Source organism: Pleurodeles waltl, chromosome 9 (genome assembly GCF_031143425.1).
Source record: "Pleurodeles waltl isolate 20211129_DDA chromosome 9, aPleWal1.hap1.20221129, whole genome shotgun sequence".
Classification (NCBI taxonomy): domain Eukaryota; kingdom Metazoa; phylum Chordata; class Amphibia; order Caudata; family Salamandridae; genus Pleurodeles; species Pleurodeles waltl.
The window spans coordinates 414,705,544-414,993,901 of NC_090448.1; the positions used below are offsets into that span (position 1 = coordinate 414,705,544).

A 288,358-nucleotide genomic window follows, 5' to 3' on the forward strand; every position below is an offset into this window, starting at 1 on the left:
CCGTTGGAATCCCTACATAGGAAAAGGCCCCTGTGCCACCATAGCGGTGCGCTGATCAGTCCAAATCATTGTTGAACACCTGATTTATGTGCCCCCACTATTAGCACCATTCTGTCATGGGAGAGCATGACATCCGCCACCACCAGGCAGAGGAACTGTTCTTGACTGCCATTAGGGGTTTATCGGGAACCCAGTGTAAAGGTGTGGTCTCCCATACTCACTTTGTAGGCCAGCAGCCTCCCTTTGATCTCCGCCAGTTTAGAACCCACTTTCCTTCTAAAAGAATAGGAGACTAATATGGCTACTCCAGCTGTCTTAGTGGCAGTGGATGAGAAGAACTGGTGTTGGAAAGCACAGGCTCTAAGTCTCTGCCAGTCGCCAGAGACCAGGTGCGTCTCCTGTAGGAGACACAGATCTGCTCCGGTCTGTTCCAGGAATGATATAATTTATCAGCCCTTAGTCGGATTATTCATCCCCTTCATGTTAAATGTGATAACCTTTAGATTATGGTATGGTGAGGGGAGAAGCTAAAATCACCCTATCTGCCACCAGGATGAGAGCCCCTCATATCGCCTTGTCGAAAGCCGGCCTCAGGGTAAACCCTATGTGTGTATGACCCTAGAGTATAGTGCTCCCTCATGTAATGCAAGTACTCCACCCACAAAACCACAACTAACAGGAACAAGAAAATCCTGCCATGGTTATCTTAGGCGATCTAGGAATCCCAGCAGTGCTCAGGCTGCCTCTTGCATGTCAGAACAGTGTCTCCAGCACTGCTCTTCATTCCATAGCCATAGTATCTGGGTCCGGGCGCAGTCCTTGGATGAGGTCGAACACCCCTGCCACTTAAGCCATTTCCGAGCTTTCCGTTATTGGGGGCTGGCCAGGTGACTGGTTTCAAAGGTCTTCAGTATTCAGCGCCCGACATTCCTCCGTCAGGGATCAGAGCTGGTGGCGCTTCCCCTCTCAGCAAAAAACTATGTGAGTTGGATGAGTCAAGAATACCAGGCACCTCCATTCAATGCCTCTTTCACATCCTCAGTCGAGTCTGGGGTCAGCACTTGTTGTTACAGTGGGGGGGGAGGGGGCGGGGCACAGGAAGCTGTAATGGTCAAGCTGTGGATTTAATGTGGCTCCGTGGGAGCGCAGGCCTACGCTCTCTCTCTCTCTCTCTTGCTGCTGGGGTCAGTGATAAATGAATTTGCATTTTATACTTGCCTTATCGCCATTTTTAACTTCTAGTGTGCTCCATTGTCAATGATTCTTTACCCAGCAGAGAGTCCCCCCATTAGCATAGCTTAGCTGGTGGATGTCGAACCTCCCCTTGAAAAAGCCTGTTATGGACCCTCTTATCCTGGCTACATTCATACATATATTATTTCTGTCTTCTGCTTTAAATAATCTTGAGGGACATATCACTCATCAATTAATAATCTTCTTGGAAACCAACAGGATTCTCAACAGTGCTAAGGGTGGCTTCTAACACCATCATCAAACGGAACGGGTCATAATGGGCATCACTAACACCCTTGATCTATTTGGGATGGTGGGTGCCAGTTAAAGCACCTCAAGCCTTTTCTCTGCCTCACAGTCTTTGCCACCGAAGGTGAGCAACAACACTATTCTTAGCGAACCCCGTGAGTGTTTTCACGGGTGGTCTTGGAAGAATGTCACGGCTCACATCCAGGCACTGACATTCGGGCAGCAGCTTCACTGATTACAGCTAACTCCATTAGTTCAGTTGTTGGTGTACTTTTGAATTTGGGCACTCCTGGGCAGTGTGTTCTGCTCTGCCCTTGAACGTGTTATTTTTTGGTTTTGATGTCAGGTGGCCTAATTGTTCTGCATCATTATCTTGGCCAGAGTCAGGTTCTTAACTCACTCCTGAACTTTGATGGTCTTGTGAATTTGAATTAATCTCATGCTGCACTTGTGATACCCCAGTATCTTTGAAGCATTGCTAACCAAAATCTGCAGTTGATGCTACATATTCTCCATGAACACAACTCAGGACACAGGAACTCTAAAGATTACTGATGCTTCCCTTGCTGTTGAGGGATAGTGCAGGGTGTATTGTACCAGGACTGCAAGGGAGTAAAGGGATGGATAAAGTGGTTGTATGTCAAAATAACGAGTTCAGTTATATTGGCCTACACATATATTTACACCACAAAATCGACTTCACTTAACATCGAGGTAAACAAATACAGGGAACTATAGATGTAATATTTCGAACTCCGTGTCTACTTGTTAACATGTTGGCCATTGATATAGTGGAGTGAAAATAGCCGTATTTTGGTAGAAGACCTATAAAGTTATTGTCCCAATGAAATTGAAAATGTGTGTGGAGCATTTTGGCCTATTGAGTAGTTAGAAAGCCACAGTTGAACAACTGGAAACTCGGCGTTTGCCTCAGGTCATGGATCCAGGCAGAGTGGTTGGAATCCGCTCTTCCCCTGTAGCTGCCCAACAGCAGGAACGTGCTCTGCATGGATTACTTGTGAGTCCACCCTTGATGTGTGGATTCTTTCTTTTTGAACAGTACTTTACACTCCTAATTCTCCTCATAACAATTGACAATACCTGTCCTAATCCTACTGAGGTAAATATATAAGGTGAGGAGACATTCATAAATTTTATCTCCTTAACTCCAACTTTTTCGTTTACAGTTTCCATTTTCCTTAGAACACTTTCTGGATTTCCCGAAAAAATTACACTACCTTAATGACTAAACATCCTGGGACCTAGGACCTCGAAAAATCCCTAAATACTTTAAAGATTGGCATACCCAGGTTGAAACACTGACCTCTAATTCAATAGCTTACCCTTCTACCACATTTCACACAACTTCACATCTGGTTTGGGAAATCTTGTTATATCAGTCCTTCAAGGCCTCAAAAACACCTATCTTGTTTGTAAGGGGGTGCTTTGTTGCCATTACGAACCATGGGTAATATTTTAACAATATTAACAAAATAGACACAAGATATTCATTTTAGAGAATGAGATGCCTTTGGGCCGCATACCTCCACTGGCACATGTTGCCGAAGTTAAATGTTTGGTCATTCAGGTCTTCTAGTTACAGGTTAACTAATGACAACGCAAAAAGATGCAATGCATTTGCCTATTTGATGTCAGGTGAATGCAAATCTCAAGGTCGGTTCTTGACAACAAGTCTCACTCTCATTACTATATTAGCCACTGAATTCTAGCAAATCACAAGACATATAGAACAAGCACCTAAAAGAAGCTGGCAATGATGGCCTTTATTCAATAATAAAACAAACAGCCATGTTATTATTAGTAATCAACATATTTGATGTTGCTCTTCATCCCACACGTCTGCTGTTTCTAAGCACTATAAACACCAGGGACCTGATAGACAAAAAGTAGTAAATCTGCACTTGTAGTAACTCTCTCATGAATGATGCAGATTTCCAGCTTTTCATAATTGAAAGACTTAGCCTGTGGTAACACCTCAAAACTGTACCAGTCGCAGGGTTCCGGGCGTAGTGAAAGCATGTGACATTTTTTCACTTTGCTATTTTCTCAGTGTGATGATGTACATGTAGTATTCAATATTGGTGAAAACAGCTGCACATTAGGACATTTTTCACATTTAATTTACTCCTCGACGCGGTTTGGCGATTTTCTACTCCTCACCCCTTCTGGGTTCCCTAACCACCAAGCAAAGGCGACATATTATACACCTTTTGCTAAAGCAAATTTCCCACTGTTTTCAGGGTTGAAAACATCGACAGGAAATACACACAAACTCACAAGTTCATTGGGGTTCAGAAACTCTTAAGGCAAACCCTGCCATGATCACCCAATTATCCGGCACATGCGTGGGGCTTACTACTGCTTAGAGGCACACAGTTAAGGCGCATAAGTATAATTTTGTAAAAGGCTTTACACTTGCGAGGTATCTTTTGTTGATATTTGACAGGCGTACGTTTAGCAATTCTTGCCAATAAAGGTATGTTTAACGCCAAAAATGACCGTGAATTTGTCTCTAAGTGTTCTAATAACACAATTTAATGGTACTCGGCTTACCACCTTCAGAAGGCGGTAGAGCTGTGTCGGTCTCGGTGGGATTTAAACTCCTCACCTCACAATTACTGCATATGGCAGAAGTCACTGTCAAACTTACTGAGGCATCCTGCAGATTACTCCAGATTCCAATATCAACTCGTGGCCTTAAATGCACTCTACATTCCCAGACCCCTTTCCTACAGCTGGTCACCGACACTGTTTTACCATGTACCTCCTTTCTCGAACAGGCTCTCTCATTTGCAGTGATTGACATCCATCCATTCAGACCTGTTTTCTCAGCTGCGGCAGAAGGAGGTTGAGGACTAGGCCTAATATGGATGTTCACTAATTCATGGATATAGACAACGAATGACATTAAAGTGTTGACATCTCTATTGGTCTGACAGAAGACAGGGTAAAGTAAATTATGGAAATGCATAAGGCTCTATTCCCTTTTCCGTCGCGGGTCGGAGATCTTGGTCATTTGTTATAGAATATTTTTCTGAATACTTGCGATCATAAGTGGATTTGACTCGTGTGTTCTAAATGTTCCCTGGCTGAATTACCATGGGAGGCCACAGTCCATGAATGTCTGTTAATCAATAATCATTAAGCTTGGGATGGTTAAAGACAAAAACATTCTTCGCTGTATTAATTGGTAATAACAATATTAGGATCAGATTTAGAGCCGGGTGCCAATGGATAATCCTCTGATTTGTGGAAAGTTTGAAATCACCAGCAGAACTTCCTCAACTATATGGATATTATAGTGGACCGGTGGAGTTTCCTCAAGAATTGGCACTTCTTCAACAAATTTGAGGACATTATGTTATTATCCAACTCTAATTCTGGCACTTAGGCTAATCTAATAGCGGCTCCATGTTTGATTTAACAATAATTATTTGAGACAGTTAGACGCAGTATTTTGGAGTGTGAGGTTCTGTGAGAACTGCACTGTGGGGATATTTTTAGGACTCCAAGAGAAGTCATGGGATACTGGGTTGAGATTGTAACAATCAGAGTATTTTAGTAATGGTGTCCTGGAGATTAACCTTACTATTGAGCCCACATCTAAGCACCAAGTAAACCGCTTTCGCATTTGACCATCAGGATAACAAATCGAGAAGTCAAGGCTTACTCGAGGACGTAGTTTTGGGTTGGAGTCTCAAAATGCAACAGACCATCCAATATCAATCAGTAAATAATATGCAGCCAGTGCCTTTACTTAAGAAAGTAAAGGTACTTCTTCCAAAAACACAGCAGTGCATATGATTTTCAGAGGGCAATCAAAGTGGTCCACTGGTATTTCAAGCACTAATCACAGTGATTTTGGGGGACAGCCTTGGTTGTACTCTTGGACAGGTATTAAGCAGTAACCTGATGCAAATTGAACCTTGGCCATAGTGTGGGAGTTTTGTAAGAATGTTCATGAGTAGCTCCTGAACCCTGGTTAGCCATTTGCCAAACAATTGATTCTGATCAATCACTACGAAATGGCGGGTCCCCTCTGTCTTGAAGACACAATTGCACAGTTGCTTTTATGTCCTTTTCGTGTCCATGAAACGCGGATCCACCCACAAGTGCCCACTGTTAGATATTCATTTGACACTACACCAGCCCAGCCTACATTGCCACGGTCTGTGTTAAGTGTGAGTGTGTCTGATCACTGAAGTGAGCATTGGCAGTGCCAATACAGATACCAGAGTAGCTATGTTCAGTCTGCGATGCTCCCAATCCAGTGTATCTTGCTGTGTTGGTATTTCCTAAAGACCAGATACAAGCCCACCACTCAAACAAAGCTAGAATCCCAACTCAGGTTCCAGTGGTGATGATAACCTCCTCTGGCACTCAGGTGCTTTGGTTGAGACTCCACAATGTGGTCACTCTGCTTTTGTGCCTTCTACTTGTTCTATGCACTAGGGATCTACAGTGTGAAGCACACAAAACACGCAGTTGGTTTTCAGGAGTAACATAAAGTCACATTCCGCCAACCATCAAGAAGACTACGCTCTGCCTCCCTATCTCTTGCCCACATTCCACTCATCCACTCAAGCAGAAGTGGAGAACATGCCTAATCCCACATAGAAGCAAAAACCTGGAACAGCCTCCCCACACATCTCCGGACCATCACCTCTCATCCGGAGTTCCGTAGAGCCCTCAAGATCTGGCTATGGAATGAGTTGCTGAGACTTGTGAGCCCCTGGATACCCTTGAGGGTGATTAGTCACGCTTTACAAATCCTATTTGATTGATTGATTCACATGACCTCCACCTTCAACACAGCTATGGGCACACCCAGGTTGTCCAGACTACACCCTCTGGCTTGAGCAATGCTGGCCTTCCCCATAAAGCAGCAATACTTTCAGTTTGTAACCGCCTCAGCTCCTTTGCTGCCACCCTCTTCTAAGCAGCGTCTTACTGCTCTAGCACCTCTAATACCCCTCCAAAGCAGTCAGTCAGCTCCTTTCTTTCCACAAGAGACAGGTGAAAAGGCCTCTTCTACCTCTATAACCTGTCGCTGTCACAACTATACGTTCTCAGAAGCTGTCACGACTCACGTGCTGCTTGCGCCTGGAATTTGCAGATCTGGTGGCGTGGATCTTCAATGTTCGACTTTGGCCCAAAAAGGGGCGACTCTTTCTGGTAGCCACGGTGCTGTAGGCAATGGAGACGCCAAGAACAGACCGTGCCCTTCAGAAAATAGCGCCAGAGGGAAAAAAACCCTTAGAAAAAGGGGAAAAACCTCCAACAGGAAGATTCCTGGAAAAAACAAGAACAAACAAACAAGAATCCAAAAGGAGCAAAACTCAGGAAACACAGAATGCTGAAATCCAGAACCAAAAAAGGGAGGAAATCAGGAGCGAAGACACTAACTGAGCAGAAAGTGTTGCAGCGCAAGGAAATGAAGAAAACACAGCCCTTATATACCAAAGGACAGGAAGTGACCCACAGGAAGTAAAAGGACACCATATTAGACAGGGAGAGGTACATAGAACAAAACAGAATAGAAACCATAGAGAATAGGGAACAATGAATGCTGGGAAGAGAAAGGTAACCTGGGAAGGGAAGAAGACATAAAAAAGGTACAACAAAAAAGACCCCAGAAAGAAGAAAAGAAAGAGGATAAGAAGGAAGAAAGAAGAACAGGTAAGGGGGGTCAGGAGACCCCAGCAAGGCGGTGGAAAACGACAGAGCGAGGCCCCATGCAATGCCTGGGGCCTCGAAAAGTGCATGAAAGGCTGGGGGCGCGCCGCTTTTTAGAAACGCGCTGTGCGGCCCCAGCCGAACGCCCGGCTTGTGCCGAACATTCGGCTCGCGCCGCACCACGCGGCGCGACAGTAGGTCCCCCTCCCGAAGGTCCAGGTTTGAGAGGAAATAAACGGTGAAAGCGTTGAATCAGGCGAGGAGCGTGAACAGAAGATGCATCTTCCCAAGAGCATTCACTGAGAGGATAACCCTTCCAATGAATCAGATACTGAAGGCGTTTGTGAAAAAGACGAGAGTCACAAATTTCCTGTACTTCATATTCAGGAACATCATCCACGAGTACAGGAGGTGGACAAGGAAACTGACATGAATAAGGGTCAGGCACATAAGGTTTAAGCTGAGAAACATGAAAGACCGGATGAATCTTCCATGTATGAGGTAAGTGAAGACGGACAGTGACAGGATTGACCAACTGAAGAATACAGAAAGGCCCATAGTAACGAGGTGTGAACTTATTTTGAGAAAGACGTGAGGGTAAGAATTTGGAGGAGAGCCAGACTTTATCTTGCGGATGATAGTCTGGATTGGTAGCACGTCTCTTGTCTGCAGCCTTCTTCATATATCTCTTGGTATGTAACAAATTAGATCGAATTAGTCTATGGATTTGGAGAAGGCGTTTGGAGAAACAGGTAATAGCGGGTAGAGGAGAGTTGGATTGTGGAGAAGTAGGAAAAGACGTAGGATGAAAACCATATGAACAGAAAAAGGGAGTGACCTTGGAGGCACTATGGACTGAGTTATTGTAGGAAAATTCTGCTATAGAGAGGTAAGTGTTCCAGTTACTTTGGGTAGAATTGCAAAAGCATCGAAGATATTGCTCTAGTCCTTGGTTCAGACGCTCGGTCTGGCCGTTGGTCTGAGGATGGAATCCTGAAGACAGGGCTCTATTAATATTTAGTGTTTTACAAAAATGCCTCCAAAATCGGGAAATGTACTGAGGTCCTCTATCAGATATTATGGTATGTGGAAGTCCATGGAGACGGAAGATATGATCAATGAATATTTGACTTAGTTCCTGAGAAGTAGGTAGCCTTTTTAGGGCAGTGAAATGAGCCATCTTCGTGAAAGAATCCACCGTGACCATGATGACCCGGTTTCCCGCTGATGGTGGGAGTGAACACATAAAATCAGTAGAGATGGTATGCCATGGGGCCGGTGGAACAGGCAAAGGCTGTAGTAATCCTGCCGGTCTGGTATGGGGTATCTTGATTTGGGCACATATGGGACAGGCCTGGACGTATCTTTCCACATCCAGCTTCCAGGTAGGCCACCAGAAAAATCGTGAAAGAAGTTCTTGTGTGGCCTTGATGCCTCTATGACCAGCTACAGGTGAATCATGGCACATTTGTAATGCCTTTTCTTGCACCTTGTTAGTGGGGAGGAATATCAGGTTTTGATAATAAAAATATCCTTGTTTCTTATGTATTAATGGTCTTAGCTCTTCAATGTCGTGGTCCGATAGATTGGCGTATTCCAGTTGTACTTCTTTCAGGAAAGACTGAGCCACTCCAATGATCTTACGGGTTTCCAGAAGATACTGAGATAAGGAAGGAGTACACTCTGGATATCGGCGAGACAGAGCATCAGCCAGAATGTTTTGAGATCCAGGAATATATGTGATAAAAAAATCGTACTGACTGAAGAAAAAGGCCCAGCGGGCCTGACGACTATTCTGGCATACAAAATTTCGTAAACATTGTAGGTTACGGTGGTCTGTCCTCACCTCAAATGGTTCCTTGGAACCCATCAGAAACTGTCTCCACTCAAGGCAGGCTGTTTTCAGAGCCAATAATTCCCTTTCCAGTACAGAATAGTGTTGTTCAGCTGTGGAAAGGATATGAGACAAGTAGAAAACAGGATGTTCAAGACCATCATCCTCTTGTCATTGGAGTAAGACAGCCCCGATGGCTCTCTCAGAAGCATCAGTTACGACTATAAATTGTTTGGTGGTATCTGGATGTCTCAAGATGGGGGCTTGGGTGAAGACTCTCTTTAATTCTTGAAAGGCTGCTTCAGCCGCCTCAGTCCAGATAAACCCTTTCTTTAAATTTTCCTTTTTTAAGGTGTGAGTTATGTGGCTAGTCAGTCTGGCAAAGTCTAGAATGAATTGTCGATAGAAGTTTGCTAACCCTAGGAAACATTGTGTTTCTTTTATGGAAGAAGGCCACTCTAGGATAGCTTGTACCTTTTCTTGATCCATAGCTATGCCGGTGGGACTTAAATGATAGCCCAGATATTTGACTTCCGTCATGTCGAACTCACATTTTTCTGGTTTGCAAAATAGTTGATGAGCACGAAGTCTTTGAAGAACTTGTTTCACATGGGAAGAATGGAGTTCAGGATTTCTAGAATAAATAAGAATATCATCTAGGTAGATCACGACTGTCTGATTCAGAAGGTCTGAAAACACTGAGTCCATAAATCTCTGGAAGATTGCGGGGGCGTTAGTGAGACCAAACGGCATAACCCTATATTCAAAATGGCCAAATGGAGTCCTGAAAGCTGTCTTCCATTCGTCGCCTTCTTTTATGCGTAAAAGGTGGTAAGCTCCTCGTAAATCTAATTTAGTAAAACGTTGAGCCCCTCTGATAGCTTCTAGTATGTCCCTGATGAGAGGCAAAGGATAACGATCTTTAATTGTTATTTTATTCAGACCTCGAAAATCCAGGCAAGGACGAAGATCCTTTGTCTTCTTGGGCACAAAAAAGAGAGGAGCCCCAGCCGGAGACGACGATGGAACAATAAGACCACTCTGTATATTTTCGTCCAGATACTCTTTTAGAACTTCTCTTTCGGGTTCCGTGAGAGAGTACATCCTCCCAAAAGGAACAATTGTGCCGGGTTCCAATGGAATAGCACAATCATATTCTCGATGTGGAGGTAGCACAGGTTTCGACGGTTTTTGGAAAACATCCTGAAACTCCAAATAGTGGTCTGGGAACCCTTGGGCCGTATTAATGGACATACCAGTGGCACCTACAGTATCTAAGGATCTTTTCGGAGACCAATACTTGTCGGAAGTAAAACAGTTCTCATGACAAAATTGCGAAGACAAAGAAACTGTCCGGGTTACCCAATTTATGTCTGATGAACCACGGAATTCCAAGAATGATGGTATGGTTGGGGGACGTGATAAGATCGAAGGAAATGTGTTCTTGATGGTTTCCCACCTGTAGACTTAACATCAGGGTAGTGGTGTCTACAGGACCCGAGGATATCAAGGATCCATCCACGGTGTGTACCTGTTCGGGTACTTCTTTTGCTTGTGTAGGAACTTGGTGAGCAGCAGCCCACGTCTTGTCCATGTATATACCACTAGCACCACAATCCAGTAATGCCATAGTCTTTTCTTGACGACCGTCAGGAAGTTGTAACAGGACAGGAAAAATGAACAAGGCGGTTGTATTGTCATTAAAGGAGCTGATGGAAGGTATAGCTGTAGATCCCGTCCCCTCCCTTCTTACAGAGGACGGGAGGTGGCGTTTCCCGAAGGCCTGGGAGGACGTACAGGACAGGTACGAAGCATGTGACCAGCAGAACCACAGTACAGGCACAACCCTCTCTTGCGTCTGTCTTCTCGTTCACTAGCAGAGAGCGGACCTCGGGTAGTATCCACCTGCATGGGTTCCCCTTCGATGTCTCTAGCAGGAGTGCGAGGTTCCTCGGAACGCTGCAGGCAAGCTCGTGAGCTACTTGGCTGGGAAAACCCTCTACTCCTTTTCTTTTCCGATCTCCGTTCCTGAAGACGATATTCGATGGACAGTGCTTGATCCATCAGGCCACGAAGCTCTTCTGCTCTGGTAGAATGTACTAGTTCATCCTTTATTTCTTCTTTGAGTCCTCTACGAAATAAAGTTACCAGAGTACGTTCCACCCAAGTGGTCTCTGCCGCCAGCTGACGAAAACGGGTTATATATTGCAGGACGTCTTGCGAGCCTTGTTGGATGTCACATAGGGCTTCTTCAGCAGAGGCCTCCAATCCAGGACGGCTAAACATCTGTTTGAAGCGACTCACAAAGGTGGAATAGTCCGACAATACAGGGTCGTTGGAGGACACCATCGGGGTTGCCCAGGCCAAGGCTGGACCGGATAAGGCACTGATAAGATAACCCACCTTGGTCCTGTCGTGGGAGAATTGGGTAGGTCGGAAGGCGAAGTACACTGTTAATGCATCCAGGAACTCGCGAAGCTTGGTTGGTTCACCAGAGAAACAAGGGGTGGAAGCGGAGATAGTTGGAACATCACTGGTGCGGAGAGCCAAAGCCTGTCGTAACGCAGCATTTTCATTGCGTAGTTGTTGCAATTCCTGAGCTTGTTGCTGAATCATGGTCGAAAGAGATTGTTCCGGATCTGCAGCAGCCGCCACTGAGTCATCCATGGTGTTTGAGGACGTCGGAATGGTTGGGCGCTGCAATCTGTCACTACTCACGTGCTGCTTGCGCCTGGAATTTGCAGATCTGGTGGCGTGGATCTTCAATGTTCGACTTTGGCCCAAAAAGGGGCGACTCTTTCTGGTAGCCACGGTGCTGTAGGCAATGGAGACGCCAAGAACAGACCGTGCCCTTCAGAAAATAGCGCCAGAGGGAAAAAAACCCTTAGAAAAAGGGGAAAAACCTCCAACAGGAAGATTCCTGGAAAAAACAAGAACAAACAAACAAGAATCCAAAAGGAGCAAAAGTCAGGAAACACAGAATGCTGAAATCCAGAACCAAAAAGGGGAGGAAATCAGGAGCGAAGACACTAACTGAGCAGAAAGTGTTGCAGCGCAAGGAAATGAAGAAAACACAGCCCTTATATACCAAAGGACAGGAAGTGACCCACAGGAAGTAAAAGGACACCATATTAGACAGGGAGAGGTACATAGAACAAAACAGAATAGAAACCATAGAGAATAGGGAACAATGAATGCTGGGAAGAGAAAGGTAACCTGGGAAGGGAAGAAGACATAAAAAAGGTACAACAAAAAAGACCCCAGAAAGAAGAAAAGAAAGAGGATAAGAAGGAAGAAAGAAGAACAGGTAAGGGGGGTCAGGAGACCCCAGCAAGGCGGTGGAAAACGACAGAGCGAGGCCCCATGCAATGCCTGGGGCCTCGAAAAGTGCATGATAGGCTGGGGGCGCGCCGCGTTTTAGAAACGCGCTGTGCGGCCCCAGCCGAACGCCCGGCTTGTGCCGAACATTCGGCTCGCGCCGCACCACGCGGCGCGACAGAAGCTTGGTGATTTAGCAGTTGTCACGCACAGCAAAAGTAGGACACACATGGTGTGGCCCTCCATACCCCAAACTTTCTCAAAAAAGCTACAGGAAGCCCCCAGCACACATGCAGAGTTGTCATGTGTGCTGAGGTGCAAATTCAAAAACCTACTGAACTTGCTATAGGGAACATGAGGCGGGGAGCATGTTCCCCAAAGCATGAAGAAGACTTTTTCTGTTTCATGCGCACAAAGAGGTGCTCCTCACTGAATTTCGTATGTTCTTCATTTCATTCTAAAGCATAAGCACTAGCACTAGATATGTTTGATCCCACAGACCATTTATGTATAGACATTATGATATATAAAATTGTTTTTCTTGCCAAATGTTGTCATAGTGGGGCATGTAGAGCCAACATTTTTCCGTACGTGGCACATCTATTTATATCTCAGTTTTTCTTTTAATAATTCATTCAACTTAAAAGTTTGTGTATCTCACAGAGAATCTCAATTCCAGGCTATGCTGCAAAGGCATTGCTTCAAAACATTTAAAGCTTATTAAAGAGCATTAAGATATAATGCACTTGTTATATATAGTTAGGTGAGCTTAAGTCAGTACAATATATAACTTAATTTGTGTGCTTAAAATGATTGAATGTGATTACCTACTACAAAGTTCGTGATATAATGTGTGTGTTATTCAGCACTGAAATGTGCGCTTTTCAGTTAAATGTGTTTAATTTGCAAAATGATAGACTTTGCTCAATCACTATCATGTATTAGAAGTAACAAAGCATAAAACAGCAACACATGACATGCAGATGTGGGCCCGAGTCTGGCCTGTGCAGTATTCTTGGAAGCAAAATAGGAAATTCACTGCAATGCGTAATATGTAATGTAACTCGGATAATGTGAAAACAGCATAATAGGGTGGGCACTGGTTTGGAAATATAAAAACTGCCCTGCAAGCTTTCTACGGTGTAGTTTAGAAACCGGCACGTCAATATTTGTGTATCAAGGGCACTCTGTGCTTAATCGCTGCAGTGTGCAAACTGGACTTGTGATTTTGAAACTAGAATTACATTTTGCGAGGGGGTGGGGGAGTAGGAGTTGCAGGTAGGACAATTACACTTAACTAATGAGGACTTCTTCATTGGGTGAATCAGTTTCCTTCCGAACTCCGACCATCCTGCTCCCATAGACTTCCTTCCAAAGGAAGACCGTGAAGTTCTGTCCATGCTCCTCTCCCACAGATCTCTGATTATGGGAAACTGACCATCTACGTCAGGGGTATTTATCATTTAGCCCTCTCTCCTTTAGGTAACCCCCATTCTGCAGATCAGTTAGTGACTCTGTTATTCATTTGTGTAGTGGTGCTGCCGGGTAACATGCACCAGTTCATGCCCCTGGGGGTTGTCATGAGCTCTGAGGTGGTCCCGCATTTGCCTGCCTATCCCCGGCCCTGGCACTTGAACCAATCAACTTGCATAGTTGGCGGCATGTTTCTGTGGAGGCAAAAAACTGGTTTCAAAAGGCCTTTGCAAGTCACAGATAGGCTATAAGCCATCTGACCAAAATGCACATTCGATTGAATTATCATCTGTTTGCACTGATACATGCTCCAATTAATTTATCGATATATTCCACCAATCCCCACCTGTTCAAAAGAAGGTACCGTCACGCATCAGATGGCTTCTAATTAAGTCGGCCATGTTAAAGCAGGCCCACACTCCATGAATCCAGGGTGTCTTGTTCTCTTGTCCTGGTCCAATTATGTGTAGTTGTCTTTTTTTAACAAACGGTCATTTATGAAACCTTTCTGTGGCTTTTGTAGAGGGAACTGCTGTGTAACAGTTGTTTAATAAAATGGAGTATTTCACTATTTAGCTTTCAACGGTAGGCAGTGCCACAACTCATATGACCAGTGCTTAATTTGTAAATAAAAACGTGCCGGTGCCCAAAGCCCTCCTCTCAAATCAGCGGCTGCTGCAATTAAATGTGGGAACACGGAACACTGAGGCGGTGCAATCCTGAAGCCATCTCGGGCCTCTTCAGTCCGTTCAAAGCCACTCCCTGTCCGTTCAGCTCACTCCTGCAGCTTTCTGCTTGTGACGCTTTTTTCGTTTTTCCCTTCCCCCGTCTTTCCCATATGTGTCTTTTGCTCGCACCAAATGCTTGAGGCAGAAGAATAAGTGCCGGCCCTCAAAAATAAGTGCCGTGCACCGCACCGGAAACAGCAAGTACAAATTAAGCACTGCATATGAAACAATGAATCAAATTTCTGCCATTGTATTTTGTTTCGAAGTTTATGTCTTAGAGTTAAATTGCATCATCGGTCTTATTCATAGATGTACCCATCCGTATGTTTGTCATGCTGGCCATTAAGTGCATTGTGGCTCAGAGACACAATCATGTGAGCTTATTGGGAGCATAGTGATTAGACACTCAGGCATTGGACACGCAGGTAAATGTCGAAATACCTTTAATAGAATGCAGTTGCACAGCATCTTAGTCAGCCAGTGTGAACCAGAGGAGTGGCAGCCAAGTGACTATCAAAAAATGCAGGTTCCTGTATCCAAAGCGACACAGCAAAGTACCATTCCATAGTACACAAGAGGTAGTGGACCCTGGCGACAGGCACAAGGAGACTGGACAGAAGAGAGATATGCACCACGTACAGAGCCTGATTACGAGATGTTCATTAAATTCTGTCCCGTACGTAAATCCCTTTTTCGAACGGGTTGGAATTACAAGTTGTTAGATATTTAACGCATCCAACAGGTAGCTCAACATTCTTTAAATTTTGTGAGGTCAAACCTGCTGAAATTTAACAGAGGAAAACATACTTTATTTACCATACCATGTGGATTTTGGTGCGTTTAACACCAAAATCTGCGTATTATTCCTCAGAAACTGGTGATAGGTGTTATTTATCGCACTCAATAAATAATGTACCCGGTGGTAGCGTAATTTATCATGTGTGGTAACTACAATCTATACTCGTATTCAGGGCCATAGACTGTCAGCCCAGTTCTCTAGGCCTATGTCATGCTTGGGCAGTTAGGCAGTCCTTGAGACAAATATTGCTGCCTTCATTGGAAGTTCAGGAAGCAAGTACAACTGCAAGCTCATTGAACTGCCAAGAGCATCCTCTTGAGGCGTTGACTTTCAAGAGGCAGTGGACTCGAACAGTCACGGTTTGCTCTTGGAGTGTTGTGTGGGGTAATAGGTCTAGCTCAGGCAGCACATGTCACTTGTATACTGCAAATCTAATTTCCAGCTAAGAGTGCACAATAGAAGGACTCTCGATACATGCCTATGATGTTCAAACAAAGCTTACTTTATTAGAATCATGAATTCAATACCTTTAATGAGTGCTGTGGCACAGTGATTACTCTGACATCATATCGAGTTACTCAATGACTTTTCTAAGCTTCCTGGGGTTATTTTTCCGAGAAAGATAGTCATAGAAAAATATTTTACTATAGTCAAGCTCATCTGTGGGTGTGATTGTTCTCACCATTACAATTCAAGACCTGCACCAAGCTCTGTTGTTGCAGCCCATGAGTCTTTCTCAGGCCATAGATTGGACGGTATTGCTTGATAATAGTGGGTTTGGCATTTGTCACACAGTTCAATGGCGCGAGCTGCATAATGAATTGGCAGTTACAGTTCAGGAAAAGGCAACCAGCAGTGGGGAAGGTACATGACCTTCAACACATGTCCCCAGTTGTGTCCAGTCTCATCCCACGGATTTTGGGGGCCCAGGACAAGACACATTTTATAATTGTTTAGAACATCTTTTAATTGCATTACTCATGCCCTCCTATTTCAACATTGTATTATTGAAAACAATAATTATATATATTTTAAAAATTCAGAAAGAGGGTCACGCAAAAACAGTTGAATTATGGCCCTTCATACCGCCGTGGTGATAGTGAACAGAAGACCGCCAGTGGCAGAAGACTGGACACCGCCAAATTATGATGCCAAAAAGTCAAACCTCCAAAAATCCTTCAACCTCCACCCACCGGCAGGGCCTACGATGGCAGAAAGGCAGAACACCCCACCCCACCACCGCCATGCAGACAAATTCTGCACCCACCAAATAATGAACCACAAATCAGCGTGGCGGACAGTGGATGGCGAACGATCATTGGCAGTACAGACCGCCGCGGCCAGCAATGGGATACACCAACAACAAATGCACACATTGGCAACTTTGAAACCTACACACCTGACACACATCCATAACACTATAAAACACACACATACACATTCCACAATCCTTTGCGTTGCCAATAGCACAACTGAGATTGACCACACAACAGGCATACACTGAACACAACATAACACAAGTCACACGCACAAATACACCACCAAAACATATACAAACACCTTTATAAGCCACACACACATAACCACACAACAGCACCCTCACCTATACACCCACAACACACCACCCACAAAACACACCATGGCACCCCCTTAGCATCCCCGTTTCACAGATAGGGAGCTAAGGACCATGGTGGACGAAATACTCAGGGTCGAGCCACAACTATTCGGGGCACAGATACAGCAGACACCCATGGCCAGGAAGATGGAGCTACGGCAGACGATTGTCAACAAGATCAATACAGTGGGAAACCATCCACACACAAGGGAGGACATCCGGAAGAGATGGACCGACCTGCGCGGGAAGGTTCGGTTAATGGCATCCAGGCACAACATCGCCGTACAAAAAACTGGTGGAGGTCCCCAAGACTGGGAGGAGAAGGTCCTGGCTATCCTGCACCCAGAGGGCCTCACTGGACTCACTGGAGGATTGGAGTCAGGTAAGTCAACTACAATACCTTAACAGTCACCACACCTATAATGCATGCATCACCCCACCCCTCTCACTACCACCAGGACCCCATCCCCAGCCAGTCCACAACACCCACATCCAACTACCCTGCATGCCCACAATCAGACCTCCATCCTGCCCCCTGTGCACAGTCACCTACCCCTGCATGGATTCCCAGTGGCACTACAGCACCCACAATGCATCTCCACGCCCCACATAAAATGCAAAGATATGTACATGAAGGGACCTTGCATGCCACGACCGGGAAATATAAGCACAAAATATGGCAGAGCTGTGCATCAATTGCCGAAAAAGATGCTGACACCCACATGTCCATTCCCTCCCACAGGCACCACCACCCATGCCACCCGGACGGAAATGCCAAGGAGTGCCAGCGCCCCCACACGGGGACAGAGGCCCCACTCAGTAGAGTGGAGAGGGATGTATGGAAATTGAGGAATACCCTGGCCCATCACGCAGTCCTGGACTGTCACCCTCTGGCAGTCCCACCCAGGATACCACTGACAGCCCTACCACTCAGCCACCATCATCAGCTGTTTCCAAACGACCCCCACACCAGTGTCTCCCGGCCACAGACTGGCGGCCCACATTCACAGAGGCCACAGTCTCCACCCACCAACAGGCAGGATGATGAAGGGCCCAGTGCAAGTGGGACTGCCAGACTTGTGCAGGGGACACTGGCACAGGGTGTGAGGGTCAGTGGGAGGACATCAGTGACCCGGGGGGTAGCCAAAGGATGGATGCAGCTGCCCAGGAGGTGATATCTGAGGTCCTGGGAGCATACGACCATACCCAAGACAGGATGGGCCAGATCCTGACGCTTTGGAGCAGATAGCACACCACCAGGAGGCCATGGAGCAATAGAAACAGCTCAATGCCACCATGGCCACCATTTCAGGGGTGCTGCAGCACCAGTACCACAGCCAGTCTGAGACCTCCAACCACGTGCAAGCCCCTACCACTAGCCAGGACAGTGCCCTGCCATCTACATCTGCAGCAGCTACTGGACAGGTGGCACTGCCAGAGGACACCCAGAAAACAAAGCACTCCTATCCCTGCAGCCCATCTCCAGTCACGCAAGCGTGCCCTCAGACCCTGACATGCCACTGAAACACCAGCCAAGACCACTGCTAGGAAGTGACTGCTCTGAATCGTCTCCCTTGTGTACCACTGTGCTCCCTTGTTGACTTGCCACTGCCATCACACCATCTACCAATGGCCACATGGAACACAACCCAGTGCTACCAACAGCTGAGCAAATGTACCTGAGTATGGATTTGCACCATGTGCCCACTCCCTATCATTGTTCCACGAAATATGTATATTTTGTCATTTAATAAAAACACCTTTGCACTCATACATATTTCCCTTGTCAATATGAGGTATAAATTGTGAGTGTGTATGCATTAGCCAGTCACTTTCATAATCATACCTTTATTGCAGGAGGGGATCCAATACACTGTAGTGTCTGAAGTATGTCACACTGTACCTACTATTGGGCTCCCTGGCAAATGGCAATTCAGTCATCAGTTAACAGTGTCAATGACTATAGACGCCACATTACCAATTACATGAGTCAGACTGAAACTATGCAGTAAAGACATCAGTGAACAGTACTGCATAGTCACTAGAAGTATAGGAGATCAGCTGGTTCCTGGAGTTGAGATCCTCCCCGTCTCCTTCCTCACCATCACTCTCATCCCCTCTCTGAGGTTGCAGGGCTGGTTGGACAGCACCCTCCTCTTTCAGAAGGGGGATAGCTTTCCTCACAGCCAAGTTGTGCAACATAGAGCAGGCCACCACTATCTTACACACCTTGTCAGGGACATAGCACAGGGATCCCCGAGAGAGTTGGAGGCAACAAAATCTAGCCTTCAGGAGACCTATAGTGCGCTTAATCACCCTCCTAGTATGTCCATGGGCCTCATTATAATTCCTCTCTGCATCTGTTTTGGGATTCCTCACAGGTGCCAGGAATCATTGCAAGTTGAGGTAGCCAGAATCACCTGCAAAGGTGAGTGAAACAGGACCTTAAGAAAATGACTTCACATGCATATTGGCTTGCTGTCAGCTATGTACAGATCCAGTGTCATATACACTCACCTATGAGCCATCCTCTGTCCCCTTGTAGTTGTCCTATCAAGTGTGGTACACTGCTGTTTCTCAGAACAAAGGAATCATGAACTGAGCCTGGGAACCTGCCATTGACACGTGAAATGTACTGGTCAACAGTACACACCAATTGTATATTCATGGAGTGATAATTAGTTTGATTCCTTTACACCTGTTCATTCACTGTTGGGGGTATGAGAGCTATTTGGGTTCCATCAATGGCACCAATCATGTGGGATGTTGGCAAAGGTATAAAATCCAGATTTGATGGCAGGAAGTTCAGCCCTTTGGGGAAACTGGACATATGTTTGCAGGTGTTGGAGGAATGAATACAGGAAATTTGACAGGATGAGGCTGAACATTGGCTGTGAAACCCCTGAACCGATGCTCACTGTCACCTTAAATGAGCCTGTAGCCAAAAAATGGAGTACAGATAGCACTTGCACAGTTGTAGGGATGGAATGCTGATTCCGATTAGCCGGTTTCAGTACAGGATTCATTAAAGCACAGAGGTCACAATGATATGACGTTCCTCCATAGTTTCCAAATTAACCAGAGGTCTGTAAACAAATGGGGCCCTCCCTCGCCACATGGGTCTGTACCTATGGTGGAGGAAAGAACACATATTGAGTGTAAGCATACACCTGCATCACATGACGTCACTGTATCAATGTAAGTGCGACACGTAGGTAACACACACAGACACAAAGTATGAAGTACACCGTCAGGCATATGTGTGCTGAGTCAACTCTGTTATAAGGGTATCCCAGTGTGGACACAATTCCAAAGATGGGTGCATGTGAGGATCCTAAACTCATGTCAGCAAGTGACTAAGGTCGAAGAATTTGAGGTCCTGAATGAGGCCCCTGGCCAGGCTATGGTGACGTGGTGGTAGAAAAATGGCAGCCTCCTGCCGTCCTGGTATATGGGAGTGGAAGTGACTTCATTCCGCTGGCGTTATTCGCCATGGCGGAAGGCGATGTTCACCGGCGTGCACCCCATCATTGGATGACATGCTCATCAATGGGGAACCTGGGCCAATCATGATCGTTGCCGGCGGTGACAGAGCACACCGCCACTGTGCCTACGCCATGTCGTCAGACCCTTGACACTTGACTCCGGATTCCCGTGCAGGGTAGTACTCCACTGTGTGTGCTGCTGTGTCCTGACTCTGGTCCCTAAGATGGCACGGGTCACTGGGGAACGGGCCCTGGCCTTCACCACAGAGGAGCTGGAGAAGCTGGTGGACGGGATCCTACCCCTGTATGTGAAGTTGTATGGGCGACCAGAGGATCAGGTGAGTTGACGTCTGTCATCTTTAGATGTGTATGATTGTGGTGGATGCCTGTATGCATGTGGGTTCGATTTGTGACTGCCCAGCCGTAGACTTTCTGGCATGTACTGTATGTGAGTTGATAACATGACTTTCACCAATGGTTGTTCCATAGGGAACGACATGTCATCTGTATTCGGTGCACACATACTGATGTTTGTTTTTTTGCTCTGTGTGTCCCATGCTGGTCAACGCCCATCAAAAGAAAGGCCTGTGGCAAGCCATCGCCAAGGAGGTGTGGACTGTCGGGGTCTACAACCAGCAGAGCACCCACGAAGTGGTGGGAGGACCTGAGGCGCTGGGCCAGGAAGACTAGAGAGGCCTAGCTGGGGAAGGCCTCCCAACGAGCAAGGGGTGCCTGTCGCACCCGACCCCCCTAATGGCCCACATTCTGGTGGTGGCCTATCTGGATTTTGATGGGCGCTTGAAGGCAACACAGTAGCCACAAGGGGGTGAGTACCAACACTGATGTTATACTGCTTTGAGGGATGTATGTTGGTGCTGTGGTATGTATGCTTTTTAGTGCCAGGCACTTGGACAGGTGTGTTCCTCCAGTCTTGCCCCCCAAAGTCCCTGGGATGGTGTGAATGCAGGTTTGGGCGGTCCCAATAGACCCATGGAGGGTCCCCTTTCTGTCATCTGGTATGCTTTGTGGCCTCATTGACTAGTAAGTGCATTGGCTGGGAATGGTCTCCCATGGGTGTACTCCACACAGTTTATCTGGTCCGTGTTTCCTGTGGGTTATGTTGTGTATTCTGGGGTGATGGCCACTAGTCAGGGGCACAGTCATGACGTATGTTGTAGGTGCTGCATGCAGGCGTGTGACCTGGATGGGAGTGTGTGTGAGCCAGAGGTGTACATTTATTCAGGTTTTTACAAAGTTCTCCCATGTTTGCCTCTCCACCCCTGTGCACCTGTGTTCTTTGTGTACATCAGCATCATCTGGCGAGGGAGCAGTGGCACCGGCGAGTGGGGATGCAGCAGCCCACGGTTCCAAGGAGGAAGAGTCAGCGGACGCCAAGAGGACCAGTGGGTTGGAGGGCGAGGGGAGTACCACGGGGAGGCAACTACCACTGGAGGTAGTGACTCAAATAACTCCTCTGATGGGAGCTCCCTGGTGGGGGGGGGGACCCTACTGGGCACATCCATTCTATGCCATCTCCCGCCATCACCGCCCTCCCAGTTGCTCCCCACCCAGTTGCCCGTGCCCGCTCACCCAGTAGGGTGGGCATCTCCTTTGCCCCAGGCACCTCATCCCCTGCCCCAGTCAGCCCTGCTGCCCTCACGGAGGAGGCTATTGACCTCCGGAGAACCATCTCTGTAGGGCAGACAACCATCGTGAATGTCATCCAGGGGATAGCATCCCAGATGCAGCAATGCAATGCATACCTGGAGGGCATTCACGGTGCCATGTCTGGCCTACAGAAATCTTTTCAGGCTTTGGCCTCCTCTATGACGGAAGCCAGTGTCCCTGGTCTTTCTGTCCCCCCTCCTACTCCCTCTACCCCTTCCAGCACCCCACTTCCTTCACCCATCCCAAGCACACAAACAGACAGCCACGCACAAACGTCAACACACAAGAAGCATACAGACAAACACAAGCACCACACTTCCCACCACAGGCATGCACACACCCAACATACAAAAGCACACACAACAACATCCACTTCCCCCAGTGTGTCATCCTCCCCCGCCACCCTGTCTGTCACCTCACCATGCACACCCACACACACTGCACCCTCAGCTATTGCTGTTGCCCCCATTCATGCAGTCACCACAACATCTGACATCCAGACATGCACCCCAGGCACCACACCTACATTGACGGACACTTGCAGCACACTCACCAGACCTGCAGACACCCAGACAACATCCATGTACACTGGCAGCCTGTCTTCTCCCACTGTGTCCACCCCCCTCCAAAAACACTCAAACATTTGCACACATCCACACCACACACATCCATTACACATCAGCATACTTTACAGGCACCTGCATCCACGTCCAGCACATCTACACCTGGTACAAGCACTCCCTCAACCTCCATTCCCAGACCTGCCTCAAAATCCCCCCCAACTGTCCCTAAGAACCTTTTCCTCTCCCGTATTGACCTGTTCGAACCCACAGGCCCACCCCATCTCGTCCCTAAACATGCCCATCTCCTTGCCCAGTCCACTCCTTCCACGTCCAAGTCCACCACAGTCCACCCTTCCCATTCCCATGCCCCTTTCTCAGGGAGGAAGAAGCCCTGTGTTGCCCCAGGTCTCTCTGCCACCCCCTGTCCAAGCCCACTCCCCCTCCTCCCAGGGGTAAGCCCAAACTCCCTCCACCTCCCAAACCTAAGTCCAAGTCCCCCACCTTCCAGATATAAGTCCCCACCCCCGCCACTCCCTGCCCCTGTTCCCTGAGGTGCCTGGCTGCCCCATTGATGCCCCTTTCAAGTGGAGTACCCTTTGCACATGTGGGAGTCAAGTTCAGCCTATATTGGCCCTTCAAGGATTTTAAAATAGACTGGCTAATGGCCTTATTTGGGCAATAGTGTTTTTTGGTTAAAATAAACTTTGAGTGCCCAGTAGTGCTGTTTGCACAATATAGTGATGCTGTTCAGCGTTTCACTGTGGGGGTGCGGTGTGCACGTGTGTACTTTGGTGCAGGTCTTTGTTGCCTTGTGTCTGGTAAGTACATCTTGTTATGGTTTGTATGGCTTGGGGTGGTGGGAGGGGTTGGGAGTGCGTTGCGGTGTGGGTGGTGTGGGTGTGTAACTGTGCCCTTTCTTCCCATGTGTACTAGGTTGCGGTACTTACCGTTGTGGTCTTTGTCGGTGGTCATGGTCGTGGAGGTATATGGCAAGGAGCAGCACTAGCATTATTTCCAACTCTCTCTCCATGTCTGCGTCGACATGTTGTGTGTGCCTCTGGTGAGTGTTGCCTTTTATATTGTTTGTTTCTGCCACGCTTTGCCTAGTGGTGGTTCCCGCCCTGGAACTGCTGGCGATCTTGTGTTTCATTATTTGGTGGGCGGGTAGGTCCTTTCCGCCGGCCTGTGGGTGGCCTCCTCTGTCCTTGTCTGGACTACAAAGATGGCTGTGTGTGGATGGACTGCTACTTGTCATGTGCTTCATTATTTGGCGGACCGGACCGCCAGCATGTTGGTGGCAATTTGCCGCCGGTGGGCGGTGTTTACCGCCTTGTTCATAATGACCACCTATGTCTCGAATTGTCCACCAAAAATCCTTATGACAGCAGGGGGTAGAGAGAGAGAAAGCCATTGGAAGGTAGAATAGACTGAGGTCACATAGAAAGCTCACGTTCCTGGCGGCCCCTTGGAAGATGGGGGCCCTGGGGAACTTCCCACTTTGCTGGTTCCTTAAATGACTCTTCTTGTACCGGAGTGGAGGCATGTCAAATGGGCCTCACTGGAACTCCTGATGCCAGAGGTTGGTGTGCTGTACAGGAAGATGTTTCTCCACTGGGAAATAAATGTCCTTCCTGCGGAGAAACAAAATGGCATGTGCAAATGTACAATTACTGAGCATTTGCACACGCGAATGTACACAGTGTTCATTTATGCATGTGTAAATGCCTCTGCATGCAGGTACTCCTGTAAAACTGTGCATGATGTAGCTCCTTAGAATACTCCTGCAATTTTTATGAGAATTCCCCAAAAATCGTAAACGTAGGTGTAGATGTTTAGATGGTGCATAGGTTTTTGCAGGATAGAAGATGTAAGTGATTTTAAAGTAGATTTGGCATGATTTGCTGGATCGAATGTTACTTTTCATAGACGTCCCTGCTATTTAAGACATTTAGCCTAGATATTAGAACAATACAATAGAAAAATCATACACCTTTAAAAAAAACACACATATATATATATATATATATATATATATATATATATATATGCACACACACACACATATGTCAGCCAAATGACCCAAAATAACAAAATTGCACTGACAAAGTGCAGATTTCCGCATGAAACAAACCTCACAACCTGTTTAAAATTCTACCATGAATTGTTTTAGGCGTAATACTAAATTTCCCCAGATAACCCTAAAAGCCCTAAAATCTGTTAATTACTATCATCCTGTTCTTCTTGGAGGCACAATGGCTAATCTGTGAGGAAGAATACTAGCATCACTGCCAGAGCATGCACGCCAAGCGTTATTGTATCAATTGAGCTGATACAGAGCACTGCCGAAGCACAGATGCCATGGGTCCTAGCCTAAGCGCAGAAAAGGGATCCCATGTCTCTATTTAGGTGGTGAAATGCAGACACAACTGAGGTGCAGAGTACCCTCACATCCCCAACCCCAGGGTGCCACTTCACTTGTTGCACTATTGATAGCTATGCCATGATGTTGAGGGCTAGATTGGTCTTTAAGTGCCCTCTTAATGAGTTATAGGCAGGGCCACTGGAATTATATGAATGTGCGGCTGTGGAGTTTTTCGCATAATTCCAGATTGGCCTCATTTGCCACATAATCCTTCCTCTGATGCATAAACTGCCGCGTTTAACAAAAAAAAAAATTCTAGCTCAAACGTTAATAAAAACACAGCAGAAAGTGTAGCCGTACAGTAGAAGGCCCTGTGCAAAGCTTGACTGGTCACCTTTCTGTTGCTTATTGCTATATTTAGGGGTTAAACTGGTACTAATGAGATACAAGCAAAGCCCAGGCAGTGTTAACATGTGTAGAAATGACAAAAGAATGAAGTAACATTGTCCAAAATGTACCGCGTTGTGCCGCATAATTTACCTTTTTGTGCCGTAAAATGTTTTTAACCATGTCACATAATATGACCCTCCCTTGCCGCATAATTCCACTGGCCCCAGTTATAGGACCAAGCCACAGGCAAAGGCCTATAATTAACAGAGCACCTTTGCTTACTGGTGCAGACATAGGCGGAAGGCCAGACCAATGTGAATTGGAGCGTTGGCTCAGAGGTCTGTTCCAGCGCCTAGGGGCCCTTCGTCACTTCATTGTCTTCAGTGGAGATCTAAACATGCCACTGTCCTAACACAACATGCAAGCCTTTAGTGCCAGAGACCTTTTTAAGTGAGGTCCGGGCGCGTAGCTAATAGCCAACTGCACCACAATTAGTGTTTGTTTTTACTATCAAACCAGGTGAATGGAGGTGCCCAATTCACAGCTGCCAAGTTTCCAAACTTTATTCCTGACTACTTGGACCATTCCCGTTTTTTTTCTTGGAATTTTGGGACTTGTAGTCCTGTAGGATAAAGTAGGATAACTAGGTGACATAATACTACAAATACCAGAATTCTAATAAAAATCGAGAATGGGCTCACTAGTCAGACATGGACCTGGGAAACTTGATGGCTCTGCCAATTTACTTGTTCGCATTAAAGCCAGCTGGCTCACTGTATCTCTCCACCGAGAGGATGGAGATGAATCAACTTTCAAGAATTGTGTTGAGCAGGCAGGGCCTACATTATTGTCCTTACATAGGCCCTTTCCAACGTGGACCCAGTGAGTGGCCTGCCGCCAGTGCACAAGGTACTGTGCTGAAGCCCATACCCCCCCTCCACCAAGCTCACATCCCTCGCACCGCGTGGGCTGCGGGGCCTTTGTTACGCCACTGGCTGTAGTAGTTACGAGCCTGATCTTACATAGAGCACATCAATGCTGCTTATTGTTTCCTGCTGACCTTATGTTAAGTGAAGGAACCCCTTCCTCTTTCTGGCCCTTTTGCAGTCAAGTCCCTGGTTTCTTCCTTGTGTGCAGAAGGTCTGAAGCCCTCCCACTCTCTTGAGTTGTTGGATTCTTTTCAGACTCTGGCGACTCAGAAAGGAAATGAAGTCAGACACCCACTCTTCCAGAGCACGCGGCAACCACTACTATACCTGCCACTCACCTCTGTCTGAGTGCCGGTAACACAGATGAACGGCTAACTTTGAACCGACAGCTTAATTTGTGCCGGTTCAGTGGCATATTGAAACTTGAGGGGACCTCCCAGTAAAGTACACGAAAAGGCAGGCGGAGCACTCAGGCCAGGATACTGTGCGGGGGAGGGGGCTCCTGCGGGGACCCACTCGTACCGCGAAGGCGACAGGAGTCTTTGTTAAGCCACCGTGCCGGTGGTTGCGGATGGCGGGCACCGGCACTCAGTTATGGGGAGGTGGAACCGAGTTTGACAGACTGACGGAGAAAGGCGGAAAAGGAAGAAAGAAGAAGGTGATGGGGAAACAGTGACGAAGAGAGAAAGCGGAGGTGAAACAGTAACCGCAAGAGTGAGATAAAAAGACAGCAATTGTAGGGTGAAGAAAGAAGGAAGCAGCACGAGGCCGAAAGTAGAGCAAGCAGCCTTGGTATTTGACCCGTCAGGGATTATTTAGGGTCCAACGGCGGTAAACTCCACAGCACTTATTTACTATTTTGTAACAAATCCCCAACCCTCATCTAGTGTACGCATGTCAGATGTGTGTCAAAGGTCGAGCAGGGGACGCGGGTTCATAGCCTCAGGAACCTCAGTGTGCATTTTAACATCTAGCAATACAGTGCGTCTGATATACAAACGCAATTAGCACTCTCAAACCCTGCAATTCGCAAATTCACAGAGGTTGCAACAACATTTTTTTCGCCGTTTACTAAAACTAGTCTAGATATAAGCACAAACTAGCTTTGTATCAAAGGTCCGGGAAGGGGCACAGGGTCATTCAACCCTCAAAGTGGCGGCTATTGACAAATGGAATGCCAAATGCTTTTGCATACATGTTACATGTGGCACCTCAGTGTGCATGCTAGCACCCCTGCACTATGCGTCTGATATACAAAACCAGTTTGCAATCACAAACCCTACAATTCGCAAAGATCACAGGAAAAGCAACCACAAAATATTTTTACCATGCACTAAACCACCCTTTCGATTTGGCGAAGCCTTTCTGAATTGCAAAAGGGGTTTTGCGATTCACAATGAGATGCGTCAATGGTTTGTGTCCGTAATTTCATTGGCAAACCTTTGAATCGTTACCGATAACTCTGAGCACATGGAAAGTGATTCACAAAAGGGATGTCGTCCCATTGGACAGCTTCCCTTATGGGAACTGCGTTGGGCAGCCTTCAGAGAGAGGAGGGTAGGCACCAGTCATGGCTCGCGGTGGTTACAGGGGGCGGGGCAGCACATGGGGGAGGGAGATTCATAAAATAAGATAAATACATTTTTTTTAAAACAAACAAAAAAAAAGTACATCTGCTCCTGCGCTGCCGTCTCCTCAGGATGCAGACACAGGTTCCCAGCCTAGCATGCGGCCAATCCTGATGCTGCTCATGGCAGTGTCAGGATTGGCTGGGAGCGCCCAGCCAGGGTGCTCCCAGGCAGACTGGGAGCCTGTGCAGGCTCTGTCCAGCCTGGCAACACAGTGCCGGGCAGGATAGAGCACACTGAGCATGTGTGCATGGCTGGCCCGAGACGGCTGGCCAAACACTCAGGCGCTCTGAGGGGAGTGCACGGTGCACTCCCCTCAGTACTCGTCATCCCCAGTGCCGTGCCCCTTTAACAATGAAAGGATTTTAACAATGAAAGGATAATAAACTTAGTTTATTATCCTTTCATTGTTAAAGGATTTGCAGCACTTGCTGCTGGCGGGGGAGGGGTGGCGCTACTCCGCCATAGTGGAAGAGCCGCCACTGGTAGGCACTGCATTCATTTTTTTTAAGGAAAAACATGGGCTGCTTGATAACATGTTTCCCATTTTGGAATAAGAAAGCATGGTTAGTAGTTTATGATTCCTGCTGTTCCTTGCAGGCCACCAACCAAGGAGTCATTTAGGGGTCACCACTGTGACCCTGGCTTGCCCCTTGTGGCCCAGGCAATATCTTTGCAGCCCCAGCCTCCGAGGTGGCAGAAACAGTGCCAGGAACACAAGGGAAGCTGGTCCTTATGGACATTGGTTGGGGCTCCACTTTCCTTGTTTTCTGTCAACTTTTTATTTCACTAAAAGTGAATTGTATCATATTATTCACTATTAATGTAATAAAGAATTGATTACAATTAGCTGGGAATGGCCCTCCCTTGTAGCTGAGGTAAGTAAAAAAAATGCTTTTAAATGTATGTTGTGTGTTAATGCTTGCTGGTAAGAGTATGTTTATGTGAGAGTATGTGTGTGTGTAAGCATACATGTGTGAGTGACCCTGTATTTGTAGCCAATCACCTGTTACAGTAGTGGCTGGTGGCAGGACAGGGTGGGGGGCAGCACATGGAGCGGGGGGTGCGGAGGGGCAATAAAAAACATAAATAAACCTACCTGCCACCTCCGTGTCCAGGCACTCCAGCAGCCTTTTGCCTTCTTCGACCCTCCCCAACCAATCCAGATGCTTCTCTCATGTTACACAGCATGAGAGAAGTGCCAGGATTGACCTGAGCAGGCAGGAATGCCACTCAGGGGGGGGTTTAAGACACTGCGCTTGGTCTCCCCCTGCCTGTGCAACACAGCCAGGTGGAGAGTTCTAAGTGGGCATGTCAGTTTGGCCGGCCTCAAATGGCCGGCCAAATTGACATGCGCACATAGAAGTGCACCACCACTCCTCCTCCACTTGTTGATGTGGAGGAGGCTGGCCCCACCCGCCGTTAAAGAAAGCGGAAAAATAAAAGGAGAATAAAATCATTTTATTCTCCATTTATTTTTCTGCTTTCACCAGCAGGGAGACGCTCCTCCGCTATAGCAGTGGGGCGGCCCCAGCAATCACAAGGAGTCTATTATTCAGGAGGCAAAACATTTTGCAGACTACAAGTGGACATAGTGCGACATCGCAATGCAAAAATAAAGGCAGATCACAAAAAATAGGTGACAATTTACACCCAGTATTTGCAATCTGCTTTTTCGTACATCAGGGCTAAATTTTAAAATTCAGTGGGATGAGGAGGGCCTTCACTCTCCTAACAAGTGGTAGTGATTTTCCCACTGTTGACTTTGGATTATCGTATAAGCTTTCTACTTCCCCATCATGGCATAAGGCTTTATCTGGAGTTTGGTGGAGCTGGGAGTTTCACACAAAAGAGGTGGATGCACCGTCCACTATATTTAGCGTGCCGTTGACATTATTTTAATCTTAATTCCTTTTTGGCGGATGTCCTGCTGCTGACGAATTCGACATTAATAGCATTGCGAAAGCCCTTGTTACTATGATCCCTACTGCCAAAAAAGGAAAATAGTTTGGGGAGTGTCAGGATATAGGTATTTCTGAGATAAAGGACCGACAGCTTTATGAAGGTTTTTTAAAGTTTTTGTTGTTATTTCTGTATGAGGTATTGCATCACTTCATAATTCCTCTTTATTCGTTTACAGCCACCGTCTCCAATTGGGGAATCACCATGCCGAGTACTTCGGGAGGGAAGAACAAGAATGGAGCAGGTAAGCCTTTTTATTTGTGTAAGTAATAGATACATCCTTCACTAAACACCCGGTGGCTTTGTGCATGCGATATCCATGCCTTAACAAAACAGCAGTGCTTAATTTGTGGTTGTTGTTTCCGGTGCGGAGGACCGGCACTTATTTTTTAGGGCTGGCACTTATTTTTCTGCCTCAAGCATTTACTGCGAGCAAAAGACACATGGGAAAGATGGAAGAAGAGAAAAACGGAACACGTCACAATGGGAGAAAGCTGCAAGAGTGAGCTGAAGGGGCAGGGAGTTAACTGGATTAAAGAGCCCCGAGATGGCTTCAGGATTAAGCTGCCTCAGTATTCCGTGTTTGCTCATTCAATTGCAGGAGAGCATGTTTAAGAAGAGAGCTCTGGGCACCTGCATGTTTTTATTTACAAATTAAGCACTGCAAAACAGGTGGCACCAGAGGTATCATGAGGCTGAGGGGAAAGGGCTATTCCTCCCGACAAACCCCCGTCTCATCACAGCGGGTAAAAGACAACCATATTATGTTCAAATTATTGTGTACCATCTGGCCTAAAATACATCACTTTCTATCATTTTTCCTTTTCTCTGTAAAAATCTGATATGAGGATGGCAGATATAATGTGTTTCAAACTTCTCTTTTTGAAAGGTATCTGGCTTCATACCCATGATGTACAACAATATACCCAACGAAGTAAGGCAGGACCCCCTTTCACACTGAAAAAGAAAACACAACATTTTGGAAAGCCAACAAAGTTTAACATGAGTATAATGCGAAATATTGAGCAAGCAATCAAAAATCAGTTTGAGTATGTAATGCTAAAATCCACACAATTGTCAGTCAGTCTTATACATTTTCTCTCAAGGCAAATGAATAGAAGCGTGTACCCGGGGCATTAGTTGTACGTGGATAGCTACTAAAAAAAAACACAGGTGCCAAGATCTTCTCATTGAAAGCAACGTGAGAAGATCTTGAGTGAGAGAGATGCACGTAACCGCTTCGTTGGGCCAATTTCAGTGAGGATATTCTTCACTAGCACAGTCAGTGCTTAATTTGTGCTTGTTGTTGCCGGTGCCGGGCACCGGCACTTATTTTTGAGGGCCGAGGCTTATTGTTCTGCCTCAAGCATTTGCTGCGAGCAAAAGACACATCTGGGAAAGCCGGTGGAAGAGAAAAACGAAAAGGGTCATAATGGGAGAAAGCAGAAAGCTACAGCAGTGAGCTGAAGGGGGAAGGAGTGGCTTTATAGGTATTGAAGAGGCCCGAGATGGTTTCAGGATTACGCCGCCTCAGTATTTCGTGTTAGCACATTTAATTGCAGCAGCCACCTATTTAAGAGGTGGGCTTTGGGCATCGGGCATTAATTTGGCATTAATTTACAAATTAAGCACTGGACAGGGAGTGTCTATTAGTTAATTAAAAAGCTTAGAGTGGATTTAAGACTGCGAAGCCTTGATATTCGGTGCGCCGTTTAATTGCACCAGCTCCTGAGCAAAGTTTTGGGCACCAGCACTCTTTCTTTTACAAATTAAGCACTGAGCACAGTCCAGTAAAATATGCACTGTACAACATGCAGGTACACAGCAATAGTACATTTAAAGTGCTTGTAAATATGCAGCAATACTAAGGCTTTTGTGACCTTGTGGCAAGTATAAAAACAACATTGCAATTTATTAATGAAAGTGACCAGAACATGTTAAGTACACATAAAGGACTATCGCACAAATTCAATATCTCACTCACTGAGCTGCTGCAAAGGGCTGAAAGGTCTCTTATATCACAACCAACCAACCCTTCCTCCTGACTCTCATTGTCAATGCCCCTAAAGATTCAGGAAAGTTGAAGGTTAGCTGCTCCCCCTTCCCCAGATATTTCCTCCCTAACATCTGGTCGTTTTAAACTGATTTAATGATGTCACTACTACATCCCTCCTTATTTGACCATGTGAAACATGCAGTGCACAACATTTATGCTCACACCAACTAGAACACATGCATTTTGTACTTAAGTTTAGTCACGTTTTCAAACATTATAGCCTGGCACAATACATGCTGATATTGTTACCAGTCAAATATCTACACAATGCACATCGTTGAGTTAACAACACTAGCAACAACAGTGCATGCAATGGTCTCCCTGCCACCCCGTGCCCTCCCCTGTTCCTCCACAGAGTTCACTTTCTCCCCCCTTGCCTCAGCGCTGTCCACATAGCTCTCCTCAGTGCTTAATTTGTAAATAAAAATGTGCTGGTGCCCAAAGCCCTCCTCTGAAACATGCGGCTGCTGCAATTAAATGTGTGAACACGGAATACTGAGGCGGCGTAATCCAGAAGCCATCTCGGGCCTCGTCAATCCATATAAAGCCACTCCCTGCCCCTTCAGCTCACTCTTGCAGATTTCTATTTTCTCCCATTGTGACACTTTTTCGTTTTTCCCTTACTCCGTCTTTCCCATATGTGTCTTTTACTCGCAGAAAACACTTGGGGCAGAAGAACAAGCCCCAGCCCTCAAAAATGCTGGTGCTCAGCACCGGAAAAAACAAGCACAAATTAAGCACTGACTCTCCTGTAGACTCTCGTCAATCTATGCAGGTGTACTTTATCTCCCCTGAAAACCCCCAGGCTATGGTCAACATCTCTGTGAAGCGACTGCCTTTCTCTGTCCCACATTGTGTTGACCACAGATCCTATCACGGAGGGTCGGTGTACTATTTTGGTGTCAATCTCTCTAGGTATGTATCCCAGTGGTTGAGATGCAGCATCAAACTATCCCTCGCTGGTATATTCGCATGGACCGTTATCTCTGCTCTGGACTTCTTGACTAGATCTGCATGCCACTGTTCCAGAGCTGATGCTGCATTAGATTTCCATGACTGGCTATTTGGCACTTTACCAGTACCAAAGCCAAACTCTGAAAGCGGACACTTTGTTTTGTCTTTTTAGTTATCAGCCATGTGTCCAACCTGCACTGCAGTGGATCCATAGGGAAGATACCAGCGGTCACTTCTGTTACACGTTGGACTACCCAAGTCCAAAATTGATTCAGGGGGAAAAGGGGTTCAGATTTGCAGTTAAAACCTGCACAGCCAGGCTACTAGGGGCAAGCTTGCAGTCATGTTTATAGTGGCACTGTAGTGAATGCCAAAATGGTTGCTGCAGGCCACTTGTGACATTTAGATTGAATGCCCTTGGTACTGTATACTAGGGACTTATAGCTAGGTTACCAATGCCAATCAGGGGTATGCTAATTTTATCATGTTTAAAGCGGAGCACAGCAGTTTTCCTATGATTAGCAGGAGTAAAATGCACAAAGTTCTACAGCCAACAAAAACAGTCAAGACAAAAATCTGGGTAAATGCACGCAGAAGATGGTCTTTTCCAACATCTATGTAAAGTGCTCAACCATCCTATGTAATAGTGTATGTATTACATAAAAAAATGAAATAAATTAAGTGTATCCCCCTCTATCCTTATTTGCTTAACTTAAAAAAAATAAACCTGTGATTGGAAGAGCTTCAAGACGCACTGTGTAGCCGGCCCTCAAATGCCTTAATTTGTCAATCACTTCCCCATGGTTAGCCACAAACTGCCTGCAAGCAAGAGTAGTTGCTGTGGGGACAACAGCTGGCAGGGTCACCCACAGCCTTTATAGCATAGTGTTTTACAGGAGAGTGTCATAAATAAGGCCTATCACTATGACTTGCCTAGAAATGCCCAGATCCCTGTTCGTTGGTTATGTGACAACTCTTAAATATGTAGAATATGCAGAGGATGTAACTGTGTAATAACTATGGTTCTATATTGATATTGAGGGGCTGAAGGGGCAAAAACGCTGAGACGGCAATATAGGAACACATTTCAAAGTTATAATTTGTGTAATTTTTACATGACATACTTATTTTGGTGCAATTACCATGACAAAATTATTTTTAGAAATGGACATATTTATTGAAAAAAGTAAGTGAAATACTAAATTAAACAGAGTGCAGTGGTGTAGGAAGCTGGCTCTGTATAAACTATATCAAAATGAAATATAGTGTGCACAGAGTCCAGGGGTTTCCCAAGAGGCTTGACAGAGGCAATAATAGATAATACTAATGCTCTATTTGTGGTAGTGCGGTCCAGCAGTTAGGCTTATCAGAGGGTAGTGTTAAGCATTTGTTGTACACACACAAGCAATAAGTGAAAACACACACTCAATGACTTAACTCCAGGCCAATAGGTTTTATATAGAAAAATATTATTTTGTTAATTTATTATTAGAACCACAAGGTTTAGATTGCAGGCAAGTACATTCGGCGAAAGGTACTTTGCATAGGTATAGTTAGAACTTTGAATCAAAACAGTAATGTACACAGTTTTTCATAAAATGTCAATAAGCTATTTTAAACGTGGGCACTGCAATTTTCAACAGTTCCTGGGGGGAGGTAAGTACAGTTTAGTTATCACGGTAAGTAAGGCACTTACAAGTTCAGTCTCCGGGGCAGAGGTAGCCCACCTTTGGGGGTTCACGTCAACCCCAAACACCCAGCACCAGCAACACAGGGCCGGTCAGGTGCAGAGGTCAAACAGGAGCCAAAATAACAAGGGCGCCTGTGGAGACAGGGGGTGCTCCGATCCCGGTCTGCTTGCAGGTAAGTACCCGGGTTGTCGGAGGGTAGACCAGGGGGGTTTGGTAGAGCACAGGAGGGGCCCCAAGTAGGCACACAACACACACCCTCAGCGGCACAGGGGCGGCCGGGTGCAGTGGGCAAACAGGGCGTCGGGTTTTCAATAGGATTCAATGGATGGACCCGCGGGTCACTCAGACACTGCAGGCAGGGCACAGGGGGCTTCTCGGGCCAGCCACCAACTGGGCACTGATGAGAGCTGCCTGCTGGTCATTGCTGCATCAGTGGTCGGTTTCTCATGGGCACAGGGGGGCTGCAGGTGCAGTGTTTCTCCAGATGTTGGATAACTTTGTCCCGGGCAGTCACGGTCCGGGCGTCCTCGGGATTCCCTTGTCAGGCGCCATCGTGGGAGTGCAGAGGGGTCAGCCCAGGGTGGACACGTTATCGGGGTCGCATGGGGATCCTCTCTGGGTCATTGCAGAGGTCAAACAGGAGCCAAAATAACAAGGGCACCTGTGGAGACAGGGGGTGCTCCGATCCCGGTCTGCTTGCAGGTAAGTACCCGGGTTGTCGGAGGGTAGACCAGGGGGGTTTGGTAGAGCACAGGAGGGGCCCCAAGTAGGCACACAACACACACCCTCAGCGGCACAGGGGCGGCCGGGTGCAGTGGGCAAACAGGGCGTCGGGTTTTCAATAGGATTCAATGGATGGACCCGCGGGTCACTCAGACACTGCAGGCAGGGCACAGGGGGCTTCTCGGGCCAGCCACCAACTGGGCACTGATGAGAGCTGCCTGCTGGTCATTGCTGCATCAGTGGTCGGTTTCTCATGGGCACAGGGGGGCTGCAGGTGCAGTGTTTCTCCAGATGTTGGATAACTTTGTCCCGGGCAGTCACGGTCCGGGCGTCCTCGGGATTCCCTTGTCAGGCGCCATCGTGGGAGTGCAGAGGGGTCAGCCCAGGGTGGACACGTTATCGGGGTCGCATGGGGATCCTCTCTGGGTCATTGCAGAGGTCAAACAGGAGCCAAAATAACAAGGGCACCTGTGGAGACAGGGGGTGCTCCGGTCCCGGTCTGCTTGCAGGTAAGTACCCGGGTTGTCGGAGGGTAGACCAGGGGGATTTGGTAGAGCACAGGAGGGGCCCCAAGTAGGCACACAACACACACCCTCAGCGGCACAGGGGCGGCCGGGTGCAGTGGGCAAACAGGGCGTCGGGTTTTCAATAGGATTCAATGGATGGACCCGCGGGTCACTCAGACACTGCAGGCAGGGCACAGGGGGCTTCTCGGGCCAGCCACCAACTGGGCACTGATGAGAGCCGCCTGCTGGTCATTGCTGCATCAGTGGTCGGTTTCTCATGGGCACAGGGGAGCTGCAGGTGCAGTGTTTCTCCAGATGTTGGATATCTTTGTCCCGGGCAGTCACGGTTGGGGGGTCCTCGGGATTCCCTCTGCAGGCGTCATCGTGGGAGTGCAGAGGGGTCAGCCCAGGGTGGACACGTCATCGGGGTCGCATGGGGATCCTCTCTGGGTCATTGGTTTCTCTGGACACGGGTCAGGGGCGTCGGGTGCAGAGTGGTGGGCACTCAAGCTTCTGGAGTGAGGTGAGAGTCCCTTTAAAGATGGTTTCTTCTTTTTCAGTTGGACAGGTCCACTGTCCACTGGAGTTCTTGATCCTTCTTAGGTGCAGGACAGTTCTCTGAGTCGGCGAAGTCGCTGGGCCTGCAGGATGGTTGCTGGTGCAGTTTCTCTGAAGCAGGAGACAGGCCAGGAGGACTGGGGCCAAATCAGTTGTTGTCTTCCTTCTTCCCTGTGGGATTTTTCAGCTAAGCAGTCCTTCTTCTTTGTAGGTCGTCAGGAATCTGAAGAGCTGGGTCAGGGTCGCCCCTAAATACTAAATTTAGGGGTGTGTTAGGGTTAGAGGGCAGTAGCCAATGCCTACTGTCCCTGAGGGTGGCTACACCCTCCTTGTGCCCACTCCCTCTGGGGAGGGGAGCACATCCCTATCCCTATTGGTCCTAATCCTCCAAAGCAAGATGGAGGATTTCTCAATGAGGGGTCACTTCAGCTATGGTCACCTTAGGGGTGGACCTGGCTGAGGGGGTGACTCCTTGTTTTTCTCATTATCCCTCTGGACTTGCCACCAAAAGTGGGGCTTTGTCTGGGGGCTGGGCATCTCCACTAGCTGGAGTGCCCTGGGGCATTGTAACACGAAGCCAGAGCCTTTGATGCTCACCGCTAGGTGTTACAGTTCCTGCAGGGGGGAGGTGTGAAGCATCTCCACCCACTGCAGGCTTTTTTTCTGGCCTCAGAGAGCGCAAAGGCTCTCACCCCAGGGGTCAGAAACTCGTCTCTCAGTGGCAGGCTGGCATGGACCAGTCAGTCCTGCACTGAAGGATTGGGTAAAATACAGGGGGCATCTCTAAGATGCCCTCTGTGTGCATTTTTTAATAAATCCAACACTGGCATCAGTGTGGGTTTATTATCCTGAGAAGTTTGATACCAAACTTCCCAGTATTCAGTGTAGCCATTATGGAACTGTGGAGTTCGTTTTGACAAACTCCCAGACCATATACTTAATATGGCCACTGTAGGAAGTTGGCTCTGTATATACTATTTCAAAGTAAGAAATAGTGTGCACAGAGTCCAAGGGTTCCCCTTAGAGGTAAGATAGTGGCAAAATTAGATAATTCTAATGCTCCATTTTGTGGCAGTGTGGTCGAGCAGTAGGCTTATCAGAGGGTAGTGTTAAGCATTTGTTGTACACACACAGGCAATAAATGAGGAACACACACTCAAAGACTTACTCCAGGCCAATAGGTTTTTATATATAAAAATATATTTTCTTAGTTTATTTTAAGAACCACAGGTTCAAGATTTACAGTAAACACTTTAAATGTAAGGTACTTCACTTAGATACTTTAGAAACTTTGAATAAAAGCAATATCATATACAGTCTTTGTAAAAATGGCAGTAAGCTATTTTCAAAGTGGACAGTGCAAAAATCAACAGTTCCTGGGAGTTCCTGGGGGAGGTAAGTAAAGGTTAGATTAGGAGGTAAGTAAAACACTTACAAGTCTCAGTTCTGGGGCATAGACAGCCCATCATTGGAGGTTCAAGGCAACCCCAAAGTTACCACACCAGCAGCTCAGGGACGGTCAGGTGCAGAGCTCAAAGAGGTGCCCAAAACACATAGGCGCCTATGGAGAACAGGGGTGCTCCGGTTCCAGTCTGCCAGCAGGTAAGTACCTGCGTCCTCGGGGGGAAGACAAGGGAGGTTTTGTAGAGCACTGGGGGGGACACAAGTAGGCACACAAAACACAGTCTCAGCGGCACAGGGGCGGCCGGGTGCAGTGTGCAAAGCAGGCGTCGGGTTTTGTATTGGTTTCAATGGAGGGGCCCGGGGGTCACTCTAGCGGTGCAGGCAGGCACAGGGGGGCTTCTCAGAACAGCCACCACCTGGGCAAGGTAGAAGGTTGACTGGGGGTCACTCCTGCGCTGAAGTTCGGTTCCTTCAGGTCCTGGGGGCTGCGGGTGCAGTGCTGGTTCCAGGTGTCGGGTCCCTTGTTACAGGCAGTCGCGGTCAAGGGGGAGCCTCTGGATTCTCTCTGCAGGCGTCGCTGTGGGGGCTCAGGGGGGTCGTTACTCACGGGCTCGCAGTCGCCTGGGAGTCCTCCCTGAGGTGTTGGTTCTCTGAATCTCGAGCCGGGGGCGTCGGGTGCAGAGTGAGAAGTCTCACGCTTCTGGCGGGAAACGTGCAGTCTGGGAAAGTTGCTTCTTTGTTGCAAAGAAGTAGCTGGTTTTGAACAGGGCCGCTGTTCATGGGAATTTCTTGGTCCTTTAGTCCAGGGCAGTCCTCTGATGCTTCAGAGGTCACTGGTCCCTGTCGGATGCGTCGCTGGTTGCAGGTTTTCGAAGTTGGAGACAGGCCGGTAGTGCTGGGGCCAAAGCAGTTGTTGTCTTCCTCCTTCTCTGCAGGCTTGTAGATCAGCAGTCCTTCTTCTTTCTTCAGGTTGCAGGAATCTGATTTCCTGGGATCTGGGGAGCCCCTAAATACTGAATTTAGGGGTGTGTTTAGTCTGGGAGGGTAGTAGCCAATGGCTACTGTCCTTGAGGGTGGCCACGCCCTCTTTGTGCCTCCTCCCTGTGAGGTGGGGGCACATCCCTAATCCTATTGGGGGAATCCTCCAAACTCAAGATGGAGGGTTTCTAAAGGTAGGGGTCACCTCAGCTCAGGACACCTTAGGGGCTGTCCTGACTGGTGGGTGACTCCTCCTTGTTTTTCTCATTATCTCCTCCAGCCTTGCCGCCAAAAGTGGGGACAGTGGCCAGAGGGGTGGGCATCTCCACTAGCTGGGATGCCCTGGGGTGCTGTAACAAAAGGGGTGAGCCTTTGAGGCTCACTGCCAGGTGTTACAGTTCCTGCAGGGGGAGGTGAGAAGCACCTCCACCCAGTATAGGCTTTGTTCCTGGCCACAGAGTGACAAAGGCACTCTCCTCATGTGGCCAGCAACATGTCTGGTGTGTGGCAGGCTGGCAGAAACTGGTCAGCCTACACTAGAAGCCGGATTGGTATTCAGGGGGCATCAATAAGATGCCCTCTGGGTGTACATTACAATAAACTGCACACTGGCATCAGTGTGCATTTATTGTGCTGAGAAGTTTGATATCAAACTTCCCAGTTTTTAGTGTAGCCATTATGGAACTGAGGAGTTCGTGTTTCACAAACTCCCAGGCCATATACTCTTATGGCTACCCTGCACTTACAATGTCTAAGGTTTTTCTTAGACACTGTAGGGGCATAGTGCTCATGCACATATGCCCTCACCTGTGGTATAGTGCACCCTGCCTTAGGGCTGTAAGGCCTGCTAGAGGGGTGACTTGCCTATGCCACAGGCAGTGTGAAGTTGGCATGGCACTCTGAGGGTAGTGCCATGTCTTCTTAGTCTTTTTCTCTCCACCAGCACACACAAGCTGTGAAGCTGTGTGCATGTGCTGAGTAAGGGGTCCCCATGGTGGCATAAGACATGCTGCAGCCCTTAGACCTTCCCTGGCATCTGTGCCCTTGGTACGAGGAGTACCAGTTACAAGGGACTTACCTGAGTGCCAGGGTTGTGCCAATTGTGGAGACAAAGGTACAGTTTAGGGAAAGAACACTGGTGCTGGGGCCTGGTTAGCAGGGTCCCAGCACACTTTCAGTCAAAACTTAGCATCAGCAAAGGCAAAAAGTTAGGGGGTAACCATGCCAAGAAGGCATTTCCTTACAGCCACACTGTATTTACAATGTCTAAGAATGGACTTAGACACTGTAGGGGCATATTGCTCATGCAGCTATGCCCTCACCTGTGGTATAGTGCACCCTGCCTTAGGGCTTTTAGGCCTGCTATAGGGGTGACTTACCTATGCCACAGGCAGTGTTTTATGGGCATGGCACCCTGAGGGGGTGCCATGTCGACTTTGCCCTTTTCTCTCCACCAACACACACAATCTGCAATGGCAGTTTGCATGTATTAGGTGAGGGGTCCCTTAGGGTGGCACAACACATGCTGCAGCTCTTAGGGACCTTCCCTGGTCACAGGGCCCTTGGTACCAATGGTACCTTTTACAATGGACTTATCTGTGTGCCAGGCGTGTGGCAATTGTGGAAACAATGGTAATTTTTTAGTGAAACAACACTGGTGCTGGGGCCTGGTTAGCAGGGTCCCAGCACACTCTCAGTCAAGTCAGCATCAATATCAGGCAAAATGTGTGTGGGTGGGGGGGGGGGAGGTAACTGCAACAAGGAGCCATTTTCCAACAAGTGGTTATGCCCTGAGACTTTTGAAGCTACTTCTGCAGTGTTGTGTTCAGCTAAAAATGGGCCAGAATTTAATTAGAACATGCAGGTTTTGTTTATTTTCACAAATAGAGAGCTAATTAAACAACAAGCAGAGGCTAAGCTCTAAGACCTTTGAGCTTCTCCTGAAATGCTCGGTTGGCAGTGTGTCCTGAATGACTTTTGAATGTTGCAGTTTGGCTTTAGCTTTTCTGAAAAGGCTAAAAATTAAACAAAGGGCAGCACTGAAGCTCTGGAGAGGCTGTCATTATGGTGTAATTTCCGCAGAAAAACATGGAAACTATTCACTGGTCCCTGTGAAATAGAGGTTTTAATGCCAATTCATTTTGTCCAATCAAAGCTCCCAAACATATTATAAAATAAGGAACGTATAAAAAAAACTGCACTGGAACAATTTAAGACCAAAAGCAAGTACCTCACCAGCCCTTTCACATGAGTTGGATTCATGGAGGCTTTTTGTAGAGAGTGGTGAAAAGTGAGAATATTTCTGACTAAAAAGGGAGGTCACTTAGACCACTGCATGAAGGGACAAAACAGGCACCATCAGTAGTTGCGAACATTTTTGCAGTGGCACCTATTGACACCTGAGCACTTACTGCATTTGCTTTCAGTTTGTGCTCCCCACTTGTCACCGGCTATTCACCTGGTGAAAACTGCTTTTACAAAACAGGGCTAATGTGGGCATCATAAAAAATAGTGTTTGCATATGTTATTCCCATTCATTTGTCCCAATTTGTAACCGGGTGCTAAACACCTGATCAGTGCTTAATTTGTAAATAAAAAGGTGCCGGTGCCTAAAGCTCTCCTCTCAAACACGTGGCTGCTGCAATTGAATGTGTGAGCACAGAATACTGAGGTAGCGTAATCCTGAACCCATCTCTGGCCTCTTTAATCCATTTACAGCCACTCCCTGCCCCTTCAGCTCACTCTTGCACCTTTTTGCCTTCTCCCATTGTTATACTTTTTCGTTTTTATTTTCCTCCATCTTTCCCATTTTTAGGGTTGAGCCTGCGTTGCATGCGCTCTTGCATGCGTATCGCAGCGAGACGCTTTAGTGTTTAGAAAAGGGCTCGGAGCCCTGTCGACGTCACGCCAGTGTTTTTCATTGGTTCGTGGGCTTGCCTGATAAAATCTGCTTGCTTTCATTAGTCGAAGGCATGCATACGTCATGCCTTTTCCGGTGGCTAGCTCTCCTCGAGCGCATCGACCAAGTACAGAAAACATGCGGGGCTCGCTGTTTTCTGTCCGGCTCGTGGACTACTTTTTCTCTAATTTACTAGCGCGATTTCGCTTGGCAGAAGTCGAGCGCTTTACATAGTTAATTGCACGTTTTCGGGTTACGTACATAAATGCACTTTTGCCGATAGGTGAAAAGTCGGGTTAGGAGTTTACAACGCTATCAGCTCTAACATGACCAAACGCGAGACCCGTTGCATTGCAAATGCTTGTTGTCTTTTGCTCACAGTAAATGCTTGAGGCAGAACAATAAGTGCCAGCCCTCAAAAATAAGTGCCGGTGCCCAGCACCAGAAACCATCAACACAAATTAAGCAGTGCACCTGATGCAAATATAACTTATAATAGCATTTATTTTGTACACATTCTTACGGATCTGGCCTGAATTAAACATTGGGTGTACATTCTTAAGCTGTGCCCCCACGGCACTCTCTCAAATCGGTGCATGTGGCCCGCCGACTGATACAGTGTAGCTGATTACACAAAAAAATGCATGCCTCAGTCCAGGTGCGAATGCTGACAGTTTGCACCTGTGCTGAGGAGAGTGCATTACTGGAAGACAGGGCTGTGACTCAAACTGCAGCGCTCCGTCTTTCACTGGAGGTGGGCCAGCCTTAGTTTCAAGATAGGAAGGTGATCCACCCACAATCGTCGGACTGTGCTTTACTGCTCTTGTCTGCAGGTGGGGTGTGTGGCAGGGTCACTGGGACACCTTAACAGCACATGCTCACGGGTTGCACACGGTCTGTGTGCCACCTGCATACGGCACACAGCCAGTGTGCCTCCTGACAGCTTCTTTGCCATTGCATGTGCGCCACCTGTACATGGCACACAGCCAGTGTGCCTCCTGACAGCTTCTTTGCCATTGTATCACTGTCTGTACTACAAGGTGGCTGCAAACACTCATTTGCATGGAGCTACACCCTCATGCAAATGAGGGAATGTTCCCTTGTGATCCGTCTCGCACATCATGTGCTGACACAATCCATATTACAGAAGGGGCTGCTCAAGCATCTGCTATCTCTTGTGTTTAATTTGTTAAATAATAAACGCTGGTGCCCAGAGTTTTGTTAAAAAGCCGCATCCCGTGACATTAAAGGTTGGGATGCCAAATACTAAGGCGGTGTAGTCTTGATTTCACTTAATCCTTCTACCACTCAGATACTCCTTGCCTCTTTACCGCACTCTTGCAAGTTCTTTCTGATCTCTGCTTTATATCTTCATCACTGTTTTTCATCTCTCTCTTCCTCTTTCTCCCTTTTTGTGCTTTTGTTCTCTCTTGCTCTGGATTAAAGTATCTTGAAGATACATAGGTGCTGGTTCCCAAAGATGAGTGCTGGTGCTCATCGCCAGCTACCACCAGCTCAAATGAAGCACTAACTGCCCCTTCTGTAATATAAATGTTTCTTGGGAACAAGCAACAGGCATACACGCCTCATAAGCCCCCGAGGCACTATTTATAAAAATGACCTCTGTTGTTCATGACCCCTTAAATGCAAAATTGAAAGTACTGCAGCTCTGGCGCTCATGCTGCATTCTCTCTGCATGGAATGACAAGAAGATAACTTGTCTCACGTTCAACATGTCAAGTTTCTTATTTGTTTGTTTTTAAGCAAATGGCAATTTGCATTTTGGTACCTGTATTCTTCATAATTAAAACAAAAACTTAAGCTACAATGTCTGAATTGAAAGTGATGTAAGTAATCACTATCCTTGTGATTATTGAACTGAACGCATTTTAAAGCTCTGCTATGTAGTCCAGAGCGCTCAAGTTTCTCAGGTCCAGTGAGGAGCTTATCCAGGCCAGGTTTGTTCTTTGCATTATAGGACTTGTAGTTCAGATTTTATCACGGCATAAAGAGGGCTACAATTCCCAGAAGGCAAAGACAGAAACTTGGGCCGGCTAAGATACTCTCCTAGGGCCTGGTAAGCATGACATGCCTGGAAGTCTCTTAGTGTCTATCTTGTGTGTAAGGCGCTTGCTCTCTGTCTCCCTCGTATGGGGAAGAGCTGTCGCCATTTCGGGTTCATGTAATCTAGCGAGGGCCTGGATTTGCTTCATGTTTACATCACATGGAGGAACCCAAGGCTGTGTAGTTGCTTCCTGTAGAGTCGTAGTTGGACTCTGCTACTTAATGCGCGCGCTGGAAAGAACAGACGAGGCCTGTACACGGTTTATGGATGACCGCGAGCAGGGCATAGGCATGCCGCACACTTTCATACCTGCCCGCCTGCTGCGCATCCGTATTTATTCCTATTCCACATCACAGCCTGGACTCACTTAATGTCCCGGTCAAAAGGGGGAGAAACGGGACTGAGGGGACGACCACCCATCTGTTGTCGGGTCTGGTTAGTAGCGCCTGCGCTCTAGTTCACCTCATTGGGCACGACACTACATCCCTCCCCAAAAATCAAAATGCAACAAAAACACAAAGGAGACGGACTCAGTTCAACTACTTCAAAAAGTTGTAACAAAGATCACTTTGCCAAGCATGTGGACTACTCCAAATTTAAACTACTAAGTCTTTGAGTTTGACAGATGGTACCGGGCTGCGTCTTAGGTGGTACCTTGTGCGGACAGTCCGGTCTGGGATCCCGACATCCGGGGGCTGAGAAGGTTCGGTCTCAGCTGTCTGGCGATGGGACGCCAAGACAGGCACTTGGGACATAGCTTCCTCAGGAGTGACAGAGATGTTTTTGTTTGTGATGGCATCTGATGGCTCGCATGAGGGCAACGTACTCGTGGGGGTTGGCTCTGGTGTCTGGGTTGTGGGATGGAAACGCTTGCAAGCAGAGACGTTGTGGGTGAGTACTTTGGTCCCTCGGCGGGCGACTACCAGAGTCCCCTGATGCCACACAATGGTCCAGGGGTGAGGGTCAAATGGTAGCCTGAACTTGCTGCCAGGATTTCAGTCCTTCACTAGTACTTTGTCACTGACTCAAAGGTTTGAGGTCTTGGTACTGCGGTGGCGACTAGCTTGATCATTCGTGGCTTTTTGCCTCGCATAGGTCTGGTCTTCATCAATGGAGCCAAGTGCCCAGCTTGGGTGATGAGGGATAGAGTCTTGCACCACTCGCCCCATGGAAAGGAGGGCTGGGGAACATCTAGCCGTGGCATGGGGAGTCAGGCTATAGTTCCATAGAAACAAATAGATGGCCAGTTCAGGAGGTTGATGGACGCATTAGCAATCCTGACAACTTTGCTAAGGGTCCTCATGAACCTCTCCACTTTGCCGTACACTTGGGGCCAGCAGGGTGTTATTTTCTTGTGGAGAATTACCAAAGACGCCAGGTAGGATGCAATCTCTCACCCCTGAAGTGGTAACCCATTGTCAGTCCGTAACTCCTTTATGAGGCCATGAGTAACTATGATCTTTTCTATTTTAGGGATCACTTCAGTGGCTGTCAAGGACTGAAGGATCTCTACCTCTGGGTACCTTGAGTAGTCACCAATTAGTACTAATGTGTGTTGACCATCTGGCAGACTTCCGAAGTCGAGACTCGCTGTTTTCCATGGCCGGTGAGGTCCTGGTTCTGTGGCGATGGGAGCTGGAGGACTGGGGCCCCCTGCTGCCTGGCCCCATTCAAATGACCGGATCAGAGTTTTCACCTTTTCATCCATTAGGGGGAACCACATCTTGACCCTTAGTCGGTTCTTTGTTTTCACCATTCCCTGATGACCTGCATGGGCTAACTGAACGTCTGCTAGACTGGAGGGGATAATGAGACGATGTCCCCGGTGGAGGCATCCTTCAGGATCCACGGTGAGCTTTTCTCGAACATGGTGTAAGCTTTCCATAATGCGTCTGGACAGCATCGTGAGTTGGGGCCACTCTCGTTTAAGGATGTGCCACTGGGCGCTTCGGACGGCAGCGAGTGCTTTTTGTAAACACTCATCCTGTAGGGTGGCTTGGAGGAGCTCCGCATTAGAAATGGGTCGAGGGCGAGATTGTTCTGCAGCATATCTCATGTGTTGTCTGTTTCCTGCGCTTCTTGCTCTTCTTCTTCAGTTACTGATCGCGGGTGGCGGAAGAGATAATCTGCGGAATTATTAGAGCCGGGGCGATATTCTACTTGGCAGTTGTATTCTTGGAGTTGGAGCATCCACTTCTCGATTCGAGGGGGTGGGTTAGACGCTGTTCCCTTAAAGAGGGAGAGTAGGGGTTTGTGATATATCATGACCGTGAAGGGGTGTCTGTACACATAGACGTGGAAGTGCCTGCAGCCCTAATATATCGCAATGGCCTCTTTTTCTATCTGCGAGTACCTCTGTTCGGTTGGAGTGAGAGACCGACTGGTGTAAGCAACCGGGGACCAGCCTTCTTGATCTTTCCTTTGCAGCAACACTGCTCCTAGCCCCTTCTGGCCGGTGTCTACGGCTATGGTGGTGTCTTTGGAAGGTTCAAAGTATCTGAGGATGATGTCTGCAGATAGCGCATCTTTCATAGCTTGGAAGGTGGCATCTTGTGCGCCCCCCCACTGCCATGTTGTCAATGATTTGGTCAGGACTCATAGTGGCATAGTGTTAGAAGGGTGAGGTCTTTGGTGAAAAGGCCACAATAGTTGACCATTCCTAGGAAGCTGCGCATTTCTGTTACTGCCATCAGAGGAGGGGCATCCTTGATGTCTTGGACTTTGTCTGGATCAGGAACAACACCTTCCGATGAGAAGACGTAGCCGAAGAACTGCAACTTCCTCTTGAGAAACTCACACTTACGGCTATGAAGGGTCAGACCTGACCCCTGGATCCTTTGGAGAACCTTCCTTAGGCAGCCTGGTGTTCAGAGAGGGTGTGTGCGTGCACAAGAATGTTGTCACTGATGTTTGGGACGCCAGGGAGGTCAGCAAGGAGTTTGTGTATTGTGTTTTGGAACACCTTGGCAGTGCTGGAGATTCCAAAATTCAGCCGGTGATATCAGCGGAGCCCCACGTGTGTTGAAAAAGTTGTTATGTACCAGGACTCCTCGGCAAGAACCAACTGGTGGTATCCCAACCTCAAATCCAGCTTCGAGAACCAGCAGGCTCCGCTGATTTTGCTGATCAGGTCATCGATGGTGGGGGTGAGGTGTTGTTCTCTTCGGATGACTGTGTTGGGCAGCCGTATATCCACACAGATTCTCACCTGTCCTGGCTGCTTGGGTTTCCTGGTGACTACAATTGGGGACACCCATGGTGTGGGACCAGTTACCCTTTCGATGATGCCTGCTGCTTCGAGGTTGTACAGTTCTCTTTCAACCTGTGGCCTTAAGGGAAATGCAATGTGCCGGTGGCACAGGGCTACTGGCTGGCTGGTCTTGTCGATGTGCAGTTTTATTTCTTTACTTTTCAGGCAGCCAATACCTTCAAAGATGCCTGTGAACTCTTTCAGCATCTCTGTGATGGACTCTTCATAGACTCCAAATGTGAAAGACACTATGCCAAGTGCTTCGGCGGCCCCACATCCTAGCAGCATGCCATGGCCGTGCTTTGCCACATATACGTATCATCTGATTGAACAGGGTCCATAAGTAAGAGTTGTTTTGAATTTTCCTCTCATGATTAGTGGGGAAGACTGGCCATATGCAAACACCCGAATGGTTGTTGGAGTCAGGCGTGGAGGTGGTCTCATTTCTTCATACGTGTCGGACGACATGATATTGATTGAGGCACCAGTGTCTACTACTGCCGGGGTCTATTGTCCTCTGATTTGTGTGTTGCATCTGGGTAGTGGTCGTAAAGTACAGGATGTCGAGCCAATCGTGAAGATGGAGTGAATGGCATGTTCTTCATCATCATCATCGTTCATGACACTGGTCTGGCCACGTGTGTTGAATAGGCATTGGCTACGGAGTTCATGGCCTTTCCTTTGGTTGTTCTGCACACCTTCATTTTTTCATTTTGTCTACATTCATGGTTCATTTTTCCACATCCTGTACGTTTTTCCCTTGGCAGGGCACTTTGATGGGCGGTGAGAGGATCCCCTGCAATAGCCACATATTTTTGGCGGGCGTAGCGATGTCTGGACTTTGGCTGCCCGGGTGTCACTGTGACTGCGTTCACTGGTTCTTCCTTGACATGTCCGTGTAGAGCTGCTTCCATGTGTGACGCCCTTTTTTTAGACAGCTCTTTTCTCCTTCCCATGGTAATTATTTCAGCTAGAGATCTTCCAGATTCTTCCAGGATTCTTTCTCGTAGTTTTGTGGACACACACCCTTGTATTATCTGTCCTCTGAATTCCTCATTTTTGTTTGCAAATGGGCACGTGCTGGCTAATTCTTTCAGACACATGTGGAAAGAGTCTATTGATTCTTCTGCCAGCTGCCGTGCTTGACAAAATATGAAACGTTCATAGTCTGTGTTGGTCATTGGCTCGAAGTAGGCATTGAGGATAGCAAATAGCATGAGGGGGGTCTTTGGGGCGGCTTCATCAATAGTCTTAGAAATTCGGTATAGGTCCTTCCTTCCAAGGTGGAGGAACATCACTCTTTTCTGGGTGTTCTTCACTTTTGTTGCTTCAAAGAAAAGGAGGACTTGTTCCCCCCAGTCCTTACACTGGGAGGCTTGAGCAGATGGTGCACTCTCAATGACAAATGGTTCAACTGCTGGGATAGTGGCCATGTTGCGGGAATCTGGTTCGTGTGCTATCGCCCTTCACTATAGTGATAGACTGTGAGCTGGTGGTCTCTGACACTATGCCAGCCGGTGCCCAACGTCTAGTCAGGGGTATTTTTCCTTAGCCTTACCATTGTTCTCCAGCATGGCACATTGTGGGGCAGCAGACTGACATGCAAACGAAGTGGATGCTCCTGCTTCCCTTATTTGTGGCACAATTTGTCTCTAGGCCTGTGGGAGCGATGGTGCCTATGCACACATGGCAGGTAGTGACTGTACCTGTGTGCTTCCTAGAGGCTAGCAGCTCTGTGAGGCAGGAAAACAGAGTGGAGCGAGGCAAACATCTCCTGGGGATCACCGCGGGGTCAGGCAGTCACTCTGGCGTTCCTGGACCAGCAAGAGAGCAAGCCACACCCCACAGTGCCGCTCCGGCAGGGATCGGGCAAAAACAGCTGCGTGGCTCGGATCGCAGGAGGCTACTGGAATGCCTCCGGCATGATACGAGCTGCAGGCGGGACCGGGGATCGTCTCTCGTCGCCAGTGTAGAGTCGTTACTGGACTGTGCTACTTAATGCACGCACCACGATGAAAACAACAGACGAGGCCTGTATACTGTTTATGGATAAACGAGCAGGGTATAGGCATGCCGCACACTTTCATACCTGCCTCGCCTACTCGTGCATCCATATTTATTCAGATTCCACGTAACAGCCTGGACTCACTTAATGTCCTGGTCAAAAGGGGAAGAAACGGAACTGAGGGGACGACCACCCCTCTGTTGTCGGGTCTGGGTGGTAGCGCCTGTGCTCCAGTTCACGTCACTGGGCGGGACACTACAGTTTCCCTTGCAGGGAAGATAGCCCTGGGTTTGGTTGGGTCCATCAACTGTGGCGAGGGGAGGGTGGATTTCCTGTCTGTCTCACAGTAAAGGCACACTGGGAAGAGTTACAGGGGACTCCATAAGACAGGGGCACAAAGTTTCCAGTATTAGGCATTGCTTTTAAAAAACATTGTTTTCTGATGTGTTACCCAAACTGATTCGATTGAATTGAAGTTGGAGAATGATCCATAGAGGTATGGATTTGTTAAAGCCCACGACTGGAAAAAATAGTAATCGGATAACCCTACCTGTGGTTGTCTCTCAGGGTGTTTACTGTCTAGGGCAGTGGTCTTCAAACTTTTTAATGCCGCGCCCCCCCAGTTGAAAAATGAAAATCATTGGGCCCCCCCTCAGAATTTTTCACAATTATTTTAGAAAGATGGCAATGTTTAAATATGTCTAAACCTATTTAAACATTGCAGTTAAGTACTGTTACCGTTTTAAAACTGCAATAACAAACTTCTGCTTAAAACAAAGGCATGTTATCTGTATAATATTTCTTTTGGCCAGAGTTTGCCCCCCCCCCAATCACTTGATGACCCCTAGTGGGGCACGCCCCCAGTTTGAAGACCTCTGGTCTAGGGTCACCCAAGCTCTCGCGGTAACTCGCAGGAATGACCTGGAGCTCTGTTGCTCTCTATTTTATGGGGGTTGTATAACTCTGTTGATGATGTCTGCCCTGCGGGGAGGTTAGCCGATATCTGTAGTCTCGGAGAGGCAGAGTTTTATTGTCTCTTCTACGGGGGCTATGTTCGAGTATGTTTACAGGGCAATGTCTCGTAGGAACGGTTGCTGCCTGTCTAACAGACGGGGTCTCTGGGTTGAGGTTACCAGATGGCGCAGTGGTCGAGCCCTAGGCGTTTCTGCTGTAACTCCTTGTCTTCGACTAACTTAACCCAAGAAGTTCAGGTGAAACTACAGCTCCCAGAATACACCATTTGTTAACGGAAAAAAACAAACTTGGGCCTGGAAATGTGTCCCTGGTGACGTGGAGCCATTTGATAATCTTACTCTGCGCTCTGTCGGTGTTTGTTTCAAGGGGAGGGCTCCTGGGCTCTGTCGGTGTTTGTTTCAAGGGGAGGGCTCTGTCGGTGTCTGTCTCACATGTGTGTCCCGGTCTTTGTTGGCGAGTAGCGCACTGCCCGCCTCTTTACAGTTTACGTCTGAGACCGTGACTGAAAGTTTTAGGGCAGGCCCCTTCCCTACGCGTGGAACTTCCTCCCCTACGCCATGATTGCCTCAGCGGGGTGGAGCTCTCCCTACACACGGGACGGAGGGCCCTCCACTCTCACGCACACGGGAGTGTGACCCCTGCTCCTGGAGGAGTGCTGATTCTCTCCTCCTCAGGAAGAGGGAGGCGGAGGAAGAGAGGTCTGTCGAGAGGAGGCGGACTGACAGGCGTGGAGGGGGAAGAAAGAGAACCAGGAAGAGAGCGGGGATCGGGGATAGGTAGAGCCAGGGAAGGTAACCGAAAGTACAGCCCGGGCGAGCGACGGCCGCTGGGGGTGGACGCAGAAGAACCGGAGACGGATACTGCCAGATGACTTTTTTTTTTTGTAGCAGCGGGTTGATGCTTTCCATCAAAACTTCCTTCGAGCAGCAGCCTCGTCACATAGAACAAATACACTCCCTCCTAAAACATCCGAGCTCTCGCCACGCAGCCCCTTCGGGAGCCCCCTGCTGACTTCTCCTTCACGCACATTGACAGTGTCTTTTTCGTTTCGGGACAGTCTCTCGCCCGTTTGCTGGCAGTCAGTGCCCCATTTGCTGATACTCTATCCATCCTGCACTTCATTGCTGACAACCTGTTGCCTGCGCTCTTACTGTATTTTCCCACAGCGTACGCCCCTGCAGGCACTCGGTCTCCTGGCGGAACATTATAGCTGCTGGTCTCATTTCAGGCTGCCCTCCGCGCGCTCGCAGTCTCTTCTCTGGCTGCACCCGCCTTTCCACAGTCTCTTTGCCTGCTGACACACACACAGTAGCCACTCTGTACCCCCTGAGTAGCCAGTTTCTTGCACTGATTCCACCTCGAGTTTGCAGCCCTGTCGCAGGGTACCGCAGGCCCTAAACTGCAGACGGGGCATTCTGAGGGTCCCACTGATTAACACTGAACCTGTCTTTTCAACACTTTTTGCAGGTACTCCATTAACAGAAAGCCCAGGCCCACTGCACCCCTGCACCTTTGAAGGAGCCTTTTGCTAGTGGTACCTTGCTAGGGCCTGTGCCCTACCTATTTCAGTCAAGCCCCCTGACCTTTGCCCACCCTCTGCCATGAAGTCTTGGGTGGTAATGACTATCCTGGTGGTTATCTACGTGGTTTACCTGCTGCTGGGGGCCCTGGTGGTCTCCAACATCGAGGGGCCCTACGAAACCCAGAAGCGTCAGGAGCTGCGGGAGTTCAAGGCCGATTTCCTTCGACAGAGCTCCTGCGTGAACGAGAGCAAACTGGAGGCCTTCCTGGAGAAGGTGCTGAACGCAAATAAGTATGGTGTGTCAGTCCTTCGCAATGCCACCACCGACAGCAACTGGGACTTTGCCTCCGCCTTCTTCTTCTCCAGCACCCTGGTCACCACAGTGGGTAAGACTCTGAGGCACACCTGCATGATCACCGCTTACCTGTGTAGTACTGTGCAACTGAGTATATCACCAACGGCATTAATCCATCTCCTCTACTCTAGGCTGTCCATCACTGGTGCTTCCATTTTCAGGAGTAGCCTAGGGAAGTGTTGATAGTGCTATATATATGTACATTCTCTTGTTTATGTGTATTATTGTCTTTCATTGTCACTCCCAGATTTCTGTTTCAAGTAGTGAAAGACCCAAAGGTATGTATTTCAAGGTTCATGAACATTGTTTATGGTTGAGTCAAGGTGGGACTGTCAATTTGACGTTGTTAGCTGCTATCTCAGTAAAAACTGTAAACTTCGCACTTGTATAGCGCACTACTCATCCGTTGGGGTCTCAAGGTGCTGTACGCATACCGCTGTGGAACCCCTCCTGGCTTTTCCCTGTGGGGCGCCCACTCCTGGACAGCCCCAGGGTGAAGCCAGGCATCCAAGCGCTGTGAGGGCCGTTGTGGAGATTAAGCAAGCTATTGCCCGGAGTTACAGAGTGGGACCCATTAATTAGATTAGGCCGAGGCGAGAATTGTCTGGTCCAAGGGAATTGAGCCCAAGACCCGCCGAGGTGGGAATTGAACCCTGGTCCTGCGCCAGATCTCTGTATCAGGGTGTGCCGCTCTAATCATTGTGCCACACTTCTCCACGCTTATATAGGTCCCTAAACATTTTAACAATTCATAGATACTGTATGCCCACAGCTTCTAAACAAATCAACCAATTTCCTCCGGTAATTCTTTTACTAACTATTCCAGATTTCTGGCCTTCATTTTATTCATTCCACAAGCCTCGTGCACCTTTTAATTTGTTATGATCTACCCGTTTCTGGTTGTATGTATGTCAGTATGCGCTAATTCTATAGCGCAAGCCTAGCCAAAAGCCTGCGGAGCGTTGCATAGTGTCAGACAAGCATAAATTCAGCAAGCGAAAGGAGATGTATCTGTTTTGTTAGTTAAAGCTAGCCCTGGGCTGAGGTTTCAATTCCACCAACAGTATCTGAGGAATTTTAGTAATTCTGCATTACTCTTGTAACACAGAATTACTTATTGATTAAAATTCTACTGTTGTGCCAGCGGAATTAAATTATGCAGTGGTTCTAAAGTCTAGAAGCCAATGCATACCGCTCGGCATCCTTGCATACTCTGCAGTGATTAACTTTTAATTACTGCAGAGTATGCAAGAGGCGTATGCTTGTTTGTTGTTCTTAGCAGAAAACAGGAATTCTGTCTGGTTGGGTTGAGCTTCAGGAAGGCGCTGGACATCTAAAACTGTATGATGTGCATGTAATGTGTTTTTTTTTTTTTTTTTTTTTTTAAACCGTTTTTTACAGACACTGACAGAGCAAGTGAGCAAAGCAATACAGCATGATGTTGCATTATAACAGTATGTCGATGAGGTCGGCTAAATATCAGAGAAATCTCGTACATTAAGTGATAAATGCAATAGAATTAGTATAGAAGCTTGACAGTAGGTTCCAGCATACAAGTATAAAACCAGGGGCAGCTCATCCGCTAGGGCAAAGGAGAGTTGCCTCTGCCAGCCGCAGCAGCTGCAAACTCTTTAACACAATACTATAATAAACTAGGTTTATTATAGTTTTGTATTAAAAGGGACGGGGCTACGCTCTGTGACGAGCAGTGAGGGGAGTGCACTGTGCACTCCCCTCGGAGCACATGTGTGTTTGGCCGGCCGTCTCGGGCTGGCCAAACACACATGCGAAGTGTGCTCTCTCCAGCCCAGCACTGTGTTGTGGGGCTGGAGAGAGCAGGCACAGGCTCCCAGTCTGCCTGGGAGCGCTGTGGCTGGGCTCGGAGCAGTGTCAGGATTGGCCACAGGGCAGGCTGGAAGCCTGTGCCTGCACTCAACTAGAGAAGCGGAGCAGCGCTGCATTAAGGTAAGTTTTTTTTTTTTTTTTTTTTTTTTTTTTAAATAATATTTTATTTTATTTCTCCTGCCGCCCCACCCCTTTTCCCTCCAACAAGCCGCCACTGTGTAAGACAGTACCTTATAAAATGGGTTTGCATCATCACAAAAGCAGAGATTCAGTAACTCTCCATCGAGGGGAACCAATACATGACATCGCCACATATGTAGCCAATCTACTTGATCCAGATTTAGCTGTAGCAAGTATGAGTGAAACGGACCCCAAAAGTCACGTGGATGGAAGTGTTTCTACATATAACCCTGACCATTCTTCACATAATGTCATATCTTTCAGCCAGTCACAAAACTTCGGAGCAAGGCCACCACCTCATCTCGTCGCCACCCTACATTTTCTCAACAGTAAGGCGAGAGCAATACGTTTCCGGTACTCTTTTGGGATCTCCTTGACATACCCTAGTAGCACTACCATGGGGGTGAGTTGGGAAGCAGGATCAGTCATTGCAAGTTATGCTGAAATAATTTTAGACCAAAATGTTATCGCAGGGCATGTCCGTGCTAGATGTAGAAATGTCACCACGTTGGATGCATTTGGTGTCAACATCAGAATAGTATCAGGCAAGGTCCATTGGGGTGTACACACTATACAAATGTGTAATGAATCAATCTGTATCTGCCATCGGGGGACACCTCCTTAGTTTGTTGATGATAGTAACTCCATTGCACATTTCTTATGTCTTGTTCCAGCTCAGCCTCCCACGCCTGGCCTGTCCTAAGGAGATCCAGGACCCAGTAGTCCATTGCCGCATTGCACAACCATGTTATGAGCTTGGAGGACTGTACGTTAGTTAGAATGGTCAGAATTGACCATTCCAGGGGTTCCTCCGGAAATGTATTACATTTTTTTTAAAAAGACGTTTAGCTTCATGTGAAAGTTTAGCATAAGTGAGCACATCTCCCATAGTGGCTGGGGGTTCACCCATGTAGACCGATAATTCTTGAATTTGTTAGCATTAAATAAATCTCCCAGTGTAAGGACATATATTTTTCAGTATTACCTGTAAGACCCCAGGAGCATTTTCCATCTGTAACCCATGATAATGCCCAATTGGAACTTTTTTAGAGTATGTTAAATAAATGTGACAAAGAGTGGCTAGTCTGTTCCATGCCTAAAGGGTGCAGCACACTGTGAATTTCCTTTGGTAGGCCTGGGTAGCTGAACAAACGGGACCGCCTGGAGAGGGGTGGAACCCATCAAGCCTTCCTCAGTGGTCACATGAGGGGCATGTCTACTGTTATGGAACCAGTGATGTATGTATTGTATTTGCACCACTAAATAGTAGGCCTCGAAATTGGGGACTGCAAACCTGCCTGTTTGGTATAGGAGTTGTGAGGTATGCAAACTAACATGGGGCTGTCTTCCCACCCATGCCAATCGGATCATGAGGGATTGCAGCTGTGCAAAGAAGGCTTTGGTTAAAGGCACTGGAATATTCTGGAATAAGTAGAGTAGCTTTGGAAAGATGACCATTTTCATTAGGGTCACACTTCCTGCAAGTAATGGAGGGAGGGTTATCCATTGTCAATGCATGATTGTAGTGTCTTCATATATGTCCCAGAGTTTGCCCCTATAATAGTGGGTATATCAGTGTGATAAAGGATCCCCAAGTATCTAACCAGGTCGGTCTGCCATTGTAACTGATATGAGGTATCAAGTTTAGTGGCGGCAGCTGTTAGGGGGAATATTATTGATTTGGTCCAGTTTATCTGAAGACCACACCTGCAACCATAAGTGATTATCTCCTGTATTATAGGATTTAAGTTAGCATCCGGATTTCTAATCACCAGCATCGCACCATCAGCATTCATGGAGAGTGATGTGTAGCCAAACCCCATGCTTTACCCCCTGTTTAGGATTACATTTGCCTAATGCGCAAGCCATACATTCTACAGTGAGAGCGAAAAGGAGGGGTGATAAGGGACATCCTTGTTGCTTCCCCACACCAATCGCAAAAGGTTCTGACAGGCTGCCATTCAGACGCAATCATGCTGATGGGGCCGTGTATAGCAGCTGCACCCATTTTACAAATGACCCACTCACTCTAGTGAGCACAATAAGTAGAAAGGACCACTCAACAGTGTCAAATGCCTTAGCAGCATCTAAGATATCTATTACCCGCAACTCTGGGTTTAGCTGGTGTGAAAGGGCAAAAAGAGATTACAGATTATCTGCCATAGAGCGGAGCGGTATGAAACCCGACTGATCCAGAAGACTCAAGGCAGGCATCCGAGGCAGCAAATGGTTTGGCAAGTATTTTACTGTCTATGTTTATCAACTATAGAGGATGGTATGAGTCCTATTTATGCAGGGTGTTTCCTGGGTTGAGGAGTGTGATTATGATAGACTATCTCATTGTCAAGGGAAGTGTGCCCTCCTGAAACACCTCAATGTGGACATCTATTAAAATAGGTGCCAGCTCATCCACATATGCCTTATAAAACTCCACTGGGAGTCCGTAGCTTTCCTGTGTTTTCTCGTTCATGCATCACGCAATGACCTGTTCAATCTCTACAAGTGATAGGGGATGGCATAAAGCCTCCCGGTGTGATGGATCTATCCACGCCAGGGCGACCCATTGCAAATAGGTTCCCATCTCCTCTGGAGTAGCTTGTGTGCGGGAAGTGTACAACTGTTGGTAGAAAGCTACAAATTACTGTATTATTTCCTCAATGGTGTGCTGAGACTGCACATCAAGAGTGTCAACTGTATGGATACAATTTGTGGACCAGCTAGGCTTCAGCAAAATGGCAAGGGTGTGCCCCGACCTGTCCCCTTCCCCTTGTTTCTGAGCCTGTATTTGTTTGCTGAGGCACTTCACTTCCCTATCCGCCTTCCTTCAGAATTCCGTTAGAAGTTTTTTCATTGTATATAATAGGTTTTGATCACTAGTTCCCTCACAGCAGAGTTCTAGGCTACAAAGTTCTGCTTCTAGTCTCGCTAATCTCCCTCTAATGGATCGGAGGATGCCATGTCCCTTGGCAGTGCACCCCTCTCTAACCCCTTGGGATAACAGCTTTTACTGCCTCCCAGAAAGTCGCCAACTTTGGTGACAGAGCCTTTGTTTAAAGCGATATAGGACAGAATCATAGAATGGATTTCTTCTCTAAATACTGCTTTGAGCAGCATGTTAGGTTGAAGTCTCCAGAGCGGCATTTGCCGCCAGGCTGTGGCAAGGTGAGTGTGAGAACCAACAGGGAGTGATCGGAGAGAGTTCTGGGCAAATGCCTCACCCCTCGTATCCAGCCCACCCCATCCTGTGTACCCACTCAGAAGTCTAGACGTGAGGAAGTGTTATGCACTGAGGAGTGGAACGTGTATTCTCGGGTCATGCCGTGTAGCTCGCCCCAAATGTCCAGCATATCGAACTGCGCCATAGTGTCAAAAAATGCAGCATGAGCCCTGGTTAGGCGTCGCTTGTGATGGTCTGAGCAGTCTAGGTCTGTATTCAATACTAAATTGTGAAATCTCCCACCCCCTTATTGTACCAGTGTTCACTGTTAGGCATTGTTTTTGGATCATACTAAAGTCTGGACAATCAATGTTAAGGACCATACGTGTTAAGTAGTGTGACCTGTGTGTGCCCAATAAGGCCCTGAAATATTAAGTATCATCTATCCAGATCAGTTACTGTCCGGAGATGATGGAATGGGTCTTTCTTTCGAATGATCATGGCCACCCCCCCTGGAATTTGACGAATAAGAGGCAAACTATTGGTAGGGCCCCCAGGTACTGGGTAAAGTTGTCCTTCTTCCCGGCATGGAGTGTGTTTTTTGCAGATAAATGACATCTACATTGTGGCGGTCAAGATAAACAAGGATCTGACTGCACTTGCGAGGTTTATTCAAACTCCGGACATTCCCGGTGATAAACGTTAATTTTAATCCCTTTTGATTAGGTGTATCTCCCATCAAGATGCATAAGTGCCTCTAAGGTACGAACATGTGCCTGAGATCTCAGCCATTTGTCATAGAGGGTCGCTCACTTAAAAACAGGACAGACTTTCCCACACTTGGGCCCAATCTCCCAGTGAGCCTCTCAAACATTTGGAATAGGCTATTTGACAGAGAAAACACAAGATGACATAAACATCAGATAACTCTGCAGATGCCATGGCCGTACGCTTGGGGCGTCCAGAGCACTGATAAGGTAAAACTAACCAGCAGACCAATCATGACAGCAGGAGCTATAAGAGAGGAATCACAGTGGTTAACATCCTATAACAAAGAGAACTAGCCAGTGCAGCAGAACATGTTAAATAAGCTCCTTAGTTTGAGACATGTCTGTGGTCCTTGGTAGTAAGGCTGTGTATAGAGTACTGTGTAGTCGATCAACCAAAGTACCCTGCAACCTCTGGGAGGTTAATCTGAAATCTAGTAACTGATTATTTCACCTTGTCTAGAGTTGATGTATCGTCCACTTGTTCGCAAAGAGAGGACTTGCCCCGTTGCGGGAAGTGTTTTTTTTAGGAAGGAGAAGGCTGCTGCAGTATCTGTGAAGGTCTTTTGTTTGCCTTGCTATGAGATGCGCAGCCTCACTGGATAAAGCATGACATATGTAATTCCCCATTCCTGCAATTTCTTTCTGACTGAGTGAAACTTTCGCCGAGCATCTTGCACAGATTGCGTGAAATCTGGGGGGGAAAAAAAGTGAAGTGCGTTCGTTCGTGCTGAACTTCCTGTACCTCCCGGGCCAAGCAGAGCAGTTGTTCTCTATCCCTGTAGTTAATGAACTTCACAATAATGGGCCTGAGAGGAGCACCTGCAATCTGCCTGGGATCTAAGGATCTTTGCGCCCTTTCAATGACAAAGGATTGGGAGAATTTCTCAGTGCCAAACAGGGTGAGGAGCAAGTTTTCAACATAGTCTTCAGTGCGCCCCATTGACATTGTTTCTGGAATGCCCAGAATGCGTACATTATTTTTCCTAGATCTGGCTTCTAAATCTTCATTTTTAAGTTGGACTTTGTGGAGTCCTAATTTTATCTTTTCCAAAAGTTTTGCTTGCTGCAGGTGTATGTCTTCAACATCTAAAATCTACTGTTCAGCTTCAGTTAGGTGCATTTGATGCGGGTCTATTTGGTCTTCCATAGCGTCCATGCACCAGGCCAGAGAGTCTAATTTGCCATCGTTAGCGGCAAGGCTGGTGTGCATATCCAGGAGAATGGAATTTAGGTCTTCCGCAGGGGGGAAGTGCTTTCACCCCACCCCCCCCCCCCCCTATCCCTTCAGGGAACTGAATAGTTAGCAACGCTATTTGATGGGGTTGTCATTTAGAATCAAAGGTGAGGCGTTGTTGCTTTGCATCAGTCTTGCCCATCTTGTTGTGCAAAACGTTGGGGATGTGCAGGAGATCAGGGTCAGTGGGGAACAGCAGCATTGCCGAATGAGACACAGCAGTGATCATGAGATAACCCCCCGCTCAGGGACCAGTTGCCCCATGAGCTATTCCATAGTGGTGCCATGCTATGTACTTGTACTGGTGCAGCAGTATAAGCAGATGTTAAGCAGGCCCAGGTACATACAGTCAGTGTTTTCTCCGCACTTACTGGACACTATATGCAGCGGTGTCTCCACTTCCAGCCACTTGTCCTCCACTTTTTCAGGACAAGAACTTCTGCTGTGGCTCGGAGGGAAGTTACGTGATAGTAGGCCGCTGCTAGGCCCTTGCTGTGCAAGGGTGCCAGTGTGCTCCTCAAGCCGTCACTGGTCCGAAGAGCAACAGCTTGGGGTTCCCCGGGGCTATCTGGAGCTGCGAAGCAGCATCGGCAAAGCCTGCTACTACTCTAGTCCAGCACAGTGGTGAGCACCGTCTCAGGATTCCGGGCCTTAGAACGACCCAACAGTTCAGGCCAGACACAGGCAGTCTTGGTCCGGGGCTCGCACGTCCGGCACTGCATAGGGATTTTAGCCCTTGCCCCCGCAGATCTCGGTGCTGGTGCACCTTGTAGGCCTCCTGGCTGATCACCAATTTAGGCCAGGATTGGGCAGCATGCAGGATCTGTGCTCCGACCAGCGGAGCTCAAGTAAAACACCTCCATCTTAGAGCAGTCTTAGGCCATGCCCCTGTGCATGAAATGTTTTAGGTGTTGGATGTCTGAAGCAGGGAGACTTTCAAGTACAGTAGTGCATGACTAGCCTACCTGCTTAGAGGAGCAGGGCTACTGTATCTCATATCCTCGTTGTACACTTCAAATCTTCAACAAACACAATTCAACTTTAAACCCTAACTATATCAATAACTTTGCTTCTTCTAACAGATTACTCCCCCCCTTCAAGCTCAGTTATAAGTTATGCCATTTATACAAAACTTTTCACTCCCTTTCTCTATTGACTCGACTAAGCCAACACTGTCCTTAACTGATACCTCAAACTAAATTCAAGGGTAGAGGGCAAGTGGGTATTTGCGCGGAAGAATGAATGAGCTCTGCCTTACCCTGTATGCGTTCCGCAGAAGGCGTTAGAAGCAGTTTGCAGCCCTTCGCTCAAACTCTGCAGACTCGAGGGGTTTGAGGTAGGCTTCCTCTACTCTGCCTCGTTCTCGTTGTAAGTGAGCAGGGGTAAGGGACATGACTGTATATGAGGCTGTTCTACGTGCCAGTTGGGGTTAGCGATGGGAAGCAGCTCTGATCCTAGGCTTACCCTGTGGTCTGCGTGATAGTGCTTGCTAAGCCTCATCTCGGGGGGCATTAAGACCATGGCAGCAACAGACATTTATGAAAAAAAGTGTTGAAGAGCTGTATGGTTTAGTGCTACCTCGCATCCTCACGGGAGTAAACTAGTTATCTCTTAAATCCATGCTTACCATCTGTTTGCAACACTTTGGTTCTGCTGTAGTGGATTCTTGACCTAAATTAACTCATAAGACTTGCAGGCCCTGAAATACCTGTATAACACAGTCCTTGTCTAATCTTATTACAGCCTAGTTGTGACATCACTTCTCACCTGTAATTGGAGGACAGCATCTCTACTCCACCATAGTAATACAATTGAGGCATGACCCCAGCCCCCATAGACAGCTGTTTCCTGTACAGAATGTCAGCTGCCACTGAAACAAACATAAGAACTGGGTCATCTCTTTTTCATTTGAATCTTTGTTCCCTTAAAATGCAAAGTCATTAGCTGATAAGGAGACATTTCTGTCTGTATTGTTTATTTACATTGATAGGTTTCAGTACAGAAAAGCAAGAATATATCCATGTTATGACATATTCAAACCAACTAAACAAGCTTTGTTAGCAATGTATATTTAGAGCTCCCGATTTAGATTTTTTTGGCACTTCAGTTTGTATTTGTGAATATGTGTTGATCGGTGAAAAATTGTTGAATTTGATCAATTTAGACATTTAACTGAAACTATATTATATATATGTTATTATATTATTATATTTTCGCTGTTTTGTATCGTCAGGGTTTTGATTTTTTTTTTAAGCAATCCTAAACAAACTACACTCGCTTGAAAATATTACAATAGTAGCCCATCTGGATTTCTGCAACTATTTCAGTTTCATTGGTAGATGATATAATTGTAACCCCTTTATTTTATCCTTAAATGCACACAGTCACAAGTCACAGCATTGGAAGACATTCAAAAGGAGACCTAATTTAAATACAGAAAGGGAAGCAGATTGTTTTCTGGCCTGTGTTTAAAACATATAAACTGAAAAATCTGTGCCTTAACAATATATAACTATTTAAATTATGTGCATGCTACAAACTAGAAGTTGCTTGTGTGGGTATTTACGTTCAGGTTATAAATTCCTCATTTATTTTAAAGACCTGACCTGGATGATCCCTCTATTTAGCGCTAAGAAACCATTGGGCGTACATATACTCTGCAAGTGCATTATAGCGTAACATATAACATGACTTCTCATTACGAGGCGCAAGAGGACAAGGTTTTAAAATAAGATTTAGAGAAGTGTAATCATTGTGCCGCATATTATAATCAATAACACATCCTCAAAGGTATGTAAAATGGACACAGAAAGTCACCTTAGAGTCCAGTGACTGTAATGGAAGCCTTCTTCTTTTCTATAAGGTCATACATCTGCTCTGTGACTTTCGAGTTCTTATATTCTATAGTTTGGGATACTTTATCATGTAAATAATCCGGAGCTGTGACCTTACCACTCCCAAGTAAGATCAGTCAAGTTGTGACATCAGTTACAGGAAGAGAAGCCCACTGGACATGGTTGTAGTCTTCAAGTCTCTCCTTCACTCTGAGTTGGGAAATACTGGTGCATTAAATTACAGACATTTGCACTTCCCAAAAAACAGTAATAGGGCCTTTCTAAACAAAGCCACTGTTTTCTAACTTCCAAGCACCGGCTGACTGCTTCAAACGGTTATTCTGTAACCTAATGTGCTCTTAAGTACGTTTTACGGCTTTCACAAGTCTACTTTGAGTTGTGTAGAAAAGCACAAGCTATATATAATGTAGAATACTTTTGTGAACTACTTTACCTTAATAATGCCTGTATGGAGATATGTTGTTGTCTGTGTTAGGTTTTACATCTATATTTCTCCTAGAATAATTTCTGTACTTAAATATATTATAGGTGTTGTGTCTGGGTTATTTCATTTACCTTGACAGTGCAGCTCTCTTCATAAACTATTGCATACAGTAAAAGAGTATGTTTTGGACCAACCTCTTGGGTTTATTTGGATTGGGCACTTTGTCAGTGGCTTGCCCCATTGTCAATCACATCTTCATTGTTATGCTACTGGCTGTTTGAATATTTTTTTCACTCTACCTCCTGACAAAAACTTCCTTGGAATGCATGAGGTACAATGTTACTTCTGTGAAGTATGCCCAGTTCTCACCCTTTTTGTTACATTCAGTTATTTGTCAAGTGCATGCGTCTGTACAAAAAGCAGACATTTTTGTTCCCTGTATTAACCGCAGAACGTGTTGGTTCACTTTACAGCAAAGCAAATGAATTGCTTCAGCACTTAATCGTCATATAATGGTTGCGTCAGAGGACTCCCTCCTTTTGGCGTCCCTGGCAACCAGATGCAGCACCGTGGGGCTTCTGCCTGCCACCGGGCTTCTACTGCACGTTCACTGTGGCTTGCGAGGCCAATAGGTCAGGCTTGCAATTGAAAATGGAAGCCCTACCTTTTGGCTTTGCCAATGCGTGTTTATTAATTTGTTTCGGGTACTCTTTGGAGCCGTTGCTTTCCAGACAGACTTGCAGTACCCACGTGGAGAGCCCGAGGCCCATTTCCCAGATACTTTTCGTATATATGCCTTTTGTTTGTCATTTGAGGTGTGAGGACCATCTGCTTGCTTCAGAGGCACAGAGACTGTACCTTCGCTCATATGTGGACATATGTGTCCTTTCCATTGAAAAACCCACACCTGGGCGACATGTATATTATGTGTACTCGTGGGCCAGCATACGAGGAGATCACAAATCTGGTCCTCACAACTTTTTTACGTTCTGAATGTTCAGTGTTGTAACAAAACTGGAGGGGGGGCCGCCCCTGCAAAACACATGGAGGGGACCCCCTTCCGGACTCACTCAGGCCAGGTGCTGAACTGATGGGGTCCCCTGGAGCTCGCCACCACCCTCCCCCGCATCGCGGGGGCTACGGGTCCCTTTGTTACGCCACTGTGGATGTTGTGCTTTGTTGTGGCCCTCGCTCTTTTAAGCAGGGCGAAGGGAAGATTGTGTAAAACAGCCATGCCGACTTTTTCGGGGCCCCGGCGCCAGATGCGTTAGCTGTGAAAATCTCTTGTCCAGACAATCAATCATCCCTCCGTTGGGCCACACAGACAGTGCGTTTATACACGTACTCGTTTCATGGTAATTCTACTTAAGGGACCATGAAATAGGCCGATCACCGTGACATTAGGACATGCCACCAAAATGCCATGCAATTACCCTGTTCTGCCTGTTTGCTTTGCGCCGCCTCTGCGGGCTGTCCAGGAAGTGACTCGCGTTTATGTGTTCATTGTATAGTGGCGGCATTCAGCACGCTCCATGGGCTATTGCCGTCGGCCATTTCGATTTTCCTTAAATATTGTGTCTCTTTTCCACTGCCCCTTGGGCCCTTAGCAGGCACCCATTTCTCTTATAATGTACTTTAACATTAAACGCCACACTGTCGGAAAATCTGAAACACCCCCCCACGCACAAGTCATACAGACCAACCTACGCCCCTGACAGTTTCCTGCATTTTGTGTACACTACCGCTTGCGGTGGACTATAAATTGTACATCGTACAAGTGGTGTTAGGAAAAAATGATGACTTCACAGATCTTACCACAAACTTTGAGGCGGTGTGGCGTTACAACCAAAGCGGACGACGTTGCCACTAGGAAATCGGGTTGGAGCTCAACAACCTGTTATTCTGGGCACATCACTTAATATCCCAGTGCCTAAAACAACAAAAACGTAATCTGACCTTGTTCAATATAATGCGTGCTCATGTAAATCGCCCCAGTGCCCTTAGGCAGAGTTCGTGGTACGTATAAAACTGCAAAGTGTAAAATAAATTTGTAACAATCACAGCTAATGTTCAGTGTTTTTGCTGAGCAAATCGGCTAGAAAGAAGTTCGTAAAATACCTATGAGAGCCATCATGTCTGTTTTTTTTTTGGTTGGGGGGGCACCTTTGATAATGTTTGGGGGACTTTGTATGTGCTGCTCCCAGGGTTTCCTATAACAAGCATTTGCAATATAGTAGGTCTCGCATTTTCTTGAGTTAGAGCTATTGGCATTGTAAATTCAGAACTGGATTTTTCTTGTCACATAAATTGGTCAGCCCTCTCATATAATTTTGTCTTTTCCTGCCATGTTTTGGTTATCACTGGCGGCTACTGACATCCGAAATCACAAGCCCTTGAGGAGAGATGAGATGACTCCACTACCTCCGTTGGGTAAACATCTGATCAGAAAATGGAAAATAAGTCTGTAAAAGTATTTTCTTTTTATTTTAATAGAATTAACTTTCTTGATGGCATTCTTGCCTGCCATTTCAAGGAGCAGAGCAGCCCCTGAAGATTTATGACACCAATAAAGGAGATAAGCAATGTCATATGTGTGATATGATGAGTGTTGGCAGGGAGGGTCCCTTGAGAGAGAGAATCAGATGTGATGGGAGGCTAATCTAGTTTCACATCATTGCTTCTAGGTTTAGCTACATTTTACCAGAAAAGGCATATTGTGACTTTCCTGAAACGACCAGTGTTTCTTTTGTAAAAGAAGCTTATTTTAGGATCCAGAGGTAAACCAGGAGAGCACTGGAATAATGACAAAACAAATGTCAGCAACATGGGAAGAGATGGGAGGAATGGAACGTTGCAATAAAACGCAGACAGCTATCAGCCTAAAACACCCACAGTGAAAGGGGAGCACCAAAGAAATAACAAAAATAGCCCTTCGTGGCAACAGATAAAGAAACCAGAGTGGAATAATACAGTAGATGGTCACTGCTCTGAAGCAGAAAAAGGAGCGAGGAAAAAGGCAGAACTGACCACTAGCGAACAATAATTTTTAAAGGACACTGCAACCAACGAATTAAATTGCTTTAAGCCATAGGAAGTAGACTAGAAGTATACACGAGGCCGAACGCTTAAGCTCGACCTAAAAAGCACCTCTTAAATAAAGAACATAGATTAGCAGGTTTAAGTTGTACGGTCAGGGAAGAGTGTTGTAGGTCTGCCTGCTCACACCGTGTTGCTGTGTGCCACAGGGTTACATGCCTCATCACACACCTGCATGGTCAGAAGGCACAATCACATGGTGAGCTGGAACCCTCGGCACCCCTCAGGTGTGAACCTCAAGCACAGCTGAGGTCCAGTTAAAACCTCACCACGACATGGGAGGTGGTATCAGACGAGGTTGTCCTTATTGCTATGGGTAAGGGTAAGCTGTTGCAGTTTTGGAAGAGTAGGGGTTTGAAAGCACCACTCGCCATTGTCCCTTTCTAGTTGTACACTCAGAACAAAATTGTGAGGCACTCTATGCAAGTGTATACATGTTACAACAACTCCTCAGGAATCTTATACGAGCGGATTAACAATCAAAGTCAGAACAGTTTGAATATGTGATCCAGTCCGCATCATTTATTGAGAAAAGTCTTCAAGAACTTGAGTCCAAACAGTCCAAACACCCGATATTCCAAGCCAACACGTGTTTCGTCATGGGAAAATAACCCAAACGACTTCTTCAGGGCTGGAAATGATAAATAAATAGCAAGAGTTAGAAAACTAAATTGCTCAAATAACCGACTGGGTGTGTAAACCCAAAATCCCAAAGAAGGCCAATATAGAGACAGATGAAGGAATAAAGAAAAAGGTAAGAGAAGACAGAAAAAGTAAAACATCAAAAGATCAACCTGAACGCCTAACAAAATGTCTATCCATGGTTGACAGTTATACTCAGTAACTTACACAGACTAAATTCACCAAAGAAGATTTTATTCTATATATTAAGTAATCAGTGTTATGGGGTCACTAGATACATGAAAAATATCCTGTTCAAACCTTATATCCCGTGAAGATTACACCAATCTAACAGTGTATCACACTGAGAATTAAGGCGAGTCCATGAATGAAAAGAGAAAAAAAAGAAAAAAATTAGCCATAACCTGCCAAGCAACTCGTAAACAAACCGTGCTTCCCATGATAAGGTTATCCGAAATTAGTTGAAATACCTTATATGTAATGAAAGTAAAATAAAACTGCACACAAATGTCTTCCGTTCCCGTGACGTCCACTGCTCCAGATCAACACAGACAATGTCTATAAAAGGGTAAGTGTGTGAACGAAAAAAAAACGATGTAGTCTAAGTTCAAACATTCCACCAATTAAAAAAAATATAATGCAATAACATTAAGGCAATAGGATATAAATGAAACCTGTAATACCTGATTCACGGTATAAATAATGTGTCAAAAACACGCCTTTCAGTCTCCTCAAGTTGTTAAGTCAATGACACGAGAGCTACAATAGAACGTACACAGTACGTGCAAGTAAATAACTACATGTTTACATAAATGAATACCAATAGTAAGTAAATGTGTATCCAAAGACCAACGGATACTAATCAAAACGCAGCTTACCCCAAATCTATGAAGAAACCGGCATAAATTAATGCCCGAAAACCGCGTCGCGAGTACGCCGACCTCGATCATTGTGTCCGGAACTCATTAAGAGTGCTGTGAGAGCCACCACCATCGAGAACGGACAACACTGTTGAAATAAAAATAGGACTACCAAACGTGTGGTTCCTACTAGACTACCGTTATAAGAGTCATAGAAATCGAAAACGGACACAACTGTAGACATGGAAGTAGGACTCTGAATCGTGTAGTTTCTACTAAAACACGACCGAGATTATAGTTATTATTCAAAAAACCAAAGCCAATGTGTCTATGGAACAAATATATAAGAACCACCCTCTTAGGATTTATTGAATGACCAAAGTTGAAACGCCATCACCCAAAAGGTAGGACTACCAGTCGTGTAGTTCCTATTATAAACTAGCATAATGAGAGTCATGGAAATCAAAAACGGGCTCAACTAAAGTCCTGTCAGTAGGACTACAAGTTGTGTAGTTTCTAATAAAACACAACAGAGATTGTTGTTATTATTCGACCAACAAAAGCCAACGTATCTGCAACCCCAATATATATAGAAAACCACCTTATAAAGATTTATTGATGACCCAAATTAAAACTCCATCTCCAAAAACTGTGTAAGATTTCAGCAAAATGCATATAAATAATAACTTAGCACTGCAGAGCTCATAGTGTCCTAAACACAATCCCAAATAAACTATACATAAGCCATTATGACAACAATACTGAAGGAAAAATAAGCAGAGAAAGGAAATGAATTGGTAACTTGGGCGCCAAATCAAAATATATATGATAAATATGAAAAATAAATAAGTAACAAAGAGGCAAAAGGAATGACGGTGATGTCCAATGACATGACACCTAAGACCGGTTGTACGACGGAACACCGACTTCCGAAACAACGAGTGCCTTAACAACGAGGTCAGAACACCGACCTCGTTGTTACTACTAATGCCTTTACCACGAATGCCTTAACAACGATATTTCGTTGTAAAGGCATTCCTGATAACAGCATTAGTAATAGGCACCATTGATCCTGCATCCCTCACCCCAACCCCGCAACCCCACCCCAAAACCAAAAACGCCCCACCCCCACCCCAAAACCCCCTGACCCCAACCCCTCCCCAAAACCAAAAACGCCCCAAACCCAACCTAAAACCCCCTGATTCCCCACCCCTTCCCCAAAACCAAAAACGCCCCACCCCCCAACCCCGCCCCAAAACCTAAAACCCCCACTTACCTTAGTCGTCCCCTCGTCATCTGCGTCGTCCTCCTGAGCTGACTCCCTTGTTAGTACCTTAACCACGCATGTTCGTTGTTCAGGACATGCGTAGTTAAGGCACAAAATAACGAAGTAGTGGTTAAAAAAAGCGTTGTTCCGCTTTCGTTAACCAAGACTTCGTTATAAAAAATTCGGCATAAAGGATGTTTCCCCCTAAGACCATGTAAGAGTCCAAATTTGTTGTCTATTTGAGAATTTTGGTTGTCCATTCAAGTATCACAAGAGCACGGACCCCACCCGTATAACTATAAAACAAATACTTATCATGACAAAGATTTTACATTTGTAAATGTTACCTGTTCAGCACATACAAATATAATTGCAAAATAAATGAGTTCTTACTAAATTATACATCAAAAAGACTGTTCACGCCCCCAAAAAGTATTCCAACTCTCTATCAGAGTTGAGGCCCTTCTCCACAGCCCTTAATCTCATTATCCATAGTGCCTCTTTTCTGCGTAAGGACAGTTCTCGATTGCCACCCCTCGGGTCTCTGGGGACATGTTCAAATCCCAAAAATTCAAAACTCCTGTCAGCAGCTTGTGAGTTACAAGATAGTATATGTGCCACAATAGGATATCTAACGTCACAATTTTTAATTTGTTGTACACTCATACTGTGAAAAATATTGTTAGGTTGGTAGACCTGGTGTTATAAAAAGGTGTCAGAAGCTTCATTCAATGCGCTTAAAAGGAAGTAAGTAATCTGGGGCCAGATGTAGGAAACTGTTTGCAACTCGCAAAGGGCAAAAATTGCCGTTTGCGAGTCGCAAACCGGAGTTTCCTATGCAGAAATGCATTTTGCGAGTCGGAACCAACTCGCAAAATGCATTTCAGAGTCGCAAATTGGAAGGGGTGTTCCCTTCCTCTTTGCGAGTCGCAGTGGGATGCAATTCCATTTGTGACCGCGTATGCGGTTGCAAATGGAGTCGCAGTTACCATCCACTTGAAGTGGATGGTAACCCACTCGCAAATTGGAAGGGGTCCCCATGGGTCCCCTTCCCCTTTGTGAATGGACCCAAAAATATTTTTTCAGGGCAGGTAGTGGTCCAATGGACCACTACCTGCCCTGAAAAAATACCGAAACAAAAGGTTTTGGATTTTTTTTTTTAAGTGCAGCTCGTTTTCCTTTAAGGAAAACGGGCTACACTTGGAAAAAAAAAAACTGCTTTATTTAAAAGCAGTCATGAACATGGTCTGCTGACTACAGCAGACCTCCATGTTAGTGAGTGCCCATAGTCGCTATGGGGCCGCAATTTGCGACCCACCTCATTAATATTAATGAGGTGGGTCATTGCGACCCCATAGCGACTCGCAGACGGTGTCTGAGACACCGTTCTGCATAGCAAATTGCGAGTTGCAATTTGCGAGTCGCTCGGACTCGCAAATTGCAACTCGCAATTTGCTTTGTACCTACTTCTGGCCCCAGATTCTGAGTGAAAGGGACCTGGGGTCAGATATGGCTTAAAGAACAAATTATTCTGTAACTTTTCATTGGCCTTTCACCCAGAGGTGACTGCATAGAGAATATAATGAACACACTTTAAGTGAAAAAACCAAATGCAAGTTAAACTAATCTTTGGCAATATATTGTCCCAGTGCTTAATTTGTAAATACAAATGTGCTGGTGCTCCTTTGAAACACGAGGCTGATGTAATTAAATGTGCGAACACGGAATACTGGGGCAGCGTAATCCTGAAGCCGTTTTGGGCCTCCTTAATCCGTTTACAACCACTCCCTTCCCCTTCAGCTCACCCTTGCAACTTTCTGCTCTCTCCCTTTGTGACACTTTCCGTTTTTCTACCCCTTCCACCCCCCTTTACAATATGTCCATTTTGCTCACAGTAAATAAACGCTTGAGACAAAAAAATAAGTGCTGGCCCTCAAAAATGAGTGCCGGTGCCCTGCACTTGAAACCACTGACTCAAATTAAGCCCTGCATTGTCCTGGTATGAAAGTTCAGCTGCCTGATGTGATCCCTTCAAAGACCCACTGGTTAGACACAGAGGCATCTGATTTGAATCCTAGTTGCTGCACTTGGGAATAGTGACATGTATTTATAGTGCTGTGAAGCCCCACCCTGTTAAAGCACTGTGAATATGTAAGTCTTTCGTTTAAAAATGTATTTACACTGTATACACCACCGGACTGTAGCTTGTGCAAATCATATTTTAGAGGTTTCCATTAAAAGCACACATCCCAGAGCTGGTAACGCCCTTACAGTACTTCTCTTACAGGAAAACGTTGTCTCCATGATCCGTTAAATGATTATCAATTAAGGCCGATAGATCACTCCAAGCAGTCTTTAGATGTGCTGATTAAGCATTGTCTCACATTTAATTTTCTTTCAGGTTGGAGGCATCTTTAGAAGGAAGGCTTATTTCTTTGTTAGCTCCTTCCCTCTGACCCCGGGGCAGCTTTTTAACTAAATGTATGGTAGCTGTTTCGGTAAGATTTAGAAAGCTTAGGAATACTGTTCTTGTTGGATCCCCCCCAACTTCAATCTCTTGTTTTAAGATGAAGTTTGTTTATTAAGTGGTGAATTTAAAAGGTGTGAACTTATTACACAGTAAAAAGGACCAGTACTTTTTTAGCATCATTATGGAAGAGTTTGTGCATGCACGTCTTTACTTTGTGATAAAATAATAGCTGTAAATCCGACAACGTTTTCTTGCCAGAAAGTGAAACAAAGAATGGTCACGCGATTAGTGTTTAACATTGTGTCTTCATGTGTGTGTGGTTTGTATAATGTGAACCTAGAAAAAAAGCAGCAGAGCCCTGGACAGGGTCTAAGGTAAGATATAGCTACCAAATACTTTGAGATAGTTGGGTACTGGGAACAGAAGTGGATTGTTACTGCTTTGTGATGTAATGTTATTTAAAGAGGTGTGTCTTCAGCTCTTTTCTAAATTGTAGCGGATTTGGGGCCGCCTTGATGGACACAAGTTTATTTTTTCCTTCCCTGCGTGTGTAGTTGAAGAAGGCTGGTGCCTTTTTATTTTTCTTCATGACTGGCACATTCATACGAACAACATTTGCTTCCTAAATAAAGTCACAAAAGAGCAATTAAAATATCATTGACATCCAACTAAATAAATCAAAAAGCACATGCTGACACACAGAAGGATTACTTGATACCACCCCAGACTGAATAGGAGCACAAATAGGATAAACAAACCATTTACGAAATGAGATTTCCTTGATAGATATCATATTGAAGCTGGGGAAAACCATGAAAATGCATTGAAAGGCAGCACCTGAAAAGGGATGACCCAGAGTACTGCATTGTATTGTACTGTTTGAAGAATTGATGACATTCATTTTTCCAACAGTGAACATTGCCTCTAGTTCAATCTTAAAAGAAGGGGTAGAGCATAGGATCCTGGATTATAAAGAAAATGTTGGAGATTGAAAAAAGAGACCAAAGGAGGGGATACAAGATGGGTCACATGTTTGCTGTGTTTAAGAAGTGTTGTAGGATCGATTTATGATAAGGAATGTGAGGTTGACACAGAAGACCTAAGAGCAAAGAAAATGAGAGAACCGGAGATGAGGAGAGAGAGAGTAAGAGATGGGCTTGAATTATAAACTGAGTGCACTGAAGAAAGGGACCTTTCTGCTTGTCATTCATATATATATTATACCAGTGGTTGCAGGTGGCGGAGACCAAGACTTATTTTACATTTTCAGACTTTTTACCCAGCACAAGGGAGAGGAGGGCAGAAAGGGGAGAAAGAAGGGGGAGCAAGATAGAGAAACGGTAACATAGGAAGAAAACAGCAACGGACAAGAACCCTAGAAGAGTGAAACAAAGAAGCAGAAGTGGAGAAAGATAAAAATGCACAAGGTGCAGTCGAGACTAGATAGCCTTGTAATTTGTAAATAATTGCATTTGGCAGTGCTGGTGGTGGTCTCTTTGGGCCCTTGCACATATATTTTTATTTTACAGATTAAGTAGTTCATACCACCATAGATGTCACTGGTGAATACAGGGATTCACCAAGCTGTTCTACAGGATGCATCTTGGTTTTCCTCCATTCACAGATACTTCCACTTTTTTCATATTTCCAGAAATTGGTGCATGTAGTTGGTTAGGGACAATGAAGATTTCAAAAGTGTATGTGCACCAGGGGAAGGCTTGATGCAACTGCCACACATCCTTAATATTCTGATGGATTTCTTCCTTTAACAATTCAGTTTCAAGGCATTTGCACTACTAAAGTAAGCAGCCCAGGCAACATTGTGACATGCAGTTGCAGTGTTCACTCTGCTGTAGAGAGTAAATCCTGCAATGCCTCTCCTAAACACAGACCCTTCTTTTTAGGTCTCGCCCAAGACTGTACGTGTGTTGTTGCTTGCAAGATCTTTTGTTAATTTCAACTTTAAAAGAGTGTTGAACCCTCACATTGCCAACCATTAGTTGGGTTCTCCATCACACTAATTTCCCTGCTTCTCATTGATCAGCACTTCCTGGTTTAACATTGTCTTTGTGTATTTGTCTTTTTTAGATGGACCAAGTACAGATTAATGCCTTTATTAGTGTCCTGTTTCTGCTTGCACTCATATTAAGGCACTTTGACGCTGTAGCCACTGACTTATTTAAAGTTGCTTTCTGGGCAGCTAAGCTGCCCTCTGTCGACTCTCCGGGGTCCAGCAGACTCTGGGGCAACTTTTGAATGTCATGTCCTAGTCCTTGGTTCTACACAACAGCGAGGAGTGGCGATTGGAGGATTTGGGCTACTAACTCAACGCAGCAGGCTTATTCAGCTGTTGTGACCTGGCTCTGGGAACAGGAGGTCAGGGCTCGGAAGTAGACTTCTTCATGAGCAGGGCACAGCCCATTCTCCTTTGCTAGCCATCGGGCACAGCAGGTGCAGTCTTTTTCACTGCAGCCCCTCTTTACTGGCCCCTCAGGGCATTCCTTCTTTTTGGCCCTCTTCTTTAGTCCAATGAGGTCTCAGATCTAGGTGCCAGGGGTGCCCTTTATGCCCAGAAATTGCCCTCAGGGTAGGTCGCAGTCTGTAGCTAATGGATTACTAGGTTCTCTCCCACCTGATGACTACTCCCTGTGTAGTGTGGCATCTGGCTTTCCCAGAATTCCATTTTCTGCCCATTTTAATATGGCAGAACCCCGCACTCGGCGTGCAGAACTCCCTAGCCCAACCTAAAGGTTGGCTACCAAGGGGGCTACACGCCTCTGAAAAACTGGTTTGACAACTGGCTTCTCCTTTCCTTCGTTGGTGCCAGCCTGTCTGCCTAAACAATAGAGCAGCCCCTACCCAGGTGTTTCCCAGATGCCCTTCAAAGGCAGCTTCTCCTTTTGAAGCTTGCTATTTGGGCTAACACCCATGTCGCTTTCTGCAAGAGAGCACCTCTCCCCCATGAAGGCTTCAATTGTGTTCTTTCCTAGGTATGGTTTACATCCCTTGCCAGGAGGGCAGACGGCTGTTTGTGAGGATTGTTCTTGTGTGCAACCGTAAACAAGCTATGGATACCTTGAGCAACTAAAGTAACATTCAATTTGATATAAGCATTAAATCTGATTTAATACACTGATTCTTTTGATACCTTTAAAGGACCAACTTTAGTAGTCGAAGTTAGCAGGACTAAGGGGTCAGCCTGCATCTCTACAATGGGGCTTCTAGCCTTTTCCACAGCAAAAATGACAATTTCAGGTTTTTACTTTTGTAACATATTAAAGAACATGTGTCACTAATATATATCACCTTGTCTTCAGGCTCCACAGGACTACCCTAGAGGTAACCTATATATATTGAAAAGGGATGACTGGACTTTGCCTTTACCTTAAATGGCAAAGTCGACTTAGCAGTCTGATTTAAATTGCCCTCCCAGTCTGCAGTGGCAGACAGGGAGACATGTTTTACCTTATCCTACTCAGTGATGCATCAAGTTCTGCAGTTCCTGAGGAGATACTCTATTACAGGCCCTAGTACCAGTACCATGCATTAGGGGCTTACAAGTTAAGCTATGCCAATTGGGTATAAGCCAATCAACCATGTGCCTTTCTAAGGGTGAGAGCACATGCACTGAGTCCTCAATGCAGGACTCAAGACAGGCATTTCAGAGCCCTTACACCAGTGCCTTGCAGCCAATGGAGCAAATGTGGTTGTAAAATCTGAAAAAGGCCTGTTTCCTAACAGTTGATATTTTGCATTAGAATTTCCGTTGCTAGGTTCGTAAGCAGCCCTGCTGGTCCATCCCAGGCAACCTTGGTGAAAGGTTTGTTTAGCACATTTCATGCTCAACTAGCACTCTACAGGTCACTTAATCAAGAGCAAGCAAAGAACTTGTGATATTATTTCATTAGAACTGTTTGCCAAAGAAAACTGATGCATGATCCGCCATTATCCTAGCCAGTGTTTCTGCTCGAATGATGAATGTAAAATCTGGATTTCCTAAATTTTTACTTTAACATGCGTTCAGATGCACACTTGTTTTGAGCTCTTTTTGTTCGTAATTGTCAGTGAGTTGAATTTGCTGGAATGACCCAGTTTATGCTAAACTTTGGGTGAATGCAAATAACTTTGGTAGTGAAACTCACTGCAGTACAATCCACGGAAATTGCTGGCGGTTGCGCACAGCGCCTACATCCACAGTGAACCCCCACCTTAACTCCCTTGCATTACTGCGCCAGGCTCTTCCCACAGGACTTCATACCCCAGTCTCCTTGCTTTAATGCCACTCCACATTTTCACCAGGTGCTCCTTACAATATTCTGCTACTACGCCAACGCAACATGACCAGAGTCGGTCTTTGGTTCTCTCACAAATCGCCCATCTCTCAGCATATAGTTCCACCGATAACACTTAACATCCATGTAACATGTTGTTCCCCGGCAAGGCATCAATGCGTTATATAAATGCAGAATCCACTATCTATTACAGTTGGTCTCTGGATGCTGTTTTGCTTCCAGATGAGCTGGATACCACTTTTTTGGAGATGTTTTATTATTTCCATACCTCCTGCAGGGTCCTTCAACCATTTAGTCGTTTGTGAGTTCTTTGTGTTATTACTTTAGTCTAGTCTAAAAGTGCTGTTCACTTTTTTCCGTATCTGTATTAATAACAAAAAAATAAAAAAAACAGCCAGAATCCTATTATTGTTATTATGCCTATCAGTGGTTCCACAGATGTTTGGTTGCTGGAACAATACTCACGTTCATAGGTCAAAGCAACCAAAATGGTGGTCCTTTCCAATATCGACAGTACCGGGGGGGGAGGGGTGGGGGTGTAGATATTAGTGCAGCAGGTGTCGTGACACAGGGGCCTACACCTCACAGTTATGAGTGGCGGCCTCCACCTATTTATGGCTCCCATGCGCCTATTGAAAAGGTGGTGTTGGGATGTAGGCCTTTTCGTTGCTTGTTTTACAGGAAGAAAACATCTACAGTCTCTCCATTGCTTTAAATGGTCCGGTACTGAGCACTTTTTTTTTTTAATTCTTCGCCTCCTGAGTGCTGACACTTTTGGACTCCCAAGGAGCGTACCGGTAGTCATGACTCCTAGGCTTAGTGGTACTAGTGCCGCTGTGGTTGAGGCTGTCAGAGCAGTGGCGTAGCGTGGGGGGTGCAGGGGGGGGGGGGGCGGCCGCACCGGGCGCAACATCTGGGGGGGGGCGCGCTCGCACCCGCGAGTGCTAAAATCCACGGGTTAGGGGGCGCAAATTACTTGCCTTGCCCCGGGTGCTGACAACCCACGCTACGCCACTGTGTCAGAGTGGAGTCCGTCTGAACCCCACTCCGAGAGCCTAAGTGTTGCTGTAGCCTTGTGCTGAGTCACCCCCTTATGAATTATTCAGTAGTGGCTCGTTTTCATTGTTTGTCCAGTTGCTGAAAATCTCAGTATCACGCTGTGATTGACAGAGCAGGGTCCAATCAGACCGTGCACTGTGAATCACAGGTGTGAAGTCATGCGCACTCTGAAAGTCCAGGCAGTTGGCTCCGAGTCAGAATGAAGAATTTCCCTGAAAATAAGAATTTGAAAACTGTTGCTGTGAGCCTTTTGTGTGTTAGAGAGTGACTAGACAATCGTGAAGTAAATTTTAAAGTAAATATGTGGAATGCTTTGTGTTTTCCTGTCTGCTTGTTCTTGCGCCTGCGTGCACGCGCTCGCGTGGGGAAGAGAATGCATGAGAGGTGTCCCGAATACAAACAAATAAGAACAGAAGCCACAGATATCACAGAACACAGAAACTAAAGCATAGCATATTGTTTGGCCTTCATTTTTAGTATGGAGTTAATTAGTTTGGGTTAATACATTTAAAATGGGTTTTGGTGTGTGATGAAATGCTACGTGTCATTATTTTTGTGAAGCCCTTGGCTGACTGACCATTAACTCAGTATTGCTATTGCTGGGTGGGCGTGGCTGCACTGAAGGTTCAGAGGCTCCTTCTCTCCTCGGTTGGACCCTCTTCCCAACAGGTCTTCGCACCCCTCTTTAGCATATCTAAAGTCAAACCATTCTCCATGTGGCTGTGTAAAGAAGGGTGGGCCCTGAAAGGCATTCTTTCACACGTTATTCCCAGTGTGTAGCTATACCCTCTTGCAATAGTTTAATCCACCCCTGCTTTTGAATTCAAGAATCAGAAATGTACCTTCAGTCAGGTTTAATAAACTAACTCAGTCTAATGCCAGTTATGTTGTAAGTTCATAACAATGATACAATCAGTGCATCTGGCTAACTTAAACATTTTTCAGTCTTGAGGATACAGATGCGTCTACATCTGGTGCAAAAATAACCTATTTCATCACACTATGTTTGGGATAGACTGACGACCTGAAATATTCCACGTTCATATAGAGATTGTCGATAGACAGTCACTGGATTGGAAATGTGCACAACCCGTAATTATAATAACTCTTCATTTGGAATTAACCGTGAAAAAACAAAGGCTCTCTTCAAATAGACCCGAGTTGTGCACATAATCACATCGGCACTTCTCAGCATTTAATGAGATGTGCAGACAATTTCCTGTGCATAATGTTGGTGTATTAAAAGCATGCATCTCAAAACACTGTGCTGGCCCAGTCCATCTAAATACAGAGGCCAGTGTCACACAGCATTGTGCCAGTATCACAAGGCGCGGGCCTGGTATTACAAAGCACAGCCCCATTATGAAATAGTGGTCGTCCAATATACTTAAATGGCCCAACTTCACATACCATCTCACCAGTGCCCAATATCCCAAAGTCCTGCGGTCACATATGCTGTCCTACAACATTGTGCAGACCTAATATCACACACTATGACTAATGTGCATAGTTCTTCATCTGTCAAATTGATTCTGAGGATCTTTTGGCATGGTCTGGTGTGGTCCATTCACGTACACACAGTAAACTGCATGACTATGCACACTGCGTAGAAGAGATAATGAGCCCTTCAAATGAGGATCACTTGGAAACTGTGGTGCTGGGGGTGGTGTCCAGAACTGTACAGATATTGATTGGTATTGCCTAGTGAAAATTAAAAATTTGGGAAAGCAGTGGTGAGAGTGTGTTGAAGCTGCTCTGAGGGAACTGCCTCTTCAATCCCCTTCCATGGCATTAACGGTAGGTGGAAGGACCTAGACAGCTCACAATGTAGAGCCCATTGTGTACATGGCAATATATTGGGACTACTTTGGAATCGTTTTAGAGACAACATACATTTCGAAAATGTTTTTTTCTGGTTAGCTTTCTTCAGAATGAAGGGAAAGTTCTGAGAAAGTTAAAATATATTTTTAGCCAATAATCTCCCACCTGTGAGGTTTGCCATTAGGAACGGAGTGCCACTGTTCGTGAACCTCACACATATCTGGAACAAGATAGAATACCTATGGTCGAATATCACCTAGTATTGGGTTAAACACAGCAATGGCTCAAGATCAGGCCAGGATGTCTTAAAGTCTCACAGAGTTGAGGCAAGAACACACATTACTGGCCAAAGACCATACACTGTGAGTCAAGGTCACAGAGTACTGAACCAGTATAAGACACTGCTTGGCCAAAATCAACTAGTTGATGGCTCATGATGAGGCAATGCTGGATGAACATCAGAGTTTAGCCAAGATCACATACTGGTAATCAAAAGAACAATCAATATCTTGCACGTCTGAGTCAAGGTCTCAAAGCATTGAATCAAGACAACCTAGTGCTGGCTCAGTCTTGCATGTTGCTTACTTGGCACAGGGCAAGGTGTTACATCTCTGGCTTAACAATGCACAATGCTGGCATTGAATCAAACACTGCTGGTACATCTTCAAACAGCAAGCGCCAAAGATCAAGCTGTACGTGGCCAAGGTCATGGCAGTCCTAATATCACACTGTGCACATCATTCTGCTCAGTACTAACTCTCGTAAATTTGTACTGAAAATCCTGTTGCATAGAAAGCATGGTCCTAACATAACATCTCCCTTTAAATCAAGGGGATGTTTGCACATTTGAGAGGGTCATAGTAGAAGACAGGTTAATAATTGTCTATACATGTCTTGCCCGTATGTGCAGGAGAAATTTGCACATACAGGAAAGGTGAGACTATTTATAGGAGTAGTGCAAGGGCAAAATGAATACTTGACAAATGGCAGTATTGTCTTTAGATACTCATGTTCCGCCTCCTCCCACCCCTAGTTCAATTTGATGAGTACCTGCACTTATTTTTTCCCATTTAAACCATTGATGTCTATTTGAATTAACAAGTACTCCAATTGGCTGACAGAATGCAACTTTAGGATGCACCTTGGCTCTTAAAGCAGCAATCACTTCACAGTGAGAAAAGTTCAGTGGTTATTGTTACATGCTATTGGGGGACCCAAGTATGGTCTGTTTATTAAACTACACATTGATATCAATTTACTATCCTAACGCTGATTTCAATCAACAGCCACAGCACTCTAAAAGATATCTGATCGGTAGTAGTTGTATTTACTCTCTATATAAAACCTGTTATAATTCGCAATAATCCTCAAATGACCAATATTTTGGAGAATTTAAAACAAAGCATTTTCCTTCCTCGCTCGCCCTTGGGAAACAGGTGTTTACAATTTTAATCACACCAAGATGGTGGTACTCGAGATTTTAGCTATCACAATTTGAAAAATCATAGAAAAATGTATCTTCTAAATAGGGGTAACTAATCACTTTTTTGATACATGAAGTCTCAGTATTAGACTGCAGGTTGTTATGTGGGTCTCCAAATGAAATTGTCGTAGTTTTGGTCTAATTAATCTTGAGGTAGTCCTTCTTATTATACAACTATTATTGAGTGATCTTTGTAAAGCAACTGATGTAAAGTTCAAAATAACTTTACCCTCTGCACTATAAAGGTGGTTAGTACCCTAACTTACTGGGCGAGAGTTTACTTAATTTACATGTGTAACCGTGTTTGCCACACACAAACACGTAATGTTGAAGCTAGAATGTAGCTGGCTTACGGCCATTCTATAGTCCGATTTCTCTCAGTAGCCCATAGCTAATCAGTTTTGCACACACCAATGTGGTGTCATGGAATTTAATTAGCACACAGAGAAGAAATTGTTCTATTCCCCAGGGAGACATTTTAACCCACAATATACTGCAGTCTACACTGTCAAAGGTAAAACAAAGAAGTCGAAAGCAGTTTGGCCTTCTAAATAAAATTCTTGAGGATGGTTATGTTAGGCCCATTGGATTATCAATAGTGAAGCATTGCTTTAGGATCCCTGTTTTGTATGGTGTGATCATTGATGGTCATCAGCTCAGCATTCTAAGTTTTTCCAGTATAATCTTTTTAAATGCCTTCCTTCGTCATCTGTCCGGCAGAGCAAATAAGTGATAACTTGATAGATATATATATATATATATTTTTTAATAAATCATTTGTAGTTGTAAAAGAGAACCTTGTCAAGCCAAAGGGATTACTCCATTTGTAGTGGATTATTATATAAATGGGAATAACTTTTGCCCATTTACAGATATGTCTCTGAGCCACCCATTGGATGCAGATGTGTAGGACTCCTTACTAGGTGTTACTACCAGGTCCGCCACACCTGCAGATACCGGACTAAACAACCAGGGCCCTTTTGTTACAACTTGATCCTCTTGGTACAATTTTGATACCCCCATCACCTGCGCTACATAGCTGTTTATTATACATTCGGGAGCGTAGCTTGGTCAGTAAGGTTGGGGGGGCTGAGGGTGGGGTGTGAGCTTCAGATTTTCCTACAATCAGGTCTGGCATACAATGTTCAAATATATTATACAACAAGCAGGGTGCATGAGAAGGGCCTCTAATGGACAGTAGAAAGGGAGAGGAATGCTGTTTGATAGAAGTACTGTGAGAGAAAACACAATATCCTGTAAAATAGCCAATATTTTTTCCTTGTCTGAGTGTATGTAAAATACCTGCTTAAATCCGACTGATATCTCACAATACCCGACTGAAAGCACCTGTACCCAACTATTCATAAGAAAATAGATTTATTGGGTGGGGGGGGCGTAACACCAGAGACTCCCAGAGCTACACCCACTATATGCTTTTCATTGACCATATGATATAGCATAACACAAAGCTTTACCGTAAGATCCTGTACGATAGCCATTAATTGTCTGCAATCTTCTCATCTCTTTGATTTCACTGACTTGTTTAGGTGACCCCAGAGCTCCTCCTGCTTAGTTTGAACAATGTGGGAAGAATCCTTTAACATGCTGTTTTTGGCTCCTTTACCTGAGAATCTCGAGACTTCTGATTAATTCTAAGAAAACACCCTTCAGTTGGATTTATAATTTTTTTAGGTGCAATAACTTGTGGCTAAATGAGTCAAGACTCTTTGGAAAAAAACATGTTTATTTGGTTGAGAGTGAACTATAAACAGTAATATCGCCTTCAACAGATGATGTGATGAGACCTTCCAATGGAGCCCTTGAATTGCTTTATTAGTAATTGCTGGTTTATGAATATGGATTTTAAGCCACAGGGTTATTAATTATGTTTGCACATAGTTATAGATTAACCCTAAAGTGAGGCACCCATCTTGAGTTTGGTTCTGTTTAGCAGTTTTTCTGGATCGCTATCACCCTTTTGACCACTGTGTTGTCTCACTTTGGTGTCTGTTCTATTATCTCTACCACTTCCATTGCCATGTCTTTCTATTCTACTTGTACTACTTGCTGGGTTCACTTACCTGTGTTATATGCACCCAGTCACTTATTTTTTACTTGTTACCTTTTTTTTTATGACCAGTCCATAATAAAATGAAACATTATTGTATATATATCTTTTTGCAGCCTTGAAAAAGTAACTTGTGTGACGAAACACGTGTTGGCTGTGCGTGATGGACATGTCTTTCCATTTACCAAACTGCTGTTCAAAATAAAAGATGTTTCCTATGAGAAATGTGAAATATTGATGCGCTTCACTTGTCGATGGATTCTTCATACTTTGGATTTCACTGTTTTTGTATCACTGTTTTGTACGCTGTGTGCTGTGGTCTTATCTGTCCATTATTTTAAAAGGTATCAACAGAAAAGGAAAAAGCTGGATCTTTCAGTACAGATTATTATAGATAATTCCTCCTGATGATGAACACCTGAAATATTTACTAAGGAATAACCTAAAACTGCTATGCTAGATGATTTATGGGAGACTGTGCTGCCTGATCACCTGCATTGCTACTGTTTGCACCTTAAAACTCTATCTTTTAGGATGGGCTTGTTTACTGATACACCTCTTTCTTTGATACTGAAACGGGTCGGGGATTTCAAAATGGGCATCATGTTCTTGAAGATTTACAGTGCAAGTTTTTTTCTATAAGTATCCATCAAAATTGCCTGTTATATTCAAGTTGTTAGCATGAAAATCTATAAGACATTCACTTTCATCTAAAATAGATCCTAAAATCTTAGGCAAATTAAAGCACTGTTTCTATGCCTAAACTAAAAAATATCTTGGTACCTTGGTCTGGGGCCTACAGCTTAGAGGATGGGGCAGTTTGTATCAGCTTAGAGGATGGGGCAGTTTGTATCCTTCATTTGGAGATATGGATGGGATTCCACGACCAAACAAAGTACAACCTTTCTTTAAGACTTCAAACTGTCCATCAATTCGGATGGAGTGCATCTTCTCCCAGCATTTATTTAAAAAAAAAAAACTGCTGTCAACTGGGCATGCTATGTGGATTTATCCTCTAATCGCTTATAAACGTCCATTTTGTGTTGACACAGTGTGTGCCCTAAGGGACACCGTTCACCCTGCAGACACCCTTCCCTTTGTACAGTCCACACTAAACATGTTACCTACAGCCAAAAACTCGCCACACTCCTGGATGGGGGCAGAAGGAGAGATCAGAAGGGACCACAGTATAGGGACTGACGCGGATTTTCCAGTTGTAGCTCAAAAGAGAAAAAACTATGTACTGGATGGAGTGCTTAATGTATTCCAGGATTCTGGTAAGGACCCTGGGCTGTGTTTCAGTTGAGAGTAGCCAGTGCTTAATTTGTAAATAAGAACGTGCCGGTGCCAAAAGACCTCCTCTTAAACATGCGGCTGCTGCATTTAAATGTGCCAACACGGAATACAGAAGCAGCGTAATCCTGAAGCCATCTCGGGCCTCTTCAATCCATTTAATGTCACTCCCTGCTCCTTCAGCTCACTCTAACAGCTTTCTGCTTTCTCCCTCTGTGAGGCTTTTTGATTTTTCTCTTCCTCAGTCTTTCCCATATGTGTATTTTGCTTGCAGCAAATGCTTGAGGCAGAAGACTAAGCGCCGGCCCTCAAAAATAAGTGCTGGTGCTCCGCACCGGAAACAACAAGCACAAATTAAGCACTGTAGCACAAAAGACACAGCCTGTGGCGAATCGGGAACAGTGTGGTGTTTTTCTGTGAGTGGTATCTCGAGTAGCAAGCACAAACATCCAGACACGGCATCAGCAGGATTGAACTGATGGGCTCGATATTGGCCTAAAGAAAGGTCTTTCGCTGTTGCATAACCATTGTTAAATGTTCCACGGAGTTCTGTGTTTTTAAACTTTTGGGCTTCGTGGCACTTTAGCTCCACTGAGGAAAATCTGCTAGCGGTTTTATAAGAAATGAACTATTAGGCAGGGGCACAGGAATTACTGTATGTGAGCTGTGGTGTGATCCGTGTAAATATTGATTTACCACACTTGCCCCATAATCTGCCATGTAATGTCCCTAGCTCAGACGGGCCAGGCATACACAAAAAATTAACAACACCCTGTGCTGGCTAATAGTAGACCCTTTGCAAAGTTAACCAGCCACCTGTTAGTTGCTGATTTCCGTGTGCAGGTTTTAAACTGGTACTAATGAGGTGAAGCATTGCCCAGAAAGTGTTAATATGTGTTAAAATTTGGCAGTAGGGGAATAATACTGCCACAGAATGTGCTATGTTATGTACACTTTAGTTAACTTTTTCTTGCCTCATAGTTTAGTCAGTTCTACCACTTACTTTGATCCTCGGTTGATACATAATTCCAGAGGCCTGACTTCACAGTAGGACATGCATAATGCTTAACTTACCCTTGCTTTTACCATGGAATACTCCTATTTTTTTGCATTCATGACCAGCTTTTCATTGAGTGTAGTGGTGGCTATTGGTAACCTATATGCAAATGGCAGCTTCGTCATGTTGAATTGGTTGCCGCAGTATTACTTAAAAGAACAGACACAGCTGTTGTTTTCAATGTAGTCCTTCTGTTTTGAGGTCATTTGCACCATGAGTGATCAGAGTGCAGAGGTAGGTGAAGTTTGTCTACAAAGTGTTGGTTAGTTAGTTGGTCATTCTCCAGACTTACCGGTATGCAGTTTTGATCTCTTTGCCTCCATGATATACTTTTCCCGTCTCCTTTTCCACACTTGTAGTCTACGGTCAGTTATACCCCCCTTTAAGTCATGGTCCCCAGATGCTGTGCCTTTCCCTTTCCAGGGCTTGTGCCCTGTTCTTCTTTCCATTGTGACGGATGCCTACAGTGGTCTTGTGCTGAAGCCCCTGATCCGTAGGCCTGCTTCCCACCCTCCTGCTCTCTGCCAGGCAAGAAAGAAGAATGGGCAGACCCAGGGCCCCCTGCATCTACTCCATCACTTCCGTGATAAGCATGGAGCCGGTGGGCTCCATGTCCCATCATGGCCGCCTCGCAACTGAAGATCTGCTCCATGAGGCAGTTACTGAGCCAATAATTGTCTCACTGCAAAAGCCACCAGTACTGTCTCATTACGTTAAAAAAACTCTGTAGAGATGCACTGCGTATAATGCAGTGTTTCCCAACCTTTTGACTCCTGTGGAATCCCACGTTATCATTAATGGAACCCGGAGACACCCACTGAATCATTATTGGAATCTGGGGGTCACCCCCCACCTTCCCCCCCACCCCCCCCCCCCCCCCCCCCCCCACTGTCATTCCTGATAGCTGGGGACCTAATCTATTAATATTATTTAATTTTTCAAGCAGTCGTGGACCCTCTGAGGAGGCTTTGTGGACCCTTGGGGGTCTCCGGACTACAGGGTGGGAACCACCGATATAATGCATTAAAAGCATGGCAGTGGGGAGGACGTGACATGCGCATGCCTGGTTAGCTAGGCATCTGGCTCTGTTGTGAAGCGCGGGTACAGACACATTGAACAAATACTCTACATTGTAGCCCTACTGTGAGGTAGTGGAGTGTTTGATATTATTCTTTTTCTTTTTTTTGTATTTTTTTTCTTCTTCTCATGTACATTATACTAGTCCCAACTCTGTAAGAGTGCCCTATTCACAACCATGGTTGTTTGGGGATATAGATTATATTATTCCTAATTTTCATGCTTCTAAAGAAAAGGACAGTGGCACCTATCAAATTTTCCTCGCTAACTGCTATTGGATTGAACTCATTTGAGTTGGCTAGTGCTTAGTTTGTCAAATAAGTGCCAGGGCTCGTGTCAGGAGGCCACCGTAGTTTGCACCCCCATTGCCACTGCCAATGCAGCCAACGCCAGTACCATCACAAGCATTAGCAATCACACTCATACAAGTGTGAGAAGTCCAATTATTCCAGGTCCCTGAAGCTGTTAGAATGGCAATTATTTGTCATATTTAATGTATACTGAACTAATAAACGACTCTTGTTGTGCTCATCCCCAAACTACTCACAGTGCTACCATGTGGCAGACAATTTTAAGTGCTGCTGTTGAGCAACGGAAACCACCGCCTCAAATTAAGCACTGGAGTTGGTGATGTATCCCCATTCGAACTGTAGTGTTCTTTATTACAAAGCAGTGCACTGTTATATCATAGGCCTTATATCCCTCACTCACATCCTCATGTTACACTGTACTTATTAGGCGATTTCGCTATGTAAATAGCATTGTTGGATTAATATCTCCCCCTTACCCCCCTTTTTTTTGTACTATGGCATGATAGATACGGGGGAAAAGGGTGGGGTAAAGAGATCAAAAGGGGGAGGGTAGTGGGTGTAGTAACTGTGTAATTCATTATTTCGTTTAGTGAATCGGACCTGGAAGTGATCTTCTCCTAGGTTGTCAGTGTACCTCATGCCCTTTCTGCTGATATTTGTACAGTTTCAACCGTGTTGTTTTTTGACAATAATGAGAATAAAATATAAATGTTAAAAAGCAAGCAGGGTAGTGCTGTGCTCTAACCATTCCATTACAGGCACTTCCAGCCCGCAGACAAGTGCAAGCTCTGTCCCATTGGCAGTACACTGGTCCTCAGGAGCAGTGCTCGTGCAGCTCAGCCCTCCAAAACAATGTGAACCTTGTGCCACTAAAGTGCACTGCACCACTGAAGTGTTGATGCTGTTTGTACCCAGTATAGGAGCCCTGCTGAGAAATGCTGTATTACAGGCCTGCTAGGGAGTAATAGAACTGGCCCTTGCTAGAACAGCATCCCTGAGCTGGAGTGCAGGCATGGTGCTTTTATCAAGATCATTAGGTCGGGTGTTCATTTCACTAAAATGATATCTATAATACACTTATTGGGGCTTTCTGCCAGCTTTGTGAATCATTGATCTGTTATAGTGTAATTCACGGTTTTAATTCCGCTCACTACAATATGCAGCTGGGGATGTGGGCCAGCCCACTTCAGCCACTGACCAACTTCACTGTGAGTGACTGGATTCTGTGCCTTCCACGTCCACACAAAAAGTAGTCTCTTACTACTCTAGGAAAGTGCCCCTTTTGAGACTTCTCTCCCTCCCCTATCCTTTTTTTTTTTTTTTTTTTTTTTTACACAGATGGACAAAGTCCCGGCAGCAAAAGCATCGATTCCAATTTTGCCGAAATCATAACAATACTAAACCAACATTGACAAAGCTAAAAGGCTGGCACCAGACCTCTTGGCTCGGCCAGTGCTTGTTGTTACAGCAGCCCTGATGGACACTGCCGGCGGAGTGCCACTGAAAATGCAGCATGCAAATATTGCGCACCTACTGGTACAGTATATATACGAACCTTAGAATAAATTGCATCTTGAGAGCCTGTTGGAGCGAAAGCAGAGTGGTTTTGCAGTGTGTGAGTGTTTGACGGCCAGCATTCACGGAGTACCTATCCTTCCAGAAAAACACCCAGGCATCGGGGTAGCTGCTCCCCATGTTTTCAAAACATATAATAGGTTAAAAACAAGCAAAGCCTGCTCACAGGGGCTGGAAACCTAATATGTGTAGGGGATTGGAGCGGACTCAAGTGTTCACCATGTGATAACGTCTCTTGTGACCCACAGTGGCACCCTGTGAGTAGGCCGTTTAGTACAGTCCATTTCCAACAGTGGAGCGGACTCCTCAGGCCACCCCATCAAAGCTACATGATGCAGCTCTCCATTAACTACAAATATAGTGCAATGGTGTAATGCTGCCTCGGTTGTGCAGCTGTCCAGCGCAGTTGCGACAGATCGCTATATGCTGCCCATTCCCCACTGGTGGTGTTTTGAAGTGGTTCTGTTTCATTATTCACTTCAGACTTTATCTTTCCTACCGACGTCATTCTGTCAAGGTACTTGTGCTCATCATGTGATACTGTTTAGCCGGAGTAACGTCTGAGCTCCTTGGCCTTATGTAACTGCAGCACAGCGCCAGCAGTGTTTCTCATTGAAGCTGGTTGCTATGGTAATGTTGAGTCCCGTTTCCAAGTTATTTAAAGCTGCCCATAACTTGCATGGGTGTATCTGTGCGAAGAACCTGGTTGTCTCTTTGTAATATTATGACTAACGCTTATGTTCGCTTCCTTTGATAGTGAAGTTCGTTGACTTTCCAATGTAAAACTTATCATTTCTGAGTGCAGTCTTTTTTTTCCTGGTTTTAATGCACCTGAGTGCACCGGCCAATAGCCACATCCTATGAGTGGACGGTCCAGCAAGGTGTTGCTGAACATATGATGAGCAGTCTGTAATACTGCATGTAATAGGCATGGTGACTGTAGTAGAAACATAACCCTGCAAGTGTTTGGAGGAAGAATTGATATTGCATTTATATAGTGCCTGGTGAAGCACTATTGGTGGTAGGTAGCCTGCTACTCCCTGTATTGTGGACCACGCGTGAGCTTAGCGCAGCCAATGTGAATTTTGATTCTCTTTACCAGCTGGATACAAAAAGTCACTTCAAGGACCTCCAAGGGTGATTTAATTCCTTTTACTAAAGTTGTACGTTGTGGAAAAGTTGGTGGTAGACACCAGGCGCTCACCAGTGGCGTGTATTCCTAAAGCGAGGTTCTCTAACCTGGCCCCAGAAACATTTATTATGGCTGCCAGGATCACACCTAGACTCATATCATGCTATAAAAATGCCTACCTATGATGGTAATTCAATCCCCATCCTGCCAATATAATTGCTGTCAATATTGTACCTATTATTCTTCATTGCTGTTCAGTTCATGTCAATTAGGTATCCTCAATGAAACGTTTGTGCTTCAGTGCAACCACCTTTACCTTTCGTATCCTGGTCTCATATGGGGGACAACAGACTGTAGCACTATTTTTCAGAAAAGCAGATACTCTTGATGTGCTGATTCCCTAAAGGAATTCAGGTGACTATCCCCTCCATCCATCCTACTTCACCTGTCCTTAAACCCTCCTATCCTTCAGTGTGCACATGATTATTTTTTTTTGGCCACTTTGTCACTGCCTATATCTTTATAGATAGTAGCGCAAAAGTGGTCCTGAAGGGGGGAAGTATATACCTAGACTTCCGCAGCAATGATTAGACTACACCTCCAATTGATAGAGTAGGGTAAAAAACAAATATATTATTTCAGAAAAAGTCTTTTTAATCAGACATCACTTTCGTATCAAAATGTTATTAGTTCATAAACATAGGCACACTAGATTGGACGGGATCCCAAAATAATAATATAAATAGCAATATTTTCATTTTTTTTGCTGCAGGTAGAGGAAGAAGGTAAATGGAAGTGCTTTAGTTATATTCAGGGCCACTGGAATTATGTGGCAGAGAGGACCAAATTATGCGGCAGAGTTGACCAGTTTGTGTGGCAAGAAAAGCCCAGTTTTACAACGCCAATAGCTATAACTCGAGCAAATGTGAAATCTACTGCATTGCAAATGCTTGTTTTTTTTCTATATGCTGACACCAGGCATTTGTACATAGTTTGATTCTGTATAAACACTTGCGCCCCCTTTCCTTTTCACTGATTCACTTGCACAGCACTGCGTCACCATTAGGAGCACCTTAGTTTATGTACTAATATTTTGATACAGAAGTGATATCTGATTAAAAAGTTTTTTTTTCCGAAATAATACATTTGTTTTATATTCTACCCTACCAATTGGAGGTGTAGTCGAAATCATTGCCGTGGAATTCTAGGTGTATACTTCCCCTTTTTCAGGACCATTTGTGTGCTACTATTACCTTAGGGTCACTGGGTGGCCCCTTATAGTTCCTTATATCTTTCTAGAGGCAGAACCAGCCACTGTGCTTAGAACAAGCATTAACAAAGCTGATAACCGTATTGATTGATGTGTTTGTGTTCTGTTGGATAAATGCAAGAGTTCAAAGAGGAGTGAGGGAGCACATGGATGAAGAGTTGAGTGCATAGGCCGGTGGATCAATGAGTGCTTGTGTTTGTAATTCTTAATCAAACCTGCACCCTCTGATATTTCCTTAACATTTACTGTAAGCACATACAGATCATCTTTTTACCTCTAATTCTGTGGATGTAACCTATAACTACTATTTGGGTAAGCAGTTCCATAGATTTCTACCTACATTTTCCTCACCTGGGATCAATGTTCTTATAAATATTTGTTATCTATCATTTGTATAGTGTGGAATTGCCACCAGGGTAGCCCCAATCAGTGCTTTATAGTGTGGAAAGGGATTCCAAGCAGACGTGTGCTTGTATTATGTTTTATGTCGGAAGAGTTTAGTGGGATACGTCAGGTCCTGACAGGTGGTCCAGCTGTGTTGCGGCCAACTTGCTGCTTCCAGTTTTTATTATAATATTGAAAGAGGTATATGAGAAGAAAAAGTGTGATTAATATTACACGTGTTGAGGAAGAGTGTGGAAAAAAATGTGTAACATTTTCAAACTTGTTCCAAACAGTAAAGAAGCGCTGACAGACTCTATAGGTCTGACATTGGCTGCCAGCCATTTGGCTTTGCCAATGTTTGTTTCATTTTGACGGGGTTTCTATAGAGCTGTATTTTTGAGGATCTGCCAGGCCCTCTGCAATATAAAAAAAACAATTATTGGGTAAAAGAAAAAGTAATTTTTTGGCCTCACAAAGCACACATTGCCATAGTAGTCTCCAGGGTTGTAACAATAGCCCCTGCGGTGCAGGGGGACCCCCGCGCTACAGGGGGCCCCCTCCAGAACTATGCACGGATAGAGGGCCCCTTGCCTTAGAGCTCCTGACTGGGTCTGGAGTGTGGGGGGCCCCCTCCATGCATTTTGCATGGTGATCGCCTCAGAGTTTGTTACGCCGCTGGTAGTCCCTAGTTCTGAAGGAACTTTGTGTAGATGTGCTGTCTGTGAAAGAACTGAATGTCATCTCTCAAGGTGACGTTAGACAATGGCTGAAGTAAGTTGAACCATTCCCCATACTGAATGCTCTACTACTGGGATTTAGAAAGTTTTTAATGATGCAACCATGGATAAAGATAGCTACCTGAAAGCCCCTATAAATATAGTGTTAGGAATGGGTTCTCTAGTTGTCAATGGTTTGCACCCTGTCCAGGTAGGGACCTTTACTCTAGTCAGGGCAAGTGAGCCACACAGCTAAAATAACCCATACATATACACACAAATACTTAACACATTGCCTCTGATATAAGCCTGACTGCTCGTGCAAAGCTATCACGGGAGTAAGCAGGGGTTATTTTAGCTGTGTGACTCACTTGCCCTGACTAGAGTAAGGGTCCCTACCTGGACAGGGTGCAAACCATTGACAACTAGAGAACCCATTCCTAAATATAAATATATATATATATATATATATATATATATATATATATATATATATATACATACTAACACTACAAAATAATTCCACCCCAGTTTAGAAAAATAGCCAATATTTAGCTGAATAAAACAAAACATCAAAATTCCATGCATAAACAAGTAAAGCTATTACTTATTAAAAGTTGAAATGAGTCTTAATCCATAGGTATCAATGATTGTATCTTTTTAGCACAAAGTATCTGGGATGCATCCTAAACAAGGACGATGCGGGCCACAGGGGAGGTGAGGTGCCAAAAAAAACAAAGCGATGTATTGGTTCCTTACTGCATAGAGAGGTGATGCAGTGATTCTTTCCTCACAGGAAAGGTGATGCGGCTGTTCCCTACTGGCAGGGGAAGTGATGCATTGATTCTTTCCTCGCAGGAAAGGTGATGCATTGATTTCTGGACAAGGAGCTTTGGTTCCTGACTGGTGCAAGGTTGGTGAAAAATTGACTCGCCAGGGACGATGTGTAGAAAATCTAGAAACGATGTGTTGATGGAGCCGTGGTTAAACGGGTGCTGCATCGATTCTGCAGCCTCAAAACAAGCGCTGCATTGATTTTTCAGCTGCAACGCGTCAGTGCGTGGACTTTCTCCTTCATGTCGCCAACTTATACTTCCAAGGTCCCAGGGATTGGAGATGGCACCACTTGGCAAGTCAGGACTCTCAGCAGAAGAGCCCAGGCACTGGTAGATGAAGTCTTTGATGTCCCTGAGACTTCTTAACAGGAGGAAAGCTCAATTCAAGACCTTGGAGAACCATGGAAAGCAGGATATAGAAAGCAAAGTCTAATCCTTTCACTTCCAGGACAGAAGCAGCAAGCAGCAGACCAGCGCAACAAAGCAACATGCAGAGTGGCAGTCCCTCCTGCAGCATCCAGCTCTTCTTCCCAGCAGAATGTCCTCAGTCCAGAAGTGTTTAGCTGTGTGGTGTCAGAGGCCCAATACTTATTCCCATTTCTGCATTTTAAGTGGGCAGACTTCAAAGAGAAGTCATTGTAGTGCACAATACCCTGCCTTTCCTGCCCTGGCCCCAGACCCACTTCAAGAGGTTGGAGACTGCTTTGTGTGAGGACAGGCACAGCCCTATTCAGGTGGAAGTGTCAGATCCTCCCACCACCCTAGCTCAGGAAGACCCAACACCCTGGTGATGGGCCATCAGCAGCATATGCAGGGCACACCTTGGATCCCTTTGTGTGACTGTCTAGCGTGAATGCACAAACAACCCTATTTTCATCCTGACCCAGATGTGTATTCAGTAGGCAGGCAGAGGCACAGAATGGTTAAGCAAGAAAATGTGCACTTCTAAAAGAAGCATTTCAAACCTACAATTCAAAAAGCAACTTCACCAAAACATGTCTTTTTAAATTGTGAGTTCAGAGACCCCAAATGCCACACTTGATCTGTTCCCAATGGGATATTACACTTAAAAGATATTTTAATGCAATCCCCTTGTTACCCTATGGGAGAGATGGGCCTTGCAATAGTGAAAAACGTATTCAGACGTATTTCACTATCAGATCATGTAAAGTGCACCAGTACATGTCCTACCTTCTAGATACACTGCACCCTGCCCCTGGCGCTGCCTTGGGCCTACTTTAGGGGTGGCTTGCATGTAGTAAAAGGGAAGGTTTGGCCTGGCAAATGGGTTCTCTTGCCAGGCCGAAATGGCAGTATAAAAGTGCACTCACAGACACTGCAGTGGCAGGTCTGAGCCATGTTTACAGGGCTACTCATGTGGGTGACACAATCGGTGCTGCAGGTCGACTAGTAGCATTTTATTTATAGGCCCTGGTGCACTTTACTGTGGACTTAGTTGTAAACCAAATATGTCGGGCATGGATAAACCATTCACCAAGATAGCTTTAGAGCCTGTCGTAGCGCCTTTAACAAGGCAGCAGGACTTTAATTTCCGATATAGTACAGCTACGAAGGGCTATGAGGATATTAAAACATTCCGCAAGTAGAGGGCAGAACGTTCTAATAAATAAAACAAAGTCCTCAAGGAGCTGAGGGGATTGAAATCCCCTTGGGCTCTGTGAGGTCAATTAACATTGGAATGTTGACTCTCTGGGCTTTTAGCAGCCAGTAACAGCCCAGAGCGTTCCATTGTCGCCAATAGAGCGCCCAACATTCCAATGTTCTAATGCAATTTAGGCAGTGAGTACCCTCACTTCAGCACTGGTCAGCAGTGGTAACGTGCCCAGAGTCCTAAAGACAAGAACAGGTCAGGAAAAATAGGAGGAAGAATGCAAAAGGTTTGGGGATAACTGTGCTAAAAGGGCCTGTGTGTGTGTGTGTGTATATGTGTATATGTATATATATATATATATATATATATATATATATATATATATATATATATATATATATATATAATAATATTTGATGAAAACAAACAAAAATGAACACCACTTCTCTTCTCCAAATAATCAAGTTGAATTAACCTCTTGTCAGTTCTTCTCATTAAGTGTCTTGCAGGGGCGGCTCCTATACTGTGGCGGAGGCGCGTCAAACCCTCCACCCCCCCCCCCCCCCCCCCAGCAGCAGCAGCTGCAAAACTTTTACAAGAAAATGATAATAAACTATGTTTATTATCATTTCCTTGTAAAAGGGGTGGGGCCCTGGTGATGACAAGGAGAGTAGAGGAGTGCACAGCACTCCCCTTTGTGCTCATGTATGTTTGGCCGGCTGTCTCGGGCCGGCCAAACACACATGCACACTAGACTCTCTCCAACCTGGCACTGTGTTGCCGGGTTGCAGACAGCAGGCAGAGGCTCCCACTGTGCCTCAGAGCGCCAAGCCAGGGCGCTCCTGCCAATCCTAACGCTGCTTTCATGCTGCGAGCAGCATGATAGCAGCGTTAGGATTGGACGCAGGGCAAGCTGTGCCTGCCGTGGAGGATCGAGAATCGGAGCGGCGCGATGAGAAGGGTAAGTTTAATTTTTTTTCTTACACTATATACATATATATATATATATATATATATTTTTTTTTTTTGGGTCGTTTCCTACAAACGCACCCCCCCCCCCACTTCCCTCCCTCGACCCCCCACTTGTCTTACCTATAGTGCTACAATTCTACTTTTGATTTTGTGTTGTTTGGGTCCGTGACAGGCAGGCCGGTTGTCACTTCTAAGTGCCCACGCACTTCTCAGCATTGTGTCTTCGGATCTCCTTATCTGAAGGTTGTGTTAACCCCGCACGAGCTCTGTAAACCCACATTGGGCAATCTTTTAGCATCAGCAACCCTGAGGTTATAGCAAGCAGGAACTTCACCCAACACCATTTCGCAGTAGCATAAGCGGCGTGGACTGCTGACGATGACTTTTTCCCCTAGGTTTCTCGTTAAACATACTAGGGGGAAATGCTAAAAATGCGATAAGGCGATTTTCAAGTGTTACTAGACTGTCTCGTTTTCGTGAGGCCGTGAAACATTTCTCACTGTTGCGAAACGCCAGTAATTGGACTAGATACGTATAGCCCGAAGCAGAGCGGTGGGGGACACTGCGAGGCCCAATATTTTGACGGAAGAGCATTTGAGTTCCGGAGGCTGGTGGACGTGGTAACATCTCACTGGGTAGAAGGCCACAGATGTGTTGCTCCCAGTGTTCAGCGACAGCGGCCCTTCTTACCCTGAGGACCTTGCACTCTTCTACACGGACTTTGACGGTGTAGGGGTATTTTCAAGGTTGTTCTAGTTTGTTTAAAGCGGCCTGCAAGTGGACATGATCTGAAAAGTTAAAAGAAAGTGGTGGACGTACAATACGTAAAATGATACGAATTGTTTATTTGCCCCCCCCCCCCACACATATGTGGGCAAAGAAGGACCAAAACAAACATTCCTGCACACCTTCACGCCCTTCCATCGATCCGGTTATCTATTTTACGGATCAGGAACTTTATGAATGACCATGACCATTTTTCGTTTGTTTTATTTATTTATTTATTTATTTGTTTATTCATTTATTTATCTGTTTATTTATTGTGGGTTTTATATACCGGCGACTGGCCCAAAATGCATTAGAGCGCATCAGGGGAGAGCAAGTGTTATATAATGGATCAGACATCATAAAACCAACTATAAACACCACGAAAGTAAAAGCAGCAAACAATTTGTTTCAGCATGGACAGGCTAGGCCAAGGGGAACTTGGAGACCAGTCATAATATAAGATAATCATACAGCTCCAAGAACACAGGAAGGCCTCATGGTAGCTAGCCAACGAGTTGTGAGAGGAAAGTCCTTCCTTAAACCAAAGTTCATCTCGGGAGACATTCGAGTTCCATTTTAAATGTACTTAGTTGCGTGAAGAGCTCACGGGATGGAGTTGTACAGTTTTGTAGCACAACCCGAGAAAGCCTGCTTCAGATAGCTATAGCATCCTTATCGGAAGGACAGGGATGGGTTAGAGACATTCAGCATTTCTTAATTCTCGATGAACACCAGAGATGTTCAGCTTCCCAGCCAGGTGAGGAGGGAGTTGTTATGGAGGGCGTTATTTGTGTTGTGTGCGGTCCCAAATAGGGCCTATCATTGTGGATCAATCACAACATATGAAATCGGAAGCTTTTCAGTTTGCACGTAAAAGAAAAGTAAAACATGGACCACCCAAAGCCTTGCGGTTTTACAACCCAGGCCATTCACAGCATTTCAGAGCCGAAGATTCTCATCGTCCACAAAAATATGGAACGGGCGCCCATCTATTCAGACGGCCCAGGGCTGGGAAACAGGGAGAGATGGGTTGATAGACCAGGGGGTTGGAGAGAGAGAGATTAAAAAATAGAAAAAGATATGGAGAGGTAAAGTCGGAGACAGACGGAAGAGACTGAGAAGAGTGGAGATATTGAGAGACCAGGGTGAAAACCCGCACTGGAAGAGAGCCACTGAAAGACTGGGACATTTACAGATGGAGAGAGTGAGATTCAGCGAGAGGCCGAGGAAGAAGCGAAGCAAGCAAAGAAGAGACAGGGAGAGATAAAGAAATTAGGGAAATAGGAAGACCAGGTGCAGGGAGGTAGAGTAAAAGGAAGATCATTGAGACAAGAAGTCAGAGGCAGGGGGCGGCAGAGAAAGGGGGTAGGGTGGAGGCAGAATTGTATAGAGAAAGAAAGAGCCATAAGGGAGAGAGAGACACACTGGACGAGAGATTTAGAGAGACAAAGACAAGGATAGAAAAAGTGGACAACAGCCAGGCAAAAACCGGGAGAGAAAGAAATGGAACAATAGGGACTGATGGAACTCTGCCTCTTTCCTTTTGTCTGTTCCTCTGTATCTGCCCACCTGTCTAAGTCAATCCATCCTTCTTTGTCTATTACTGCTGTCTCTCCTTCTGCCTTCGGCCTGTCCTTCGCTCGGTTTATCTTTATATCTCTCTCTCTGTATCTCCATCACCATCTCTCTATCTGAGTATGTCTGTCTCTCTAGTCACCTCCATCTGCCTATATCTCTTTCTGCCTTCCTCTGTTTCTCTCTTCTGCCCTCTCTCTGTCGCTCTTGATTCTCTTGCGTTAGTGGTCTCTGTCTCCCTCCATCTGCCACCCCAACTGTGTCTCTATAATTCTAAGAACATTTTCAGCACAATCTGACGCTAGATTTGCAGAAAGTAGTCGGGGACAGAATTATAAGCACAATTTAGGATCTGTTGCTGTGGGCCATCATCCCCCTGTGGAAGGACTGCGCCGGTGACATGGAGCCCTTCTTTTTGGAAATAGGAGCGCCAGCCTTTAAGTTTAGTTGGGTGTGCCATGCCTTACATGGGCAACTCGTACTGGCTTTTTCGTTAGTGTGCCAACAATTGGTTAATGGAAGGGCCTCTAAGAGCTCCCATTTATCTTCATGTCCTCTAGGCACCATGTTTCCACTGCTGGCCATTGATTTGACAACCTAATTTCTTCTGGGAGGTGTAGTTCAGGTTCACGGCCATTGACTCAATCAGTCTGACATAGCTGATAATGATTTGCGACTGAAAAGCCCAGGTTTGGATACCTGTGACCTGACGACTTGGAGCTATATATCAAACCTAGGCTTATGCAAGTTTTAGATGGTACTTTATCTGATTCCTAATAAAACCCATAGCAATTAATTTTGAAAGGACAGGTTCTTTTCAGAAGGGCATGTTGGCCCACTCTACATTATGGGTGGGCGGAATGTTTCTGGCTAAATTCCACCAATCTCCAGGTGGCAGAATCTTTTTCCTGTGAGGCTCCAGAAGTGTGAGTGAGATTTGGCGTCCCCTTGTGTCATTTTCTAACATGGGCAGTCAAAGAGCTGCTTCTTGAGTAGATTTGCTGCCACTAGAGTAGATTTTCTACCTGAGCGGCAGAAAAATCAACTCAAATGGCCGCCCGGTCTTGCACAACCACATAATGCCGTTTGCACTGAGTTTTCAGAGGTACTAGTGCTACTACCGCTAAATTGCAGTGTGAGCAAAGCAATATGCTTTTATTCCACCCTTTGACGGAACTCTGCGGAATCTAGTAGTTTTGTGTAACTTAGAGAAGTGAAACTCTGCATGTTCCCCCTCCCCTACTCTACATAATCTAAATACCCAGGGTGATCTCTGCCTTCATAAGCGAGTGAACAGACTCCGGCATCTGTGTTATTTGTTTTTTTAGATAAAACTTGGTTGCTGTCAGCCTCTCTGTGGTGTCCATTTTATATTCTTGGGAGGTTCTGTACTATAACATGCTTCCTCAGTATTCTGGTGGTGTATTTGTTTTTGAGAGGGCTGTGGGAGGGGGTGTAGACCTATCATTTAGAAAGCCCCTACACACGTCTAGAGGTTTACATATCAATAAGATTAAAAGTGAACTTTTAAGTGCCAGTAGCTCACCCGTCTGTGTTACTCCTCCAAAGAAGTTGAGAGTAGTATGACTAGATTTTGAAAACCAAAAAATGGGACATTCTTCAAACCTAAAAGTAGCACTACAATTTTTGCATTGACGGGGGGGGGTGCACAATAACTTGGTTGATGGCAGTGAGCAACGTAGAAACACAACACTGAAACTATGCAACTTTTGGAAACTTTATTGTGTGCTAAGAATATGGGTTTCTGTTAAAGGCTGCCAACTTATTCTGCACTGGAAATGCATGAAAACGTGACAACCTCTGTGCTCAGCAGTCTCTCTCTGAAAACTGGAACATGACACTGAATTTACTGAAATTTCCCGGGATAGATGGCGAAAAACCAGTACTGTCCTGGCAAATCTGTGATGCCATGTCACCCGTGTTAGAAAGGGGCATGAAAGCCTCATTTCAGAAGCTTCCACCTACGGCGTTGTTATTGTCGGTGAACCCAAAGAGCAGAAGCTCTCAAGGGATTGCGAGTCAGACCTGTCAAGGCCAATCAAGCAGAACGTTGAGCCAATGAAATTCATGTTGGTTAAAATGACTCCTGGGTTCTGCAGCCCATTTTGAAATTTAAGGTAACAATTTTCTGCGTATAATTAATACTTTTCTTAGTACCTTGGACCCTCTGATTCCTGTATTGCTATTCCTACCCTTCATGTGCTATTCTGATGAATTCTTTCTCCATTGATGTCAGCTGGGGAGTTGTGATGCTTCTCAGGTGAACTAACCCACTTTCCTCCTTTTCTGAACCTGGGCAGCAATTTTAATTCTTTTGTTTTACTCACTCTGCTTTCATCTTCAATTTCAGTTAACAGCGTCTTCTAATATAGTGTCTGGCTCGCGATAGATGTTAGTCCTGATGATGATCTCGATATGTATCGAGGATGGAAATGCTGTTGACTGATTGTGCATCAGACCCACTTTTGAGTATATGATTTGTTATGAAGGGCTGTGTTCTCACTATTTTGACACACAAGATGATCACGTTTCACATGTGTATGTCCTGCATATGTCGAGCACCAATCAAATTGTTCAGCACTGGCACTTACTACATTGTTTTTGTGAATTTAATTGCTTAGTTGATTAAAATTGTCATTTGTGCATACTTTCTGCATATTCCTTCAACTAGGGACCTCTGTCCCTTTCTCTACCAATAGCCCCAGGTCCCTAGCAATAACTGGGTTTTCCTTTTGTTGAAAAAAAAAACCAAGCATTTTCAATGCAACGGGTCTCGCATTTGTTCGAGTTAGAGCTATTAGTGTTGTACAACAAAAAAAAAGATCGCGCTGCGTGGAAAATAAACAGATAAAGTAGTCCGCAACCAGGCTGAAAACATCGAGCCTCGTATGTTTTTGGTACTTTACCGGTGCATGGTAGGTGGGCTAAACACCGGAAAAGGCATGATGTATGCATGCCTTTCACAAATGAAAGCGAGCGGATTTTAAAAGGCAAGCCCACGAATGAATGTAAGTGACCGACGTGGCATGGGCGTGGTTTCAAGCCCAAAGAGAGATTACAGAATGGACGGAGCACTTTGTGCTCGCCCATAAAAAAAACTATCCCAAGCATGAAGGCAGGGAAAGGACTCAGAAGTTAAATGGGACTTGAACTATTTTTATGTTTCACCTGAGAAAGCTCATGCGCTGTCAGCGAAAAATCTCTTGTAAACTAAAAAACACTTTAAACCAGCTTAGAGCCTGTCCCTTACTTTTCAGCGTCACTCCCATTTCCATGCTTCTCATTGCTCAGCCTGCGTGCTTCGGTCTGTGGTCCGTGTCCTTCCACTGAGCGCAGGCTTGCAATGGTAGTATTTTCGTTTTTACACCAGACCTCCATAAGAGTACAACTGTGTGCAGACCTGTTCTACCCCTCCTGGTCACTCTCACCCTGTCCTTGTTTCTTGCCCCTGTCCCTCCCACCCCTTCCACTTCATTGTGGCTTGCCCTGTCCGTCCTGCGCCTTCTTTCTTGCGCCCCCTGCAAAGGAGATTTTATTGTCTTTCATATTTGATTTTCCTATTAAATTGTTGTTTTCAGTAGCACTGTATAGGGTGTAAGAGTGCGAAGGAAAATTGTTTATTTTTTGGGCCCTGATTGGTCTGTAGACCTATCGTTTTTGAGAAACACAAAAAGCAGTTGCCTCCTACATCCCTTGAACATGCATCCAATTCAGTGCTTCTACAGAGCCACGCCACGCCCTCGCCATCTGATTGGGTTGTTCCCCATGTGCTTTCTCCAGCCCTACTAATCTGGCCTCGTCCCCCATCCTCTTCCACTCCTGGCCTCCTCATACATCTGCCCAGACTCTAACCCTGCGCTCTGAGCAGCAGCAAAAGGGGACACTCTGATACAATGGGCCACCGTTTCAGAACTTATTGTTCAGCCTGGTCGCTGTTTGACTTTGGATTGATGCGCAGGGCATCACAAAACAAGCAGAAAGTACAAATATTTTCTTAGAATAGAATTTGCTGGTCCCTGGCGTGTGATCTGATGGCTAAATTATCTTGAAAGCGGGTGACCCTTATTATGAAGCTTCCCATCTATTAATGCCCCATAAGCGTTCCCCGATGACAGCTGGTGCCACAGCGCACGAGGTGGAAGGCCAAGTGACAATTTCATCCTTCAGAGGTCCATAACCTAGTATTAATACATAGGATACTAATAACACTTTAACCACAGTGCTTAGGAACGGCAAAGGTGGAGGGATTGGGCACCACGTATCATATAGGCACATCACCCTGAAACCAGGAGAAATAAAGTCACACTATAAATAACAATAAATAAAACAATAGTAAAATATAACAATGGGAACGGGCGAGCACCTTCCTAATCTCCCCCCACCCCCACGGAACCCTCACCTCCCCACTAAATACATTTTATGAACCTGGACAAACCATTTTTCCCCCAGCACCTAGTTCCTTTATCTGACAAATTTGGTAGCGCTTAGATACTGCTAATGCCGAGCTTGGGTGCTACATAATAATTCCACACTTATATTTACTAAATGGATTTTGGCGACAGTTCACCATTTACGAAATACAAGCCAGCTTTGCTTTATAGGTCAAAATACTTTACCAGATACCGGAAAGCCGTAATTGGGGTCACTAGGTTTATGCGATTCTGTAACTGCTGCGTTTACTGGTTAATTAAGAAGTTACTGCACCTCAAACCACATTCTGCTTAATGTGCAAGTTTCGGCAAAAAACATAGTTTCGAGCTCAATTGATTCAAAAGTTACTAACCAGCATTGGCAAAGCCAATAGATTTCGCCTGTGCTAGATCTGTTGCCGTTGTCAATGTTTTTTTGACAAGTTGGACATCTGCGTGGACTGCTTTTTAACAAGTAAAGAAAAAACAAGCGCTATGGTGCGGCCAGCGCTGGCCTCGTCTTTGCTCTTTTTTCCTTCTCTTTAAGCCCTGTTACAAAAAGTGTCGACGCTGCTGTGCGGCATGTCTAAAAAACATTGACAAAACGAACAATCTCGCATCGGGGAAACCTATTGGCTTTGCCAATGTTTGTTTTTACTTTCTGCGTATGAGTAGAGCTGAAACATGGGATGTCAGTGAGGAAGTAGGGGGTGAAGGGCTGCTTAATGTACGTGCGCTGTTCGTGGCATTTCAGAGATTGTAGCACTGACCACTCGAGGGTTGTTCCTTAAGTGACTTTTCCTGTAAGAGTCCTGTAAGAAAGGAAGTACAGGTTTTGCCTCTGCCACTGACCTGAGCTATTTTGCAGTAAACAGCGAAACTAGATATTCCAGAACAGTAATAATGTGTCCTCAGCAGGGTCTGACCTTTCCACGTGCCCCTGAATCGCAATGCATCTTGTTTAAATATTGTTAAATTACCCTTAAACCTTGTTTGTAATAACTATGCTCGTAGCAGTTTTGAAAAAAAGTCCGTCAGATCTGGTGATGCACCATTTTCCATTTTTAATGATTAGTGTAATTTGGGGTCCCAGTTTTTCTAGGGTATTTTTTTTTTTTTTTTTTTTTTAACAGTATTGAAAAGTTGGCCAGAATATAAGATAGTAAAGCAAATAATATGAGAACCTGATGGTGAGAGTATAATTGTGGCTATTGTTAATGATAGTGCTTCAGATATTTTCGATGAAAAAAAGTACTCGGGCATGGTCTTAATGTTAGATGTGACATTCATTTATTTTTGTCCTTTTTATGTAGCGTAGGCTTGGCGCTGAGGCCTCAGAGTGCTTTTCAATAAAGCTGAGACAAATTGTGAACAAGTGGACAGTACGCAAACAAATTAACATACATAACATACCAAAGAAACACTGGGAGGTATGATACAAAGGGGACACTGTAACATGTGATCTTCACTACAGTTTGTGCGGGGGACGGGGAGAGAGATTCCTTCCGAAAGTGTGCGAGGGGGTGAATTGGATTGACCCAGGTGGTGTTCAGTGAGAACAGCTTTGAGTGCTATTTAGGAGTCGTCGAGCGAGTTGAGGCCGAGACTTGGAGGGAGGGAGTTTCAGATTCTAGTGGTGTGCCTGTAAAAGGATTGGTTCATGCGGTGCTCTTGTTTGAGGGTTGGCGGTTTGAGGAGGGGCTATTGAGCATTTCTCTGTATCTCTGTTGGCACCTGAGATTTCCATTATCTCTGTAAGGGTGTATAAGGGTGAAGAGGAGTGAAGTGCTTTATGAGTGGTGCAGGCAGTTTTAGACTGAGCTCTACTCTTGAAGGGAGCACAGAATAGGGGGTGATGTGATCAAATTTCTGGTGTCCTGACACGAAGCAGGCTGCAGCATGTACTCTGAGCGGTCCTAGGTGGACTTTGTGAATGCCTGATGGGAGTGAGATCCCATAGTGAAGCCTGGATTCGGCGAACGCCTGGACAACTGATCATAATTTAGTCAATCCTGCCACATAATGTGGTCCCCTGTAGCCACATAATTCTGTGGCCCTAACTCTAAGGAAACAAGAATGTGGCACGCCTGTGTAATCTATACCTTACTTTGGGTAGAAGTCCCTGAAAAGGCAATTATTTAAGTAGTAAGGCTGTGAGGTTAATTTTACAGATCTATTTATTTATTCTTTGTAGTCACAACTATGAATATCTGCAACAGTGAAAATTGGATGCGTTTTGAACCATGTTTTAACATACAAGCCACCAGAGGGGTACTCTGTAGTCCTGGACCCTTGCGCCTCTGCAACTTATGTACGATTTTTAGGTTGAGCACTGAAACTTGCAGGCGCTGCTCTTCTCAACATATTGCAATCTATTCTGTGGGCTTTTAACACGGCCATCACTTTCATTCATTCCTGGGCCTTTTTTATTTATTTTTTTGCAGTTTTATATAGTGCGAACCCAATACAAAAGTATTACAGCTCTTTAGATGAGCACCGGTTACATTACACAAGAACACATTTATTTTCGGTAGCCAGGGAAGATTATGTGATTTACCCAGAATCACAGGATGTTGAGCTGGCACCGAGACTCAAACCATGTCCCCCCAGCTCCAAAGTAGTCCGCTCTGGCCCTTACACCACATCCTCTCCCCTAGGGTTCTTTGTCTGGTACGTGTTAGGGCAGTCTAGGAATAACTTGTGTTTAAAAAAAAAAAAAAAATATATATATATATATTTTTTTTTTTTATGTAGTGCTTGGTGAAACAAGTTCTGCCATTTCATAGCACTGCAAAGCAGGTGCCGTTCTTAACAAAATCATAATAATTCATTTGCAGTTAAGCTGCCTCTTCTGTTATTCTCTTTGTTTACGGTCAATGTTTTTAAAAGTTAGGCTGGTATTGCCAATATAGAGGAATAATTACTTTAAAAGTTTAACACAGAAATATATGGCTGCCCCCTTTTCTTTGCTCCGAACTCTTTTGACTCCCTCATGTTCCAGGCAAAATGCCAGGAAGGTGCCTCTTTGTGTCTTGTTTGGTACTATAAAAGTTTAGGTAAACACACTAGAAAGGGTTTCATCTCTAGGCATCTCTAGGCTATCACAGCCAGGCTGTAAGAATGAGGCAAAAACACTCCCAAGACGGCGGCCTTCTTGTGTCCTCTCTCCTGCAGCGACAGGCCTGGGAGGGTTGCTGTGGCACCTGGCATACACCCACTACACTCTAAACCAAAACACATAGGTAAAAGGCATTGTCATATACAACACCAATAGCTCCAACTTTCACAAATGCGGGACCAATGTACTTATTATCCTTGTTGCTGTTTAAAACGAGAGGTTTTCAGCAGTGAAGAGACACAGCTCTGTCAGCTGGTGAGTTTCAAACCACCACTGACCAAAACCGATGACTCTTATGTAGGTATAAAGTTTCAGTCTTTGGAAAGTCACTGATGGCTGATACTTGAGTGTTATATGCCTGCCCCAACATTCAAATCATACTAATGTCTGGAAACTGCCACATTTCATCCTGTGAGTGTCGGTATGTGGCAGACTGGGGACACTGCTTCGGTGAAAGCTTTTTGGCTGCTCTTCTGCCGTTTCATGATCATGATTGCCCTTCACTACAGGATTTTGTGCTTCCTTGAGTAGCATTTCTAAAGTGAAAAACATATCTTTAAATATGCATTTATCAGCACAGCTTCATCGCTGCGGCAGCACGTCAAAAGGCTCGAGTGAAGCACTTTTTTGAATGCAGAGGAATCCTTTGTGATGCAGGCTTTTTCTGTGTCTCTGTACAGAGAAAGTGTTTGCACCTGCCTAGGAGCGCAGTTTAGAGGGAGCTATGCTTGAAGCATACCTTCTCCTCGGATATGTTATCAGGCGTGACTGGGAGGGAAAAGTTAATGTCTTTGGCTTTTTTGGTAAACTCTACAAAGGTTTTATGAAGTGCCTCTGTGGCACTGAGTAGGGAATAGAAGGAAGGGTTGTTGGCTTGTTTGATTACCTCAAATATTATTTTCGCTCTGTTCTTAGTTGTGTCCAGGAGGGATCTAATATGTGTTGCCTTGGCTTTAAAAATGTGATCTTTGTAGATTTTTTTCAGCTTAACTTAGTTTTGTTAGGCTGAACGACGAGGGCCCTTGTCTCCAAACGTTCTCCATTTCCGTTCTTCATAAAGTACTTTAGAGTGCAAAGGGTGGGAAAGTTTGGGTCTGCTATATTTGTACTTGATGGGTGCGAATTCCCCCTTCAAAGATTCTGTGCAGGAGTTGAATCTGTCTAAGCCTCGTTGATGTCGAGTTGAGAAACTATAGCCGTGAGGTTTGAGAGGGCTAGTTTAGCCATGGCTTCAGTATACATTTTACTGATGTCTCCAAGCTCATTTCTTTCTTTCTTTCTTCATCTGTCCAAGGGTATTTGTGTTGGTGATCGACTTGCTGATCAATCAAGAATGGAGCCCTTACAGTGTGCAAGTTTCTGGGAGTGTTGGTGGAGGTCGTTGTCATCAAGAAAAGCTGCATTGTTTTTCAAAGAATGACTACCTTTGGAACCCCGCTGAAGATTGAAGTCACTGAGAAAGATAATGTTGTCTGAGGTGATTAATTAGGCATGAGGAATTCAATGTATTAATCAATGAAGGTGTTGAATCCAACCGATCGGTAGTACATCACGTTCATCCTGACGTTAGAAGCGATTCCCAGGGATAAGCACTCAAAGGATTGAAAGCGGGTATAGGCAAGAAGCCTGCAGTTAAGTAAGTTTTTATAGATGAGCGCTGGGCCCCCACCATGTTTACTTTCCCAGTTTTGTCTCAAAATTGAGTAGAGGTGAGGCAGTAAACAAGGCAGTACATTGTTTGCAGTATCGTTCAGCCAGGTCTGAGTTCCAAGATGTCTGTTATGGAGCGTGATCATGTCTGAGAGCTTAAGGCCATTTTTGACTGCAGAACAACAATTATGTAGCATGGAAATGGGGGAAGAGTTGGTGAGTTTTTACACAGTTTGTCTAAGATTAAGAGTGAGAATGTGTCCGGTTGGGGATGGCTGAAGGCCTCAAGACCAACTCCCGCACTGAGGGAGAGCCCAGCTCAGGAATGGCCATGCCTCTGATCTCCTTGTTGCACTCTCTTCTTTGTCTGCAGCCTGTAGATGCTGCACATCATGACTTGCTGAGCTGGGTTCACCACCTGAATCTCCTCCATTAACAATAAACTCAGAACAATTGGAGGTGGGTTTCAGCTTTCTCGCTTAGAGATTCCCACCCCCTTAGACTACTATTAGCCACACAGGTTGTGTTCTCAAAGTACTCAGTTTGAGATTTCACCAGAGTAGTGTCTGTACCACCCCTTCATGGAACTCACTGTGTGCTTTCTCTGCTTCATCTGAAGACTCCACCTTCACCGCTAGTACTGGGTCCCTACTCGTAAGGTCGTGAGTGACTCACCTCTGTCTTTATCAGGCCTCTTCCCTTATTCAGAAGCATAGCATCAGTGGAGGCCATTCTCTCTGCTATGCCTTCCTTAGTGCATTGTAGCTCCTGAAGCACTGCAAGGCACAGTGTTCCCCAGAGAATGGACCGCTCTCTGGATCAGTAAATGCATCTTTTCCAGCCATACCTGCTGTCACTATTCGTAGGGTTATCCTTGGCATGGTGAAGTATTCTCTGTCCCTCTTTTTCTTGAATTTAAGTCTTTGTTTAGCATCTCGCTGCTTAGCAGAAGTGTGAACCAGCAACTCTCGGTATGCCTGAACCTGGGGAGCATGTGGGTTAAGGTCACTTTTCCTGCTCCACTGCGGCTATTACAAAACAGTTGCTCATGCTATTGGTGCTCCTTCAGCTTCTTTAATCCATCTCTCCCCCTTGTCACAGCCCCATTTAGCAGCTTCAGCAGCACAGACTTGTCAGGTTCCTTACTTGCTGTCTGGATCTTCTCCACTGCCCCTTCTCAGGTTTAGAGGTCCCGCTGTGGGCTGCACAAGTGCCCTCCCGCCATTAACCTGAAGCTGCTTGCCTATAAGACGAGAGGCCAGCAACACTATTTTGATTTTCTTAGCAGCCAAGCAGGGGCCATGGTCACAGTTTTGAGCAGCCAAGGAGACGCTACTTCCCAACTCTGCAATGCAGGTGTGGTGCCAGGACTTCCCACCAGCTGAGCTGGTGTTCATCAACTGTGGGTCTGCTACCTTCCAAGGTGCCAGGAATTGGAGCCACGTTAGGGTTCTGATGGAGCACACCCACTCCGCTGCCCAGCAGACCCCACCACCCCTCCCTTCTGAAAGATTTTATTAAGGGGGAATGAATAGGTGCCCTCAAGGTATGCTACAGTACCCTCACCGGCATCAGCTTTTCCTTGGTGCATGCTCATAACCTTCCCCTGGTAGGATTTATGGCCTCTTTGGGTTATTTTGTGAAACTTGGGGTCTTCGAGGCATTTGGCTGTTGGATCTCTGCACATCCTGGACAGGTCAGGACAACATCAAGCATGGTTTAGGAACATTTCTTTGACAACTCTGGACCAACTTGATGGGTGGCAGGTAATGCTCAGCGGTAGGTAGAGTGTTTGCTGTGCTGGGTGTGGTCAAAGTTGGTGAACAGCAATAGGCTTGCTACGCAATCATCACAATTCTGTATGTTCGCTCACATGTAATCATGTAGTAGATTTTTTTTCTCTCTCTACTAAGATAGTTGCTTGGAGAGATGCTGCTACATTAAAGTGGTGTCTTTGGGATTTCTTTGAATGAGTGCTTCTTGTAGGTGGTCCCTCATACAGGCGATTTGTTGCCAGCATTGGTGCCAGTGTAGAAAAGAGAGGCACTATTCAGTACTGAGCATCTGTGAGCATCCGAAGGTCCATGCAAGTCGGACTCCTTCTTATCTCCTTTACTCTGTCCAATACAACGTACAGTCAGTGCTACCTACTGTTAACCTCTTTACAGATCGTTTGAGGTGGGTTACCCTCAAGAGGGTATGTTGAGAGCGACATTCGAGATCCCCCAACCTTCCATCACAAATCTAGAACACGACTGATGGGAGCACATTCCATATCACCAGACACTTCAAACTCGAGATAGTGTAAAACAGTTTAAAAAAAAAAAAAAGTGTGCTTCATGGATGTATGTGTAGTGATTGTGTTGTTCAAATGCTCGAATGCTTAGGGGCTCAATCCCCTTCCGTGTGCCCAGGTGGTAATTGTTCATCTGTTCACTAATGATAACACTAGGCGCTATATTTATTCAGGTGCACAATTACATCACCTTAGTGACTTCCAGTCACCCTTATCAGGATAACTCGGTCATATTGTTTGTTTCTTCCTGTTCTGAGGTTCGCAAAAGAGGAATGCGCTCAGTTTACTCGCAATTTTTGCCAGGTTTTACCTTGAGAAAATTGCGTGTGCAGACAATTCATTGGTTTGCTACTGTGTGCACCAGTCAAAATCGCGATTCTGGCACAAATTGCTGTTTGCACCTCAATCGGGGTTGGCGAGGGTCGTGTAAATTGAGGACTTGAGCCGAAGTTTTGAAGCACTCTTGGCAACTCTGTAATGAAGCAGAAGTATGCCACAGATCTCAGGCGGGTGAAGGTCACAAAAGTCCCGGATCACTACTGGGTAGGTCTCCCGCCGTGTTTCATGTGGTAACCAGTTGTGCTTGTTTTATTGAGCAATGCGTGTTTCAGAATGCAGTGCTTTATGCTAGAGAATGTAATGAATGCATTTTTAGCTAAAAATGCAATTTGAGTACTCCAGAAGACGAGCTTTAGCTTACTAACATTTCTGGCTGGGAAAACCAAAACTTGGTGACCCCAAACATGGTAAAATACCTCCTGCATGCAGCTGCTGCATCGGGCAGCCATTTTCCTTTGCATGGCATCAGCTGTTTATTCCACTTTGTAGGAGCTTTGCAGAATACAGTGAGTAAAATAATAATCTCTAGAAAGCAGGCCAGCCCAAAACAACCTCTACCAAACGGATAGCTGTTTCGCTACTACTCATTCTCTTCCATAATTCCCTATACCACCCAGCTCTGAAACGAACAGCCTCTGCCGCTTCGATCCATGGTCTGTGGCTGTATTTAAGAGGACTGAATGCCCAAAGTCAGTCTGTCCTCCACATCATCATTATCTACGTGCTGGGCCCATTCCAGATCCCTTTAAAAATCCCGTGACTCATTCCTGCCCAAAACACATTTGACTCCACATTTTTTGTATCTGCTCCATCGCTCTGATACCCTTCATACCCTCCATCCAGTTTTCTGAAAAGGTACAGAACCAACTATACTTCTCCTGTCTTGGAGAATAGCTCCTACAGCTGGCAACAAGGAAGATCCAGTCCTCCTAGACTTCTCTTCTGCCTCTTTAGGCACTATCAACCCAACATCTCCACCTAAAGGATCACTAGTAGAGTAGTAGTTTGTGAAACTAAACTTGGTGAACTTTATTTTGTCCTACAAAAATTTAAACCTCATTGCCCCTAGTCAATGTTTCCATAAATCCTAACTCTCGCCTGTTCTCTTAAAGTGCGCCACTAGTTTCTTGTCACACTCTTCTACAACTTCAGGCTTACTTTGCACATGGATGCAAGTGACGCATCACATTCACATTAGGGAGAGGATGTGGCTTAATGGCCAGAACTGCAGACTTTGGAGTTGGGGAGTCAGGTTCGAGTCTGGCGTCGGCTCAACATCTTGTGATTCTGGGCAAATCACTTAATCTCCCCAAGCCTACCAAAAATGAATGTGTCCTTGTGTAATGTAACTGGTGCTCATGCAAAGCGCTCCAATACCTTTGCGTCGAGTTCGCACTATATAAAACTGCAAAAAATATATATAATAACTTGATCTTGATCTCTACAGCTAAACCTGCTTTGTCATCTGGTCATTTTAAGGACCATGGTCAAATTAGTTTTTCTGATGTTGCCTGTGCACTTTCAGATTATGAGCTGGGTGTCTTTTGCATCTTCAACAATACTTAGGAAAAAAATCTCTGAATGAATGAACAAAATCAGCTTTGTTCTAATGCAGAAATCAGATCCAAACTCCTTCTTTACCCTTTGTTTCATTCTCCTAACTAGCCGCTTGGACTCCTGCTCACCATTTCCAAAGCAAACAGCATATGTATGATCTTAAGTCCTATGTGCGCCAGCTAAACCATGAAAAACAATTACACCAGCGTCACGCTTCTTGAGCGTTCTTTTTGAAATCATGAATATATGATTAAACATCCACCCCTGCTGTCACCTTTCCCTTTCTTCTCGCACAGTTTTTGCAACAGATCATTCCGCAGTTTTGTAAAGGTAGTTGTGAATGTATAATCTCTACTAGACCAGGTTTCTAATAGGAATACTTCATCAGAGACTGCTAGCTGGAGGTATGAGAAAATATCCACTGCCATGGAACCCACTCTCCCAATGAGCCCCTTTGTGTTTAAACTGTTTCAAAGCATTTGTTTACATGAGACAACAAAAAGGTGCAATGGTGCTTAATTTTTTTCAACAGTCCTGGAACAACTGATCAACTACACAATAGAGGGTATAAATTGGATGAGGAAGTCTCGGCCACACTTTTGTGGCATGTTTCATCATAGGCACCCGCATCCCTCCCTGGATCCCGATAGCATCCAGTATTATTTATCAAGAACTGTCTCTCACTGAGGTTGATTCCACCCTGATAGAATCATCTTATCAGTATGTGATGATGATCCTTATTATAGTCTGATATTACGGTATTGGAAGAGGTGCAGGCTTTGGACTTTTAACTTGCCTTTGTGGTGATATAGCAATGGAAACATTTGTTGATCAGGTGTGTAATTGCAAATTACAGGTTTAGCTTATTAACCAGACCACTTTCTCTAGTTGGTAATTAAGTTTAATGTAAAGAGCTAATAACCTTATATTTAACCCAGAGTGGGGTGATTTCTTACTGGTTTCAGGTGATCATGTGTACATTTCTGCTCGGCCCGTTGTCAAATATGTGCATCCTGTTGGTCAGCTTCTGAGTGATCGCAAGTACACAGTGTTTTAGTGGTGTGTGTGATCACTAGGACATTGTAAACTCAACTAGGTGGTTGGCGTGAGGTAGTGAAGCAAATATGGGTGTACACTGATGCTCTTGAAAATGGCATTGTCTGGCATGCGATAGAGTGATCAATGTCAAATAAAACTGTCAATGTAACTTTAAGTAATACATTAGTTGATAGTTTAATGAAAACCTTAATAAAGTACACAATACGTAAATCATTTTAAAATACAGCATGTACAACCAACACAAACATAATAAAAATATTATATCGTAGTCACAGCTTGTAATTTCATGTTTGCCATATACATAATTTTTCATCTTTGGGATGTACAGCCGAATTTCACAAGTGTCCTGTTTTCTATCACTGGGCCTGGGAAGTCCCAAGTTTCAAGGCTTAAGAGGCAGCAATTTGGGCTCTCCTAGAACCTGAACCTCTAGCTTTGTTCTGTTTGAGTTGAGGCAGCAGCCTCTCATACAGTGTGAGCTACAGGTTGCCCGACTTATATGTCAATGGCCTACAATTTGCCTGTGCTTTGGTCCTATTGTAATACCCATGCAAGAGGCTGTATGCATATTATGAATATCATACAAGCTAGATAGGAACCCACTTACACCCTGTATTACATTATATATGTTTATTATTATTCAGACTAATTTATACTTGTATTAAGTTGCAGAAAAACAGAATGGGTCTTTCTCGGTCTGTGAAAGGCGGTGCAATTGGAACTTTCTCTTGATTACAGCTGGTATAGGTCTAACGTGTCCAGTGTGGCAGCCAATTTGGATATCCATTTTCATGGAAAAGAACACTGACATGTAGACTGCGTAGGACATCTGCTTTTTCTGCACAGTCACTTATATTTTTTTGCTTTTTACTAGACACTATTTTTTTGCTAGCTTTGGAACTCTGTGCACCTTACCCGTACTTACCAGTAGCTAAGTACCTGTGCTCCCCCAATAAACATGGTTGAATTGGCATATTCCTCATGGGTATGTTTAACTTATGTCCATGTCCCTGGTATCTGGCACAGATGTAACCAGGACCTTTAATTTAAGTGCCACCGGTGGACTGCAGTACCTATTGTGCCATTCGCGACAGTGGTCATGCAAACATGGTTTCAGGCCTACCAGTGTAACCTGACTGTAACAGTGAAACAACTGGAATTGCAACCCGTTAAAATAAGGCTAAGCCACTCCTATATAGGCCTTGCTGCCCACAAGGCAGGATCCATGGTATTTAAAAGTGGTATATATAGAAATTTAATGTTAATGTGTCCTTACGGTGACTAGCACTTAAGCTGTTTTTACTGTAGCAAGGATGGTAGTTTTTATAGGTAAACACTGGGTTACATTACAACATTAAATAATGCTAGTTCTGGTTAGGAAACAGCTAGTAAATACGCAAGCATTTTAAAATGCAACTCCATGGTGAAGTCAGATTCTCAATAAATATTAAGAAAAAGCAACTTTTAGAAAGTTATCTTTTCACTTCCTAAAGTTTCTTGAGGCTAACTTAGCATTTGCTCCACCACTTCTGACAGCCAGTAATTAACATTTGAATCAGTGTGAAGACAATGTGAAGTGCCTCCCAGGAGCAAAAAATAGGCTCACCTGAATGGGCTGAGATGACCCCTTGGAACCTGTCCCAATATGCAAGGGAGGCTGTGACTATCCTTTCATTCATTAAAGTGTCAATTCCTGCTTGAATGTCTACTGTGTTTACATGTAACTTTCAGGGCACACTTGAATGGAAGGGAAACAGGATGCAAAAACAATTCTTGTTCATCCACTGTTTGGTTGCTGGAAAACCCTGCTTTATTATAGTAGACTTCTTTCTCTGAGTTTATTGGGAGTGAACCATGGCTACTTCGAAATGGATTTTAGTGTTAGATGTGGGAAGACACGAGGATTGCCATAAAACACTTCCCACAGACATCCCCATCCCTCAGATCCCAATTTTAATGCAACTGGGAATTTTCAAGATGGGGAAAGTCTTCAAAGTGGGTAGTGGTTGGCCTGGAGTCTTTTACCACTTTGGTTACGGCATGCCAAGGAGTCATTCCAATTCACTAGCTAGTGCCAAGCATAAATATGGCACCTCCAGGCACCCACTTCAGAACACTCCTGGACCTGAGGAAGATCAGACGTTTACTGATCCTGCTGTCTGTGACCTGAGAAGAGCCCTAAGGGCAAGGCCTGCTATTTCTTGTGCACAGGTCAAACAAGTTGACTCCATGAGTATTAATGCTGTCCTCCTGCTCAAGCTACAAGAGACCTTTCCTGCCATTTCTCAGCTGACCAGTGGCAAATGGACCTGGACCCTGCTGTTTGGCCCCTACCTGACCCTGTGTAAAACTCTTAGGATCCTGCCCTGAGATCCTGGGGGCTTTAGAAGTGTACTTGTGGTGGATTGGGACTTGAAGGACTTAAGTCAGAAGGTAAAATCTTTAATCAGTGTGAACCTGGTTGGTATATCTGACCTGCGCTCCTTCGAGGTCAGCATCAAATTGTTCCTAGGTCCTGGTCTACTGCAACCATTGACTATCATTGGTACTTTATGCTCGTTGGTGCTATTCCTACTTAAAACTTAAAGAAATCACGTCTTCATTTTCCCTTATTGGGCTTCTGTCATTACAGTGTCATTTCGTTTAGTACATGGTACTCTTTTGTTTTGATTTATATATTTTTGTTTACTTTACTACTGTTTTGGTACTTCGCAAATACTCTTCACATTTTCCCGTTTAAAGCCTATCTGCCCTGTGCCTTAGCTACCAGAGGGTTGCACTCAGTTTAATTTAGTGACTTCGAGGGCTCCCCCTGATAGAGGTTGTGATTAGTGTATGAGTTGGGTTATCAACCCGTCCAAACAATAATCCACTTTCCTTCATACCCTCAAAGGTTTAAAACCAAGAAGTATTTCTAATGTGAATACTGAGTCGTTTACTCGGTGTCCTTTGAGGGACCCTGGTTCCATAACCATAATAGTTGCTCATTTCTGTGAAGTTGTCAAACGCTTAGCTCCCTAATTATGTGCATAGGATCACACCTGATACTGCAACTCTGTGAACATTTGTAGGGTAAAGCAACATTACAAGTAATGTTAAGTAAGGATAACCATTTTGTGTAGCAGTCCGAATGCTGTATTTGTCATTACCGAACCCGATAGAGGATATGCTCCTTGCCAATACCCTGCTTTCCTCACTTTGTGGCTCATCTTACTAATGTTACTGCTGCAAATTCATGTATTTCTATGGTCTCCACTGTTTGAACCTCTTTGCTCGAGAAAGAGAGAGAGAACGAACTAGGACGAGAGAACGTACCATTATGGATGTGTGTGATATGGTTCTGTATTGCCATTAAGAGGTTCTTGTAACCGGTACAATCCACGAGGCTGAAGGCTGGGTCTTTTACAAATGTTGTCTGAGCCCCAATATCACAATATCAGACCATATTGCAATTTACTGATCATGTATTTTTTGTATTACAAAATGTATTCATTGATGGTAATACTTTAAAAAGATTTGGTGAATTTGAGCCCCATCCATGTAATATTAATTGTTTGTCTTATACTGCAGGTATGTCTGTTGTTGTTTTGAGAAATGTGTGTTTTTATTGGGGATAAAGTGCTAATATTTATAATGTTTCTTATGAAACAATGTGCATTGTTATATTTTAAATGCAAAGCACATGGTAAGCATATAAAAGGAAATTCTTAAATGTGCTTTTCTTGTACGTTGACGCTGTAGAATAGATTTAACAATATATATGTAAAGAAAGAAAAAAAAAGTGCAATCTGTGACTGTTTAACCTTTGCTGACCGGGTCTGTGTTTACAGTGTTTATTTTCACACACTGCTGTGGATTCTTTGATGGATGCTTGCACCAGGGGTGGGACTGCAAAAGGGAACTTGTCGAGTGGGCTGATTCATGTTTTAAGAGCAGCACTGCCATCGGGAAAGCTTTTTTTTTTTTTTAACCAGCACTGAAAGAAAGGCAAATACTTTGAACTATTTTATTTGTTTAGGAAAGCTAATTGTGCAAATGAATTCAGCAGGGGGAATCCTGGCAACATACTGCAGCTTAGACCTCTTTTCTTCGAAATGTGAGCTTTAAAACCACTGACATTCAATGAGAAGGCTTAAGCATGGAATATATTGCCTTTAGTATGAAAAATGTAGTTCATTTAAGCACAACTTTGGTTCTGCATACATTTATATCTGGTTCACAAAGCTCAAATGCCATTGTTGTCCCTATTTTGTGATGCAGCGAACCACCTACATCATACAATTGAATTATTGACTTTGATTTGGATTTCTTGTTTCAGAATACTAGTAAAATAGCACCCCTCCCTTCATGAACAAAAGGAATCTCAAGGATTATGTATATAATGCTCAAGGCTCCCTGCATTTTAGTCCCCAATCCAATATTATGTTAGAATTGTGAGACTAAGCGCTGCAGGATGGCCTCTCCTGACATTTTGTGTAGAGATGCCGGTACCCCGAATTTTGTAATCGGAGACTCAGCCCATAGCCCATCCTCTAAGACCAGTTGTTTTATACTGACTGGGGTTTGTGTCTGTTTTGTTGCAGACAGGAGACTAGTGTGTACTTGCGTTTCACCTTATGGCGGCAACAGTTATCTAGAAGGCAGCAGTTGCCAATGTCGCCGTTCAGTTTAGTCCTAGGCCCCAGACTCAGACCTAGGCCTCAAAGTTATTGAAGAGGAGTCATACAGCGCAAGAATAACTGCAAAGATGAATTACGTTGGAGGATTTTAAACATAATAATAGGCTAACATCTCCTCATTCCTATTGGCCTGACTGGTGCGGGGTTTCTTTAGAACGCAATGTATTTTCCATTATTTCTGTAGCAGTGATAGGTTTTAACTCCAAGCATTTAGTGTGCGCCCAACGTGCAACTCGCCTCCCCCTCAGCAAAAGAATCATAACAGCTTTATGTAAGTGGATCACCCACATGCAGCCCTTTTATATTCAAGTAAAACACATTAAAACATCATATGTCATATGACACTTGCAATCAACCCAAAGACCCCTCACAAGGAACAGCAGAATTCAACAGACAGTCACATAAGGTATCAAAGGTATGACTTCAATCATTTACAAATTTACAAAGATAGCAGCCAGCAGATAGTTGGATCAATCGTGGAGACAAACATTGTGAACAAAACCAGATAGCAGATAGTCTCTTGCCACTAAAGCTTGCAGTGCGCATTGTGCCAGCAGGCCTCAACATGCACCACTACCAGGGCATTCAATGGTTTGGAAGAACAACTGTTGGCCCCTGATGGATAAATGCATGCCATGACAGTGAAATAACTCGGGCCTGGCTACCTGGATCAGTTGTGCTTCACAGTGCCCATCGACGAACCTGCCATCATTTGTTCTAATGAACGATTCAGCATCCTCAGGTATTAATTGCCGGGTGGGCACCCCCCTTGGACCACACCAGCTGCGGGATTACCTCTGACCACAGTATGGCTGCTGCCGGCAGCCAATTCTGCACCCTTGACAGGGTGGAAAAGAGAGCCTCCCTAACCCCTCGCCTATGACAATGTCATCAGGGGGTGGCACCACACCTTCCTCCAAAGCCTTTGAAAGATAGTGAAATAAGTCCCCCCCAACTAAATGCCTCCAGTACCTACACAATGATGCTTGAGATATGCATCCAGCTGGGCCCTCTCCAGATCGGAGTCAATGAAATATTGAGCCGCTCTTCGAATGAAGGAATGTCCATGCCAGCACACTCGAATTGCACCATGTCTGACGGCTGGAAATAGAAGGAACATAAACCGGATCACAGAGGAGCCTAAACCAGATGAGGGTGCATGTAGTGTTCGTAGCACCTCGACTTCCACCTGCCAGCCCCCTTGATGTCATCCCCTGATAGACCCAGAGCTGCGGCCATGGTGGCTGCGGCAATGCGGAAAGTGTGAACTAAATCCCAAAGCCTCCTTGCCCAAAAGAGCCAGGGCACTTTTATGTACGTGTGTAAACTGGAAGCGGAGACCCCTCTACATGTTCTAACAACTTGAAACATCCCTCCTCAGGGCGCACACAGAGGAACTCCCGAGCCAGGGTCACAAGACAATAGGGGGCCCCTGGGGCAAAACTTACCCACCCACACATCTTTCCTCCATGGGTCTGTCTTCGGCATCCTGACATTCACCCGAAGATAACTGTTCGTCAGGAAGATGTCAACCAATTTCATCCCAGTGCCCTGCCCAGTCTTGGAGGATGCTACCAGCTCAGAGATTCTAAATGCCTATAAAAGCATTCTAGCCTCGCTACGTCAGTGGGCCTCCCGACATCTTCCTTAAGGGGGGTCATGCGCTCCTGACCCATGATAGCCCTCCTCACCATAGGATCCTTGGTCGGGTCCATCACCCCCTTTAGCCCAGCGCAGAAGGCAGTTGCTGACAGCTGCCTCCATACTAGGTGCAATGACTTGCCACACTCTTTGCCTCACCGGGAACTTTATAACACCCTCCACGAGAAAAAGCTCCACCACGACGGGAGAATCAAAGGAAGCGTCATATACCTTTCCAGCTGATTCATACATACGTTTGGTCTTAGGTGCCAGGGATGCTGCGATCAGGTCGGGGGCGATGGGGTACCAAGCTTCCATAACTCCAGTGGAAGGACTGCCATCTTCTCGTCCACTTGCAGCCACAATGCTCTGAACTCTGTTAACTTAGAATGAGACAAGGCGTCAACCACTGCATTATCTACCCCTAGGACATGCTTTGCCGAGAAGAACACATTATGCACCAAACAACTGTGAATAAAGGCCTTAAGCACAAACGTGCACAAATGGGCCTTTCGAACTCTGGTTGTTTTCTAGCCATGACTGCCGACTTGCTGTCTGACCAGAACACAATCCTGCTGTTGGCAACACGTCTCCCAGATCTGCAGGGCTACTATGATGGGAAACAGATATAAAAAGGTAATATTATGGGTGAGCCCAGAGGCCACCCATTCCCTTAGCCAATGCTGCATGCACCACTTTGTGCCAAAGATTGCACCGAAACCCACGCTGCTGGCATTGTCTGTGAACAGAGCCAGCTTGTTGCTTAACCGTGGCGGTCGCTGCCATAAATGGGTGCCATTGAAGGTGGTTAGGAAACTCTTCCAAGTAATAAAATCCTCCCTGACCTTGGAAGCCAGCCTGATGTGGTGATGCTTGGCCTGAAGGCCTGCCATAGCCCTTGCGATATTCTTAGAAAAGGCCCTCCCTGTGGGTATCACCCTCAAGGCAAAATTCAACTGCCCCACCAGCACCTGCAACTGACAGAATATGACCTTCCTGATTGCAAAACAAGCCACAATGGAGGCCTTGAATGCTATGACCTTTAGGGAGCCTACACATGCCGGCCACTGAGAAAGTTTCAATATCCAGAAAGGTTAATACACGTTGAGGGGCTCTCTGTCTTGTCTGCTGCCAACGGCACCCCCAGGGCTTGAGCCAGCTTTTGGAAAGCCAGCAGGGCCTTCTCGCAGTCTGTGGAGCATGAAGGTTATATAAACAGGAAGTCATCCAAATGATGCACCACCCCGTCCGTGGCCGCCACATCCTTCGCTGCTCATTCTAGGAACCTACTAAAAGTCTCAAAAACAGAGCACACAATGGAGCACTCCACAGGCATGTAGAGATCTACAAATAATTGCCCCCAAAATGTAAACCCCAGTAGGTGAGTGTCATTTGGGTTCACTGGCAGGAGGCGGAACGCGGACTCGGTGTTGGATCATGAGGAAAAAACAGCAGAGCAGAGAGGGGGTGCCAAGTGGGTTGGGAAAAGGGAAGATAGGTGTTGGAGTGGGTGAAGGGGGGAGCTCTTAATTCAGGATAGAGTGACCAGCTCCATCCAGATGGGGGTTTGTGTTCCACTGCATAGGTACACAATGAGAGAAGGCCTGATGCCTTGTCTTCCTGCGTTTTCTGGTCCCCAACATGGCGCTACTGTTGCTTCGCAAGCTTCTTATCCCACCATAGTTCTTGACCATGATTGCCAAATAAGGTGGGCTGACCAAAGTGACTGCCTTGTAAACTATACAACCGGTCCTGAAAGCGATGCCAGTGGCCAGAGTTTCATAGGTCAATGAGAATGCCTTTCTGGTATGGGATTGTTCTCCAGATACCACTGACTGTTTCCAAAGGAGACATGGCAGTGTTCACAGCTGCACGGCCCACCCCTGGAGGGTTGCACTGCATGTCTTTCTGGTTGGGAACCTATCACTGCACGCCACTTCATGCCTCCACGATGGAGAATCCGCCTCTGCACACCAGAAGAATCCTCTCTAATAGGCGGTTTGTGTGTTTACACACAGTTTCCGGCCCCTGGAAGGGAAGGAGCTCTGAACACCTCTGTGTTCTGTTCCATCCCGGGGTGTGGCTGCACTCTCTCTTCGTCAGACGTCTCTCTATACAGAGGTGCAGGCTTGGATTGAGGCAACGCTCTGCACCGCTGCATGCCTCTGCGGCGAGGGAGTGGCATTGCCCGTCTTGCTGATGTGTCACGTCACCTGCTTTTATCTGCAAACAGGAGGCACTCTGTCTGTTTGGGGTAAACAACTGGCAGCTTAAGGAATGACTGTGAGCGCTTCTTCGTGATTGACACACTTGCAGTAGGGGATTTACTGTCAACAGAGGTCTGAGAAGGTATTTGGCAGGTCAGCTCGGTTGTAGTTGCTGCGATGATGGCTAGAGTGAGACCAGACGGCCCAGGGACAATCTCAGTGGAGGATCCATGGCGTGCTTAAGTATCCACAGTTCAGTTTCAATCTGGCAATGCTAGAACAGTGATTGAAGATGTTTAAGGGGGCTTTGATTAATTGAATCCGTGACCTCACACAATGTACGAATTCTTGGCCTAAAGACCGGTGTGTATCTGACACCTCTATTCCCCTCCGTAGAATGAATGCCCACCATGGTAAGGGAACACTGATCTGTGGGTGGTGCCTAGCCGTATCGCATCGCCCACTTGACACCAGGCTTTCTGTGTTTTTTTTTTTTTGCTCTGGTCTACTAAACAAAATGTGGATGTTGCCTAGTGTACTCTTCCTCTAAACGGTCTTGCTGTTTTTTACAAGGAGACTCAAGACTAGGTAGTGCTGCAAACCAGATCCTGGCAGGTGGGCCTCCAGGCTGGGCGTTCACATACATTTGTGAGGTCCGAGATCTAGAATTTGGTGTCTCCTGCAAACTCATTTTACGCAGTCGGCTGTGCAGGAGAAGCTACTATTTACTGTATTATTCAAACCCACCCCTCATGTCCTTTGCTTCTCTGAGCCCAGCCCATATTCTCCTAACCCTCATCCTCCCCTATGCACCTTTATCTCTCTTCCATGCACTTGCATATCTCTTCTCTTCAATGTCCATGGCTGCCAAGTTGCCAAGCGTCTGATATGATGGCTTCATTCAGACGTGGCGCCTAGCCAGCACTTTTTTTTACATTCTGAGACTTAGTTTTTCCTTTTTTTCATAAGTGTGGGCTTATGCACACTACTCAATAAACTGGCTTTCCCTCATGCACCTATCCTCTGATACACCCTTAATACACTTTGACCCTATTCTGTACTGTGCTCCTTTCCACGAGTCCGACATTCTACACCAGCTCAGAGCGCCAACCAAAAAATGAAAATGCTGTTGCTTCAGAAGTGTGTGCACCATGGCTAGGGAGTAATCTTGAATTTCAGCCCAGTGGGAAGGAACCTCTCAGAAATGTGATAGAGTACACAGATTCTCAACACCTGATGCTAGAAAAACATCTCTCCACCCAGTCAATGTGAAAACGTCAAGGGCACGACCTAGAAGCATTTCATATGTGATTTTAATAAAGTTCCTTCACTTCTGCATAGGTGAGCTATTTTGATCTTGTTAGTGGGCCTTGAAAAGCACGGGCGTAGATGAATTAAACTTCCTTTCCTATTGTGATGGTTCTGCACCCAGGCCAACATCAGCCCATCATACGCCATCTCAGGTAAATTTATGGGCTCTTGTCGTCCACCCTACTTATCATATTTCCAAATTCCTGCTAATTCCTTGCTGAAGGATATATAGGGATGGTCCATCCTGAACCTGCACTGCTCCTCACAAAGATGTCAGGATTCCTCTCCTCTCCAAAGACAGTTGTTGGTTAAAATACACCCCCATCCCCAACAGAAAAACTCGTTGGCAACTTTATGATGCTAGTGCCTGCTGTGCCCTTCCAAGTCACTCACTCAAACTTCAAGAATCTCTTAAAATGAGGACCAACTCCCTAGACATGTGGGGAGTCAGCTGCCCGGACACCAACCACATGTATGATTGTGGCACCCCATAGCCAGGATAGAGGGATTCCTGAAAACTCTGCCTGGTCCACAGATGTACACGTTTCCAAATTTGGTGTTTTCCGGGATTGTTTTTATGTTTGGAGTCGATGTCTGATTAATATGGAATTCACAAAGTATCCTCCAGGAGTACAACTGAGGTCTACAACAATCGTAGATATCTAGTAGAAGTCTGCAGACCAAAACCTACTCGTGTAAGTTTAGCCAAGTGGGAAATTACACAAGGATAACACATATCTTTATACTCCCATGGGAAATCCACAAATCACATGAAATGTGCGGCGTTTCCTCCCCTTAACTACACTGAAGATCAGTGCTTAATTTGTAAATAAAGAGGTGCCGGTGCTCAAAGCCCTTCTCTTAAACACGAGACTGCTGTAATTAAATCTGCCAGCACTGAATACTGAGGCAGCGTAATCCTGAAGCCATCTCGGGCCTCTTAAATTCATTTATGGCCACTCCTGCCCCTTCAGCTCATCGTGCAACTTTCTACTTTCTCCCTTTATGACGCTTTTTAGTTTTTCCTTCTTCCGTCTTTCCCATATGTGTCTCGCAGGAAATGCTTGAGGCATAAGAAGAGGCATAAGAATAGGCCGCGGCCCTCAAAAATAAGTGCCGGTGCTCAGCACCGGGAACAGCAAGCACAAATTAAGCACTGCTGAACATGCATTTCAGTTCTTTTGACCCCAGAAGGGAGTATTGCACAATGGCTGCTATCCTAACCACATGCACAATGTGTGTACATATTGCAATACTCAAATCAAAATGTGGTTTTAATAAAATCTCTGTTTTCCTATACACTTAAAGCATTGAAAATTGCTATCTTATGTAAAGACTAGAGGCTCCGATTTTGTGCAGTTCAAAGCTTTTGCACAACACATTCAGATACATGTTTATTTGGTTTAAGATAAAATCTGGAAAAGTAGAAATATTTGACCGATCTGCTGAATGTAGAACATCTTCCAGTCTTCCTCCTACCACAGCTGTGTAATCGTTGATCACGAGCTTTGTAAACGCCGAGTAAGCATGTTGTCCTCAGACTCTCAGCTGATTGAAGGGCATCTTGGTCACAAGACAATGTGGAAAAAGAACAGCAAAAATTGAAGTTACAGCAGTATTGCTCTGCACATACTCTAAGCATATACATTGGTTTCAGAACTGCTTAGGATGTTTTTAGGTCTGGCTGTATTTGATAACATAAATTAGCTGTGTCATTGGTCGTAACATTAATCTACGACGACGTAATTGTTGACTCCGTCGTTATTCTTTGTATGTTTTGTGCAGAATCCTCCCAGGCCCTACTAAACATTCTTCTTATGATTCCTGTGATTTAGTTTGCAGACCCTGGTGGCGGGCGAAGGCATGAGACCTTCCTGAGATAAAATGAAGCTGAATGCATCTTTCAAAGTTTGCTCAAGATACACCCTCCTCAGATGTTATACATCCTATATGAAAGCTAGATGCAGGAAGATTCTACTTATGTGCAAGCATGGAAGAACATCATAACGGAACAGCTATAATTCCAAAAAAAGGATAGGGCTGGTGGCGCCTCCAGAAGTCTTCACATCCAGTTCCCCCCTTGCCTGAGGGAAGTAGGATGAATGCTGTAGGTGTCCTAAGAATTAATTTTGAGTTTTGGTCCGCTGCTTCATTTGACACTAAAACAGTGGGTGTTGCTTTTTGGTTAGAGTTGTGTCGGATTCATTGTGGAGGCTTTGTGATTTAAAGGTGTCTTTATGCTCGTCACTTTGATTCGTTTATTTCTTCTTGTCACAGAGAGCTAAGTTGCCAGTTCGGTATTTTTTTCCCAAGAGGCCTAAATTCACAATAGGTTTAATAGTTTAAGAGGCACAGCCTTGTTGGCAGTTTGTTGTTTAGATAAAACAGGTGCCAGGTCTCACGGTCTCTAACAAAGGGAAAACGTACAGAGATTACAACTGAACAAGGGCGTCAAATGTGACTTTGTACCCCTCCCCACTATCAGATTACCAGTCCACTAGAACTTCATGTTTTTTTGTGATTGAGGTGGCCATTCAAATTTCTTTTAAAAAGGTATTTAAAGTGAAAATTCAGAGGGGCCTTCACATTCTGTGGGGTTGAAATATTAGTTTAGGTCGAAATGGCAACAAGCGAGTTTGGAAAGTCTCATTAAATGATGGTGCACAGGAGCCGGGTTCCAGTAAACCTAGAATTATGGCAGAGAGTAGGTGACAGGATAGGTTTGAACGGTTAGGTGATTTGGGAATTTAAATACTGCCTAGGGTCTATGTGCTGTCTCAAACTAAATTTGCTTTTAATAAGAGAAAATTGTGCATGCTTACCGGAAGATGATCACTGTAGCTTTCACAAGAGCTAGGACTTTTTTTTTTCTCCATATCTAGCCCGCCTAGAACGCCGTGAAATTTATCACAGGATTAAACCTAGGACTTTCGTATTACAAACCAGAATATCTGCATTTAAAAATGAACTTGTTTGATGAACAACGTAATGCCTTGAAAAAGCCCCAGGTGAACACACCACAAGGGGCGAAACGCGTGTCGGCTGTCTCTCCTTGTATTCCTCAGAAAACATTTCTGTGATTGGAACTAATAAATGCACCTAAACTGAATATGTGGATTCGATGTATCATTGTCTGAACGCAATCTGAAACTTTATTATAATCTTGATGTTATTCAAGTGGATTCTCGATTCTTTGTGGTGTGATATTTTATTTTGACTTTCTTACTAGAGTACTTTTTTTCTCTGTTGCTCTGTAATTGTTGTACGTTCCTATTATATGGGGTAATATGTATTAATGATGATGGTCCCTGTAACACCTTTGCTCCTCTGCTGTGCAATGGGGCACTGTTTGAGAACCCCCTAGATCAGAGCTTGGCATGGTTCTGTGTACCTCTGCTGGGGGCTCTTATTTGGATATTGCTTACTTGAAGCATTAACCTGACCTATGTTACGCAGATTTGTAGAGCGCACCATCACCCGGTAGGGTATCCTGGTGCTGAGCAGGTGAGAGTCTGGGCACACCTAGGCCCTAGCGGGACTACTTGAAAAGTAAGGTCTTCAGATTCTTGTGAAATTCAAGAAGTGAGGAGGAGACTGTTATGTGTAAAGCGGTAGGTCATGCCTTGCTTTAGGAGTGATGTACGAGAAAGCTCGCCTTTCAGATCTGGTATTCTGTATGCCTGGGATTTGTGCAAATAGGAGTCCGGATGAGCGGAGGTGCCTGAAAGGTTTGTGAAAGCTTGAGGTATGCTAGGCTAGAATTATGTAGTGAGTTGAAAGTGTGGGTGAGGAGTTTGAGTTGTGCTTGTTTGTGAATGGAGAGGCAGTCGAGCTCTCTCAGGTATGGTATGGTGGGGTGTGGTGTGGTGTGATGTGAGTGCAGCTTGGAAGGTTGACAGTAATTCAAGCAACTAAATTCTCAATGGTCTACAGCCTACTGGTGAGTTGTTTTTTGTTGTTGATCCTGGCATTGAAGGTGTTCCCTTTGTCCTACTTGCAGCCAAGGCGTGTTTTATGTTTTTCCAGGAGCTGATCGAGAGACATTTTAAAATGTTCCTCTGCATCTTCAGGTATTTAATTTTTTTCAGGGTTTAAACAAAAAAACGTAAGGAAGCCATCTATCTTAAAGAACTGCCTTGAAGTGACTTGGGGCTAGTATTCTGTCTCGTGAAAGCTTCTTCACTTCATTAAAATTGTGTTTATTATTGGGTTTCTGTAAAAAATAAATTAAAAAAAAACCCGCAAATTTCCAGCTTTAATCAGGTAGAGAGACTTTGGGCTTTTTTTTCCTATCTTTTTTGGGCTTTTCTCTTTTCTCTGATGTTGTCAACATCTGGCAGTGGCAGGCATTGTGACATCATACCAGGAGCCTGATTCTGCACCACCAGAGAAGACAGGGCACGCCTTCCTTCCTGGCCTTTGAAGCTTTTAAAAGTTTAAATCTAAGCACTGTTTAAAAAAAACATACAATTCAAAGCAACTAATAGAGTGAGAATTTAGGCGAGACATAATCTAAATCAAGGAAGTTCAGCGTAGGGCCGGTTCCCTGCTATAGATTGATTCATCATGCAAATCTGTCTTCAATCCAGCCCTTGCGGACTTGTGTTGGGCACTGCTAAAACATTGGGTTAACCTCTAAGACATACCTTTCTAAAACAATTATTGTTCTTGAAATCAGCATGGTGCTTAATTTATGCCAGTGTTTGTCAGTGCAGCATTTAGTTCTGACCATCCACTTCCTGATGGCACGGTCAGTGTATTTTTCAGCAGAGCAGGTCAGCAGATTGTTTATTAATACATTAAACATCAACATGAAAGTAAAAATACCTCGTCCAGGCCATTCTTACATCTTTGGTGACATTGTCAGATTTGTTGGAGTGTGATGGTTATTAAGTAGCATTTGCACCCCATTTGGTAATGCAGGCAGGATATGAAGGTTGCAGTGCCCTGCCTTGAAATGTCTTGGGCTCTGGCACGTATTATTCATTCTTTAAACAATGAAGCACCACTGGCCAAACTGATATAAAGGTATCTTTCTATATATATTTTTGTAAAGTGACAACTTCCTTGTGTTGCTAAGCAAAGTCGGTACATGCAGCTTGTTTGTTCAGATACTATGTTGCAGTATTAGTCAGAATAGGCGTGCCATTAATGCTGTTGGCGCACCCACAGCAGGGAGACACATAGGTGGAGCTCTTAGCTAGTCCAAGTGTAAATAACTGATTACCAGACATACTGCAGCTGTTGCATGTATCTAGCACCTGATGGGCTGAACCTGCCTGCGCACATCCGGGTACCACATGCGCGTTTCGGCTTAAAGGCACGTGCAGCCGCCAAATGCTTGTGAAATGAAAACGGAAAGTCTTGTTTGAAAAGTTATGCGCTCTTGCAGATGTGTCCACTTGAGGCTGTCTGTAGATTTTGCACGTTTTCATCCAATTCGGCTAATTAATTGCCATTTCAGCTAATTAAGGTGCCTCTGGGATTAGTAATTCAGCTCCCACTCTGCCACTGGGTTCTCCAGTCTGGCCACCTCACTGAGCCCGGAACCGAGAACAAAAGGGTTTCCCAAGTGGTGATGAAGGGTGCGGCAGTAGCGCTCAATTTCCAGAATCCCTAAAGTTCAGTACTTAGAGCCGTTCTTGAAAGCCCAAATGGCCTCCTCCACCATCCCCCCTCTTTACAGGAACAACTATAACTAGGCCTTAAATCCCCCAAGAGCAAGGTTATGATGAATGTCTTTATGGCAGCAAATCCGTCTCACCGAACGTTGATAATCTGCAGGATACCTGCAGGATCCTTAGCTTAGAATCCGGGTAGGTGCTCTATCCCCAAGGTAGATGGGCTGAAACTGACTCTACAGATGTCCCGCAGCTCTGTGATGTCAGAATGGGTCCGTTCTACCAGTAAAAGCACAGCAGATGGCAGCAAGATCATCCGCGTGAACCAGCACGAACCAGATGGTCCAAGGAGAAGAGGACCCATGTTTTTTGTTGGTAGAACTGAAGCAAATGCCCCTGCTGCGCTGTAGGGAAATGACTTGGTTACATACAAGGAGTCCATCTTGCAAGTGGTGTAACAAAGGCCCCTGCGGTGAGGGGGAGGCGAGCTCCAGGTGCCCCCCTGAACACAGTACTCCGGCTTGAGAGCTCCTGACTGAATACTGGGGGGCTCCAAATACTGTGCAGGGGGCCCCCTCATGTTTTGTTATGATAATATTCATGGCAAGATGCAGTAGCATAAGAGTGTAAGGTGGCACTCGTGGTGGATGGCCAGACAACTAAGAAGAAATGATCTTTGGATCCAGGCCAGGGAATCTCCTTGGGAGCGCTTTACCTGGCGTCCCTCTGAGTTTTTCAGTTTAAAAATTTCTTAGGCTTAGTCAGTCTCTCACCTACCGTGCATTCTCTACATCCCTGGCCATGGCTTGCACATGTAGCATATCCAGGCACTTGAAGCTACCACCATAGTTGTGAATCTGTACTATGCTGAAATAAGTACTTGTAAAAGTTGTCCAGCAAGCAACTCCTCTCTCCTCAGACTCCCATCCAAGAACATCAAGAACTGGCCAAGGAGAGGCGACAGCGGTGCATTCCCATTGCGAGGTTAGGTACCTGTCAAGGCCTTCCCTCTTCGTTAGGATCTAGGCATGGAGAATGTGCAGTGCTTCTGGTACCTCAGTCCTTGATTAGTAAAATAAACCTAAATTAAATATTCTGAAATGGCAGCCATCATGTGTGGGTAAGGCCTCATATCCATTTTTGTGTTAAAACTAAGCCCAGTGGTGCATTTTGTAGTGGAAAAAAATAAATAAATATATATATATATATAGGTGTGTGTGTGTATATTTATGTTTATTTTACCTAGTGGCGGTCGTCACTAGGTAGTTATAGTTAGGACCATGTTTCCATAGAAAAAGCGTTTTTTGACTTGCCCATATCTTTGGCACCGTTTGATGAATCTTCATGATATTTCCCCCAAAAAGTGCCCCAGTGATTTTTGTTGCACGTGGAAAGATTCTGGGTGATCCATCAAGCAGGGGCCGAGAAAAAGAGGGGGGGGGGGTGGTCAAAAAGTGACGTTTTCCATGTTATTTCCCACAGGACCTTTGTACAAGGCTACAGCCCGAACCACTGGATGGAATTGCACCAAATTTGTCAGAAAGCTAGCTTTGGGTACACAGATTACACTTTTGCTTATTTGGTGTAAATCCGTCCAGTAGTTTGGGAGATATAATAGGGAAAACAAATTTGTATATCTCTAACTGCAACAGCATTGCGAAAAAAAGACCGGCTTGTGCAGGGAAATGCACAGCTCTGATTGGCTGCCAACACTTCAGACCAGGAAGTGTTGGCAGTCATCTTGGGACTCGGCTTCAGCTGAGTCTCTGAAAAAAACACAAACAAATAAAAGGGGCCAGGGTAGGGACACTCTGACTCTGTAGCTCTGGTGGTGGAGTCTAAGAGGAGCCTCACCAGAGCAAAAAAAGCATTTTTCTAAGAAAATTTTTTTTTGCTGCAAATTTGTGGCAAAAAATGTAAAACAAAAAAAGAGAAGTGTGGGCTTCCAAGCTTTTATTTATTTATTAAAAGCCCCTGGGTTGCCAGGGTCCTTGTGGAATTTATCATTTTTAATGTGGGAGGGTGTTCTGGCCTCCCCACAGTCTCTGGACCACCACCTCCCTGGATTGATACATAAAATATGTGTGGTAGGGCCGTGCCCCCCGCAGCCCTGGGGACCGCCCTCCCCGGGCAAAACAGATTGTTGGAGTGGGCTGCCTGGCCTTGCTCGTGGAGCTTCTGATGATCCAGTAGACCGCCACCCTCCAAAGCCGGCACCTGCTATGTCCCGAGGGTGTCCACGCCTGGGGCATAGCTGTTTGATTTTGCTTGGTGGGATCTGACCACTTGCACCAAGCAAAAGCAAGCAAAGTCTGCTTTCTGACTACAGGATTAGTCAAACAGGTCCTGCTATCAGAAAGAGGATTTTTCACCTGTCTTCCCTGCACACAGATATGTATGCAGGGAAGACAGATGAAAACATTACTCCAGCAAGTAGGGAGCTGCTATTTAAAGCAGCTCCCTGCTTGTGGGAGCAATGCCGGCTCACTCAAGTGGCGGGAGCCGATGGGGACCCCAGGGGGAGCCCTGAGGCTCACTCTGTGGTCCCAGATAGCCCGGAAAGGGCAACAAATGGACAAAAGGAATCACCTATGGCCTCCTGGTTAAGGTCTCAGTTCATTACACTGAAAGTTGAGGGTTCTACTCCAGGTGTGTCCGTGATCATTTCCCTCCTTTAATTTCCTTTAAACTTCAAACTTTTAAGGCTCGTACTGAAAGGTGATGTCACTCTTTTTTAACTGACAACTACACTTTTCTTTTCAATTTGTCCAGAAATCTCTCATTCTAAGTCTCTCACCCATCATAGCCTAAAAAACTCTATCTCTCTCTCCCTCTTACTCTCTCTTGCTTTCAAGCTTTCTCCCACTCACACACCCACCCAGACCATTACACACCCACTCACACACCCACTCAGGCACTTACGTACCCACTCACACAAACACTCTTGGATCCTGGTGCACCCACTCACAGCCCCACTCAGACCCTCACGCACCCACTCAGAGGCTCAGGCATGCACTCACAGACCACCTCTGACTCTCATACACTCACAAACCCATTGATACCCTCATGCACCCACTCACAGACCTGCACAGACACTGATGCACCCACTAAGACACTGATGCACCCACTAAGACACTGATGCACGCACTTTCACACCGAGACTCACAGCCACTCTCACCCTTAGATACACCCACGGAGAGATAGACTGCAGCCAACTCCCGGCGGTGCACAGCCAAAGAGCCATGTGTAGAGTAGGGTTGGGTGGTTAGGGGGCGTTGGCTCTAGGGTCTGGCTGCAGGCCAGCCCTTGCAGGCAACCACTACTGGGCACGGTTATGGAGGTTGTGCTCAATTGCCACTGCCACGCGCGTCGGTGGTGGGATTAACGGTTAGTAGTGAAAATTACTATACATTAAAAAAACACATAGAAATTCACTGAAAAATCCAAAGGTTACAGAGACGTTATAGTTAGCCTCACATTTTAAACGTGCAAAACCATAGACATTCACCTGTTACAGGTATTTATCTCAAGTAACTATGAGTTGTGCCCTAAGGTAGCTATAACTTGCGCCCTCGCCATGAACTGCTAAATACCCCACAAATTACAGCACTCATGACATCTTTGATAACATCACTGATAATATCAATGTAATGTTTGCAGTAACATTTTTCAGGAAAAAATTGTGCCTGGGGGGCGCTAGTTATAGTGATTTCAGATAACTCTAACTATAACAGGCAAATTTCTGTGGTTTTGTCCATTTAAATGTGATCTGAACTATAAGGTCCCTGTAACCTTTGTTTTTTTTCAGTGAATACCAGAGTTGGCGGCTGTGGCCGTTTGACACATAAATTTAGAAATATGGATATGTGGCCTAAGTACACATAAATGGTATGATTGTGTATGATCCAAATACTGGAAGGTTCACCCGAAGTCTTGCTTGGGTATACTTGCAAGTGTTTGTTTTAACACTGGGCTTAAGAACATTGCTCAGCACCCTTGCACTGGTGCACAAGTGGGGCTAATCATTTTAAATATTACTTACACATAGACTAGGACTTTTGTGAGCCACCAAAAATGTACTCATGACCCACCAGTGGGTCCTGATCCGCAGTTTGAGAAATGCTGCAATGGGGCACCTCAGTGCAAAGAAATATGATGTGCAATCTTATTTTAAAGACATTGCTCCATTGGTGCCCTCTTTTGGGAGTGTTAACCTGTGCATTTCCCTACAATCCACAGTGGGCCCATGGGGGATCCTGTTGCTGTTGGCATTTGAAAGGCTGGGATTAACAAAGGCACAAATTCAACTGTATAATATTGCAACATTTATATAACACTTATTATTCCAAAGTAGGGAGCTGAAACTCTTTCCAACTCGGGTATCACACTACATCATGATGGGTTTGTAGTTGGAAGTGCAATGTCCTTTGTTGTGAGGAGTCTTTCCATGTCATGCATGATAGCCACCAAGGTGTGGTTCCCATGTTATGAAACGCATTGCTTAGCAGTGTGATGGATGAAATGTAAGAGAGAGGCCCACAATTTATGGTTTTAGTAAGCAAACAACTTTGTTCATAGTTCACATAGCTGGTTACTTCACTGTATTGTCCATTCTGCAGTGTTGGTTAAAGTTTATGGTCCTGGGTAGGCATAGATTTGACTTAGACATGGTAGAGAGATCTGCTGGGATAGCCTTTGTTAATATCATTGCATATCCTATTGTCATAGTGAGATGCCAAGAAACAGTCATAATACATATCTTGTGGAGACCTGCAGTGGTAGACTTAATTAAATTCCTCAGTTGGCCAGCAGCATGTGGCATATCACTTTGGTTATTCCAAGCCTCATCCGTTGGTGATGGGTGGTTTATTGCTGTGGATTTGTATATGACTGGGCGATGGGCATGCCTCATAGTCCTTTTGTCTTATTTGAGCCTGAGTGTTAGGAAGTATAAGGGAGTTATTATGCAGCCTATATGAGCTACAATTGACTGCCCGAACACAGAGCGTTATAGTATTAGTGTTGACCAGGAGAGTAATATATTGTATTGTAATTGAATTTATATGGCATTTACTTTTCTATCGTTGACAAGATGTTAAATCACTTTCCACCATGCAGCTTGCTGCTCTTTAACCTAAGTTTGGTGTTTTTTCCCCAGTGCTTGTCGTTATTGGGATTAGTTGTGTGCTCTTGAAGGAACCATTTAATGTATTTACTCTAGTTTCAATGTGGGTTATTAAATTAATGCGCCTTATGTGTGATATTTAGTGGGAGAGTAGCATTTTTCGGACTCATTTTCCTTCTCTTGTATTTTTCTTTCTGATAACCTAGGAAAATCGTGAGGGCTAAAATTAGCTCTATAAACACCCTGTGAAATCCGTACAGTGTGACCGCCTGGCTGAATTCCAGCCCTGAAGCAGTCTCGGCCACGGAATCAACAAAGAAGCCTTTAATTTTCACAGTTTATCAAATGCAAAGAATTATTGTCCGTCCTGCACTGCAAATCAGCTGCAATGCAACTTTTCTTGATTTTCCGTCAAGCATATGTTGCATGTTCTTTCTATCGCTTCTACCACCCTTGGGGTGGGGGGCATGTTTTAATTCCTCTCTTGAGTCCATTGCCAGAATGTATTTCTGCTCGTTGTGTGCTGTGAAGTTGTCTTCATCTGATGACCAGTGTTTAATTTGAGCCAGTGGTTTCTGGTGCACGGTACATGCGCTAAATTGTCAACACTAACACTTACGACAGTCTGCCACAAGATGGCTCTATCAGTCTAATTTAGAAATGAGCACAACAGTTTATTGATGATATACATTAAAACAACTAATACCTGCCTCCCGAGCCATTCGAATAACTTTGGGGGCCTGGAATAGTCTGAATTGTCACACTTGTAGGTGTGTGATGGTTAGTAGTTCTGTTGGAAATGTCATTGACAGTGCTGGCAGGGGCACTAGATGGAGCAAGGTAAAGTGACTTCCTCTTGAGGGTCCTGGCACTTAATTCTTCTGCACTTCCATTTGTGAGTAGCTCACTTCACAGCCCGTTCCCACCCATTTGGAGAACCAGTCCATTATGTAGAATATACTATCTGAATTTACTCTATGGAGGTGATACATCATGGTTTATATTGCAGAAACTTGTTAATCATCATGTTTTATGCAAGCTAATTGAATACGTGCTGTGACTGTTGGTTGTGTATGTGTAAAGGGAAAACTTTGTACTAGCGAAGTTAAGCTAAACTTACATGGAACGGACAGCTTTGTCTACATAGCTGTAGAAGATATTCTGCCTTCTCGTGTGTTTAAAGGGTAATTTTATTTTTGCTGATAATGCTTTCTGCAGATGTATAGAAATGACAGACCACACTGGCTCCACATATGTTGAAGAACATTTTGGTATACGTATGTAGAAAAGACAACCAACCACACAGCTTTAGAAGACCGCTTTGGCTACACATGCAGAAACAAATAAACTGCTGTAAAGCGCCTACTGCAGAAGTAGTGCTTACAGGTTCCTGTCAACAGGAGGTTGCATTCTCCTGTCCTGTCTTCTCCTGTGTTTTTGTCTTACAGACGCTTGTCATCTGGTAGTTTGTTCCAGTTGGTTCATGTGAAAATGTCATGAAGTACACAATCCACAGTCCCTGTGTGCTCCACAACAGGGTAGATCTTGCTCTTTCTTTTGACTGATGTTCTTAGTTTCAGCTGAATGAGCTTTGAACATTAACTGTGTTTGTCCGCTTGAAGCACAGCCATGATTGACAGGCCCTAAGCAGTATTTAATACCATGACATCACAACAGTGTTGAATTCTCAGTCTATGACAGCATAAAGGTACAACTGTCTGTGACATCACTACAGTGAGGTGTTTCATGTATGTAATGCTGTGCCATTGTAATACGTCCTGCCTGTCATGTCATATCGATGTCCTGTAACATAAGTTCTAGGTCACTTCCAGGTTTCTCTCCACCGCCCCACCCCTCCTCTGACTCCAAGCCTCTGGAGGACTATCTTTTTCTGCCATGACTATTTGAACACAGAGCTGGTGCTAGAATAACTCCTGCTCAGGACCAAAAACTGTAAACAAGATATCAGGTTGAACAACCCAGAGCGGTGACCGGCTAGTTAGACTACCATCATAAGAAATACCATAAAGGGACTTGCAGAGCAGTTCAAACCCGCCAGCTTACGGCGCTGTGTCCCATAAGCCGATAAAAGCGCCTCAGTAGTTATTATACATGACATGCAAACATTTCCCACATAGGATCAAAAAACAAGCACAACATTCTTCCCGCTACAAACCCTACACAGCGTACCTTGCTGCCCTGTAGGCAAGTGCTTCAGTACTCCAGATTGTGGGTAGTGAGTGCTATACAAATACTGCAGTCTTATGCCATGTTCATTCTGGAAGGTTGCTAATTACTAATGGCTGGACTGATAATTAAACCAAGGCAGTAGCATGCTGAACCAGTCTTTCCCTCTTTCCAAACCTCCCTCCATTTACCACCTGCCGCTGTTTTAGAACTTCACAAGAAAAGGATGTTGACCTACAGTTAAAATGTGATCTTATGTAATCCCATCCAAGAGTCCCTCGGGTGACATCTTTGCAAAGAAGAGCATCTGTATTTTTTTAAATTTTTTATTTTTTAAACTTTTTTCTCTGATTAAACTCTTGCCAAGCTGAGTGCAAGGATTTGAACAAAGTTATAGTTGTCACAATTTTTTGCAGAGTCTATTAAAACCAATGCGATACATTCATTAGAAGTGGGGGAGCCTCAGAAGGCTTGACCAAAACCCCTGACTCCAGCAAAGCTCGAGGTCCTTTTGAAACCTCAAAGCAAGAGCCGAGCCTTCATGTGCTTTCTGGCCCCACCCCTTACTCAAGAAACATTTACTACATACTCTTCTTGTTCTTGATTTAACATAATGCGTTTATTTAACTCAAAGGACTGATGTAGCCAGTACTTAATTTGTTTAAAAAAAAAAAAAAAAAAAAAGAGTACTGGTGCCCAAAGCTCTGCTCACATGCCAGTGGCCAGTGCTTTTAAATGTCTGTGTGCCAAATGTGAATTAATCCACCTCATTCTTCTTGAATCCACTATTAGATACTCTGCCCCCCTTATCTGAGTCTTGCAAGTTCCTGCGATCTCCCTTTGGATTTTTTTCCATCTTTTTCTTCTTCCTTCTTTCCTCTGTGATTGTTTCTCCCTCTGTTGCTTTTGATTAGTGACTGATGAAAAAAAAAAATTCCCAGTCCCCAAAAATTAGTGGTGTTGGCAACCACAGGATGTAGCCCCCTCAAAGAATCAAAGACAAAACATTAACTTTTGATATAAAATGGGAGCGAGAAAGAGACCCACATCTAGAGGCTGAATTGTGCAATCATGAAATCTGGAACCAATCTGTACTTCTCCTCTTGATCAAACTATGTGATCCTAGGCATTTACTATGCCCCTTTATCCTTTGTCATCCCATTTGAGAGCAGCTTGAAATGCATTTGTTGAGAATGTTTAGGACAGCGGGGAGGCATGATCGTTTCTAAACATGAATGTGGAAACAATAATAACTTTAAACGCTTCTCAGTGCAGTGATTGAGTCTAATGCTCTAAAGCATAAGATTTCTGTGTGTTAAAAATACACTTTTTTGAACTTTGGAGAATCTTTCTTATTTTTACCTGACATTTGATTCACATGCAAAATGTGTTGCTGGCTTGGCAGGAGTTAGGCTCTCCGGCCGAGCCAGGCTGCTGTTCGTTTGCTGGCTCAGTCACCTTACACTTGGATGACTTGCCAACTCAGCGTTAGACACAGAAGAGAGAGAGAGAGAACAAAAATTATATATAGGGATAATTTAGTAAAATTATTAAGCATTTGGAAATTGTATAGTTCGGTTGTTGTGCTCCTGCCGGCGTCCCACCCAATGTGTCTCTTTCGGACAGGCAGGACGTACCGCTTCTATGGCGCCTGGAGGCTTGTGAAGAGCGCGCAAGACTGCTGCACTCATGTGAAACTTATCTTCGGGTGGCCAGTTTGCTTCCTCCTTCTCCCTGGGGGTGTCTACTGGAGGACACTATTAGCGCCTCCATGTTACTCTTCCTTCCTCCTCCCAGGATTCCTTGGTTCAAACTTCTTGAGAAGTATATCTGAACTTACTCCAAAGTGGCCAGCACCAAAATGGAAACTATAGCCCTTCCCCAGTCCACGATGAGTTCATGTGTATTTTCTTCCTTGGCCTGTAAAATGGGGGGCGTTTATTCAATGCTTCAAGCAGTCCTGTTGTGTTCCTGTGCTCCTGACCAGTTTAATGAGTTCTTTCCTGGATTCTCTTGCTCCTTGCGTGTTTTCCCCTGGGTCATCCTCGCCAGTTCTTTCCTAGCATTCTTCAGTGTCACAAAGGTCCATTTCATCCACAGCTGTTCCTCCATCTTCATACCCCAGTCATCCTTCCAGTCCTACACTTCAGTGTCGTCTTGGATGGTTTTTGCCTTCGGGCATTTACCTCTACTTTGGGAACTTTTCTGGCAGTGCCTTCTGCTTAGAGGCTACCTAGTGTCTGCAGCAATGTTGCTACTGGAAGAGGTTGACCAAACATCTTGCAAACTAAGACGGGGCACCTGAACCAAGCCATAGCCAAAGATTCTCCAATATAAATCAGCTTTGTGACATTAGTAACCTATTGCCAATATGATGCAGTGCACCCTTTTGTTTTTTTTAATGAAAAATGTGAAGTATTAATTAAAACACTTAGTTCCAGTAAAAAAAAAAATATATCGTAATGCTAAATTCATATATTTTACGAATTCAAACACATCCTGTAGGAGCTCCTTTTGCTTACATACTGAAATGGCATTGATACTTGTTTTTACTCTAAGTATAATAAATCGTTGGTGGTGCCATCTATTAGGCTCCATCTTTAACAAAGTGCATATACAGACTATGTGTATCAAAGAGTCCAATGTATGGTCACATTGCGTGCCTTCTCGAGCACGGATGCTGCTTTACAGTTCAGGATAGACTCTCAAACATAAGCCCTAAAAAGTAGCCTTATTAATTTATGAGTCACCTGTTCTGAGTACTGGTAATCAAAAAGAGGTTGTGTATGTTCAAACGTATTTCTGTATGGGCAATCAGGAGTGTTTCCTTTTTGAGAACCCTTGAAGGAAGTTAGGCCATTGTGCACCTAGATCCCCCAACTCCTGACATCCAAACCTCTGCTTTGAATGACTTCCCAGAAGTAAGGGGAGTCTGGTATGCTCCACTTCTGCTAACGTGTGAAAATGACAAAATATTGAAGTAATACTGTCACAAAATGAGCCAATTCACACTGCACTACATAATATGCCATTTCTTGCAGAATACTTTAGTCTGCTCTGCCAAATAATTTGGTTCTCTCCTGCCGCATAATTCCAGTGGCCCTAATGACGACTTTGGTCACATATAAGGTACAAATTAGAACTGACCTGCTTGTTACTTAATCCTGTCTCCCTTTTCATAGGCTATTATGGGAGCTGAACCCCAATAAATTATCCACTTCGATTTTTAACTCTGGTCATTTATCTCTATGGTTTATGTTTATCTAGCGGTAAATGACACCACACTCTTGACATATTAGCAGAATGGAAATCAAAACAGAAACTGGATCACTCAAGGACTGAATTCTAGATCAGAAATAAGTTTTAAAAGTTTTATTACAGAATTCGTAATATAAACGATCTAGAAAAATGCATAGATCACCACGGAGGCTTGAAATGCAGAGCATAACATCAGAAGTCACAATAAAAATCCTTATTTAAGCAGTTAAATCTCTCCAGGTTCTAATTGTCAAACCCGTAGAGTACTGACAGCACTCAAGGGGGGAGGATAGAGCCTCAAGACAATCGGACCGAATCTCTGGAGGAAAATGAGAAGTCGTCGCCAACCCTTCAGAACTAGGGTATTTTTTATACACATTTTATGCGTAAACAATTAGCAAAGCTGCATGTTCAGCACGGCATGATCATGGTTAGATTGCATTTGCAAATTGAAAGGTACTTTGTAATAATTAAAACTCTTAGCACTAACTCATCTTTTTAGGTAAAATAAATATTCTATTTGCCTCCTCAGCATCTGCACCTCGAAAAATGTACACTACAGTATGAAACATTTCTCCAACAAAACCTCAGACAATTACGTTAGTCTGCAGGCCTACATCAGAACTTCCAGCGGGGATCCTTCAACATGATACATAGAGTATAGGGTGGAAAGTTTCATTCACAATACACGCTTTCTAGAGATAATCAGCATTTTCTTCATCTCTCTGTGCTCTGAAGAAACTGTGGGGAGAAAAGACTCACAGCGGGTCACTGATTGGGAGGTGGGAATAAACAGGAGCAGGATGAGCAGAACACCAGAACCTTCATCCATTCTGAAAAAATGGAGCCCCTCACAAAAATGCAGCATAACTGCACTATGTTATTAGTTACATTTCTAATCAACATCATTGTCATTTTAAGTACCTCTTCATGAGTTAATATGTCACGATCATATGCATCAGTAACATCAATTAACAACTAAGTTGCACAGATCGTTTGTAACCCAAAATCTACACATAATAATCTTTTAAACTATTATAGTAAAGTTTAACTTCCTCTCCCGGATCCTATGAAAAGTACTTTCAATTCAGAGATGGCTGGCTGGTCATAAAGGACGTTTAAGACCCTATACATATATTCTGCTTCAGTTTCTAAGGAACTTTTATGAGAGGTGCGGCGTATGTTGGGGCCTAGCTAAAAACTGGTGACTTGGAGTCCTCTGCTTGATTCAAATTTCTAAATTGAACCTTCCATTGATGAGCTGCCGTAAGAGATTAGCAGGCATCCTCATACTTGTTTAGAAGCTTTTTTTCCCTCGCACGCCCACCATTCATATAGACTTTTGCCTATATTTTGAAATTATAAAGCACAATAATTTTTGAAGATTGAGAAGGCCATTTTTTTATTTTCTTTCATAGTGCAAGAGGAAGTTAAGCGTTTATTATGTAGTTGGAAACATGTCACATGACTGGTTTTTGCTCCCTCAGGGGAGAATAAGATTGATTATTAAAATGTGGCTCATTGTTTTGTTTGCGTATTTTAGGGGCTTTGATGTTTTTGATTGCATCAATAATGTCCTTTAAACTAGAAATGTATTTTTTGTATCACTATTTTACTGTTTGGGTAGTGAATTATACCCTCCCTTTAACAATCTTTGTTCTAATGAAGTCTTTTGGTTTTGTTATGATATATATTGTCCCTTGTTCGTATGCATGGCCTCTTGATGAAGGGTGTGAACTTTAGCCGAGCCCTGTGCCAATTCCTCTACCCACAGATCCCACTATTTACAGCCTTTGGCTCTACATAGATTCCCCTGGATACATGATGAGATCGTTGGCCATGCCCTGCTGCACAGGAGCATCGAGGGCACAATTTGGTCTTTTGGCCTTGGGCCGTGCCCTGCCTTAAGAGACGTAGGCCTTAGTCCATGAACAGGGACTCTGAGCACAGGGCTAGGTCACATCATGCACCCAGTGCCTGCTGGGCCCACGCAAGACCTTTGGCAACCCTCTGCGAGCTCTTACACCAGATCCCAATCGCTACTTCTGGGGCTGGTCAGCTCTAGCATACACTGGGAAGAGAGCGTGTTCACAGCCACGCCCCCATCCTGTACTCTACGTTTGATGTGTTTTTTCGCCACTGTGGAAGTACAGGGTTCCCACCATGACTACATGCAGTGCACAGCATGTTGCCTTCGACCAAGCCCTTTGTGTTGTACCAGTGCCACCAGTATCCACCAAGCACTGCTTTCAGTCTGCCTCGGGATTATGGAATAAGGTACAGCCCTTTCCCGCTTCATCCAGGACTTAAGGAAAGAGTTCAAAACTCGGGTCTTCTGCATGTTTTTCTTATCTCTCGTTGACTGTATACTTGCCTTTAGCCCAGTACTATACTCTGCTGTCTTTATGGCTAGATGTGTGCTCTACAAATACCACATACATACATACCTATATATACTTCTGCTATTAACCAACAAACAATCTTAACAGGATGTCGGTCCAGATCCTCGGATAAAACCTGAAAAGGAACAGTTGGTTTTGTTCCAACAAACTGATTGCAACTGGAGAGTATTGGTGTTGATAAGGTGTCTTTGTTTGACTGAGAATATAATTTTTTTTTTTTTTTTTTTTTTCCGGATAATCTGAGTGTTTGGCATAAGAATTTTGAAAACGTTACAGGCAGGTCTAAAAGTAATGGGTTCTTGGAAAGAAGGCCATTAAAGTGCAATAAGTGTGGGCGGGAGATGTTCAACTTTACCTTTTGTCTTTAGCCAGTCTTGTGGATGCATTAAGGACCGCTTTCAATGAAGTTATTCATAAGTCAGGGAGGCCACTTAAGTACAAGATATTACTTTCCATTCTTGAGATGGTCTATGTGACCTGTTAGGATAATCTTTGGAAATTATTGTTCGATTTAATAAGTCATAATTGGTGAAGAGCACTGTTTGCCAATGGTTTATTTTCTGATCTGGTTAATTGTGTAATGTGAAGCCTGGAATTTTGACATCTCGAATCGTCTTCTATCAAACACCTGCTTCTTTGAGATGGTACGCCATCTTTTTGAGGTAATGTCTTTGTGGCTGAAGCAGATGAACACAAATTCAGTTTTGTTTCTTTTCATTTCAGTGAACTAGCCACAGCCCTAAATGCCATCGACAATGGAAACTGTTGCCACTATGCTTTATTGTAGAGGTTTTCCAAACCTAGGGAAGGGCATATAAAATCTGCTGGGAAAACCTAGAAATTTGGGGGAGGAAATTGTAAAATAAAATAACATTAATATTCCCGAATTTAATGCAGAAACATCAAATCACACATGTATTTACTTTAACCATCCCTAAATGGAAATCAAGTTGTTTGAAATATTTAGGCCTCTGTTACCCTAGGAATATCTCTTGTCATCTCCCCATTGTGTGTCCTGGTCTCAAAATTGATGTTCTTTCCATGTTGATCACTCATCACCTTAGTTCTCTTTTATGTGTTGTGAGTATTGAGCTCTCTCTTGCCTGTTACATTAAGTCAAATAAAAAGAAGACATTGCATAGCATTACACCAATCTGATGGAAAAGAGAGGAACCCTCTGCATGAATGAGTCTTTCTAGGTAGGCAGCTCCTGTGTGTTTGTTGTGAGTTTTATAGAGCAAATCTTGCTGCAAAGCAATGGCGTACATAAGGAAGGGGGATTAACAGTGTGTGGTGCAGAAGGAGAGACTGCAGACCTGGGAACCCACATGAAGGGCACGATATACATTGAAAAGGGGAAAGGAATGACAGGCGAGGTTTATAGGGATAGTCTGGCAGCAATGGGAGAGCTGTTGGTGAGATACTGGTCAGGATAGGATGGTGTGGGAATGGAAACTCTTCTGCAGTTGACGGTAACACCACAGGCGTAAAAAAGGCCCATTTAGGCCCCCCCCCAGGTACGATGGAGGGGGCTGAGCTCCAGGGTCCCCCTCAACACAGAACCCTTGACTGAGAGCTCCCGAGGGAGTCTAGACGTGGGGCCCCTCCATGTTCTTTGCAGGGAGCCCCCTCAAAATTTGTTGCGCCACTGAGTCAACCTGTAACAAAGCAATATGTAGAGAGGGATTTTGCGCTCCACACAGAAGCTAAGAAAGGTTGGTGTCCAATGAGAACTTCTCTGATGGGATGCTATTCCAGACCATGGGAGCAAAACATAGGAATGCTCGACATCTCATCATCAACTGCCTGTGTTTCCTACTTTTGTGCCTGGTGATTTTCTTGTACGTTGTGTGTGCTGAGTTGGAGGTCTTTACCTAGCCCTGGTCACCAGGGCACAAGTCCTAAAAAAAGTGGGGGACTAACAAATTTAGGGAGTATGAATGTGACATCACTGTGCGTGATATCACGACACATCGCAGGAAGTGACATCACAACTGATATCCTTAAAGGAAGTGACACCACAAGCAATGACATCAGATCCTAAGAACTCACACAAATGTTTAGCAGGTCTATCATGAGTACAGCTGAGCGCATTACAATACATAACAAATTAGATTTTGCGTCGGAGGTTGTACCTAAAAAGTGATGCAGCTCAGACGCAAAATCTGGGTCTCAGCTTATACATATATTTTTTTAAACTCTGCCAAAAGGTAATTGGCAACAAGGAGACATGGCAGTAAATTAGTTCTGCTTAATTGGTTTCAAAGCCTGCATTTGAAAATATCTTCTGGGGTTAAGACACCTGCTGCAAAGATCTTTGGATGCCCAGTAAATCTCCAGGAATAATAATACTAATGGAAAGATAGCTCTGAAGGTTAACACATTTGCTGGAAAGGTCTGTGTTTTGTCTAGTCCCGGTTTTGAATCAAAGTAACAAAAAGGGTTAATATGTATCCTGCTAATTACTCCATGTAACACGCAGATGACTGATTTTTGTTTTATGTGAATGGGTAAGTGAGTGGCTGCTTTTAACACTGAGATCCTTTTGCTACTTGCAGTTTATAAATTGCAACCCTTCTAATATACTGTGAGCTATGAAGGGCATGTGACCTCTACACCTTGTAACCCTCACCATCTTCTGTAACACGTCAAGTGTATTGATTTATGAATATGATTTATTGTCAATGTATAATGTGTATGTGTGATCTAAAGGACTCTGACACCCTGCATTGGGATGAGTAGCGCCATAAAAGAAATAAAACAAAATAGTTGTCTTTAAATTATTGCTTGTGTCGATACTGGGACAGAGTAACACATCTAACATTCGTACATTGCATGCATAGCTCTTATATACAGGGACTGTAAAAAGTGAAAAGCGTGCCTCTCATAAGTACTTGTAAAGTAATAACAAGCTGTGTGTCTTTGTTACCCCCTCCATTGCATATGCATCTAGGTGTGAGGCTCCAGCTAGAATACTCCAGCAAAAGGAGGCCTGATTGCTCCTTAACGTCAGTCTTTGTTTTGGGCTAGCTGCAATTTAAAATAAGGAAGCCCCCTCGCCTGCACGTTACTGCTCAGCAGACAATGTGTAGGTGCTGCTGAATGTGTCCTGGTGTCTGAAAATTACACCTGGACGAGTTCAGCATATTTTTTGTGGGGCTCAACTTCTTGGCAGGGGAGACTACATCCACCCTGTGATAAGTGAGTAGACCTCGACTTGTGCCCTGCTGATCCTTCAATATTCCAGGGTGCAAGAGTTTACTACAATGTAAACAGTGAAACAGTTGATTTCTTTGAGGTTTAATGTGATTGTGTCAGACTTGTGGGGAGGCCTGCCGGGATAACCCACTTCTGTGGAGTCTGTGGATACCAGGGGCCAGTCAGTGAAGCACTACTTCTGTTAAAATGTGAAAGAACAAGCGCTTGAAAGGTGTTTTTTAAAATTTGGTTCCAGAAGTATGGACTTTTCGCTGAAGCGCAGGGACTGTTGAGCTGCTGTTGTCACTATAAGATCTCATGGACTTGTTTCTGTGGATGGTTCAAGCAAACCCATCGGTAGCTAGGAGAGTTAATCATGTCCCTCTTGTTGTTTACAGTCACTTGTGATGAGCACATCGTTTTTCTGGGTGGGCTGCAGTTTGAGATTATCCTCATACAGGTTTGGTTTTCCTAAAGACTGCCTTGCTGCAATATGTGTCATAGCCACATGAGCCTTTCAGAAACAGTTGTGTGACTCTTATATTGTAAGCTGGTGAGACTGCTTCAAGGGACTCCATGTAAAGCTTGAAGTTCCTGGTGAAAGGATAGTTTGTGGGGGATGTCGCATGAGAGGTGTATGTCCTCATAGCTAGAGGAGATCTCTGGACCAGATTAATTTTATTCTACAGGAATTATTTGAGTCCTTGTAGTACAATGCAGAGGTTACTGTATTTTGTATTTGTAGAGTGCCTTCAACAACTTGGATGGTTGCCTTCTCCATAATGCACTGTGATTAGAACCCAGGCAAATAGTCTTGAAGAAGGTTATTGCATTGGATCTTATACTGGACATGTTTAATAGCCCTCTCAATGAACTTTGCTAGAACTGGGAGCTGGATTATTGGATAGTTAGTTTTATGAAGCTGTGTTTGTAGCTATTTCCCTTGGTGTCTCGTGATTCATTTGTTGTCCTCTTGTTCTTGGCTATACCTTGATGGAGTGTTCAACCTTCATGGAGTAGGGCTTGAGTGGGGCATGAATAGTTGACTGAATAGGTGGTTAAAGTTGAATAATAGGGTATCTAGGTCAGTGTTTAGGTCAGATGTGGCTGCCAAGGATATTGTGCTGTCAGGAAAATGTTGAAAAATCTGGTCATTTTCTTTGTTGGGTTTGGCTGACCTTGGTAAGCGGAAGTTATATGACTATGTAATAATCAATGGCATCATGGTTGGTACAGTTCATATTTTGTGGTGGATGGCAGCTGAGATTTGGTTTTGTGGTGTATATGAGGTCACAAATTTCTTTTTTGTGCTGGTAGGGAATATGATACTGAGTGATGATGGTAGCTTCCTGTTTGAAGAAGTCCTTTATGGTCTTGGTGTAAACATCACATTGGAGATTGAATTTGAGAGGAAGATATTGGTGTGGAAGCTTTTTCTAAATGTGCAATACCCGGTGGCAAAAGTACTTTTGAATTCTAATCATTTTTATAAGGAATATAATCTTAACCAATGAATTAACAATGTTGCACTTGAAACAATTGTATTTGGAGGTTTAGAAGTGTGTTAATTAATGGAGTTTAGCTGTGCCACAATTTCGTAAAGACGCCATTTTATTAAAATGGATGCTGTATGTTCTGAAATTTTGCTCCTACTCCTTAACCCTCCCAGTCATTGTCCCCCTGTGTGTTTTCTCCTCAGTTTTTGCAAAGCACAGGGCATTTTGACACAATTGGTAATTTTCCTTAGAGAGCATGTATTGTGAATACTACTTTTTTGTGTTCCTAAAGTAACTTTCTGAAGGACTATTCCGCTGGAGGTTCCGATGCAGGTCTGCTAGCACAATGGTGTATGAGTCTTTGAGAGCGTTGCATATTGGGTTGTGCATCTCCAGACTGCGCTCTTGCTGTGGAAGCTAATGAAAGATTTCTTCTACCTTAGAAATGGTTGGGGTTACAGCTATTTTTGTGACTATCCTCATTCTGGTTTGCCCAATATGTATTCTCATTAATCATGCTATGCTATATTTGCAGTTTTGCTTGTTACTTATGACTAAAATATATATATAAAAAGCCTTGTTTTGGGGTAGAGCCAGAGAGACTCTGATCTACTAGAGACACTGTCTGATAGAGAGGCGTTTTCATTTTCCTCACAGGACTAGTTCTATTAGCTTGATGACTTCCTCTATAAGATAATTCTGATTTCTGCCTATGTACTCTCTGTGGGTTGAGCCTTGGTTGCATATATTTTGCTTCTTCTGTTATGCCTATAATGAGATTTGTAATAAAACAGTTTAACATTTTATTGATATAGAAATTAGTTATGACTGGTCCCAGTGACTATATTTATTACTCTCCTAAGTTGATTTGTGGGCTTGATTTGGAGGAAGGGGGTGACTCTTATCTCTAGATCAAGGTGCCGGAGCCAAGCTGCGGAAAGTAAATTTTGGGGTGACCAAAATATTGGAGTGCAAAAAGTATTGGGGTTTGACTTCCACATTGGTAATCAACCATAGTGTGCTGCATTCTTAGCTACAGAGTGAGACGTGATCAGCAAAGCATGAATTGAGTTCAGTGTGTTTTCTGTGTGAGTGTGATTGTTGTGTAGGCTAGCTGTGTAAGGCTGGTGTGCTCATGTGTGGTGTTTGCATGTGTGTGAAATGATTGGGTTGGTGAATGGTTATATAAAAGGCATTCTCTTGGGGTGTTGATCAGAGAAGCTGTGATGCTGTGTGGTATGTGGTGCTTGAATCTGGATCTGTGGCTCTTAGCGAGGCCCTACCAGATGTAAAAAGGTGATGTCCTTGCTTTTGTCCACCCTATGCTATAGACACTCGCCTTTGTTGCAGTGATTCCCTGTTTGGGGTCTCGCTCTCAGAACAGTCTGCATTTCATTGGCGCCTCATTACTATAAATGAACAGCTGGGTCACTTCCTGGGTGTTGGCTTCCCTAACTTAACTCAGATAAAATACCTTTGTCTGTACACTTTCTTGTTTGTCCATTAGTGGAAATAACAAGACATTCTGACACTGCATAAGATCTTAAAAATGAAGGCAGCAGTGTTCTGTAAACTCTGCTGTTCAAACAGTGATATCACCATAAGTCAGGGAAAGCCAATTTACAGAACTGGTTTCAGCTGTTTAGTTGTCAATCCTCTGTTCTTAACCCTTTTGCTGCTAAGTCTCCTCCCCTTAAACCCCCACCCACAGTGCTAAGCCTTTTTTTAAATTTATTTTTTAAGCTATTTGCAGTAGTTCGCACATAGGCTTCCATAGCTTTCGTCCACATAACGTGTCCACGGCAAATTTGCGTCTTTTATTTTTTTTGCCAACATTTTGGGGATTCTAAAGGTATTCATGGTTTGTGGATTCCCCTGCAGGAGAAATTAGGCTAAATGCTGCTGAATGTTGGTGTTGGGTCTTTTTTTTTTTTTTTTTTTGCTGCAAATGGCATCAACAATGGGTTTGCAGTGCTAAAATCACCATCCTCCAGCTTTCAAGAATAGGCAGACTTGAATCCGAAAACCACATTTTTTTAGCACAGTTTTGGCATTTTACTGGGTCATAGCCCATTTTTTTCTGGTTTCGGCCTCCTTTAAGTTAGTGGTAGGAACGGGTGTGAAACCAATGGTGGATCCCAGAAAGCTATACACAGGGCAAAATCCAAACGACCACATTGGCAAGTCTTATTTAATCAAGTACAGCTATTTTTATATTTTTAATACTTACTGGTCCCTTCTGGCGAGTTGACACTGAACAGGTGTTCTGTTCAGTTGGAAAGTGGAGGGGCAATAATAGATGCCCTTAAATCTTGTTCTTATATCACATTTGCTCTGTGTTCACAGGCAGAGGTCAAAAGTCAGTTTTTTTTTTTTTTTTTTTTTTTTTACAATTAATTTTCCTTCTGACTGCAGAGTTTCAGGACTTTGTAAGGTGAACTGTGTGACCTGCTTCTTAGAATGTAAAATAAAAGGTTATAGGGTGATAAGTGTTTCCTAACATACAACATTCCATAACTAAGTCAACTGTGCAAGCATGTCAAAATATATTTCAGTAGTTGTGAAAGCCCTTTTTATGGGCGAGCACAAAGTGCTCCGTCCATTCTGTAATCTCTCTTTGGGCTTGAAACCACGCCCATGCCAGGTCATTCACTTACATTGGTTTGTGGACTTGCCTTTTAAAATCCGCTTGCTTTCATTTGTGAAAGGCATGCATACGACATGCCTTTTCCGGTGTTTAGCCCACCTACACAGCACCGGTAAAGTACCAAAAACATACGAGACTCGATGTTTTCAGCCTGGAGTCCGGACTACTTTATCTGTTTATTTTCCACGCAGCGCGATAGCGCTGCATTTTAAATAGCGCGATTGCGCTGTGTGTTTTTTTTTTTTTTTGCTTTACAACGGTAATAGCTCTAACTCGAACAAATGCGAGACCCGTTGCATTGAAAATGCTTGTTTATATTTCTGTGTAATTAAAAAAATATTTGAATAGGTTGAAAACAAATCAGAATACTTTAGGTGTTGAAGGATATGTTTTCTGAAACCCAATTTTCAAAGATTGTTAATACACTATATAGTTTTATCATTAAAGCTGCAAGTTAGTGGAGAGGTTTTAGACATTTCTTGGAAAGTTTGTGTGTGTAGATGACAATATGTTACCACATTATGGTTTAGTAATAGATTTATTCAAATTGAGTGTTTAAACAAACTGAGAAACACTCCTGCCCTGATGGCAATGTTGTTAGTAAACTAAAAGAAGTCCTAGGTTATGTGGGCTAGAAGTCATGGGTATGTGGGCTAGATTCTTGTGATGCATGCAGCAAACTTTAGTCTACTTAATCAAACAAAAGAGGTTTTTTTTGTACTGCAGAAATGTGGAGCTCACATATTTGAAGGTGCAATTATATGTGAGAATGAAGAAAAAGAGGACTCTGGAAACTATTTGCCGAGGATCACACAATTTGAGACCCGTTTACAGGTCAAGTACATTACATTTAGATCAAGTAGATTATTTAAGTTAGGTGTCAAGGAAACAGTTGTACTTTCAAAATGGGCACATGATATTGAGTTTAAAAGCAGTGGTTGTTTGCACATTTCTGAATTTGGGGATGCACAGACTGGCAAGTGAATTAGAGGACATTTCTCAGAATACCTTTCTTACACACTGTCTTACATTTAAAAGGCACAAATGCATAGAAAAATAATTGGTAAAACACTTGTTCTGTATTCCCCTAAATATCCCGATAAAAATGGTACCTCACTTGTGTGGGTAGGCCTTGTGTCTGGGATGGAAAAAAGGGCCAAAAACGCAATTGACCCTTTTGTGCAATGTGCTTAACTGTGGATTTTGGGTCCTAGCTCAGTCGGCACCGAGGTAAACCTAGCAAACCTGTACATTTTTTTAAAACTGGACACCTAGGAGAATCCAGGATTGAGTAACTTGTGTGGTTCTTACCAGGTTATATTACCCATAATCCCTAAAAATATGTTTAAGAACACATTTGCCTCACATTTCTGTGATGGAAAGTTATCGATTCTGAGGGGATTCAGAAGCTACCTCCCACCCAGCATTTCCCCCAAGTCTCCCAATAAAAATGGTACCCCACTTGTGTTGGTAGGCCTAGTACCCATGACCGGAAACAGCCCAAAATGCAACATGGACACATCACGTTTTCTCACTGAAAACTGACCTTTTTTGCAATGTGCCTAGCTATGGATTTTGGGCTCTATCTCACCCGGCACTTGGGGAAACCTAGCAAGCCTGTACATTTTTGAAAACTAGATACCTAGGGGGAATCCCCAGGGGGAGGATTGGGGTGCGGGGGGAGAGACAAAGACTGTCCCCCCTTTTATTTGGGGTGAGGGAATGGCCAGACCCATGGTGGGCAGCCTGACCACTATTTCCTGCCGTCTTGTGGGCTTTCTACCCCTTGGGGGGGCAGACTTGAGGTAATTACACTATCTACCCCCCCCCCTCCCCCCCAAAAGACTATTGGCAAAAAAATTAAGGGGGCGCAAAATCCCTTGTGCAAGGGGCCGCTCCCCCCCCCCCCCCCGTGGTGGCCTAGTAGAGTGGATCCCTGCTTGGCAATCCCCCTCCTGGTGTGATCCCCAAGCAGAGATCTCCTAGGGAAAGGAACCTTTGGAAAGGGGAGATTCTCCCCTTTCTAATGGTACCTCTCTTGTTGTAATCGGTGCTCAGTGGGCTGAGATATGAATGAAAGCCCATCGGCGTCGATCATCATTTCAGGGTGGGGATATTTTTAGCCTTCGTTGCCGGGGAAGCTCTTCCCCAGCATCCAAGGCTAAAAATATCCAAATGAAATGCCTCTTGTGCCTGCACCAGAGGGATTTCCAGTGCCATGTGAGCGGACACCGGCACCATGATTTCAGATAGCTCCCGGCCGTCTGACGCATGGAAGAGGTTAAAAGTAAAGTGTAATTTTGTGTTTCTTGAGTTAGTGCAAAGATTCTGTATTGACACAAAGTGGCCAGGGTTTTAGGTGACATGGCAGACTTATTTGACAGCCCGTGGGTGTCACCTGTTTAGGAATGGCAACGCTTCAAAGGCTGACCCAGAAACACCCATCTCGCACGCAGCAGCCTGGGTTCCAAAAGCTACATGGGAGTTGCCCTGGTTGACACTGCAAAGGTCACTCTGCGTCATCACTTTAAATGTAATCACGCAAGTCCTTCCTTTTTTTATTTTTTAAGTAGCTCTTTAGTAAAAATCTCACAGTCAATGCCAGCGAAGTGCACTAGCAACATCTAGCAACGTATGGCAAGTTAATAATTGATACCAGGGAATCTTGTGCATCCTACAAATTATCCAGAAAGATGGTACATTTCCATTCGGGTTAACCCTTTGTGATGCTTGTTTGCGGGATGTAGAAGCCAGTATCTATCAGCTATAGCCCCCAAACCCCTCCTATTCATTTAAATTACTATTGCAATGATTCTTCGATACTATGAGGTTGACTGTAATGGCTTTGCCGCAAGCCAACGTGATTATCGAATACTGCTGCTATTTCCATTGGTCATTTCCAGAGCATTCTCTGTAAAGCAAGTATTCTCCATCCTTTAGTCTTATATTCTATTTGTTCCATGTTATACCAGTGTGTATTTTTCTCACCTTCTTTGCATACTTTCCATGTTTAGTTTTGAAGCATTAAAGTTACTTCAAACATATTGTCACCTTTGTTTCACTTATAAATGTGCAGTCACCCTTTGATGTATGGAGGAATTGTCAAAGTACAAAAAGAGTATTGACAGTAAAAAAAAAAATGGCATAGTAGTACCAAGTTAGCTGCACACCAGGTGCCATTTACCATTCATTACGAAAGCTTTTGACTTTTTATTTAACTCTCTAGTATGTCAGTTTGCATGGCTATGAACCTCACAGCCCAAACTGACCTCATCAAAGGACACTAACATTAAGGTAATCAGATCCCCTTTCTTAAACAATCAGTATAGGCATGGCATCTGATTTCCTTCCTCTATAATTATGTGAAAATGAATAAAAATGGAAAACCAGGAGCCTTAATTGTATGTGAGACTAATATGACGTGTCTGCTTTTTGTCCCCTATAGGTTACGGGTACACCACCCCCTTGTCTGACTCGGGCAAGGGCTTCTGCATCTTCTTCGCCTTGGTCGGCGTCCCTTTCACGATGTTAGTGCTCACAGCCTCTGTCCAGCGACTGATGGCGGTCTTCACATATGCTCCGATCAACTACTTCCAGCTAAGGAGGGGCTACAGCCGACACTCTGTGACCAAGGTGCATTTTGTGATCATGCTGCTGCTCATGCTGGTGTTCTTTTTCTTGGTGCCCTCAGCCATATTCAGCACCATTGAGGAGAGCTGGACCTACCTTGATGCCTTCTACTTCTGCTTTATCTCGCTGTGCACCATCGGCCTTGGGGACTATGTCCCGGGGGAGCAGTACGAACAGAAGCTGCGATCGCTCTATAAAATCTGTGTGACCTGTGAGTATTAACTTCAATTATGATATGGTAACCTGGGGCTTCTGGGAATAGTGAAACAGAATTCTGAATTGAGGGGAGCACATTTCTTGGTTAATATACATTGCATTTAAGATAAATTGCCATTCATTATGTTTAAAGGAACATTCCAGGTAATGTTTAGATGGAGAACCCCCTTTGTTTCTGTTTTACTGAGACCCTTTTTCATGCCAATGACATACATTGGAGTGCCGTTGATTCCAGATCCAGATCTGCATGTTCTTTCCTCCAGGTAAGAAAGACCCAAGATAATTTGGTCAGAATCAGAAGTACAGCTTGAAATTAATCCCCCCAATCATATTCAAGACCCATGGGAAAGTACATTTAGTAAACATTCTCTAAAAAGAGTGCTAGACTTGTGGAATACTTGACAAACGTGGTTTAACTCTGGAAAATAAGTTTAAATCTGCAAGGGAAACCTAAGCACCGACTCCTCAACAACAATGTGCTGAACTGTTGAGAGTCCTTTGTTTGGAGATATAAACTAAACTGAGAAGTGACCAAAATTCTCAGAACTTGCGACTTGTGTCTTTTACATTAGCCAACTCTCAGGGGGAAACCAAAAGATAATATGAGCGGCGATGAGATATCAGTTAAAGGTTTATTGTCTCAAATGAAGATAGGCCAACATGTTTCACAGTACAAATTGCTTCATCGGGATCTGTAACATATATCCAAACAATCCTGTATCAATGGGTGTCTCTCAGACCACAGTGCTCAACAATATTTCAAAAGAATGCTCCATCCATATAGAAAATAGGGAAGTACCTTATGTCATGCGCAGTAGTAACCGGCATGGTGCCACGCCACGAACGGTGTAACTAGTGTTGGCTATCTTCATTTGAGACAATAAACCTTCAACTCCTAGCCCTTTGCACCTCATTCTCTTATGATTTGCTTTGTATCGTGTTCCTAGGGTGGCAGGCACAAGTTTAAGAGAGCATTGTTTTGACAGTCAACTTGGTGTATTTCCCCCAATTGTTGTGTTTGTCTCTCTGGAGGAACTGGCTCAACACGCAACAGCAGAATTCTGTTTCAAGATCTTTAAAATTTAGTTCTAAAAAATGATTCTATGAGTGCCCTGCTAGTAGAAATCATGTCATAGATAAAATACAAATTGGCCCGCTCCCTGGATCATAGGACAACCAGAATTGTCATTGACCATGCTCACTGCTACATTAGTGCCACTGTTCTCACCCTTTCAGTTACGAAATTGCCCAGAAACTTTGTGGTACATAATTTATTTAAGACAGGAAGGGGAGCTTTAGGTACATAGGTCCATTTTAGATGGAGAGAATTTAAAATGAAACACATGAATCCACCAGTTAACTTTATTTTGCTCGCATTTTAGGTCTGGCGGTAGTCAAGAACATTTACTTTTACTAATATTATATGTATAATATACTTTACTTTAGGGGCCTTCAGCCAGCCCTCTTCTTTCATTGGTCTATTGTTGTCATTTACGTTATTCTTCTGCCTACTACAGCATAAAGTAGTGGGTTGGCCCACTTAATACACTGGCCAACTTCAGTGTTGAGTAATCACATTCTTCCCTTTCACAAGAAGTGCATCATCTCTACACAAAGAAGATCCCATAAGTGCCAGGTACTCTTATGGTAACCTTTGCTTTTTGAAACTAAAAAAAAGACTTTATTGTTTTCAAACAACTTATTTTTTGGACTGACAAGGGCCTGGAACCTTCCCCAGCAAAAAGTTTGTGAAAAAACATGACAAAACAAGCATTGACAAAGCCAGACGGCTAATTGCCATTGCCAGACCTATTGACTGAGCGGCCATAGATGCCAAGTTATAAGGGCTTCAGAGTCCAGGGCCCCACCAATAATTCAAAGTAAATGCCTATGTGTTGGGCCATGCCCTTACACATTGGTCGGTGGCCAGACCTGTGCAAAGCTGGATGTTTTGCTATGTACTTGCTTTTAGAAAGACAAGGTGTGAAGTAGATTGATCAGCATATGTACAGAGATCTGGAGGAGAGGTTTCCAGGCACACAAGACTACAGTTGCAAGCAGTTGCTTACTTAACAGACCATTATTGAAGCATTGTCACAAGAAATACAGGATATTTTATTTACTTGCTCAAAACAGCCTCTGAAATGCTCCAAACATCTTGACTCCCCTATGTTGTAAAATATTGGAATTTTGACTAATTTATAGGTCAGTAAAATTTTAATATGTAAAAAAAAGATGCTTCAGAATCATAACAAGTACATTTCATTTTCAAATTTCCAGGTTTGTTCATGTCCGTTTTATTGTTGATTAGGGCAGCTCACACTTTCATAAGTCAGTGCATCTCTCAGACGATGCTGGGCCTCTCCCTTCCACAGTGTTGCTCGTGGGAATCGTAGCTCACATGTGGGACGTACCAGGTCTGCCTTATAAATATGGCTGATATTGGAGCATTTCTGTCGAAAGCAGTCACCACTGCTGCAGCTGTGATAACGTGGTGGATACCTCGCAGGGTAATCCTTTCCTGGAATGATGGTCGAATCTACTTTTGATCAATTGTGGGAATCAAATTTTGGTCTAAAGAGTGACAATGTGTGCAACTTGAAATATGTGTTTAACTTGCTAAGAGGCCGAAATCATGTACAAGTCCAACCATGATCATGCCTCTCATATAAGAGGGCTGCAGACAACCATTTTCTGGGGCGACTTCAGTAGACATCAGGCTAACTTCTTGAGGCGCAGCTCTGTAGGTTTTAGTTGGGTCCGATTGCTTTTGAACATACGTTATCAACCTCAATTGCTGAAAGTAACAGTACCATGCTCTTGCATGAACAAAGCTTAACTGGGTGCGGCTGCAAGCAAGAATTTATCCGACAAGGATCCTGGATGCACCACTGAAGTGCAAAGGTGTTGTACCCACCAACAACCAGCAAGTGGAACTTCAGTGGCTGTCAACATGAGCAAAATACTGTATGTTACAGCCCCCATATTGCTGGTCTTTGCCCAAACACGTCAACAGAGTATGGCAGGCTGCAGCCCCTCGTTCCTAGGCAACAATGTCTGCAAAGGGTGCCTTCTGCATCTATCAGCACCAACTCTGAGACTGCCAAATATGGCTTCTGCCCAAAGGAGCCAGGTTCAGAAAATTGTAGGTGTGCCAAGGTCATATGACTGATTTTGAGTATAAATTAGCAATATTGTAGGTGGTATGGTGGTGCGGTTGCTCAACCACTTGTGAAATCTATACCTTTAATTTCCTTGCCAAATCTCTACTCCTGCTGCTTTGGAAACACTGCCATCTCCTTTCATACACTGCCCATTTCCACTTACTTTGCTCCATGTTCAACCTTTTATCAATAAACAGCTTTAACCAGACTCCTTCACAAGAATGCAACTCTTCACAAAAGGTACCCCATTTTATCCCTGATCGGAAGTAAATTGGTTCTCTAAAATTCTGCTGTTCGCTTTCACTGCTTCTGAAAGTATTTTGTGGGACCAAGAGCTCCAAGCATAGCATTACCATTCCCTTCCTAGACACTTGCACACCTTTCAGCGTCATGAAAGTAGTACTACTTGGCTCTCTACAGGAGGACGCCCAATAGCAAAGAATGATTCACATCCTGCTTCTATCTGGCTACTCTTGAGAACTTTAACAAGGCTGTGAAGGCACAGTGTGCAGCTCACAGTGCACACATTCAGCATTTGATTTGCTTTTGATTTGATTTATTATTTGTAAAGCACAACTGTCTCTCCCAGGGTAGTATCCTGGCTCTAAAACAGAACAGGAATGGTAAGACTGAGAAGAATCACAACTGTAGCTTTCCTGAGCAAAAATAATGAGGACCACCTACAGAATGTAGGAGTAGCAGAGGGAGTCCAAAATCCCAAAGACCCAGCTCTTAAGGCATTTCTTAAATGCAGATTCGGACTCTATAAGCCTCAAATGGCTCGGGAGGGTGTTCCAGGCCTTTGCTTCTAGGGACGTAAATGCTTTTCTCCTGTAGTTTTTAGTCTGAAATAGAAAGTTATAAGTAGATTGGCCTGTGAAGATCTTAATGGTCTAAAGAGTAAGGTGATGTTTGACCCTTGCAGAGAGGAATTTCGGGCTAGTCCCTCTGTAGGCTCTGAAAGTAAACAAAATAATTTTGAAAGGTACTCTCTTATGAATTGCCAGCCAATGAAGAGTATTTAGGGCTGCGAAGGAGAAGTTCTCTTAGTAATTTGAGTACTGCCATAGCGGCCGCATGCTGAACTATCTGAAGTCTATGAAGAACTTGTTTTGAGGAGCCAGCAAAAAAGCTATTACAATAGTCAAGCCTGGAGGTGATTAGGGTGCACACTACCGTTTTAACTGGTTGCTAGCTGTAGGAGATCGACAAAAAATGTCTTTAAAGATTTTACTAAGTTGAAGCAAGTACCTGCAGTTTCCAGGGCAGAAGGAAAAACTTGACTCCCAGATTTCTGACCACCTCCACTGTAGGGGGAGGTGAAGGAATATCCTCCGAACACCAAAGTGTGGGAGCAAAATAACTAGTTTTGCCTAGTAGCATGATCTCGGTTTTGTCAGTATTGCACATAAGGTGATTGGCTTGCATACATTTATTAAGAGCACTTAGACAGCTTTTCAAATTAAGTTCTGAACCCAAAGATTATTTGTCAAGGGACAAAATCAACTGAGTGTCATCTGCATAGGAAATAGTATACATCTCAAAGGATGTTATCAAAGAAATTAGCAGTGCCATATAAATGTTAAACTGGGCCGTACTCAGATTGGTCCTGCAGAACCTCTGTGGCAAGCGTGGCATCCTTTGAGATATAGGGCCTAATCTCACCATCTGTTTACGACCAAAAAGAAAAGATTTCAGCCAGAGGTATGTAGAGCCAACTACTCCACACTGATTCGATGTAGGAGGATTTCATGGGAGATAATATCAAAGTCCGCCAACAGGACCAACACAGCATTCTTTCCTTCATCAAGTGTGAGTTTTAAAGTATCAACCACCACCAACAAGGCAGTTTCCATTGAGTGCCTTGGGTGGAAGCCTAACTGAAAGGCATGGAGTGCATTTGTTGTCTCAAAGATTGAGGTTAGTTGACTGTTTACTATCTTTTCCATAATTTTGTTCCATGCCGGCAGCAGAGATATCTGTCTCCGATTGGATAAGTTGGTAGAAATAAGTAAGGGCTTCTTAAGTGGTTTGACCACTGCCACCTCCCAGGCCTCTGGGACTTCAGCTGAACTCAGAGTTGTTCATGATCTGGTTAATCACAGGATTAACTATGTCTGACATTTTATGTAAGACCATTGGCGGGCAAGGGTCATTGGGTGAGCTAGATTTGCATGCCAAAATGGCTTGATGGGACTGATCTAATGAGATTGTGTGAAATGCTGCCAGCTTATTAGAATTTTTTTATTGAAGCAGTTTTAGCTTTAGGAATAATCAGAGGAAGGATTGAGGCACTAAAATATTTACAGATAATCTATCTTTTCCGTAAAATAGAGAGAAATCTTATCACATAGGGCTTGCGAGGTTGGGATCTGACTCTCCTTAGCCTTGGGTTTGAGGAAAGAATTTGTAATGTTGTAAATAGCTTTTTGATCAGATTTAACTAATTTTATTTGCACCGAAAAGTATGTCCTTTTAGATAGGTTAATCTGTTTGTGGTAATCCCTAAGTGATGACCTAAAAATTTCTAAATCATCCGGGTTATAGGCATTCTGCCATTTTCCCTCAAGCTGCTTACATCTGAGATGTTGTCCTCTCAGAGCTGAATCAGACCAGGGGGTCGAGGAGTGCAGTTTGTGCTTTCTTTTGAAAGGAGTCTCGGAGGGAAAGCTATCTACCGCCTGATATTATCCACCTATTAAAATAAAGATCTCCACATTGTCAATTACTTGACCTATAAAAAGAGGTAAAGACTCCAAGTGCTTGTGAACATCTAAGATTAGATATAAATTTCCCCCATCTATGGATGACAGTAACGGATGTAGAAGCATCCATTAAAGTGGGCTTTTCTGACTTGCAGGCAAGAGTGAAAGGAATGAGTGAGTGGTCTGACCAACTCACAGATGGGTTGTCTACAAAAGGCAGGGGGTTATTTGTACAGATAAGATCAAGAGAGTGGTCTCCCTCATGATTAGGTCCTGTCACCAGGTTATGCAAACCCATAAGGCTCATAATGTAAAATAAATGAATTACTTCTGAGTCACCTGTGCACTGGTGAAAATTGAAATCTCCTAGGATGGTAAAGTTTGAGTATCCTAGGACTAAGGGAGCCAGATTATCCCTGAGAGGTTAGGAATTTGGAACCTACCCCAGGGGTGACAGATCAGTATTCCTGGGAGGGATTGTAAGGGAATAACCCTGAAGCAGAATCATAAACAGTGTCTGTTTAAAAATTATAGCGAGCCCTTCCCTCGGCGACAGCATCCGTCCTGCCTAGAGATTAGATAACCTGGGGGAAGTGCTACTGCAGTGTCCGGGCTGCACCAGTCTTTAATCCAGGTTTCAGTTACAAACTAAAATTCTAACACAAAATCATGAATAAGATCATGGGTTTCTTGGGCATGCTTGCTCAAAGACCAGGCATTGATCTAAGCGCCCTGTAAAATGTGCTGCTATGAGGAGCCAGGCGAGATGAATACAAAGGATCCATCTTACCAAAACAACCTCTGCATTTTCTTCATGAATCCAGGCCCTCTAATTTACTAAGTTGCAGAATCATATCTCACTCTGGCACAGTATTGGAAATGTCTTCCAGCGTAGTAGCAGAAAAAAAAATACCTTGTGTCAGAGAAGCAGCATGGCTGGCATTGGTTGCGTCCGGGTCGCCAACTGGCGCAGAAAGTCTTGCCTTAGGTGCTCCTTTGGCAAATCATGCCATAGGGTAGTTAAAATAGAGGGGTTGCCTAAAAACAACCAGAGCACCTAACCCCCAAAAATTGCGTCTCTAGAAGGGATTGGCAGTCAATGGAAATCTGAGTGAATGGATGAATGGGTGGATGAAAGAGTAGCAGAGTAAATGTAAACGTGAAAGGAATGAATGAATGAATGGCATGGTGAATGAAAACCCGAGAGGATGGATGGATGATAGGTGGAAGAATGGATAGACAAAAGGATCCATTGATGGATGAATCACTTTATTGATGGATAGGTAAGTCAAATGAGGGATGTATGGGAGGATTGATGAATGGAAGGATGCATGCATAGACAATGGATGGACGGATGAAATGGCCAATAGATGGATGGGGTGTTGGAAGACTGAATGATGGATGGATGGATGAGTGACAATGTAAAGGTGGAATGGTGAATAACAGCGGGTGGATGAAAGAGTGAAAGGATGAATATATAGATGTTTGTATTGAAGAAACAAGGGAGCTCTTCTAGAGAGGTTTGGGCTTACTGGCTTTGCTTGCTTGGTGCCATCAGACCTTTGGTTCAAGTTGGGTGGTATTTGATTTTCTGGCTTTTCCTTTGCTCTCTGGTGATTAACATAACATACTCTTCTTGCATGTCACAGAAGCTTAGTAAAATGTTTTTTCACTATAAGATATTACATTTTCAGTGCCTGTTTTCATGCATAGTACAAATTAAATGGTGTACTTCCATAAATTATGTGAACAGGGCTTGAATTATTATTATTTTTTTCCAGTGCAAAACGAGCAGTAACAAAGTTCAAAACAGTCAACACCACTTTTTTAAAATTTAAAAACAAAGCTTCCTTATGTCATGTACGACCCTATCAGGAAATCCGTCTGGCTTTTTTGTGTTTTAGCCAGCAACACTTCGAATGTTGGGGTTTTCAGTACTTACAATTTTAAAAAATGAGGTCGCGAATGCACTATTCAAGGACTCGGAAAGCCAGAACTGGCTGAAGGCAGAGGAGTATCTCCTATTGTTGCAGCAGGTACAGTGCACTGGACCGCGAGGCCTGAGGGGCCCGCTGAGGCACGGTAATTATTGTAGTTCACAGTTCAAACAGTAGCCAGGAGGCCCATTTCCTTCCCTGCGCCAAGGCCTAGGAGACACTGTTCCGCCAGTGGCCTAAGGGGTCGCTCACTAAAATAGGCCATTTAGCAACTATAAAAAAAAGTTTAAAACAACTTTAATTTTGGATTGTAGCCTTTGCTTTTGGGTGGTATCAAATGTTAATCGGTGAAGTGGTGAAAGGGCAGCTAGAAATGCGGTGACTTGTGGTGAATTGTCTCACCCGCCACACTGGGGGAAAAGAAGCTTGAGGGGTTAGAGTGGAGAAGTGCAAAAACTGTCTTTGTTAGCTTGGGTCACTTGACGTGTGGGGAGGTCTGTGAGGAAGGGTTTCAGGAGGTGATCTTAGATAGGGCTCTCTGGATCATCAGATTTCAAGGCAAAGAAGAGACTGACTCCGCGAAGCCAGAACTACTTCATCGAAATTGTTTCTTGGCACAGCATCTTGGCTGTCGACGAGTCTACTTGCAAATAAGACAAGCTTGTTTGGAACACGGAAAGCTGGCAGTGCAAGACGGGAAAGGGAAGCCAAGTGGGCAGGGATGTCCTCTGAAAGGCTGGTTCCTGGGATCAGGCTGACCGTGGAGTGAAAGCTACTTTCCAAGTTTTGGATATTTGCTCTTCTTCTGTCGAGTAGGGAATGCCCCCTATCAATGTGAAAAAATCAGGGCTGCCATCACAGCTCTAGTCTTGAACTGAAATGGACTGCTAAATCTTTCATACTAAATCAAACTAACAACACCCACTCTACTCGTACCAACAACAATGGACCACCAAATAGCTTGAAAAACAAATATGACAAGCAATTTGTATGAAGTGACTAGAGTAGAGACGGTGCTCTTTCTTGCTAACACCTCAAGAAAGCAGGATCCCATAGGTGCAGAGGGACTGGCACCTACTGCATTTTAATTGCCTTAACTCCTTTTGTCATCACTGGAATATTTTTGTTTTCAGGTTTATTTCATGGTACAATGGTCATTCAGGAAGCCCAGGCTGGATTAGCTCAAGGCATTTTCATTTGCCAGCCTTATCGAAGTGTTATTCGCTTCTTCATGTGTAAGTTTGATGTTTGCAGGGACAATCTAGGGCCCTGCTGTCAGTACCCCAGGAAGCCACCATGCCTTGAGATCCACCTGGCTTGTATGTTAGCTAATTTAGAAATTTTAAGGAGGCCCGGAAAACCATCCAACACACTTGTAGAGGATATATTCCATTTATACAAATATGCTTGAAAGCGTTTACTTGTTTAAGATATATTGCAAGATTAATTCCCCTGGGTTTCTTGATGAATGATTGGAGAAGGTTTATATAAAATCACCGTTAACAATTCCAGTATGAAGTGGGCCACTAGAAATTACTAATATCTCTCCATCTAGAAGGCCTGGATGTCTTGACTTCAGATGCTAAATAGGTCAATTTGTAGGTGAACTCAGTGTCGTGTATCTATCCTGTCACTCCAAGTCTTAGCTCCCTTTGGAATGGCCCATTCTGAACTTCTACAAGTACGCCTGCCTGAAGGTATTTGACTCCTTAGTTGATTACTAATCTGGGAGATTTTGCAGCCCAATGCCCAGTTCAAAGATGGTCTACACATCTATTTGAATTCGGTGTCCACCTGATTGATCAAATGCAAAATCGCAGTGGTGGTGGTATGAATCAACCACACCTTTATCTGGAAGAGATGCAGGAAAACCCTTAAATGAGGAATCGTCATGCTCATGATAAGATATTGCAGAACAGTTACTGGTATTGCTAGAAATGCAAGGCGTTTAGAGGGTCCATTGATGTTTTCCATCCATGCCTTGTTAAATTTATTTGGCAAAGCTTGGGGAAGCAAGACCTGAAAGCAGAACTTGGAGGATGAGTGGAAGAGTAGAGTTACCTCTAGGTTACAGTCTGGTTTCTGGGTCTGTTAAGGAGAGTAGTTGAAGCTGAAAATGTCTTGTCATCATAACCATGTACACAGCAGAGTGCCATCTGAAACCTCCTTGTTGTGGGCCTTCAACTTTATCAGTGGTGCATAGTTACCTTGATTTTCAGACCATTTTTAGAGGAGACGACCCATTCTTCATCCTGGCCTTCAGTTCTCCAAATTTGGGGCATCTCCACTTCCTTCTGGAGATATTGTCACCCTTCTGACTCAATTAGAAAGGTAAATGCCTAGAGTTTGTGGAAGGTATCCTTTCCTGCTTTCCTTTATCTTTCCCGTGTCACACGCTATAGACTAAATTGACATGAGGCTGTCGCTAACCCTATTGTTTGAGACGTTTGGCAATGGGAACAGATTGAAGAGAATTAGAGTCTTCATGCTGTCACATTTTCCCATTTCAACCAAACAAAGTTAGTTTGTTTCTGATAATGTTACCCATAAAATAATGTCATAAACTGCAATACCATTGAAAAAAAGACTAACTAGTATACATTGATTATATACTTTTTCGTCGGTAAAAGTACGTTCTAATAATGCAAAACCCTAATATATAATAGTTTATAATATAAAGCTTGGCCTCTTTAAATGAAGGGTACCCTTGTCTGTTCTGATTGCGTAGATGATTGTACAGTGCAAAACGACCCCCTAACTTGCACCTACAAATCTCGTCATGTGAGTGTGAAGAAAGCAGGACATGTTGACTTGTTCTTTATATAGCTCTTAGTACTGCAGTTTTATCATTTCGGTGCTCTGTAACACTTCTTATTGCTACACAATTAAATCGAATCCTGTTATCGACCTCAGCGGGATAAACAGCAGTGTTGGCCCCGCTCAGATTTGAATCTCTAACCTGCCAGTCTCACTAGATGTGTGCGAGTATGTAACTCAGTGAACCATTAACATAGCTCGTGTGCTGTTGTGGGCTCTAGTGCAAGGACGGAATGAGCCCCTTGGCTGCTGTTGGAATTATACTATAAAGCAATAATCAGGGTTTAATGGGCCCCGGTGCCACTGCACCTGCTTAAGTAGTGGCAACTACACCCTTGCAGTGAACCCTCATGCAGTGTCATTTGGCTTCTGATGAAGTCATACTGAAAAGGCGTTAGATCAGCCCAGATGTGTTGATGTTCCTTAGCTTGTCCTGCAGTCAGACTTAAGCGCAAGATGTATCTTCGCCTTTAAAGGGAGGCTAAGAATGAGGAAGGGAACTACTTCCAAGAGTCAAATGATATTAAAAATAAAAAAAATACCACCTTGCACAAAGGGACACACACTCGTAGATATACAAATGCTAACTATAGCATTGACTTCAAGGCACTGAGGTATCGGAGCAGCTGTGAAGCAATGAGAAAAATAACTGTTCAGTGGCATGTGTGGCAGCAGATACACATGCTCTGCACACTTCTACCATCTAGTGTTGAGTCTGGATGTGCGCAAGTTGTTTTTCTTTGGAGAAGTCTCTTGAGTTGAGCGGTAAAGTGACTCTCCTCTCGGTGATAATGCGCATAGGCATTGACTCCATTGTTAGAATGTTTTATTTCCTCCTCAGGGTTTGGACTTATTCTTCAGTGCTCCAGATCGAGACAGTTTTTGGGCTCCCGTTGGTCTGTATTGCACCTCTATTCCAGTCAGTAGTGTTTTTGTTCGTGTTTCTATCTCTACCTTCGAAAACAGAAGAAAACAGTCAATCGTCAATACGACGTTCTCTGTTAGTGGCTTCCGGGCCTCAACTGTTTGGGCCTTCTTTCTCATCTCATTGGATTCAACCCAAGATGCGCTGCTAATAGAACAGACTTCATTTTGGTTCTGTCCCAGCTGGCATGCAAAGTGTCTGCACCCCGACCTCCATCAGGTAATTGTAACCTGTTTGTCTCCTGAACACAAATAGGAGGACTTTGAGGGTCATTGATCTTTTCAGTCGAACAAAAAGTGTTGCTGAATTGCAGAGTGCATTGAAAGGAGATACAGTGTAAAGACCTTGAAGAGACCCCAACATCTTCGGTCTTCATGATGTCGAACAGGAGGAGGAACTGCTCAAAGGCTCAGCAACCGAAGAGGAGGCCCTTTCCATCCCTGACTCCGAAGTAGAGGTCGGCATTCAGATTCAAGAACTTGCTTTGGGACAACGCAGAGTGAGTACTCATGCCCCTCTACTACTAAGAGGCAGGCAGTCCTGACTGAAATTACGCCTTCTGGGCCCCACTGCCAACACGCCATGGTAGGAACCAAACAGCTGCTAAGGATTCCCGCTCTCAGGCCTGGCACTGAAAGCCAAGCTGAAACACCCCTCTACTGTATCGAGCCGGTCGATCTCGGTGTGGAGCTGAACATATACCTCAACGATTCGGCTCTAACTACCTCGATGCTTTTAAACAGACCAACTTTATCACCGAAACCTTCCATATCGGCACTGGAACCAACCCTAGAGACTATGGCAGAGAGGATCGACCCGAAACAAAAGGAAATACACATCTAGTTTTCTACTGGATGCATTTTGGCAAAGGCAGCGCAGTTGGCGTCGACTTCATGAAAGCACCAGCTTTCTTTCCATGAGGCCATTGATCTGCTGCACCTCCTAAAAAGAACATTGCCCTAGTCCTGTACATCCAACTTTGCCTGCCTCTCTTCCACCTCCTTTACCTCTTTCACCACCACCTATTGCACTCATTTAGCAATTTAGGTGCTGTTACTCCAAAAGGCTACCCGCAATCTTACACTGGGGATCAGGGAAACAGAAATAACATACAACAGCCACCCAGAGACCCATGAGACACTTATGACATTGACCCCATCCACCCCTTCCCCCCACACCCCCTGGAGATACAGACCAGGATCTAAACCCAGCTAAGCCTTCACCACCAAATGATGAAACATCATTCCAGGAACTTAAAACTAGGGCAGCTGCATACCACCAAGTCCCATTGCATAAAGACCATATAGAGGATGACTTTCTTTTCAAAATACTTTCTTCTACCACTAGGGCATGACCATATCTACCCATGTTAAAAGGGCTGACCCGACATGCAGAAGAGATCTTTAAAGATCCAGCATGAGCATGTATTATTACACCAAGGGTAGATAAGAAATACAAATCTGCACCCTCAGCCCTCCATACATTACGGGCCAGCTCCTTCCAGAGTCGGTAATTTCTAATGCTTGTAAGAGGGCTAATTTGCAAACATCAGCAGGTTCCACTCCACCTGATAAGGAGTCTAAATTAATTTATGCATGTGATAAAAACAAGTAGCAGTCCAAGCAGCTAACCACTGGTGCATAGCTAACACTCAGGGACTGCTAGCAAGTTATGACAGAGCCCATTTGAATTAAATGGAGGCATTCCTCCAGCATCTCCCTGAGGAATAGAAGAAAAAAGGCCAACAAATTATTCAGGAGGGTAAATTGTTATCTAGCAGTTCCATTAAATGTGCCCAGGAAACAGCGGCTCAGGGTGTAAATACAAGCATTCTATTGCATAAACACGCCTGGTTATGCATATGTGACTTTAGGCCAGAAGTGCAAAACACACTTTCAAATACCCCATCTGACCAACAACATCTCTGTGATCCACAGGTGCATACATTTTTAGAAAAAAATGAAAAAAGATAATGAAGTTTCCAAATGTATAAGAGCACTTAAAACTCCTACTCCTCGTGGCTCCTTTCGGTGCCCCACATATAAACAGGGCACCAAACCAATATTATCAGATGCCTCAACCTCCTCTAATAGATAGCATCATCAAACGTCCCCTTATACAGATTTTTACTGAGGTGCATATAGGGGAAACAATTCAAAAGGCAATGGAAAAGGCACCTGTGTTCGCGCCTCCACCTCCAAACAGTGACTCCCTTTCCATTCCCCCGACCAATTAACATCTGTCGGGGGACATCTACAACATTTCTTTCCGGCTTGGAAAAACATAATGGATCAATGGGTGTTGGATATTCTTTTTATTATTGTCTTGAGCTCATCAAAACACCACCACGCAAACAAACGTTCCATAGAACATTTACATTTCCCAACAACAAATAATACAGGCTTTACTTCAAAAAGGGGCTTTAGAACCTGTTCATCTTCAACAGCAAGGCAAAGAAGTATACTCCCTATACTTCCTCATTCCCCAAAAAAGATAGATCACTTCGACCTATCTTAAACCTCATACCGCTAAATTATTACATCTTTTCAGAACACTTTCATGTGGTAACTCTCCAAGATGTGATCCCTCTGTTACAACTGGGCGACTCTATGTCTGCACTAGACTCCAAGGACGCTTACTATCGCAGTCCAGTCCAAACAGCTCACCGCAAATACCTCAGGTTTGTTATACAGGGAAGACATTACTTGTTCAAGATGCTTCCATTTGGGGTAACTACCACACCTTGTGTATTCACCAAATGTTTAACTGTAGTCTCAGCGCATCTGCGTAGACCGACCATTCATGTCTTCCCATACCTCGACGACTGGCTTATCAAAGCCAGTATGCTTCCTTTATGCCACCAACATACGTGGGCCTCTCTTCACCTGCTTCATCAACTGGGGATCACGATCCTTCTACAGAAGTCACAACTTCAACCTTCACAGGTACGCCGTACCTAGGGCTATCTTCATCACACAGCTAGGGTTAGCTTACCCCAATTCAGTCAGAGTTCAGAACATTACAACGTTGCTGAAATAGATTCAGCCCAGTCAACACATAACAGTCAGAACGCTCAGCCTCTCATAGGCATGATGGCCTCTTCCACTGCACTAGTACCACATGCGAGACTACACATGTGTTCACTGCAAAAATGTCTGGTGAGCCAATGGTTGCAGTCATAGGGTCAGTTACAATATCTAGTGTTAGTAAACAGCCACACTCATCACTCTGCAGTGGTGTAAAGCGCAAAACCTTTTAAAGGAACAGCAGTTTCTCAACCCTGTTCCCCATTATTCTCACAGCGGATGCATCCCTCACAGGGTGGGGTGCTCACCTGCAGGACCTCACAATCCAGGGACTCTGGGAATCCAAACATCAAGCCCTACACATCATCTACCTAGAGCTTCAAGCCATTCACCTGGCATTGAAAGTTTCCTAATTCACCTGTTGTTTTAGTCCTGACGGACAACACAACAGCCATGTTTTATCTACAGAAACAACGGGGGGACACCTGCTCTACAGTTATGATGCCAATCTCCATCGATTTGGCATTGGGCAATACGTCACCACAGTCACCTCTTAGTGAAACACCTATCAGGGATGGACAACAGTCTTGCCGACCTCCTCAGCCGGATGCGGCAACAAGTACATGAGTGGGAACTCCACCAAGTCATTCTCCCATACTTTCACAAATGGGAGTTTCCACACATAGATCTTTTTACACCCCCAGACAATGCAAAATGCCCAGACCTCTCCTCCAGGCTCCCACACCCCCAATTCAAGGGTAATGCTGTATGGATGAACTGGTCAGGGATATTTGCCTATGATTTTCCACCTCTCCCTCGTCTTCCGTTCGTGGTTCGGAAGTTCAGGTAAATGTCTCTCGCCCTCATTCTAGTAGCTCTAACTTTGGTTCGACAACCATGGTTCACAATGCTGCTCGAGCTCTCTGTAGTGCCCCACAAGAAGCTTCCCCTCAACCCAGATCTTTTCACTCACAACCATGTAGGACTCAGGCACCCAAATCCAAAGGCACTCAACCTTGCAATTTGGCTCCTGAAGTCATAGTGTGGCTGTCTCAGCCTCCCACAAGAATATATTGCCATTCTCAAGAAGGCATGTAATCCTACAACAAGAGAATGTCATGCAACTAAGTCGAAAAGATTTGTTTTCTTCTGCCATAACAAACACATTGATCCTTTCAATGCAACTGTAAAAAATATTGTTTGCTACTTATTTCATTTGCATACCTATGGACTAGTGTATACTTTATTACACTTTCATTTAGATGCAGTAGCTGCTTCTCTACAAAACAGACTACACTTATTATTTTTACCAGTAATAAAGGCATTCATGGAAGACTTTAAAAGAGTAATTCCACCCAGGGTTCCCCCCTGCACCTGCTTGGAATCTCAACATTGTACTTACCAGACTTACATGTCCACCCTTCGAATCTTTGTATAACTGTGCCCTGCAGTTTTCATCCTGGAAGGTAGCCTTTTTAGTAGTAATCACTTCACTCAGATGTCTCGTGAGCTCCAGGTACTAACCTTGGAAGAACCTTTCTTCCAACTACCCAGAGATAGAGTAGTCCTTCATATTAGCCCAAAAAGTCTTGCAAAGATAGTTTCAGCTTTCCATCTGAACCAGTCAATTGAACTACTGGTTTTCTTTCTGAAGCCTGATTCAGTTGTAGAAAGGGCCTTTCATACATTAGACGTAAAAACAAAAAAATGTCAATGTATTATATTGACAGAACTAAACACGGTTTGGTAAAACCAAACAACTCTGTTGCTTTTTTGCCCACTCACGCAGGGCAGCTCATATCTAAATCGGGCATCTCAAGGTGGATAGTCAAATGCATTCAGACTTGTTACACAAAAGGTAAAAGAGCTTTACAAACACCTCCTAGAGCATGCTCTACTCACAAGGTAGGCACATGTATGGCCTTTCTGGGAATGTACCAATAGCTGAAATTTGCAAAGCAGCTACATGTTCTACTTCACACACTTTCACAAACACTACTGTGTGGATGTCTTAACAAATGTGGGACAAGCAGTGTTTGGTACTCTTTTTCAAGCAACTACAACACCCATGGACTAGCTACTGCTTTCTGGAGTGCAGTGCTTTTCAGTCTGTGGAGAGCATGTGTATCTAGAGCCACACATGCCATCAAATGGATTATGTTACTTACCCTGTAAGCATCTGTTCATGGCATGTAGTGCTGTAGTTTCACATGCACCTGCCCTCCTCCCCGGACACTTGTGGCTGTTGCAGTATCCTCTTTAGTCACATATGCATGGAGATCTTTTTAGTTTCACTTACTCACACCCAATTCCCACTCGACTGCAGGAAAACTATCTAACAGAGTCGATGCTCCATGCACATAATCACCAAGAGGAGGAGTCACTTGACTCCAGACTTCTTCGAAGGAAAACAACTTGCACACATCCAGACCCAACACTAGATGGCAAAGGTAAGCAGAGTATGTGAATCTACAGCACTATTGGTCATGAACAGATGCTTATGGGGTAAATGTTATTATCCATTTGTCTTTGGACCACTGTAACCATTTGTTCTCCATTTCTGGTGAGCTTGTTTCCTACCAGGTCGTTTTAATACTGAGACACACACACTTTTTGCTCATTGCTGGCTAAAGGAAGTGATGTCAGATGTTTAGCACATCCATGTTTTTCTCCTTGTCTTATGTAACTATTGGAGGGAGTGACATCATACAAAATTATGTGGTCCCCTGTAATATTTTGCCAGTGGCGCCTGCAATTTCATATAGTCGGACTCCCTTACAGATCTACAAGTGCAGTGAGACAAACAGGAGTCCGGTGAAGGTTGGAAGCTCGCAACCTGCACCACTGGTGCTGCAGGAGCCTACCTTGTCATTAGCCTAGTGGGTGCAAGGTAGGGGGCTCTCCAGGAACTGAAAATGCAGCCAGATCTCCCAGCTGACCTATGATACCACCCTTTAGCTCTACCGTGGTTTTCTCCCCCGTCAAGATGCTCATCTTAGCTCACCACCGGTCAGGTTGATTGGGGTCAGGCAACATGTATGTGCATGTCAAATGTTTGGCGTCCGAAAGCTAGCTGTCTTACTGATCTTCATGGATCCACCATTTATTTAGGTGAGTATCCCCAGCTCCAATCAACCTTGTTAGAAACCACAGACGAGAGATTTTGCAAATATTGCTCTTGATTATTATAGTGAAGCTTTCTGACCATAGGCACTTAAAACACAGAACACTGTTACGCATTGCATATGAGCAACCTAAGTATGATATTAAACGTCACCTCTGCTGCTGCTAGGAAAGTAAACACAAGCACTGGCAAAGCCATTAGGTCTTGCCTATGCAAAAGCTATTGGCTTTGCAAATGTGTTTTTGTTGTACACCAGTGTGGCTGCTGTGGTGTTGAGGAGAATGTTGTGAAGTGTTGTGTTTTGGAATGGAATGGAGTGGAGTGGAGTGACGTAGAATGGCGAGGAATGTCATGTAGTGGAATGGGATGGCGTAGTGTGTTGTGAAGTGGCATAGAGTGTTGTAGAGTGAAATGTGTCCTAGAGTGAAGTGGTGTGAAGGAAGTTGTGCAGAGAGTAGTGGAGTATTGTTGACTAGAAGGACATGGAGTGGAGTAGAGTGGTGTGGAGTCTTGTAGAGTGGCGTAGACTAGACTGGTGTAGTGTGTTGTGGAGTCTAGTGCCGTGGAGGGGCATAGAGTTAAGTAGTGTCACAGACTGGAGTGTTGAGCAGAGTGGCATGGAGTAGAGTGATGCAAAGTGGTGTGCTGGGTCTGGGCATGGAGTGAAGTGCCATAGAGTGAAATAGAGCATTGTAGAGTGGAGGGACATAGAGTAACATGGACTGTTGTGAGGTAAAGTGCCGTAGAGTGGAGGCGCGTTTAGTGGCATAGAATATCAGAGTGGAGCAGAGTTGTAGCGTGGAGTGGCCTCGAGTTAAGTGGTGTAGAGTGGAGTACAGTGTCAAGAGAGGAGTGACGTGCAGTCAAATGGCATAGAGTGTTGTAGAGTAGCTGAGTAAATTTTTGTGGGGTGGAGTAGAGTCAGGTAGTATAGAGTGAAGTTAAGTGTCAGATTGGAGAGGCCTAGCATGCAGTGTTGCGGAGTGTCTCAGGGTGGCGTAGAGCAGCATAGAGTGGAGTTTTGTAGAGCAGCATAGAGTGGAGTGTCTTAGAGTGAAGTGGCACAGACTGAAGTGGCAAAATGTGTCAGAGTGGAGTATGCAGGGTGTGGTAGTACACTGCCATTACAGACTACCCATTTGAAAATGAAATAACCATTTCATTTACACAGACATACAATTTTACTGCTAAAGCTGTACAGTGCACAAACGATATGTGGAAATGACATCACCTAGTGTATTGATTTTTGATCGTATTATAATATTTGTTTTCAGCACACTTCAGAATTACAAAAATGTGCTTCATTTATACTTTCCTAATTCAAATTAATTCTGAAATATTTGCACAGTTCATTTACAGGCATTTATTTTTTGCTGTTTGCTAGAAAAATGCCTTCTTTCAAAACCCTAGATTTTCAGATAAATCCTGTCACTTTGAAGTCAGAGAAAGAAAAATTAACACCAAGCTTCCTCGGAAGACAGAACCTGATATTTGACCTTTGTCTTTGAATGCTCAGCAAATGTGGCAATATAAGAACAAAATTTAAAGGCCTGTTTACAGAAAGCGAGCACTTGAGGAAGAAAACAGTAAACAGGCTATGCTCCAAGGAAGGCACAGAGACCTACTGCACAACGTAAAACAAATAAAGCCAGTAAATAAAAAAACAAGCAAATGTGAGTTTCAAACCACAAAGCCAATGGTAAGCAATTGACGTAATGCATTCTTAGGTCAGCATTTAGAATGTCCCAAAGAGGTCTTTAGGAACCAGACAGCTGTGCTTGACAGAGGCCCACATTCTCAATGAATATTCTTTTATATGGTCCCTCTTGTCAATTTTAACAGTTTATTTCACCATTCCCACATTACTGCATTCACCACCGGCAAATATTTCTAAAAAGATCTCCGGCAGAGAGCCCCCTCGAGGGGCCTGTCAGTCATTGAAGTGCCGGTCTGACGAGGAGCAAAGCCCGATGGAGCATGCCACCGAATGGTGAGTGAGGGCTCTTGTTCCTGAGTTTGGATTCTCACAGGGACCGATTGATTTCTCCCAGATTGGGTGGAGATCAATCATCTCCATTGTGAAACTGTGCATCCATTCTTTTGTCACCATGTAGTACACCTAGTTCATCAATATCCGTAGTCAAACATCAGGACAGTAGTGGACGCATGGACTGATGAATCTGGCTGTGACAGGACCTCTGTGCTTGCAATCATAATTTAACTTGAGTGGTCTAGGACACAAACACTGGCTCAGCGGTCAGGACCTTCTGGCAACATTTTGAATGGAATCATGTCCATAGTCTGGAGTTGGCCCACTCTGATGATGCTCAGACAGACTTCTGGTGCATCAGAAGCCTTGGCAGAGTCCACCTCAAGGCATCCATCAATAAGTTCTTTGGTGATGTTGCGTGGCTTGTTGAAGACAATCTGAAGCCTGTTGAGGTCACTGCTGCCAGGTCTTTCTACTTCCTGGAATCCATAGGTGGGACAATGTAAACTCCATCTCTCCCACTTGTGGGGAGGCCCTTTGAATGGGTTGCCCATGACTGCCTGTGGTCTGCACTGAGGCTGTGTTTGTGCCATGTCTGGGTCATTGCAAGAATGGAGATATGCCACTGCCTAGTCACTTGTGCAAGCTCAGGGGTAGATGGGTCTTGGTCAAGTCTCACTTTTGCCACTTGGATCACATTGCAGGCAGGGTTAGCAGGTAGCCTGTGATTGACTTACTCTTCAGAGTGTCACTGATTCTCCTTGTCTGTAGTTCTGATAGCGTTTTTGGACTCCACTCTGGATCTTTGAAGCCCAAGGATGGTAGGGATTACAAATTAAGACAGGGCTGGCATGTTGGGGTTGCAAGTCGTGTGGTGAACCTGTATGATCTGGGGTGACAAATTGCCTTGATTGGTGAAGTCATTCCTTCTTGGGTCGCCAAACAGTCTGGATTGCTGGTGGCTGCATTTGCATTCTTTTGCCTGAATCCTGATCTTCCCTCCTGGGCCTGATTAATCATCTGGTTTCTTAGTGTGAAGCGGCAGGTCACACACTTCATCCTCCTCTTTCTCTGGTTCTTCGGCTTGCACCTTCTCGAATGGTGCAGTTGAGACTTGTCATTGCAAGTCTCTTCTTCTGGGTGCAGCGGCATGCACCATCTTTGGGACTATGCAGGTGAGACTTCTAGTCACTTTAGTCTCTTCTCCTTTTGCGGGTAGTAGCATGCATCTTCTTCAGATGCTGGCCAACAAGGCCCCTTAGTGGTTGACCGTCTCTGCAGGGCAGCCACCTGCCTCAGGCGCTGGGTTCCAGCTTGATCATCGGGGCACTCACTGATCCCTTTCGCCTCTTCTTGAGTGTGGTGTGGCATCAGGCCACGTGTTGCATGTTCTCTCTTCAGGGACCTTTATGGAGCTCCTACTCCATGGGTAGATGTGTAGCTGGCCCTCTACCTCGAGGGTCTTCGCTGCCTGACCCTCTTCTCTGGTTCAGTGTGGTGTCATGCTTTGTTACACATTTTCTAGTTAGGGAGCACCTTAGAGCTCCTACTCCGAGGTGTTCCCTCTTCCTGGATGTTCTTCCATTGGCAGTAGGGAGTCTCCTTCCTCCAGGTTGTACAGCGTTTTTGTGCCTTGAGGCTTCACTGCCATCAGACTTGGTCAGTGGGTTATGGCACATTGTGCCTTGAGGGTGCAAGACGATGTGGTCCTAGTGTCTGGACCACAGTCGCATCATTATGTGCTTGTGCCCACCTTCGGCTCCAGCTCTGCTTTCCTTGGGCTTTCCTTTGCCTCTGGGTCATGTCTGGCTGGCAGGCGTGAATGGTTATGGTGGTGGCTCTGAGGTATGCAGACTTACTGTCTTACATTGTGGCACTGGGTGGGTTGCTTCTCGTGATCCGGGTATCTTCCTTTGATGCCTCCCATCCTTTGTGTGAACAAGGTAGGGATGCTCTCCTCCCTTTTGCTGTTTGGCACTTCCGTTCCTCTCTTCACCTCAGGAAGCAGAGGACTTTGAGCAGGGTTTTGGCAGGGCCGGCATGGACCGTCTGGTATGGTGGCGGCTTGAGGGTACAGCATCCATGCTATGCGGTCAAATTAGTACCCCCACATTGTGCTTTGGCTGCAATGCAGGTAGAGTTGGTCCTGCTAAAGCTTCAACCTATCTGGGCTGTGCCTCTCTTCTCTCTTACTCCTCTGGGGTCTCCTGGGCCCCTTCTCATTCCAGTAAAGTGGTTCCTTCTTGATGATGTTCCTTTTATAGGCAGTGCTGTGGTGCCGCCCATTCATATAGGTGTCGGGCTAAGGAGAGGGGCGACTCGCTCTTTGCGTCCCCTCCTTGTGCCTGTAGCCTTTGTCAGTGTAGTGCTAGCACCCAGAGACTTTCTATTTTGTGATGTGTTGGTGCCCAACATGTTGATGGCCAGTCTCTCTTTTGTGTATTTTCTGTAGGTGTCCCCATACTCTGCTGCCCAAAATCTTTATTATGGCTTTCCTTGTTTTCTCCCTGAATTATAGCAGGAACTCTCACCTCTTTGTGCCCTGTTATGGACATCTCTTGTCATCACGTTGCTGTCTTTACAGTTGATTTTGTGAATGTTTTCAGGTGGGGTGAGCAGCCCACAGGTGGTGGCGGGGAGCAATGGTGGATGGTAGCTTTGAGTTCCACACCTGAGGACAGAACCAAAATTATTGTTCCCTGAGCACTTACTGACTTCGATGGGCCTTGTGTCTTCATCAGCTACCGAGCCATCACCTCGAGCATGGCAGAGGGGGACTATCCATGAGTAGTTCCAGTTGGATTCTTTTTTTGGGGCAACAGACTGCGGATTAACACGGTGCCGCCTAGGCAGCAAAGGATCTTCTGTCACTGATGGTGGCAGTCGACCACCAGGGGGCATGTGGTGCTCTCCTAACCTGGCAGTGCTACTCCTTGCCTGGGCTCCTGTGCCAGTTTGCCTCAGCCTCTCTGAAAATGAGGGAGATAGGGACCTACTCCCGCTGCCTCAGGTGCTGGAGTTGTTTTTGGTGGGGATAGGCATCTGCTTGCTCTCTTGTTGGGCTGTGCTCAAGGTACAACGCCCCTTGTGCTTGCTGCTTTACCCTTCTGCCATTAAGGCTGGAGCTGCAGAATTTCTTCAGGAGTGAAGCGGTCTCCTGTATTAGTGGCGGCTGCCTTAGGCTTAAGCCTGGGTTATTGAAGGGCACAGGTTGTCCCAGAAGAAGGGGGGGGGGGGGCGTGGTCTTCACTTTCAATGTGGCAGCACTAGGCAGGCTTCACTGCGCTCTCAGGCCTCTCTTATTGAGGGCTTCTGAACTTGAGTGCAGCAGTGCACCTGCACGTCCCCCTGGAGCCCCTGGAGCCTTCCCAGTACATTCCTCCCACCTTGAGGGCCTTGCAGGACAATAAGTTAGGCCTTTCTTGGTAGGAGGCAGCATTTACTCGCAAACTGAATGTCTAGACAGTATACTGAATATGCAAAAAAAATCCACAGCTTTGATGAAGAACTGAACTTTATGTACAGACTGGGAAATTGTCAGTTAATTATGATGCCCTCAATACATATGGCAGTGCACTTTCTACGACTTAAATGCGATCCCTGTTTTTTTTATAACAATTACCTTCTAGGTGCTAGATGTCCTCAATGGGATAGCATTCCACTGTTTTTGGAATCCCTCTGGCCTCGTCTCATTTTACTACATCGTCTGCTCTCGACTCTCACTGAGACAGAGGTAGAAGCTAAGCCTTTGAATGTATTTTAGTTGATGTGAAATGTGTGGCCATCTGTGTCATTGTCTTAGCCTCTCTTGGTGCAAGTCTGGACACCTCAGAGTTGGAAAGCCTGCAGCTGAGTTTCCATAAAAACAGCCCCAAGTCCAATAAAGCCAATGGACCACCATCTAAACTGAACAGGGTTCCACACCCATCTTCTGAAAAGGTTTATGGATGCTGAGTCAAAGACCCTCAACTTCTTGTTACCCGGTTTAACAGGGAAGCGGTGTCAGGGTTTCAGTAATAGATACCCAGCAGGCACAAAGTTGGTTATAAGTTAAGAACCCAACTAATTTCACAGTGTTCACATTTTTCAATGGAAATAGTTTCTGAACTGTTTGCATGTGTAGAGCGCCTGGAGTTCTTAAACTTCAGGGGCCACCATCGTGAGTCAGCCAGTGGAGATCAAGAGATTATTTAAATTGTTCTAGATTTAGGGTGACTGATGGCAGCCAAACGGAGCATGGCAACCCAATGGATGGAGTGAAAAAACCTGCATGCGGGACTGGATGGGGGACAATATGGCACCTTAACGTACAGGGTGGTCTGGAATTTGTGATAACCCCATGTAAGACGTCATGCATTTCATCAACTTCTCGTGGTAGTTGTTAGTTGCTTCGGCGATTATGGTTAAATGATACTGTGGGTTCTGTTCTGCTTGGTGAGTCGATCCACTGAGGTGGATCCCATGCAAACCATCAGTCAACTGGGCCTTTGTCCACCTCTTTCTAATAGTCTGGTGTCAGCTACTCTTCTCTCTGGGCAGTTCAGCTCTTGTTTTTCAGGTCAGTTAAGAGCCGCAAGAAGTTCCACACATTCCAGGACTTCTTTTCAACCTCAAAGGAAGACAGCTACCTAGCATGTGGTTTCCTGGGACCAATTTCAAACCAGAGATACAAAAAATTGAGTGCCCATTCAATGAGTCATCTGATGATTGATCTACCACTGTTTACCAAGACTTTGCTGATGGAATATTCTTTCTCAGAATAATTTGTAATATTTTGGACGTCTCCTTCTCAAGACTAACCTCAATCCCTCATGGATTGTGTTTGGATGCTCACATCAGGGGTGGAACACAAGCCCCTGCAGTCCCCACGGCGAGGGAAATGGCACCCTTTTAGAAGCCCCCCAACCTTTCAGGGGGCTCCTTGTAATGGTCAATGAATATCCGCGAGATATGGGAGACTGGCCACTTGTCACACTGTGCAGGGTGGACCTATCATATTGTGTTAAGTTACTTTACTCACTACTCTCCTCAAGCTCGTCCATGTGACTTGCAATCCTAAAACAGCGGAAAGTCTGCCATAAACTCGAGAATATAACTTGCCCTCACACAACACTCAACTCTTCCTGTGTGTGTTTTAGAGATGACACCAAGCCACAAACACTACTCTAACTTCCGACTTTGTACACTGTCACTCCACGCCCCATTTCCATTTTTACAATGACCACTCAAGAGCACATTTATGAACCTACATACACAACAGCAAACCTTATATAGACCACGCATGACGTGTGCATCCCTTACAGCTCCCCCGCCGTTCGTGGGTGCCCTTCCATTCGAGTGTGTACATCCCCCAAATGTAATATACTCGCCCGTGGCAAAATGTCAAAAATCCAAGGCCTCATTGTGCATGTGGCCAAGGGTGACTGAGAAGGCTTTGGGACATCCGTATTGAGGCACTTTCTTGTTGTTTATCTGCACGAGGCACTGCAGTCTGTTGTGTAGAGACACATGAAAGGGTGAGATCAGCAATGGTGACAAGCCTGGAGATGTTAAGTGGCTTTTCTGAGCAATCGAAGGAAGAGCTTAATGGCATGTCTGCAGTCTTCACCCACTCTTCCTAACAACTCATTGTTGGGGTTCAGGCGAACTGACATGGCTGACCCAAAAGTCTCCAGCGCACAGGGGCATCAGAACCAATGAAAATATGACACATCCATTGTGGGCACTTTACAAGCTGATTTGAAGTTTCCCAGTTCCACGAGAGCAGCTCAACAAGTTCAAGTCAAATAATATTTATTTGTATTCTGGATCTTGTAGTCTTGTTTGTACCTTTATAAATTCAGGACTACGTATACTGAAAGGGAGAATCTAGACTGATCACATACACATCGAAAGACCAAGAAACATTAAGCTCTCTGGATTACACCACATCCTTTGCCTTGTCATATTCCCATGGAGTCTGCCGTCCTGCTGTGGATGTGTCTAGAAAAAGGACCGAGGCTAATGCACCACAACATATAGAGATACATCCTCCCTTGGAGACGCCTCAGAGAATGAAGAGAACTTTGACATGTGTTTTCTGATCCATTTTATTGCACTAGTGTGTTTTAAAATACCACATATCCAGCAAACGTTTGTGCAGTTACTTGAGGTGAGGTGCCACAATGCTCTGAAGTGAATGTTAAACTACCACACACCTCTGTAGCATGATTTGAATAAATATCCAGTGATGTGTTTTCTTGAAGAAGTCAAAGCATTCTGGTAGGTGTAATCTTTTTAGGCCTCAGCTAGACAGTGCATGCTCTGTTAGTTCTAATCAGTGGACTTCAGCTGGTCTGCAGGCTTACCGCTTGGTTACTTTAATGTTGTTCTCCTCTCCTTCGTTCCCGTTTGTCCATGGCATGCATGGGTCATGCCTGTGCTTGGACCTTCCCTACAGCATAGACCAAGTACTTGTGTCCATCCACTGTTCCCTTTTCAGAAGCTACTTTGTTCTTTGTCTTCGAGCGCTCCACGTGAGATCGTACAGCTATTCAGTGGCCATTTCCATTTTGAATCTAATTGGGATTTGGGCGCATTCTCTCAGCCAGTGACAAATGAAAATTACATTTTAACAACCCTATTTGGCAACCAGACTCACGGGCACTTTGCCAAACGTATTGGCAGAAAGACGCACAGGCAGTCTAAGACTCTGAGCGCTTATTAGCCCAGACCACATTTCTCGCATCCAAAACAGAAACAGGACCGTGTGTTCCTTAATTAACTGATGTTCGACCGTGTGGTAGCCTCCTTGGCTGACTTCCCTAAACTCTTGGGCTTAGGAAGTGTTGGGGACATAAGGGATTTATCCTCTCCAGATTTTGGAGTGGGGGCACAGGGTACAAGGTTAGGGGGACAAAAAAAGTAATTCCTCAGTGCTTCCTCAGCCATACCCCAATTGCAGTCTCGAAGTCGAGCTTCACGCTGACAAAGAGGAGAATGAAAGTGCCGCCCTCCCGGACAGCGGCACCTGAAAGGTTGAATGCTATAAAGCACTGAACAGCTGCTTGTCACAAATTACTTTTACATTTCCTGTAGATCTATGTTTACATATGTCTCTTACGGGAAGCACACATTTTCAAAGAACTGGTACGAAATTTGTAATCAAGCAGTTCAATTTAAGGAACCAATATATTTTAGGTTTTTTTAAACCTCTTTTTATTATTATTTTCAGTTTACACCTCGCTTTATATACCTCTTGTGAACAATGTTGTTACATTTATGTATACGTAAGGTTTTTGTAGTTATGAGTATGTCTTCAGAAGGCTACAGTGTACCGTGCGAACACAAACAATAACTTAGCAAAATGAGTGAGTAAATTTGAGAGGAGCCCGATGCCGCTGACATCGGGGGAACGGGACACAGACTGGACTGCATTTCCCGCCAGTCCTTGTGGCAGGAAAGGTTGCCAACGTTTCTTTCGCACCTGGAGGCGCATCTTTGAAAATCACTCGGGCTCCCCACAGCGCGAGATGCGCAGGCTGACACCGGAGGAGTGGGACACAGACTGGACTGCATTTCCTGCCAGTGCCTGCAGCAGAGGAAAGGCCAACGTTTCTTTCGGGCCTGGAAGCGCATCTTTAAAAATCACCCAGGCTCCATGCAGCGCGGGACGCGCCTGGGCGAAGACCGGACCAAGACGGGCCCATCATAGCCGGACAGAGGCTGGGCCGGGGCCATTATGTTGGCCTTTGGTTTTGGGATTTTGGCTATTGGGAATGGGAGAACGAAAGGTAACTCAAGTAGGGGATACAGCCCTACAAACAAAACAACCATGTGCAACAATTGATAATTTTTTGGGAAGGGCTGTTGATTTGGTTACTAAAGAAATTAAGCTTGCAAAGCGGCAGCTGTCATTAACCACAGAGTCTCTTTTGGCATCCCTTATTTTTGCCACGTGTGGCTTTAGCGAAGGGAAATGGTGTTCAATGTAGTGCACCCCATACTGTGCAGTCCGTGGTTCCTGTAATCACTAATGACCCGTTAGGAGGTGTAGTAACAGTGAACTGGGGGCTTGTGCTATCACACAGCGGAGACGTCTGCAACATTGCAACTACTCCTCCCCCAGCCCCGATACCAAGTCACTAGGAAGAAGCAACCGAGAGACCATCCAAGCGACAGAAAAGACTGCCGAAGCTGGATTCAAATAAAGGGAAGAAGCAGCAGGCACCAAATGGGCTGCAGCATTCTGCATGATCTCCGTCTATCCCCGATGATTTTTGGATTCTTTTGAACTCCCATCTAAGTGAGATTTTGGACATTAAGCTTTGCCTAGTTTAGGAACGCTTAACTAGTATTGAAACCAAAGTAATGCATCTTTCTAATTAGCCAATTTCTGGGAAATCTGGGATAAGAGAAGTCTGAAAATACTTTAATCTTTATATCTGGCTCCTTAGTACCTTTGCCGTCAGGCCCCCCCCACTGCAGTCATGGTTCCTCAGTAAACACCGCAAGAAGTGCAACCTTTGGGTGATATGAGCGCTAGAGGTCCCAAGGGGTGTCTAACAAAATTAGTCAGCCTAATAGGTCTGCCATAATGCTGCACACTTCCCCCTCAAAGGGCCTGCTTTTTAGAATTTGCATTAAATCAGCGACCAAGTGTAGGAGGCTGGCCTGGCTAATAGTGAGTACCTTGTGGTACTTACACCTTGTGCCAGGTCCAGTTATCCCTTATTAGTAGAATAGAGGTGTTTCTAGCAGCTTAGGCTGATAGAAGGTAGCTATGGCAAAGCAGCTTAGGCTGAACTAGGAGACATGTAAAGCTCCTACTATACCACTTATATCATATAGCACAATATCATAAGAAAACACAATACTCAGAGTTACTAAAAATAAAGGTACTTTATTTTTATGACAATATGCCAAAAGTATCTCAGTGAGTACCCTCAGTTAAAAGGTAAGTAAAATTCACAAGTCATATGTACACAAACCCAAAACAGGTAAGTAACAGTAAGAAAAGTAGTGCAAACAATGTAGAATCACAATAGGATGCAATAGGTGAACATAGGTCTAGGGGCAACACAAACCATATACTCCAAAAGTGGAATGCGAATCACGAATGGACCCCAGACCTATGGGAGCTTGTAGAGGGTCGCTGGAACTGTAAGCAAACAGTCAGGGTGTCCAAGATACCCCACCCCAAGACCCTGAACAGTAGGAGTAAAGTACCCCTACTACCCCAGTGGGACACAATAGTCGTGATAGGGGGATTCTGCAAGAACCACAAACACCAACAAAGCACTGACAACTGATTCCTGGACCTGAGGACCTGCAAGGCAAGGGGACCAAGTCCAAGAGTCGTGATAGTGTCCGGGGGGGGGGGGCAGGAGCCCAGGAAACCCCAGATGAAGGTGCAAAAGGGCTGCCTCCGGGTGGAAGAAGCCGAAGATTCTGCAACAAAGAAAAGGGCTAGGAACTTCTCCTTTGGTTGGAAGATGTCCCCGGAGTGCTGGATGTTGCAGAAGTGTTTCCACGCAGAAGTACCAGCAGCAAGCCTTGCTAGCTGCAAAGGTCGCAGTAGACGTTTTTGGGTGCTGCTGGGGCCCAGGAAGGACCAGGATGTTGCCACTTGGAGGAGGAGACAGAGGGGGCGCTCAGCAACTCAGCGAGCCCCCGCAGAAGCAGGCAGCACCCGCAGAAGTACCGGAGCAGGCACGCTGGAGCTGGCTCAGACTCACAAAGGAGGGTCCCACGACGTTGGAGTCCAACTCAGAGTGTTGAGCACTGCAGGACGGAGTGCTGGGAACCCAGGCTAGGCTTTGTACAAAGGAATTCTTGGAGAAGTGCACAGAAGCCGGAGTAGCTGCACATCACGCAGTACACAAGTTTGCAGTCTAGAGTGGGGAGGCAAGGACTTACCTCCACCAAACTTGGACTGAAGGATCACTGGACTGTGAGGGTCACTTGGATAGAGTTCCTGTGTTCCAGTGACCACGCACGTCAGGATGAGAGGGGACCCAGAGGACCGGTGATGCAGTCTTTTGGTGCCTGTGTTAGCAGGGGGAAGATTCCGTCGACCCACTGGAGATTTCTTCTTGACTTCTAGTGCAGGGTGATGGCAGACAGCCTCCAGAGCATGCACCACCAGGAAACAGTTGAGAAAGCCAGCAGGATGAGGCGCTACAATGTTGCTGGTAGTTGTCTTGCTACTTTGTTGCAGTTTTGCAGGCGTCCTGGAGCAGTCAGCGGTCGATCCTTGGTAGAAGTCGAAGAGGGAAGTGCAGAGGAACTCTGGTGAGCTCTTGTATTCGTTATCTGAAGAATACCCCAGAGGAGAGACCCTAAATAGCCAGAAAAGGAGGTTTGGCTACCAAGAGGGTTAAGAACCTACCAGAGGGTGTCTCTGACGTCACCTGCTGGCACTGGCCACTCAGAGCAGTCCATTGTGCCTCCAACACCTCTGAATCCAAGATGGCAGAGGTCTGGGGCACACTGGAGGAGCTCTGGGCACCTCCCCTGGGAGGTGCAGGTCAGGGGAGTGGTCACTCCCCTTTCCTTTGTCCAGTTTTGCGCCATAGCAGGGCTGTGGGATCCCTGAACCGATGTAGACTGGCTTATGCAGAGATGGGCACCATCTGTGCCCATCAAAGCATTTCCAGAGGCTGGGGGAGGCTACTCCTCCCCAGCCCTTCACACCTATTTCCAAAGGGAGAGGGTGTACCACCCTCTCTCGGAGGAAATCCTTTGTTCTGCCTTTCTGGGCTGGGGCTGCCCAGACCCCAGGAGGGCAGAATCCTGTCTGAGGGGTTGGCAGCAGCTGCAGTGGAAACCCCGGAAAGGCAGTTTGGCAGCACCCGAGTTCTGTGCTAGAGACCCGGGGACCATGGAATTGTCCCCCCCCCCCCAATACCAGAATGGTATTGAGGTGACAATTCCATGGTCTTAGACATGTTACATGGCCATGTTTGGAGTTACCATTGTGACGCTACACATAGGTAGGGACCTATGTGTAGTGCACATGTAAAATGGTGTCCCCGCACTCACAAAGTGCGGGGAATTTGCCCTGAACAATGTGGGCGCACCTTGGCTAGTGCCAGGGTGCCCACACACTAAGTAACTTGGCACTGAACCTTCACCAAGTGAGAGTTAGACATATAGGTAACCTATAAGTTACTTGTGTGCAGTGAAAAAGGGCTGTGAAATAACGTGGACGTTATTTCACTCAGGCTGCAGTGGTAGTCCTGTGTAAGAATTATCTGAGCTCCCTATGGGTAGCAAAAGAAATGCTGCAGCCCATAGGAATCTCCTGGAACCCCAATACCCTGGGTACCTAGGTACCATATACAAGGGAGTTATATGGGTGTACCAGTGTGCCAATGAAAATTGGTAAATTAAGTCACTAGCCTGCAGTGACAAATTTAGAAAGCCGAGAGAGCATAAACATTGAGGTTCTGGTTAGCAGAGCCTCAGTGATACAGTTAGGCACCACACAGGGAACACATACAGGGCACATACTATGAGCACTGAGGTCCTGCCTAGCAGGATCCCAGTGACACAAGGGCTAAAACACACATACATACAGTAAAAATGGGGGTAACATGCCAGGCAAGATGGTACTTTCCTACACCAAGGAGGTAAAGTAAGGTTACTTATTCAAATCCTCTCCCTATTATCGACATTCCGCTAGCCTCATGTTCATATGTGATAATACTGACAAATGTTCCACGGTTACTAGCAACCGCTTTGGAGTCCACAGCCTCCCTTAAAAATAAGGTGTTATTTTGGTTAAACTAAAGGGTAAATTTTCAACCGGATTTCGTAAATTCTCAGTGGGATTTGACACATGAGATCCTGTTTGTAAGTATTGGCCCTCTTGACAGAAGTTATTCTGGTGACACAGTGATTGTGAATTTCCGTAGGCCCAGAACTGCAGGGGATATTCTATCTAAAGTCCGTCTAGGTATGATAAAATCTGTTCCTTTGATTATTTTACCTCTTGGGTTGTTTTTTTACAGGCATTTACATCCATCTCCCCATCAGGTAAGTGGGACTAAGTGTGAAATATCACTCAACCAGTAGGCAATCAGTCCCCTTGCTCCCACTGGTGAACGAGTTTTCTGTGTTGTCCGATTTAGAGATAAACAATTGACTTTGTCAGGGGGCAGAAAGGGGGCCCTCTGGTTTACGAGAAGAGGATGGGCAGCTTGAAGGGAAACAGTATATGAGAGGCCTCTAGGTTTAGACAAGGTGTATTCTTTTTGTCCTGAAATATTGCAGGGATTCGAAACAACCTGCAAAAGGAGGAGTGTCTCTCCTTCATTGGGAATCATGATGTGGTTTGCCGTCAGGAAGCCTGGGCTTTGGATAGCCTAGCCATAAATGGTTTCAAATCTTTTTGTTTGAATGCGACCCCCAGTGTTGTGGGTAGAGCCAAGGGGGTTTATCAGTATCGGTGAGTAACTTCTTTAGGAGTATGGAGATTAAATTAATAGAATTGGGGCCAAATTTTAAACTTCATTCTCCTAGTCAGGTTAATATTTTTTTTATGAATTTTTATTTTAAATTTTTTACCTCACAGCCCACTTACATCATTGAAGATTTGGGTAAGTAAATAGCTGGGTGTGTTGATAAAGGGAATATTTATTCTGTTGTTTGGATTGGTGATTTTAACATTTCTCAATGCCCTTATGAGAGAGACCGGATATGTGGTTTCACTGACTTTCAGGATAATGATACTGGTCACTTCACGCATTCAACCTGCGGTGAAGCATTAAACCTCCTGATTCTATCCTTAAATGTAACTTTTGCATCAGATGTTCAGGGGGAAGGTCATTCAAACCTGCCTACATTCACAGGAAGGGGAAGAGGATCAACAATTGATTTTATATTGATATCAAGAGATTTGGTCCAGTATGCCCTTGGTTATGAGGTTCTCCCACTTCTATTTAGTGACCATAAGCTTGTACTTTTAATGCTGGGTCTGTGTCAGGGTCCTAGTTCATCTGGAATTTTCATGGCACCAATAATTTACACACACCAAACTGGGAGGGTCTGTTTGAAATGGGGTTCTATTGATTCAAAGAAGTTTTTGAAAATGTGGTTGTTAAAAACTGTAAGTAGGTGTTGAGTTGCCTTTCAGTTTCAGAGGACACCATAAATATTTTGAACAGTTTTAATGAACTATGTAAAGCAATATCTGATTGACTAATCTATAACAAAATTAAAAGCCTGAGTGGGTATTTCATGGTTTTCTCATGAATGTACATCAGCTTTGCAATTACTCAAATCAACCACCAATTCCACTCCATGTAATAATGCAGATATAAGACTAGCAAGATCTAAATACAAACAATCCCTTAAACAGAGGAAATCTGAAATCAGAATAAAAGCATGGGGGGATTTATGTAAGGCGGCTCAATTTAAAGATTCTGAATTATTTTGGAGTGTGGTCAACTGTCCATTTCTCAAAGGCAACTTGTCTGGTGAGATCACGTCATATTTTGAACAAGATTGGTTCGACCATTATTCTACACTCTTTAATCCTGAGAACAAGGAAGGATCAACTGGAAATGAAGGTGGGTTTGAGTTTGAGGACGGATGGGTGGCTCATTTGATAGAATTAGCGTCTGTCCCTGACGCCATAAAGATTGCATCAACTGGCAAAGCTCTGGGCCCAGATGGGGTCCCAGTTAGGGTCCCAGTTGATTTGTTTAAATCAAATGTAGACCTTTGGGCCCCATTGGTTACAAATGTTTGAAGGGCAGCAGTAAAAGGTGGTTTGGTTCCATCTTGGAAGGAATCAATATATCCCGGTCTATAAGAAAGGTGATTGGAACTTGTCCTCTCGCTATCGCTCAACTTCATTGATCAACACAACGTTGAAGCCATTGGGACGGGTACTTGGGGAAACTGGAGTCCTGGGCTGAGGAAACCTCATGTTCGATGGCATATGTTGCTGCAGATACACATGTTTCGCACAGTCCGCTGCCTGGTGTTGGGCTCGGAGTATTACAAGTTGTTTTTCTTCGAAGAAGTCTTTTTGGTCACGGGACCGAAGGACTCCTCCCTCTTCGGCTCCATTGCGCATGGGCGTCGACTCCATCTTAGATTGTTTTTTTCCGCTGTCGGGTTCGGACGTATTCCTTTTTGCTCCGTGTTTCGGTTCGGAAAGTTAGTCAGAATCTCGGAAGAAAGCGTCGGTATTGTTCCGTTCGGTATCGGGATAGTTAGGTACATCGACACCGATCATCGGAAGACTTTGGGGTAGCTTCGATCCCCCATCGGGGCCTGGTCGGCCCGACCGCGTGCGACATCGAAGCCGATGGAACGGACTCCGTTTTGTTTCTGCCCAAAATGTCACAGTAAGTATCCTTATACAGATCAGCACTTGGTCTGTAACTTGTGCTTGTCCCCCGAGCACAAGGAGGATACCTGTGAGGCCTGTCGAGCCTTCCGGTCCAGAAAAACACTCCGGGACCGAAGAGCCAGGCGTCTACAAATGGCGTCCACGCCGACAAAACAACGTTTCGACGACGAAGAAGAAACATTCTCGGTTCCGGAATCAGAATCCGGAGACTCCGACGTCGAACAACAGCAACAAACAGTGAGTAAGACGTCGAAAATTAAAACCATCGAGAAGACAAAAGCCCAGGGGACGCCACTGCCAACAGGCCATGGCTCGACCCATAAAACCGGCGACCCGTCGAGGGCGCCGAAAAAGGGCACGCCCATAGCGAAAACACCCGACTCCGGTCGAGGGACCGCCATGGAGCAACCTCGGAGCCGAGATAGCGGCTCCGAGAGGCAAAAGCAAGATGACGGCACCGAAAAACATCGGCACCGAGACACACTGCCGAAAGCCACAAAAATTCTGTCGGTGCCGAAGCCGAAAAAAGATTCTCTCTCGGCGCCGAAAAGTTCCACACCTTCATCCTACACAGAGGAACAAGGAATAAGTGGCCAGATGCACAGATTTGGACAAGAGCTCCAAAGTGTAGAATCAGACTACACACAAAAGAGACTGTGCATCCAGCAAGACACAGGGAAGATATCAACCCTTCCCCCAATAATGAGAAAAAGAAGGATCGGACTTCCCAAGGATGACGCACAACCACAAGCCAAAGTGGTTAAAAAAGTCACGCCTCCGCCCTCTCCACCACAACAGGCATCGCCGGCACAAACACCGCCACAAATGCACTCACCAGCGCAAACTACCATAAGTCAAGACAATCAGGATCAAGACGCTTGGGACCTATATGACACCCCAGTGCCGGACAATGATCCCGATTCATACCCCACAAAGCCGTCACCGCCAGAGGACAGTACCTCATACTCGCAACTGGTGGCTAGGGCAGCAGAATTCCACAATGTCCAACTGCATTCCGATCCTATAGAGGATGATTTTTTATTTAACACCCTCTCGGCTACACATAGCCAATATCAATGTCTCCCAATGCTACCAGGGATGTTACGGCACGCAAAACAAATTTTTGAAGAGCCCGTAAAATCAAGAGCCATCACCCCAAGGGTGGATAAGAAATACAAACCACCACCCACAGACCCAGTGTTTATTACTTCGCAGTTACCACCTGACTCTGTAGTAGTAGGGGCAGCTCGCAAAAGAGCTAATTCCCATACATCTGGCGACGCCCCACCTCCGGACAAAGAAAGCAGAAAATTTGATGCTGCAGGAAAAAGAGTAGCATCACAGGCAGCCAACCAGTGGCGCATCGCAAATTCTCAAGCGCTGCTGGCCCGATATGACCGCGCACACTGGGATGAGATGCAACTTCTCATAGACCATCTTCCCCAGGAATACCAAAAAAGGGCGCAGCAAATAGTTGAAGAGGGACAAACGATCTCAAACAATCAAATCCGCTCTTCAATGGACGCAGCCGATACTGCAGCGAGAACAGTCAACACTGCTGTCACCATAAGGAGACACGCTTGGCTCCGCACTTCAGGCTTCAAACCTGAAATCCAGCAGGCTGTCCTTAATATGCCCTTCAACGAGAAACAACTCTTTGGCCCTGAAGTGGACACAGCCATTGAAAAACTTAAAAAGGACACAGACACGGCCAAAGCCATGGGCGCACTCTACTCCCCGCAGAGCAGAGGCTCTTTTAGAAAAACTCCATTTAGAGGGGGGTTTCGTGGCCAACCCACAGACACCACCAGCCAACAAACAAGAACCACACCATATCAGGGTTCATTCCAAAGGGGAGGTTTCAGGGGATATAGAGGGGGTCAATTCCCAAGGAGTAGGGGAAGATTCCAGATTCCAAAAACACCTCCACCTAAACAGTGACTTTCAAGTCACACAACCCCTTCACTCAACACCAGTTGGGGGAAGACTAAGCCAATTCTACCAATCTTGGCAGCAGATTACAACAGACAATTGGGTATTAGCAATAATCCAGCATGGCTATTGCATAGAATTCCACAAATTCCCACCAAACATCCCTCCAAAAACACGCAAAATGTCACCACAACATTTAGAACTTTTAGGACTAGAAGTTCAAGCACTACTGCAAAAGGATGCAATAGAGTTAGTACCAGTACAACAAAAAGACACAGGAGTTTACTCCCTGAACTTTCTAATTCCAAAAAAAGACAAAACATTAAGACCAATATTAGATCTCAGGACACTAAATACCTACATCATATCGGACCACTTTCACATGGTCACACTACAAGACATCATTCCACTGCTCAAACAGCAAGATTACATGACCACATTAGACCTAAAAGATGCGTACTTTCATATACCGATACACCCTTCTCACAGAAAGTACCTAAGGTTCGTATTCAAAGGAATACATTACCAATTCAAAGTGTTGCCATTCGGAATAACAACTGCACCAAGAGTATTCACAAAATGTCTAGCAGTAGTAGCAGCACATATCAGGAGACAACAGATACATGTGTTTCCTTACCTAGACGATTGGCTAATCAAGACCAACACAGTAAAAAAGTGCACAAACGACACCACATATGTCATACAAACCCTTCACAAACTGGGTTTCTCCATCAACTATACAAAGTCACACCTCGAACCGTGTCAGACACAACAATATCTAGGGGCAACCATCAACACATCAAAAGGAATTGCCACTCCAAGTCCACAAAGAGTGCAAGCATTCCACAAGGTAATAAGTGCTATGTTTCCAAACCAAAAGATACAAGCAAAATTTGTGCTAAAACTTCTAGGCATGATGTCATCATGCATAGCCATTGTCCCAAACGCAAGACTACACATGCGACCCTTACAACAGTGCCTAGCATCACAATGGTCACAGGCACAGGGTCAACTTCAAGAGCTGGTGTTGGTAGACCGCCTAACATACCTCTCGCTTCTATGGTGGAACAGCAACAATTTAAACAAAGGGCGGACATTTCAGGACCCAGTGCCTCAATACGTTATAACAACAGATGCTTCCATGACAGGGTGGGGAGCACACCTCAATCACCACAGCATTCAAGGACAATGGGATGTACACCAAACAAAATTTCATATCAATTACCTAGAACTGTTAGCAGTATTTCTAGCGTTAAAAGCCTTTCAACCCATAATAACACACAAATACATTCTTGTCAAAACAGACAACATGACAACAATGTATTATTTAAACAAACAAGGAGGAACACACTCAACACAATTGTGTCTCCTAACACAAAAAATATGGCAGTGGGCGATTCACAACAACATTCGCCTAATAGCACAATTTATTCCAGGGATCCAAAACCAACTAGCAGACAACCTTTCGCGAGACCACCAACAAGTCCACGAGTGGGGAAATTCACCCCCAAGTTCTGAACAAGTACTTTCAAATTTGGGGAACACCTCAGATAGATTTGTTCGCAACAAAAGAAAACGCAAAATGCCAAAACTTCGCATCCAGGTACCCACACCGCGAATCACAAGGCAATGCTCTATGGATGAGTTGGTCAGGGATATTTGCATATGCTTTTCCCCCTCTCCCTCTCCTTCCATATCTAGTAAACAAGTTGAGTCAAAACCAACTCAAACTCATACTGATAGCACCCACATGGGCAAGACAACCTTGGTATACAACTCTACTAGACCTTTCACTAGTACCGCATGTCAAACTACCCAACAAACCAGATCTGTTAACACAACACAAACAGCAGATCAGGCATCCAAACCCAGCATCATTGAATCTGGCAATTTGGCTCCTGAAATCCTAGAATTCGGACACTTAAACCTCACACAAGAATGTATGGAGGTCATAAAACAAGCTAGAAAAGCTTCCACTAGACACTGCTATGCATCTAAGTGGAAAAGATTTGTTTGCTACTGCCATACCAATCAAATCCAACCATTGCAGGCCTCTACAAAGGACATAGTGGGATACTTACTACATTTGCAAAAAGCGAATCTCGCTTTTTCATCTATAAAAATACACCTCGCAGCAATATCTGCTTACCTACAAACTACTCATTCATCGTCTCTATTTAGAATACCAGTTATTAAAGCATTCATGGAAGGGCTAAAAAGAATTATACCACCAAGAACACCACCAGTTCCTTCATGGAACCTTAACATCGTCTTAACAAGACTCATGGGTCCACCTTTCGAACCCATGCATTCCTGTGAAATGCAATATCTAACCTGGAAAGTCGCATTTCTCATTGCAATCACATCCCTCAGAAGAGTCAGTGAAATACAGGCATTTACCATACAAGAACCATTTATTCAAATACACAAAAATAAAATAGTTCTAAGAACAAATCCAAAATTTCTACCAAAAGTAATCTCACCATTCCATTTAAATCAAACAGTAGAATTGCCAGTGTTCTTCCCACAACCAGATTCTGTGGCTGAAAGGGCACTACATACATTAGACATCAAAAGAGCACTAATGTACTACATTGACAGAACAAAGCTAATCAGGAAAACAAAACAACTGTTCATAGCTTTTCAAAAACCACACATAGGAAATCCAATCTCTAAACAAGGCATTGCTAGATGGATAGTCAGATGTATTCAAACATGCTATCTTAAAGCCAAGAGAGAATTGCCTATTACACCAAAGGCACACTCAACCAGAAAGAAAGGTGCTACCATGGCCTTTCTAGGAAACATTCCTATGAGCGAAATATGTAAGGCTGCAACCTGGTCTACGCCTCATACATTTACTAAACACTACTGTGTAGACGTACTAAATGCACAACAAGCTACAGTGGGCCAAGCTGTACTAAGGACATTATTCCAAACTACTTCAACTCCTACAGGCTAAACCACCGCTTTTAGGGGAGGTAACTGCTTTATAGTCTATGCGAAACATGTGTATCTGCAGCAACATATGCCATCGAACTGAAAATGTCACTTACCCAGTGTACATCTGTTCGTGGCATTAGTCGCTGCAGATTCACATGTGCCCTCGAAGCCTGTAGCCGTTTAGAAGTGGATCTTAAATCTTAACATTTGTACATTTGTAAATAATTATTATAACCTTTTTTGTACATACGTATTCATTCCATTGCATGGGCAATATTTAGAGCAAACAACTCCATCCTCACCCTCTGCGGGGAAAACAATCTAAGATGGAGTCGACGCCCATGCGCAATGGAGCTGAAGAGGGAGGAGTCCTTCGGTCCCGTGACCAAAAATACTTCTTCGAAGAAAAACAACTTGTAATACTCCGAGCCCAACACCAGGCAGCGGACTGTGCGAAACATGTGAATCTGCAGCGACTAATGCCACGAACAGATGTACACTGGGTAAGTGACATTTTCATTCTCAACCCAGTGCAGTGTGGTTTCCGTTCTGGTTTAGAAACAGTGGAGCAGGCGCTAAACCTCACTCTTATTTTTGGTAAATATGTGAAGGCCAAGAGAGGTGGACTCCATTTGGCTTTATGGATCTCTCCTGCGCCTTTGATCTGATAGATAGGGACATAGTGTGGGTCTGACGGAGCAGGTAGGCATAGACACCCCATTATTAAACCTTTTATGGCTGCTGTATGAGGATTATTCTACCAGATTACGCTATACACGTAATGGGGTTTGTTGACCCCCCTCCCTCCGTGTAAGGGGAGTCTGTCAGGTTTGTACATTGGCCCCCTTCCTATTCTTATTTTATATTTCCTGGATACAGCTCTAAGCCGGTGTACTGAAGACGTTCCAAGGATAGGAAATCACCCAGTTTCAGTTTTATTATATGCGGACGACACAGACCTTTTGACACATATTGCAAATGGTCTGGAAAAAACCTTTGGAGGATTTTAATAATTTTATGCTGGGGCTCAAGCTTAAAGTTAATCATGAAATGTCCTTTGTAATGTCATGTGGCCCAAAAAATCTGAAGTCTAAGACTTTTTTCATGGGAGGGAGACCTAGTGCAATTACATCCTCTTTTATCTAAGTAGGCATTTTATTTGAGGCAAATGGGACATGGACTAGGTCAGTAGCTCAGAGGGTGCAAGATATTGGGGGGGGGTGGGAGTAGGAAAGGCTATATTTAGGTTTGCAAAAAGACTAGGACAAAAACTGGTGCGGAGATGTTCCAGCTTTATAAGAGCAAATGCCTAGTAATAGGAACATATGGAGGAGGAGTTTGGGGCTATGCATATGTGGGGAAATTCCAGGCCACTGAAAATAGTTTTTTATGCAGATTGATAGCAATCCTTAGGGTAACGGCGAGCTTCATTACTCACACTGAATTAGAGATGGGCTTTATTGAAGACTGTATAAAGCTGCCGCTCCTACTTCTGTGGCTGAAATAGTCTACACCCCATGCCCACTTTTCTAGAAGAGTGTTGGCTGATTGCCTAAGATTGGATAATATGGTTCTTATTATATGGATGGCTTTTGTAAAAAGCACTTTTTAAAGTTTAGGTTGTAGATCTTGTTTTGATAGTCCTGAAAATCTTCTTGCTACCGATAAAGCTAACCTAATACAATTTTATGGTTCAGCGAAAGATGAATCTAGGATGGTGGAGGTTCTAAATAGGCCTACAGTCATGAGATATATGTAGATTTGCGCATCATCTAATATGGAGCCATACCTGTCATGGATTGTGAAATTAGAACATAGATTTTATTTATCCACATCAAGGCTGAATATGATCCATCATTTAGTGGCCTTTCCTGTCTGTGGTACCTGGCACACCTGCCTTCCTCCATGTCCTTGTGAGAGGCTAACCAAACAATCTACTTTTGCACTTTGAATGCTTTGCCAAGGTTGAGGTTTCTGCGCCCCATTCTGTTACACAAATAGTGTACATCATACAAAGAGGGGCTGATTTACTTACAGCTTATGTCGACTGTTGATGTATATACGGCAGTCACTAGGTATATAATTGTTGCTTCTACCATAAGAAAAGGCTATGCACGTTAATGTGGAATATTATTTTTATTCTTAGCGAGAGCTCCTGGATTACTATACGCGTAAATATGAATTAAGTTACTTAGGTTGTATCATTGATGAATCTTATGATTTTTTTTTTTTTATGATTGTTTTCAATTTTATATATTTGCTTTTATGGCAGAGTGTTTTCTGCCAAATAAAGTTTGACTTGAGTGAGTCAATGAATACGTTTTCACTCGATCTAATGTTTATGGAGTAACTTTGGTTTGTGACTGCTAGTAAACCATCATCCCTTTAAGTCTGTTCCTGCAACTTGGGGCACCACTTCGTCAAAGCAAACAATTATTATTGTACAGTAGAGCACATCAGGCTGTGTTACACAACCATGTTGCTTCTGTGTCCTTCTATAATGGTCCTTGCATAGGTTTTTATTTAACAAAACTCTGCAACACTTCACACCACAGATCTGACAATGGACGCATACACACCCCACACATCTCTCTCCTTAATGTATCTTCCTCTGCCTTAGCCCAAACGTCAACATCCCTTTTCCATCTTGTAAATGTTGGTCCGTGAATAGATTTCCATGGGACTCCCACCAGTTGTTTGGCCAATGTGTGTGTTGAGCCTAATAGTCTATTACACACTTTCGTAGGTTTAAGATGAGGGAATAAACAGAAGTCTGGCCTACATTTAATCTCTGTCTTGTGGCCCACTTAAATGCGGTGTTATTTGAGCTCTGTATTCCCTAATTCAGATACAGTCCCACACCGTATTAAAGTAATTTGCATATAGAGACCGGCATCCGGCACAAGGCCCACGGTCACCTTGATATATCTCAATGATTTTCATGGAGAAGAGGTATAACTGGTGTAGAAAGTTACATTTATATACTTCAGCCTAGTGTTTCTCATCACTTTTTGAGTGTATGCTAGTATTGTCTCCCATTCCTTGTCTATTATCTTGTGGCCTATACTAGTCTCCCATATTCCTCTGGGTTAGTCTAGATCCCTCCTAAACATTCAGTAAAGTGCAGTATAGATACAAATAACCATGTGTCTACTATCTCCTATCGTCATAAAGGCTGAAGTAATACATGTCTATTCCTGTGCTGCGTAGTCACTCAAATGTTTATTTCAGCGCACCATAGTTCAAAAATTGACCAGGGTCCAAGCCCAAACAGGAGGTTCCTTGTGTAGGAGGCCAATCAAGTAGAAAGCTGAAGCATACAATGATTGTCCAAGTTGTAATGCATGGTTTCCAAAATGTCAATGGTACTGAAAGGGGTTTTGGTGGACTTCTGCATTAGAACTGCAATCAGAGCAGCCTGGTTTGGTTAATACCACAACTGCCCCCGTTGTTCAACTTCCACACCATCAATCCACCTTGCTATGCGTTGTAGTTGGGCTACCAGGTAATATAAGTTTAACTCAAGAACACTAAGGCCCCCGTCCAAAATTGTGTGTTTAACCAACTCAAACGCAACCCTCTGTCTTCCTCTGTTCCATACTAGTGGTTGGCGGAAATCCATACTAGTGGTTGACGGAAAGTGTCTACGAAAACCACTTGATAGGGCCGCAAACAGGAAGTCAGTAAAATATAGCAGCCTGGGCAGAGCCCCCATCTTGGCAAGAGCGATCCTTGCCATAATCATCAGGATGAGGGAGTGCCAAAATGCCACTGATCCTTTCAGTGCCCTTAATGCGACTCCCAAGTTTCTGTCTCTCGGCTCCATCAGTCAATGATATATAGTTACGTATTGCTGATGCCAGAATTTCAACAGCCATCGCAAAATGCAGGGGGTAAATGCGGCAACTGTGTCTGTCACATCCTATGAAATATAGAATTTTGTTGGGATACATGCCGTCTGGTTTTTACCCGGGAAACTGGATCAGTGTACAGTACCTTAATCCATTTAATCCATCCTGCCCCAACTTCATTCTGTCCATAACCACCTCAAGATAGTTCCATTTTACAGTGTTGAAGACATTTTCAAGGTTGACCGGGGTGGTTGTTGCATCAGGAAATAAGGCTACATTTGTCTCAGCTAGAATCTTACATAGTCTCCTGAGATAACCAGATGTGTTACAGGCAGGTATGAAACCCTTCTGACCCCGATGGATCAAACCCAGCGGATGCTGGCAAAGTCTAGTCACCAGAACTTTACTAATGATTTTAAAATCCAGATTTAGCATTGAAAAGGGTCTATATGATGAAGCAGTGACCCGATTCTTTCCAGGATTAAAGAGTGGTACCACTAAGAGCTCTCCAGTAATCCTAGGATCCTCTTATATATAACACTATAGTACACTCCAAACGTACAGACTCAGCTCTTAGAGCCCACGTTTAGTGTGGCCAACGCCTTTCGCCATCTTACAAAAGCCCAAAGTGGGTAGGGATGGTTTTGTTTCTTTGCTTTTGTTTCTTTGTGTTGTGAATTGTTGGAAGTAGCTTTACATCTTCTCTGCCCTCATTGCGAGGCGGCTCAGGTGTGTTCCACAGTTGAGGATGCATTAATTCTGTGTTCCTCAAATACATCTGTCCAGTTGGTGCTAGTGGGGGGAGGGAAGGGGCTAGAGCAGTCGTTTTAAGTCACAGGTAACTTAGGCAGGGGCATAGAAGACGCAACATTTTTGAGGTGGGGTTGGTGTGGGGGGGGGGGAAACACCCCTGTGGACTCTCCACTGACCCCATACATAGCTGTGGTCTGTGAGCCGCAGGCTCCAATAAACGTATACAATTACATAGCTTCGAAGGGGAAAAGCTAAATAATGCTAAAGGCGGGCAAGAAAAGAAAAGAGGCTCCATACAGAGGACTCAGCGAGCCGCCTTTAATCACCATGGCCCTTCCCCCAGCAGAGTCTTGAAACTTAAAAGCGGTGATAAATATAACCGCCCGAAGCAGGAGTCATCTCAAGACTCTGCTGGCAGGGGAGGCAAAAATAGCTGCTGGACGGCATTCAGTTTTAGTCAATTTCAAGGGGTGAGAGGACGGAAGAGAGAAACGCCAAACAATTAAGTGCCATGCAATTCCACAACGCACAAGTCCACACCTCATAATGCTACTGCCCACAACACATTTAAACATCTCATAATTCCACACCACACAGTTCAGCGCCACATCATTCCACTCCATGCCACATACTTACAATCCAACCAATTCAACTCCACGTATTTCTACTCCGCCCTATGCCACATATTTCCACTTCACATAATACCACTTCACCCAACATAATTCCACTATACTCCAAACCACATAAGTATACTCCACGTAACACAATTAAACTCTAGACAATTCTACTACACATAATTGTACTCCATCCTACATAATTACACTTCACACCACATATTTACACTCCCCGTATATCCACTCCACACCATGCCACATAATTCTACACAATTCAACGTGTCACAATTCAGCGCCCCACAATCCTACATCACTCAACCACTACACCACTCTGCATGCCACTCAGCAACACAAAAATTCACCTCCATGTAATTGCACTCCACATAAATCCCCTCAATGCCACATAGCAGCACTCCACATAAATACTCTCCTCACTATGCTGTGTAATTCCACTCAACATAATTTCACTCAACCCCACACAATTCCACACCACATAATTCAACTCTACTTCACCTAAATCCACACCAAACTACATAATTCCACTCCACAGCACATAATTCCACTACACACCAAATGCATCCAGTCCACACCACAGCATTCCACATCATACCACATAATTCAACACCACTCCACATAATTCCACTACATTACATGCCACGTCACAACATACAATAGCACTCCACACAATTTCTCCATGAGACACAATCCCACTCTACATAATTCCACTACACTCAATACCACATAATTACTATCCACATAATTCCAATGCACAACATGCCACATAATTACAGTACACACAACTCCACTCAACGCCACACAACTCTATGCCACACAATTCCACCCCAACCCACATAATTACACACCTCATAATTACAAACTACACAATATAATTCAACATCATTCCACATAATTAAACTCCATTAAATGCAATTCCATGCCACACTATGCAACTCCACGTAAATCTCCACCACACAACATAATTCCACTACACATATTTTAACTCCACACCACATAAATCTACTCCATAACACATGGTTAAGACATTTACGACGCCAATAGCTTTCAGATTGCAGAGACCTTTTGGCTTTGCCAGTGCTGGTTTGATTTTAACTCCAGGTAGTAATCCAAAGGACCACTGCTTGCTCCCTCAATATGTTATTATGTGTATATGTGTTTTTTAAGGAAACTTAGCTGGACATAGGCTACTTTTAAAAAGCACTGAAGTTGAAGTGCGGTAAGTAAGCCCTGCAACTACTTCACACATTCCTACTTAATACCACAGTGCACACTTAGCCATTATTAACCTTCTCTTTCAGTATATGGTCACTGAAACACTTTTAAAAACTGACTTACGGTTCTGACAAATGCGGATGGCCACGGAAGCTCACCAGTTTTCGGAACCAGCGCACACAGCGAAGGCCATAACTCACGTTGCCGGCCAAGCTCAAAACACCAGTTCCCCGATGGAACAGAACCAAACAAAACGGCAGAAACACGGCGAGCGGCGCACGTTCTGGCACGCATCGTGTACTTTGGTAAATATAAGTGGCAAATTTCACTGCTTTTCCGCATTTGAGGCAGACCCATAACTCCGTTTTTAAACTCTGGTTTTTCAGTGATCCACTGAGCATCACCATTGCTGATGGTTAAAGTAACAATTTATAAAAGAAACATAAACAAAATCTAAACATTGTAATTCTCAGCAGTATCTGCTTAACAGTTCCACATATGATATGGTCCTCTTTTGCCACCTTGGGGTTTTAATGGCCTTTGAAAACCACTTTGCCTACGGTCTCATGATTTCTGATGTCACCAGAACTTAATTGGAATAGCGGACCAAATAACACAGTTAATTATCTGCTACGTATGCCACATAAATAGCAAGACCCATTTTTGGCTAACCATTTGAAATGATTGAATTACATGTATTACATTTCGGCTACCATCCTGAGATGTACATTTGGTTACACAAGCGAAGTTAGGTGAACCTTGATCAGTGATTACATTGTTCATAGGATGAAGACATTTCTTCGAAAACATAAATTTGATTGAGTTTTTCGTTTAAGTTCATTCGAGCAATTGGTAACATTTTGTGGCATTTCAAAAGGAAAAGGTACATACTGCAGTAATGACTAAATACAGATATATTGTAGGCTAAATGGTAAATAAGCTCCATATACAGTATCAGCAGTTTCAGCTATGAATTTTACAGGGTGATTTTCAAGTAGCAACATGAAACGAAACTACCCACTCCACTTGACTTGCTCTCCTCACTCAGCTATGAAATATGAATTGTAGGGTAGCTTTTAAGTTCGTGTAACTACTTAGCATTTAGCTAGCAGCGTTAATACATAACTACCCACTCTAATTCACTTGCTCTGCTCACTTATCCAAACCAAGTCCATGATGTTCCTGCCAGACTTTCCACATTCCGTTATTAATTCTCCAAATGTCCACAACTGAGCCCTGGTGTAATGCTCTATGTGGAGCATTTTCATTTCCACCAACCGGAAGCTATATCCTGCCGTTACCTCTTGTGCTTCCGGTCGTAACCCACTCTCTTTCGGGCCTGTGTCTTTCTCCCATCTGTTTTGAAGCCATCCAAGTTTTTCTTTGTCTTTTTTGACCATTGTAGGCTTTAGTAGTTTCCCCTCAAGTGGTGACCCTTCCAGTAATCCCATCTCCCCCTTAATGGAAGAAGTGTGCTTGAGCTGCTAGGATTGAGTGTTCTAGGTGTTTTGTAACATGTATTTAGTTTGCAAATGTGTAAATGGTACTTAACGTGCACTCGGTGATAAGAGGCCTTGTTTACCTGCATAAATAATACCGTGGTGCCCTATACTAACCAAACACGGAAACATATATATCCAGACTAGACAACACCATACTGTGCACCACAGAGCTCTGCTTACCCATACATTTAGTGTAAAGACTTCAACAGGTGTGCGCTATGAACCTTAAAGCACATAACTTGAGGGCACTGAAATACGCCAGGTAAAGTGCCCTTGAAGAAAACGTAATAGTGCTATATAAATCGCGTACTCAATTCTGACTGGTCATCATTGTCGTCATTCGAATTCCTTCCTTGACTCGTGTGCTTCAGTACTTTTCTTCCTTATGTGTCGAAGCCTGCAGCAGTTGGAAATTTTAACATCCTTTGACATTTTTGCTTTTTAAAATATTTTAAAATAAATATATATTCACTTGTATTTATGTTGAATCTGCCATCTCATATTTTGCACACGTTCCTATTAGTCAACCAAGAGGCACCCATTTTTTCAGCATCATAAGAATGAAATCCTGCGATTACGCTGATGGGAACCAGAATATTGTCTTATTGGTTACACAAAAGTTTTCACACAAAGCACTATTCTGTCCCATGCAAACATCGACATGCATATGAAGGTTGTATGAACTAATTTCATGTTGCGTCGAATTTATAATTGACCCAATAATAGGATAAAGCATTTATTTTTCATATAATGCTGCAAGTGATAAATAAATAGCCTCACTGCAGGGAAAAAACGAAACAAACCCCATTTAAAACCTATATCCAAATTTTAAGCACATTTACACTTTTCTTAAAAAGGTAACATAATTTGCAGAGCATTTCTGCATAATCCCTGTGTTCGATGGCATCTGTCGCTGTAGATACGCATGTTTTGCATAGCTCAACCATCTGGTGTTGGGTCGGAGTGTTACAAGTTGTTTTTCTTCGAAGAAGTCTTTCGAGTCACGGGACCGAGTGACTCCTCCTTTTGTCTCCATTGCGCATGGGCGTCGACTCCATCTTCGATTGTTTTTTTTCCGCCATCGGGTTCGGACGTGTTCCTGTCGCTCCGAGTTTCGGAACGGAAAAACAGCTAAATTTCGGAAGATTTTCGTCGGTATTGTTGCGTTCGGGATCGGCGTAGTCAGAATCAACACTGCATCGAAGAGCTCTGGAGCCCTTCGGGGTAGTTTTCGATCCCCGTCGGGGCCTGCTCGGCCCGACCGCGTGTAGAAGAACGCCGATGGAACGGACCCCGTTCCGTTTCTGTCCCAAATGCCACAAAAAATACCCCTATTCAGACCAACACTTGGTCTGTAACCTGTGCCTATCACCTGAGCACAGTGAAGACACTTGCGAGGCCTGTCGTGCGTTCCGGTCCCGAAAAACACTCCGAGACCGTCGAGCAAGAAGACTTCAAATGGCGTCCACGCCGACAGCGCACCGAGAGTTCGAGGTACAGGAAGAGGAAGAAACCTTTTCGATACACGAATCGGACTCCGAGGAATTCGACGATCCACGAACCGTGAGTAAGACGTCGAAAAGCACTCATAAGAAGATTGTCAAGGCCCAGGGGACGCCACTGCCACCAGGCCATGGCTCCACCCATAAATTCGGTGACCGACCGTCGGCACCGAAAAAGGCCCAATCAGTGCCGAGACCGTCCGACTCCGGTCGAGACACCGGCACGCAGCCTTCTCGGGACCGAGAAAGTGCTGGAGACATACATCGACACCGAGATAGCGGTGTAGACACGGCTCGACGCCGAGACAGCGGCACCGATGAAGATCGACGCCGAGATGTTTCGACTCCGAAAAAGAAAAAAGCCACCTCGGAGCCGAAAAAAGATGCAGACAGGGTTTCGGTGCCGAAACAACCTGCAACCGACCCAGTTTCAGGCTCTTATACCGAAGAGCAATCAATGACCTCCCAAATGCGAAAGCATAGGTTTGAGGAAGACCCGCAATCCACCGATGTAGACCATACGCAGAAACGTATTTTTATACAGCAGGGGACAGGAAAGATAAGCACCCTTCCCCCTATTAGGAGAAAGAGAAGACTGGAATTTCAAATTGACCAAACACCACAAACAAAAATGGTGAAAAGGGTTACTCCGCCACCCTCTCCTCCACCTATAATTCACGTCTCGCCAGCACAAACACCATCACATTCCCCGGCTCACACCACCATGAGCCAAGATGACCAGGATCAGGACGCATGGGACTTATACGACGCCCCTGTGTCAGATAACAGTCCGGAGGCATACCCTACAAAGCCATCACCACCAGAAGACAGTACTGCATATTCTCAGGTGGTGGCTAGAGCAGCACAATTCCACAATGTAAGCCTCCACTCAGAACAAGTCGAGGATGACTTTCTATTCAACACCCTCTCTGCCACCCACAGCTCCTACCAAAGCCTGCCTATGCTCCCTGGTATGCTTCGGCACGCAAAAGACATCTTTAAGGAGCCGGTCAAAAGTAGGGCAATCACACCAAGGGTGGAAAAAAAGTATAAAGCGCCTCCTACAGACCCTATTTTCATAACTTCGCAGCTGCCACCAGATTCTGTTGTTGTAGGAGCAGCTAGGAAAAGGGCCAACTCCCACACATCTGGGGACGCACCACCCCCAGATAAGGAAAGCCGCAAGTTCGATGCAGCTGGAAAGAGAGTCGCAGCACAAGCTGCAAACCAGTGGCGCATCGCTAACTCACAGGCACTTCTTGCGCGCTATGACAGAGCACATTGGGATGAGATGCAACATCTCATTGAAATCTACCCAAAGACCTACAAAAGAGGGCAAAGCAAGTGGTTGAAGAAGGACAGAACATTTCAAACAACCAGATACGCTCATCCATGGACGCAGCAGACACAGCTGCAAGAACAATAAATACATCTGTGACCATCAGAAGGCATGCATGGCTACGAACGTCTGGGTTTAAACCAGAGATTCAGCAGGCAGTTCTCAATATGCCATTCAACGAAAAAGAACTGTTCGGTCCAGAAGTGGACACGGCGATTGAAAAACTTAAAAAGGACAAGGACACTGCTAAAGCCATGGGCGCACTCTACTCCCCGCAGAGCAGAGGAAATTACAGCACCTTCCGCAAAACACCCTTTAGAGGGGGGTTTCGGGGTCAGGCCACACAAGCCAGCACCTCACAGGCAACACCATCCAGTTACCAGGGACAGTACAGGGGAGGCTTTCGGGGCCAATATAGAGGAGGGCAATTCCCTAGGAATAGGGGAAAATTTCAAAGCCCCAAAACCCCTACAACTAAGCAGTGACTCACATGTCACTCACCCCCTCCACACAACACCAGTGGGGGGAAGAATAGGTCATTATTACAAAGCATGGGAGGAAATCACTACAGACACTTGGGTTCTAGCAATTATCCAAAATGGTTATTGCATAGAATTTCTACAATTCCCTCCAAACATACCACCAAGAGCACAAAATTTATCAAAACATCATTCCGAGCTCCTGGAGATAGAAGTTCAAGCACTTTTGCAAAAGAACGCAATCGAGTTAGTACCAAACACACAAATAAACACAGGAGTTTATTCACTGTACTTCTTAATACCAAAGAAGGACAAAACGCTAAGACCAATCCTAGACCTAAGAATACTAAACACATACATCAAATCAGACCACTTTCACATGGTCACACTACAAGAAGTGTTACCATTGCTGAAACTACACGACTACATGACAACATTAGACCTCAAAGACGCGTATTTCCATATACCAATACATCCATCGCACAGGAAATACCTAAGGTTTGTATTCAACGGAATACACTACCAATTCAAGGTACTGCCTTTCGGTTTAACAACCGCACCAAGAGTCTTTACCAAATGTCTAGCAGTAGTCGCTGCACACATCAGAAGGCAGCAAATACATGTATTCCCGTATCTAGACGACTGGCTAATCAAGACCCATTCGTTAATAACGTGCTCACACCACACAAATCAAATCATACAAACCCTCTACAAACTAGGGTTCACAGTCAACTTTGCAAAATCCAACATTCTGCCGCGCAAGGTACAACAATACCTAGGAGCCATAATAAACACAACAATAGGAGTAGCCACTCCAAGTCCACAAAGAATTCAAAATTTCAACAACATCATACAACGCATGTATCCAACACAAAAGATACAAGCAAAGATGATATTACAACTCCTAGGTATGATGTCTTCATGCATAGCCATTGTCCCAAACGCAAGACTGCACATGAGGCCCTTACAACAGTGCCTAGCATCACAGTGGTCACAAGCACAGGGTCACCTTACAGATCTGGTGTTAATAGACCGCCAAACTTACCTCTCGCTTCTATGGTGGAACGATATAAATTTAAACAAAGGGCGGCCTTTCCAAGACCCAGTGCCACAATACGTAATAACAACAGATGCTTCCATGACAGGGTGGGGAGCACACCTCGATCAACACAGCATACAAGGACAATGGAACGTACATCAGACAAAACTGCATATAAATCACCTAGAACAACTAGCAGTTTTTCAAGCACTAAAGGCTTTTCAACCAATAATAGTTCACAAATACATTCTCGTCAAAACAGACAACATGACAACAATGTATTATCTAAATAAACAAGGGGGGACGCACTCAACGCAATTGAGCCTGCTGGCACAAAAGATATGGCGTTGGGCAATTCACAACCAAATTCGCCTAATAGCACAATTTATCCCAGGAATTCAGAATCAACTCGCAGACAATCTCTCTCTAGATCACCAACAGGTCCACGAATGGGAAATTCACCCCCAAATTCTGAACACTTACTTCACGCTCTGGGGAACACCTCAAATAGACTTGTTTGCGACAAAAGAGAACGCAAAATGCCAAAACTTCGCATCCAGATACCCACACAGGCAGTCCCACGGCAATGCCCTATGGATCAACTGGTCAGGGATATTTGCCTACGCTTTTCCTCCTCTCCCTCTCCTTCCTTATCTGGTAAACAAACTCAGTCAAAACAAACTCAAACTCATATTAATAGCACCAACTTGGGCAAGGCAACCCTGGTACACAACGCTGCTAGACCTATCGGTAGTACCCCACATCAAACTGCCCAACAGGCCGGATCTGTTAACACAACACAACCAAACGATCAGACACCCAGATCCAGCATCGCTGAATCTAGCAATCTAGCTCCTGAAATCCTAGAATTCGGACACTTACAACTTATCCAAGAATTTATGGAAGTCATAAAGCAAGCCAGAAGGCCATCCACCAGGCACTGCTATGCCAGTAAATGGAAGAGGTTTGTTTGCTACTGCCATATTAATCAAATCCAACCAATACACGCAACCCCAAAACATGTAGTGGGTTACTTGCTTCACTTACAAAAATCTAACCTAGCTTTCTCTTCCATTAAAATACACCTTGCAGCAATATCTGCATACCTGCAGCCTACCTATTCAACTTCCCTATATAGGATACCAGTCATTAAAGCATTCTTGGAGGGCCTTAAAAGAATTATTCCACCAAGAACACCACCTGTTCCTTCATGGAACCTAAATGTTGTCTTAACTAGACTTATGGGTCCACCTTTTGAACCCATGCACTCCTGCGAAATACAGTTCCTAACATGGAAGGTTGCATTTCTCATCGCCATTACCTCTCTAAGAAGAGTAAGCGAGATTCAGGCGTTTACAATACAGGAACCTTTTATACAACTACACAAAAATAAGGTCGTCCTAAGGACTAATCCTAAATTTCTACCAAAAGTAATTTCACCGTTCCATCTAAATCAAACAGTGGAACTTCCAGTGTTCTTCCCACAGCCAGATTCCGTAGCTGAGAGGGCACTACATACTTTAGATGTCAAAAGAGCATTAATGTATTACATTGACAGAACAAGGAGCATCAGGAAAACTAAACAGCTATTTATTGCATTCCAAAAACCTCATGCAGGAAACCCAATATCAAAACAAGGTATAGCCAGATGGATAGTTAAATGCATCCAAATCTGCTACCTTAAAGCTAAACGACAACTGCCCATTACACCAAGGGCACACTCAACCAGAAAGAAAGGTGCTACCATGGCCTTTCTAGGAAACATCCCAATGCAAGAAATATGTAAGGCAGCCACATGGTCTACGCCTCACACATTCACCAAGCACTACTGTGTAGACGTGTTATCCGCACAACAAGCCACAGTAGGTCAAGCCGTATTAAGAACATTGTTTCAGACTACTCCCACTCCTACAGGCTGAGCCACCGCTTTGGGGAGATAACTGCTTACTAGTCTATGCAAAACATGCGTATCTACAGCGACAGATGCCATCGAACTGAAAATGTCACTTACCCAGTGTACATCTGTTCGTGGCATCAGTCGCTGTAGATTCGCATGTGCCCACCCGCCTCCCCGGGAGCCTGTAGCAGTTCGGAAGGTACCTTCAACTATTTGTATATATATTATTTTAACCTTAAATAGGTACATACTTAGTCACTCCATTGCATGGGCACTATTACTACAATACAACTCCTACCTCACCCTCTGCGGGGAAAAACAATCGAAGATGGAGTCGACGCCCATGCGCAATGGAGACAAAAGGAGGAGTCACTCGGTCCCGTGACTCGAAAGACTTCTTCGAAGAAAAACAACTTGTAACACTCCGACCCAACACCAGATGGCGAGCTATGCAAAACATGCGAATCTACAGCGACTGATGCCACGAACAGATGTACACTGGGTAAGTGACATTTTCATTTCAGTTACTAAGTATCTTGTGATGGAAGCCTGCAGCCTTATTTTTTTGTGTGTGTGTGTGTGTGTGTGTGTGTGTGTGTGTGTGTGTGTGGGTAGGTAGGTAGGTAGGTTCAGGATATCTCTGCTGTTCATCTGTTAATAATGGTAGCTACCAACCCTGCTGAAATCAAACCTGTCCCCAGGCCTGAACGTAGCTTACATCCAAGGTAAGTATGGGACCAAAAATTGGCCCGGGCACCCTAAAACACTTGACCCATATTTGCATATCGCAACCTTTAAATGAAACCTTGCTTGGTTAGTATCAGGGAGCTAATTTGGAGAGAAATGCGAACTAAATTAAGCTTTCCAAATGTTCTAGTGCCGTTAGCATTAACCAGTGCTGGAAATACCATTATTTCAATGCAACTCGCCAACATGTCTTCTGACAAATATGTTTAGATATATAAATCTCACTACCCTTTAGTCCCTCAATTAGTTACTCACTCTTTCATCCTCCAAGAACTTACCCACCTTCAGACCTCAGAATCGTCTCTCGGCAATCAGGTCCCTCCTGGTCATTCTTATAGATTCTCACCTGCCTCTTAACAAAATGACCCCAAAAGCTTGTGTATCTTATCTGTAGGCTTCTGTTCGCTCTTAAGAACATATGGGTGCAGCTCATCCTAAGGCCCTGAGACTCTTGCTCATCATCAGGTGGTCTCTAAACTACCCACTTATTAAAAGGGCCCTTCCATGAAGCTCATTGCAACTCTCTGGTCTTCTGAGACTCCTGCTCAGGCTCAGATCACCAAGGTTCCAGCTCACTCTCAGGTGCCTTTAGATTCCAGCTCATCTTCTAGTCCCCTCATTGCCCCGTACATCGTCAGACCCTGTAGCTCTTGCTCACTCTTACCTGGAAGCTCCAGGACACCCTCATTTGCCAGAGGACCATGTTGCTCATGGGATTCCTCAAAACGTATATTTCTGAATAGCTCCCCTGATGCTGTGCTCACCCTAAGAGCATGAGGCGCACTGTTGCCACCAAAGTGCTGAAGCTGCTCCTCACCTGCAATTGTCACGTTGGGCTTTGGGGTGAGCATATGATACAGGTTCATGGTTAAATTTAGGTCCCTGAGCCTCAATCCTGAGGTACTTGCTCACTCTGAGTTGCCCCAAAGCATGTTCACTTTAATGTCTTCAAGACTCCTGCTTGTTCCAATGGCTCTTGCTCACCATAAGGTTGCCAAGGCTCTTGCTCACTATTATTTACTTGTGGCTCCTGGTCATGCTCAAGTGCCTTCTTGGGTGCACATGCTCATTCTCAAGTTTCTGAAACTTCTGCCCAATCTCGCATGCCAGAAGTTCTTGCTTGCGTTCAGATCACTGACTTTACTGGTCACCTTGAGGTTTCTTGAGACTTCAGCCCACCCCTATTTTGTCTGAAAACTTCCTGGTAAACCTCAGGTATCAGTAGCTGTAACACATCCAAGTCTTTCGTGGACCCTTATGGTTGTCATAGAGACTCCTCTCTGTGTGTGAAGTTCTGGGGGCCAAGCACAGCCTGGTACTTGATGAGTTATATTGTGGGAAGAAACATGATCTGAATCTGCTTCACATGCTGCAGGACATCACTTCAACTACTGCCTTCCTTTGCACTTTCTATATGTTCTCTGTGCTGTTGCTTTCTCTTTTGTTCATCCACACTTAACAACACTTCACTCCTTCCAGTAGGGTTTATCCCGCACTTTCACCCACACTACCACATTCTCACCCAAGCACATCTATTGGATTTTCTCAGTTTCTGTGTATATGTCCATCTTTCATACCATCTTTCCATTCTCTTTTATTTCCCCCTGTCTTTCTACCATTGTAAACCCCAGCTATTTAAATCCCTTTCTTTATCCTTCCCCTCGCATTCTGCCCTCTTGTTTTCTGTTTTCCCGTATTTCTCTCCCCCTCTTTAGTTGCTATGATTTTTCTCATTCCCATCACCCCTGAACCATTTCCCTCTCGTTGTCTATAAACTCCCCTCTCACTCCTCTTTTTCCCATGTACGCTCTATCCTTTTTACTTCCAATGTCCTTGTCCCCACTCTCTCAATTTCCATTGCCTCTTTGTATTCTAATTCAGTTCCTTTTCCTGTTCTTAAATAGATGCCCTTGTGCCTACTTTCACTTTCATTTTCAGTTTTCATGCTCCCAATGGTTTATTCAGGGAAGTGGAAGGGCCTTGTTTTATCAATAACAGAGGACAGACCCAAATTCTGATGTAGAGTTGAGTGGTAAAGGAAAATCCACCTATTTCTGGAGGGAGTGGTGAAAACATTGGGTAACCAACAGGTGGCATTTCTTTTATCATACTGTTCCTTTCTGGCAGAAATTCCTTGGAGGATTTTATGCAGTATTCAACACTTCCTTTAGGTATTGCCTAAATCAGTCTGTAGACTGCTGGAACGTCAGAACGAAGATGTGTTTTTGTTTGTTCGTGTGTGTGTTTGTTTTTGGGAGTTTGGGAATAGGTGGGGAGTCTGGATCTATCCTTTCCTTGTCATTACCGACCAGTAAACTTCTAACTGGGACCAGCCCTTATTTATCGCTTCAGAGATTTACCGAGCGTAGATTGGGGACACACTGATCGGGCAGACCGAAGAAGAGAAAGACAGAAACAAGATCACAAAGGGAGGAAGCAGGGACCTGCAAGAGGAGAATAGCTTGCCAGGGAGTGTCTGCTAGTGGAATGAAGAGGCATGAGGTGTTTGAGACTACAAGCCTGGATATTAGGCACAAAACAATGTAATGGCAATAGCCACAGGCTTCTGAGCATAGCTTTGGCACAGCACTCATTCTTTAATAAATTATGTACTGTTCCTCTCTAAACCAATATCATGCCCTAAACGCCTCTCCACTCAACCTTTCCTGACTTAATCTTTACCTTGGCCTTTTCCCTCTCTCCTTTCTCGGTCTCTCACTCCCTCAATGTGCTTATCCAGAATAATTTCCATCCCCTCTAACCTCTTTTCCTCTCTTTATTCTTTTATTATTTTTCCCTCTATCCTCTTTTCCTTACTGAATTATTTCTCCCTCTTTCCTCTCCATTTGGCTGTACTCCCCCCCCCCCTCTTTTCCTTTTGTCTCTTTTGCTTCTTTGCTCTGCTTTCGCCTGTCCTTTTTCTCAAAAGGTGTAGGGTAAATTAGTTTTTCACTGCATTGTTCTCAAAATACACTGTTTTACCCAGTTCTAGTCAAAGCTTTCTTTAAATATACATTTATTCCAGTTCTTAGTGTTTTTTTACATGAAGTACCATGCTCTCGAGCTGTGCACAGCACCCCCCCCATTCCATAAAGCAATAGAATTTCATTAGAATGAAACTGCCAATCTCAGCCTGGCATGACACGCCACAGTGTTTAACATAGGAAGTCTAGCACTAGGGAACCCATAGCTGTTCTATCCGATCGCTGTGGCCTGCAGCAAGGAACAAAAGCCTACGTCCCTCACTCAAGACTCGCTAATTGTATTGCTCAAAAGCAACATACCCCCACCCCCTGAGGCTTGGAACTGGTAGAAGTGTACCACAGGCTGTGTTTCCTCGGCAGGCCCAGACTCTGTGGCTCGCTCAGTCACACTCACTTAAGCTGCAGCACCCTTTCGGTTTGTGCACCAGCAGGAGAGTGGTCCCAGGTAGGTGGACCTGCTTTTACACTTGTGAATGGCCTTAGGAGGGCATGGGGTCTTTCTTGGGTGGGCCAGGCCCACCCTCTAGAACTGGGCCTGGACGTGAAAGAGGCGGCCCCTCCAATTTGATTTATTTTAAAGCGATGTATCAGTGTTTCGTGACCACAACTGCAGTAGCAAACCAGCAGTAGTAAATTAAGTTTATTAGTCAATTAAAACCAGAAACCATTACATAATACACGTAATACCACTTCTAAAATCATAAATCAAATATACAATCAACATTTTAAGACATAACAATTTGTAAAAGTCCCAGGCTCCTTGTCCACAGATTCTAAGGACCTTTCATGATTACAGTCACTCGGGGTTCCTTCTATTAATGATGTCAAAGTATAAGGACACTCATTTCTTCCTAGAGGCACTTTTGTTCACACCCAAACTCATATTATTAGACCTCTAGGCCACAAAGTATGTTTTCCTGATGTTGTGTACAAAGCTTAGATGCTGTCAAAAGTCGGCTGGCCGAACAAGCAGGCACATAACATTTTTTTATAGAGCTATAAATGGAGGTATTAAGTGCTAGAATACCACAGTGTTGGGTGTGAGAGCAAATGGAACCTCTTAACTTAAGATTTTTGCTGAAGGCACAGAAAGCAGGCGCATAAAGTGCCATAGTGCTATATATGGACGCTCAAAGTGCTACAATGCTACAGTGTGTCTGTGAGAGCAGCTGGAGCCTCTTGATTTAAGATTTTTACTAAAGACCCAGAGGCAGTGGGACGACATGGCATATGGTGCTAGTTCAATTAGAAGAATGGGCAGATTGTGCCTCACAATTGAAAAATTTGCTAAGGGCCCTGAAACTGCCAGGTGGAATAAGGCCTAATTGATTTCCACGCCCCTAGCAACTCGTCTGCGGGCTTCTCGGAAGATTTGTTTTCCTAACCCACCCTAATAGGAAGTGGAAGGGCCCAGGGCTAAATGCCAGTTCACAAAGGGCCTCCAGCCCGTCATGCCTGTGCTAGGGCCCCCGGGCTGCGATGCGGTATAGAGACAGCCTAGCCCCTAGCAACCGGTGGCGTCTGCGGCCCTTCAGCATGGTACATCCTATCTGACTAGCGTTGTTACAGAAAGGGAGGGCTGTGAATTACTGGCCTTGTTTCCCCCTTAGTAACCCAACTCTTGCAGTGACCCTTTTGGAGCCCGCACTTATCTGCAATCTCATCCTCAGACCTTATTGGCAGGATCTTCTTTAACCAAGACATAGAAAATGTCCAAGAATTGCACCAGTCGGACATTAACCATTAGGTTTTCAGGGTTAAATTCTGCTATTACGGCAAATCTATATGATCTAATCCCCAGTAATTTAAATTCTTTCCTTAGGAGGGTCTTCCGTGCATAGTATAGTCTGGGACAGATACATAAGATGTGCAGCAGAGACTCATTTGCCTGATGACAGAACATAACGTGCCCCCCAGCTGGTCTGCGTCCTGCCACTTTGGCAAGAAGTCTATTGTGGGGATCATTCCCAGCCTTAGCGATAGCAATTTTTGTTTAACTTTCAGAACGTGTGGGGGGGGGGGGGGCGAAGTTTTTGCTCACTATAAAGGTTCAACACCACCCATCCGTGTGAGCGTTTAGCAACTACTCCTCTATCCAGCTACGCAGTTTGATGGTTTTATTTACAACTCTTTTTAAACTCTTGGTGGGGTTAAGTCCAGAGCCCATATTTTACCCACACTAGCATTGTTATACTTTCAACCAGGTATTCCTTATGGACACCCCCTCCTCTTTTGATATTTATTTCGGGCCAGACAAGGCTGGAAAGCGTCCCCTTTTGCACAGATTTCAGCTTAGAACAGCATTTGATGAACGCTCCAGCCCTGGCTAGGTTCTGCCTGACCAATGAGAACTCCAATCTGACTTGGGTGGGGGATGCTGATCTTGTTAGCTGAAACACAGATTTACACATTTTTGTTATGATTTTATCCAAAATATTAGCATGTGAACTCATCATCATTTCGCTGCCTTAAAGGGTTGGTATCACCTTCAAGACTGCCACCAGCGGTCGCAAATTGTGCCCCCGTAGCGCTTTTACACCAGGGTTGAAAAAGCCAAGTGCAGTGATAAGGCTTTGCCTCTGATGGCGTCCCTCGGTGGTGGCAAACGAGTTCTGTGAGTCTATTTTGACACTTAGGTATGTGAATGAAGAACTCCTCTCTATTATGCCACCGTTAAGATGCCATTTACGTTTATTCAAAATGCAGCGATTTAGAGGAATAACTTTGTTTTTTTGAGGTTTATCATAAGGCCATCATCTTCAGCCTAGATTGCCAGATGGTTGATCAGTCTCTGTAAGCCTACCCTGGTGTTACTAAGTAAGAGTAAGTCATCCACATACAAGATATTCTAGAGCGGGATGTCGCCAAGGATCGGGGCATGTGATACCAACGCCGTCAGTGCCAGAGAAAGGTCAGAGATATGTAGATTAAAAAGGAAGGCGCAAGGACGCACCCCTGCTTTAACCCAATGGATGTTCTAACTCCCCTTGACAGATGTGTGTCATTGCCAGTCTTGGCCTTTATCCAATTGACTGTGTGAAACATCTCCATTGCCTTTAAAAGATTGCTTGGGAGTCCCCACTGCCAGAGGTTTAACAAAAGGGTGTCGCATGGGATGCGGTCAAACGCAGCCTTAAAATCTACAAAACACATGTATACCGGTGTACTGGTGGAGTTTGCTTTCTTGAGGATTAGACCTGCGGCCATGAGGTTGGTTATGGACCTTGTTTTCTCACATACCCCATCTGAATCAGTGGTAGCTTACCTGTGTTTGATGCCCATGTCTCTAAATCCTGCAGCAGTAGCGCTGAGAAGTACTTCAGGTCTGCGTCTAATAGTGCTATTAGGCTGTAATTACTGGGTGATGTTGTGACTCCTCCCTTGAAGATGGGATGAATAATTGAGCCCTTCCAACTTCCTGGGACAGACCCTTCTGCTAGAATGTTGCTGAACAAATCAGTCCGAACATTAGCTCACCACACTGGATGTTCTTTGAAGATCGCTTGAGGGATTCCATTTGGCCAGTGAGCGCAATCTGACCGGGACTTCTTGATGATCCTTACTAGTGCATCAGCTGTATACTCAATGTGTCAATAGGGGTGGTTTCCCTTGGTGTCTCCTGCAGACGCACTGCATAAGTTGGGTTTCGTAGAGTCCCTGAGAAGTGTGTCACTAACTGCTTGACCCACTCATTCTCAGGTATATTTACATTGCCTGCTGCTCTAGGACCTTTATCAATATAGTTGATCAACTTCCAGAATTTGGTTTGCATCTCTTAGCTTGGCGGCATGCGATGATTTTGCCCATAGTCTCTTGCCTATTCCGCTTAAAATGGCACATTTCTAATTTTAACTTTCATTGCTCAGTTCACAGAAGTTGTAGCTCAGAATTCCCTGCACTGTGCCACAATTTCCTGAGTATTCTGTTAATTTTGTTTTTCATCATTCAAATGTGTCTTGGCAGCACTGGATGCTTATGGGGCCCCGTGCAAACCCCTATGCTTGAGCCTTTAGCTGGATACGTCAACACCAGGGAGTATATCAGAGTTTCCCATGCGGTTATGAATGTCCTGTCTCCATGCCTGCTTGGGAGTTCCCATAGCATCGTCCGCCAGTGATTTTACGGAGTCCGAAATCCACTTCAGATGTTTTACATTTTCTGACTTTGCATTTCCCAAAAAGGCCCTCACTGGTTCTTGTTTGCACTTCTTGGGTCTGACCCAGACTAACCGTGGGTGGTGATCGCTCTCTTGTCTGTGCATAATGGTATATTCCACCACCTGAGGAAATAACAGGAAGTTTATCAATGTATAGTCTATATATGATACAGACTTATCAGTTGACCTTGTCAACATAGGTGGAGTGTCGCCTGGGAAACGGCCATTCAGGTTGATAAGGCCAGCAAGCTCACATGCTCTTGTTAATTTTTCTCCAGTCCTATCTCGTCGTTAATAATACGGCAGGCATTGGTCTGGAAGAGGCCCTATTGTCTCAGCCTACTTCTCGCTTGGCAAATGGCATAAATTTAAATTGAAGTCTCCAGTAAGCAGCAAGTATGGTGAGTGAAATGTTTTTCATATGTGGGATGCTTGTAATAAGGCTTTATATTGAATGGGCCTTCCTTTTTGGGTTAATATAGAGATTTATGAGAATCATTGGTTCGCCCTGTTTGTGCACCCAATTATCCTGGCGCAGGGCCTGCATCCATCATTCCACTAGGGCAATATCTGTGATTTTTGCAGATGGGCTCACATTGATATAGGTTGTCAAGCCTCCTTTTGCCCTTCCCTAAGTACAGCTTTTCTCTGCCAGTCTGTTGAACTCTATATACCCTATAAGCGGGACAGAGGCTTGGGCTCACGTGTCCTGGAGCTTTAATATATCAATTGAGGTAAGAAATTCCACCATGGTGGGATCTGTGATTTTTGCTTGCAGCACACCGATGTTCCCTGAACAGATGGTTAGGCCACTTCATTCATTCGCATTGAATCTTGTTGCATTTCAGTCCTTCGGGGCTGTCTTCGATAAGGATGAATGTAGCCAGCTCCAATTGGCCTGAAGTCCGTGCATCTTTATGGTCTTTTGCTGTTCCATAGATGCCCCCTCTCTACATACATGAATGATCAAGCCAGTATGGGCTGCTGAGTTTGGGGATTGTGCCCTGGTTGGGTGACCCCACCCCCTCAGTAGGATGCCTGGAGGACTGGCTCCATGCCACTGGGTTGCCGTTCCGTTAGTGGGCAGGGATAATGATCTATCTGAAACAATATTGCCTCAGTTCCCCAAGACTTCAGATGCTTCCTGTTCTCCAGAATTTGCAGTGAAAGGCCCGGAGATTCAAATGTTATGAGCGTAGGTTCAGAGGTCTGTCTTCCTCTGGCTGTGAGAAACTTAATAGAGAAAATATCCTTGGATTCTATGTAATTCAATCCTGGTAATGGTTGAATCAATTTTAGGACATTTGCACGATTTATAGTCTGGGATCCATAGGAGTTAGTTTTCCTGCTCTATGTGCTCCCCTGCTGTTCGGCACATGTCAGTACCTTCCGGCATTCCGTGAAGCCTGCCCAACTGTCTGGCGTGGCAGGGGCTGTTTCCTGAGCAGCCTTTTTGTGGTATCTGCCTTTCACTTGGTAGCTCCGGTGAGTGCTTAGATACCCCTCTGCATTTGCAGAGGGACGTTTCTCCTCCGGGTGATAACTTACCTGCCTCCGGGATAGTTGCTTCACCACTAGCCGTAGTTTGATTCAGCATCTCCCTGGATTTTGTTACTCCTACTGGGCCACTACTCTTATAGGCCTCATACTCCTGAGGGGATGTTCACAGGTACTTGGGTTGGGCCATCTCCAGCCTCTAGGACGACCGTTGGGGGATGAGTTTTTGCCTTACTTGCCTCTGTTGCGCCTACCCCCAAGTGAAGCAGGTGGATATTGGAATTACAGTCCGAGATGCTTTTGGGAGGGCTTTGTTCCTGCCCATCCTTTCTCGCTTACATTCTCTCTTTGTCTGGCGAAAGGAGCAGCGGAGCTATAGCTGGGCACTGGATGTGTGTACAAGCGACTTCCTGCTGTGGGCTAGGTCTTTGCAACCTCTCCACACTTCCTCCCGCTGGTGCAGCACTTAGGGAGGCCACCCTTCCTCCCTCCTCCCGGATTGGGAGTCAGTGCAGCGTCAAGCCGCTAACTGCTTGATTTTCCATTGTCTGATAGGTGGTTGAAGTCAGACACAGGTAAATTGGTACCGGAAGTCAGACGCGGGTAAATTGGGAACGGCATTGATACAATCTCTGTGAGGAATACATTTTTGCTTTCTCTAGCATACCTTCAAAAAGTGCTGGAAGCTGAATCAACCACCTCCTTACACAAACATATTGTGACGTCATTGTTCTTATTCGCCTGCACTCATGTGATTAAGGCATTCAATTTATCCAACTTATCAATACCTAACACAAAAACTGCAAGAGTATTAAGCAGGTCCAACTATATGTCCATTTTGTTGGCATGATGGTTCAAAGCTGCCACTGTTGCTTGCATTGAGCCCAGTATAACTGCCCACAAGTTGTTGGTGTCAGCCACCCTTTGTTGGGCTGCTAGGGCAGCATCAAGATCTTCGGGCCCTTGCATACCCTTGTGATAGTGTCGTTCCCTCCTCCTCCAACAACTCCGATATGCTGGAGTTATTAGACATAATGCTTCCATCTGAATATTTGGGCGGCTTATTCCCCACTAGGTTATCCACCTTGAAGTATGGGAACGAACAGTAAGTGGATTCCCGCGATGGAGGAGTAGGCTCAGAGCATATTAAGTTTTCCGGAATGTCTTTGCGTTCCTGCCATTCAGTGTCTATTTCTGTATCAACAGGGGACATTAGACAAACGTACCGGCCCCCTGTAGCCGTGTCTTCTTTAGATGGATGACTGGCTAGTTCCTCTGAGAACAGCTCTCCCTTCATTCGTTGGGGCTGGGGCCATGGTGGAGGGAGTTGGCTCTCAACAATGACTATGGCTGTAGCAAACTATTGATCGGTTGCCAGCCACAGCGTTTGGTGGTAAATGATTTCCAAAGGCTCTGGTGTTCGGGGTGGTGGTCTTGGTGGAGCAGATAGTAGTTGAGGGGATCACTGCCTGCTCCCTCAGTGTCGTCAAAAACGAGGAAACTTTTGTTTTTAAAATGTAGTACCTGTCTTTTTAATAGTCAAAGACAGTACTCCCCCACACCCCAAAAAAAAATCTGTTTGTGGAAAACAAATGCAGAAGCTGGTCTACCGTCTCTTCCTGGCATCCATCCTTGCTTTGTTAGCCAATTACAAGCAATCTCACATTGCGACCTGCCCAATTAGTATCCATTAAACAGGGTTTTTTTGACAATTTCCTCCAGCAAATAGGGAATTTGCGATGTGACTCATTAGTATGTGTCGCATTGGAAATTGCATGCCCAGTCGGAATGCAATTCCAGAACCCTGGTGTGTGGACATTGATTGCATTTTATGCCTTGAGTTCATCCCAACTCTGCGTCATTCAAATTTACCACTTGCAGGTTCCTTGGGCCACCTTATAGGTGAACAGAAAACACTACTGTGCGGAATCAGCAAAAGTGACATGAAAGACCGCCAGGCTCATTGAATGCCCTTATATACTCGTCCATGAACCATGCATGTCTGTCTATCTATCTTTTCCTCTTTCCGCCCGTGGGGGTGACAGATGCCTGTACCAAGATCCGCTTGCTGACGTAGTATGTGTTTGCCACAAGCATTTGAACATGAATGTAAGAAATCAATGGATTTTTTAAAATTTAGGGTAACTTGTTAACCCTAGTCATCTGTGTATTTGGTTGGACTTTGCGCGTAGAGAGTAGAAATCATTTGTCATATTTTAGTAAGTAAATAAACATTGCACCTGGGCATAAGTGGGCTTTATTGGCTTTAGCTGTGTTTTACATTTCATCACACTAGGCTATTAAGTGTCATACATGTGCGGGCACTAAGGTAGCAGCTGATACCCTAAGCCTGCCCTCTGCCATCTCTGGCAGTGCCCTTGTTACATGTGCTCAGGGGCTATAAATGCAGCAGAAAGAACGGATAGTGACCAGGGCACTTAAAAACCTGTTCACTTTCTGCAGTTTCCATTCATTGTTATTCCGCTGCCTACCTAAGTGTCAAATAAGAGGCATTTGTGGGGGTTAAGGGTGGGAAAAAAAGACAACATGATGATTCATTCATGAGTCGAAGGGTGATTGATGTCCCTATGCTTTCCATGGCACTTTGGTGAATCCACTTCCATGTTTCCAAGTTTGACTGAGTCTAGTGCAGGTGCTTAAAGGTTGCTTATGTTTCATATCTGCCTTTGGTTTGTGTGTGCGGCCTGATGGCAGTGTTAACTTAAAATGGAGGGGTAAACTTGGCAAGGATTATGACTTCTATGCACCCTAGTGTTCCAGGAAGATGGGGCTTGCCTGTATTCTGGTCTAAAACACCTCTCCAGAGGCACTCTTTCCGTTTATAACTAGTTTTTGACTAGCTAGAGTTAGCCACCTTGAGTCCTTGACCAGCTGCGGCTAGTTGACATGTACAGTGACTATTGTGCTTCATCCAGAAGGTCTTACCCAATAATGGAACTGCCACAGCATCACCGTAACATGGACGACTAAGCCTAGTTCCTTATCTGTAAACTGTGCCCTAGGCTAAGTGGCAGAGCTTCTGAGACACTGATTGCTTACCTCTGCCAGTTTCCAAAAGCACAACCTCCGGGCTTGTTGATGTTTGTTCATTTACTGTTTGCATTACACGGATAGTGCCATCAGCATCCCAATAAAGAACCTCTGATAAAAAAAAAAAAAACAACAACAGAATCAAACTCCGGCTCAGCTCCTCCGTTTGGGCAGGGGAGCGTCCCGTCCCCCCCAATAATGCACCTTAACTCGCACCCCGCCATGCACAGTGTTGGCATCAATGATGTCATTTTACATGTTTCAGTGATTTTGTCAATAATGTGACAACAAGTCATGAGTGATGTAATATGTGAGGTCTTCATCAGTGCTTAGGGAGTTAACTCACCGTTTTCTCTCTTTTTATTTTTTTATTTTAATATGCACTTTTGCTGTTTTATAATTTTACTGTGAATCCACTGCAGATTCACTACAAAATTAAAAAAAACAAAAAAAAAACAGTTTGGCCAAAGGCGGGTCCCTCCCACCCCATTTATGCTTTTGGGACGAAGCTCTAGCTTGCTCCCAAATTTGTTTTCCTTCTGTTTAGGCTTTTGAGCTGTAGCTGCAGCTAATTTTCCTGTGGAAAAATTAATGGTGAAAACACGTTTTGGAACACACACCCCTACACTACCTGTTTTTATTGGCCGCTGCTTGACTGATCACCACAAAACTTTCCAGGAAGGACCTAAGGTGGAAGAACACCTTCCACAGCAGCTTTCTTTTTGAGGATTGGTGACTGCGCGGAATCTGAAATTCTACAGCAGCTGCTCCGGTTTTAGAGCACTGCATCAATATGTCCCTTACTCTGTTACCACATTCAGTGCCTATGCAAAAACCCTGTGCCCTACATCGGTGCGTTTGAGAATTAAAGCACTTTCACCCAGAACACTTTACACACAAATAGAATACACCAGTCTGAACGAGTAGATCAATAGTTTAGTTAACTCATAAATCTTATAATTGGTATAAGGGCAAATAAAACATTGTTTTAAGAAAGTGTCCCAATTTTGTGAAAAGAAGGGGAAAATAGTAAGCAAGAAAGGTTGGATTTTAAACTGAGCGTAAATGTACTTTGCTTCATTGAGAGCAACTAGGTCCCTGAAAAGAACACTGCAGTTTCGGGGTGAAATGGTGAGTTTAGAGAGTTTGCAAGTTGAGAGGTTGATCAAGATTGTCGGCAGGACTTAGCAGATGAGACTTTGATGATCAGGAGTGGCAGCATTAGGAGACCAGAGGATAACGGAGATGGACGAAGCCATGAAGATATGAGAGCGCAAAATGGATGTCAATTAACTAAGTTACAGGTAATTGAGACTGACATCCTAGCAACACTTGCCCACCCCAAATGTACATTTCTAAAGCTTTTTCTCTGTGGTCAGTCTCTTTAAGTGAGAGCATAAGTGGATGCTGGAACAGGATTCTTAAGGTCATCCGATACTGCAGCCTATAGAATTCACCCCTGAATAGGTTATATAAGCATCAGATTCAGTGTGCTTCATTTCAAACATTGATGAAGTTTGTTCAGCTATACATACACCTAAAGAACCAACATCGCTTAAAACAGTTTCACAGCAGATGATATAACTATGAATATCATTTCACCCTTCTATCCTTTCACCCTTTTATCCATGCATTCATCCATCCATGTAATATTTTGTTCACACGTCGATAATCCAGTCTTTCCCTCTTCTTTGCGTTCATCCTTTCACCTTTGTTAATCCTTCCATCCACCTATCAGTACATCCGTCCACCCTTTCGACTAATACTTTCATACGTCATCCATTATTTCATCCATCCAGCCCTTCACCCTTCCTTTGTTATTTTCGCCCTGCGGACTTACACCTTTCACCTTTCTTCCATATTTCCTGTCACATTTGACCCTTTCGCCCTTTGGCCTTCTTTTCCATTTCCTTTTCTCACATTGTTTTCTTTCTTGCCTTTCTCTTTCCCATAGCCCTGTTTGCTGCTGTCTGCCCTGTTTTTTATGTTTTCCTCACTTCGGTCTCCTTCATTTAACTTGTCTCGCTGAGCCGCCGTTCTCTGCAGAGTCCAGACAGAAGAGTGGAAAGACGGGTAGAGAAGGCCTGTGGCGGGCCCCAGATTACAAACAAGGCCCCCGGGTGCAGCGGGGACCCCATTTTAATACTGATAAAGCCCGGGGGTGGGGGGCGGGATCACGACTCCACTGACGTCAGTCATACGTAGTCCAGTAAATGCGGTGGCAAGTGAGTTGGAAAAGGTGAATCAAACCTAATTAATGTACAGGGAGGAGGAAAGTCTACTAAACTGGTGGCCTGGGAGTAAATAAAAGTCCACCACACCTTGAAGCCAGGGTGTAGAAAAAGATCCAATAAACCCGGTTGCCACGTGTAGGAAAAGGCCCTGATAAATCATTAGATGTTTCAGGAAAAATATTTAAAGAGGAATATTAAAATGCCTCAGTTACAGCGATAACCCTAACATCACATTCTAATGTACGTCTATGGAAATTACATTTACGTCGCAAACATGAACATTTCATTTGATGTTGGCAACATTCTGTGTATCCATTTTGTTGCTGTGTTCACACTGAACAAAGAGTGCATTTTACAGACTTTATAAAGAAAACAACACTGCCATCTACTGTTTTGTATTGTAAATACAGTGGTAATCATTTTAACTGAATGGGAGATATATTTTTCTCATGTTCCCAAACAGGACAATATTTTTCACAAAAACGTTATTTTACAATTCTTTTTTTATTATTAAAATGTAATTAATGCATTATAAAACCATTACCCACCTTTTGCCCCATATTACTATTAGTGATTGTTAAAAAATAATGTATTTTTAAGAAACTAATTTAAATAATGTTTCTTTTATTTATTTTAAAAGTTGTATATAGTGCAAACAAGACCCTTAGGGGTGACACAGCGCTTTACAGTTAAAAAAAATAGTGGTATAGATACAGTCGAAAAAGTGATAAGCATAAGAAAATATATACAGAAAAATTTAGAATTGGTATCATATTACGACCACATAGTTTTTCGAAAACTGCCATGAGCTGAATCCGATAGGTGTCGAGGAGGTGAGTAGAGGATCAGAGCCGAAGAGCCGGCTCAGATTACGAGGATCTGGGTGACAACATAAGATCACAGTGCGAAAGTAATCTGTTGGCTAGTAGGAGTTTTACTTCTTTAATTCGTTAATTCTAAGTTGTTAAATAAATGAATTCCATTTTTAAAGCGCTCGAAATTCAAATAAATATTTACACATTTTCATCTTAAATGATCATTTAATAAATATTAAATGATTTTACTAAATTAAACTAAATTCGAATTAAATTACTTCCCTCCTTTTGCCCCATAAAGTTTGACCGTTCTTAACTCAATTGAAGAAGAAAAAACATAAATAAAACAATTGTTTTTTTTTCTTCAAAAACTCACACTTTCCCCTTATCACTTTAAAAACCCAATGATGAATAGAATCAAATTTTGATTCTGAGAAATTAGAAATACTCAACTGCATTTTTTTAAATGTCAAATTGACAAATGATGCATGAACATATGCAATAATGTCAGAAGAGAATAAAAATGCAGCAATGGGGCAAACCTCCCAGGACTCCGTGAGAGCAATGGGAGAGATAGTCTGGAGTGTGGGGGAGGATAGGTCCCACCATACCCTAAGAGGAGAACCTCACATGGCAAGAGGCCAGGAATTCCCTAGTGCAGTGATTCCCAACCTTTTAACTTCTGTGGACCCTCACTTTATCATTACTGGAACCCGGGGACCCACAATGAATCATTATTGGAATCCATTGACCCCCCACTTAGTCATTACTGAAACCTGGGGACCTAATATTATTTAATTTACTAACCAGTCGCGGACCCCCTGAGGTGGCTTCGCGGACCCTTAGGGGTCCCCGGACCACAGGTTGGGAACCACTGCCCTGGTGTACAGCCTGCGCCCAAACACATCGCAGAGGGGAGCAGCGTGAAAATAACTAGGAGGGTGGGAGGAAGGGAGGGCCGGGGGAGGCCTCTCCTGCAGTTAAGGCACATGGGGCGGGCAGGGGAGAGAATGCAGCAATCCCAACCATCACTTCATCAGTGCATGTGATCTTGGCTCCCACACGCTGTCCCACAGCCACCCAAGCATCCCTTGAGTCTTCTGTTATCTGCTTCTGAGAGGGAGTGGAGAGGAAGGGGGGAGGATTCGTGGATAACCTATATCCCCCTCACCCAGGCCGTACGCCTTAATCCTGTTTCCATTCCATCAGACTCCTCTATGTGCAATAGTGGGTTTTGCCTCCAAGGCCCCCCTCCCCACCAGGCTCCCTCCAGATCCCTCTCGGGGTGTTCGTCCACTTGAACCCTCTTGAGCCTACTGTTCTCCGCCACAGCCCATTCCAGTAAATCTGCCTGCCATTCATCCACCGTCGGAGGTGCCGGGCTGGCCCAGTATTTCGCAGTTCTGCACCTAGCTAAGACTAGGCCCAATTGAGCGAAACAAAATGCCATTTTACCTCCTGTTTTTAGAGAGCTGCAGCAGTCCTAGTAGGCAATGGCATATCCATGGGGTACCGCTATCCCCGTCACCCTTTACCTCTCAGAAGGGATGCCCTACCCTGCACAGCCTTGCAAAACCTGCCAGTGACGCACAGAACCCCCTGCAGTTAGCGTCTCAAGTGGGGTAAACTCTATGCAGCCACTGTGGGATCAAATGCACCCTGTGTAGGTAACAAAACTGCGTCTGTTTAAATCTGGCGTTGCTCACAACCTCTTGTACCTGTGCTCTGGCGCGCCTCCACTCCCTTTCAGTCAGAGGAGAGTCAAAGTCCCCATCCCTCAGTGGTTCCATAGCTGTGTGTCTCTCTTCTTTGAGGGTGACCTGTAGTCTGGAGGTGATACCTTTAACTTAACCCGGGTCTATTATCACACACAGAACCTTGGATTCACTGGGTTCATCTGGGAATATCGGCCAAATCTCACGAATCTTTTGGGAATACCTGCGTACTGTAGGAAATGACCTGGGGTTATTCCAGATTGCGCCTTGGCCTCCTCAGTTATCAAAAATGTGCCATTCAGGTATAGATTCTCTGCTGCCTGACAACCTCTCTCCATCCAATGCGTTACATCAATGGATTCGCCCAGTGTTGCAAATGCTCGCAGTCACAAAATCAGTAGGAGTTTGGCATACGGGGCTCGCTTCAGAACCGTCATGATCGTTAACTTCCAGGCCCAGGCCACTTATGTGACTACGAAGGGAGCCTGCGCCCCCCATGAGCAGACCGGGGAGATCCTCTGCGCCACTGATCCCGCTAGCAGGGACTTTTCCGTAAATACTCTAATACTTTACTTCAGCCCGAAGCTGCGATATAACTTTCCTATCCCAAATCTAAAATAAACGCCATTCATTAATAATTAACTTATAACATTAATTCAAAATAATTAAATAGAATGCATTCCTGCCACAAATAGAACACAAATCTAGTTTTAGTTTTAAAAAGTACTGACAGTGAAAGCATACATCGAAAAATAAACATGAAATTAAAATCCATTGTAAAAAATGCAGTGTAAATGTAAGCTTCTATAAATTTATCATTGTAAAGGTAACATACCGCCACATCCATTGTCTATAACCGAGGATTTGCAAGTGGCTTAGAAGACGTGGCTCTAGTGATCTTATAGTAGGAGCACAAATACAGAAACTTAATTGGTACCTTAGAGCAGTGTTTCCCAACTGTGGTCCGTGGACCACTGGGGGTCCCCAAAGCCTCCTCAGGGGGCCCGTGACTGCTCAGAAAGTTAAATAATATTAACAGATTAGGTCCCCAGCTTTCAGTAATGTTCAGTGGGGGAGGGGGGTCCATGGATTCCAATAATGATTCATGGGGTTGTCCCCTGGTTCCAGTAATGATAAAGTGGGGGTCCACAGAAGTCAAAAGGTTGGGACCACTGCCTTAGAGCAATGCCCGCTATAGTAGCACTTTCCGCGCTGATCTGGCTTAACCTTTCCTCATATCTGTTGTCCCTGCCAGTTGAAAGTACTGCAATCTAAACTTTTTTTTTTTTTTTTCTAGTCCTTTATCAACATCACTACTAAAAACAACTTCTTCAGCGCAGCTTTGCCACATAAATACATTTCACTGGAAGTTTGGAAAAGGCTTTTGCTTTATCTAGGTTCTTCGAGACGTAACAAAATCACTACTTCACTCTGTCCATGGGCCTTTGAAAGACTGTTTTGTTACCCTCGTTCCACCATTTCCAGGAATATAATGTATGAGAACTTTACGGTTGCCATTCAGTAGAATATATCACGTAATATCACGTATAGATCCACTAACCAAGCATTGAGGAGTAGGGTCACAACGCCATCTCTCTACTTCTGTCTCTAGCCCCATCAAATATTTCTGTAACTTGGCACAAATTGTCAACCCTGGCAAATCACTTGGTGTCCTCTACATTGAGTGCACTTAGAGGAACATACTGTGTGCACAGTTCCTAACAGAAGGTATATGATTAAGGTCTAACAATGTGTAAAGCTTTGCTGTAGAGTATATGTTCCAGTTCTTGAACTCCATGTACAAAATTAAAATAAATCATGGCTGAGATGTTTTTTCGGATTTGCCAAGCACACCATCAAAACCAAACTAGGGTTTTGTGAGATTTTGTGCTTTGTAATCTAAAATTGTTTATCATACAGGTTTCTAATTGCATGATTTTTTGATGTAATATATTTCGTTTAGGTTATTTAGATCACACAGACCTAGAGTCAAGTAAGAATGGAGTGCCTTTTATTAAAATAGTATGACAAGGAATGATGGCAATCAGGATAATGGAAGCATGAAACTTGCACATTTATATGTACAGGAAAAGGGGGCTCTGAGGTCATTTTTATGTGTCGATTGGGGGGTGGGGGGCTTAATTTGTATAAACCATCTGCTTCCTAATGACTGATTTAGCCAAAGCCAAAATGATCTACATATTCAACCTCGGCATCTTACTACGCTCTCCATCTACCTAACGTCCTTGTCATCTCTATATTTCCCATAAATGTGGGGTTTGATTCAGCAGCCACATGTTTCGATGATTGTACACTTTACACTCCACGTTCAATCCAATACCACACTCTTCTTAAGCATAGTTTACAGCTGTAACAGCCTCATGCTTGTCCTCCCACAGCACTCACTCCAGCCCTTCGAGAAAGTACTGAGCTTTGCAACTCGCATCACGTTGAATTACCTTAGGTTCCGAGACCTTATACCCTACAGTTTTGCTCTGCTAAGGACCTTGAGGAAGGTTTTAACTATTTTACCTTTCACAGCGAGGAGAATGGTTGTCCAGGCACTGATTGGTGCCCGGATTGACTATGGCAATGCGTTGTTCATTGGCTCCCCGAAATATGTAATTCAGAGATTGCAAAGAGTACAAAATGCAGCGGCTCGTCTGCTACTAAATATCCCTAAACATCACTCAATACGGCCAGGAATTGTTTCTCTACATTGGCTCCCGGTAGTAGAAAGGATCCAGTTCAAGACCCTGTGCCACGTTCACAGATCTATATTTGATAAGGGACCTGAAATGTTGAAAACTCTTGCTCAGGCTTATATTCCAGCCAGACCTCTTAGATCCTCCTCAGCTAATCTGGCTAAAGTCCCAATCATGAGGAAAACCAGATGGGGAGGAAGATCGGTAGCTTACCAAGGTGCTCTACTTTGGAATAACCTTCCTCTCAAATTGAGAGCTAACTCTCAAGAGATGTTGTTTAGAAAAGAATTGAAGACCTGGCTATTTAAAACCTAAATCCTTTGAATGATTTTTTAAGCAGTATGTCATCACTATGGCTGTATAAGCGCTACGAGGCCGTTGGCAGTTAGGCGCTATATAAACCTCTATAACATAACATAACAGTCAGTGATATAACTCTCAGTGCACTACAAGACTCTTTGAGGCCCAATTGGGTTATCACTGCACTAGATGGTAGGGCATAGTAACCTTGCCCAATCTCCTTGTATACTGTGAAGAGTCCTTATTGTTCAATATCTCAGTACTGCCTAGTCTCTACGCAACATATAAAAATAATTGGGTACCTTGACAAGAACTAGTGCAAAAAACGTAGGTAACAAGAGGACAACCAAAAACAGAACATAGAAATCCTAAAAACGGTCCTTTAAAATAAAACTTGTAGTGCAAATTGTATTCTTGAGAATAGGAATATTTTATTTAAAAAAAAAAAAGGCCGTAGTAAAGGCACACATTTATGTTGGTGCTATAAAAAAAAATCACATGTCCTGCCAAAGTTATTTTCAGGGTGGAAAAAATATTGTGTATCTGCCATCTTAACACCTTTTTAGCAAAACTTCAAATTTGAATTGCCACAAGCTATTATTTTTTGCAATGGGTGAGGTGATGAAATCGTTTCGGATGCATGAAAAATAAAATGTGAACGCAGAAAGGAACAGTCAATTTGTTTAACACAAATCCCAAAAGAGTACACGACGTTTGCTGTTCCCGAGAGTGGGGGGTTACACCCGAATCCCTCTTATTTCAACTATTACATCTCACACACTACTTTTCCTCCTTCTCTCCATCCACCCCTTCGCTCCCCCCGGAGTTTTTTGGAGAAGTGCAGGGGGTGTAGGTGTTTCTTTTATAAGCTAGTATTTTTTCATATGAAATGAATATTACGATTTTTACTTCTTTCTCTATTTTTTTCACTCACTTATTCCGTATTTATTTTGCCTTTCAGTGGGTTTTCATTTACTTAGGTACTCAGAAAAGAGGCTGTAGTATTTTGCTTTTCTGTAAATGAACATACATCATCCAAGTTCCATCTTCATTGGCGTATCTCTGACAGTTTCCCTTCTGCCGTCCAGTAAACCGCTATACCCAGTGACCCTTTCTAAATGCGCATCAATTTAAAAAAAACTAAACACGCAGGTTTAAGAAATATACATGCAAGATGGTATATAAAACAAAAGCGGAGGCCAGGCAGAAGACAGATAAGCACACAGTTGTGTTGCCATTTCAGGCCAACTGGCTTCTTGGCAAATGTGGAGCCCATTTCCTGTAGCTTTCTTGGACTGCCATGCACTGATTTGTTGTCTCCAGATTCCAACCTCAGCCCGCACAGAGAAGTTTACAGTCACTTCCCCTCCCACCTTAGGACTGTGCCTATCCTCTGCACCAACTCCCCTTTCAGCACAACCTCTTCCTTTCTAAGTTTTTTAATCCTTTATTGTTTGAAAAATACCCGCATTTCACTTCTTGATGTGTTTTTCAAACCATAAATCAGTTTTTTTCTCTCCCGGTAGGGAATCATGCTGGCATTATTAGCAAACTTTTCTTTTCTCAATGGCTCCTGGAGCCTTCCTGCGGTCAACATCCGGCCTCTTAGTTCTGCTTATCCAGCGAGGAGCTGTGTCATGAGCTGTGTCATAACCTGCCCTTTCCTGATAAGGGACGTGGAGGAGCCACACTGGCTGGGTATCGCGACAATCCCCTATTATACCCTCTATGCTCCACCATGGCAACCCACCTGCTACACCATCCTTTAAAAACTGTTTTATTGCATGGTATATCCTTTGTACTAAAGTCTTGCTTGTCAATTAAACAGTCATTTTTTTGATGGCTAAGCTATTTAGAAAACCTTTAATTTCCTCTAAAGTAATTAATTTCCTCTAAAAAACAAACAGACCTCCTTGGTGAATGTTTTGAAGACCCGATTGGTGATTTCACAAACTTCCTACATCACCATCCAATAAAGGTTGTAATCCAACAGCACCAGATATTGTTACATTCTCTTTACTAAGGCCCGAAAAAGTCCTTGAAAGTCAAGTGATAAATGTACTGTTTGTTGACTGGCACTTCTTCAGGTTGCAGCATTGAATTGCATTCCACCATGGGCATTTGCTGCAGAAACCCCAGAGTTATGTGCCACCTGCTGACCCGCCCATCCTAACCTACCACTTTGTGTTTGGAATTTCCCTCCTGAGCAAACGTTACAGTACAATACCTTAACCCAAAGAGATTAAATCAACTTCATCAGCCCTCTTAGTATTTTCCCACAAACTCAGTTCCTCTTTAACAATTCGGAAATTAATTGGCTCCTGATATCCTTTGTTCATTTATGATCAACTTCTAAAAGCTTTGCCTTCCCCATACGCAAAGAACCTGTTGTTTACCATTGCCTTACCCACTTTGCCGTGAAGCTGCCCAGTTTTGTGCAACATAGACTGCCTCTTTATGTCCTTAAATGCCTGTCCTTCCTAAATTTATCCCACTAATGGTAACCTTAACAATGAATCTTCCACTTTTCTTTAATTTAAAGATCCTAAATTACAGACTGATTACTTCTGTTCACCCATTTGGGACCTGTGGCGTGGCTCCCTCCAAATCAAACAATTCACAAAAAGGACACCTGACTACAGACCATCTAATTCTCTTTTCTTTATAATAAAAAAAAAAGCAGGGCTGTGCTTTACTTACTAATCTATCCACAAACAGACACTACAATTCTTCTCGCCCTAAAACAGGGCTTTTGATGTTTTTTTCCCTTAAAATTTTGTTGTACAGAGGTTTTTAGTATGGATTCTACCAGGCTAATCTAGGACTCCATTCTTGGAGAAAGTGTAAGTCAAAATAAGATAAAGTGACAGCTCTTAACTGTCATTTTCTTTCTTGATGGTAAACATGCTGCTTATACCCTTCACAATAAAAAGATCACTTTTTTCTTTATAAAGGGCTTAGTACCACAGTGATAGTGTTCCAATAATGATAACTTTTTGTTTGGTGTAGCACTTAAAACCGCAGTTGTGCAACATATATGTAAGCTATTAATAAGGTTTTATTATTCATCAATTTTATGATACTCCGGTTCTCTGACACAGACATGTGAAAGATTGCATTAAACTTGCAGGTATTCAATACTGTGATTTTTCTGGTCACAAGAACTTAATAGCTGTACTTGATTTTCTGAACCATATTGGTCAGAAAATTGTCATGTTTGTCAGGGAAGTTCATTATTTATTATTTCATCCTGAAAAAAATGATACCTTTGTCATACCCTCAAAATTTGGTGCAGAAGTCTTTAAAAATGTGCTGCCACATCCACCATCCTAAAAGTGAGTCCATGAAATACATATGCTGCAAGCAGATTGAGGAACAAACTTTCCTTAATGATTCTGGTGGAAAACGATTTCGTTGTATTCGGATGATAGATGTTCCACATTGAATACTCCAGAATCACCGATGATGTGCACCAACACCTCACTGTTTAGCAGAAGATGGTGGAACACTTGCATTTTCCCATTTAAAGCTCAATGATCCACATAGTCGTAGCTTCCTGACTCTTTACTCGCAAGCATGACTACAGCTAATATTCCAGTGACTCTTTCCTTATCCTCCTTTATGTGGAGGATGCAACTTGTGTGCTGAAGATAGTTTTTGGGTGAAAAGCATCTCTGTCCTTCAAATCTTTTAGCAAAAACTGAGAAATGTTTTAGACACCTTTAGACAATTCTGTAATAGCACGATTGGTCCTACAGTATTGGAGTCCAGTAGAATAACTACCCATCGAGATTGAGTTATTCTCTGAGGTTTACATTTCGTTGCAGTGCCGCCATTTTCAAACAGAACAGCAATGTTGAACCTTACCTGCTGAATAAATCTAAATTGTTCTGTGTGTTAATTGCCATTGGGCATTCTACTATGTCATAAGTAACACTTAATTCTTACTCAAAAGCTCCTTCCCTCCCAAATTAACTTGAGGCCCTAATTTCACCAGTACCTTTAACCCGTATCCAGGTATTTAGACTACTGAGTCAGGGTGGCTCAGTGAGTTGAAAGTTCACCTCTGAAGAATGCCCCGCTCTGGAGCTCACAATTTTGAATCCTAGTCAGGTTGACTCAGCCTTCCATCATTCTAAGGTGAGAATATCTAGTATTTCTATACTACCTTATAGTAACAGCTGTTTTGTTAACAGCCTCAAGAGATCAATTTTTGTGAGAGTTTGCTTTACAAACATGTATTTCATGATATCACTAAAGAACACATTTAAAAAAGAGATTACAATTAGAATTTCATCAAAATAAGTTCTTGGTGGAGCACAGCATTTTTTAAAAATATTTGGTGCATCTAATAATTTTTTTCACAGTGCAGAATTGATTTCCTATTTCTTTCTGCATCAAAAACGGAGTAAAGTCCTGAGTGGCTGAGGAAAATAGTCCTGTAACCTAGAGGTCCAGGTCTCCTATTCTGCTTGCTAATGATCCAAAATGTACAGTGCACTTGGTGTGCATGTCCTACTACCGTTGTTGTCACAGTAATTTACTGTGCAGGGGGCTACCTACAACATCTAGGAAGCCATCATTTGGAACGTTTTCAAAGAAGAATGCCTACCTGTTCTTGATTAAACATGAACTCCATTCCTCAATAAAGACCATTGACAGTTGAGGCTGCCTTCTTTCGCAGCTGTCAAGCAGCATCTACTTTGGCAATCTAAGGGGGCTACTGCTTCCAACAATGTTTGCCCAAGGCCATCATCTATGATAGAAACACTCCCAAGATGACAGCCATGCAAGAGTCGGTCTTTAGGACTGCGTCAGCAGTTAGACCACTAGCAAGAACCTGCAGCTGGGATCTCTACTTCCGCCATGACATAAAACGACTTTTCTAATTTTTATGACCCCCAGCAACATCAGAAGGCATGAAAGTGCTTTGCAGCAACACTGCCAGAGGGTGTCCTTGGAAAGAAAGTATTGGGCTGCTGGAGGGAGTTCTGTGGCCTCTGGATGGGGGGTTCCCAACTGTCACAGGACTGAACTTTGAACATTATTTACCTACCCACAGAGAGAAGTGACTTGAGTGGCCCTAAGGAAACACTTCAGAAGCTAATCTGTGCCTCCCACGCCCCAACCTCCCCCACTGACTTGTGGGAATATCGAGATTTGTGAAATGCAGTCTGCTAGGTATGATGTGTGCCCTGGCCCGCTACGGAATTGTTGGATGATGGTACTAATGTGTTGTGCATATGCTCTAACTGCCGTTTTCTTCACAACACAATAATACAATTAGTTCTAAAAGAAAAAAGTGTTTTGCAGCAAATAGTGAAATAAATTCCAGATCACAGGGATGGTGTTTCCATATGTCTCTGCACAGCAGCGCATTATATGGATACACCCCAGCTTATTCAACAGTGAGGACATGAAGTAGGTGGCAAGTAGGTGTCCTTCAGGCCACCATCAGTGTCACAGCTAGCAGACTGTCCTTTCACCCGCTGCCCTCTGGTGAACCGTCCAGCTCACTGGCAACACCCTCCACGTCCTACACGACACAAAGCAATCATATGAAAACATGGCAGCTAATTAAGTTAGAACAAAATGTTTGATTAAGAGAAAGCAGAGAATTTTAAAGATAAACCATTTTTCAAATTCCTTCCCGTGTAGAGTTAACAAATATTGATAGGCGATACGTAACATATCCTATAGGATCTGGTATTTATAGTTGATCCATGCTATTCCTCCACCCTTATCAGCCATTCTCTTCATGGCACTTGAGACTGGAATAACAATGGAGTGTCTGATGGGAACATCGGTCTTAAGGTAAATAAGGTTTATTTTTTAGAGTGCTCACTTAACATCAAAGTGGTTTCTTGGTGCTAAAGCAACAATTATATGATGCATATCAGTGCGTAATTAATGGCTTCTTATCCACTAAGGATTCCTAAAGACATAATTTCTCCTATCTAAACTAATACAGATGAAGACGAACCGTGTACACATCATTTTTGATCTTGCCCTAAATCGGTGGCCTGGTTAGGGTTAATGGGTCATGAATGTGTTGGAGAACCATTGGGCCACATAGGCGAGGCACACATGGTAGATCACTAATAGTCATCCAACGTACCCTTTTTAACAAAACCAATAGAACCTTTCAGAGATTTCTCCAAAAACATCTCAAGAATTGAAAGTCCATTTCTGGTAAGCATTCTGTACAGCCACATGTTGTAAGCAGTCACTAAGACCACTTAGTGAGGAAAGGTGACTACTAGAATGTGTCTGTTGTGTTCTTTGTCATAGATCTATCAGCAGATATACATCCTCTAGGCTATTGATTACTACTTTAAAGAATAGAGAGGATCACAGGCCATCCAAAGACTTGTTCACTTCTTCCACCAGGAGGGAAAACACAAAGAAAACTCGTCAGACAAGAGAGATTCGAAAGTTTTGGCTTTTTTAGTATTATTGCTAGTTTTGTGTACACATTTGCATGTTTACTACATAAAATAAATTGACCAAGGGTTTTAATTTTTTTACTATGTGTGCGTGTGTGTATATATATATATATATATATATATATATATATATATATATATATATATATATATATATATATACACACAGTTGTATTAAAAAAAAACTAGTGAAGGCAGAAGAGTGCATCCATTCGACGTTCCACGTTTTGACCCGCTCGCCTTTACCTTGAGCTTCTTCCTATCATAGAAAGTGAGATGCCATTTAGTTTTAGCTTTCATTTTTAGTTTTTTTAATTTTTAATTATTTTAAAATTTAAAGTACTGCAACAATTTTGTTCTAAAAATAGAAACAGAATGTAAAAACAAAACATGTAGTAACATTAAACGCAGAACAATCTGATTACCACTTTAACTGGTACAAGACAAACTTAATTCCCGAGTTACGCAGCCTATTTGCGCTGTAAAGATTTTCTCACTTAGTTAGGACAGTCCTTCGATACCACATTTCTCCTCATTCATTTGATGGTGTACCTATTTTCAATAGCTCTTTAAGGACCACGTACTTCAGGAAAGCCACTAACATTCTTTTTTGTGATGTAGAGCAGGGGAGAACCATTTACTCATAAATTTAAGCCACGCAATGTAATCCAAATTAAGTAATTTTGCCAGTGAGAGTTGAGACCTGCTTTGTTATAAAAACCCAAATCTTTTCATTTTTTTTTATTTATGGGATTAGCAAAGCAAAGAACAAAACAATGATACGATACCAGACACTACTAATAAGTGTTCAAGTTGGAGACTGTTGACTAGACCATCATGTGAGTTAAGGTGGCAGAATATGCTACATCAGTTACAAGTATTTGTAATTTTCGTCATGTGCTGATATTGCTTATCCATTTGCTAATATAGTTGGTACATGGAAAAACACTTCTTTTGTAGTTGTCAGTCATTCTGATTTGTGTGTTTTACCCCCAAACCCATCATTCAGCAGAAGCCCTGTTTTGTAATTTGGCTGCCCCACCTTAGCAAATCTCATCACTAGTCTTCTTTGCCCTTTGCATAGAATATCCTCCTACCCCAATAGGTCAGTATCCTTCATTAATAGGTACATTTGAGCATTACCGTTGTGCATCATCCTACCCTAATTGATAATTCAGTAACCAGGTGTTCTCTTCTGGGTCCTGTAGACATCAACCTCTAATGTATACAACGGGACATAATGTGGTGAAATGCCTGGAAACATAACACTCTAAATACATCACATAACAATATTAATCTAAACCAAACTTACCTTCCAATCAATCACTAGATTGATGTTTTCATAGAAGGGCAAGTATTAAGATAGTTAATACTGTAAGTCTTTCACTCTTCATCTGGCATTAAAACATCTTGGAGCGAGAGGGCACAGCACAGACCATTGACAACTTGTAGTGTGAAAAAGGCTGCTTTAATGAATCAGGTGCACGTAACCATTCCTAGGCAAATCGTCGTACAAAACACGCTATACATCAAACATTGCCTACAAATGACCTACCCTTCCCTCCACGTGTCCCCTCTACCACTCCCAACTCAAATACCCTAAACTATATCATTACTTACCTTAAACTATCATTACTTACTCAAACTGTAAATCTTTAACTTTACTGCTGTCTGCAATTATGAACTTACTCCAGCCCTAACTTTCAAACTGCTTTACCCACCCCAAGACAATCAAGCCTATTCAAAGCCTTAAAACCGGTCAACAGACTATCACACATAAAAAACCCTTACTGGAGTTTTTCCTGTCTCCCCCCCCTCAAACCACACTGTACCAGCTTGTGGCGCTCTGTGCATTTGGAGCATTCATGCCGGAACTTGCAATATTCACTACTCCTTATTACTGAAACCCTTGGTGAAAGCCCAGCATGCCCACTCCCACTCCTATTTGTTCTCTGTCTGCAGCACCCACCCCTCCCTGTGTGAGATTCCTTTGAAAGGGACATTAAACAACCGTCCTCCCTCTGGCTGTAAAGACTGTGGATGCTGGCCTCGCTGGGCCCATAGTGTGAAGCCACAAACTGGTGTCCAGTTCCCCCTACTTACCTTCAGAGTCCTCAGCAAGACACCCTGAAAACGTAACATACCACACCCAGGCATACTCCTCTAATATAATGTGTGCCTTTTGTATGACACCCATGCATTTAACAGGGTAACACAGCACTCTGGAAACGTCTCACAATATATACTGGCATTAATAAAAAATGGCGCTGTCCAGTTTTCTGTCGTCACTGGTAGCTGCTATGGAGAAGCTTGATCAAATCCATGTATTCCCTTTACCATATCCTCTCCTTAGTGGATCTAGGGGTTTTGTTATTTCTGTAGATTGTAATCTCCTAATCTTTAGTTCCTTCCTTTCTTTCTTTCCCTCCTCCTCATCCTGTCCTTGTTGGTACCCTGCCCTGACTGATTACCCCGAGTATCCAAATTACCCTTCTCCCTTTCCTTCACCCACCACCTTACCTTCTTCTGGCGTATGTCTTTCCACCACTGTGTTCTCCTCCACTTTACCTTCCTGTGTCTCAATACTCTTATCTGTAAGATATGTATTTTTCCGAAGCCCCTCCTCCATCCCATTAAGTGTGCCCTTCTCCTCCTCTCCCACTCCAGTTGACACCAAAGCTGGATGCCCTTTCCCCCATGCCTGCTTACCTCGCTTTAGCGTCTGTGCCTACTCCAAGGGTTGCCATCCTTTCTCGCAAGATTGCTCCATCAGCGTCTCCTGAACCACCTCCTGCAACAAACAGGGGACCGATTCCCGTACCCCCACCCCGTCATCTCTCTTTGCCACTTTCCCCATTGCATGTGTGTCCACCACCTACCCTTCTTCCACCTTGTCCTCATCATAATGAAGTACCAAGTTGTCTTCTGCATCTTCCTTGTCCCATTGCACTGTACTCGTACCTGGCATCTTCTTGTCCAACCCGTAGAAATGAAAGAAAATGTAGGTCAGATTGTCTTGGGTGTTAAGTTTAGGGATAAGATGTATTGTTGGATTTTGTTAATTGCAAAATGTCTTACTGTACCTTTGAAAGAGCTAGATAGCGAGCATTTGCATAGTCCAATCGAGATTGAATTGAAGACATGACAACTTCTTCATGAAATTCGGAAGGAGTGAAAGGAATGACCTTTATTAGTAGTTCTTTAAATTCGAAAAACAGGTGAAAGTAACTTTAGAACTCTGTTAATCCGCAATAGCTTAGTTTCTAATATGAACCCCTAATGTTTTACCAAGTTCACAGAAGGTTAAAAAAAAAAATGCCCATGATATTGGGCCAGAGGCTTGAGTCCCATTTATGAATAGGGCACTTGACGATTACAACATCTGCCTTTGCAGGATTTAATTTGACAAAATTAATCATCCATTGAAAAATCAGATGCAAGGTGTAATGTGCAATCCCTACACTAGTAATTGTCCATACACATATAGCACTTCGCATGGTAAGAATTTGCAACAAATGCCTATAATGAAAAAAAGCAAATCTACAAGTGTAAAAAGGCAGAGTGTTGCTGGCTGTAAGGTCTGGGGTGGCTGAAGGTGCAACCCTTGAAATAGGGCAACTTGGAAGCATTTCAGTCGTCTCTCGAGATAATTTCTGAATGACAGACGGGTATGGAAGGGAATCTGCTAATGCCCTCATTAATATTGGCTAGCAGGCAGACTGAGAAATAGTCACATATTGGGATCACCTGAAAACAGCCAATGGGTTGGGTAAGGGTCAATTGCATGGCAGATTTGCCTTTAAAGGGCTTGTTCAGAATGTCACCTTTCAGACCAGTAACAGAAAAAGATGTAATCTGGGCAAATATATTTTGCAGTGCGAATCTTTTCTGGATTCACATGCTGTGCATTATTCCGCCACCTAGTGATCTAGTGGTTGGGTGTGCAATCCTCCAATTGTTTCATATTTTTTTTGTTTGTTTTTTGCGTCGATGAACCCCCTAATTGGTGCTTCCTGTGACGTCCTTCGTGCCCTCCCCAGGAAGCTCACACTCTTGGTCACCATCTTGAGGGCTCTCCAAGTCATGAAAGCAGGAAGCTCAGAAGAAGTCTGTCGAAGAAGTGGAAGAAATTCAGAATAAGTTCATTGAATAAGAGGTACTGGGGAAGATTCCTCTGGTGAAGGGAAGTTTTCCTTGATGGCTAGAAAATGCCCAGACAACAGGCTCCCTGTTCTGCGTGATGGAAAAGAATGTGTTCAGTTCTGCCTGAATTGCCATCATAAGTTCGCGCAGAAGGATCAACATCATATCTGCAATCTCTGTCTGCCAGTCGACCTTCAAAGCACCGACTGAGTTGGGTTCAAGTCGAAGATGCTGAAGGCAAGAGTAAAGCATAGACAGGCGCACCACACCATGCAGGGACAGAGACCTATACCATCCTTAAGAGACCTGGGTGTGTCGAGCGACAGCTACAAGACCATCGCTGAAGGTGCCAAAGGAGAAGCTTCAGACGGCGACCTGAGACTAGTCAGGAGGAAACACTCAAGACCAAAGACAAGAGACCAGAGGTAACTCCAAAAAATGGTCTCAATGCGAGTGTCTCGAAAATGAGCTTTAAGGCACTAAAGGGATCCTCGATGTCAAAAAAATCATAGATGGAAGGCAAGCCTAGAGACAAAGAACCCCTCGAATTCCTCATCCGAGGCCCTGCAGGAGACACGTCTCCCGAAAAGCCTCAATCGTCAAGACATCGGGACATGTTAACATCGAAACAAGAAATCTCTCGGGAGGAGTCAAAGAGCTTGATAACCAACACATTGTCGAAGGATTCTTCAACGTCGAAACTAAAATTTACATTGACGCTCAACTCTGAAGAAAGCTCAGTGGAGATCTAGAGAAATAAGCAGCACCTCAAAGCTGAAATGGCAGTGTTAATCCAAAAGAAAAAGGATTGCAATGCCTCTCTGAAGGAATTTCGAATTCCTCTAAAAACGTCAATGCCAAAATGCCAGGGGGGGAGAAGTAGGTGGAGGACATGGACCCTCCCATGACACCAGAGCCTCAGGAAGAAGAGGAGGAATTCTTCAATAAAGATGAAGAAGAGGAAAGCCTAGGAATGTTTCAGGGATCAGAAGACTCTGAATATTGCAAGACTCAATCCCATGAGGTAGATTCTCCTGAAGGAGTAGATTATCTGCAAAGGCCATTGCCTCAGGATGACACTGCAATGTACAGTCAAATAATAAAGAAGCCTACAGACAAGTATGGAGTGCTGCTAAAAGAGGGAACGGCTCAAACATGTTTCCTCTTAGAGACTTTAATACTGTCCGAAACAAGGAACCAGTTTCTTCCAGTGTTAGCCAGTGTACTGGATCAAGGAAGGGAGTCTTCCAAGTAGCCCTCTACATGTAGAGCAGTGATGTCAAGGTTTGAAAAAATATATAAGCACTCTTCAAAGGACCCTGCATACTTCAAGTGTATGGTATGGGGTGACTCACTCATCACTTCTACAGTGAGGAAGAGAGCGAACATCAGGGCCACCCCCAGACAAGGAAAGTAAAAAGATGGGTCTGATTGACAGGAAATTTGAGAGGAGTGGAGCCAATCAATGGTGTGTGGCAAAATCCACCTCCCTCCTTAACAGTTATGCATACCAACACTGGGAGGAGATGGCAGAGGTCATGAAGCATCTACCTGAGCAATACAGGAAAAGAGTGGCTAGCCTAGCGGAGGAAGGCAACATAATGTCTAGGTTCAGCATTAGATGCAGCTGACCCTGTAAGTCGCCAAACGATGGCAGGAACAACTTTACGCCAACACTCTTGGTGACATATTCCGGATTTAAACTGGAGGTGTAAGTCAACGTTATAAATATGCCCTTCAGTGGAGCACAGCTGTTTGGAGGCATCGTTTATAAAACACTGCAACAGCTCAAAAAGGGCAACAAAACTTCAGAATCCAAGGAAGCGTTGCAATTTAGGGGAAACTTGGGAGAAGTGCCGCCTTAACATGCAGGCCTACAGGGAGAGGCAGTTTCCAGAGTAGCTCTCCTCATCGGGGCTTTCAAAGTAGCATCCAACCATCGGCCCCCAGCACCACTGGCAATACCAGCAACAAAGGTGCCAGTCCTTTCTGGGATGGTTACGTGGGTGGGGCAGCCTCACAGGAGTGGCACAACCCCATCAATCAAGTAACTTGGTCTTTACAGACATCCTCTTACACACACCACCAGTGGGGGTAGAATAAAGAACTTCCTTCAGAAGTGGAACAAAATAACGTTAGACAACTGGATATTAAAGATCTGAATATTGCACAGAATTGGCCAAAATACCACCAGCAAGAGGACCAAAGAAAAAGGTCCATTCAAGTGAGAAAACATCATGTTTACTCCAAGAGGCACAGGAATTGCTGGAAAAAAAGAGCAATAAAAATGGTACCCAGAAAGGAGATCAAGAAACAAAAAAGCTCAACATATTACCTAATCCCAAAGGAAGACGGTCTCTACGCCCAATTCTTGACCTCAAATTTATTAACAAGTTTATAAAGACCCAAAGATTCAATGTGACAACCTTACAGGACGTCCTACAGCAATTGAAATGATGGGATTACATGGCAACTAAAGATTTTAAAAGACACTTACTTGCACATCTCAGTGAGTCCAAAACACAAGAAATACTTGATTTGTGGTGAACAAGACACTACCAGTTCAGTGTACTAGCTTTCGGAATAAAATCAGATCCAAGAGTTCTTACAAAGTGTCTAGCAGCAGTGAAAGCAAACTTGAGAATGCAAGGGATACATATTTATTGCTATCTGGCCGACTGATTAGTAGGAGTAGACTCCCACAACAAATGCTAAATTCATATAAAACAGGTGATGAGGAAACTCTTCACACTAGTTTTCTCCATAAACATAGAAAAGTCATCCCCAAATCCAGATCGAAAAAATTGTTTCTAGGAGCAAAAATTAATTTGATACTAGGGAAAATATATCACAGTGAGAGGAGAATGGTGTCAGTACTTTAGCAAACTCACCTCTACCATCAAGGGATACTCTTGGACAGTGAAGACTGTGACGATAATGTTGGGGAAGATGGCCTCATGCATCCCTTTGATTCCATATGTGAGATTCCATATGAGACCAATTCAAGAATGGCTTCAAAACTAATGGTCAGAGAGTTGAGAAGAGCTAATGTATGTCACACAAAATACAAGAGAAAATGTTGTGGTGGAACAAATCGCATATAACAGGAGGACAGAACTTTGCACAACCAACTCAAACTGTAAACATTACAACAGATGCTGCTTACATGTGAGCTCACATGGGCGCGGAAAGCCAGAGGGATCTGGAAGGAACACTAGGCAGTCTAGCATATCAATGTCATGGAACTAAAACAGTGTTCCTAGCCTTAAAAGCCTATCAGAAAGAGTTATTAAGGAGAACAATATTGATTCAAACAGACAATGCCACTACAATGTTATACATCAACAAGCAGGGGCAGGTGGGACTCAATCCTTTACTCTTTTCGACTCTAGCCCAAGAAATCTGGAAGAGGTGAGTGCAGTGACAGATGTAGCAGCGGTCCATCGACCAGGGAAGGAATCTGTAGGAGCAGACTAACTGAGCAGAGAAGCCTCATGCTGTCATGAATGGGAACAAAATCAAGCGGTACTCAGACTTTTTTGATTTGGGGAACCCAAATGTAGAGCTATTTGCAGCATCAAAAATGCAAAATGCCAAAACATTTGCTTCCAGGCTGCCACACAACCAATCCCTAGGGCATACTCTGTCGATAGACTAGTCAGGAATATTTGCATACGCTTTTCCCCAGATACCACTGTTACACAGAGCGATCAACAAATGCAAAAGTAGGAAAATGACCCTAATACTAATTGCGCTTCAGTGGACGAGGCAGATGTTGTTTTCAGAACTAATAGAAATGGCTCAGGGCAACATTCCAAAATTGCCAAAACAAGACCTGCTGTCAATGGAAATTGGGAGGGTTCCATTTCTAGAACCAGTCTTTCAGCCTGGCTTTTGAAGACTTAAATAATTCAGTCATCTTGTGCTCCCAGAGAACTTTGGGGGTCATTACGACCCTGGCGGAAGGCGGAGAACCAGTGGTAAGACCGCCAACAGGCTGGCGGTCTTTTTCTCTGTATTATGACCATGGCGGTTACCGCCATGGTCATCAGCTGGTTCTCTGTTCTGCCCGCCGGGCTGGAGACCTGGGTCTCCAGCCCGGCGTCCGTCACTATACCGCCGGCGGTATTTGGACCCGGCTTACCGCCACGGTTTTCCAGTGGTCTGAACCGCCATGAAAACCATGGCGGTAGGCACTATCAGTGCCAGGGAATTCCTTATATATATATATATATATATATATATATATATATATGTGTGTGTGTATATGTATATGTGTGTGTGTGTGTGTATATATATATATATATATACACATATGTATATATACATACACATATGTGTATGGATGGAATGACATTTATATGGCTAGTGTAAATGCTTCTTTAAATTAATATTGATATATTATGATTAGACTAATAATGGTGTAGTAAGCCTACTTCATCCTACTTGGAGTCTGAACAAGATTGTGAAATGCTTGAGATGTTACAGTGCAAATAAGATTTTATTGTATTTCATTTTTTCAGTGTACCTTCTGATTGGACTGATGGCGATGTTGCTAATCTTGCAAACCTTCCACAAGGCGGCAGACCTGCATGGACTCACTGACCTAGTTTTCCTCCCCTCCAAGCCGGAGTTGGAGGCGGATGATCAGGAGCAGATTCTCAACCCTCCACCCCGGACCTCCGAGCCATCGGAAGCAGAGTCGAACAAGCAGCAGCTGAATCCTGCCACTCACACCAGTTACTCCTCTATCAATCGATAACCACTGCGACACCCGGGGACATCCCCTCAAACTGAATCAACTCATCCCTGGGTGGGGGAAGAAAGCGAGTAGGAGGGTATCATTTCTGAAAAGCATCTAGTAACTAACTCTGACCTTAAAGCTTCTGATCTGGGATAGTAAATGAAAAAAAACAAATTAAAAAAGAAAAAAAAAAAGGTAACTTCATTTTATAATTGTGTCATCAGATATATGCTTTTAGTTTGCAAATATATCCCTTTGATATCAAACATGGGCTTCTAGTCTGAGAATAGACATTCTTTCTTAGAACATTTTTATGATTGAAATCTTCAGAGAGAGTATAGCATTATAGTCCGCCTGGTGAGGGCTAAACTATTTGTTAAAGGCCCTGTTAGAGGTTCAATCTTAAGGCAAGAGCCTATAACGCATGAGAAAGCCTTTAACAACCCTAAACAAAAGCGCTGTAATGCTGTTAGCATATTTAGCCCACTGAGGGAATAATGATCTAAATGAAAAAGCACAAATTGAAAGAGAAGCATTGCAGTGTGGGAGAAGAATGTCTGTAAAAGTCATTATTGGTCCTGAGTCACTCTTCCGTTTTTTGTTTTCAGCATTCCAGTGCTCTAATAAAGCCTGCTGCCCAGTGCTGAGCTGGTTGTTAAAGGCCTTGCAGCGAGGGCCTATAATGAAGGAGTTGGCCTTTAACAACGGGTCTAGCCCAAGGCAGAAGTGCTATAAGGTTATCAGAACTTTGAGGTTAGAAAGTTCTAATTTAAAAAGGGCGAAACAGAAAGACAAACGTTAAAATGTTGGAGTAGAAGGCTGATACCAGCCATTATTAGTGGCGACCCACTGTCTTCAGTGAGGCTCCGAACATTCCCGTGTTCTAGGGAGAGGGCCTTAACTGGTACAGCCTGAAGCAGAAAGGCTATTGGAACATTTCACCCACTGATGGTAGAATGTTCTAAGTTAAAAAGAGAGAAACAGAAAGGCAAGTATTGAAATGGTGGAGCAAAAGGCTCATTCCAAGCATCATAAACACTGAGCCACTTCATTGGAGAGGCCAACATTCTAATGTTCTAATATTTCTTATTTGGATCATAGTATAGGTATGCAAGTGATCTGTTTTTCTGTCTGCACATATTTCCTCTTTGGGATCATGTTTATTTCCTTCTTAAAGTGTCATTCTCGCGTACTGCACAATCCTAGACTTTGGTGCTTCGTCTTCTATAAGTCGTTAAGTATCTGAGAACCAAGTGTAAACTATATGGACACATAATTTATTATTCTTTTCCACAGAAGAGAACCATGTGTCACTTTCTGTCATAAGTGGTGTACACAAAGCATGTTACCTTGAATAAGTGCCTTTAGTATCCCTCAGTTTTAAAGCATCTATGGTAGCATGCCTGAATCTCGGGTGACCGGTAAATTTGGATTATGTGCAAGAAACCAAAGATATGCATTCATTGACCATGATGCTTGAACGTTGAAGTGTGGGGATATCGATTTTCTTCTTAGTTCGTCATGTTCTTCAGAACATACTGTCTCACTGACAATCCTTCTTTTTTTTTTTTTTTTGCATTTACATCCAATAAATTGCATTTTTAATTGTCCATTTCTTTTTCAACTGGGTGGATACAGATAAGATTATTGCATATTTTTGTATTTAAAAAGAGGGGCCTCGTGACATCCAATGCTTGTAAATTGCTGCCATCTATGGTTTCACTTTTGATGTTCACTCAGTTTCTTCCACAAGACCTGGAGTGCTTGGTAAGATGTGAACAACATTCAGTAAACACGTCAAGCACCATCTTACAAGTGACTTATGTTAGAAGTGTGGAGAAGAGCTAGCCATTGTGAAATCACTCTTTTAATTCCCTGACGAAAACCTCCACATGCAACCACTTACGATAAATGAGAGATAAGGCACTGGTTGAGGAAGATGTACATTGACGAGAGAAGTATGAATAAATGCAATAGACCTAGTTGTTGGTATGTGAGCTTTAATTTACGTGGGCTGCAGGCATTTCCGACTCCCAGAAGCTCTGCGTGTGACAAAACTCTACACGCAATTCAATCAAGTTAAATGGCAATGGGTCTTTCTAAATTCCACTACCAACAGCAGGAATGAGATCAGAAATTATACTTTGTGCAATAGTATTTATTTATTGTGTATTTTTTGTTGTGTATTTTATTTATTGTGTAGTTATATATAGCTAAGCATTTCATGTTTTGGTCACCTCTAGGCTTTGAGGTGTATTTTCCAGGAGGCGCCTCATTCTAGTACTAAAATGGATGGTTAGAAGATCCTATAGACTTGAGAAAACATTCCAAAGCCAACATTAATAAGGAGGATCAGAGGACATAATAGGAATCCACAATGAATACCACTTTGCCTTGAAGAAAATGTCAAAATAATAGAACCGCTTATGTATGGAGCTTTGAAGAAAACTTGCTAGTCAATTGGGCAGAAGTACGTCTCCTTAAAGCATGTACGACGAATGGAATTGAGAGTATTCATAAATCCATTTTAGGAAGGAAAAATAACTTGTTCCTTACTCCTTGATTTATGAAAGATAATACTTGAGTATTCACCTTGAACCTTGTCTTAACTAAGCACTTAGTGTATGATAGGACATTGCTAACTAATCGTAGGAGAGGATTTCTTTCCCGCAAAACACAGAGGCATGATGTAAACCACTTGCACTTGTGTTACAGCATGAGACAATCCAGATTGCAGAAATCCCAGGATGGGGGTACAAATGTTGTTTAGTAAAACAAACTCCTTGTAAAATACCTTACCATATGCCCTGTGCGTATGTCCAAATCTGTTTCCTTTCAGGACTTTTTTTTTTTAATCATCTCTTTTCAGAGGAGAGTGATCACATTAGCTTAGTGATTGAACACCTTTGGTTAGTTAGATGTGGTTTAAATGATGATGAACATCATTTCTAGATTTTTCCAAGAGACACAGATTGGCAAAATAAATTCCATCAGGAGCTGTAATCTCTAGTTTATTAAGGGAAAGAAGGGTTAAGTATTTTTCCTAAGCAAGGTTTGGCCTTTGCAGAAGAACCAAGGAAACATTGTTGAAGCGGTAGAGAAGTAGATAGTATTGGAGGACTACAGCATTAATGACAGATCAATGTGTATCAGAGAGCAGTTGTGGAGGCTGTTAAATCTTAAGAGATTCCAGGACAGTAACAGAAAATGAAGGAAGTAATATAGTGATTTAATGAGATGAACATGAAAGCATTCCCTAACATTGCCAGTTCCATGAGCATTCCGAACGTGACTTTCACTCTTCTGATGGATACTTCAAACCACAGATTTATCACCTTAGGACATCCTCGGGTGCCAGACTGGATCTGGAAGATTTAAACAGCATTGCACAAGCACACCGGTAGGTGACATGGTGTGGCCCTGCCTCTACTATATTCTGCCCTGGAAGTGATGAACGAAGCTGCATGTGAGTGCCACCCCTGCACACCCTTCCTTTCTTGCTATGCCTTCATATGATTAACTGGAGTTTGCTGCCAACTTTTTCCTAGTTTCTTGGCAAACTTTTTTTTGCTGTGAAATTTTTTTTTTCAGCGTGCAGGAGAGCTATTTTATGTCCCTCCATTAAACTACAAGGTTTAAACCTTCAGGGACTGTCGCAAACAAATGTCTGTGACTGATCTCAATGAGGTCTGTCTCTTGTGTTAGGGTTCGATGCAGTACTCAAAGTCCTGTGATGAGTACGACCTTATAAACCTGAAGACAATCTGGAGATGTGAAGTGAAGCTATACGTCACTGAACACCGAAAGAAGCCTCAGAAGTCCTGCTCTAAGTCGAGAGAATGGACCGATTCCTACTCTTGAGGACATTCTCGCAATAGGTTGTTGTGGAGGTCCCAAGTCTTTTAGTAAGTCGAAATTGAAGTGGAAGCACAAGAAGACCAAGCTGAATTTGTTCCATACCCTACATTCTCAACCTGAAAATTCGTGAGACCGTCAGGAGTCCTTATGGTTTTGGTGCTCTGCTGAAGAGTCAGTTCTGCAACTGATTCAGATGCATCCTGAGTTTCTGGGTCCATCGGCAATGCTGCAAAAGATTGAGACCTTCAGATAGGCTATGTTTTGATGCCCTTCCAGCTCCCTCTGGTGTGCTTTAGGGGCTCCTAAGATCAATGGAGGCCTCTATTCAGGATTCCGCCAGCAGGTCTGCCTCTGCCGTCTGCGTATTCAGAACCAGCCTCAGTTTTTGTTCCAATGCTGGAGCGGACTTCCATTCCTACACCAAAATCCACACCAGTCCATGCGACATTGACTTCAGCACCAATGCGATTTAGTGCTGGATGACCACACAGTTCCTAAAGACGTCTCCAGATCTATCTCTGCCCTGACGTAGGCCACTTCTCTACATCATACTTACTTACCTGTCCCCAGTTCATTCTAACTCAGACAGAACCATTCCTTTGTCTCAAAGCCATACCTAAGCACTCCAACAGAACAGATCTGATTAGAGCCAACAAACTTTTGAGGATGAAAATGGTTATCATGGTGAATGTTTTCTGTCTGGATTTGCAGGATAACAATGGGTTATATACATCCCTGGAAACTGGGTTTGTTCTCCCATGGGCCACCAACCGAAGAGAGTGACTCTTTTGCCGTGGTAATAAGATGTGCAACAGAGCTTCTGGACTTACAACTGCCAACTATGGAAGTCAGAACCAACATGCTAACAGAGTTTGTCAAATAGAACAAAAGTTGTCAGAAACATTACTTCCATTTAAAGATGCCCTCTCCTACAACCTCATCGGCACATGGTCTAGGCCTTGCTGCTCTTTTCCAATGAAGTGGCAGAGTGCCAAAAGCCAATGGTTGAGACCAGAAAACCAAGATTTATTGTAGCACCCTATACCAGAGAGTTGGGTGGTTCAAGCTTCCATCAATAGGGCAAACCCCAATTATTTTCCTATGAAGACTCCTGACAGATTCCTAACACTGTGAGACTTTTGGAAAGCAGATGTTTTTTCTCAGTCAGTCTGGCCCTTCACTCAGTTAATGCCAGCTGCTTGCTGGTGAGATCTACTCCTGCTTTATGGGACATGGTTGGGGAGATCTTTCCAGTGATCAATGAGGAATTACTTGCCAATCGGCTGAAAATATCTAGGATGATACAGATGCTGCAATGTAGATCTGCTCTGGGCTCAACATTACTGGCTGCTTGGACAGAGCAGTTGGCGCAATAGTGTGGTGCTTTTGGGGATATGCTTGGTTGGATTAAACCCAGATCTGTGACTGAGGGTGAATGTTTGATTTGATCTGCATTCCGTCCATCATCTGTTTTTTTTCTTTTTTCTTTTTCTACATTTGCTGCCCTAAGTGGGAAGGGTATGCGGAGGCAAGGGTCCTGTGTTTGCTGTGCCACTAGATTCAAGTTAGCCTGGGTGATAAGGGAAGATACCCTGAAACCAATCCCAGGATGCTTGTTTCTGGTCCAGGGAGGACCTGGCCCGTCAGTTCGGGCTGGCCTGTTCCCATGGAGAGCAGGGTCAAGACAGACTTGCATATTGCTGGATCCAAACTGGAATAGCATAGTGAGCAATCGATTAAGCCCAGATCTATGACTAGGTGTGAATGTTTGATTTGTTCCGCTTTCCGTCCATCATCTTTTCTCTTTGGATATGGTCCATGGTCTTGGGTATGAGCAAGCCTCTTTAATGGACATGCCATTCATTTGGTCTCTCCTGTTTGTTGAGAAGGCTGATTTGGCATTGGAACATATTAAAGAATCCTGGGCTATGCTGTGTTCCCCTAGGCCTTTATACCTATGTGATACAGTACCCTCAAAAGTTCTGCCCCTTTCAAGACCATTCCGGAGGGTTGGTGTACAACCTATGCCAAGGCCCACTGTACCTCTACAGGCACCCCAGTCTTATCGGGGGCGTTGGGAGGTGGGTTGAACGGACAACACCCAGGCTATCGGGGGCAGCAAGCTTCCTTGTCTCCTACCCCTCTGGCATCCACATCCAAGCTGCATTAGTTGCCCTAAGTGGTAAAGTGGTACATGAGCACCGTGTGGGAGGCAAAATCCAATGTTTCCTCCAAGAGTGGTAAAAGATAACAGCTGACAGGTGAGTCCTCCAGCCAATTTGATGAGGCTATGCCCTGCCGTTCCTTTTTGACCCACCACACCTTCCACCCACATCAGAACATCTCTTGGAGGAGTACTTGTCATTTTACTTTGAGGTATGTGTTTTTTTGCCAAAGGGGCCATAGAAAGGTCCGGCCCAGGAATTGGGAAAGGCTGTTACTACCATTATTTCCTTGTGCTGAAGGAAGATGAAGGCCTTTGTCCTGTTTTATATCTATGCCCTCTGACTGCCTTCTTGCTGAAGGACAAATTGAAGATGCTTACACTGGTCAGTTTCTGTCTGCCCAAAATCCAGGCGATTGGATTGTGGCTTGGACCTGCAGGACACTTTCATGTTGTACCTGTCCTTCAGTCCCTCAGACACTACTTGAGGTTCAAAGCAAGCCAAGAGCATTTGAAGTTTACTGTGCTGCCCTTTGGCCTCACCATTGCCCCTTGGGTGTTCATAGCTACTGAAATCTAAATGAAATCCATCTGCAAATGAACAACACACCCCGAAAGTAGGTCGACAGCAGCAGTGTTCTTGACGCCTTTTCCTACATTAAATGCATGGCAAGTAGCACAGGTATGACAATGCTGCTGGACAACGAAGGGAGCCAGGGAGGAAACCAATGGGTATTAGTGGCATAAATCCTGCTGTCTTAGCTGACACGGACAACACTATGGTATGAGGGTTAAGTTCAGACTACCTCCCCTGCTTATTCTGTCACACTTTATCTGAGTATATTATGCGACTACATTTAAGGCATTTTCACTGTAAGCAATGTACTGTAGCTCAGTGATGTCCTTTAGTATAGGCAGAAGTTCAGATATTTGAGATGCGTAAAGAATCACTTTAAATTTTGGGGGCCAACGCAACCTTTTTCCAGCTTAGCCAACTACAACATTGCCCTTAAAGAATTTGTCCTGTGTGGATTGATAAGTACCACGTTTGATATCACCAACTTTGGAAGGCAACTGAAGAGCATTGAGCAAACTCTTCACAGAAGTCATTTTTAATGGGCACCTCAGCAAAGGGTGTGGAAGCCCACCTGCATTCAGAGGAGGATAAAACCGTGGGCCACCAAGAAGGCATATTTAGAATCTATTAAAAGGGTTAAAGTTTTCTGTGCAACTAGGTTACAAGCATACACGAAGACTACACGTAAGCAGAGTACACATGTAGTAAACGCTAACTTTTAATAGCTGTGCATGGCACAAACCACATAACAATTATTTTTCATCAACATAATATAAAGGAGCACAGTTTGGTAAAGGTGTATCTGTGAGATCAATATGAGGTTTGGCCAAGTGGGCAGTTGTCTTGAGACCATCATGTGGCTCCATATCAAGAGCTGTTTGGAAAATGGCCCAAAACAGGACATTGTACCACTGTTATGTGAGAAGCAAACATCAACAGTATTTTTCATTGTGTCAACCTGGCAAAGGACAAGTGCAGAATCTTAGTGTCAACAATAGTACATCAACAGCATGTGGTGGATCAATCGTGAGAGGCGATCTCAAAACAGTGTTTTCAGAGACTTTAACTAGATGGGCAGTAGTGGCCACAGTGCATAGGTGTGATTCAGCTCTGCCGCTTCAGCAAGGAGAGTAAAGGAACAATAGGCAGTCAGTTTCTTTTTGTCATTAAGACCTTGCACTAATACTCCCAATGCAAAGTCCTTCCTCTCGTGGCAATACAACGTGAAAGGTTTGGCATAACCAGGTAATCCTAATACAAGTACATAGGACGATGCTGGTTTCTATACTACAAATGCTTAACCTGCCTCTTTGGATCAAGTCAAGGATTTAATGAAATCTTGCAGTGGAATCGTAGCATAACTAAAGACCCACTGCCGCAGTACTTCGAACCTTAGAGACCTAACAGATCTAGGCGGCTTATTGAATTAACATAGATCCTATCCGGTAGCTGAGGGTGTTCATATCTTTTTAGGTCTCTCTGAGAAGATAGAAGGAGAGTGTATACTAATGAGGCAATCAAAGCCATGCGAGCTGGCTCTTGGAAAATGAGAACGTGAAAAGATGTTGACTACCAGGATGTAAGGGAATTGAGAAGAAGGCAGGACAATAATCTACCTCTGGACAATGCAGCAATCGTTCTGCATGACTGACAAAAATGGTAGCAATGTTTGATATAACAAAAAAACTTGACTATAAAACAGCATTTATGATATGTAAAGTTTATAGAAAACAATAACTTTTTTTTTTGCCAGACTTTTTGATCTGCAAAACGGGAGTATTACAGACACTTGCTGTTGGTACTAAAACCCCGTGGGTCAGTAAAGCAGCAATGACGGGTAGATCTTTGCCTCAGCACATAATGGGAATGATCTCTGGTATTGACAGTTGATAAAGTGTGAACATCTCACTCCTATGAGAGTTTCCTTGAGCTGAAAACTAATGCCCAGAGGGCGGATTCCAGGCAACCTTAAAAGAGGAAATAATTAAAATAGCAAGGTTTGTAACAATTTTTTTTTTTTAAAGATGGTGACATTTTGGCAACTGCGAATCTGGATGGGCAGCTTAGTCCAGTTATATGGTGCAAGGTAAGAAAAGGAGAAACCACTAACTTGGCAGGTTGTACAGTTAAAATGCAGCCTACACCGTAGAGTGGTGGCACCCTATAGTAAAAGGCACTTGATGAAGAACACCCGACGTGCATTGAGGTGAAAGTTTCGATAAATCATTATTTTCGCTCTGTCATCAGAACAGTCTCTTTTATTTTGATGGAAACATTCAGACAAACATCATCACTAGAACAAAACACAGCATAATTCACTTTAAACAAAAGATCATTTTTGAGAAGGCTTGCGAATGAGGTTACGCTTAACAAAAGGATATATGCCATTCATTAGACCCAAGGAATTAGACAAAAGATCAATAACACGAGGAACTCTTGTATTGGTAATTCCAACTGTGCCAGTTGTTTCACCCTAGTGAGGGGCAGGCAGAGGTTTTTGAGGCAGATATGCAGGCACAAGTATCAATAAGACATGCCATTAACTTATGACCTGCAGGCATTAAAGCATTCACAGAGCAGTTGGCTCCTCATGCTGTCCTAAGAGGTAGAGTAACAATGGTGCCCCTGCTGCTAACCATGAGCTAGAAAGATAGCACTCCTACAGACATTAGTTCAGATTCAGTGTTCTTGCACAGTGAGCCACTGATCTGCTATTTAACCAATTCGGAAAGAGCCTTAGTTTGCTACCCAATTCCAATAGTATGCAGTTTTTTCTGTACTTTGTGTAGAAGCCCTTGAATGAAAGCCACTTCAAACAGTTTCCTGAATGGTTTCTGTAATAGTAATAATGGCAGACTCCTGATCAAGCATGTCTTTCAATTTTGGACCAACCAGTATTAACAGACCAAACATCAACAACATAATTCCGGATTGTATGTTTAGAAACAATCAGACCACCTTCGTTAATAGGTGGTTGTCACTGCCATTTGGATTTGACTAAAATATAATATAATTTGATCAAATATAATCTGTATTTATTTCATGTGGCATAATAATGTGTAACAGTTGACTGACATAAGCTCAGTTAGATTTATAACGTTCAAATAGTTTCCATCTCTATACAAAACTGTTGAGGCTTATCCCATGTACTTTTAAATTGTTGCTTGATATTTACAAGATCAGGGTCTGGTTATATCAGAAGTAAAAAGGCATCGGGCTGGACATGGGCAGTACTGTTTGGATCGTCACTGTCCTCCTTGCTAGCCAAAGGAGCTTGCCGCTCTGGTTTGGGCGTTCTCAGTTTCTCTTGCTCTTTGCCCATGCAGTCCTCCTATCCTCCTATCTTAGGTAAACGTCCAACTGTGAACCTAATTGATCATATACATCGCATGGGAATAGTGATGTTAGTGATTGAGATCACATTCTGAGGTGGTGAGTCGGGTGTTGCCTTGTCAGCCTCCCATAGCACTCTCGCAGCATTATTTGCCGTAGTTGGTGCACTTATGCTCCATGCACTTGCTTGCATGGGTTTTAATGGAGCCCCTCACTCTGACCGGTGACGAGGGCTGCTCCGTTTCCTGCTGCATCTGAGGGTGCACCCCAGCATCTTATGGGGAAGCTCGGATTGTCTAGTTTGTCCACCTCCTTTGCTTTTAGACTTTCTAAGATCTCACTAGTGAATTGGGTTAACCTATATGGAGAAGATGGTGCAGTAGGGGCACAAACTCTGTTTCTCAAGTGCCTAGTCTGGATTCCTACCAGTTTAGAATGGCTTTCTATAGTATTGAACTGGATATATTCTTATAGTCTTTATTTTATTTCTTAAGGTTATCAAACGCTCCATGCCAAACATACCTTCTTTCGGAAAATACTTTTTATTGTCCCCGCTAGCACACTTGACCTAATCTTCAATATACATGTACATGCTTATACCATACTGGTGGTACTTTGCATTGGTGAGAGTTCATTTTGCTGGGGCTTGCTCCTGTTTCCATTTATTTTGCCCCGTTTTTCCTCACTGCACCTTCTCTCATAAACAGTACTCATTTAGGGCATGAGGCAGAACTGTAGGTAGGAAAAAGGTGGATCTAACAGCTCTTCTTACCTATATCTTGTGTTGGAAGGGGGAAAAGTTCATTCATGCTCGTAAACGAACCCCTTTGCGTTTGGAAACACAAACTCTTAATTTCATAAATTTAAAAAGGATCTAACGCTGTCTGACCTAATTGGGGAGTTTGCGCCCCAGGCCATTCTCCACTTCAGCTTCCCATGGAGAATCCTCCATCTTCCTTTTGTTGCCGGGAGCTGTTGTGTAGAGTCCAGTCTGACACTATTCACTGCAGTTCACCACATCTGGTCAAGCATAGCGACATCCTGGCGAAATGCACCATGACAATTGCAACCTGAAAGGGCTTATTAACAAAAGAAAAAATAGAATGTATGTCGGAACGACGCCTGCCGGGACAACGAATACCTGAACAACGAGGTCGGAACAACGACCTTGTTGTTACCACTAATGCCTTTACCACGAATGCCTTAACGATTTTTCGTTGTAAAGGCATTCCTGGTAAAGGCATTAATGATAGGCATCCATTGTTCCTGCATGTGTCCCCCCTGGCCCCACACCCCCACCCCTAAAAATTACCGCGGCTCCCCACCTCACCCCCTAAAACCACACCAACCCCCCACCCTTGCCCCTAAAACTACCCCAACCCCCACCTCCTACCTAAAATTATCGAGACCCCCACCCTACCCCCAAAACCTAAAACAACCCCAACCTCCACCCCATCCCTGAAACCTAAAGTACCCCACCCCTAAAACTACTCCGAACCCCGACCCCTCCCCTAAAACGCCAACCCCCACCCGCCCCTAAAACTGACCCCCACCCTACCCCCAAAACCTAAAACAACCCCAACCCCCACCCCATCCCTGAAACCTAAGGTACCTCAACCCCCACCCCTAAAACTACTCCGTGCCCCCACCCTGCCCCTAAACCTAAACTTACCCAACCCCCAACCCACCCCTAAAACCCCAACCCCCCACCCACCCCTAAAACTGACCCCCACCCTACCCCCAAAACCTAAAACAACCCCAACCCATCCCTGAAACCTAAAGTACCCCAACCCCCACCCCTAAAACTACTCCGAGCCCCCCACCCCACCCCTAAAACAGAAAATACCCCGAACCCCCACCCCGCCCCTAAAACTAAAACCCCGACCCCCCACCCGCCCCTAAAACGGAAAATACCCCGACCCCCCCCACCCCGCCCCTAAAACTAAAGCCCCAACCCCCCCACCCCTAAAACAGAAAATACCCCGACCCCCCCCCACCCCTGCCCCTGTCCCTAAAACAGAAAAAACCCCGACCCCCCCCCCCACCCCCGGCCCTAAACCTAAAACCCCAACCCCGCCCCTAAAACGGAAAATACCCTGACCCCTCATCCCACCCCTAAAACAAAAGCCCCGACCCCCCCACCCCCGCCCCTAAAACAGAAAATACCCGACCCCCCCCCACCCGCCCCTAAAACTAAAGCCCCGACCCTCCCACCCCCGTCCCTAAAACAGAAAATACCCCGACCCCCCACTTCCGGCCCTAAACCTAAAACCCTGACCCCCCACCCCCGCCCCTAAAACAGAAAAAACACCACCCCCCGCCCCACTTACCTGAGTCGTTGCGTTGTCCCCCTCAGCCGACTCCCTTGTTTGTGCCTTAACCACGCAATGCGTGGTTAAGGCACAAAACAACGAAGTTGTGGTTAACGAAAGCGTTGTTGCGCTTTCGTTAACCAGGACTTCGTTGTTCAGGAGTTGGCGTTAAGGCCGTTTCCCGAAAAAATTACCTATGAATCACAGGTCCGTCCACGCAGGCTTTCCATTAGAAATTTGGCATGGAGCATGCTCATTGCGTAACGGCAATGTACCCATTTATAGGCTTTAATAAGAGATTCTGCAAAGGGGGTACATGGTACAGCCAAATAAAGGGCATATACTGGTGACCAAAGACAAAAATCCTAAAAAAATGAAAAAGACCATCTTCATTTTGTAGCAGAAATGTATACATTTAAGCTGAGTAAGCTAATCTGTAGTTTCTCACTTCTGGGTGACCATGCTGTGAAAGAGAGGCTCAGGTCCGAGACAGCCACTTTCTTTTGACACTTGCATGAGCAGAAAACATGGTTGTAGCAAGTTACGGTTAATGGAAAATTATACTACAGCTCTAGGTTATTGCATTGCTTTGGTTGTATCTTAAAGCAATGTTTTAAAATGCAAACACAGTTACTAAATTCAAACATTTGCCTGCTCACGTTGAAGGTAGTGGCCTGTAGAACCCGGGCCAAAGGAGATTCATCCATACCTTCATTCCACCGGAGAAAGCAAAGCAAGAAATGATAGTGTTGTTTTTGAAAAAAATAAAAAAAGGTGTAGGAATCGTTATCAGCTTGTGCCGCAAGATTGTTACTACTTCCTTGGACTGCCTTTAGTAGAGCTTAATTTGAGCAAGGGGTTCCTGGTGCTTGGCACGGACACTTAATAGTCAACATTAGCACTTATGACAGCCTCCCACATGGTGGTGCTGCTTGTCTAATTTAGAGATGAGCAAAACAACTGTTGTTTATTACTTCAATATACATTGAGAATAAATAACAGCTGTCCCCCCAAGCCACTTTTTTTTTTTTTTAAAGCTTTGGGGGCCTAGAATAGTCTGAATTCTCCCACTTGTAGGAGTTTGAGGGTAAGTAGTTTTGTTGGTACTGTCTTTGGCAACACTACCTGGTGCAATGGGGGGGGGTGCAAGCAGTAGTGCCCTACTCATGAGCGCCCTCACACTTAATATTTTACAAATTAAGCACTGTAGTATGCACCTACCAAAAAAAACTAAGAATAGCTGTTGCACAAGATCTTGGGTGATAAGACTAAAAGTTAATCTCCAAATATTGGTGCTAAATACAGCTACGAGGAGTCACAAAGAGATCTGGAAGAATCCAGAATGTTTATTTTCCTAGGAATCACAATTAGACCATCGCTTGACTAAGCATTCAACATAGGTCACTGTGTCCTTGATGGACAATATTGATGCCCAAAAGTACAAATTTCCTCCCTACCGTAGGTTGACACAGCATTTTATGTACAATAATAACGTCTGGTGATAGTGAGGCTCTCGTTCTAGCCAAGCAAGTAGAGGTTCCTTGCTCACGCAGGAAGGAGAAAGATGGTCAAGATGGGAGGACTACATGACTCGTCCTTCCTATCTCCCTCCCAGCTTCCGCTCCGGGTCCCAAAATCCTTTGAAGCAGTGGCATTACAATCATACTACCATCCGCACATTCCATTTCACACTGATCAAGAGACACATGTCACCATACATCTTCCTACATATAATGAAACGCAAGTCAAACACAAGTGGACACAGGACAGCACAAATCAACCTAACGTTTCATCCACACAGACATACAACAATAATTGTCCAAAACATAGTTTTGCAAATGTGAAAATAATACATTATATGTGCAGTGACGCTCAGGTCACCCCACATCTCAGACTAGGCCCTGCTACTGCCTGTGAATTGTGACGTCAGCGGACTCAAAGCCATGTAAACACCTACACAACGTGCTACAGAATTACCCGTTACTAAGTCAGACTTGCACATGGTAGGCCTGTAAGGAACACTTTCCAAAGCATGATATTGTTCTAACACTAGCACATCCCAACACTACCCACAAGCACATCAACATTTCCCTGTATCATGAAGTCTCCCTTCCTTTGCCTTTAAACTGCAACCACCTTGTTCGACTTCCTTCAATATGATTATAATAAAAATGGTAATTGAACGTTAAAACATGGCGTGCCTGATGAGCTGTGGTATTGCCTGTGCCACTACCAAGAAGTACATACAAAAGGGAGTTAGGATGTATCCGTGTTCTAACTTGATCCCTCACCACAAAATGTTTGTTTAATTAACATTGAAGTGGTGCTAAAACATTTTAGTAGTGCTAAAACATAGCATGAATTTACAAGTCATCACTGTTTCTGTCATCAGCACCCTTGAGCCAATAGTCCCATGCATTATTGTCATTTGCTTCTGAATACATTTGTTAACATACATACAGGAGTGTTTGTGATTAACAATGCCTGGAGACTGTACCCCTTGCGTCTCTCCCTGGGAGGACAAGAAGTATGCCACCACAGGGCCCCAGAGGTCTTTGGGCCTTGAGAAACTTGTATTTCCTGCGTGTAAAGTTCCAATTGTTATTTACAGTAGGTCAGTGCTTAATTTGTAATTAAAAACGTGCCGGTGCTCAAAGCTCTCTTCTTAAACACGCTCCAAGAAAAAGGGGCAAACTGAGAGATATGGACCGTAACAAGATGTTGAATAAATCTCAACAGGCCAGTAAGAATTTCGTCATTCGGTTCATTACAGAGTTTCACAATGGCCACCACCTCATCCGGAAACATCAGAGAAAACACTGGTACCTACTACAGAACAACCCTTCCATTTACAAACATATTACTAACTATCCACAAATAGGTTTCAGACGGGGTCCTAATTTAAGAGACAAATTATGTTAATCTTTTTTCCATGTCAAGCCACCCAGCACATTCCTACCTCCAAAACAAAAAGGCTTTTATACCTGCAGTAAATGTTCTATTTGTAAGTTGGGTCTTTCTAAATCTAGAACAATCACCATTAATGACCAATGCTGTCATATTAATGATTTCATAAACTGTGAAAGCTCCATCGTTGTTTATGCAATATGGTGCCCCTGCCATCAAGCCTTTATAGGCAGCACTACTCGCTCACTGAAAACTAGGATTCAAGAACACTACCGTAACATCCAGAAATTGGATACGAAGGCACCACTGGTAGAACACTTTACTGAATTTCATCCGCATGAACGCACCTTTACTTTCAGTGGTCTTCGACGAATCATATCATCCCCAAGAGGTGGCAACTCACTATTACGACTGCGCCAGGAGGAAAGCCGACTGATAATACAATACGACACAGTGAACTTAATAAAGACGATGAGTGGCATTATTAGTTGATGTAAAGTGCCATTTATGTACTATTACCAATTGGTGATTACCATACGCCAGACAGGACAATTCACTGTTTCACTTAAAAAAACCTGTTCTAAGTTTGTTGCCCAATATTTATACCATTGTTTTTCCCTTAACTATACAGGTACATTTTGTCCATTGAACTGTATCTCTTTTCTCAATAGCTTTTAATTTTTTGTGTTATTCTGCTGGTAGGGGGGTACACAATGTTGTTAATGAGCACACTGGAGTCCATTGAATATATCTCTTTTTCAAAGGATTTCTAAGGTATATCAGCTTTTTATAAAAACAACGTTGCTTTAAGATCCCATTTCACTCTAAGAGGTAGCATTACCATCATTATTATCTCTGTTATATCAGTCTCGCTTTACACTTTCTTTTCATTGTATTCCTCGTCCTTTATCTGGACGAAGGTTACACCATTACACGATGGCGCCGCCTTTTTCTTGAATCCAAGATGGCGCCGCTTACATTGGTCATGGCATTTAACAATGTCTTATACACTTAGTCCTTTCTCTGTGTCCGTACCTCACAAACAACATTGAGGTAGGACACAAATCACACTGGCTATGGATAAAAGACGCTTTTCAGTTTTTCTCTTCACCCGTCTTTCCTAATTGTTTTTTGCTTGCAGTAAATGCTTGAAGCAAAAAATATAAGCGCCGGACCTCAAAAATAAGTGTCGGTGCTCAGCACCGGAAACCACAAGCACAAATTAAGCACTGCAGTAGGTCATATCTTGCAGCCAGTTCTTCTTAGTAGGTGCCGCCCTACTTCCCCATTGGAGTGTCACTCTTCTCTTCAGCAGAGAAATCGACACAATTTCACAGTTGGTTGGCTGTAAGTCCTTGACCCCAGAGCGTGCTTACTAGGGTGGGTAATGTTTTACAGGATCTAATACCATATCTGTAAAAGTCTCCCTGACTTGTAACCAATAATGTCCAACAAAGCCACAATGCCAAGCGCCCCACATCGTAGACATTTAGCGTCATCCCGCAGCCTATGCTTCTGTAATTGTACTGGAGTGTAGTATATTTGATGCGAGTATTTGAAATGTTATCATGCGTAGATTGCAGTTTGAGATGGGGGTTTGCGTTTGTGCGCAGCAATATTTCCAGTCTGCCTCCTCTAGTGGCTGTTCAAGGATGGCATTTCAGCTCTCCAGAGCTTTACTAACTGTCTGCATTGTGTCGGATTACGCAGCATTGTAAAATATGGTAATCAAATGATGTTGTGTGTCACTAGTTTGTAACGCTTGCAAATGTAGCTAGGGTCGGTGTTTCTGTGGGAAATTGCAGATAGAGTTCCCTCAGAGCAGCACGAAGGCGGTAATATATAAAGGTCAGCAATAGTGTGTGTCGTGGATGTGATATATCGTCCAGAGTCACGAATGTGCCACTTTTACACGAGTCCCACAAGAGGCCCGCGCGTGTGAGGAGTCGCAATGTGGTGTCTTACCTGGACACCGATATTGCGGGGTGATTTTGTATGGTAGTGCCGGTGCATATAGGGAGGGGTTCCCGGTCTTTGTGCCTAGTGCGCCCCAGGGCATCCTCGTAGGATGCGCTGTTAAATTCAGTTTGTGACGGTCCCTCTCTCTTACGGGGTAGCAAGGTCCGAAGTGATGTGGGATATGCATCCTCTTGTTCCATAACTACATGAGGTATGTACTTGTGTTGTGTGTACCAATAATGGGCAAAATGCACTTGTTCACTTAAACAGTGGAAGTCAGGGGCATTGAATCCGCATTCTGTGTATGACAATGTAAGGACATCCCAGCGGACTCTTGGTTGTTTTCCAGCCCATGTCAAAGCTAAAAGGTGCCTTATGAGTTTTTTTTTAAAGAAGTGCATCGATAGGGCAGTAGGTATATTCTTTACAAAAAAAAAGAGATATAAAAATGTTGGTTGTACTACCATTTTACGTAACACTAGTCTATCCGGCTGCAGGAGAGGCAATCTACGCCATCTGCCAGCACCCTGCCATGATTAGAGCGGACAACAAAGTCGGGGTCTCTGTGCATCCAAATACCCAGATATTTAACTAGATCACTCTGCCACATTAGAAGAAACTTAAATGTGCATTCCTGTGCGCTTGGCGTGAGTGGAAATTTATCTGACTTTGCCATGTTGATGCTTAGCCTCGAAAAATGTTCTAAACAGGTATACTCTTGGATCACAGGTAATAGATGTACTGGTGGGTCTCTGACATATATAACCATGTCATCCACATAGAGCAGAGGTCTTCAAACTGGGGGGCGGGCTCCCCTTGGGGGCTTCAAGTGATCCCAGGGGGGGCGTCAAACTCTGGCCAAAATAAATATTATACAGATAACATGCCTTTGTTTTAAGCAAAAGCATGTTATTGCAGTTTAAAAAAGGTAACAATACTTAACTGCAATGTTTAAATAGGTTTAGACCTATTTAAACATTGCCATCTTTCTAAAATAAATGTGAAAAATTCTGAGGGGGGGGCCAATGATTTTTATTTTTCAATTGGGGGGGCGCGGCATTAAAAAGTTTGAAGACCACTGACATAGAGGGATATGCCTATGGGACAGAAGCGGAACCTTAAGGCAGATGCAGAATGTCTTTGCCATATGGCACGAACCAGCAGTTCAAGTGCAAGAGCAAAGAGCTGTGGCAACAGAGGGGACCCCTGTCATGGCCCTCTGCTGATTGGAAATCCCACAGAGGTATGTTTAACACACAGGTGGTCATTACAACCCTGGCAGACGGTGTTAAAGCTGCGGTAATACCGCAAACAGGCCGGCGGACAAAAAAAGGGAATTATGACCATGACGGAAACCTCCAACATAGACAGCCACTTTAACACTCTGACCGCCACGGCGGTACAGACAAGCAGCGCGGCGGTCACCGCCAACAGACAGAAGACAATGTACCGCCCACAGTATCACAACCCGCCAATCCGCCACCTTTTCCGGGGCAGACTCACCGTGGATAAAAACACGGCGGAAACAGACATTTCAAAGGGAAAACGCTCACCTCTACACACTCCACAAGGAAGGAGGACACCATGGAGCCGGAACTACAAATAGTCCCTGCTCTTGTCTTCCTGCTCCTCTACGAACACCAGCAACGTAGGCGCCAAAGACAACGGTGAGTACAGCACCTACGACATAGGGGAGGCAAAAGTCACGGACACACACACGCAACACCCCCACCCTGACCTTCACCCACTACAACACACACACCAATGCATTTCCAAACAGCACAGTAACAACCCACAACCCCCCCGGATGAATGCAAAGACAAAAGGAAATCAGTTCAAACTTTGTAATGTATCAAAATACAGTAACCAATGATATACAGATATATATAAACAGTCTAAAAATCATAAATCACGATTAGTACTGCAGGTATGCACATATCAATGTCCGTGGACCGCTGCGCCCACAATGCATGGGCGAGGCCCACACTAGATACCTGTCCACAAACGGAGAGAACACTGCAGGGGCATCAGATAGAAATACAACAGGCACCTCAGGGGGAAGGGAAGGGGGGGGGGGGGGCACCTCAGGTGGATGACTGCACCACGCCAGATCCACGACGGGGCTCCATGCCCATTGATGTATCCTGGGGAGTGCACAGCCACAGTCTCTCAAGTCTCTCCAGTGGGTGGTTTGCCCACTGCTTTATCCTCTTTATCCTGGGGAGTGCAAAGCCACAGTCTCTCAAGTCTCTCCAGTGGGTGGTTTGCCCACTGCTTTATCCTGGGGAGTGCAAAGCCACAGTCTCTCAAGTGGATAACAGTCTCCACTGGTTCTGGAGGGGGACTGGTGCCCAGAGTGCTTCATCCTGTGCAGGACAGACGGAGTGGATGCAGGTCTCCACTGGTTCTGGAGGGGGACTAGTGCCCAGAGTGCTTAATCCTGTGCAGGACAGACGGAGTGGATGCAGGTCTCCACTGGTTCTGGAGGGGGACTGGTGCCCAGAGTGCATCACGCTCCCCGTGACGGTCCCAGTTCCGTCACTGTACCAGCTGCACATGGGCTAACGATGCTTGATTTGGCGGTCTTTGCCCTGTTCAGCGGTCTTCACCATGGCGGCCTTTGCCATGTTCACCGGTGCTTGCCTTTGCTGTCTCTGACCTGTTCAGCGGTGCATTGCCATGGCGGTCTTTGCCCTGTTCAGCGGTGCTTTGCCTGTTCAGCGGTCTTCACCATGGCGGTCTTTGCCCTGTTCAGCGGTGCTTTGCCCTGTTCAGCGGTCTTCACCATGGCAGTCTTTGCCCTGTTCAGCGGTGCTTGACTTTGCTGTCTCTGACCTGTGCAGCGGTGTGTGGCATGACGGTCCCTCAGTGCCCAGCGGGGCTGTGGCTGCCGGGGCCCTCCAGGGCACTGACGCTGGTGGTGGTCTCCGGACCAGTGACGATACTGCTGCCCTCCAGGGCACTGACTCTGGCGGTGGTCTCCGGACCAGTGACGATACTGCTGCCCTCCAGGGCACTGACTCTGGTGGTGGTCTCCGGACCAGTGTCGATACTGCTGCCCTCCAGGGCACTGACTCTGGCGGTGGTCTCTGGACCAGTGACGATAGTGCTGGCGGTGGCGTCCCGGCCGGCGGGGAGGATGGCGGTCTTCTCTGCCGTGTGGCTCTTACCAGACCTTGGAGACCTCTTCTGCCCCTTCACCACCTTGGGAGGAGTCACAGCTGACTCGGCACTTCCCCCGGGACCCTTGTGAGCTGTTTTGCCGGCAGGAGTCTTCACCCTCTCCCGTCTGGCATTTTCCAACTTAAGGTGCTTTACAGGGGGTGGACTGGCAGTGCTTTGGCTACGTGTCACACTGGCTGCCCTGGTTGCCGGTGCACTCCACAGACCTTTAACACGCACCACTGGTACCGGACTTTTTTTGGCTGAGGTGCTACTACGGGACCTATGAATTGGAGGGGTGGGGGTGGTGGGAAAGAGGTCAACGTTGCTCAGGGAGAGTCTCTGACGAACACTGGGATGGGTAGCTGGAGGGGGTCTGGGAGTGGAGGAAGAGGAGGTGGTTGTAGGAGGTGTAACTTTAGGTGATTTGGGTGCAGGTGCATGTACTGGAGGCTGTCGTGAGGTGCATGGATGTTGGGTGTGTGGGTGCCCGCGTTTGTGTACTTTGGGAGGGGGCGTCACAGACACACTGGGAGTGGACACAGGGGACGTGTAAATGGTAGTGGGGGTGGTGAGTGCAGGTGAGCGGGGTGTGGTGCTGGGTGTTCTGGTGCGAGTCCTACTGCCTGTAGATGTAGTGCATGTAGGTGAGAGTGTAGACGACACTGGGAGGGAGGAGGGAGACGAGGAGGAGGGGGACACAGTGGAGGCAGTGGATGTTGCTGTGTCTGTATGTGGGTGATGCTTGTGTGAGTGCCTGTGGGATGTGTGGTGCCTATGTTTGCCAGAGCCACTTTTGTGTGTTGAGGTGTGTGCATGCTGGTCTGATGGTGTGCTTGGGATAGGCTGGGGTACAGGGGATTGGGTCTGGGTGGAGGAAGTTGGAGGGGGGAGGCTAGACACAGGGACAATGGCTGCCATCAGTGCTTAGGCCAGAGATTGCAGGGTTCGATGAAGGGCAGCCTGACCAGAATGAATGCCCTCCAGGAATGCATTACTGTGTTGCAACTCCCTTTCTACACCCTGGATGGCATTCACAATGGTAGACTGCCCAACAGTGAGTGACCTGAGGAGGTCAATGGCCTCCTCACTGAGGGAAGCAGGGGTGACTGGGGCAGGGCCTGAGGTGCCTGGGGCGAAGGTGATGCCCACCCTCCTGGGTGAGCGGGCACGGAGCGAAGGCTGAGGGGCTGTTGGGAGGGCGGTGCTGGTAGGGGGGGTGGCGGCTGTACCTGTAGAAGTGGGGGGAACAGATGGTGCCGCCACCACAAGGGAGCTCCCATCGGAGGACGAGTCCGTGTCGCTGGTTGCTGATCCGGTGACTGACGTGAAGCTCCCCTCGCCCTCCGTCCCACTGATGTATTCGGAGTCCGTGGTTTGGCCCTCCATGGCCATGTGGGATGCAGCTCCCTCGTGCTCTGGGATATGGCCTACATGGCTATAAGTGTCATCTGTCCACATAGATGACACAGGGGCATGTATACCTGTACTTGGCACTCTACAGAGGTGGGGTGGGGGGCCACAGAGCCATGCCTTACGAAGGGGCCTAGCCTACAGACCTCGCCCTGGCCTAGGGAAACCCACAGCCCTCCTCCCCCACCCAGACCCCTCCACTGCGCGCAAAGTCCACAGAATGAGAGTGTACTCACCCCCTTGTGTCTGCTGTGATGCCCTCAAGCGCCCATCCAACTCAGGGTAGGCCACCGCCAGGATCCGGAACATCAGGGGGGTCATGGTGTGACGGGCACCCCTCCCATGTTGGGAGGCCATCCCCAGCTGAGCCTCCGCCGTCTTCTTGCTCCAGCGGCGAATGTCCTCCCATCTTTTACGGCAGTGGGTGCCCCGTCTCTGGTGGACCCCCAGGGTCCGGACGTCCTTGGCGATGGCACGCCAAATGTCCTTCTTCTGGTGGGCGCTGACCTACATGACATGTACAGGGGAAGAAGAGAAGTCATTACCAACTGCACGTCGAAGTGACTGGCCCCCATCCCTACCCTTGCCATGTGGCACATGCATTCACAGTCCTTCATGGTCGCAGAACTCTGCCCCCTTCCTACTGACATCCAACCCTCTCCACCCAGCATAGCCCATACAACGTGCTCCCTGTGTACTTACCTGTTGGTCTGGAGGACCGTAGAGTAGCGTGTACTGGGGGAGGAACCCGTCCATGAGCTTCTCCAACTCCTGAGCAGTGAAGGCAGGGGCCCTTTCCCCAGACGCAGCAGCCATTGTCTCTTCCAGACCGAGGTCACAGCAGCACTTGCAGTGTAGGTCCTCTCCTGTCGAAGATCAGGTATCGAGTGATTGAACAGATAGAAAATGGCGGTCACGTCCGCGGCGGTTACGTCCGCGGCGGTGCGTATCATCACCACTGGCGCAATTCATCATTGGCTCCTGGGACCCAGAGGGTCCAATGTTAACCAATGCAGCATTGCGCCGCGGTCTACGACCGCCTACCGCGACGGTGTACAACGCCAACGCAGTTACCTCACATCCCATTGTCCCAGTTTAGAGGTCAGGCAGCCGCCATTTCAGGGGCCCACATGGCTTCATTTACTACTGTGTCACACATACCTAGGCCTACACTCAACACACATACAGGAAGAGTTTTGTATTTGGTGTCGTGTTCTGTGTAGCTGTGGGTACATACCTGAGCATTTGTTGACTCTGTGGTCGCTGTTGTCCTTCTTAGACACCGTCAGCTGGGACATTTGAGGAGATGGCGGAATCCTCCGGTGTACCGACCGCTGGTGGGCCTGTTAACAATGGAGGAGCGACATTTGATCATCACCTACAGGTTTGACCGTGCCACAATCCACGAACTGTGTACCCAGTTGGAGCCAGACCTGATCTCACCAATCCGCCATCCCACAGGAATACCCCCTGAAGTGCAGGTGCTATCAGTGCTCCATTTCCTTGCAAGTGGATCATTTCTAACAGTGGCCATGGCATCAGGGATGTCCCAGCCTATGTTTTCCAACGTGTTGTCCAGAGTGTTGTCTGCCCTGCTGAAACACGTGAGGAGCTACATCGTTTTCCCTCAGGTGGAGGATTTGGCTACAGTTAAAGGTGACTTCTATGCCCTGGGACATATCCCCAACATCATAGGTGCTATTGATGGCACCCATGTGGCTCTGGTCCCCCCCGCAGGAGTGAACAGGTGTACAGGAACCGGAAGAGTTATTATTCCATGAATGTACAGATGGTATGTTTGGCAGACCAGTACATCTCCCAGGTAAATGCTATGTTCCATGGCTCTGTGCATGACGCCTACATCCTGCGGAATAGCAGCATCCCGTATGTGATGGGTCAACTCCAGAGGCACCGTGTGTGGCTATTAGGGGACTCCAACCTGTCATGGCTACTGACCCCAGTGAGGAATCCCAGGACCAGGGCAGAGGAACGCTACAATGAGGCACATGGGCAGACTAGGAGGGTGATCGAACGCACCTTCGGCCTCCTGAAGGCCAGGTTCAGGTGCCTCCATATGACAGGTGGTTCCCTATTCTACTCACCAAGGAAGGTGTGCCAGATCATCATCGCCTGCTCGATGCTTCACAATCTTGCTTTGCGACGCCAGGTGCCTTTTCTGCAGGAGGATGGTCCAGATGATGGTGTTGTGGCTGCTGTGGAGCCTGTGGACAGTGATGAGGAGGAAGCTGAGGAAGAAGACATAGACAACAGGGAGTCAGTCATACAGCAATATTTCCAGTGACACACAGGTGAGAACATTTATTTTAATATTACATTCACTTTCACACTTCTACCTCTATCCTGTCTGTCAATTTGAAGCAGTATTTGGTAACTGAGTTGTACATTTCCATTACAGTTTCACAGGTGTGGTTACCAACGTGTGTCATCTGCTTGCATCCTTCATGGACTTGTGATGTGTGACATCGGTATGTTGGCATTACATTTGAAAACGCATTTTGTCACTGTCATAGCTAATACACATTTTCAAAATCACAGACTGACTCCAGATTGTTTTGTGGTTCAAGGGTGTTTATTGAAGTGCTAATTATTGGAGGGGGTGGCAAGATGGTGATGGGTGATGGTGGAGGAATGTCCATGGCAGAGTCCAGTCTATTAGTCTCACAGGTGCACTGCCCATATGGGCATAGGAAGTGGAGCTGGGGCAGTTTAAGTATGGACAGGGTGACAAAGTGGGACTGTGGGATGACAATCAGGGTGGGCTCATTTCCTGGCGGGGGTCTTGCCATCTTGCTCTGTCCTGTTCCTGAATCTCAGGGACCGCTTGCGGGGTGGTTCTCCGTCTGCAGGGGGTGGGGTGCTGGTGTAGTGGTCCTGTGGCGGGGCGTCCTGTCCACTAGCGCCGGCGGAGGTGGTGGGCAGTTCACCGTCCATGCTAGTGTCAGGGGCCCCTTGGAGCGCCACCGTGTCCCTTGTGGTCTTTTGTATGTCCTTCAGCACCCCTGCGATGGTGCCCAGGGCGGAGCTGATGGTTCTGAGCTCCTCCCTGAAGCCCAAAAACTGTTCGCCCTGCAGGCGCTGGGTCTCCTGAAACTTGGCCAGGACCGTCGCCATCGTCTCCTGGGAGTGGTGGTATGCTCCCATGATGGAGGAGAGGGCCTCGTGGAGAGTGGGTTCCCTTGGCCTGTCCGCCCCCTGTCGCACAGCAGCCCTCCCAGTTCCCCTGTGTTCCTGTGCCTCCGTCCCCTGGACTGTGTGCCCACTACCACTGCCCCCAGGTCCCTGTTGTTGTTGGGGTGGTGGGTTATCTTGGGTTCACTGTAGTGGTGGACACACAGCTGATTGACGTGTCCTGGGTACGGAGGTATGGGCCCGCTGGGTGGGTGCTGTGCTGGTGTTACCAGAGGGTGGAAGGTCAGTGTTGGGCTGTGCCTGTGCGAGGGGAACCGACTGTCCCGAGGCCCACGATGGTCCGGGCTGGTCATCTGGATCCAGTTTGCCAGAGCTGCTGTCATCACTGTGGGCCTCTTCTGTGGGTGGGGTGGAGATGTCTGGACCATCCTGTGTGGTGACGTTACTTAGTGGTCCTGCAGGGGTATAAGAGCATGATTATTGCATGTGTGTGTGTCATGGTGTGCAATAGGTGGGTGTGCTTGTACCCCAGTGCAAGCATTCCTGTGTGGGAGCTTGTGTGATTATGGTTGGGGGGGTGTTATGGGTATGTGCAGTGAGCATGCTTTAGTGATGGGTGTCCATGCTTACTTGTGTCATGCAGGGCTTGGTGTTGGGATGTGTGGTTTGTGATATTAGTACATTAGTGAGGAGTTGGTGTGATAGGGGAGTGGGTGGGGGTGTGTGATAGCATGCAGGTAGGGTGGGGGATATGATAGTTAAGATTTGACTTACCAGTGTCCATTCCTCCACCGACTCCTCCGAGGCACTCTGGATGCATGATGGTCAAGACCTGCTCCTCCCATGTTGTTAGTTGTGGGGGAGGAGGTGGGGGTCCGTCGCCAGTCCGCTGAATTGCGATGTTGTGCCTGGAGACCACTGAACGCACCTTCCCCCGTAGGTCGTTCCACCTCTTCCTGATGTCCTCCCAATTTCTTGGATGCTGTCCCACAGCGTTGACCCTTCGACGATTCTTCGCCATAGCTCCATCTTCCTAGCTATAGAGGTGTGCTGCACCTGTGATCCAAATAGCTGTGGCTCTACCTCTACGATTTCCTCCACCATGACCCTGAGCTCCTCCTCGGAAAAACTGGGGTGTCTTTGGCGTGCCATGAGGTGGTGTAGGTGATGTGTGCGGTGGTGTATGTGTTGATGAGTGTGGTGATGTGTGGTGGGTTGTGGTGTTTTGTGCGTGGATGTTGTATGGGTGATGGTGTTGTGTGCCTCTGTGTGGTGGGGTTTTCTATTGCTGTGCTCTCTGTCTGTCGCCTTTGTCTATAAGTTTTGGTCGTAGGGGTTTGTGGGTGATGTGGGTGTGTGTTTTATATTGTGTTGGGTGTGTGGGAGTGGTGTTTGTATGTGTATCAGGTGTGTGTATTTTGAATTGTCCGATGTGGCTGTGTTTTGGAGATGTGTGTGTATTTTGAGCGCGGCGGTGTGTACCGCCAATGGAATACCGCGGTTGAAAGACTGCCACGTGGATTTGTGGGTCGTGATAGCATGGGCGTATTTATGTTGGCGTGACGGTGGAGGATTTGTTTTCGCCAGTTTATCACTGACCTTTGGTGTGGCGGACTTGTGTGGGTGTCTGAATTTCGGCGGAATCCTAGATGTGGGTCATGATAGCTGTGGCGGAATTCCGTGGCCGCAGCGGTGTGTTGGCGGTCTTCTGCACGGCGGTAAGCGGCTTTTACCGCTGATGTTGTAATGACCCCCACAGTCTGGCCACCAGGTTGTCATACAAGCGGTGTATCCAGAACAGGAATCTTACTGGGATCCCCATGTGCACCAATACCGGGAACATATACCTCCATTCAAGGAAATCAAATGCTTTAGCTGCATCTAATAGGACCTCCGCAGCCGACATGGACGGGTCTAGATAATGTAGAAGCGAAAAGGTGGTGCACAAGTTATGTGCTGTGGATCGGGAGGTTATTAATCCCGATTGATCGGGTAACACCAATTTGGGGAGGAGTGGTTGCAGTCTTGTTACTATAATTTTAGCTAGTATTTTTGTGTTGATATATATGAGTGATAATGGTCTGTAAGACTCAGTGTTCTGATGCTTTATCTGGTTTTAGTTGGGTCAGTATTAAGGCTTCTCTCAGTGAGGGAGGCAGCTGCCTTTTATGGTTTGCTTCCTCATACATTGCCTGCAAATGTGGGGCTAGGAGGTCAGCAAACTCTTTATAGAATTCCCCAGTTAATCCATCTAACGCTGAGGCTTTCCCATTTGGAAGCTTTCGTATTGTCTCTTTGATGATCCCTACCGTTATGGGCTGTACCTGGTATTCATGTTGTCCTGCAGATAGCCACGCCAGTGCCACATCATGCGGGTAGGCGTTAGTTTTGTCTGTCCTAGCCGACAGGTGGGAGCTATATAGGATAGAGTATAAATGTGTAAAGGAGTGTGGTATTGCTGGAGTGTCCTAATGTTCTTGCACATCTGCAGTAGTTATCTTCCGTATATGTTCCTGATCCTTCGGGTGCCACAGCTTATTTGCTGAGCTTCAGCCAGGGCAGCCACCTTTGCTGTATGCCCTTGCCAAATGACGCTTTGACAGGAATTGCTGTTCCTGGGCCGCTAGGTCCTGGAAATTTGTGAGCCATTCCCAGATAGCCTCCGAGATGATCTGCTGTAGGTCTACTGTGTAATATCTTTCTGAAATTTGTCTTCTGTTTGTTGTAAAGGGGTGCGGATTGCCTTCGGCACCTCAGCTTGTGTGACGATACATATACCCCTGATCGTGACCTCGAATGCCTCCCGTATGGTGTCCTTACCATCTACTGAACCCACATGTGTTTCAAAGTATTCAACGATGGCTTTTTTGAGCCTGTCTAAAAGGACAGTAGGGCAGTCACCCTAAACCTCCACGTGTACGGTGGGATGCGCATTGTTAGGAGTGAGATCTTTAGCAGTACCCGTGCGTGGTCAGATAACATCCTGGGCATATGTGTAATCGCTGACGCCCGTGAGCAGATGTCCCTGGAGATCAGTCAGTAATCCAACATGGACCATGATCCATGGACAGATGACGTGAACGTGCCCTCCTGTTTCCTTGGGTGATGCAATCTCCATGAATCCACCAACCCATACTTTTCCATCCCAGCCTTTATCATTTTAGCTGACTGTTTGCCATGCCCCATTTCATTCTTGCTGACCTATCTATCGTGGAGTCAAGGTAGGTATTAAGATTCCCCCCCCCCTTAGTATATTCACTGGTGACAGCTCATATATATGTTGCCATACTGAAGTGTAGAATTCTGGGTCATCTACATTAGGCCCATAGGTGCTGATCAATGTCACTGGGGTATTCTGTAGTTGCTCCTGAACACTGCCCAGCTATAGCCAATGGCATGTTCTGTTGCACGTGTGAGGTGCATTTCTTGAAGGAATGCTATTTGTATATTGTCTGTTTGGGTAGGAGAGTATCAATCTGGTTTTCCAGGGATTATTGAGTCCCTGTATATTCCAGGTTAGTAATGTTATGGTTCCCAGGTGTCTGTCCACTGTGGATTTGTTGCAAGTGCTATACCCTCTCGTACTTGATGAGCCTGTATGTTTAGCACAGAAGTGTGTAAGATGTGTTCAGCAATGTGGTGACTTTCACAACAGATAACACACTCCCCACCCTCTTCAGCAATCCAACCTTGCTGAAGACAATACCAATATCTAGGAGCTTCAATGTACACCAACCAACAAAACAATGTAAAACATATACATTCAATCTACTTATCAAAGTCATATAGCGTGCTACCTTATGGGGCCGCTAGATTCCCAATACCCCTCCTGAGGTATGGAAGTGGTTGGGGCATTGTTATAGTAGTCACCATCCCGGTGCATCTTGTAGTCAAATGAGGACAAGGTGTTAGGACATTTCCCCCTTCTGACTCTGCCCGTTTCTCCATCTCCGAGAGGACGGCAACATAGGAGGCAGACCCCCAAATATGGTGATATGTGAGGGTACGTGTCGTCCTAGTCAGTGTCTGCACCACCTTGATTCCTTTGCCTGGGTGTAAGAGTCTTGAGGAAGTCCTTAGCAGTGTTGGGAGTTGTGAATATTCTTTGTTTTTCTTCCAGTTCGACACAGTCTCACCGGGTGCAGCATGGCATATTGAATTCCCATTTTTTGCAGCTGACGTTTCACAGGTGAGAATTCCCTTTGTGCTGTCTCTACTGACACTGTGAAGTCTGGATAGAAGGAGATCTGGTTGTCCTGAAAATTAAGCTTGCCCTTCTCTCAGGCCATTCCGAGAACCACATCTCAATCTCTGTAATTTAGGAGTTGGGTAATTATGGGTCTTGGGGGCGCTCCAGGTGGAGGTGAAGCCATAAATGACCTGTGTGCTTGCTCAACCACCAACCTATTCGACATATTCTCAGACCCAAATAAGGTAGTGATCATCTGATTGACATATGCCTCCATTTTCTCAGTGTTGGCCGATTCTGGTACTCCTGTGATTTGTACGTTATTTCTGTGGAAGAGGGCTTCTAAGTCCTCATTTTTGGGCTGGATCACCAGCAGTATCTTCTCCATGTCGGGGCACTTGGTGCCCACGTTCTGAAGTTTGTCTTCAGTGGTTGAGATTTGCTACTCCGCTGCTGTGAGTCAAGATGTCTGCTTATCTAATTTCGCTGCAAGGTGATCCATGTGCAAATTCATGGAGTCAATTTTCCCATCGATTGATTGGAAGCTTTGTTGCATTGCCAGCAGCGTATTCTCCAGTGCAGAGGTCTCCTGTTCTGCTGTAGCTTGACATTGGTTAAGTAATGAGCCCTGCGCTGCTTTTGAGCATCTAGATTCAAATGTGAGGCATGGTTGGTATTTGTCTGCTTTCTCCATTTTGAACGAGTAGATGCACCTTCCTTCATGCAGGGTTTTCTGCACAGTGAGTGATGCCAGGTGCTTTATCCACAACGTGTTCTCTGCTTCCCTCCCTGAGGTATGCTGACGCTATGCAGGCCACTGCCTGTGGCTCTGGGGTGCCTAGCTCCTGCTTTCCTACAGGTCCACGTCCTGTCAAGTCAATTATGTGCACACTAGTTCTATACATGAAGTCTCCGGCCAGCAGCTGGGACCAGGGCGCTCTAGTATTCACTGCTGCATTCTGACACAGCGCTCTCGCCTGCACCTCCAGTCATTGCAGTGTCATCTTCGGCCTTCATTTCAAACTGGGCTATTGTCTGCTCTCCTTTATGCAGGCGTGTGTGGTCAAAGCTCGACCTCAATATCCCCAATGGCCTGCTAGTCGATGGCCACTAATTCATGTTGGCGGTCCCCAATGCTGTTGACTCCTCCCTCCGCCTCGCCCCCGGTGCCAGGGCAGCGTTGGGTTCGTTGCGCTGGACCGCTGCTTTTTTTTCATGGTGCAAACTCAAAAGTCCTGCATAGTGGTTTACACTGTCACTTAATTCTGCCATGCCTCTGGAGTGTGTGTACACAGGTCCCTGGGCTCGCCCTGTGAGCGTATCTTGCAGGCCCCACAGCGCGGCCAAAGCTCGATGCAGCCGGCACGAGCCAGACAGCCCTGTCTGCTTCACCTCAAGTGTGCGGCCCCTGCTCTCATCTGCTGTTGTGCCGCCTGCCAGTAGGCCCAGAAGCTGTTCTTGTTTTTGTTGCGGCACCTGGTAGCTACTTTGGTGCTCTGCAGGGTGAAGCACTTCCCAGCAAGGCAAGGGTATTTCAGGCATCTGGGGCACCGCCTGTCAGCTGGCAACTCCCGGCTCAGTTGAAGGCTGCAATCCCGGGGCTTGTCATACAGCCCTGGGGTTCAGGTCAGAAACACCAGTGATTCGGCACCACCATATCTCGGCAGGATCTCCGTTGTCTCTGAGGCACTCCTACATTTCTGCATGATATTTAAACTTTATGGTAGTGGGATGACAGAATTATTGGCGGATTATTGGGCCCGGTTGGCAGAGCCGCACTACTGTGCCGCCATCTTGCAGTGGGCTCCCTAGCGCCCTTGTACAATATCGATTTAAAATGTTTGTCCTCCTATGTCCAAGCCAGCATTTTGGCTTGAAATACAGAGTGATTACTCTTTACATAGGTAGGTTTTTTGGATCTGAAAGGAATAGTGTGTGCATTATTGCCTGTACATTGGTTAAGGTTGTATGCATGGCCATATATGTCAACAAAGCAAACCTGCCAACAGCAAAAGCTTGCAATAATGGGTCAAGTGCAATGCTAGGTTTCACTCAATCAAAACAAATGTGTCTCCTTGTACTCCATTTGAACGGGACCCCCTTCTACCAGTTCTTTATGTGGGCCAGTTAAATTAGCAAAACCTAGAAAAACAAATGGCATAAAATCTGCAGATAAAGGCATATTATTGCCAGATAACAGTAAATAAAATGAGGAGCCTTTTTAAAGTGTCCACAAGCCTGAACTGTGGCTAAATTTCATTGTAAGACATTGAAACTCCAACAGACTATATGAAGAAAATGTGATTTTTTTGCATAGCATGACATGGTTTGACATTTCAATGCTCAGTTAATTTCTTAAGATCCTAAAGTTCTCCAGCAAGAGCTTAGCCAAGATAGGGATGTCATTTTGGAATTCACGCACACATTTACTACCACCACATTACTGCAACCACACTGCTCAACCATGACATTTAGGAACACAACAAAGGCAGAATGCAATCTAAAGAGCATTCCCAACACTTTAAGGGCCAGATGTAGGTAGCCTTTTGCGCCTCGCAAACGGCAAAAAACGCCATTTGCGAGGCGCAAAAGGCCTCACGCGATGCAGAAACACATTTTACGAGTCAGTACCGCCTCGCAAAATGTGTTTCCGACTCGCAAATAGGAAGGGGTGTGCCCTTCCTATTTGCGACCGCATCGCGATGTAGAGTTGATTTGTGACCGCGAAAGTGGTCGCAAATCAACTCGCAGTTACCATCCACTTGAAGTGGATGGTGACTCATTCGCAAACTGGAAGGGGTCCCCATGGGACCCCTTCCCCTTTGTGAATGAAAACAAAACAAAAATATTTTTTCAGAGCAGGCTGTGGTCCTATGGACCACTGCCTACTCTGAAAAAAAACGAAACAAAAAGGTTTCGGTATTTTTTCTATTTGCAGCTCGTTTTCCTTTAAAGAAAACGGGCTGCAAAAAGAAAAGAAAAAAAACTGCTTTATTCAAAAGCAGTCACGGACATGGTGTTCTGCTGTCTCCAGCAGGCCACCATCCACGTGAGTGCCTAGACTCGCTATGGGGTCACAAACTGCGACCCACCTCATAAATATTTATGAGGTGGGTCTTTGCGACCCCATAGCGACTCGCAGAAGGTGTCTGATTCTGCATAACATTTTGCGAGGTGCAAATTGCGAGTCGCTGGTACTCGCAATTTGCACCTCGCAAAATGTTTTCTTCCTACATCTGGCCCTAAATGCTTTATTTGGAGTGGAAAACCCTAATTTAGTGATATGCAGCTTTGAGATCAAGCCTAGAAAATGCAAGGTAGCAAGCAGATGCTATCATTGACATCAGTTCACTGCAAGGGGTGGCAGTTCACCCATATGTTGTCAAGGAGATTGTGAGGATCAATGCAAAGCATGCATGCACCATTTTTCTTTCCCATGAGAGCTACCAGCCTTAGCCATACGTTAAACAAATCTATTGATTTAAGAGTTGGTTTATGAAGTGCAAACTTCACCCTGTCTCATTCAGAGCATTGAACAGTGCAACAAAAAATAATCATTTACAGGAAATAGATATATGTCAAATTGTAATGCATCTTTATGTCATGGCAAGCAAAGAACATAGATGTTTACAAGTGTCTTCTTGAAGCATAGTTTCAGTCACAGCTAACTGCAAAAAACCCTAGGTTATTACGGGAGATGTAAAGAGCGAGAGGGCCGAAGGAGAGGATAAACTAAAAAGCATGATGAGGGAAAATTCAATAACTATGGCCTTAGGCACAACCATCAGTAAATACTACAATATTTGAGAAATAATTTATAATGTAAGATGGATTAAGAATGATGTAGGCAAGAATAGAAGGAAGCAAAGGGTTAAAAAATTAAACGTTCTATAAATACACATTAAGGTATTAGTAGCTCAAAGACGTATCTTTGGTAGCATTTGCACACAAGGCGTTAAACAAGGATAATGTGAAGGACAAAAGTGTGACAATACAGAAGTGGATGTTTAGAATGGGTTTTAGATGTTGAGAATTGTTTTCATTAATAATCAATTCAAAATCAGAGATTGTGAAATAAAGGTCTTTACAGTTATGTTAGAAGGGATGTTAAAATAAGATCACACTTCAACACTTCAACATAAGATCAACATAAAAGAGAGAATAATATATGTGAGAGAATTTGTCAAAGAGCATGCAATTTAGCTGTTTATTAAAAATGGGAAGGAAGTAGCATTTCTGATAATAGCAGAAAGAGCATTCCAAATTGTAGGTTTGTTGGCTGAGAAAGGTCTGTTCATTGTGCTCTTTTTCTTGAAGACTGGGGTGCAGATATACTTTAGTACTGCAGAATGCATACACCCGAAGATATTCGTTTTTTATGCAGTATTTGGGAGTGCTGAGATTATAGGATTTATATGTGAGGCAAGCAGTTTTAATATCGCAGGGGGACCAGTGTGAAACAATTTGTGGGAATGCAGACTAATCCAGGAGTGATATGATCATGTTTCTTGGTGTTGGCCAAGAATCTAGCTGCATTGTGAAGCACAGCAATTCCTTTGTTGGGAAACTACTAAGGATGATCGAGCCATAATCTAAGTTGGATATTGCCATGACCTCAACTGGTAATTTTAGATCTTGTGCCTAGAGAATATGTTGTAGAGTTGGTAGCTTTTAAAGCTGGCATTTTGTAGCCTTACTCATTGCTTACATTTGTTATCTGAGGTAAATCTTTTCATCAACAATGAAGATTTGGGAAAATAGCAATTTTATGGAGTGATGCTAGAAGCCCTGATGGCTTCACAACAAGTAAGGTTGTTTTATGTTTTAGCATTAGGAACGAGTAGAAGAAATTTTGGAACATATTTATACTTGTTTTGCACTGAATTTGGTCTTTTTTAACGCAAACTCGGTGCAAACCTAACTCCATATTTATACTTTGGCGCTAGACCCGTCTAGCACCAAAGTTATGGAGTTAAAGTCATTTTTTGGATGTGGAAACGTACCTTGCATCAATGAGATGCAAGGTAGGCGTGCCAATGCAAAAAATGACTATATTTATCCCCCACGGGGGAGGAGGGGTTCAAATAATGGTGCAAAGCTTGCTTTGCACCATTATTTCACGCCTGGGTCAGGGCAGGCGCTAGGTGACCTGTGGGCCTATTTCCATGGTGGAACACCATGGAATAAGCCCACAGGTGCCCTCCTCAGGCCCCAGGGACACCCCCACCCACACCACGGGGACAGCGGAGGGTGGGAGACCCCATCCCAGGTAAGTACAGGTAAGTATTTTATTTTATTTTTGAAGTGCCATTGGGGGCCCTGAAATGGGCCCCCAACATGGCACTGGGTGCAGTGGCCATGCCCAGGGAACACTGGTCCCCTGTGCTGGCAAATGAGGTGGTGGGAACGACTCCTATCTTTTCTAAGACAGGAGTCATGTGGTATGGATGGTTTTGTGTCAGAAAATGACGCTAGGCTGGTTAATCATTTTTTTTTCACTCTAACCTGCCTAATGTCATTTTTTGGTGTAAAACCCCCTTCTCCTATACGGCTGCCCCCACCCGGCTAACTTAATTTTTTCTTACGCTACCCCACCCTTTGTGCTGGCTTGCACCATTCCATAAATATGGTGCTTGGCTGGCGCTCAGGAATGGTGCAAGCGGTGCAAAACTTTTTGATGCAAAACTGCGTTAGTGGAGTTTCGCACTAAAAAGTATAAATATGCCCCTTTATTTTAAAAATATTGAACTTTAGTTGTTTGCAAATTTGTTTATGTATATGTTACAAATACAATAGTAGAGATATATTTAGAGGAGTGAAATGTAAGGTAGACTTCACATACTGATTGAATGACATGCCAAATTCCTCTATTAGCCGTCTAAGGGGGTGCAAAATAAAGGTTGAAAAATGAGTGGCAATATCGAACCCATATGAACACCAAAAAGTAAAGGGGATAGGCCATTTTTATTTGATCAGTGTGCTTGAAGAAGTAGTATATGCATTATTTCAAAGCAGCCCACCAATGCACATCCTCAGAATGTGAAGGAAAATGTTGTTGTTAACTCTCTTGTAGCTGCCCTAAGATCAAATAAGATGAAAAGATAAAAGTGGCTATCACTAAGTGTGCATAGGATGTCATCAAATACCATTATTGTCACAGAATGTGTGCTTTGTCTGAACCTCCGATACAATGCAATGTACATAGATGACTCCATAGGATTGACGATCTTGAAACACTCAATAATATTAATTAAATTCTGCTTACCCACTAGTCAAAGTCCGAAAGGCTTACGTGCAAAATGAAAAAAAATAATAGTCTGTGAATCACAGGTTCAACCAGCCAGAGTAAGCCTGTGTGGCAACGCATGTGCCTTTGTTTTTAGTAACTTTTGAAACTTTGAGCTATCAACAATTTCTTTTGTTCAAATCTGCAGATTGTGCAGCAGATGACGAATAATGTGACAAATGTGGAAACCCCATAATTATGCAAAAGACACCACAGAGTCACAATTCCAGTGACCCAGCTTACACCCCGCTAATTCCTCTCAGTTTTGTCCGGCTGCAGTACTCGTTCTTTGACCTATACTTTGCATCTTCATCCACCGTCCTTATGTCATGCAGATTTCCCTATTGCCTGGAGCACAGATACGCATTAGGCAGTGGAACATCACAAGAGACATTAGTCAGCGGATCCCCGAGAAACAGCTTCTAATTTTCTACAAAAAAGACCAAGCAGCAGAAGTTTTAAATCACAGCACAAAGACGGATGCCATTCTCCCATTATTGGCGTGGGACAGTAACGGAGCCCTCAGTATATGCTCTCACAGCTCTTCCACCCCACCAGCCACATGAGGGGCCTCATCCCAGTGGAGAAGGAACATGTGGGCCTCAACCCAGTGGAGAAGGAACAATTTTCAGGATGGGGGCGGTGCTGCCCCCAGTCTTACGTCAGTGAAGTCCTAGAGATTGTGAAAAATTCATGCATCACACACAGAACAAGTGAAGCAAATAAGCCCTGCCGATTCAGCAGGGGAGCAGTCAAGGTGTGGTATGTAAATGGTGTTGCATTTTGGAGCACACTTTAGCACATATATAGTACTAAAGCATGATGTGGGAGCACACGTTCACTTACAGGCAGCACATTCTCCATTGAAATGGCCATTAAACTGGAACAGTCATGTTGTTTTACTGATAAAACTATACTGCGTACAAGTAAGGAAATCAACTTCCAGTGAATATTTATCATTTGTGCATCACCAAATAAAGTGCCTTGATTTGCTTTTGGTACTGTTAAAATATTTGTTTACATGTGTTTAAAATTATGAAAGAAAGAAAATGCTTTATGCTCTTGTAATTAGTGATATACTTTGAAATATTTGTACATTTCAGGTTTTGTTGTGGGTTAGAATAAAAATAACAACGTACAATCATTCCTCTCATACACATCTAGATAATCAGATAGTTCACATTACAAAATCCCCTCACTTTGCAGTGAAAGAAACTGAAACACCAATGCCCATTGTTGTAGGGTCAGGAAATGAAAGAACGACATTACTCTGTTTGGCAAATAATATAAGCATTTATGAATAACGCCCGATAGGGCAGCACAGCTCTGTGACTGATACTGCACTCAACTTTGTCAGTACAAACAGCCTCTTTTATATTTTCACGATACCTTGAATGCGTCTTATCGCTTGTCATGCATTTTGATTTAAGCGCTTGCTTGGTACATTGTATCTCTACCTACTTTAGCATAAAGCCACATTTCTCCTTGAGAAAGCATCTAATTACGCATTTACAGAAAAGCGAAGGTTACACATCTGTCATGAGCACATTTGTTACTAAACCGCAATATCTTTTATCTCAAGTTTTGAAGCCTACCAGTACTTTCTCCTTCAACTAACTCTACACTTGCAAACGTTTCTGTCTGGCCTCCCTTGCACAGCTGCTGGCCTTCAAGCATCAAAGCTTATTGTGTTCCCTTTCTAAAACCACCATGGTGTATCCTTCCCTTGTGAACATGGATTGGAATGTGCGCCCTCCCTGTGTGTGTTATCAAATTATGACTCAAGCTTTCTGTGGCCTTCTACTTCCAGCTGCATTATGAATAAATGTTTCTGCTTGTCCTTGTCTTGCCTCCATGCTTCCTGTCCTGAGCTCTCTATTTGGATGTCATGAGCATTCTGGGACTGTATTCTTCTCTGATCATGTACGATTCTGCACATTTTCCTCCTAATTCATGCATTAGCAAAAGTGGGCCTTCTCCGTTTTCCATATTTTCAGTAACATTCCCCCTTTTAGTTGAACTTTCAATTTCTTCTTCACCTTCCCTGCTACATACATTCATTAGTGTGTATATGTTGTCCTCGTCCTCCTGCACTTTCCTGGCTACCCTAATAATGAACATCCCACCCAACTGCTGGCTAACTCTCTTGCAGAATCCTACCACTACCTGAAAGATGCAAAACATCAACAGGATCACCAAACGTATCGGGAATATCCCCTTAACCAGTCCTGACAACCAGGATGGCATCCATACAAACCACCCTGAAAACTATTCGTCGGGGGCACTCCCCTCGTCTGCCATCTTCTTCCGTATGTCATGTAGAGTCTGTATGGCCTATGTTATTGTTCCATTGTCTGCATCAATAGCTGGCACGTACGTACAACAGCCAGTTCCTATTTTGGCACAAACCCCACCCTCCATGGCCGTCATCAAATTTAGCACATACCTATGTTACATAAGCATCACCCTCACAGCCCGCATTTCTTCCTTGACTGCATTAAAACCATCTTCAGTTGCGTTATTGGTCTTCATCATCATGTTATTTGCAGCCAGCGGGCAGTTGCCCTTGCTTGGACAAATGGGAAGATGCTTCCGAAGAACAATTGGGCATCATTGAACAACCTGTGCTCTCGTGGAACGTCTTCCCAGGTTGTAGTACCCAAATAATCTGCAGATCTCTTCTTCCGATGGTGTAGCAAGGTGGTTGGAGGGCTCATGGGGTGGTCATGTAACTTTGAGATGTCTACCCCTTGAATCACCAAGGAGGGGCTGTGCACAGTAATTAAGAAACAAAGACCTCTCCATCCGGAAGGAAGTCGCTAGTACAGCCATTCTTCACATTGCCAATAGTAGTCCATCAGATTGGAGGTGCCCCATTGCATGTCAGCATTGTACCTTGTGGTGATGCAAATGATGTTCCTCCCTACTGGGACAGTTCCAATCCCTCAAACATAAAAAGAAAACAATTGGTGTTCTACCTGCTCGAAGAGTGGATGGCATTTCTACCCAAGTTAATCTAGATATGTTTTCGTCCCATATAGCCTGACATTTTTGCTGCATGCTATTGTCACTCTGATTTCCCATCCATAAAGAGAGAGCTCTACATCCAAATGTTGCACCATGGTACCACTGACCATGGACGTATACTGATCCATTTACTCAAAGATATGGCCTCTCCTGACAATCATGGGGCATAGGTGTGGCTGAATAGTTTTTAAAGAAAAATGAAGGTCGTGATATTCCCAGGAATCCCTGCTCTAATATTCTAGTTTTCCAATTTTTACTCTTGTACCTCATTACCCCTGTCTCTGTCATTTTTTTCTAACTTCACTATTAACTCCTTGCGGTCTGTCAGGACATCTGTTATATCGGCTAACTCCTCCTCATATTGTGTGGTGTTTACTTGGAACGCTCCCTGTCTTATCTATAAGGGTTGCATCCGTGCTCAAAGATAGAAATGGAATAAACATGAGTAACATTCGGGGTACCTCTTTTGACGAGTGCAGCCTGTCTGTGTCACTAGCATATGGAATCAGGGAACAAACAAAGCATGATTCATTAGTAGTCTGCATGCCTATCTCTGTCAAATGCTGATACCATATGTTGTCTAGCAAACTAACATGAATATTATGGGATACGTTTTCATACTTATATACTTCTCTCTGCAAGCGCTTAGTGTACTGACATATTGCCATGCGTGGGCTAAAATACCATTGAAATGTAATTGCTAGCATAACAAAACATGAACAGAAAAACAAAATTTAAATACATAACTGTCCACCAGCAGTATTGAATAGGAGCTCCGCTCGCCTCTTTAGGAAGGACGTTGTCCTTCGTCTTTTTCTTTGCCCTCCTCAAAAAGTTCCTGCGAAGATGGTGATGCGTGACATGAAGTAGGGGCCAATCGAACGTCTGACAGATTTATCCATGGCTTCCTGCCCTCCACCTTCACTGCTGTGGGGGTGCTCTGGGTAACTAAGTAGGGGCCATCGAACTTGCTGTCTCTCCATCGTCGTACAAAATTATGGATGTACACTTGCTGGCCCATGGAAATCGGACTGGTCTGCTGGGCTGCGTTGGTGCACTTCTCCTGTTGTGACACCTGTTTAGAGAAGAACTTGACAGACTTCAATAACTGGGATAAATAACTACTCATCTCCTGTCCTAAAACCTCAGCTGTCTTTTGAGCATCTGTCCTCTGTCGAGCTATCGTTAAAGGAGTTGGCATAGGACGTCCTGTCACCATCTGGTGAGAGGTCAAGTAATGATCACTTCCTGGTGCGGTGGGGGTGGTAATTCAGTAGAATTCGGTTGTCTGTTTGTCATCATCCCTAATGTGTGTTCATCTTGTTCACTATAATTTGGGGATGTTTTAGCTGCTTCTTTTGCTGTCCAGTCTGCCAAGGCGTTTCCCCTGGAGACAAGGTCTTGCTGAGTGGTGTGTGCTGCACATTTTATAACTGCTACCTTAGATGACCGAGTTAAAGCCTTTATCAATTGCGCCAATAAATCTTTATGCATTACAGGGGATCCAACAGATTTAAGAAATCCCCTCCTTTCCCACCAGTGAATGCTAGAATGCACAGTGGTGGTGACATATGCTGGATCTGAATAAATGGTAACCTCTAGTCCTTCAGCGTGTTGCAGCGCTTCAATGATGGCCACTAATTCTGCAGCTTGTGCTGAGAAATGGGATGGAAGTGGTATTTGACTCACTATCTGTAAGGTGTCAGAGGATCCCTGATGTTCGGCTTTTACAATGGCTGCTCCTGAGTGCCTAATCCCAGTCTCCTGATCTATGAAAGAGGACCCATCGACAAAGAGCAGCATGCTCCCAGGGATGGGGTCTTCTCCTATCTCACTCTCTTTTTCTGGGGTGTAAGTGGCACAGTCATGTAATTGTTCATTGTCAGAAACTGGGTGTGCAAAGAACATTGCTGGATTAACTGTGTGACACCGTACCACTTGCAAGGATGGTATTGAAAGTATTACTTCATATCCAGATACCCTTTGAGTTGTAAGGGTGCTCTTGCTCTTTTGCAAGATAGCGAATACTGCATGCTCTACATACAGTGTTAAAGGTGATCCCATCACTATGGTGGTGCTCTTTTGAACTGCAAAAGCTGCTGTAGCCAGTGCTTGCTCATAGGGATAATGCCCTTTCGTGACGGGATCTAGCAGCCCACTGTAGTAGGCAATTGGTTTGTGTCCCATAGATGTCTTTTGAGTTAGTACTGCTGTCATCGTCGTTCCATTACAATGACAGAAGAGGTAGAATGTTTTATTATAATCAGGTGTACCAAACACTGGAGCATTTGTGATTGCTCTCTTTAGCTCCCGGAAGTCTGTCTCCCTTTCGTCAGTCCAGTCTATTTTGTTTGCATTTGTGTAGGACTCTTTTAATGCAGTTAGAAGTGGTGTGGTCAGAGTGGCGTAGTCAAATACCCACTGTCTCACATAATTGCAGAGTCCTAAAAACGTCTGCATTTGTTTTCTGGTTGTGGGCTTAGACATGTTCCTAATGCTCTCTCCTCTGTCCGGTGTCACCCTCCTCCCATCTTTAGATATTATCTGTCCCAAGTCTCACAGAAGCCTTGTGGAAGACACCGATAGCAGTATTGGGTCTAACTAAATATGAATCCAGTCAAATATTGGCTGTCAGAATGCAGTGGAATGCTGAAAAATGCATTCTTCAGATCGACCCCTGAGAAATAAGTGGCTTCTTTAGGAATGTTTGTTAGTATGACTGATGGGTTGGTTACCACTAGAAATTCTGGTATCACTACATCGTTTAGGGAGCATCAATCCTGAATCATTCTCCAAGTACCCCCCTTTACCTTGCGTATCGGAAAAATCGGGTTGTTGCACGGTGTCGACCTCTCATATATTACTCGCTGCTTAAGTAATGCTTGTATTGTAGGGAGGATGCCCTCTTCTGCCCCCTTGGACAAGGAGTACTGGTGTATCCTGGGCAGAATTGCTCCAGGTTTCAATGTAATTTTCACAGGCTCAGCCCCTTTGATTAGTTCCACATCATATGGACCCTTTGTCCACAACACCTCTGGGACTTTTGCCAAATCTCTCTCTATTATTGTTCTGTCTTGTGGGTGTCTGGACACTGTTCTGTATTGTAGCTGCACTCTAATGGCAATGTCCATCTCAAACACAACTGTCTCAATTAGTGGGCAATCATCAAATATTTCTTTGTCTGATATATGTCTTAATTTAACCCCAGGATCTGTGAATATTATTGATGCCCACATCTCCTGTCTTCTGTCATTTGCCATTAGCATGGCATATGCTGATCTTATTTCAAGGGCGGATATTTCCAATATAATTTCAGGTTCTTTTATGGGATCCACAGGCTTGTAAGGCCTGAACAGCAGTTCCTTTGGTAACTGCACTGTTTTGCCTTGAAGCGCTGGTGTGTGCGCTAACAAGGCATATATATAACACACAAAAAAGCCTCTGTATCAACAGGAACTGCTCTGACCGGTTGTCCTAGCTCCTCATGAGCTATGAGGGACAATATCCTGCTCGGTGTGACACTTGGTGTGTAACATACCACTGACCCATCCTCCAGGAAAGAGATGGTCATGTTCAATTTACTCATTAGGTCTCTCCCAAAAAGATTGGTGACTCTGGGGAATACAGTAGTGGTCCTTCAATTTGTTTATCTCCCACAATCATGCTTACTGATTTGGTGAATGGAACCATGCTCACAGCCCCAGAAAACCCTTGTGTGTCCATGGAGTTGCAAGAAAGTGGTAGTGTTCCTTCCTTTATACATGATTTGGTGGCTCCAGTGTCAATTAAAAATCTGTAGGGGTGACCTTCTATGGCTAACGTCACAGTAGGTTCCTCATCTGACCTACGGGTTACCGATAGTATCAGACACACACTGGCCATCTGCGGGCTCTGTCATTGGGTATAATTTTTAGTTGGTGTTCCCCCGAACATTTGGGGTGATGCATGGAAGGGGTTGCCTCCTTGCACTGTTACCCCTCCCACCTGGACCTGTGCCTGTCCTCCCATAGTGTTGCTGGCACCTTGGGGCCCACCTTGCGACATTGACCCTTGGGGTGCAACCCACTGGGCTTGGGGGGCCAGCGGGGGTCCCTGCATTGCTTGCTGCTGGGGCGCCCATTGCATCTGTTGAGGCCTCACCTGCCCCTGCAGGGCATTCCAACCTTGTACTCTCTCATAATTTTTCCTGGCTCTGCATTCTCTTGCAAAATGGCCCATCTTACCACAATAATAACATTGTTGTCCTGCCCTATAGCTTCCTTGTCTTTTCCCTTGTTTTGACCCTTGCTCTCCTGTAAAACTCCCCTGTCCCTTCCTTGTATCACTTACTGGTTGTCCTCCTGGGGCCTGTACCTGTACTGGCATTGTGACAGACATTGGTGGTGCAGTCACAAGTGCCCCTTCTGTACTCGGCTTCTTAAGTTTTTGTTGCACCAACTTCGCTGCGGCCCATTCTGCCTGTTCTGCCCTTTCCTTGTCTCTTTCTTGTTTTTGCTTAAAATAATGTATTATGTGGGCCTGTATTTCGGTCCATGGTTTAGCCTCTATTCCCACCACTCAATCTAAGTTTGATTGTATATCAGTGGGAAGGCCTCGCTTTAAAACATTATAAAACAAAATTGCATTTCCTCCAGTGTTTTCCCAGTTGCATCCTACCTCCTGCACCCATCATTCTTTCATTCTAGTAAAGAATTCTGCAATATCCTCAGTTGGCTTTATACTTTCTGCCATAAGGGCTCCAATGTCTGGTCTATCTGGATACGTCCGTCAGAGTGCATCCCAAACATGTTGGCAGACATTGTTAAAAGATGACCCGGCAAACTGTGTATTTATCAATGTCACTTGAAGGAACCCTGCCGTAACAAAAATTGTGTTTACTTTGTCTCCCAGTGATGAGCTGAGGAGGTTTTTGACATCACCTAAGGCAAGGTTGACCCCAGCAATATGTTTTTCAAAGCATCCTATCCATTTTCCTGCACCTTCAGACAGCGGGGGTAGTGCTCTTTTTAAATTCTCTTTGTCCATTTGAGGCCATGGCACGTATGTTGACACCTGCACTCCCTTAAAAATAAGGGGCAACTGAGTAATTGGTTGAGGGCTTCCTGACCTGAGACTTAACCTTGGTTACGGTCTAGTACTGTGTGTCACTTTAGTTGGTTTGTCTATGGCATACTTTTCCCAAACTGCAAGACATTCTTGCATGTAGGGGTAGTCCCAATCTTGGTCACCCCGTTCCTGCCATATGCAATCTTTTGCGGTTGCTAAATCAAAGGGTTGAAAAGACCCTTGCCGGGGCCATGGCATCCTTCTTTCTCTTTTAGTCCACCTTGCCAATTTATCTGAGAAAGGGTGACAATAATAGCTACCCTCCTCGTGCTTTATTATCTCTATAGGTGTCAATTCTGACCTTGTTTTTAGGATCGACCGTCTTTTTGTATCTGTGCCACCTTGCTGTCATTACTAACTCTTGTATAGGGTGCGGGCGAAAATTGTATAACCTTCTGTTAACCCTTTGTTCATGCACACTCCTATTAAATCCATTGTCCCAATCCTCACCATCTTCTGCCCCTGTTACGACCTGTGAGCCATCCGGAGGCTCCTCATATTGTGGCGTCTTTACATCTCCCTCCCATTCTTCTTCCTCTTCTATTCATTCCTCTGCTGCCTCTCTCAGTGTGTCTGCAGATGTGTCTCCAAGCCTCAGAATGACATGCCCTGTAGTCCATTGTCCCCGGAGGGGGGCAAGGCTCCTATTGCTCTGCCTGTCTCACCGTGTGTTGCAACTCACTTATTAGCCTGTCTCTCCCGCTCTGTTCAGGGTCGGCTCGGGGAGCTGATGGGACAGGAGTGGGGTTGCCTCAGCTCACTGCGCCTCTAACCTCTCCTCCTTAGGCTCAACCCGAACTGGATCTTGGTACCCTGCAGCTGGCAGGATAGGGCAAAGACCATAAGGTGGGGGCTCCCCTTGTGACTCTCCTGGGTGTTCTGTTTGTGTTTGTGCCACTACCTCTTCGGGCGCAGTTGACTTTACCTTTGTTTTTTCATGACAGAATACCCGCCATAGTGATACGATAGAGTCCCTCTTCTGTCTTTTCTTTTTCTTATATGTTGAGCGAATGTAAGTCAGTGTGTGTTCAGCTATGTCGTCATCAAATGTCCCTTCTTTTGGATATGGTGGAGCATGATCCTCAGTGCCTTTGTGCCACTGCTTACAATATTTTAGTATTCTTTTCTTATCTGAAGGGAACGCTTTTATCATATGGTCCAGAGGGGTATCCATGGTCCCCACAGGACAGGTGTTTCCTATGCGTACCTTTTGCAGTCTGACTGCTGCACTGTGTATCTCTTTTCAGCTCTTGTCTCTCGTCTTAATGTGTATTTAGCTTTACCACTGTTACTGACCTAAAGCAGTGATGTGCAGAAATAGTCCTACTCAGTATTACCTGACTTTACATATATTGTTGTGAGACCGTATTGGTGAACGTCAGCCATACTTATCGCCAATCTGTGTAACACCTCTTCTATGGTAATGTCTGGGGCGGGTGAATTTATGGGGGGCCTGAGTGGATTAGTACCTGACGCAATGCGTGTTATAACATTGTCATGTATGTAGATAACTACTTGTGGTACTCGGGGATGTGTTAAGCCATTCATTGTTTAAGGTTGTGAAATTACGAATATCTGTGAGAAATGCATCAAGAAGAGCCTCTAATATAAGGGGTGATTGTTTTTATTATTTCAAACTGCGAGGTGTTTCATGGGCATGGGGGTTGCATGTGAGCCCATTTAAATACTAATTGTAACTCAATGGTATCTGTTTCCTGTCACAGAGAATCATCAACCTCACTCATAGGGATTTATTATCAACCTTTACTCACTTTAGGATTGTTTATTCTGCCCCCCTGTGTTTTTATCTACACTAATTATTCCCCACTTACGGGACTCTTTAAGGGTGTCTATTGGGATGTCAAAAATATGGCAGAGATCTCGCACCCTCTCCTCCTCACTTATATCTGACTGCAGGACAACTGGTGGGGACACCTGCCATTTCTCTATAACCTGACCCTTATGATTGTAAAACACTGTACTATTTTTGTCCTCTTTTTTTACTCATTACTCATGAAATACATCCACTTGTTACTGTTGCGCTTTTTAGGTTTGCAACCAAGGGTCTGACTGTGCTCAGGGCAAAGTCAACTGACACCAACCATTAAGTTGTCCCCTTACCTAAATGTCAGACTCCCACTGATATCTCAGCCTTGGTCGCTCTCCCTCAAAGATGCCTTCCAGATGTTACTAAATCTGGGAATTTCGTGAACCGGGCGTCTGACTCACTCAGAGCAAAGTTTACTGGCAACGGTAAAGAGACCGTCTCTTACCATGTCAGACTTCACACTTGTTACTCGGTCCACCTCACTATTTCTACTCTGACCCTCCGGATCTAATCGGGATACCTGGTAGGAATTCCCAAATGAATGTCTATTCCAGGGGGTGCCCCCTGGGTAATGCACTGCTGCCTGTTGCACTAGCTAGCCTTCCAGTCTAACCGGGAAATCACAATTCATTTGAACCATACCAACAAAACATTGCATTGAACCCCCTAGCTTACCGTCTGTATCGGAGAGGGATGGTGTGCGGCCCCGGTTCCTGTAAGTCCTGCTCTGACCGAGGTAGGGGCGACCCCTTCCGGTTGCCACGGTGTTGCTGACAATAGTACGCCACCACAGTCCGTGCCCTCCAGAAGGAGTCCCAGAGGAAAAACCCCAAGGGGAAAAAACCTCCAACAGGAACTCCCTGGAACAGAAGGAGGACACAAGGAATTAGCACTCAGGAGCCTGGAAATACTGGAAGGCTGAAGACAGAACAGGAACAACTGGCATCCAGCCGAAGACCAGCCGGAGCGTGACCACCACAGCAGAAGTGTTGCAATGCAATGAGAAGAAGAAATGATTCCCCTTATATACCACTAGACAGGAAGTGATGGACAGGAAGAAGTAACACCACCATCTTGGATTGGGAAGGGGCTATAGCAAGACATAGGAAAATATATCATAGTAAAAAAGGGAACAGATACATGCAGGGAAAAGGGAGGTGCAAGGCATGCTGGGAAGGAGAAGGCATGGCTCAAAAACCATGCAGGAGGAAAAGGAAGGCCCTGAAAACGTGTAACCGGTAAGTGATGCTGGGGGGGGCGCAGACACCCCACAACAATACTCGCGCCGCGCGCTGTGCGCGGCGAGGACCGGATGCCTCGCCGCATCCAGAAAACAGCGCGCGGCCGGAGAAAAGGGCCACCACGGCGCAACAGCAGGTCCCCCCCGAGGCCCCAAGTTTGTGAGGGAAAAGACGGAAAAAACGACGGATCAGAAGAGGGGCATGAACCGAAGGTGCGTCTTCCCAGGAGCATTCACTCATAGGGTAGCCCTTCCAATGAATGAGGTATTGGAGACGACCACGGAAGACCCGAGAGTCACAGATTTCCTGGACCTCGTATTCAGGCATGTTGTCAATCAGTTGAGGAGGAGGACAGGTGAATTGTCTGCGAAAAGGATCAGGGACATAAGGTTTAAGCTGAGATACATGGAATACAGGATGTATTTTCCAAGTCTGAGGCAAACGAAGACGAACAGGAACAGGGTTGATCTTTTGAAGGATCAGGAATGGACCATAATATAGGGGTTTGAATTTATTTTGGGTTAGACGAAGAGGTAAGAATTTAGAGGAAAGCCAGACTTTATCATTGATCTGATAATGCGGGGCCTTACAACGTTTCTTATCAGCCATTCTTTTCATGCGTGTCTTTGTGGCTAAAAGATTTGAATGTATGACACTCTTGGATACCCCGTAGTTGCAGGACATATGAGGTAATGGCAAAGAGAGTAGATGTTTCTTTCAGAGGAATAGGAAAGGCTTTCGGATGGAATCCATAAGAACAATGAAAAGGAGAGACTTTCGAGGCACTGTGTACCGAATTGTTGTATGAGAATTCAGCAAGTGGTAGGTACGTAGACCAGTTACTCTGCGTAGCATTACAAAAACTACGTAAGTATTGTTCAAGGCCTTGATTCAGCCGTTCTGTCTGTCCATTCGTTTGGGGATGGAAACCCGATGATAAAGCCACCTCTATTCTTAGTGTCTTACAAAATTGTCTCCAAAAACGGGAGATGTATTGGGGACCCCGGTCTGAGATAATGACTTGCGGCAGGCCATGAAGCCGAAAGATCTCCTGAATAAAGATTTGACTTAGTTCTTCAGCCGCAGGTAGTTTCCTTAATGCCGTGAAATGTGCCATTTTCGTGAAGGAGTCAATTGTTACCATTATTACCCGATTCCCAACCGAAGGAGGCAAAGAGCACATAAAATCAGTGGATATAGTGTACCACAGACCTGGTGGAACAGGTAAAGGACGGAGTAATCCTACTGGTTTATTGCGAGGTGTTTTGACTTGTGCACAGATGGGACAAGAAGTCACATAGTTTTCAGTGTCTGTTTTAAGTGTGGGCCACCAAAAAGAGCGAAGCAGGAGCTCATGGGTAGCCTTCATACCACGATGACCTGCGATGGGAGAATCCTAGCACATTCATAGGGCCTCTGTTTGGACTATTTTAGTAGGTAGGAACAAAGCCTTTTTGTGATATGAGTATTCCTGATCTTTATGAAGCTGTGGTCGTAAATTGTTCATCTCAGTTGTTTCAAGGTTGGAATATTCAGTTTTAACTTTGTCTAGGAATGATTGTACCAACCCAATGATCCTATTATTTTCAAATAGGTTTTGCACAGGAGAATCACTACACTCAGGGTAGCGGCGGGATAGGGCATCTGCCAAAATATTTTGGGAACCAGGGATATATGTGATGTAAAAATCATATTGACTAAAAAAGAAAGCCCATCGAGCCTGCTGACTATTTTGGCATTGAAAGTTTCTCAAACACTGTAAATTCCGATGATCTGTCCGTGCCTCAAAAGGTTATTTTGATCCCATAAGAAAGTGTCTCCATTCAGTGCAAGCTGTCTTCAAGGCGAGTAGTTCTTGTTCTAAAACCGAATAGTTACGTTTGGATTCGGATAGTATGTGTGAAAGATAAAATACGGGGTGCTCTAACCCATCATCATCTTGGTTTTGTAGCAAAGCAGCCCCGATTGCTCTTTCTGAGGCGTCTGTGACGACAATGAACTGTTTGGTGGTGTCTGGATGCCCTAGAATGGGAGCTTGAATTAAGGCATTTTTTAACTCTTGAAAGGCGGATTCAGCGTCTTGGGTCCAACAAAAACCCTTCAGTAGACTTTCTTTCTTAAGGGTTTGTGTAATATAACTGGTTCGCTTGGCAAAGTCGGCTATAAACTGAGGATAGAAATTGGCCAATCCTAAAAAACACTGAGTTTCCTTGATGGAGGAGGGGGATGGCCAATCCAGAATGGCTTGGATCTTGTCTGAATCCATGGCAACAGCTACTTGGTTGATGCAATACCCCAAGTATTTTACTTCAGTTTGGTCAAATTCGCATTTTTCAGGCTTGCAGAATAGATGATGTTGTCTAAGCCTTTCTAATACTTGGAGTACATGTTTAGTGTGTTGTTCTGGGTGAACAGAGAATATCAGAATGTCATCCAGATAGACGACCACTGTCTGGTGTAGGAGATCAGAAAAAATAGCGTCCATAAATCTCTGAAAGATGGAGGGAGCATTGGTTTGTCCAAAGGGCATCACCCGATATTCATAATGGCCGAAAGGTGTTCTGAAGGCGGTCTTCCATTCATCACCTTCTTTTATCATTAAAAGATGGTATGCTCCCCTCAGATCTAACTTGGTGAATTTCTTAGCTCCTCTGATGGCTTCTAAGATATCCTTAATAAGAGGCAGAGGGTAGCGGTCCTTAGTAGTGATTTTATTCAATCCGCGAAAGTCTATACAAGAACGTAAATCTTTCGTCTTCTTTGGAACGAAAAAGAGGGGAGCCCTTGCAGGTGAAGAGGAAGGGGCAATCAGACCACTTTGTACATTTTCCTCTAGATATTCCTTGAGGATCTTTTTCTCAGGCTCGGTTAGAGAATACATTCGCCCAAAAGGAACCACGGCATCTGATTCCAGAGGAATGGCGCAATCGTATTCCCTATGAGGTGGCAGTACTGGCCTTTCTGGTTTCTGGAATACATCGGCATATTCCAGATAATGTCTGGGTACTCCTTGTAGAATGTTGATGGAACATCCCACTTTAGGTGGTGTTAGTAAGATACTCTTCGGGGACCAATAGGTTCCTGCTAAATAACAATGCTGTTGGCAAAAGTGGGAGGAAAGAGAAATGGTTCTAGTTTCCCAATTAATGTAGGG

General features: G+C 44.6%; 1 protein-coding gene across 1 annotated transcript; it reads left to right on the plus strand.

The window, feature by feature from the left end:
- The first annotated feature begins 50,019 nt into the window (after positions 1–50,019).
- Positions 50,020–240,302, plus strand: KCNK6 (potassium two pore domain channel subfamily K member 6). Its single transcript, XM_069207200.1, has 4 exons — positions 50,020–50,233; positions 51,465–51,905; positions 149,642–150,037; positions 238,472–240,302. Exons 2-4 carry the CDS (start codon positions 51,599–51,601, stop codon positions 238,708–238,710), a joined length of 942 nt encoding a protein of 313 aa, XP_069063301.1. The 5' UTR covers positions 50,020–50,233; positions 51,465–51,598; the 3' UTR covers positions 238,711–240,302.
- The last annotated feature ends 48,056 nt before the right edge of the window (positions 240,303–288,358 follow it).

Coding starts and splice junctions, on each gene's coding strand:
- KCNK6 (XM_069207200.1), top strand. CDS start 51,599: ATGAAGTCTTGGGTGGTAATGACTATCCTGGTGGTTATCTACGTGGTT. Junction 51,906..149,641: donor CACCCTGGTCACCACAGTGG/GTAAGACTCTGA, acceptor TGTCCCCTATAG/GTTACGGGTACACCACCCCC. Junction 150,038..238,471: donor CTATAAAATCTGTGTGACCT/GTGAGTATTAAC, acceptor TCATTTTTTCAG/TGTACCTTCTGATTGGACTG.